Consider the following 288,358-nt stretch of genomic DNA (forward strand, 5'->3'; position numbering starts at 1 on the left):
TCCAGCCTCCCCCCAGTCTCTGCCTCTGCCTCCCTCCAGCCTCCCCCAGTCTCTGCCTCTGCCTCCCTCCAGCCTCCCCCCAGTCTCAGCCTCTGCCTCTCTCCAGCCTCCCCCCAGTCTCAGCCTCTGCCTCCCTCCAGCCTCCCCCCAGTCTCTGCCTCTGCCTCCCTCCAGCCTCCCCCCAGTCTCTGCCTCTGCCTCCCTCCAGCCTCCCCCAGTCTCAGCCTCTGCCTCCCTCCAGCCTCCCCACAGTCTCAGCCTCTGCCTCCCCTCCAGTCTCAGCCTCTCTCCAACCTCCCCCCAGTCTCAGCCTCTGCCTCCCTCCAGCCTCCCCCCAGTCTCTGCCTCCCTCCAGCCTCCCCCCAGTCTCTGCCTCTGCCTCCCTCCAGCCTCCCCCCAGTCTCTGTCTCTGCCTCCCTCCAGCCTCCCCCAGTCTCTGCCTCTGCCTCCCTCCAGCCTCCCCCCAGTCTCTGCCTCTGCCTCCCTCCAGCCTCCCCCCAGTCTCTGCCTCTGCCTCCCTCCAGCCTCCCCCAGTCTCAGCCTCTGCCTCTCTCCAGCCTCCCCCAGTCTCAGCCTCTGCCTCCCTCCAGCCTCTTCCAGTCTCTGCCTCTGCCTCCCTCCAGCCTCCCCCCAGTCTCTGCCTCTGCCTCCCTCCAGCCTCCCCCCAGTCTCTGCCTCTGCCTCCCTCCAGCCTCCCCCAGTCTCAAGCCTCTGCCTCCCTCCAGCCTCCCCACAGTCTCAGCCTCTGCCTCCCTCCAGTCTCAGCCTCTGCCTCCCTCCAACCTCCCCCCAGTCTCAGCCTCTGCCTCTCTCCAGTCTCAGCCTCTGCCTCCCTCCAGCCTCCCCCAGTCTCAGCCTCTGCCTCTCTCAGTCTCAGCCTCTGCCTCCCTCCAGTCTCAGCCTCAGCCTCCCTCCAGCCTCCCCCCAGTCTCTGCCTCCCTCCAGCCTCCCCCCAGTCTCTGCCTCCCTCCAGCCTCCCCCAGTCTCAGCCTCAGCCTCCCTCCAGTCTCAGCCTCAGCCTCCCTCCAGCCTCCCCCCAGTCTCAGCCTCAGTCTCCCTCCAGCCTCCCCCCAGTCTCAGCCTCCCTCCAGTCTCAGCCTCTGCCTCCCTCCAGCCTCCCCCCAGTCTCTGCCTCTGCCTCCCTCCAGCCTGCCCCCAGTCTCTGACTCTGCCTCGCTCCAGCCTCCCCCCAGTCTCTGCCTCCCTCCAGCCTCCCCCCAGTCTCAGCCTCTGCCTCTCTCCAGCCTCCCCCAGTCTCAGCCTCTGCCTCCTCCAGCCTCCCCCCAGTCTCTGCCTCTGCCTCCCTCCAGCCCCCCCCCAGTCTCTGCCTCTGCCTCCCTCCAGCCTCCCCAGTCTCAGCCTCTGCCTCCCTCAGCCTCCCCACAGTCTCAGCCTCTGCCTCCCTCCAGTCTCAGCCTCTGCCTCCCTCCAGCCTCCCCCCAGTCTCAGCCTCTGCCTCTCTCCAGTCTCAGCCTCTGCTCCCTCCAGCCTCCCCCCAGTCTCAGCCACTGCCTCCCTCCAGTCTCAGCCTCTGCCTCCCTCCAGCCTCCCCCCAGTCTCAGCCTCTGCCTCCCTCCAGCCTCCCCCCAGTCTCAGCCTCTGCCTCCCTCCCCCCAGTCTCAGCCTCTGCCTCCCTCCAGTATCTGCCTTTGCCGCCTCCCCCCCCCGCATGCGCAGATCTCTGGTCTGCATAGAGACACTCCCACGCTCCTTATGAATCCACTTACCTGCTCAGTGCCCGCCGCCATCTTCCTGGCTCACGTGAGTATCCTCTTCTGACACCGGCTTCCATCACGGCGTCCTCCGCGGCGTCCTGCTGTGAGCTCTGCATGTGACGTCCACACAGCACTGGACGCAGCACAGAGGAAGGAGCTGATTGGCGCGCGCCTGTGACCCCGGAAGTGCAGGCGCCGGCAGTTCCGGGGTCAATCAGCTCCCTGTGCTCGGCGGCCACAAAAAAAAAAAAAATGTAAAAAAAAAAAAAAAAAAAAATTTTTTTTTTTTTTTTTTGCTGCCAGAAGGTGCCGCCCCTCACAATCTGCCGCCCTAGGCACCGGACCACGGGTGCCTAATGGTAAATACGGCCCTGCCCCACACACACACACACACATATATACACACACACATATATATATACACTCACACACACACATATATACACACACACACATATATATACACACACACACACACACATATATATATATATATACACACACACATATATATATATACACACACACACACACATATATATACACACATATATACACACACACATATATATACACACACATATATATACACACACACATATATACACACACACACCTCATAGAGCTGCATAGATGGAGTGTTAGTGAAGTAAACAAATGTAAGTGACGTCTCTGGGAAGAAGCTAATGGCCGTTGTTTCCTGCTGACACAACCGCAGCGGCCGGTACAGGGTAGCACGTGAGCTGACGGCTCCGGCCGCAGCCGCTGTATGTCATTGTGCGCCACTTCCGCCCGGTGCTCCCCCCGCTCGTACACGGTTCCCGGCCTCACAGCCGCCGCCATGCTGTCCCGGCTGCTCAAGGAGCACCAGGTGAAACAGAACGAGAGGAAGGAGCTGCAAGGTGAGCGCGGCTTCCTCCTGCCCCGCCGGCCTGCTCGGGTCTGAGGACTGAGGCCTTCACGTCTCTGCTAGTTTTCTCCATGGTAACGCGGCCTGATAGGAGGGCGCTGCTGTCAGTCACGGGTGCGGCGGTGAGGGGGCTGTAGACGCCCTGTTATGGCTGATGTCCTGATATGCTCCTTCTGATGCTCCGTGTGTGCGTTACATGTACTGGGCGGCATTGGTGCAGTGTGTGTACAGGGCTCAAGGAGTAATGGGCCTCCTATGTATCCAGACAGGCTGTTACTGCCTCAGATCCATTATAGGACTGCAGGGGCCCATATACTGTTCTCATGCAGGGCCCCTGTTCTGTCTGTGTGGCCCCTGATAGATCGCTTAGGGTACTTTCACACATCCGGATTTTTGCTCTGCGGCACAATACGGCGTTCTGCAGAAAAACCGCAACCGGCTTTTGCAACGCCGATTGCGGTTTTTTTTGCATTGACTTACATTAGTGCCGCATTGTGCCGTAGGGGCTTGCGTTCGGTCCGGTTTTTGCCGCATGCGGCAGATTTAGCCGATGCGGCGGCCGGATCGAACGTACCCTGCAACGTTTTTTGCTCCGGCAAAAAACACCGCATCGCGCCGCATCCGGCCGCTGCGGCGCATTTTTCAATGCATCCCTATGGAGGCCGGATGCGGCGCGATGCGGAAAAAACCGCATCCGGTCGCCGCATGCGGTATTTTCCACTGCGCATGCTCAGTAGCATGCCGCAACCGGAAAAAACCGGACCGGCCGCATGTAAAAACTATGCAAAGGATGCGGTGTTTTCACCGCATCCGTTGCATAGTTTTCACAGCCGGATTGAGCCGCAGGGCTCAAACCGGATGTGTGAAAGTAGCCTTACAGTGCATGTGCGCCCCCCATTTCAGTGAACAGTGCACACCTATTGTAAGGCCGGTCACACGAGCGGAGCCCCCCAGTCACACCGGGCTCTGGTATATGGACCATGAAATCCACAGGTGTAAACCCGGCCTTAGACCGCTGCAGGCAATCATGGTCGGTGGAAATGTTACTTATGTTTCTTTGTTTTCTATGAAAAAATGGAAGTACTCAATAGCAAGAACTGCAATCACATTAAGGCTAGGTTCACATTTCCGTTGTTTTGCATCAGTCACATGCGTTGCTTGACGCTTGTGACTGATGCGTTGTACAACGGATGACAAGAATTAGGGTATGTTCACATATCAGGTTTTTGCTGTGCGGCACAATCCGGCGCTTTTCTGAAAAAACGGATGCGGCAACAGCTGTCGCCGCATCCGGTTTTTCCCCCATAGACTTGCATTAGCGCCGGATTGTGCCGCATGGCCTTGGCGTTGTGTCCGTTTTTTACCATATGCGGCATATTTAGCCAGTGCGGCGGCCGGATAAAACGCATGCTGCTTTTTTTGCTGCGGCGCCATTTACAATGCAAGCCTATGGACACCGGATGCGGCGTCCTGTGGCAAAAAACGCATCCGGCCGCCGGATGCGGTTTTTTGAACTGCTCATGCTCAGTATCAAACTGGATCCGAACAAAAAGCGGACGAGCCGCATGGAAAAACGTATGCAACGCATCCATTTTTTTCGCCACATCCGTTGCATAAGTTTTTGAGCCGGATTCGGCCAGACAGAAAAAAAACTGATGTGTGAACTTAGCCTTAGAATTCTTTGTCGGACTCCGTTGTAAAAGAGGAGAGCGATCAGCGTTCACAATAGCCGGCCGCCGGCTTTTGAGAGCGAACAGATGATCTCCCGGCGGCCGGCTAATGAGAGCGAACAGATGATCGCTCACATCAGCCGGACGATCAGCCGATCGCTCACAGCAGCCGGACGATCAGCCAATCGCTCACAGCAGCCCGGACGCCGGGCGATCAGCCGATCGGTCACAGCAGCCGGACGCCGGGCGATCAGCCGATCGGTCACAGCAGCCGGACGCCGGGCGATCAGCCGATCGGTCACAGCAGCCGGACGCCGGGCGATCAGCCGATCGGTCACAGCAGCCGGACGCCGGGCGATCAGCCGATCGGTCACAGCAGCCGGACGCCGGGCGATCAGCCGATCGGTCACAGCAGCCGGACGCCGGGCGATCAGCCGATCGGTCACAGCAGCCGGACGCCGGGCGATCAGCCGATCGGTCACAGCAGCCGGACGCCGGGCGATCAGCCGATCGGTCACAGCAGCCGGACGCCGGGCGATCAGCCGATCGGTCACAGCAGCCGGACGCCGGGCGATCAGCCGATCGGTCACAGCAGCCGGACGCCGGGCGATCAGCCGATCGGTCACAGCAGCCGGACGCCGTGGCGATCAGCCGATCGCTCACAGCAGCCGGGCGATCAGCCGATCGCTCACAGCAGCCGGGCGATCAGCCGATCGCTCACAGCAGCCGGGCGATCAGCCGATCGCTCACAGCAGCCGGACGCCGGGCGATCAGCCGATCGGTCACAGCAGCCGGACGCCGGGCGATCAGGCCGATCGGTCACAGCAGCCGGACGCCGGGCGATCAGCCGATCGGTCACAGCAGCCGGACGCCGGGCGATCAGCCGATCGGTCACAGCAGCCGGACGCCGGGCGATCAGCCGATCGGTCACAGCAGCCGGACGCCGGGCGATCAGCCGATCGGTCACAGCAGCCGGACGCCGGGCGATCAGCCGATCGCTCACAGCAGCCGGACGCCGGGCGATCAGCCGATCGCTCACAGCAGCCGGACGCCGGGCGATCAGCCGATCGCTCACAGCAGCCGGGCGATCAGCCGATCGCTCACAGCAGCCGGGCGATCAGCCGATCGCTCACAGCAGCCGGGCGATCAGCCGATCGCTCACAGCAGCCGGGCGATCAGCCGATCGCTCACAGCAGCCGGGCGATCAGCCGATCGCTCACAGCAGCCGGGCGATCAGCCGATCGCTCACAGCAGCCGGGGCGATCAGCCGATCGCTCACAGCAGCCGGACGCCGGGCGATCAGCCGATCGGTCACAGCAGCCGGACGCCGGGCGATCAGCCGATCGGTCACAGCAGCCGGACGCCGGGCGATCAGCCGATCGGTCACAGCAGCCGGACGCCGGGCGATCAGCCGATCGCTCACAGCAGCCGGACGCCGGGCGATCAGCCGATCGCTCACAGCAGCCGGACGCCGGGCGATCAGCCGATCGCTCACAGCAGCCGGGCGATCAGCCGATCGCTCACAGCAGCCGGGCGATCAGCCGATCGCTCACAGCAGCCGGGCGATCAGCCGATCGCGTCACAGCAGCCGGACGCCGGGCGATCAGCCGATCGGTCACAGCAGCCGGACGCCGGGCGATCAGCCGATCGGTCACAGCAGCCGGACGCCGGGCGATCAGCCGATCGGTCACAGCAGCCGGACGCCGGGCGATCAGCCGATCGCTCACAGCAGCCGGACGCCGGGCGATCAGCCGATCGCTCACAGCAGCCGGACGCCGGGCGATCAGCCGATCGCTCACAGCAGCCGGGCGATCAGCCGATCGCTCACAGCAGCCGGGCGATCAGCCGATCGCTCACAGCAGCCGGGCGATCAGCCGATCGCTCACAGCAGCCGGACGATCAGCCGATCGCTCACAGCAGCCGGACGCCGGGCGATCAGCCGATCGGTCACAGCAGCCGGACGCCGGGCGATCAGCCGATCGGTCACAGCAGCCGGACGCCGGGCGATCAGCCGATCGGTCACAGCAGCCGGACGCCGGGCGATCAGCCGATCGGTCACAGCAGCCGGACGCCGGGCGATCAGCCGATCGGTCACAGCAGCCGGACGCCGGGCGATCAGCCGATCGGTCACAGCAGCCGGGCGATCAGCCGATCGGTCACAGCAGCCGGGCGATCAGCCGATCGGTCACAGCAGCCGGGCGATCAGCCGATCGGTCACAGCAGCCGGGCGATCAGCCGATCGCTCACAGCAGCCGGGCGATCAGCCGATCGCTCACAGCAGCCGGGCGATCAGCCGATCGCTCACAGCAGCCGGGCGATCAGCCGATCGCTCACAGCAGCCGGGCGATCAGCCGATCGCTCACAGCAGCCGGGCGATCAGCCGATCGCTCACAGCAGCCGGGCGATCAGCCGATCGCTCACAGCAGCCGGGCGATCAGCCGATCGCTCACAGCAGCCGGGCGATCAGCCGATCGCTCACAGCAGCCGGGCGATCAGCCGATCGCTCACAGCAGCCGGGCGATCAGCCGATCGCTCACAGCAGCCGGGCGATCAGCCGATCGCTCACAGCAGCCGGGCGATCAGCCGATCGCTCACAGCAGCCGGGCGATCAGCCGATCGCTCACAGCAGCCGGACGATCAGCCGATCGCTCACAGCAGCCGGACGATCAGCCGATCGCTCACAGCAGCCGGACGATCAGCCGATCGCTCACAGCAGCCGGACGCCGGACGATCAGCCGATCGCTCACAGCAGCCGGACGATCAGCCGATCGCTCACAGCAGCCGGACGCCGGGCGATCAGCCGATCGCTCACAGCAGCCGGACGCCGGGCGATCAGCCGATCGCTCACAGCAGCCGGACGCCGGGCGATCAGCCGATCGCTCACAGCAGCCGGACGCCGGGCGATCAGCCGATCGCTCACAGCAGCCGGACGCCGGGCGATCAGCCGATCGCTCACAGCAGCCGGACGCCGGGCGATCAGCCGATCGCTCACAGCAGCCGGACGCCGGGCGATCAGCCGATCGCTCACAGCAGCCGGACGCCGGGCGATCAGCCGATCGCTCACAGCAGCCGGACGCCGGGCGATCAGCCGATCGCTCACAGCAGCCGGGCGATCAGCCGATCGCTCACAGCAGCCGGGCGATCAGCCGATCGCTCACAGCAGCCGGGCGATCAGCCGATCGCTCACAGCAGCCGGGCGATCAGCCGATCGCTCACAGCAGCCGGGCGATCAGCCGATCGCTCACAGCAGCCGGGCGATCAGCCGATCGCTCACAGCAGCCGGGCGATCAGCCGATCGCTCACAGCAGCCGGGCGATCAGCCGATCGCTCACAGCAGCCGGGCGATCAGCCGATCGCTGACAGCAGCCGGACGCCGGGCGATCAGCCGATCGCTGACAGCAGCCGGACGCCGGGCGATCAGCCGATCGCTGACAGCAGCCGGACGCCGGGCGATCAGCCGATCGCTGACAGCAGCCGGACGCCGGGCGATCAGCCGATCGCTGACAGCAGCCGGACGCCGGGCGATCAGCCGATCGCTGACAGCAGCCGGACGCCGGGCGATCAGCCGATCGCTGACAGCAGCCGGACGCCGGGCGATCAGCCGATCGCTGACAGCAGCCGGACGCCGGGCGATCAGCCGATCGCTCACAGCAGCCGGGCGATCAGCCGATCGCTCACAGCAGCCGGGCGATCAGCCGATCGCTGACAGCAGCCGGACGCCGGGCGATCAGCCGATCGCTGACAGCAGCCGGACGCCGGGCGATCAGCCGATCGCTGACAGCAGCCGGACGCCGGGCGATCAGCCGATCGCTGACAGCAGCCGGACGCCGGGCGATCAGCCGATCGCTGACAGCAGCCGGACGCCGGGCGATCAGCCGATCGCTGACAGCAGCCGGACGCCGGGCGATCAGCCGATCGCTGACAGCAGCCGGACGCCGGGCGATCAGCCGATCGCTCACAGCAGCCGGACGCCGGGCGATCAGCCGATCGCTCACAGCAGCCGGACGCCGGGCGATCAGCCGATCGCTCACAGCAGCCGGGCGATCAGCCGATCGCTCACAGCAGCCGGGCGATCAGCCGATCGCTCACAGCAGCCGGGCGATCAGCCGATCGCTCACAGCAGCCGGGCGATCAGCCGATCGCTGACAGCAGCCGGGCGATCAGCCGATCGCTCACAGCAGCCGGACGCGGGGCGATCAGCCGATCGCTCACAGCAGCCGGACGCCGGGCGATCAGCTGATCATTCGGCCGCCGAGAGAAAGCATGCGCAGCGAAATCCTAAGGATTCTGCTGCTCAAAAAACGTTACACTCTGTGTTGCTGCTGCCCGACGGTCAGTCGTTCCACGACTGATCAGTCGGGCGGAGGATGCAACGCAGCGTCATCAGTCACAATCCGCCGCTCATACAAGTCTATGGGAACAACGGAATCCGCCAAACGGATTCCATTGTTTACCAGAGCCGCGGATTATGACTGATACAAATTGACGGAAATGTGAACCTAGCCTAAGTGTTATGCTCCAAATCCTCATATTTCATTTAATTTAATAGCAGCCATGGATGGAGGAGTATTAATTAAAAGATAAAACTTAACTTACATTCTTTAAATATCATAAAAAGTACTATGTACTAAGTATTATGAAAAAAGACGTGCAAAAATGCTTGTAAAGGGTGCTTTACACTCTGCGACATCGCTAGCGTTTGCTAGCAATGTCGTGCATGATAGTACCCGCCCCCGTCGTTCGTGCGACATTTGGTGATCGCTGCCGTAGCGAACATTATCGCTACGGCAGCGTCACACGCACATACCTTATTAGCGGCGTCACTGTGACCGCCGAACAATCTCTCCTTCAAGGGGGAGGTGCGTTCGGCGTTATAGCGACGTCACTGAGGCCGCCCAATAGCAGAGGAGGGGCGGAGATGAGCGGCCGGAACATGCCGCCCACCTACTTCCTTCCTCATTGCCGGTGGACGCAGGTAAGGAGATGTTCGTCATTCCGGCGGTGTCACACATAGCGATTTGTGATGCCGCAGGAACGACGAACAACCAGCGGCATGCACCACCAATGATATTTGGAAAAGGAGCGACGTGTCAACGATCAAAGATTTTAGATGTTTTTGAGATCGTTGCACATCGCTTCTTGGTGCCACACGCTGCGATGTCGCTAACGGCGCCGGATGTGCGTCACTAACGACGTGACCCCAACGATATATCGTTAGCAATGTCGCAGCGTGTAAAGCACCCTTTAGTCTCCCAACTAAACCATGTGTAAATACAAAAGAATGGCCATTCAACAATCACACCTCGTCCACCATGGACGTAAGTGATGGAGTATATATATATATATATATATATATATATATATATATATATATATATATATATATATATATATATATATATATATATATATATATATATATATATATATACTCCATCTATCTCTCTGACCTTTTATCCCCACAAATCCCTATATCCAGTGATCATACGTCACCAAAGAGTAGGGGGTGGAAATGCAGCCAATATTAATACTCCCACCCGACACCAATATCAATGATAGGACACTCAACCCCAGAGTAACATGCCACATTTGTTCATCCAATGGCCGATATTTTACTACTATAAGGCCATGTGCGCACGTTCCATTGTTTCTTACGTTTTGGTTGCGTTTTAAACTTTACTGTGTCATTGACAAAATCCATGCGTTTTGCTTCCCCAGCAAAGTCTATGATAAATCAGAAATTCCATTCGCATGTTGCTGTTTTTTATTTTTAGGCAGCGTTTTGTTTGACAAATATTTGCCAAAAGCATTGCCTAAAAAAAAACCAGTATGTCACCTCTTCATTGCGTTTTGTGAACATTTTCCACCCATTGAAATGAATAAGGTGTGTCAAAACGTAACCAAAATGTTTAGCTGTGCGTTTGCACTGCGTTTTGGTTGCATTTTGGATCCGTTTTTGTCAACAAAAACGCAGATCACTAACTTTTCTTCTCTCCCCCTCCCTCCGGCCTCTCCTACTTCTTAAAGTGCCGGCCACTCATTAGGCTCATCTCATATTCACTGCTTCCTCCGCTCACAGGCGCCTATGATTGGTTGCAGTCAGACACACCCCCATGCTGAGTGACAGCTATCTGACTGCAACCAATCACAGCCACCGGTGGGTGGGTCTATATCGAACAGTACAATAAATAATTTAAAAAAAACAGCATGCGGTCCCTCTCAATTTTAATACCCAGCCAAGATAAAGCTTCACAGCTGGGGCCTGGTATTCTCAGGCTGGGGAGTCCCACGTTATTGGGAGCCGGCAAGCATAAAAATATCAGCCAACAGCCACCCGGATTTGCCGCATCCATTAGGTGCAACAGTCCCGGGACTTTACTGGCTCATCCCGAATGCCCTGGTGCGGTGGCAATCGGGGTAATAAGGAGTTAATAGCAGCCACTAAGTCCTAGATTAATCATGGCAGGCGTCTATAAGACACCCTCATCACTAATCTGTAAGTAAAAGTAAATAAACGCTAACACACAAAAATCCTTTACTCTAGCTGTAACTGGAAATCACCTGAGAGATGTCACCACTAATTGCGCAGCTCACTTCAGCTGCTGCGTAGAGCTCACAGCAGGCAGTCTTGTTCTATGAAACTCGCTGTAAGTTTCAGATATGTAGCAGTGCTGGAAGCGTCATGGGACCTCGTGTGGATTACATCGGACCTGGAGGGGTGTTTTGGGGGTTAATAAAGTGGTGAAAGAGGGTAGCTTTTTTGTCTTTTATTTGATATAAAGGATTTTTTGGGTGTTTGTGTTTATTTACTTTCACTTACAGATTAGTGATAGACGCCTGGCATGACTAATCTAGGACTTAGTGGCAGCTATGGGCTGTTAACTCCTTATTACCCCGATTGCCACTGCACCAGAGCAATCACCGGGACTGTTGTATCTAATGGATGCGGCAATTCCGGGCGCCTGCTGGTAGATATTTTTAGGCCTGGGGGGCTCCTATTAACAATGGGATCCCCAGCCTGAGAATACCAGCCCCCTGCTGTTGGGCTTTATCTGTGCTGGTATCATATGGGGGAATGCTATACAATTTTAATTTAATTTTTTACTGTACGTTATAGACCCACCCACCGGCATCTGCGATTGGTTGTAGTAAGACACGCTGTCACTCAGGGTGGGGACTCCTCTGACTGCATCCAATCACAGCCACCGGTGGGCGTGGGATGCAGTGCATATTCAATGAAGGTAATGAGCGGCCTGGGAAGTGAATGCCCGGCCGTGGGAGCAGTGTGACAGCCGTGCCAGTGATTCGGTAAATATGAAGCGCTTGCTCCTACCCCTTTGTGCCAGATTCTGGTCCCATAGACTTTATATGGGAACTGGCATCTAGCCAGATACCAGGGATCAATCCCCCGCTGACCCAGAGTCAGCTGGGGATTAATCTGCCTGTCCTCCGAAACGCAGGGACAAAACGCAAAAAGAATTGACATGCTGCATCTTGGCTGCGTCTTCAAAAACGCAGTAAAAAAAAGATGCACTGTGTGGACAGCAAAATAGAAATCTCATAGACTTTGCTGGGGGAAGTAAATGCCTGCATTTGGGTGCATCTTTGTGACCACAAAAATGCACCAAAAGCGCTGTAAAAGATGCAGTTTGTGAACATGGCTTAAAGGCCACTTCACATATAACGAGATCGAGAACGAGATTGTTGCTACGTCACAGGCTTCTGTGATGCAACAACGACTTTACTAGCGATGTCGTCATGTTTGATACGTACCAACGATCCGCCCCCTGCTGTGAAATCGTTGGTTGATGCTGAACAGCCTGGGCCATTTTTGGCTCGTTGGAGTCCTGCTGGGCAGGATGGATCTGTATATTTGACACCTACCTACGATTTCGTTAACGACCTAGATTAGAACTTTAGTGTGGCACGTAGGCGTGTAGTTGCGTCCCCGTTTTCGCGCCCCCTCTGCACCGATTGATTGGCGCTGAGAACAATAGCGTGTAGTTGTGTCACATTTTCTATGCCCCCCTCTGTACCGATAGGTTAGCGCTGATAAACACTCGGGAACGAAGGAGGGATGAATCTGGGTGCAGATGCAGCTTCGATCCGAAAAGCAAGCAAGCAACCAGGTACAAAGTACAAATGAATCAGGGTGGAGTCACAGGTTCTATTCTCAAAGAAAAGCTCAAAAGAAGTGACAAAGGATGACGCGATACAAAAGTTACCTTTTAGGCCCGCCCACCCGCCCAATTAGAACGCAGTATTGGCCACCAATCGGAGAGGAGGGGTGTGGAAAAGGCGAAGCAAATGCACGCCTACGTGGCTCACTGCGTTTCACTACGCCCCTAATCGAGATCGGAATCGTTACCACAGCTGTTGTGTGACAGGGTCCCGACGATTTACAAGATCGTTACACGGGTCGCATGCTTGTTCCTAAAGTCGGTGTGTGTGACACCTCACATACGATTTCACCAACGACTCAGCAACGATTCGGGAACTGTGACGTAGTAGCGATCTCGTTCACGATCTCGTTATATGTGACTGGACCTTAAGGCTATGTGCCCACGGGGACAGTGTCCTGCGGATATATCCGCAAGACATTCCGCAGGTGCTCCCAGGAAACCGCACCTGTCTGTTTCCATGCTGCGGAATGTCCTGCGGATATGCTGCGGTCATTCTGCATTGAGGATACGGTACCATGGCTTTGGCACTGCATCCTCAATGCAGAACAAGTGCTGCAGTGATCGGGGGAGTTCATACTTACCTCCATCACGCAGCACCTTGCTTTCCGGTAGCCGGGTCACTCTCTCAGCGTCTGCAGGAGAAGGTGGGCGGGCCTGAACTAGCTCCGGCTGTCACATGACCGGAGCTCGTGCAGGCTCCGCCCACCTCTTCCTTCCTGACCTGGATTCACCGCGCTCCTGTACACCGGACGGAGAAAGTGACTCCGGTGAGGCAGGTAAGTATATGGGACCCTGCGGAGAAATCCGCAACAATAATTGACATGCTGCAGATTTTTCCACACGGAAATCCGCATTATTTCCGCTGCGGAAAAATCCGCAGCGTGGGCACAGCATTTCCCAAATGCCATAGAAATGGCTGGGGAGTATATGTCCTGCAGATTTCTGGAAAATCCGCAGCTTTTCTGCGAGAAATCCGCGCATTTTCCGCAGCGTGGACACACATCCTTACACTGCTATGTTAACGTTTGCATAAAAACATTATGGCTTTCGCTAATAGTCCACTTCACTCACTTTCTTCTGATGTAACTGGTAACAAGAGTAAGGCCATGTTCACACGTTAAGTTTTTGGTGAGGTTTTTATCTCCAGTATTTGTAAGCCAAAACCAGGAGAGGGTAAAAATACAGAATTGGGTTCTATTAGGCTATGTGCACACGCTGCGTTTTCATGACGCTGCGTTTTTGTGTGGTTTTGGCTGCTAAAAACGCACCCGCAGCAAAAAACGCATGCGTTTTTACTGCAATTTGGTGCATTTTTGGCTGCGTTTTGCATCTCTGCGTTTTTCCAGTGCATTGCATGGGGGGAAAACGCAGAAAAACGCAGGAAAGAATTGACATGTTAAAAAAAAAAATTAAGCTAAAAAACGCAGCTTAAAAAAAAAGTTGTGTGCGGACAGCAAAAATGAAAACTCATAGACTTTGCTGGGGAAGCAAAGTCATGCAGTTTTGAGGCCAAAAACGCACCCGCAAAACGCGCAAAAACGCCGCGAAAAACGCACTGTGTGCACATAGCCTTATAGTTCTCCTCTGGTTTTGGCTTACAAATACTGAATGTGGCCTCAGACCATCAGCGACATTCTCTTTCTCTGGATATCGGTTTTGTCTAAAGAAAATGAGTGTCGCGGCAACTGATTGGCTATAGGGCTCACATGACACAACGTCACAGGAGACTCCGGGCAAATGTCGCTAGAACAACAGCAGGGTTGAATATAGGCTATATGTGGGGAAATATGGTGACTGAGAGATTTTGACTCCGTGGTTTGGATTCAGCATACGTCAGCTGCGTCCAAACCACTGCGATGTACAGTACAAGCACAGTGGAGGGATTCCTAGAAATCCTGTGCCCACTGTGCTTGTTTTTTCCGCAGCAAACACTGACCTGTGGTCCCGGTCAGGACTCGCTGCGTTCTGAGCGCATGGAGTCCTAATCGTGGGCACATATGGTACCCTTACATTCCCATGATGAGCTATTGGGGAGTTTTTGATGTTGCAGAATTTCTGCACCTATTATGTAAATTAGGTTACTTGTGTTTTGTATCACTTTATTTTTTACTTTGCTTTTTTTTCTTCTGTTTGTTTCTCATGTTTTAAAAAAAAAAAAGCTGTTTGTTTTGTGATTCTTCCTGGTATTTGGCTTTGACAAAACTGAAGTCATTTGCTAATGTGCAGATTACATGCATTTTTGGTGCATTTCCTCATATTATTTTAGAATGCTATACAGGCTTTTTTTTTACCAATTGACCAAATGATATGATTTAGACAATGTAGCAAGCTCTGCGTTTGACATCATTCCCATGTCCGTGCTGCAGTCCTAAGTACCGTATTTTCCGGACCATAAGGCGCACATAAAAGCCTATGATTTTCTCAGAAATCGAAAGTGCGGCTTATAACCCGGTGCGCTTTATATATGGATACAGTACGGTACATCGATTGAGCATTACGGCCACCGTAGTCAGGAGCCTCACTGAGTGCGGTGATATGCGCTGTAGAGCATAAAAATCACTTTATAATACGGGACTCACCGAAACCCGCAGGCGCTGGACCTCAGTGCCGGCGAGTGTGTATGACATTGACGTGTCATGCACACAGGCTTCAGAAGACAGAGGAGCAAGATGGCCGAAAGAGGAGGCGCCGGTCTCAGAGAACAGTGCCGCCCATCTGGACAAGCAGCACTGGAGTGACTGGTTTCAGTGAGTACCGTATTATAAAGTGATTTTTATGCTGTACAGCGCGGCCTGCGCTCTTATATACAGCATGTTAGAATGCTGTATATAAGGGCCCACTGGTGGTGGCCGCAGCTTAGGGGCCATATAACTGGTGACAGGTTCACTTTAATGCGCCGCGGCTTATAATCCGATGCGCCTTATATATGAACCTAGGCGCCTTAGCCGGCGCTCATTGCTAATGAGGCTTATAATCCGGGGCGCCTTATGGTCCGGAAAATACGGTAATACTGTTTGTTTTTTACAGAGAAAAGAAGAAAGGAGGCCATTGCGGCAGCTACAACCCTCACCGAGGCGCTAGTAGATCATCTAAATGTTGGGTGAGTAAATATCTGCAGGGAATGATCTGCGGGCAGCCTGTTATAGAGCGGAGGAGCGGACTAGATTGTTTGAGAAGATTTAGTATAACATGTATTTTATTCATTTACAACCAGGATTAGACTCTGCATTTCACAGGCTGTATACAGGCTGCAATGCCCGGCTGGCTGTGGGCTATTACCCGAACTTGCAGCGTCATAGCTTGAGTCAGGAGACCCACAGTCTGGGCATTATGGTTCATATACAGATTGTGAAATCCGCCCATCTGGACCTTGCCTAATTCCCAGCTCATTCCATCTTTAGGAGCCTAGTGGGTGGGCTTTCTACCGTATATGACTGACGGCCTTCCCAATATGACTGCAAATAGTTGAAGATGAATCGTAGTGGGACTTTACACCTAACTCCTAAAATTTAAAAGTATAGAACTCTATATTAATCTGACAATTGACTTCTTCTGCTGTATTCCTTTCCTTTTTCAGAAACTACTGGTTTTTAAACCACAAATTAACAGTGCTTTACTTGCCCTCCTCTGGTCCAGCCCGCTGCTCTCTGTGTTGTCTGCAGTTAGTGAGCTCAGTGGCTCATGCCAATAGGCAGAGCTGCTAAATGCACTGATTGGCTGCTGCACTACTGTTGGCATCACGTCAGCGCTGCAGACAGTAATGGAGCGGCAGAGATTTGGTGCTGGACCTTGGGAAGGTGAGTAAACCGCAGTTGATTTTTTTTTTTTTTTTTTCAAATCAAACTGAGGCAGGGGACAGAAGTTTTCTGAAACCAGTAAATCCCATTAATCAGCAGATAAGGAAGTGGAGCTGCGGATTAAAGGCCCCGTCACACTAAGCAACATCGCTAGCAACATCGCTGCTAACGAACAACTTTTGTGACGTTGCTAGCGATGTTGCTGTGTGTGACATCCAGCAACAACCTGGCCCCTGCTGTGAGGTCGTTGGTTGTTGCTGAATGTCCTGGGCCATTTTTTAGTTGTTGCTATCCCGCTGTGAAGCGCAGATCGCTGTGTGTGACAGCGACAGAGCAACAACTAAATGTGCAGGCAGCAGGAGCCGGCTTCTGCGGAGGCTGGTAACCACAGTAAACATCGGGTAACCAAGAAGCCCTGTCCTTGGTTACCCGATATTTACCTTTGTTACCAGCCTCCGCCGCTCTCACTGTCAGTGCCGGCTCCTGCTCTGTGCACATTTAGCTGCAGCACACATCGGGTAATTAACCCGATGTGTGCTGTAACTAGGAGAGCAGGGAGCCAGCGCTCAGTGTGCGCTGCTCCCTGTTCTCTGCACGTGTAGCTCCGTGCGCTGGTAACCAAGGTAAATATCTGGATCCCACCAGCAACAGGGCAGGTTGCTGGTGGGATCGCTGGAGCGTCGCAGTGTGTCATCTCACCAGCGACCTCCTAGCAACTTACCAGCGATCCCTATCGTTGTTGGGATCGCTGGTAAGTTGCTTAGTGTGACTGGACCTTAAGGCTATGTACCCACGTAGCGTTCTGTCCCTGCAGAAATTTCTGCAGCGATTTGAACAGCACACGTGCGCTTCAAATCGCTGCAGAAACCGTCCGTACTGAAAAGCCGATTTCATGCGCTCTGGATGCAGCCTCTCCTATAGACAGAGCGGGGCCTGCATCCAAAGCGCATTAAAGAAGTGACATGTCACTTCTTAGAACGCAGCGCTTCGGCAGTAGCCAAAGCGCTGCGTTCTAATACGCCACGTGGGCATGGATTAGGCACAATCTTCATAGATTGTGCTGGGGACGCAGGACGCATGCAGTTACGCTGCGGTGCAGAACGCAGCGTAACTGCATGAAAATACGCTATGTGGGCACAGAGCCTTAAGAAGGCTTTTTTTGCAGGACTCGTCCCAGACTTCCTTTTACTTATTTTAAATAATGAAAACAGATTTTTCTACTGATATCGCAGCAGATATCGGGATGTTTCGTTTTCCATAACTGCAAAATTCTTACTGTAAACACTTCTTACCAACATAGTAGTAATGATATAATAATAATATAACAATGATGGTAGTAAACACTGGTCTGATCTCGATTTTCGGTAGCATTAGATAACTTTAGGGGTAGTGGGGGTTTGCTAGGATTACAGTGTGATGTGTGGGGCTGTGCCACTCATCTTATCATGGCATACGCCCGCAGAGCTTTGTCACCGGATTTCCTCCTTCTGTACCAACGTCTGCCACAGGAAGAGGATGTTACTGTAACAAGAAGAGAAGACAAACGCTCTGAGGGTTTTGGCAAAGGTTGATTACTGATTGTGGCAGTAGCTGGTACTTGAATGTACAAATGATGGGGCAGATGGCATCTGGGAAGCAGTGTAGCTGCCAGTGGGAGGGGCAGGGAGGCACTGGAAGGGCATTCTTGATGTGCGAAGGGCAGTGACTAGTGTCTGGGCATTCAGGGTGGCAGTGAAGGTTTTAGCTGAGATTAGGATGGCATTGTGACCAGCAATTAGAGATGATGCACTGTATGGAGCAATATGAACGTCAAAAAAAGACAGTTGCACTCTCTAATGCTAAAGCATGCAAACCATAGATGTAAGAATGTAGACATGCCTTACTGCTAAAGGAATCTAACAAAAAAAATGAGATATTTAACATACAAAAATGGCCATTTCCATATCTGCCCAGTAGTCCCGTCAAGGCATAGCTCATACAGTGGGGAGAAAAAAAAGTATTTAGTCAGCCACCAATTGTGTGCCACCAATTTTTGTTTCTTTGTGTTTAAGTTCTCCCACTTAAAAATATGAGAGGCCTGTAATTGACATCATAGGTGACCACAACAATGCGAGACAAAATGAGAAAAAAAAAAATCCACAAAATCACCTTGTCTGATTTGGCAAGATTTGTTTTGCAGATTATGGTGGAAAATAAGTATTTAGTCACCTAAAAACATGCAAGATTTCTGGCTCTAACAGATCTGTAACTTCTTCTTTAAGAGGCTCCTCTGTCCTCCACTCATTACCCGTAGTAATGGCACCTGTTTGAACTTATCAGTATAAAAGATACTGGTACACAACCTCAAACAGTCACACTCCAAACTCCACTATGGTTAAGACCAAAGAGTTGCCGAAGGACACGAGCTGCACGAGGCTGGGAAGGATCAGGAGTCCTGGTCCCTTTGCAGAGAAACAGCCCCAAAGCATGATGTTGCCACCCCCATGCTTCACAGTAGGTATGGTACTCTTTGGATGCAACTCAACATTCTGTTTCCTCCAAACACGACGAGTTGTGTTTCTACCAAACAGTTCTACTTTGTTTTCGTTAGACCCATATGACATTCTCCCAATACTCTTCTGGATAATCCAAATGCTCTCTAGCAAACTTCAAACGGACCTGGACATGTACTGGCTTAAGCAGGGGAACCCGGCTGGCACTGCAGGATCAGAGTCCCTGGCGGTGTAGTGGGTTACTGATGGTAGCCTTTGTTACAGTAGTCCTAGCTCTATGCAGGTCATTCACTAGATCCCCCCGTATGGTTCTGGGATTTTTGCTCATCGTTCTTGTAATCATTCTGACCCCCATGAGCTGAGATCTTCCATGGAGCCCCAGATCGAGGGAGATTATCAGTGGTCTTGTATGTCATTCATTTTCTTATTATTGCTCTCACAGTTGATTTCATCACACCAAGCTGCTTGCCTATTGCAGATTCAGTCTTCCCAGCCTGGTGCAGTGCTACAATTTTGTTTCTGGTGTCCTTCGACAACTCTTTGGTCTTCACCATAGTGGAGTTTGGAGTGTGACTGTTTGAGGTTGTGGACAGGTGTCTTTTATACTGATAACTAGTTCAAACAGATGCCATTACTACGGGTAAGGAGTGGAGGGCAGAGGAGCCTCTTGGAGAAGAAGTTACAGATCTGTGAGAGCCAGAAATCTTGCATGTTTTTAGGTGACTAAATACTTATTTCCCACCATAATCTGCAAAAAAATCTTGTCAAATCAGACAAGGTGATTTTCTGGATTTGTTTTCTCATTTTGTCTCTCATAGTTGTGGTCTACCTATGATGTCAATTACAGGCCTCATCTTTTTAAGTGGGAGAACTTGCACAATTGGTGGCTGACTAAATACTTTTTTCCCCACTGTAGCAGGTTCTTTGCCCGTACAGATGGAGGTTTTTAAACCCAGAGAAAGACTTCAGTTCAGAGTAGGTTCCCAGTAATATGAGACTGTCTTGACGTGACTACTGGGCAGATATACAAATGGTCATATTTGTATGCTAAATATCTCAATTTTTTTCTTAGATTTCCTTTTGCATGCATATCTATATTCTTACATTTATGGTTTGCATACTTTAACATTACAAAGTGCAACTGTCTTTTTTTTTTTTTGTCATATGTCATGTTCAGTTATGCACCTGTTCACACTGCATGTTTAGGAGTGTCGACAGTCTTTTTGTGGAGCAATATCGATGGCATCTTTGTTATTTAGCAAGAACTTTTAATGAAGCTCCTGCTTTCTCTTCAAACCGGTCGCGGCTGGTGTGACAAATCAGCGACAGGTGCAGTCTGGAGGCGAATTGGCGCGGGATTTGAACCACGCTTCGCTGATTCGCCGCACACAGACACCTCTATATACACCCCAGCAGCCTTTATATACACACCAGCATATACACCCCACAAGCCAAAGCCCCTAGCAGCAGCCTCCAGCACAGTAAAAAAAAACAAAACAAAAACACGATTATACTCCCCTTGCACTTTCTTCTCTTTTCATACTCTGTAGTACTTTCTCCCTCCCCTCGCTGGCCCTGCAGACTGGGAGATCCGGCTGCTTCCTATTTCCTCCTTGGCATGTCCCGCCCACCTCTCTGCTCAGCTGCCTCCGGATTGGATGTGGGTGTTGCTGAGGGAGTGGTGCGGGCAGGCCCCTTAGATACCCGACTGTGGCCTTAGCAACGTGACGCAGACTGTTTTTGCTCATGGACAACTCTATGTTGTAGTGATGGGCAGTCTGGCTCTTTTTGGTGATCCGGTTCCCATGGCTCTGCTCACCAAAAGGAGCCGGATCTTTCAGATCGTTCTCTGCTCCTTTTTAAATACGTGTTCACGCCAGGTGATCACATATTTAAGATTATAATAACTCCGCCCACCCGCGGCTAAACCACACCTACTTACAAGTGACCAATTAGATTGAGTAGGCGGAGTTTAGCCGTGGGTGGGCATGGTTTTAGCGGCGCGCCGTTTAGAGATTTTAGTGGCTCATACTAGTGATCCGGCTCCTGTCAGTCACAGCAGGGAGACTGATCTTTGTGTCGGATCGTTCACGACCAACACATCACTACTACGTTGCACTTTCAAAAGTTAAAATGAGATCCAATGTCAAGGTTTAAGTTTTTGATACCCCTTTACAAGGAAAGTTGCTTATAGATAGTCAAAAGGTATTCACAAGAAATGTGGTGTACAAAAATATTTTAGGTTAATATTGTTAATTAATATATTATAGTGTCGATGTACTTCTTTCGTCCGATGATTTATTTAAATAGTTAGATATTCATGTAATAGTTTATATATTTTGATGATCTGTTTAATAATTTCGTTCATTTGTATTAAGTTTTATGAACAATGACATTTATTGATAATGTATATATTTTACCCTATATATTCATTGCATTATTCTTAAATCTTCATAAATAAACTACACACATATTCTAGAATACCCAATGCGCTAGAATCAGGCCAGCATCTAGTGTCTCTATAACAGAGGATCCACCAATCACAGTAGGTGATGTCACAGCTGACCTTCCTCCCCTCCCTTCATTATCACCTTTGCACACGCTCATTTGCTGCTACAATACAAAATATAGAGTCCGAATCGCTCTGTTGCTGCTAATGTACATGTAGATTTACTGAAACAACAAGTGTGAGTCTTACAAAGCCCCAGTGTGAAAATGACAAGATTTCTATCTAATAAAAGATCTGGGGGAAAAAAAATTCAAAAACTGTTTTAAAACCAATACATTTAACACGAAATAACTGGTTTGAAATAGGTAATGTTGTGATCACATATTCCCTTTAAGTGACAACACTTTCCAGTAATGTGATTATTACCCAAACCACTGCTCTTTGCCAGTCTTTCATTTGGCTCATAGTTGTGATATGGTGTATATAAGTGATTTCTGCCCTGAAGTCGGTGATTGACTGCAGCGGTCACATATGCCAGTACATCATATTATCTGCCATGTAAGACTATACATTAAGAACCCTGACTAGTGAGAGTTTTACCTATCAGATTGATGGGTAAACAAAAATCTTTAATAATTGCAAAAGAATTTGCAGTGGATTTCATAAAGGCACAGGTCAGTTTTCACAGCATTATAAAAACAAACAAACAAAAAACAGTCGTCATGTGATTTATTTAAATCCCATAAACTTTTCTGGAACTGTGATTTTTGAAAATACACAAGAAAAATGCATCAAACACTCTGCCATGTAGTATATCTTTCTACCACCAGGTGGCAGTGTTTAATCACTGAATACATTGCACTTCAGCCCTTATATTAGGAGTTCCTAACACAACAAATCACAATGAGCGTTTTTCAGTTCAGATCTGTTTTTTGATTTTTAATTAATTTCTAGTGCCATTAAGAAGATGGACGAGCTACGATGTAACTAAGACATCATTCTTGTTTCCTTTCTTTTTTTCGGATGCAGTGTGGCCCAGGCTTACGTGAATCAAAGGAAGTTGGACCATGAAGTGAAGATACTGCAGACACAAGCCTCACAGTTTGCAAAGCAGACAACACAATGGATCAGTCTAGTGGAGAACTTTAATCAGGCGTTGAAAGTGAGTTCTCAAGTGTTAAGGTCCAGTCACACTAAACAACTTACCAGCGATCCCAACAACGATAGGGATCGCTGGTAAGTTGCTAGGAGGTTGCTGGTGAGATGTCACACTGCGATGCTCCAGCGATCCCACCAGCAACCTGACCTGGCAGAGATCGCTGGAGCGTCGCTACACGAGTTGCTGGTGAGCTCACCAGCCCCCAGCGCCGCGTGGAAGATGCTGCGCTTGGTAACTAAGGTAAATATCGGGTAACCAACCCGATATTTACCTTGGTTACCAGCGCACGCAGCTACACGTGCAGAGAGCAGGGAGCAGCGCACACTGAGCGCTGGCTCCCTGCTCTCCTAGTTACAGCACACATCGGGTTAATTACCCGATGTGTGCTGCAGCTAAATGTGCACAGAGCAGGGAGCAGCGCACACCGGGTGCAGCTGCACAGGGTACATATATAGGGTATAGAGTACAGGGTGCAGCTGCACAGAGCAGGGAGCAGCGCACACCGCTTAGCGCTGGCTCCTTGCTCTCCTAGTTACAGCACACATCGGGTTAATTACCCGATGTGTACTGTAGCTAAATGTGCACAGAGCAGGGAGCAGCACACCGCTTAGCGCTGGCTCCCTGCTCTCCTAGCTACAGCACACATCGGGTTAATTACCCGATGTGTACTGCAGCTAAATGTGCACAGAGCAGGGAGCAGCGCACACCGCTTAGCGCTGGCTCCCTGCTCTCCTAGCTACAGCACACATCGGGTTAATTAACCCGATGTGTCCTGCAGCTTCATGTGCACAGAGCAGGAGCCGGCACTCACAGTGAGAGCGGCGGAGGCTGGTAACAAAGGTAAATATCGGGTAACCAAGGACAGGGCTTCTTGGTTACCGATGTTTACTGTGGTTACCAGCCTCCGCAGAAGCCGGCTCCTGCTGCCTGCACATTTAGTTGTTGCTGTCTCGCTGTCACACACAGCGATCTGTGCTTCACAGCGGGACAGCAACAACTAAAAAATGGCCCAGGACATTCAGCAACAACCAACGACCTCACAGCAGGGGCCGGGTTGTTGCTGGATGTCACACACAGCGACATCACTAGCAACATCGCTGCTACGTCACAAAAGTTGTTCGTTAGCAGCGATGTTGCTAGCGATGTTGCTTAGTGTGACGGGGTCTTTACTCCTAGAAACCTGAGAAGCTTAAGGCCCTGTGCCCACACTGCGGATATTGACACGGATTTTGATGCAGATTTTCAGAAATATGCAGCAAAATCTGCATGTCCATAGTGAAGCCAGCAAAGTCTATGAGGATTCAGAAGTGCTGTGCCCACGTTTGAGTATTTTCCCTTGCATATTTGCTGCAGATTTCTTTTTTTCTGCACCAAATACACAAGGGAAAAATAAGCAACGTGGGCACAGGACTTCTGAATTCTCATAGACTTTGCTGGCTACACAATGGACATGCAGATTTCTGAACATACACATCAAGACTACACAGCGGGGGCACTGGGCCTAAAGGGGTACTCCCATCTCCAAGATCCTATCCCAATATATAGTAGGTGTAATAATCATAGCAAATACCTTCATATAAAAATGTAGTATAGTTCTGATTAGCTATGTCTCTTACCTCATGAGCAAGGTATTGCAGCTTAGGCTGTCTATGGTTACGACCACTAGCAACTAACTAACAATAACTGAATCATTGTAATCATCAAGAGACATAGCTAATCAGAACTATACTACATTTTTATTTGTATTTCCAGCTGGAGGTATTTTCAAATATTATTTTTAAACCTACTATATATCGGGATAAGATCTTGGAGATGGGAATACCTCGTTAAATATGACCAGTCAAATAAAGTGGTTGTATATAGATAAGAGCAGAGCTCTAGATTCATTCCAGGTAACACTGCACATCAGGCTTATGAGTCTTAAAGCCGCTTTACACGCTGCGATCTCGCTAGCGAGCGTACCCGCCCTCATTGTTTGTGCGTCACGGGCACATCGCTGCCCGTGGTGCACAAAATCGATTGGACCCGTCACACTACTTACCTGCCTAGTGACGTCGCTGTGACCGGCGAACCGCCTCCTTTCTATGGGGGTGGGGCGTTCGGCGTCACAGCGATGTCACAAAGCGGCCGCCCAATAGAAGCGGAGCGGCGGAGATATGCGGGACGTAACATCCCGCCCACCTCCTTCCTTCCTCGTTGCGGGCGGCCGCAGGTAAGGTGAGGTTCCTCGTTCCTGCGGTGTCACACATAGCGATGTGTGCTGCAGCAGGAATGACGAACAACATCGTACCTGCAGTAGCAACGATTTTTGAGAATAGGGGAGCATGTCACCAATTAACGATTTTGCGACCATTTTCGATCGCGCGTAGGTGTCACATGCAACGGCATCGCTAACGCAGCCGGATGTGCGTCACGAATTCCGTGACCTCAACGATATCGCTTTAGCGATGTCGCTGCTTGTAAAGCGGCCTTTAGGCTTAGATCTGTCTTTTTCTACTTGTCATTTGCAAAATTTTGACCACCTGAAAAAAAACCTACTGTAGATTTAAGGGGATTGACAGAGACTACAAAAATTGACATTTGATCTGTAAAATATGTAATCAGAATGAGAGAGGCTTTATATTGTCTGTTTGTTTTTTCCAACAGGAAATCGGTGATGTGGAGAACTGGGCTAGAAGTATTGAAAAGGACATGCGTATAATTGCCACTGCCTTAGAATATGTGTATAAAGGCCAACTACAGTCTACTGCCTCCTGAGACGAGACTGATACCTTCCATACTACACGGTCTTCAAAAGCAGATTTTCCTGTAGAAGAAATCCTACGTTGTGTGGCAGGATTGTACAGCTATTTCTTGCATTATCATTTACTGAACTATTTATTGTGCAAACCTTCCAAGCCGGCTTTAATCTAACATCAATATTCTGTGACCTGGGGAAGGAACTCACGCCTGACATGGTAGTGTTGTGCTAAACCTTACAGGAAATAGAATATTTAGCAGTGCTAGAAAATAGTGTTACTAACAATGTCCGAAATGTCCAGGATTGACAAATCTGCTTTCATGGCTATTAGAAGATAAAACATTTTTGTAATCAATTCTTTCAGTTAATTTATTAATTTCTTAACGGTTCCCTGAGAAATAGTTGATTTCAGAGTATCCTGTTGTTGACAGTCATCAGTCTCTGAAGTGGTAGAAGACAGAACATGTGCACAGCAATGTGGTTTTTCCATTGCTGTGTGTTATTTTCATGTTATGGGGCTCTCGAACAGCACTTTTTCAGGCGCAAACACGCTGTGTGCACATAACGTTTATATAGTGTATTTCAAAAAATGGGTCTCCTAAACCAGAACCTCCCCCTCCTTAGGTTAGAGCCTAAATAAAGTGCCAATCTGATGCTTTATTGTGTCCTATTAACTTGGTGTTTGCATCAGCTCATGGTTTATCACAGACAGGAGTAGAAAAAAGCGGGAGCATAGTTATCAGAGATCGAGGACAAGTCTGTGGACTAAAGGCCGCTTTACACGCTGCGACATTGCTCAAGCAATCTTGTTGGGGTCACGGAATTTGTGACGCACATCTGGTCGCTTTAGCAATGTCTTTGCGTGTGACACCTATGTGCGATTTTGAATTGTCGCAAAAACGGTCAAAATCGCTCATCGGTGACATGCACCCCTAACCTCAAATATCGCTGTTGCTCGGTGTACGAAGTTGTTCGTCGCTCCTGCGGCAGCACACATCGCTATGTGTGACACCGCAGGAACGAGGAACCTCACCTTACCTGCGGCCGGCCGCAATGAGGAAGGAAGGAGGTGATCAGGACGTTGCGTCCCGCTCATCTCCACCCCTCCGCTTCTATTGGGCGGCGGTTCAGTGATGCTGCTGTGACGTCGCTGTGACGCTGAGTGAACCGCCCCCTTAGAAAGCAGGCGGTTTGCCAGTCACAGCGACATCGCAGAGCAGGTAAGTGCGTGTGACGCTGCCATAGCGATAATGTTCGCTACGGCAGCGATCACACGATATACGATGGGGGCGGGTGCTTTCGCGCTCGACATCGCTAGCAATTGCTAGACATGTCGTAGCATGTAACTCGGCTTTTACAGCGTATTATGGCTGCTCATGATGTTTATAAAAAAATTAGGGCTGGTTATAAAAGTAAGGCAAGGACAACACTAGAGATGAGCGAACCGGTCCCGGTTCGGCTCGAGGTCGGTTCGCCGAACGGAGGTCCCGTTCGAGTTCGGCTCGTCGAACGTTCGACGAACCGAACTCGAGCCAATAGGAAACAATGGCAGGCAATCACAAACACAGTAAAACACCTAGAAAACACCCTCAAAGGTGTCCAAAAGGTGACAAACAACTCAAACACATGGGAAAGTGACAAGGACATATACTCATGCGAAAACAAAACAGCTGGACAAGGAAAAAGAGGAGGACACACAGATATAGGCATGGCACGCCATTCTAAAATCATGTAAAACACCGCAAGGTGACTCCAAGCGTAGTCTCCCTTTTTTTCCAAAAATTGGGCCCCACACACACCCACTCCTTCAGTGGCAGCAGTTGTGCCCCAGTTGTACACTTCACAGCTACATTTGCATCAAGCACATTCAAAAATACGCCATTCTTATCCGTCCCCAGGATGACTCCGGGGTAGGTAGCAAAGTCTTTCCTGATCCCAGCTCTGTTCATCTTGGCTTCTTTTAAAAACACAGCAAGCAAGGGTTACTCCAAGCGGAGTCTCCCTTTTTTTCCAAAAATTGTGCCCCACACACACCCACCCATTCAGTGGCAGCACTTGGGCCCTAGTTGCAAACAGGATGTTTTGATTTGCATCAAGCACATTCAAAAATACGCCATTCTTATCCGTCCCCAGGATGACACCGGGGTAGGTAGCAAAGTCTTTCCTGATCCCAGCTCTGTTCATCTTGGCTTCTTTTAAAAACACAGCAAGCAAGGGTTACTCCAAGTGGAGTCTCCCTTTTTTCCAAAAATTGGGCCCCACACACACCCACCCCTTCAGTGGCAGCAGTTGTGCCCCAGTTGTACAATTCACAGCTAGATTTGCATCAAGCACATTCAAAAATACGCCATTCTTATCCGTCCCAAGGATGACACCGGGGTAGGTAGCAAAGTCTTTCCTGATCCCAGCTCTGTTCATCTTGGCTTCTTTTAAAAACACAGCAAGCAAGGGTTACTCCAAGCGGAGTCTCCCTTTTTTTCCAAAAATTGTGCCCCACACACACCCACCCATTCAGTGGCAGCACTTGGGCCCTAGTTGCAAACAGGATGTTTTGATTTGCATCAAGCACATTCAAAAATACGCCATTCTTATCCGTCCCCAGGATGACACCGGGGTAGGTAGCAAAGTCTTTCCTGATCCCAGCTCTGTTCATCTTGGCTTCTTTTAAAAACACAGCAAGCAAGGGTTACTCCAAGCGGAGTCTCCCTTTTTTCCAAAAATTGGGCCCCACACACACCCACCCCTTCAGTGGCAGCAGTTGTGCCCCAGTTGTACAATTCACAGCTAGATTTGCATCAAGCACATTCAAAAATACGCCATTCTTATCCGTCCCAAGGATGACACCGGGGTAGGTAGCAAAGTCTTTCCTGATCCCAGCTCTGTTCATCTTGGCTTCTTTTAAAAACGCAGCAAGCAAGGGTTACTCCAAGCGGAGTCTCCCTTTTTTCCAAAAATTGGGCCCCACACACACCCACCCCTTCAGTGGCAGCAGTTGTGCCCCAGTTGTACAATTCACAGCTAGATTTGCATCAAGCACATTCAAAAATACGCCATTCTTATCCGTCCCCAGGATGACACCGGGGTAGGTAGCAAAGTCTTTCCTGATCCCAGCTCTGTTCATCTTGGCTTCTTTTAAAAACACAGCAAGCAAGGGTTACTCCAAGCGGAGTCTCCCTTTTTTCCAAAAATTGGGCCACACAGACACCCACCCCATCAGTGGCAGCACTTGGGCCCTAGTTGCAAACAGGATGTTTTGATTTGCATCAAGCACATTCCAAATCAACAAGCATTTACTCTCCCCAGGATGAGACAGGGGTAGTAAATTCCTTCTGGATCCATGACTTGTTCATTTTGATGAACGTCAGTCTGTCCACATTGTCACTGGACAGACGCGTGCGCTTATCTGTCAGCACACACCCAGCAGCACTGAATACACGTTCAGAGACAACGCTGGCAGCTGGACACGACAAAATCTCCAAGGCGTAAGTTGCGAGCTCTGGCCATTTTTCTAGGTTTGAAGCCCAAAAGGAGCAAGGCTCCAGTTGCACAGTCATGGCATCGATGTTCATTTGGAGATACTCCTGTATCATCCTCTCCAGCCGTTGAGTATGTGTCAGACTTGTTGTCTCTGGTGGCCTTGCAAAAGAGGGTCTAAAAAAATTATGAAAAGATTCCATAAAATTGCTGTTACCAGCACCAGATACGGTCCTACTGGTACGGGTAGACTGTTGAAGATGACGAGACCGTCCCATGTTTGTCAAGTTACAACTGGGAGATTCCCTCCCTGCACCTGCACGGTTGTTTGGTGGAAAAGCCGAGCTAAGATCGAGTAACAGCTTCTGCTGATACTCCTGCATACGTGCGTCCCTTTCTATGGCTGGAATTATGTCACAAAATTTGGACTTGTACCGGGGATCTAATAGTGTGGCAATCCAGTAGTCATCATCACTTCTAATTTTGACAATACGACTGTCATGTTGGAGGTAGTGCAACAAAAAGGCACTCATGTGTCTTGCGCAGCCATGCGGACCAAGTCCACGCTGTGTTTGTGGCATAGAGGTGCTACCCGTTCTTTCTTCCTCTGACATCTCCCCCCAACCTCTTTCAACTGAAATTTGACCAAGGTCTCCCTCATCCGCTGAGTCTTCCATGTCCATGGACAGTTCGTCCTCCATTTCTTCATGTTCTCCTGCACCTTCCTCAACATTTCGCCTGCTAACATGCGCCCTTGTTGATCCCTGTCCCCCATGGTCCCATGCCTGCTGCGTTGGTGATGATGAACGTCTGGACCTTGGTGATGTTGTTGTCCCTTGCGCATATGAATCCTCCTGTAGTTCCTCCCCTTCCTGTTGTCCCACCCCCTGACTCCGAATAGTGTTTAACGTGTGCTCCAGCATGTAAATGACTGGAATCGTCATGCTGATAATGGCATTGTCAGCGCTAAACATATTCGTCGCCATGTCGAAACTGTGCAGAAGGGTGCATAGGTCCTTGATCTGAGACCACTCCATCAGGGTGATCTGACCCACCTCTGCATCTCGTTGGCCCAGGCTATACGTCATGACGTATTGCACCAGGGCTCTGCGGTGCTGCCACAGTCGCTGTAACATGTGGAGAGTTGAATTCCAGCGTGTCGCCACATCGCATTTCAGGCGATGAACCGGCAGGCCGAAAGACTTCTGGAGCGATGCAAGTCGCTCTGCTGCGGCGCTTGAACGGCGGAAGTGAGCTGACAGTTTTCGTGCCCTGTTCAGAAGGCCATCTAGGCCGGGATAGTGTGTTAAAAATTGCTGGACGACAAGGTTCAACACGTGAGCCATACAAGGTACGTGTGTCACCTTGCCCAGGCGAAGTGCCGCACCCAGGTTTGCAGCATTGTCGCACACGGCCTTACCAGGCTGCAGGTTGAGTGGAGACAACCATTTATTAAACTCGGACCGCAGAGCTGACCACAACTCCTCAGCTGTGTGACTCTTATTCCCAAGACATGTCAAGCTAAAGACCGCCTGATGCCGTTGCGCTCTGCTGCCAGCATAGTAATGAGGCGTGCGTGATTCCTTCTGCGCAGTGAGAACGCTGGTGGCCTGACCAGGCAGGCTTGGGGCGGAGGTGGAGGACCCAGATGAGGTGGAGGATGCAGAAGCTGTGGCGGAACTTGGACAGACAGAGGATTGACACACAAGTCATGGGGACGGCAAGACTTGTGCAGCAGACCCTTCACCATCTATCACCATAGTTACCCAGTGCCCAGTCAGCGACATGTAACGTCCCTGTCCATGCTTACTGGTCCAAGTATCGGTGGTGAAATGCACCCGTTCACACACAGAGTTTCTCAAGGAAGCGGTGATGTTGTGTGCGACATGCTGGTGTAGCGCGGGCACACCTTTCTTAGAGAAGTAGTGGCGACTAGGCATCTGGTACTGGGGCACAGCGACAGACATAAGGTCTCTAAAATCCTGTGTGTCCACTAGGCGGAAAGGCAGCATTTCGGTAGCCAACAGCTTACAGAGGGATAGAGTCAACCTCTTAGCTTTGTCATGGGTCGGAGGAAGTGACCTTTTATTTGACCACATCTGAGGGACAGAGATCTGGCTGCTGTGTGTAGACTGTGTTGAGTAGGGTGTCCCTGGAAAAATGCAGGTTTGTGAGGAAAGTGCAGGTGGAGACATGATGTTGCCTTCATCCAACGTTGGTGCTATCGATGTCTGAGAGAGCTGTACACACTCACTTGTTTCCCCTTCCAAACCAACTGACGACCTACCAAGCAAACTGCCTGTTGCGGTTACAGTGGTGGAAGTTTTGCGTGGAAAAACAGGTGTGACAGCTGTCCCCACAGTCCTAGAAGATGAAGAGCGCGCGGATGCACTGGAAGGGGCGGGCGGTGGATGGTTCGCTCCGCTAGGCCGCATTGCAGCACAGTGAGCTTCCCACCGGGACCTATGATATTTATTCATGTGACGATTCATGGAAGAAGTTGTCAAACTGCTGAGGTTTTGACCTCTACTAAGAGAATCATGACAAATGTTACATATCACATGATTTGGGCGATCTTTTTCTATGTCAAAAAAGGACCAGGCTAGGCAAGGCTTAGAGGCCATGCGACCTGTTGATCCACCCCGAATAATGCTCATAGGCAGAGTGGTGGCTGAGGATGCAGTTGTAGACGTGCTACCAGTGCTCCGACTCTGTCCAGGAAGGCGCAAGGTAACTTCGTCGTCGGTTGCATCCTCCTCCACCGCCTCTGTTGACCTCCTCGAGTGCCTGACTGGGCGTTGACAGTAGGTGGGATCTAGAACTTCATCATCAATTGTTGTGTTTGCACTCCCCTCCCCCTCAGACCGAGCCTCTTCTTGCCCTGACCGAATATTTAAGTTGTCATCCCAATCGGGTATCTGCGTCTCATCTTCATCAGTATGTTCCTCATTGTCTATAACCACAGGTGTTACAGTTTGTGACAAAGGGTCAACATTATGCTCAGAAACTTGGTCCTCACGGCCTGAATCAGAGTCACAAAGGTTCTGGGCATCACTGCAGACCATTTCCTGTTCTGTACTCACTGTAGCTTGGGAGCAGACCTCTGATTCCCAGGCTATAGTGTGACTGAACAGCTCTGCAGACTCAGCCATCTCAGTTCCACCATACTGTGCAGGGCTGATGGAGACTTCAGAGCTGGGAGAAATCAAGTGTGATTGGGATGACAACTCAGAGGACTGGTGTTTTTTGGATGCGATACTTGAAGTGGCTGAGAGGGCACTTGTTGGACCACTTGAGATCCATTCAAGCATTTTCCTTTTTTGCCCATCATCTACCTTTCTTCCTGTTGTTCGTGTCCGTAAAAAAGGGAGCACATCGGATTGTCCACGGTAAGTAGTAGACATCTTACTTTTGCTGGTAGATGGTCTATCTTCAGCAGATGATAATGGAGCTTTGCCACCTTCCCCACAGACAAAACCTTTTTTGCCTTTTCCACCACGCCTCTTCCCCTTTCCACCAGCATCTGTCATTTTGCCACTCATGTTGATTGCGACAAGATTGTGCACTGAAAATGTGGTAGTAAAAATTGAGAGGTGGTGAAGATTGCAGCGGTGGTCTAGCTTTATTAACAGCAGAATAATAAAGAATAAATATCCCTGACAATGCAACTACGGCCCTTAAACTGGCAGCAAAAAATGCTAGTATAATGGCTTAGTTATAATGAGTTGGAGTGTGCAACGCAGGCAGATGCGCTATGCAAATGTCTTTGCACTAGTGGGACTATAGCAAAGTCCAATAGCCACAGATAAGATGCCACTAGGTACACTGAGTGTTTGCTAGTATAATGGCTTAGTTATGAGTTGGAGTGTGCAACGCAGGCAGATGCGCTCTGCAAATGTCTTTGCACTAGTGGGACTATAGCAAAGTCCAATAGCCACGTATAGGATGCCACTAGGTACACTGAGTGTTTGCTAGTATAATGGCTTAGTTATGAGTTGGAGTGTGCAATGCAGGCAGATGTGCTCTGCAAATGTCTTGGCACTAGTGGGACTATAGCAAAGTCCAATAGCTACGTATAGGATGCCACTAGGTACACTGAGTGTTTGCTAGTATAATGGCTTAGTTATAATGAGTTGGAGTGTGCAACGCAGGCAGATGCGCTCTGCAAATGTCTTGGCACTAGTGGGACTATAGCAAAGTCCAATAGCCACGTATAGGATGCCACTAGGTACACTGAGTGTTTGCTAGTATAATGGCTTAGTTATGAGTTGGAGTGTGCAATGCAGGCAGATGTGCTCTGCAAATGTCTTGGCACTAGTGGGACTATAGCAAAGTCCAATAGCCACGTATAGGATGCCACTAGGTACACTGAGTGTTTGCTAGTATAATGGCTTAGTTATAATGAGTTGGAGTGTGCAACGCAGGCAGATGCGCTCTGCAAATGTCTTTGCACTAGTGGGACTATAGCAAAGTCCAATAGCCACAGATAAGATGCCACTAGGTACACTGAGTGTTTGCTAGTATAATGGCTTACTTATAATGAGTTGGAGTGTGCAACGCAGGCAGATGCGCTCTGCAAATGTCTTGGCACTAGTGGGACTATAGCAAAGTCCAATAGCCACGTATAGGATGCCACTAGGTACACTGAGTGTTTGCTAGTATAATGGCTTAGTTATAATGAGTTGGAGTGTGCAACGCAGGCAGATGCGCTCTGCAAATGTCTTGGCACTAGTGGGACTATAGCAAAGTCCAATAGCCACGTATAGGATGCCACTAGGTACACTGAGTGTTTGCTAGTATAATGGCTTAGTTATAATGAGTTGGAGTGTGCAACGCAGGCAGATGCGCTCTGCAAATGTCTTGGCACTAGTGGGACTATAGCAAAGTCCAATAGCCACGTATAGGATGCCACTAGGTACACTGAGTGTTTGCTAGTATAATGGCTTAGTTATGAGTTGGAGTGTGCAATGCAGGCAGATGTGCTCTGCAAATGTCTTGGCACTAGTGGGACTATAGCAAAGTCCAATAGCCACAGATAGGATGCCACTAGGTACACTGAGTGTTTGCTAGTATAATGGCTTACTTATAATGAGTTGGAGTATGCAGAGGACAAGAGGGTACAGTGCCAGGATTGTGGTGCTCTGGGTAGAGGAATGGAAGCCTGCCTTTCTATTCCCTCCTAATGGTGAAATGCAGGGAGGAAATCCCTGACCTTGGCTACACAGACGCTGTTGCTGTTTGCAGGACCTGTCACCTATGGCTCTCTGACCCTGCCGGTTTGAGCCCTTAAAAGGACTGCTATAAAGTGCTCTCCCTAAGCTGTCTAACGCTGTGTATGCAGCGCATACAGCTGTATCGGCGATAGGACTCAGGAAGACGGAGCTGCGACAGTGATGTCTGACACCAAAGACGCAGAAGGCAGATAATGGCGTCCTGGAAGAAAATGTCCGGTTTTATAATGCAGGGACATGTGACATGGACATCCTATCACATATGCCGTTGCTTCTCTGGCTCAAAGTCCACTTAGCTGCGTGTGTGTCTGGGATTGGCTGACATGCTGGCCCGCCCCACAAGACGCGCGCGCTTAGGGAAGGAAGACAAGGAAAAAAAAAAAAAAATGGCGATCGCCATTATAGAAACAGCAGTGATCTGAAGGCGCTGTTCACGCATACTATACACTGAAATGTCATAATAGTGTGATTCACAGAGTGACTTACACTATTACAGCGGAATCCAAGCTATGATTTAGCTTGTTTTTTGCTGCTAGAACCGTTCTCGAACGTTTCTAGAACTATCGAGCTTTTGCAAAAAGCTCGAGTTCTAGTTCGATCTAGAACAGGCACCAAAACCACTCGAGCCTAGAACTGGAGAACCACGAACCACGAACCGCGCTCAACTCTAGACAACACACATCAGACAATTGTAACTGGATACTTATTTTTGAGAATACAGTTCAGATTCACCATGACCATCCCAAATAAATAAATCTATAATGTAAGACCTATTATAAAAGGCTCAATACACTGTGCTCTGCAAGAAAACCCACAAAACTGCATCCCCAAATATAGCAAGTGTGAACAGGTGCAAACTGCTAAAACTGCACAAACAAAAGGGATCTAGCAGCGCTCTATAATTGGAAAGATATATGCAAACAAGGAATAATGGAATTTAAACTGCATTAATGCTTAAGAAAAAATGAAGGTTCTTTGCACAAAAATTGGCCAATTCTTGCATACCCATCAACTGCGGTAAAATGAACTTTCTCTGATAGGACTCGATCCTAGTGTCATGCCTCTCCTGGACGAAGTCTACAAATATATGGGCAGATAGGATCTATCAATAAATAAAACCACCCAGTGGCTGATGGGCCGAGAGCACAGTCAGAATAGGTGGCTGTCTACACCTCCAATGTACAGTGGAACCTTGGTTTACGAGAACCTCCATTCTGGGAGTGTGCTCGTAACCAAGTTACTCGTATAGCAAAGCAAGATTTCCCATAGGAAATAATGCAAGCTCAGACAATTCGTTCCACAACTTGTTCAGTGTCCCATTCCATCGCCGTCCTCCTGGTTCTTGTTGTTCACTTGTACAGGATATGTATCGGCTAACCATCGCGACAATGCCTCGGTGCTTCCGCTGCCGGAGCGCTGATGTCAAAGGCAGGAGCCGCTTGCCTCTGATTGGTCAGCGCGCTGCCTTTGAGTAGCGGCTGACAGCAGAATTTCCTCAATCGTCGCGTACACATCCTGTAGCGGTGAACTAAAAGATCCATGAGGTCGGTGATGGAACGGATGGTAAGGGGAGCATAATATGTGTGTGTGTGTGTGTGTGTGTGTGTGTTTGTGTGGACTGCAAGAGCGGGTCAGAGCGTGGTGAAAGTACGGAACGGGAAGTGTGTGCGGTGAGTATTTTGCTCGTACAGCAAAGCTTGTTCATAAACTGAGGTTACAAATTTACAGCAAGCTTTCCTCGTATAGCGAAATGCTCGCACACCGAGTTACTCGTAAACTGACGTTATATTGTATACTGCAAAAACAAAAAAAAAACTGCATCTCCAAAAATTGCAAGTGTGAACAGGGGCTAGCTGCTAAAACTTGTATTCTACCTGATTTCCATCTGGATGTCCAGGCCTAAGATGCTAGAAAATACAAGTGCAATACAAATGGCAACTAAGGACATGAAAGGGAAGGTATTGCCTAAGGCTATTCTATTTCTGGAGCTGGAGACCTGTCACTTTATGCCCTCACCTATTTACCAGAGGCAGCTGGTTGATGTTATCACTCCGCTGTGTATCCAGTCTCTTTCTTTTATGAGAAGGCGAGCTGATCTATTCTGAACACCTGCTGTTTTCCCTCAGTATGATTGTAACGCCTGTGTTATGCCTTGTGTTTTGTCCTCCACTAGGGATACAAGTTAGCCGTTAATGTCAGCATTGTGTACTAAAAGTCCCGACCATCTGTCTGCCCCACTATAATATAATAATTGGGTTGTCTCCCTGAATTACGATTATTAATGTGCAGCTTATAGGGTTTTTTTGTCTGTATAATCTCAACTAAACAAAATTCTGCTATCATTAGAGGAGGGTGACTAGCTGTTCTATTAGACGTAAGCAGTGAGCATTTTGACTTAAAGGGAATCTGTCACCAGGTTTTTGCTCCCCCATCTGAGAGCAGCATAATGTAGAGACAGAGATCCTAATTCCACCGATGTGTCACTTACTGAGCTGTTTACTGTCATTTTGATAAATCAATGTTTTCTCTGCTGCAGATCTAGCAGTTATTCAGAGCTCATGACCAGTGGCGTAACTAGAGTTTGATGGGCCCCGGTGCAAACTTTGGACCTGGGCCCCCCCTCTACGTACACCGACACTTGGGGTATGGGATAATGACGCTGACACTTGGCTCTGTCCCTCAGCCCAGCTTCCCTATGTTCTGATATCCATCTTGCCCTCAGCACCCAGCTTCCCCATGCTCTTCTATACATCTTTCCCTCAGCACATAGCTTTCCCACATCAGAGAATGGGAAAGTTGGGTGCTGAGAGATGTATTGCAGAGCATGGGAAAGCTGGGTACTGAGGAAAGGAACCCTTTTCCATCAGCACAAAATATTCATATCCCCTGCTTGTATCTTTGTCCCCCCTTTTATATAGTTCTCCAAATACTATAATGGCCCCCACATAGCCTTCCATATAGTATAAAGGGTCCTACATAACCCTTCATATATTAGAATGCAGTTCCATAGTCCTCCATGTATTATAATGCATTTCCCATAGTTCTCCATGTATTCTAATTCACCCCAGGCCTCCATGTATAATGCAGCCAGCCCCCCATGCTGCATGTATAATGCAGCCAGACCCCCATGTATAATGCAGCCAGCCCCCCATGTATAATGCAGCCAGCCCCCCATGTTCCATGTATAATGCAGCCAGCCCCCCATGTTCCATGTATAATGCAGCCAGCCCCCCATGTTCCATGTATAATGCAGCCAGCCCCCCATGTTCCATGTATAATGCAGCCAGCCCCCCATGTTCCATGTATAATGCAGCCATCCCCCCATGTTCCATGTATAATGCAGCCAGCCCCCCATGTTCCATGTATAATGCAGCCAGCCCCCCATGCTCCATGTATAATGCAGCCAGCCGCCTATGCTCCATGTATAATGCAAGCTCCCCACCATGCTCCATGTATAATGCAAGCCCCCCACCATGCTCCATGTATACTGCTGGCAGCCCCCCTTCCATGCTCCATGTATACTGCTGGCAGCCCCCCCATGCTCCATGTATACTGCTGGCAGCCCCCCATGCTGCATGTATAATGCAGCCAGACCCCCATGTATAATGCAGCCAGCCCGCCATGTTCCATGTATAATGCAGCCAGCCCCCCATGCTCCATGTATAATGCAGCCAGCCCCCCATGCTCCATGTATAATGCAGCCAGCCCCCCATGCTCCATGTATAATGCAGCTAGCCCCCCATGCTCCATGTATAATGCAAGCTCCCCACCATGCTCCATGTATAATGCTGGCAGCCCCCCCCCATGCTCCATGTATACTGCTCGCAGCCCCCCCCATGCTCCATGTATACTGCTGGCAGCCCCCCATGCTCCATGTATAATGCAGCCAGCCCCCCATGCTCCATGTATAATGCAGCCAGCCCCCCATGCTCCATGTATAATGCAGCCAGCCCCCCATGCTCCATGTATAATGCAGCCAGTGCTCCATGTATAATGCAGCCAGTGCTCCATGTATAATGCAAGCTCCCCCCCCCCCCATGCTCCATGTATACTGCTGGCAGCCCCCCATGCTCCAAGTATAATGAAAGCCTCCCCCCCATGCTCCATGTATAATGCAAGCTCCCCCCCATGCTCCATGTATACTGCTGGCAGCCCCCCCATGCTCCATGTATACTGCTGGCAGCCCCCCATGCTGCATGTATAATGCAGCCAGACCCCCATGTATAATGCAGCCAGACCCCCATGTTCCATGTATAATGCAGCCAACCCCCCATGTTCCATGTATAATGCAGCCAGCCGCCCATGCTCCATGTATAATGCAGCCAGCCCCCCATGCTCCATGTATAATGCAAGCTCCCCACCATGCTCCATGTATAATGCTGGCAGCCCCCCCCATGCTCCATGTATACTGCTCGCAGCCCCCCCCCATGCTCCATGTATACTGCTGGCAGCCCCCCATGCTCCAAGTATAATTAAAGCCCCCCCCCCCCATGCTCCATGTATAATGCAAGCTCCCCCTATGCTCCATGTATACTGCCGGCAGCCCCCTCATGCTCCATGTATACTGCCGGCAGCCCCCTCATGCTCCATGTATACTGCCGGCAGCCCCCTCATGCTCCATGTATACTGCCGGCAGCCCCCTCATGCTCCATGTATACTGCTGGCAGCCCCCCATGCTCCATGAAAACTGCTTTCAGCCCCCCATGCCCCATGTATACTGCTGGCAGCCCCCCCCCCCCCATGCTCCATGTATGCTCCCTCAGCCCCCGGGTATGCACTGATTTTTAAAAAAAACAAACCAACAAGTTTTTACCTCTCTCCTCACCCCCCCCCCTTCCCGCTGCTGTCCTCACGTGTCCTCGTTCCCCGCTGCTCTGTCCTCATCTCTCCTCCACTCCTCTGCAGCTGCGGTCGGCGTCCTCCCGTCTTGCGCTCTGTGCTCAGAGCACAGCAGACGCACAGGAGTGACGTCACCGCGCAGGCACAGAGGGAGAATGAAGGAGCGTGGAGCTGCATGGGCCACTCCACGCTTCTTCATTGTTGCTGTGCGTGATGACTGGGCAGGGGGGCCCACTGTCAGCGGCGGAGGCACTGGGTCATATAGCGGCCGCGTGGTCTGCGCCAGATCAGCGCAGGTCCTCTCACAGAAAGGAGCTGCTTGCTGATCTGCAGAGAGGGCCCCTAAGCTGCCGGACCCGGTTGCAGTTGCGACCTCTGTGACCACGGTAGTTACGCCCCTGCTCATGACTATGCTGGACTACCTAGCAGCACGCCAGGTAGTCCTGTAGTGATAATCTATTGCTGATTAATCAGTTGATTTTATCAAAACTACACTAAGCAGCCCAGTAAGTGCACATCTAATTGTGGGTTTTTTTGGTTTTGTTTTATTTTTTTCCCTTGGTCCTGGGGGTCCGAGGAAAACAAATCGCAGAATGCATGATTTGGCTCCGACAATCGCATGGCACTCGGCTATTCAGTGAAAACAATCAGACCGCATTCATAGACTAACAGAATGGAGAAGGTGGAGATTTATTTATTTTATTATTCCATATATCTGAGAAATGGATCTCACTCTGATCAAACTTGGATCAGAGTCTGGCATAATCGGGCCATTTTTCTTGGATAGAGAGAATAGTTGTATGACCCTAGCCTCACTGTGCTTTCAGTAAGGTGGACTGACCGCATTGGAACATGATTAACCCCATTTCTGCAGGTTAATAACATTTGGAGAAACAATAGGGTTTTGTTTTTTTTGTTTGTTTTTTTTTTTTTAAAGAGGACCTCTACTGATATGTCTGTTTTACGAACTGCCTGTATTGACAATGTAATAACAATTCTGGATCATTGCAATGCATTGTGCCAAATTGTAACGCAAAAGCATTTAACTAGTGATGAGCGAGAACCCACCGGGCTCAGGTGCTCGGTACTCAAAATGAGCAGTTGGATGCCAGGACAGATCCGACTTGTGTACTGCATATAATGGAAGACAACGGGAAATCCAGCATTTTTCCGGAAAACGGGGCCGTGGCAGAGCCGAAGATCCTACCCAAAGACGAACCCCGATGCACAAAAAGGATACTGCACAAGAACTAGACTATGGATTTCTTCACAAGTATCTATTAAATCCGTATAACAGGGCCAATATCTTTAACATGTTAAATTGTAATTACAGGATCCCCTTGAAGAATATTGGTTCTAGCTAGGACACTTATGGTATATACATAGGATATGGAATATTGATGATTTCTGTCTTTTTTTTTTTTTAAAGGAGTGTGTTATCAGAAAGTTAACTATTGTTTAAAGGGAACCTGTCACCAGATTTGGGGCCTATAAGCTGCGGCCACCACCACTGAGCTCCTATATACAGCATTTTAACAGTCCGCTGTGTAGAACATAAGAAAGACTTTATAATACTCACCTAGGAGGTCACTCCAGTGCAGACTGGTCAAATGGGTGGCGCTGTTCTCCGGGACCATCTTGGTCCTCCTTCTTCTGAAGCCGGCATGCATGATGCGTCCTGCGTCGTGCACACAGGCCAGTACTGAGGTCCTGCGCAGGCGTACTACAATACTTTGATCTGCCCTGAGTAGGGAAGATCAAAGTGCGCCTGCGCAGGACCTCAATGCCAGCGAGTGTGTATGACGTAGGACGCATCAGGCACGCCGGCTTCAGAAGAAAGAGAACAAAGATGGCCGAATGAGAAGGCGCCGGTCCCAGAGAATGGCGCCACCCATTTGACCAGTCTGCACCGGAGCGACCTCCTAGGTGAGTATTATAAAGTGTTTTTTTATGTTCAATACAGCGGCCTCTTAGAAGGCTGTATGTAAGAGCCCAGTGGTGGTGGCCACAGCTTATAGGCCCCAAATCTGGTGGCAGGTTCCCTTTAAGTAAGGTTTTTGTTAATTGTATTTATTTTTTTTTTTAAATTCCTAAATTTTGATACATATATTTTTTCTAGTTTTTCTATCACAGTTCAAAAATGGGTCATTTTTCCCAGATTGTGACCAGCCACATTTTCAAGCTTTTTCATACATGCAGCTTTGATTGCTATTTTATTTTGTGTGTGATGTAGGGCCTACTTTTTATGTATTTATTTTATTTTTGGGGGTGTGTGGTTGCTGATCTGAAGAGAAAATGTGATTTAGCAACTCTTGACTGGCAATGGATTATCTTATTTTTTTTAATTTCATTTTGTTTACTTTTTTCCCCATTAAATTTCCTTTTCTTTACATATTGCACCCTTTTCTGCCCACCCCCTTCCTCCAGAGAAAAAGTGCTAAAAGACCTTGGAGCATTTTAATATTGGCCAGTCTCATAATGAATGTCTGTATGTGACTGTAGATTACCCAGCTGTGACCGTGTGCAACCCTGTCACTTTTCCCTAATGTTCCCTGTGTGACTATTGCTCCTATTGAGCGCAGAGGCATAATCTAGTTGGCATGTGATCACCCACTCACAATTTTGGGGATTTCACAATGCTTATTCAGTAATCAGGAAGGCAGAAATGGTAACAGAGGAGTTCTGTCTTCTTTGTGGGGAATCCACAACTGTCAACTCTTCAATGATGTTTAATATAGTGTATCCTTTATTATAATTTTGTCTATGATGATTCTGAGAATGCTGAAAAGTAAGTCATCTGTACCTAACAGTAAGGGGTACTTTGCACACTACGACATCGCAAGCCGATGCTTGCGATGCCGAGCGCGATAGTCCCCACCCCCGTCGCAGCAGCGATATCTTGTGATTGCTGCCGTAGCGAACATTATCGCTAAGGCAGCTTCACATGCACTCACCTGTCCTGCGACGTCGCTCTGGCCGGCGAATAGCCTCCTTACTAAGGGGGCGGGTCGTGCGGCGTCACAGCGACGTCACACGGCAGGCGGCCAATAGAAGTGGAGGGGCGGAGATGAGCGGGACGTAAAAATCTTGCTCACCTCCGTCCTTTCATGGCAGGCGTGAGCTGCGGTGACGCAGGTAGGAGATGTTCCTCGCTCCTGCAGCTTCTCACACAGCGATGTGTGCTGCCGCAGGAACGAGGAACAACATCGTACCGTCGCTGCAGCTACATTATAGAAATGTTGGACACTACAGCGATGATACGATTACGACGCTTTTGTGCTCGTTAATCGTATTATAAAGGATTTACACACTACGATATCGACAGCGATGCCGGATGTGCGTCACTTTTGATTTAACCCCACCGACATCGCACCTGCGATATCGTAGTGTGCAAAGTACCCCTAAGGGTCAATAAGACATAGCGGCCAAGGTGATAAATACAAGTATGAGTCTCTTGTTTTCTTTTTTTTTTTGTATGTTTTGTTTTTTTGTTGTGTTTTTTTTTTTAGGTTTTTAATTTTGAAAAAAAAAAGTAACCTAAAGCTGATTTTAACAATTGATCATTTTTTGATGACACATTTAGCCATGTTTTCTCATGGAGTATTTGGTCAGTATTTTACATCAGTATCTGTAAGATAAAACCAGGAGTGGGTGAAAAATACAGAAGTGGTGCCCATGTTTCAATTTCATCGGACTGTTCCATTCCTGGTTTTGGCTTACAAATCCCAAATACTGGACGTGTGAACGTGGCCTTAAACTAACATTAGGAAGTAAATCATTAACAAAATCACACAGTAATAATATTTCTGTTTAACCCCGCCATCAGCTGCACATCTTCCTCTTTCTTGGTTTATGAGATTACCGTATATCAAAAGTCCTGTTTGCCTGAAACAATTGCCTCCTTTGATAGGGCTGTTCACAACAGTCACAATCTAGAACATCTTTTATTATCTTAATGTGCATTTTCCAGTTGTCACTAAATCATAAGTTATTTCCCTCGGGGCTAATGCCGAATGCTGCAATTGTGTTAAAAGGAATTAGAAATGCTGAGTTAGTAAAGTGTATGTATTAAATGCTGACCATGCTATTAAATCAGTGAGGCTGCCCAGCACTACGGAAGTGCTTCCCACAAGTACAGATACTCCAATTATCCTGCCAACACTAGGTCCTGACTCCATCCCCTAAAGATGAAAAATACACAACATATTGCCAAGCTTTGTCATGTTGAGCATCACCATTAACCAGTAAGCCGCTGTGGTGCACTACATGTATTTGAGTGTCTGGCAAGTTATACAAGCCTTATCCAGGTGCATTTATAAAACTTAGCAGTCATCACCCTCCTGGTTGATAGGCGCTCGAGTGGTTGTTCATCAGTGGTTTCACATGTGCTGCCTATTATCATGGCATCTTGCAGTATATTGGTATTTTGACCACGTACTGGTCAGTATGGCCTCTTTTTCTATGATGTCTTTTGGATTTCATGTCCAGTTTATCCCATTATAGTAATCACAGACCATAAAAACCTGTCATTCTATCATATTTTGAGTCTGCTAAACATCTCAATCCCAGGCAGGCTGGATCGTTTGTGTTTTATACCAGGTGTAATTTTACTGTCTCTTAGGCCCCTTTCACACGTCAGTGATTCTGGTACGTTTGTGCTTTTTTTTAAACGTACCAGAATCACTGACATACGCAGACCCATTATAATCAACGGGTCTGCTCACACGTCAGTGATTTTTCACTGCACGTGTCTCCGTGCGGCGTACCCGTGTGTGCGTGATTGCTGCACGGAGACATGTCCATTTTTTTCTGGCATCACTGATGTTCCACAGACCACGCAGTGGTGTGTTCCGTGAAACACGTGCCAGAAAAAAACTTGCATTTAAAATAATAAACATTTTAACTCACCCGGCGTCCAGCGATGTCCTCTGCAGCCCGTCCTCCCTGCTGCTTCTAAGCCGGCTGATTACTGTCGCGCATATTCATTATGAGCGACACAGCCGACCCGGAAGCAGCTGCTGCGGGGGTCACCGCCGGCCGGATGCTGCGTCGCGGGAGCGATCAGCACCATGGACAGCGGGAGCGAGCGCAGGTGAGTTGATTACTAAGTGCAATCACGGGCCACGGATAACGGAGCCCGGATATCACTTAGACAACCCACGTGTGCCGTGATTCACGGCACACGCAGGGACATGTGCGTGTTTTACACGCCAGTGAAAAACGTCACTGTTTTTCACTGACGTGTGAAACGGGCCTTACCGTCCAGGGATTAAAAACATCAAGGCAGATACATTATCCCGGAGCTTCCCTGGTGGTAGTGATAATGTTAACCCAGTACCTATTTTGCAGAAGGGGGTGATCGTCTCGGCCTTGTGCCTAGACCTGGAGCGGGAGGTGTTGGAGGCTCAAGGGGACGCCTCAGCCTCCTGCCCTTCAGAGAGGTTGTTTGTGCCACCCAATTTGCGCCGTAAATTAATTAAGGAACATCACAAGTCTGTACTTGTGGGTCATCCATGTAGTAAAGCAACCTTGTACTTCCTTTCTTGTCGTTTTTGGTGGCTGAGATTGCATCAGGATGTGCTTAACGATGTGTCTGCATGCAGTACTTGCGCACGTTCCAAGGTAACGCATACTCATCCATCAGGATCTTTCCTGCCATTGGCTATCTATACTAGACCATGGATGCATTTATCCATTGATTTCATTACTGACCTGCCTTCATCTTCGGGAAACACTGTGGGTTTTGGTGGTTGTGGAGAGGTTCAATTAGATGACGCAATTCATTGTGTTGCCGCTCCTTCCGAATGACAAGACTCTGGCTCAGGTGTTCATTAATGAGAACGTGAAGCTTCACGGGGTTCCTTCTGATGTGGACTCAGATCGGGGAACCCAGTTTGTTTTCAAATTTTTGAATGCCTTTTGTGCTAGACTGGGGGTGTGGTTGCCTTTCTCGCCTGCCTTCCATCCACAGTCGAATGGACAGACCGAGCTCATAAATCAAAATTTGGAAACTTACCTCAGCTGTTTTGTCTCCAAGAACCAGGAGCATTGGGCTTCTTATTTATCATTAGTCGAATTTTCTGTAAATAATGGTCACCAGGAGTGTACTGGCAAGTCACCATTCTTTGGTGGATACGGGTTTCACCCACAATTTGGTACCTTTTAGTGGTAGTGGGGCTTTGGTTGTTCCAGAGGAGGAGCATTTTGTCTCATTGCTCTCTACTGTATGGCAAGGGGTTCAGAGTAATTTCAAGCTCATAGAAGACAGATACAAACATATGGCTGAACAAAAATGCTTGCTGGGTCCAGACCTAAGTGTGAATGACTATGTGTGGTTGTCTACCAGGAACATAAAGTTCCTCTTTCCTGGAAGCTGGGGCCTAGGTTTATCGGTCCCTATAATATAACCGCCGTCATTAACCCAGTAGCATTATGTCTGGAATTACCTCAGGCTCTTAGGATCCACAATGTGTTCCACAGGGCACTGTTAAAAAGTATGTGGAACCTTTGGAGCCATCCCCCTTGCCGCCAGCCACAATCATGGTTGATGGTAATTTGGAGTTTCAAATAGCTAAGATTGTTGATTGTCATTTTTTATGTTTTTCCCTTCAATATTTGGTACACTGAAGGGGTTAAGGACCAGAGATGAGAATGTGGGTCCCAGCATCAGATGTGAATGCCCTAAAATTGGTTCATTCATTTCATGCTGCCCATCTAGATAAGGCTGGTCCTGATTGTCCGGAGACCACTCGTAGAACAGGAAGTGGTACTGTCACAGGTGACAGACAGTCTGTAACATCTGCCTGGAACCACAGTCTCAGGATGGCTGTCATGGACAGGCTAGAGGCAAGGCACTCACTAAGCAGGATCCCGAGAACCCCGAAACCCTGTAACCCCTATACAGGGATTTGGAATTACTACAGGGCCCCAGAGATCACGACCTGTGGAAGGCTGCAATTCCAAGAAGAGTAGTTGTCTGGCAGGGCCAAACCAGGAGATACAGTAAAGGGACAAAATTGGCAGACGAGCGTAGTCAGGAATCAGGCTAAGGTCAACACCGGAGATGGCAGCGAGGTACAAAAATGGCAGGCAGGAGAGTAGTCAGAGAGCAGGCAGGGGTCAAAACACAGGAATCGATATACAGAGCAGGGTGAGAACCAGATACAAGCAGTACTACAAAACTATATCTGGCAGTGGCCAGCAGACTGGAGGGGGATAAGAAGGGTGAGGTGTCTTCCCATTGGCTGTGGCTGAAAGGTGGTAACTTCAGCTGGAAGACACATGCCACCACCTCTTCATTTAACAAATCATATGTCTGGCCTAATTACGAGTCGTCATAACAGGTCCCCTCATATTCTAAGGTGTTTACCACTTCAAGTCTTGAAATGGTAGCGTTTGTAAGGGATGGATTGAAGGTTGGTCAGAATTAGACTGTTCTTTCCCACAGTCAACTTAGGTATTGTGACATCATGTCCTACTCAAGAAATTCTGACTTGCCAAGTAAAGATCTATGTATCTATCCATGGAGAAACCTCATCTTCTATAATTTATACTTCAATCAACATTGCAGGGGAAGTGTCTTGTGAAAGTCATGCCTCTACTGAAAGAATGCCATCCCACGATTGATTGTACCCCAAAACGAAGGATGTACTCAAAGAAACTAGATTATGACACCTGCCAGATTTACTTATAACCGTTTAGAAGCAAGCTGCAGGAGAGGTGCAGAAATACTGGCAGGGTAAGGCTGCTTTCAGACTACGTTTTTTTAACATCTGTCATGAACGTTTTTTTAACGCAAAAACGGATCCAGTGCAAATGCGTTTTCATTTCAATGCATTTGCAATGGACTCACGTCAATATGCGTTCACCTGCGTTTGCGTGCGTTATAGTAAGGATCCAGTGAGTTGCAGTTTTTTAACATTTTTCAAAAATGCTACTTGTAGCATTTTTGAGCTGCGTCCAAATACTGCAAATTTCTGGATCCTGACTAAACAGCACGCAAACGCATGTGAATGCTGGCATGCTGATAGACAGGATCCTGCTTGCTCTACTGAGCATGCCCAGAAACCAGCCTGGTGTGATCAGTCTCTCCCCCTCCCTCCCTGTCTCTCTCCACCTCCCTCTCTCCCTCTCTGTCTCCCCCCCCTCCCTCTCTGCCTCTCTCGCCCTCCCTCTCTGTCTCTCTCCACCTCCTCTCCCCCTCTCCTCTCTCTCCCCTGCCTGAGAGCTGCAGACACTCGTAACCAAGATAAATATCGGGTAACCAAGGAAAGCACTTCTCTTAGTTACCCGATGTTTACATTGGTTACGTGTGCAGCGAGCCAGGCTCCTAGCAGCTGCAGACGCTGGTAACAAAGATAAATATCGGGTATCCAAGCAAGTTACCCGATGTTTACCTTGGTTACGAACCGGCTCACAGTCTGTCACGTTCAGTTCCACTGACTCCCGATCACATGACTCCAATGCCCGCCAATAAACTTAAAGTGACAGAATCCTGCAAAATAACACATGCGTCTGCATGCGTTTTTTTGCTGTAAAAGCAGGATCCGCTTTTACAGCAAAAAAACGTTCATGAGGCATGTTAAAAAAATGTAGTGTGAAAGCAGCCTAAGGGGTGTTGACAAGACAGGTTGTGATACTCGGCGGTCCCATCATCCCAGGCGTACTACAAGAAAAAACAAACTGTTATGGAATGGGGTGTACACAGGAAAATGACGTTGACCATCCTATAGACTGTGAAGATGGAGCTACTCCTGAGTCTAACCAGTCAAACTTGGAAAAAGACAACTTTGGGATAGGTGGATACCTTAAGATTGGCAATGACAAGACCCCATAAATATCCTCACATATACCCCTCATACAATGTCCCTCCACACTTCATAATGTCACCTTTTGATGTTCTTCCAAGTGTAAAGGCCCCGTCACACTAAGCAACATCGCTAGCAACATCGCTGCTAACGAACAACTTTTGTGACGTTGCTAGCGATGTTGCTGTGTGTGACATCCAGCAACAACCTGGCCCCTGCTGTGAGGTCGTTGGTTGTTGCTGAATGTCCTGGGCCATTTTTTAGTTGTTGCTGTCCCGCTGTGAAGCACAGATCGCTGTGTGTGACAGCAAGACAGCAACAACTAAATGTGCAGGCAGCAGGAGCCGGCTTCTGCGGAGGCTGGTAACCAATGTAAACATCGGGTAACCAAGAAGCCCTGTCCTTGGTTACCCGATATTTACCTTTGATATCAGCCTCCTCCGCTCTCACTGTCAGTGCCGGCTCCTGCTCTGTGCACATGTAGCTGCAGCACACATCGGGTTAATTAACCCGATGTGTGCTGTAACTAGGAGAGCAAGGAGCCAGCGCTAAGCATTGTGCGCTGCTCCCTGTTCTGTGCACATTTAGCTGCAGCACACATCGGGTTAATTAACCCGATGTGTGCTGTAACTAGGAGAGCAAGGAGCCAGCGCTAAGCATTGTGCGCTGCTCCCTGTTCTGTGCACATTTAGCTGCAGCACACATCGGGTTAATTAACCCGATGTGTGCTGTAACTAGGAGAGCAGGGAGCCAGCGCTCAGTGTGCGCTGCTCCCTGCTCTCTGCACGTGTAGCTCCGTGCAGTGGTAACCAAGGTAAATATCGGGTTGGTTACCCGATATTTACCTTAGTTACCAAGCGCAGCATCTTCCACGCGGCGCTGGGGGCTTGTCACTGGTTGCTGGTGAGCTCACCAGCAACTTGTGTAGCGACGCTCCAGCGATCCCTGCCAGGTCAGGTTGCTGGTGGGATCGCTGGAGCATCGCAGTGTGACATCTCACCAGCAACCTCCTAGCAACTTACCAGCGATCCCTATCGTTGTTGGGATCGCTGGTAAGTTGCTTAGTGTGACTGGACCTTAAAGATAAGCACTGGACAATGACCAGTCCATGCATATCAAAGAAGATTAACAAAAGTACATCTGATAATCGGCCATCTTCTGAAATGTTAATTAGCCTCTCCGAAGATATCCACAGGCTGTGAAAACAAGGGATCAGAAAGATCCATTGTTTGGAGAGGAGCCTCTGCCTGCAGGGGCCTGGACATCTGGGAGCCAGTAGCCAACATGGCTATGGCATTACCACGTATGGCAGGTAATCTGCGCATGTTGATTGGCTGTGTAACAGCCGCGAAACATGCTGCGCGGGGACTCAAGTATAGCACTTGAGCACCCATGATACTCTATCGAGTGGCAAACATACTCGAGCACCCCTATGCTTGATCGAGTATCCAGTAATGGCGAGTACGCTCGCTCATCACTTCTTGTTGGCTTTGTTTGTTTGGTAGATATGATCTCATGACATTTACTGTAAATAGTAGGTGATTTCCAGCCAGAGATGAGGACAATATCACTTTGTTCTTCAGCTATGTTTCTGCATAATTATTAAAATTCCTATATGATCAGCATGACTAATACACTTTGAATAGCTTTTCAGATTGCCATTATACTCACATGATTGTGATGATTTTGAAGCTTAATTACAGGACATTAATGCCTTTGCAGGCAACACAGGAGGCACCAGAGCTGTTGAGGCTATGCTACATGTGTTGCATCCAGTAGAACTGTCCAAAGTAATATGCCTATGTGACAGTACTAATTAAATCTTATTTTATAACATACACTTTTCTTTTTGCTAGCACATGTGGATATGGTCAGATATGTCTCCAGCCCTTATATAGTGCTGATTAAAACTGCTAAAATATTTTTTTTGTACAAACCCAAATATAGACAAGACTCAATTTACTAAATTTGTCCATAAACATATGGGCTTCGATTAATTAACACTGGCATTTTCTATGCAAATCCTAATAAAGGGAACACTGGAGTAAGATGCCCTTCTGCCTTTTAATGAATTTGGCACTCCTTTGAACTGTAAACTGTTACCACCAGAAATGTACGCCAGCCACAGTATACAGTACATTTCTGTCTTACTTTACACTTTTGTTGTGTAAATTATAGTAAATTTGTTGGCACACCTGGCCTTGGCCAGTCCCATATGAACCTCATCCACTTTTGACTAAGGGCTCATTCAGACGTCCAATCTTGGACCACAATACACGGAATGGCCACTGCTCTCCCGATCGGAGCATGATAGCTTCATATATTCCTAGTAGGCTGTGACACTTGGGTAGGGAGATCCGCAGCTAGTCTGTGCATTGCAGTCTGAGATCAGACCAATGGGGCACAGACGTTTGAATGTGCCCTAAGTTGGCTGAGCTGGCCACGACTGACTTAAGATGTAAAAAGTCTCAACATTTTTGTGCAGCTTTGAGTAGCACAAACAAATTACTACATTTCAAGCAATTTAACATCCAAACACAGCTTGAATCAGGCTCAAGATTTTTATCTTCTAACCATCAACAGATTAATCTATATCATGGAATCACAGAATGGTAGAGTTGGAAGGGACCTTAAGGGCCATTGGGTCCAACTCCCTGCAAGTGCAGGTTTTCCTAAATCATGTCAGCTATATGTTTATCCAGTCTCCACTTGAAGATTTCCATTGATGGAGAGCTCACTACCTCCCGTGGTAGCCTGTTACACTCTCTGAATGCTCTCACTGTCAGAAAGTTGTTCCTAATGTCAAATCTGTATATCCTTCTTTTTAGTTTTATCCCATTGCATCTAGTACTTCCTTGTGCTAATGAGAATAGGTTTCTTCCCTCTGCACTGTGACTACCTTTCAGATCTTTGTAGACCACTATTAAGTCTCCTCTCAGCTTTCTCTGTTTCAAGCTAAACATTCCTAGTTCTTTTAGCCGGTCTTCATAGGACATGGTTTGCAGACCTTCTATCATCTTGGTTGCTCTTTTCTGGACTTTCTCCAATATATCAACGTCTTTCTTGAATTGAGGAGCCCAGAACTGTACACAGTATTCCAGGTGGGTTCTGACCAGGGCAGAGTATAGGGGAATAACGACCTCTCTTGATCTAGATTCAATGCTTGTCTTGATACATCCCAGAATTTTGTTGGCCTTTTTAGCTTCAGCACCACACTGTTGGCTCATGTTGGATCTGGGCTCTACTATAATTCCCAAGTCTTTTCTCCTTTGCTATTACCTAGGTCTATTCTTCCCATTCTATATGTACAGTGCTTTGCGAAAGTATTCGGCTTCCTTGAATTTTCAACCTTTTCCCACATTTCAGACTTCAAACATAAAGATAAAAATTTTAATGTTATGGTGAAAAATCAACAACAAGTGGGACACAATTGTGAAGTTAAACAAAATTTATGGCTTATTTTAAACTTTTTTTAAAAAATAAACAACAGATAAGTGGGGCGTGCATATATTATTCGTCCCCTTTACTTTCAGTGCAGCAAACTCACTCCAGAAGTTCGAGGATCTCTGAATGTTGCAATGTTGTCCTAAATGACTGATGAAGAGAAATATAAGCCACCTGTGTAATCTAGTCTCCGTATAAATGCACCTGCTCTGTGATAGTCTCAGTGTTCTGTTTAAAGCGCAGATAGCATCATGAAGACCAAGGAACACAACAGGCAGGTCTGTGATACTGTTGTGGAAAAATTTAAAGCCAGATTTGGTTACAAAAAGATTGCCAAAACTTTAAACATCCCAAGGAGTACTGTGCAAGCAATCATATTGAAATGAAAGGCCGTCCATCCAAACTTTCATCTCAAACAAGGAGAAGACTGATCAGAGATGCAGCCAAGAGGCCCATAATCCCTCTGGATGAACTGCAGAGATCTAAAGCTGAGGTGGGAGAGTGTCCATAGGATAAACAATCAGTCGTACACTGCACAAATCTGGCCGTTATGGAAGAGTGGCAAGGAGAAAGCCATTTCTCAAAGATATTCATAAAAAGTGTCAATTAAAGTTTGCCACAAGCCACCTGGGAGACACATCAAACATGTGGAAGAAGGTGCTCTGGTCAGATGAAACCAAAATCGAACTATTTGGGCACAATGCCAAACGATATGTTTGGCATTAAAGCAACACAGCTCATCACCCTGAACACACCATCCCCACTGTCAAACATAGCAGTGGCAGCATCATGGTTTGGGCCTGCTTTTCTACAGCAGGCACAGGGAAGATGGTAAAATTGATGGGAAGATGGATGGAGCCAAATACAGGACCATTCTTGAAGAAAACCTGTTGGAATTTGTAAAAGACCTGAGACTAGGACGGAGATTTGTATTCCAACAAGACAATGATCCAAAAACATAAAGCAAAATCTACAATGGAATGGTTCACAAATAAACATTCTTAGGTGTTAGAATGGCCAAGTCAAAGTCCAGACCTGAATCCAAATCGAGAATCTGTGGAAAGAGCTGAAAACTGCTGTTCACAAACGCTCTCCATCCAACCTCACTCAGCTCCAGCTGTTTGCAAAGGAAGAATGGGCAAGAATTTCAGTCTCTCGATGTGCAAAACTGATAGACACCTTCCCCAAGCGACTTGCAGCTGTAATCGCAGCAAAAGGTGGCGCTACAAAGTATTAACTTAAAGGCGACGAATAATATTCCATGCCCCAATATTCAGTTATTTATTTTTTAAAAAAGTTTAAAATAAGCAATAAATTTCGTTCAACTTCACAATTGTGTCCCACTTGTTGTTGATTCTTCACCATGAGATTAAAATTTTTATCTTTATGTTTGAAGCCTGAAATGTGGGAAAAGGTTGAAAAATTCAAGGGAGCTGAATACTTTCACAAGGCACTGTATATGCTTTTCACATTTCTTTTACCCAGTTGTAGGACTTTGCATTTGTCCCTGTTAAACACCATTCTGTTTGCCTCGAATACGCTCTCTTTTTCTCTCTAGTGTTGGCTATTTTTCCTATGTTCATATCGTCTGCTAATTTTATGAGTTTACTAATAATCCCATTGTCTAGATCATTTATAAAGATATTAAACAGCACTGGCCCCAGGATAGGACTTTGCGGGACCTCACGTTTGACTTTCTTCCAGTTTAAAGGGAACCGGTCATCAGAAATTTAGCTTTAAACCTAAAAGTTTCCCCCTCTGCAGCTCCTGGGCTGCATTCTAGCAAGGTTCCTGTACTTTTTGTGGCCCCTTTTAAACTAAATTAAATACTTTATAAACTTGTACCTTTTGCTATGTAAATTTTGTAAATCGTCCATGGGGGCGGACTCTCTGCTGACCGTTGCTGTTCCTCCAGCAGATTTACGCCGCCCCCCAATGCTGAATTTCATATCTCAGGATGCCGCCCCTGGGCGCCCGTGGTCCCGCGCATGCGCTGTGCGACTGTAGCGGGACTGTGCACTGTGTGCATGTGTGACCACTGGTGACGTTTTGCGCAGGCACGAGGTTATGGGCGGCGCTGTGAGTGTCATCAGCAAGTGCCGCCCATAACCTCGTGACCGCACTTTCCCCTCTTCCTCCAACATTCTGCGCAAGCGCTTGCTGGCCAGATGACCCGACGTCACCTCTTTCCCATCTTGCCCTGCTTCAGGGTGAGATGGGAAGGAGGTGACGTTGGTTCATTTGGCCGGCGAGCGCTTGCGCAGAACGCTGGAGGCAGTGGGGGAAAGCGCGTCTACGAGATTATGGGTGGGCACTTGCGATGCAATCACAGCGCCGCCCATAATCTCGTGCTTTTGACACACGTCACCAGCGATCCTGGCGTGGGCGGCACCTCGGGCGCAGTGGGCGGCGTCCTGATGGATGAAATGGAGCGTGGGGGGACGGCGTCAATGTGCTGGAGGAACAGCAACGGTCAACAGAGAGCCCGCCCCCATGGACGATTTACAAAATTTACATAGCAAAAAGGTACAAGTTTATAAAGTATTTAATTTGGTTTAAAAGGGGCCACAAAAAGTACAGGAACCTTGCTAGAATGCAGCCCAGGAGCTGCAGAGGGGAAACTTTTAGGTTTATAGCTAAATTTCTGATGATAGGTTCCCTTTAATGTGCAACCATTTAGTATTACTCGTTGTGCCTGATTATTAAACCAGTTGTGAATTCATCTAACTGATGTGTTTATCATTTCTGGGATTAATCATATTTTCAATGAGGATGTTATGTGATACTTTATCGAATGTAAATGATAAAGAGAAAAAATTTGGCACTACTCACATACAATTTTTTGGTGCGACATATAGTGGACTTCCAAACATAGAAAGAAAGGAGTCCGGTGGTGCAGAACCTCTATGCGATGGTGTATGAATAACACAGGAAGAAAAGATAGTGGAAGGAAGGTGACGTGGCACTATCTTTTCTTCTTGCGTTATTGATAATTTATCGAATGTCTTACTGAAGTCAAGGTATACTATATCCATGGTCCAACCATTCAGTGACTTTGTTGTAGGTTGGTCTGACAAGATTTATAAGTCATAAAGCCATGCTGGCTCTGGTTTATTAATTCCTTCCCATCCAGGTATCTAAGTAAATGTTCCTTGACAATATGCTCAAAGATTTTTCCTGCTATGGAGGTCAGGCTTATCGGCCTCTAATTTCTTGGATCCTCCTTTTTTCCCTTTTTGTAGATAGGTACAACATTTGACCTTTTCCAATCTATAGGGACCACTCCTGTTTCCGATGACTTGTTGAAAATTACGGCAAGCAATACTATTATATTCAGGCTAGTTATAGGCAGTTCAATAAATTAATAAATTGTGAACATGACTCATATGGCTATGTATGAGAGGCAAATACTGGTTGACAGATTTCTACTTTTACCCATGTGGTCCCATTCTTTTCAATAAAAGTACAGTTCCTGTTTAAAACCATAGTACAGCTGTCTGCATCTAGCCTTTTTTGCATTTGCGATGCACATTTTTGCTTGCATTCGCTCTGTATACTTATATATACTGTAACTGGAGCTTTCTCAAAAGATTTTTGCAGCTTTTCAAAGCCTCTATTATCTAGTACCGGTTCTCCAGCTCTGAACTCATGTTTATATAAGCTTATCACGTGTTGCATAATCCCCTCTCTAACCTCTTTGATAATGTTCTTGGCCAGCTCAGAAGACATTTTTCCTATGACACATTGGAATTTTTTACAGAAAGTGATAAAAGTGGCTCCAGGCATGTAGTCTTATGATGCAACCTAAATGTAATGTGAAGAGGCCTCTGGAGAGTGGAGCGAGCATTCCTAGATCCAAGGTTTTTCACCTTGTGTTGTAATTCACAGCATACAGTCAGAGCTATGCTTTTCTTTGTCCCCAGGCAAAGTGACTCAGTTTACTGCCTTAGGCCTTTATCTTAATATTTTGTCACTGCAATGTGACTATCTACTATGATGCAGAGCATCCAGGGCTCATTGCTACCCCCAATCCTCTCACAGTTGCACCTTTGAGTTAATGACATCCTTAAAACTGGAGAGAAAGTATTTAAGAAAGTTTGACTTATACGATATTATCAATGTCAGTAATCTGCTTACTAAGATGTGTTTTTTTTTTATGTTCCAGACCCACACCCCCAACGATCTAGTGCCTTTGTACTTTTGTCAAACAGAACTGTAAGGATATGTGCGCACTTTGCGTCCTGACCAGTGTAGAAAAAACCGCACCCTCTGGCAAACGTGACGCTGCGTGTTGACAAAAAGAATGCATCTAAAACACATGTATTTTGGATGCATTTTGCATGCATTTTACATGTGTTTTGGATTAATTTTTGTCAGTGCGTTCCCCCGGCAATTCAGCTCTGCTACATGCCCGCTGACAGCAGACACAGACAGTCAGGCGATGAGAATGAACTGGGATGAACTGCACCCGACTTCATTGTCATCCCGCGGCTCTGTCTGTGTGCTGTCATGAACTCAGATGAACCTCCGGGGTCAGTGCCAGGACACAGGAGTCCACGGCAATGACGTCAGAGCTTCACCCGATTTCACTGACATCGTGCGGCTCTCTCTATGTGGCAGCCTGATTTGCGGTCACACGTGAAGGACTCATCTGTGATCACAAATCCCCTGAGTGACTACAGTGAGCCGCGCGATTAGCTGTGCTTTCACTCAGGTTACTCGCAGCCACAGCTGCAGTCCTCCACATGAGAGTGGTGGCCGCGAGTAACGTCAGTGACAGCACAGCTGATTGTGCGACTCACTTCAGTTGCTGCATGCAGCTCATAGGAGCGGCGGTGTTCTACTGCTGCTCCTGTCAGCTTCATGTGGCAGAGCTGGAAGCGTCGTGGGACCTTGCGTGGATTACGTCGGATCTGGAGGTGTGTTTGAGGGATTAATAAAGTGGTGAAAGAGGGGGTTTTTTTTGTCTTTCATTACAAATAAAGGATTTTTTGGATGTGTGTGTTTTTTTCTTTAACTTACAGGTTAATTATGGAAGGTATCTCGAGGAGACGCCTGCCATGATTAACCTAGGACTTAGTGGCAGCTATGGGCTGCTGCCATTAACTCCTTATTACCCCGTTTGCCACCACACCAGGGCAATTCGGGATTAGCCTGGTAGAGTCCTGGGACTGTCGCATCTAATAGATGCGGCAATTTCGGGCGGCTGCTGGCTGATATTGTTAGGCTGGGGGGCTCCCCATAATGTGGAGCTCCCCATCCTGAGAATACCAGGCTTCAGTCGTGTGTCTTTACCCTGGCTGGTATCCAAATTGGGGGGGACCGCACGTCGTTTTTTTTAATTTTTTTTTTAACTGCTCGACATAGACACGCCCACCGGCGGCTGTGATTGGTTGCAGTGAGACAGTTGTCACTCAGCGTGGGAGAGTGTCTGACTGCAACCAATCATAGGCGCCGGTGGGCGGAGGAAGCAGGGAATACGTGATGGATTAATGAGCGGCCGGCATTTTCAGAAGACGAGAAGCCACCACAGTGTGAATGCCGTGCAGCGCAGCGCTGGTGATCGTGAATCGGTGAGTATGAGAGAGGGGGTGGAGGGAGAGACCGACATGGACAGAGAGAGAGATAGAGACAGAGAGAGAGACCGACTGACAGACCGACCGACAGAGAGAGACAGACCGAAAAACCTGCGTTTATTATGTCAAAAACACATGCAGATCGCTAGTAAAAAGCAAGTGAAACGCATTCTTTCTTGAAAAATATGCGTTTAGACATTTCACAATGGCAAAAACAATTGACATTTTGCTTCTTCAAACGCAGGGATTTTGACAAATTTTCCTCAACTAAAATACAGCATTTGTAAATGCATCGTGCGCACAAGAAAGCCCTATTTTCCATAGTCTTTGCCTGGAAATCAAAATGCATACAATTTTGCATTAAAATGCTGCAGCTCAAAACGCTGCTGAAACACATGAAAATAAGCAAAGTCCGCACATAGCCTTAGGCTATGTGCCCACGTTGCGTATTTGCGTGCAGTTACGCATGCGTCCTGCGTCCCCAGCACAATCTATGAAGATTGTGCATAATCCATGCGCACGTTGCGTTTTAGAACGCAGCGATTTGCATGCTGCCAAAACGCTGAGTTCTAAAAAGCAACATATCACTTCTTTTGTGCGTTTTGGTTGTAATATTGGTGTCTCTCTCTCTGTCTGTCGGTCTCTCTGTCTCCCTGTCGGTCGGTCTCTCTCTCTCTGTCGGTCTATCCCTCTTCCCCCTCTCTCATACTCACCGATCACTGACCGAACACCGGCGCGGCGCTGCACAGCTGTCACACTGCGGCGGCTTCTCCAGCTTTTGAAAATGCCGGCCACTCATTATTCAATCTGGTATTCCCTGCTTCCCCCGCCCACTGACGCCTATGATTGGTTGCAGTCAGTCGCGCCCCCATGCTGAGTGACAGCTGTCTCACTGCAACCAATCACAGCCGCCGGTGGGCGGGTCTATGTAGTACAGTAAAATAAATAAATAATTTAAAAAAACGGTGTGCGATCCCCCCAATTTTGATACCAGCCAAGCTACAGCCACACGGCTGAAGGCTGGTATTCTCAGGATGGGGAGCTCCACGTTATGGGGAGACCCCCCCAGCCTAAAATTATCAGCCAGCAGCCACCCGGAATTGCCGCATCGATTAGATGCGACAGTCCCAGGACTCTACCCGGCTCATCCAGAACTGCCCTGGTGCGGTGGCAATCTGAGTAATAAGGAGTTAATGGGAGCCCATAGCTGCCACTAAGTTCTACGTTAATCATGGCAGGCGTCTATGAGACACCCCCAATGATTAACCTGGTGAAAGTAAATAAACACATACACCCAAAAAAATCCTTTATTTGAAATAAAAGACAAAAAAACACCCTCTTTCACCACGTTATTAAAATCCCCAAACACCCCTCCAGGTCCGGCGTAATCCACGAGGTCCCGCGACGCATCCAGCTCTGCTACATGAAGCTGACAAGAGCGGCCGTAGAACACCGCCGCTCCTGTCAGCTCCACGCAGAAACTGAAGTGAGTCGCACTGTCAGCGGAGACGTCACTCAGATTACCTGCGGCCACAGGTCTCCTGTGGAGGACTCGAGCTAGCCGCGGGTAACCTGAGTAACGGCACCGGTGATCGCGCGGCTCACTTCAGTCACTCAGGAGATTTGCGGTCACTGGTGAGTCCTTCACCAGTGATCGCAAATCAAGCCGTGGCACACAGACAGAGCCGCGCGATCACAGTGAAGTCGGGTGAAGTTCATCAGAAGAGTTCATTCTGATCGCGCGGCACTGTCTCGCAGCCAGCCTTGCTCTTTTTGACAGTCCGGTCCCACTCGGCTCTGCTGCAAGTCTATGCGGATGCAGCAGAGCCTAGTGGGACCGCACTGTTAAAATGTGCGTTCTGGATGCTTTTCCCATGGCAGAGCAAGCATCCAGAACGCATGAATCCTGCAGGAATTCTCCAGTTACAATGCATCTCAGAATGCAGCTTTTCGGCTGCATTCTAAGACACACATGCAGTGACTTATACGCTGCGTAATAGAATGCAACACGGGCACATAGCCTTAAGGTGCTCTTCTGCTTAGTAGGCCCAACACAACTGTCACACTAGAGCGTATGTACGCTCAGTGTGCAGCGCAACACAAGGTAACAATAAAAATGAACTAGAAGGAAGGTCATGGCTATAGAGAGAGGGTACACCTCCTGCAGCTTACCTGAGTCTACCCTATGCTCCCTCAATAGTAAAAAAAAGAGAAGAGATATTTCTTATTGATTACACAAAATAAAAAGCATCTTTGGAAAAGAAATACCTCTTCTCTTTTTTACTACTGAGTGCCGAAGTCTTGCAATAACTTTATTTACCTCTTTTTTTTACTTCTGAGCACCACTCTACATAGTTATACGGTGAGCCAGACTTACTCTTTGGGACATACCCTATGCTCCCTAACATCCAAATATGGGTCCTTCCCCCATCACCATCAAGTGCCTAGGCCCTTGCTTGCCTTGAACTCACCCTGGCTAATGAGGAAGCAAGAACACTAGTCTCACCCCTACAGTAATACAACACGAAGTAAGGGAGATAGATAGAGGAAAAAATAGATACAACAAGGAAAACACCCTAAGCTCCTTCAATGCAGCTAAACACCACAGTTGCAATAGTCATGACTCCTTAGCTTCTTCCAAAGACAGGCTCCTTCCAAAGTGTTTAGCATAGAAATGAGAATCTAGAATTCGGCATCAGATGGTAAGACACGTGATATTTTATATTGAAGAGGAATGGTAATAAAAGAGCTGCACCTGAGATTAAAAACCAAGGACAGCCAGATAGGAAAGAGTCCTTAACCCCTACACCGCTAAAAAAAAAAGAGTATCACTCAAATACAAGTTGTAGACCTGCAAACAATAGGCATTGTGAACTTCTGGTCCCAGATTCACCAGAGGTCTCCCCAGAGCTGGGTCACACTCATGACAAAATCATATGTGCATCACATTGCAACAATGACATCAAGCCATGCCTACTAGTCAGAAGAGGCACCAATGTAACTGCCAAACCAACCAGGGCCCTGCTGATCTATTTGCTCAACTGTAATAGTACCGTTAGTTTTACACACAGTTTTTGAAACCATACTGTTTTTTTTAAGCCAAATTCAGAAGTAGATTCAATCAGGAGGAGAAGTATACAGTAAAGGCCGCTTTACACGCTGCGACATCGCTAGCGATTGCTAGCGATATCGAGCGCGATAGCACCCGCCCCCGTCGTACATGCGACATTTGGTGCTCGCTGTTGTAGCGAACATTATCGCTACGGCAGCGTCACATGAACATACCTTGTCAGCGACGTCGCTGTGACCGCCGAACAATCCCTCCTTCAAGGGGGAGGTGCGTTCGGCGTCATAGCGACGTCACTGCAGGGTCACTAAGCGGCCGGCCAATAGAAGCAGAGGGGCGTAGATGAGCGGGACATAACATCCCGCCCACCTCCTTCCTTCCACATTGCCGGTGGACGCAGGTAAGGAGATGTTCCTCGTTCCTGCGGTGTCACACATAGCGATGTGTGCTGCCGCAGGAACGACGAACAACATCGTACCTGTGGCAGCAGCGATATTAAGGAAAGGAGCGACGTGTCAACGATCACCGTTTTTGAACGATTTTGCGATCGTTGATCATCGCTCCATGGTGTCACACGCTGCGATGTCGCTACCGGCGCCGGATGTGCGTCACTAACGACGTGACCCCGAGGATATATGGGTGGCGATGTCGCAGCGTGTAAAGCACCCTTAAGTTCTTCCGTTATATCTCTAATTTCCATTGATTCCATTTCTGGCCTTCACTTGAAATACTTCTTAAAAAAATACTGCAGTGGTGTTTCACAAAATAAAGTTGTGTGTGAAATTACCCTAATGTGTGTGACCATTATTGTAGCAGATTTTGGCTTATGCTTGCAGTACTCCTCATACTACAAAGAACCTGTATCATCATTGTACAGATTAAAGGCAACCGGTCACCTCTGAAAATGTTATTTACCTGCAGGTATGGCATTACTCTGCTAGTAAATAGCATTGCAATGCTACCTGCCCACCTTAATGAAAGTGCAGCTATTGGGAGAAAATGAACTCTAACCGCTCAACGCCTTATAACAGAATATGTCCGTCATATAATAACAGAATATGTCTAATAACACCTAATAAGAGAATATGTCATCCTCCTGTGATGCAGGGTCACAAGCCAAGCCCATGTCTTTCCTAGCAGTTGATGGCTGGGGTATTCAGCCATCATGTGCCTCAACAGCCATGGGTATTTAATCCTTGCCAGAAGAGTGGTGTGCCATTTTGTCCCCTCATCGCTGGTCCCGTGATGCGATCAAGGTTCGCCAATGTGCTGTTATGACAGTCAGGGGTCTGCTGAATACCCCTGTGTCTTTTATCACAGTACTCTTGTGAAAGTCAGCCCGTGGCCGGCGTTCATAGGAGACTAGGATTTCAACTGTATATAGCAATCCTGTGGCATTGCTGTAAATAGCACAAGCATTTTTCCTTCATTAAAAATTAAGGAATAAAAACATTAAAAAATACACCTATTCGTTGTCAAAAAAGTTCATAACAGTCCAATCTATAAAAATATAAAGTAAACTAATCTAAATGTCAGAATTACAGTTTTTCGTTTGCTGTAACAACCAATGAAAATGTAATAATAGCTGATCAAAACATCGTATATACCCCAAAATGATATCAATAAAAATGTCAGCCCTCGGCACAAAAAAAAAGCCCTCACACAGCCCCATATCCCAAAAATGTAAATTGTTAGGACTTTCAGAAAGTGGCAACACAAGCAAAGTTTTTCTTATTACAAATTTCTTAATTTTTATTCACCACTTCAATAAAACAAAAACTACTCACGTTTTGTTTCTGCATAATCGTACTGACTTGAGAATCATATTGCCAGATCATTTTTACTATAAAATTAATGCTGTAAATAAAAATGTCAAAAACCAATTGCAGAATTTCACTTTTTTTGCTATTTTGACTCCCTTTAATTTTTTTTTCCTCACTTTCCAGTACGTCATATGGTAAAATGGATGGTGTCATTGAAAAACACTACTCGTCTAGCATAAAACAAACCCTCACACAGCAATATGGCACTTTGACTAACAGCCAGCTTTTCACAGATGTGCTGCACAGTGAACTGTCAATCAAAGTGCCAAGGGGGGAACTAATACTAACTGCGCATACAGTATAGTGAGCAGTTACTAAAGCGGGCTTTACACGCTACGAGATCGCTACAGCGATCTCGTTGGGGTCACGGATTTTGTGATGCACATCTGGCCGCTGTAGCGATCTCGTTACGTGTGACTCCTAGGAGCGATTTTGGATCTTTGCAAAAACGTCCAAAATCGCTCCTCGTTGACATGGGGTCCTCTCCCAATTATCACTGCTGTCGCTTGGGCGAAGTTGATCCTCGTCCCTGCGGCAGCACACATCGCTATGTGTTACGCCGCAGGAACTAGGAACCTCTCCTTACCTGCCACACGCCAGCAATAAGGAAGGAAGAAGGTGGGCGGGATGTTCGTCCCGCTCATCTCTGCCCCTCCGCTTTGATTGGGTGGCCGCTTAGTGACGTCGCTGTGACGCCAAGCGAACAGCCCCCTTAGAAAGGAGGCGGTTCGCCGGTCACAGCGATGTCGCCGAGCAGATAAGTACATGTGACGCTGCCGTAGCGATAATGTTCGCTATAGCAGCGATCTTCACATATCGGCATAACGATAGGGACGGGTGCTATCACGCTCGCCATGGCTAGCATCGGCTAGCGATGTCACAGCGTGTAAAGCCACCCTTAGCCAATTCATGCACGCCCCAATGATTGAAAGTCAATGGCTCCCAGGAGGATGTAAGTTCATTTTCTCCCAGCAGCTGTGCTTTTCAGTAAGGTGGCCAGGCAGCATTGTGACATTATTTACCTGCAGATTTACCTTATTTCTGCAGGCAAGTAATATTTTCAGAAGTGTCAGGCTCCCTTTAATGTCACAATCATCCCATCCTCTTGCTGCAGAAATTCTGTGTGGTTTACATTTAAACTGGACAGTTAACGTGATTCCCACTCCCCTTATGGATCACTAGGTTTTTTCCATAAAAAGTATAGACACCACCTGTATGCCCTTATGTATATACAGTTAGGTCCAGAAATATTTGGACAGTGACACAAGTTTTGTTATTTTAGCTGTTTACAAAAACATGTTCAGAAATACATATATATATATATATATATATATATATATATATATATATAATATGGGCTGAAAGTGCACACTCCCAGCTGCAATATGAGAGTTTTCACATCCAAATCGGAGAAAGGGTTTAGGAATCATAGCTCTGTAATGCATAGCCTCCTCTTTTTCAAGGGACCAAAAGTAATTGGACAAGGGACTCTAAGGGCTGCAATTAACTCTGAAAGCGTCTCCCTCGTTAACCTGTAATCAAAGAAGTAGTTAAAAGGTCTGGGGTTGATTACAGGTGTGTGGTTTTGCATTTAGAAGCTGTTGCTGTGACCAGACAACATGCGGTCTAAGGAACTCTCAATTGAGGTGAAGCAGAACATCCTGAGGCTGAAAAAAAAAAAAAAAAATCCATCAGAGAGATAGCAGACATGCTTGGAGTAGCAAAATCAACAGTCGGGAACATTCTGAGAAAAAAGGAATTGACTGGTGAGCTTGGGAACTCAAAAAGGCCTGGGCGTCCACGGGTGACAACAGTGGTGGATGATCGCCGCATACTTTCTTTGGTGAAGAAGAACCCGTTCACAACATCAACTGAAGTCCAGAACACTCTCAGAAGTAGGTGTATCTGTCTCTAAGTCAACAGTAAAGAGAAGACTCCATGAAAGTAAATACAAAGGGTTCACATCTAGATGCAAACCATTCATCAATTCCAAAAATAGACAGGCCAGAGTTAAATTTGCTGAAAAACACCTCATGAAGCCAGCTCAGTTCTGGAAAAGTATTCTATGGACAGATGAGACAAAAATCAACCTGTACCAGAATGATGGGAAGAAAAAAGTTTGGAGAACAAAGGGAACGGCACATGATCCAAGGCACACCACATCCTCTGTAAAACATGGTGGAGGCAACGTGATGGCATGGGCATGCATGGCTTTCAATGGCACTGGGTCACTTGTGTTTATTGATGACATAACAGCAGACAAGAGTAGCCGGATGAATTCTGAAGTGTACCGGGATATACTTTCAGACCAGATTCAGCCAAATGCCGCAAAGTTGATCAGACGGCGCTTCATAGTACACATGGACAATGACCCCAAGCATACAGCCAAAGCTACCCAGGAGTTCATGAGTGCAAAAAAGTGGAACATTCTGCAATGGCCAAGTCAATCACCAGATCTTAACCCAATTGAGCATGCATTTCACTTGCTCAAATCCAGACTTAAGACGGAAAGACCCACAAACAAGCAAGACCTGAAGGCTGCGGCTGTAAAGGCCTGGCAAAGCATTAAGAAGGAGGAAACCCAGCGTTTGGTGATGTCCATGGGTTCCAGGCTTAAGGCAGTGATTGCCTCCAAAGGATTCGCAACAAAATATTGAAAATAAAAATATTTTGTTTGGGTTTGGTTTATTTGTCCATTTACTTTTGACCTCCTAAAATGTGCAGTGTTTGTAAAGAAATGTGTACAATTCCTACAATTTCTATCAGATATTTTTGTTCAAACCTTCAAATTAAACGTTACAATCTGCACTTGAATTCTGTTGTAGAGGTTTCATTTTAAATCCAATGTGGTGGCATGCAGAGCCCAACTCGCGAAAATTGTGTCACTGTCCAAATATTTCTGGACCTAACTGTACTGTACAGCCTAAGGCTACATGACATAAAAAAAGACTTTTCATTATACTCAGCTGCAGGGTGGGCCTGTCCAATGGGCGTTGCAGGTCTTGATCTGGCGCCTACGCTCTTCTTGCTTTGTGTGGATGATGCGTCTTCTATCATCCACACAGTTTGTTCCATCCCACTCCTGTGCATTGGCACTTCTTTCTGCCCTCCTGAGGTTAGACTAAGTATTGTAGTGCGCATGCACAGGCGGTCTTTGGCCTTTCCCTGCACCTGCGCAATACAGTACTTTGCTCTGCTCTTGATAGGGCAGAGACAAGTGTGTGCGCGCAATAGCACGAGGTGGAGAATGTGTGTAGGACATATCATCCATATGAACCAAGAAGAGGGGAGGCGCCAAATTAAGTCCTGTGACGCCCATTGAATTGCCTGCCCAATAGGTGAGTATAATAAAAGGTCTTTTTATGTTATACGGAACGTCTTCCGTCTTCACTCTCGGGAGGCCACACCATCCGACTGCAGATTCCATCAGCCCCAGACGCTCGCTAAAACTGCAGTGGCGGTCACTCATTACCCTGACCGCAAACCGAGAGTGGCGTCACGACTCAGATGTAAATAACCTGACATAAATGTTGCCAGCAGTAATCAAGTGGAGCCCCTGTGGCGGCCCATAAGGTGGAGTGACATCCCTGAGGCGACCGCTACAGGTGGGCGACACATAGGGGTTGTACTTTATATGGGATAAACCTGGTGACAGGTTCACATTGCGAGTCAAAGGTTGACCATGCTCTTACCTATTGACATATTTATTAGATTTTATAAAATGCATTTGTCGCGGGCGGGGGTGCGCTGCTCGACCGCGCTTGCGGCTCGGGTCCGGCTGCTGCTGCTGCTGCTCGGTGGCTCGAGCGGTGGGCCGGATCCCGGGACCTCGAGTGGCGCTCCTCGCCCGTGAGAATGTGTGTAGGACATGTCATCCACATGAACCAAGAAGAGGGGAGGCACCAAATTAAGTCCTGTGACGCCCATTGAATTGCCTGCCCAATAGGTGAGTATAATAAAAGGTCTTTTTATGTTATACGGAACGTCTTGGGGACTTATATATACAGTATTCTAGAATTATGTTTATAAGAACCTACATGTTGTTGTGGCGCCCCTGACCTGGTCAGGGCCCACAGAGTACTGCACCCATGCTCGGGCAGTGCTTCCAGGTTACCAAATCCAAAAGCTGACATAGGGTGTGTACGCACAGACACATAGCAACCAGGTCTCCCACACACTAGAAGGGTCCCTTGGGCAGACCCAAGAGGAGGCGTTCCTCCACATCTCAGCTAGGGGTGCTGGGGAGGGGCTGTAAGCTAAGGTGGCAGTGGCAGTCAGAAAAAGGAGTAGGAGAGGAGCAAGCCAGTCTGAAGCGGAGAGCGCAGGGAGAAGGAGCGAGTAGGCACGCGGACACGCTAGTCAGACCCTGCCCGTGAAGTAGCCGTTAGCGGGGGAGAACGGTCACCAGTAGTTGGACAGAAAGACGCTGAGGAAGTCAGCTGGTCGTGTACCGAGACTCTGGTGGCTAGGCACGTACGGGGAACAGGTCCCTAGAGCCAGACATCCATTTAGTGGTCTACTAAACCTGCCAGTGGGGTGGACCACAAGTCCCACACCAACCAAAACAGAGTCCGAGCATCAGCAGCAACGAGGGGGCCAATAAGGAGGATCGAGCCTGGAGCCATCTTCCTTGGTCCACGCTGCCAGCAAACGGGCCAGAAAGGGGAGAAAAGGCAGTTGCGACTTCCCTGGATGAATCCCATGGTACTTTAAGTCAGGGGTTGTCCGAAACAAGAAGTGCTAGGAAGGCGAGTTAGCGGTTACCTCTAGACCAGCCTGACGGATACCTGGTTCCACCTGGTCTATCTCAGCATCGCCCGTTTACCTCACAGAAACACCTGAAAGTGAGTAAACAAGTTGAAAGACTCTCTGGACTGTGACTGAGTTATTCTGCGACCTGTTGTTCTGCACACATACACCCGAGCCCCTGGGGCCAGCCTCACTCTCGGGAGGCCACACCAACCGACTGCAGATTCCATCAGCCCCAGACGCTCGCTAAAACTGCAGTGGCGGTCACCCATTACCCTGACCGCAAACCGAGAGTGGCATCACGACTCAGATGTAAATAACCTGACATAAATGTTGCCAGCAGTAATCAAGTGGAGCCCCTGTGGCGGCCCATAAGGTGGAGTGACGTCCCTGAGGCGACTGCTACAGGTGGGCGACACATAGGGGTTGTACTTTATATGGGATAAACCTGGTGACAGGTTCACATTGCGAGTCAAAGGTTGACTATGCTCTTACCTATTGACATATTTATTAGATTTTATAAAGTGCATTTGTCGTGGGCGGGAGGTGCGCTGCTCAACTGCGCTTGCGGCTCGGGTCCGGCTGCTGCTCGGTGGCTCGAGCGGTGGGCCGGATCCCGGGACCTCGAGTGGCGCTCCTCGCCCGTGAGTGAAAGGGGTGGTCTGTTGGGGTTTGGGATGTCGGTTTGTCACGCCACCCACGGTGTGTGGTGAGGTTGGGGCACCACCGCTGCTCTGTACGGGGATCCCGGGAGCGATGACAGGGAGCAGCTGGGATGTTTCTCTCCCCTCCGTGGGTAGGGGGATTTTGGTAGTCCCGGGGCCCGGAGTTGTTGACTGTAAGGTGGATTGCGGGGCTTGGCCAGGTGCAGGGTCGCGGGGGCAGCGCTGTGCCGGACGGCACGGTGGTACTTACTCAGCCAGTAACGTACACGGAGTCTCTGGTAAAACAAACGGCTGGATGGACGAGTCCCACAGACGGCTGCGACGGTCACTCCCGGTAGGTTGGCGGTAACTGTCTCTTCCTGCACCGGTGTTGTGTTCTCGGCGCCGATGGCTTCCCACCGGTAACCCGCTCCCCAGCGGTATATTTGCCGGAGGAGCCCCTTTTGCCTGCAGGCGCTGGCCCTGGGAACTCTAGCTCTGGCGGTAGCTGTATTTCCCTTCACAGTTGAGCGGTTGCCTTTAGTCGGGTCTTTGCTGCTGGGAAACCCCGGAGGTTCCCGTCGCTGACGGATTTGACCAGTTTAACGGCAACTCCAAGCCTGGTCGGGGTCCGTAGGCCCTGCCGAATGGTGCTGGCCTCTCTTCGCTCCCCGGTCCGGTACCGGTGGGCCACCGCCCGTCCCCGGTCCTTACGGTTGCGCGTCAATCGGCCTCGCCTGTAGACGGTCACCACCGTCTGCCAACCTTGCTCGTAGGTGCCAGGGCCACGTACCCGGACACGGTCAGTCAGCTCCTCCACTACTCCTTCCAATCAAGCTCAACTCCTCCAACCCCACTGAACTCTTTTCCCGCCTCCAGAACTGTGAACTCCTCGGTGGGAGGAGCCAACCGCCTGGCTCCACCCCGCCTGGTGTGGACATCAGCCCCTGGAAGGAGGCAACAAGGATTTTGTGTGTGCGGCTGATGTGCCTAACCGGGGTGTGGGGTGTGTTGTTGCAGTACCTGTGATGACCTGGCTTGTCCAGGGCGCCACACATTCACACATTATGAGACTGATTCATTAAGGCTGGCATTGTACATGCCAGTCTTAATGAGCTGTTGGGGTGGAGTGAGGTGCTCTGAGTTCATAGTCGCATAAATTCTTCATAAATTCGGCACATCTCAGTGCAATGCCTGTACCTGCGACTGTCTGAGAAATGCTACTCCAGTCAGGCACTAAAGTAACTTTTCTGGGACAGGCAATAGCATACCTATTGATGAATTTGGTAGCCGGGCACCGCCACACCCCATCTCACCCATGCTTCACCCACTTTGGTGTTTGGTGGAGCTGGCTGGGAATGGTGTTCAAATTTTGAGACTCTCCAAAGCGTTTTACGCCATAAATATAATATATACAGTTTCATTAATCATCCCCTATATTTTTCCACATTCCATCACCTAGGAAATCCAGCACAATTCTGAAAATGTCCAGTAACATTAATATATTGTAAACATGTGCATTATCTGCAGCTCTTTTTATCTTTTATCTCTTTTTTTAGCTGATCTTTTATAAATGTTAACTTCATGTACAGTATCTGTTTCTTTAAGGGGTGCTTCACACACAGCGAGCTCGCTGCCGAGATCGCTGCTGAGTCACGCTTTTTGTGACGCAGCAGTGACCTCATTAGCGATCTCGCTGTGTGTGACACTGAGCAGCGATCTGGCCCCTGCTGCGAGATCGCTGCTCGTTACACACAGCCCTGGTTCGTTTTCTTCAAAGGCGCTCTCCCACTGTGACACACAGATCGCTGTGTGTGACAGCGAGAGAGCGACAAATGAAGCGAGCAGGGAGCAGGAGCCGGCGTCTGGCAGCTGCGGTAAGCTGTAACCAAGATAAACATCGGGTAACCAAGGTGGTTACCCGATATTTACCTTAGTTACCAGCCTCCGCCGCTCTCACGCTGCCTGTGCTGCCGGCTCCGGCTCTCTGCACATGTAGCTGCTGTACACATCGGGTTAATTAACCCGATGTGTACTGTAGCTAGGAGAGCAAGGAGCCAGCACTCAGTGTGCGCGGCTCCCTGCTCCCTGCACACACAGCTAAGCGGTGTGTGCTGGTAACTAATGTAAACATCGGGTAACCATACCCGATGTTTACCTTAGTTACCAGTGTCCGCAGCTTCCAGACGCCGGCTCCGTGCAAGCGCAGCGTCGCTTGCACATCGCTGCTGGCTGGGGGCTGGTCACTGGTCGCTGGTGAGATCTGCCTGTTTGACAGCTCACCAGCGACCATGTAGCGATGCAGCAGCGATCCTGACCAGGTCAGATCGCTGGTCGGATCACTGCTGCATCGCTAAAGTGTGAAGGTACCCTAAGTAAGTGAATAGTGCTGGAGATATATGTTTATGGTGTTCACCTTAGTTCTTTGTTTACTCGGCAGATAATGGGAGGATAAGGAGGAAGTGTGCTCATTTGGTGTGAAATTTATAGGACAGAGATCTCTTTCATAACTTGTGATCGGGATCTGACCAGTGAGTAAGGTCTCTCCCCCAGTTACCGAGGTCATTAATTCTCCCATTGTTCTATGTAGTTAAGCCTCTTTCTGATCCGCATCAGGGGAGAGTTTAACCAAAGCAGCTGAGCGGAGTGTGGGAGCAGTAGACTATCCTCAGAGAACACATGAATGTCAATCATATGAGAACATTGTGACTGTACAGCACTATATGTGCTACTGTCAGCTGATTTTACATACACTATATGAGCAAAAGTGTTCACATGTCTTAACCATTGAATTCAGGTTTATCTCCTAGCCCCACCGCCGGAGGTGTATAAAGTCCAGCCCCTTGCCATGCAGTTTACCGTTACATCTGTGAAAGAATGGGTCTTTCTAAAAAGCTCACTATGGGCGAATTGTGAAATGTTCGGATTATTCAAGCTGAATAATTTGTATTATTCGTGTATTCATCGTGAATAACAAACTCAATGCAAGTCAATGGGAAACTCTAATAATTTTCAGGAGGACCTTGGAAGTTGATCTGTGAGGGCAGGAAAAATGCTGAAATGGATGGAAAAGTGTTGAAACTGAATGGAAAATCCCTGGATGCATTTCTGACTCTCATTTGGTTTATGGAGATAATGTTGTCAGAGTATTAAGTGGATTAAAAAATAATACTTACTGAGATTCCCCATGGCTGTCACACGACTTCTGGGTCCGCTCATCAGATCTCATACATATTCACTGCTTCTTCCACCCACCCTCTCTGCCGGAGTTTGTGATTGGCTGCAGTCAGACTGCCAACGTGCCAGCATCTTTGATTGGCTTCCCTCACAGTAGCTGTCTGGCTCCCCTAATGGATTGTAAAAATAAATAAATAAAAAATGTTTCAGGGTCCCTTATACAGTGGGGAAAAAAGTATTTAGTCAGCCACCAATTATGCAACTTCTCCCACTTAAAAAGATAAGATGAGGCCTGTAATTGACATCATAGGTAGACCACAACTATGAGAGACAAAATGAAAAAACAAATCCAGAAAATCACCTTGTCTGATTTGGCAAGATTTTTTTTGCAAGTTATGGTGGAAAATAAGTATTTAGTCACCTAAAAACATCCAAGATTTCTGGCTCCCACAGACCTGTAACTTCTTCTTTATGAGGCTTCTCTGTCCTCCACTCATTAACCGTAGTAATGGCACCTGTTTGAACTTGTTATCAGTATAAAAGACACCTGTCCACAACCTCAAACAGTCCCACTCCTGCGGGTGACTGACCCTGTGGGGTCAAAATGATCATAAGAATGGTGAGCAAAAATCCCAGAACCACACGGGGGGACCTAGTGAATGACCTGCACAGAGCTGGGACCACCGTAACAAAGGCTACCATCAGTAATATACTACGTTGCCAGGGACTCAGATCCTGCAGTGCCAGACATGTTCCCTTGCTTAAGCCAGTACATGTCTGGGCCCGTCTAAAGTTTGCTAGAGAGCATTTGATTATCCAGAAGAGTATTGGGAGAATGTCATATGGTCTGATGAAACCAAAGTAGAACTGTTTGGTAGAAACAAAACTCGTTGTGTTTGGAGGAGACAGAATGCTAAGTTGCATCCAAAGAACACCATACCTACTGTGAAGCATAGGGGTGGTAACATCATGCTTTGTGGCTGTTTCTTTGCAAAGGGACCAGGACGACTGATCTGTGTACATGAGAGAATTAATGGGGCCATAGATTGTGAGATTTTGAGTGCAAACCTCCTTCCATCAGTAAGGGCATTGAAGATGAAATGTGACTGGTCTTTCAGCATCCCAAGCACACTGCCAGGGCAATGAAGGAGTGGCTTTGTAAGAAGCATATGAAGGGCCTGGAGTGGCCTAGCCAGTCTCCAGATCTCAACCCCATGGAAAATCTTTGGAGGGAGTTGAAAGTCCGTGTTGCCCAGTGACAGGCCAAAAACATCACTGCTCTAGAGGAGATCTGCATGGAGGAATGGGCCAACATTAGAGTTGAGCGGACTTCTAATAATCGAGGTCCGGCAGATCCACCGCAGGTTGGAAAAGAAGTCCGGATCCGATCCGGACCCATGTATGTGATTGGGGAGCGGATAGAGAGAGAAAAAAAAAATACCGGATCCGGATCGTGCAGCCGGATTCCCGTGACCGGGGCGGACCCGGATCGGACGCTGAAACCGCGCGGATACGGATTTTTGCAGTTTGGATCCGCTCAACACTAGCCAACATACCACCAACAGTGTGGGCTAACCTTTTGAAGACTTACAGAAAACGTTTCACCTCTATCATTGCCAACAAAGGATACATAAAATATTGAGCTGAACTTTTGTTATTGACCAAATACTTATTTTCAACCATAATTTGCAAAAAAAAGGTGATTTTCTGGATTTGTTTTCTCACTTTGACTCTCATAGTTGTGGTCTACCTATGATGTTAATTATAGGCTTCTCTCATCTTTTAACTTGCACAATTGGTAGCTTACTAAATACTTTTTTTTTCCCCACTGTATATAAATACCAAGCACAGATAAAGGAGATGGCTACAGACTGCAGCCCCTAGCTGTGTGTGATATCTTGGCTCTGTATCAAAATAAGAGGAACCACGTGAGGCTTTTTTTAAATCATTTACATAAATAATTTTCTTAAAAAAGCTTGTGGTTCCCCCCAATTTTGATACCCAGGCAAGATAAAGCTGATAGCTTGGGGCTGGTGTTCTCAGGCTAGGGATGTCAATGGTTATTGGATCCCCCAGTCTGAAAATAGCAGTTTCCAGCCACCCAGAATTGTTGCATCCATTAGATACACAATTGTGGCGCTTTACATGGCTCATCCCGATTGCCCTGCTGTAGTGGCAATTGGGGTAATATAAGTGGTTAATGACAGTTGTGGTTTGTAAAAAAAATCACAGCTGCCATCAAGCTCTGGATTAGTAATGGGGAGGGGTCTGGCCCCATTACTAATCCTGTACGTCAAAAAACCACAAACACACAAAAATCCTTTATTTTAAATAAAAAAACAACACACTCTCTTTTGGCAATTTATTAATCCTCAAAACACCCCCGAAGGTCTGACATAATCCACATGAGGTCCCACGATGATCCTGGCTCTGTTGCATTCAGAGTTTGCAGTGATCAATAACATCACTGATCACTGCAGACTCCGGGAAGCACTGACGGCAGTGGGGCACCCGGTGGTGAGAAGCGGTGACGTCAGTCAGGTTACTAAGAGCAGCGGGGAGCCCATGTGACCTCTGGTGACCTAACTGCTGAATTGTCGGATTGCTGTGGTGCCGTGTCCCTCAATTTGACAGTCTGGCAATCCGGCAGATGTGAGGCCTATAGACCTTAAAGTTTTAAGTTTATTGGAGTTCCCAGTTGTTAGGACACCTGGAGGCTGTGAACTCTGTTAATAAATCACAGCCTCCAGATGCCCCAGCAACTGGGAACTCAAGGAATGTTAAAGGCTCTCTTAAAGGTTCTCTAAAAGGCTCCTTTAAATGTTTCCGGGCCTCACAGCTACACCGAGATCCAGTGGCTGTGAGCTCTAGGTTACTCTAGCGGCAGCTGTCAACTCAGTAACTTTAAGGGAGCTTTTATGCAAACATTTAAGAGAACCTTTAAAGTTCCTTGAGTTCCCAGCTGCTGAGAAATCTGAAGGCTGTGAATTGTTACCAGAATTCACAGCCTCCAGGTGTCCCAACAACTGGGAACTACAAGAAACTTAAAGGCTCCTTTAAGGTTTCTGGGTCTCACAGCTACCGGACTGTCAGACTGTTGTGCTGCCGTATCCCGCAATCCGACAGTCCAGTAATCCAGCAGTCAGGTCACCGGAGTTCACATTTGGGGGTTTCCCAACTGCTCTCAGTGAACTCAGTTGAACCTGCTTCTAGATTGCCAGATTAGGCGATCATTGAGTATTTGGGTGCAAACATTTCTGCACCAACTCTGCATCTCCTGGCAAAAAAAGGCATCAAAACTGCATATATTTTTATTTGGTTTTAGTGCGTTTTATGCCAGAAGATGCAGAGTTGGTGCAGAAATGTCTGCACACAAATACTCAATGTGCACACAATTGCCTAAACCAGTAACCTGGCATTGAGTTCAATGACTTCACCTGAGGTGAGATCACTAAGTTCAATGAGTTCACCTCAGGTCAGTTCACCTGAGGTTACACCTGGGTACCATGGGAACCCCAACTATGACCCCAGGTGAAGTAATTAAACTCAATGCCGGATTGCCATATTAGGCAATGTGTGCACATTGATTATTTGGGTGCAGACATTTCTGTATCAATTCTGCATCTTCTGGCAAAAAAATGCACCAAAACCTCATAAAAATGATGTGGGGTTTTTTTTGCCAGGAGATGCAGATTTCATGCAGGAATTTTGTGTATAAATTCCAGGACCAAATCTCCATCTCTTGGCAGAAAATACACAAAAACTTTGGTTTTTATGCTGTTTTGGTGTGGTTTTCTGCCAGGAGATACAAATTTGGTGGAGAAATCTGGTGCAGACATTTCTGCACCAAATCTGCATCTCCTGGCAGAAAACCAAACCTAAACTGTGATTTTTTTTGCCAATAGATTCAGATTTGGTGTTGAAATTTAAACACTAAATTTCTGCACCAACTCGGCACCTTCTAACAAAAAAACGCACCAAAACCTCATCAAAATGCATGTGGCATTGATGCGGGGTTTTTTGCCAGGAGATACAGATTTCATGCAAAAATTTGGTGTATTAATTCCAGCACCAAATCTGCATCTCTTTGCAAAAAACTGCACAAAACTATGGTTTTGACACATTTCAGTGCAGTTTTCTGCAGGGAGATGCAAATTTATTGGAGAAATTAGGTGCAGACATTTCTGCACCAAATCTGTACCTCCTGGCAGAAAACCGAACCTAGACTACGTTTTTTTCTAAGAGATGCAGATTTGGTGTTGAAATTTAAACACCAAATTCCTGCACCAAATCTGCATCTTTTGGCAAAAAAAATGTATCATGACACAATACAGTTTTAATGTAGATTACTGATACATGGTTTGGTGGCAGCTGTGATTTTTACAAATCACAGCTGTCATTAACCCCTTATATTACCCTGATAGTCACCACACCAGGGCAATCGGGATGAATTGCCGATTATCACATCTAATGGACGCAACAACTGTGGGTGGCTACGAGCTGCTATTTTTAGACTGAGGGGGCCCAATAACCATGGACCTCACCAACCTGAGAATACCAGCCCCTAGCTGTCAGCTTTATCTTGGCTGGGCATCAAAAAAATGGGAGGGGGACGCATGCCATTTTTTAAAATTATTTATTTAAATGATTTAAAAAGAAAAAAAAAGCCACATGGGATCTCTTTTATTTTGATACACAGCCAATATATTGCACACAGTTAGAGCTGAAGCCTGTAGCCTTCTGCTTTATTTGTGCTGGCTATCTATATACAGGGGGCCTTACACCCCTTTTTGTTTTTATTTATTTTTACATCATATTAGTGGACCCAGACAGCTACTGTGAGGGCAGCCAATCAGAGATGTAGTCTGACTGCAGCTAGCAAAGACACCGGCAGAGAGGGTGGGCGGGGGAAGCAGTGAATATGTATGAGATCTAATGAGAGGACTTGGAAATAGAGTAACAGCCACGGAAAAACTCAGTAAATCATTTTTTTTCCCAGTCACAGTAATACTAGTAACAAAGAAGGCTACGCCTTTACTGTGATTGGAAGGCAATCCCAGCATGTTTATTGGCTGAAAATCAGGTGCCAAACATGCTGGGAGGGGTCTCGAAACTTCCGAGACGAATACCAAAATACTCGATGAGTAACGGATTTCGCAAATACCTTAATATTCATGCAAGTAACGGGTAGGGTCGAGTATATTCACTCATTACTAGAGCTCTCTGAATGTGAATGTGGAACTGTAGTAGAATGTCACTGTTGTGTCATTTAAATATTCTTCTTTTCGAAATATTTGATGAATGCTGCACTGCTGTGAGAGAAAGACAGTCTATAATTTCATCAAAGTGATTTTATTTCAAATAAAATCCCACAGCAGCTCGGCATTCATCCCTATCTTTTTAATGGTCATTGATTAGCTTGTATAAAAGGAGCCATTTTTCAACACAACAAAGGAAGCTGCCAACAGCAAATTTTGATGATTTCCATCCCTAAGTGCATTCAGTATAGCAACACATTCCTCACATATTCATTAATAGCAGGTCAAAGTATTTCTAAGAGTTGTGCAATTCTGAATAAATCAAGATGTTTTGAAAAATTTGTATCCATTTTCTCAGAATTTGCACATCGTTAACATGTCTATCAATCTTGTGATTCCTTTGTGAAGGTAGCCTAAGTTATAAATTGTTTGTTCAAACGTAATAAGAATATCTATGTATGTAAATAATCAAAATGTAGATGTCATTGCATACTTATCTGTGTGTCTATATGGCAATCGCACAGACGCCATAATATGATTCTAGGTTGTATCTTCAGGAAAGGGTTAACCAAAGATAATGAAGCCAGAATGTTAAACAATGAAAGCCTTCATGATGATGAGCAAAGGCCTCATCAGTGGTTTCACGCACAGAAAGAATGTATAATGAACAGAGATGTATTTTATAGCATACTGGGAAAGATTAGGGAGTTGAATACTCCCTATACTCCCTGTTCTAGTTTCAAGGTCAATGATGCATTCTGTATAATTGAGTCTTTTCCAATACACGAGTTCAGTTGGTGACGCTGGCTCAAAGAGTGAACACAGCTTCTGGGATCATTGCTTCTGAGTTATTTACTATATCTGCACAGATATATAGCTAATTCGGCACCGGACTTTGCATATCCTGAACGAAGATACCATTAGCTATCTTCACCTAAATTTCTACCTTGACATATGGCGTACCAACGTGGAGCCCCTCCAAGGACGTATTGCCGACCTGGAAATACCGATGGTTTGGACGTCACGGACTGAGATCTCCCTCTCCTCCAAACAGGCTGATCACCTCCAACCCGGTAAGTGTTACATACTGTGTATTCACTACCGTTGTGGTTGGTTTGGACAGGAGGGGGTAACGGGCTGTGTGTCCTTATCGGTATTAAAAGGTACCTGATTGTGACTCAGGGGTAGTGCCCGCTGGGGCTCAGTAGCACGATCCCAGCCCTGAGGTGTGGATTGAGAGTGTCACACGGGATCCAGAGGACAGTTGTTAGGGCAGGAAAGATGGTGGTGGCCGGATGTAGCTAGTTAGACTAGCCCGGTCTGTAATTAAAGATGCGGGGGGGACAACCATAATCGAAGATAGGGATTAGGACGTTAAAATTGGTACAGCTGACCAAGTCCGGAGGCTGGGACTTATTTGTATGTGCATATACATTTTTTTGTACGTCCTCCTCCTTTCATGGGATACATACCTGTGATCGAAGATAGGGATTAGGACAATAAATTGGTGCAGCTGATCAAGTCCGGAGAGCGGGACATTCTTCTATGTGACATTTTTGTACGTTCACCTCCTTTCGCGGGATACCCTTATTACTATATAGCTGAGGAAGCTGCTAGTATAGAGGTGGCGCCTTAAGTACCGGCCGGACTCTAACGCACACCGCATAGTCATAATTTAGTGTAATCCGGACACCACCAAGATAGCAAAAATGTTCAGACAGAAAGCTGAAAGGCATGAAGGTAACAAGAGATTGTTAATTGATGCAGAATTGTTTCACAGAATAACGCAGATATTGCTATCAGAAGGATATATTGAGGTCAAAGATGAAGATGAGCAAGGGGATGTTGTGTTTTCCTATAGGTTACCCAAGTCTGAGGATGGTTTTAGGGGCACTCGAGAAGGTTGTTTTGTTGCTGCCCCACAACCTGATCCCCATTCTATTTCTCCTGTCCCGGAGCTGCTCATAGATGCTGCAGTCCCACCCACTGGCCAGAATCCTTAACTCTTTCTGTACTGCCCACACCGGCCTTAGTCCCAGCACCCACCTCACAGTTAGTAGAGGCACCCCCCACAACTCTCACATTGACCCCGCCCACTCCTGCCTCTATCCATCCAGAAGTACCAATTGAGAAGCCGCCCTCATACGACCCAGCTAGCTGCACATGTTACCAGTGTGGTTACCAATACACAGACTGGAGAGATGGTTGTAATAATTGTGCAGCTCACTGCCCACACCTGAGTCAAGGCCATAAACCTGTCCCAATCCTCCCTGTTTTAACTCCGGGAGAAAGTTACTATGTGCCTCCTCTACATCAGAGAACAACCGAACAGACTCAGGAGCTGTTATCCACACCCATACCCCTGGTCCCTCCCATACCTGCAATGCCATCTCTCCCCCCACCAGCCAGTCTGACGCCACGCTCCTCAGTTATCAATCCCCTCCCCTTGGATCCCCCTCCTTCCTCTAGGACACATAGAGAGCCTTACCCCGAACCTGACGAGGAACAGCCCTCATTCAAATATGTCCCCTTCAACCCCACCCAGTCAGCGGCATTCATCCACCGCCTGCCAGATCCCGAAATTAACCCTATGCGAATTTATAGAGAAATGCTACAGGCCCACCAGTTGTATTTAGCTGCTCTGAAGGACCTTGTTAATCTCACCAAGGTAAAAGAGACAGTTTTTGGCCCTTAAAGCCACAGCGTATCCAACAGCAACCAAACCCTATTGTGAATCTCTACCGGACCAACAATAGATCCAATCAGCGTTTTGACAATAATCAACGTGGCCAACAAGGCCAATATCTGAGCTGTTGGCGTTGTGGCCAGCCCGGTCACTATCGAAGAAAGTATCATACTCCCCAATCCCAGTGTTTAGCTGGGTACACTCAAAACCATAACCAAAACCTGCAGCATATAAATCCACCATGAAGGTGTGGCCAAGCAGATTCTACCGTGATGGTCAGTTCAAACCAGGGGTTTTCTACATCTGTAACTTTAGATGTCGCAGGAGCCCCTATTAAATTCATGATGGAAACTAGGGCGGTGAATTCTATTGTTAAAATATTTGATATACCACCTGATCACACCCTGCCCTTTACTAATGACGTCCTTACCCTGGTGGGCGTAGATGGATTACCCACTACGCATACTCTGACCATTCTTCTACCGGTAGGATCTTTCCCAATAATTTACAACCAGTTTGTGTTGTCAAAAAATCTGTCCAGTCAATTTACCAAAATTTGATTTGTTGAATAGATTAAAGGCCGCCATAAATTATGATGGAGAAGGAGGTATTACTCTCACCCTGACTAAATGATATTTCCCACAAGAGTGTGAGGAGACTTGCCTCCTACGGGCACTCCCCACTGTGATGCTCTCTATGCCATGTGCTGATGAATCTGATGTGGACTATTATGGTCAAAAAGGCCTAATGTTGTGGGTAAACTCCCTGTAGATCCAGTAATGATCTACCTGAAGACAGGTGTGCCTTTTCCCAGAGTATCACAGTATTCCTTTAAATCAGCCCCAGGAGATCTCCCAAGATACCGCCCACAGTCCGGGCTGCACCCACGAGTCTGCCCCAACTTTCCCTAATGACACAGAGGGGAGCCCCAGACTGCTTGCCCCCTTGCTGCAGTGATTTCCAGTTCCAAGCCACCCGTCCATGCCTTCCATTCCACCCCATTCATGTTAAAGCTTTTGTGATATATGTTTCTGTAATGAAACTTCTGCCCATGGCCCCTCTTGTATCTGTTTCTCCCCAGCAGCCGTTCTGACACCACGCACCCTGACTCTGGCTGCCCGCAGCGAGACATGGGAGTGACAGGGAAAGGTGGGGGCTAAGTCAGCTCCTAAAAAAAAGAAAAAAACTGACGAAGTAGAGAAAAAGGAAAAAATGGTTTCAGCAGAGATTTGCAGGGCTGCATGTGTTTCACTTTTTACTGATAAGTGCTTTTCTCGGCTGGTAGGGTGGGTTTTGTTTAACCCTTAGAGTTCAAAATTTCTTGATAATATCTAAATAATTAAATTAACTTTGCAGGGAAAATTAAATTTTTTAAAATATGCAAATTAGTTTTTTGTTTTTATGGTTATATTTTGATTTTATGTTTCTGCACACAGACGGCCAGTATTAATTATTTTTTTTTCTTTTATAGATCTAATATATAAAGCTCAGTGTATGTATGGGTGTATATGTGTGTGTGTGTGTGTCTGTGTGTGTGTGTGTGTCTGTGTGTGTGTGTGCTAAAGGAATCCGCACCGTCGCATTTACAATCACGAAATTTTGCACAGACACTCCATGTGACCCAGGGAACATCATAGACTATGTTTTGATGGGAAAATTTAACCCCGCGCTTTACAGTTATTCACCAAAATCCTGCTGCCTCCATTTAACTGAATAGAGGTGGGAGCTATAGGCTATTAATAGCAACTGTTAGGCTAGGTTCACACACTGCGTTTTTTTGACGCTGCATTTGTGTGCATTTTTTGCGGCAAAAACCGCACAAAAACGCACCCGCGTCAAAAAAACGTGGCCAAAAACGCACGCGTTTTTGCTGCGATTTGTTGCATTTTTTGCTGCATTTTGCTGCGTTTTGCTCACTGCGTCTTTATGCATTTTTTGTCAGTGAACAAAAAAAAAAGGTCTGATGTCATTTCCTTCTTCAATATGTTCTTCATTCTCCACTAGTGTATGCAGGAGAGCAGACAGCTGCAGAACTACAAGGCTCAGCATACTCCATCCAAAAGTGTATGCAGGAGAGCAGACAGCAGCTGCAGAACTACAAGGCTCAGCATGCTCCATCCAGGACTGTATGCTGGAGGGAGAGTCAGGGGGAGCAGACCTACAAGGCTCAGCATCCTTCATCCAATAGTGTATGCAGGAGAGCAGACAGCAGCTGTCGAACTACAAGGCTCAGCATCCTCCATCCAATAGTGTATGCAGGAGAGCAGACAGCAGCTGTCGAACTACAAGGCTCAGCATCCTCCTTCCAGGACTGTATGCAGGATTTCTTTGCCCCCCCAAACAAAAAAAATGACGTGGGCTTCGCCATATTTTTGTATGCTAGCCGGGTACAGCAGGCAGGTACGGGCTGCCCCCAACCCCCAGCTGCCTATTTGTACCCGGCTGGGAACCAAAAATATAGGGAAGCCCTTTTTTTTTTAAATTATTTCATGAATTTCATGAAATAATTTAAAAAAAAAATGACGTGAGCTTCGCCCAATTTTTGAGTCCAGCCGGGTACAACTAGGCAGCTGGGGATTGGAATCCACAGTGCAGGGTGCCCATGCTTTCTGGGCACCCCCGCTGTGAATTGCAGTCCCGCAGCCACCCCAGAAAATGGCGCTTTCATAGAAGCGCCATCTTCTGGCGCTGTATCCAACTCTTCTAGCTGCCCTGATGCCGGGTGGCTAGCTAGGTAATAATGGAGTTAGGGCTAGCTGTATATTATCAGCTAGCCCTAAGCCCGAAATTCATGGTGTCACGCCAATATTAGACATGGCCACCATGAATTTCTAGTAAAGATAAAAAAAAAAACACAACACACAGAAAAATATTTTTATTAGAAATAAAACACAACACAATTAGTGACTCCATCTTTATTGAAATAAAGAACCCCCCTCCGCAGTAATCCTGGGTCAGGGTCCCGCGCCGTCCAATCTGGATCCAATATCATCTGATCGGTTTGCTGGAAGGCAAAGCGATCAGATGATGTGTCAGGATCAAGTGCCTGAATCACATCACACATCAGCTGATTGTATAAAAGCCGATTATACAATCAGCTGATGCATCGGTGCAAAAAAAAAAAAATAATACTCACTTATGTGCTGATTACCGGCAGCTCCTGGAGCGATGGGGCGGGAGTCTGATCCTGTCCGATCGCTGCAGCAGCTGCCGGTAATCAGGGATGAAGTCTCCTGACGCATCCGCTGATACCGGCCGGGTACCCGCGTCACCGCGATACTTACGATCACCTGATGCGTCAGGTGACTGCATCAGGTGATCCATCGCCAGGTCCTGCATCTATCGGAGCCGGAGGTGTCCCAGCCGTCTGCACACAGCCGGAGCGGCGGTACCGGGAGGAGGATCTGGGAGCGGGCATGGCACCGAGAGTCTGCAGACAGGTGAGTATAACTTTTTTTTTTTTTTCTACTGTTAACTTTTGTTATTGCAGCCGCTTCCACCTCCCGCCCAGACATGGCGCCGCACGGCAGCATACATGCACAGGACGGGAGATGGAAGCGGCGGTGACGGTACCGGGAGGATTCACGCTTCTGTATATACTGACAGAAGGAATCCTCTTCCTGTACACGTCACTTTGCTACCCACCTCCTGCGTTTATAGCTGCGTTTTTGGTCTTAGAAACGCACCAAAACGCACCAAAACGCAGCTATTTGCGTTTCTCATTGCGTCTTTCAACATCCCACTGAACTCAATGGATGAAAAGCGCAGTGAAAAACGCGGGAATAATTGACATGTTGCGTTTTTGTGGTCACCACAAAAACGCAGCTGAAAAAAAACGCTGTGTGGGGACAGCAAAAATGAAAACTCATAGACTTTGCTGGGGAAGCAAAGTCATGCAGTTTTGAGGCCAAAAACGCACCCGAAAAACGCGCAAAAACGCCGAGAAAAACGCACTGTGTGCACGTAGCCTAAATGGATGAAAAGCGCAGTGAAAAACGCGGGAATAATTGACATGCTGCGTTTTTGTGGCACCACAAAAACACAGCTGAAAAAAAAACGCTGTGTGCAGACAGCAAAAATGAAAACTCATAGACTTTGCTGGGGAAGCAAAATCATGCAGTTTTCTGAGCAAAAACGCACCCGAAAACTGCGCAAGAACGCCGCGAAAAACGCGCTGTATGAACTTACCCTTAGTGGTTGCTATAGGAACAAAATAAACTGTTAGTATAAGAAGCTTATGTGTGAGGTAATATGATGTCGTGAGGAGATGGATAGAGAGAAACAGAGAGAGACAGACAGAGACACAGACAGAGACAGCCGTGGAAAGAGACAGACAGAGACAGACGGGCAAAGAGACAGACGGGCAAAGAGACAGATGGGCAAAGAGACAGATGGGCAAAGAGACAGCCCTGGAAAGAGACAGATGGGCAAAGAGACAGACAAGCAAAGAGACAGACAGGCAAAGAGACAGACAGGCAAAGAGACAGACAGGCAAAAAGACAGATGGGCAAAGAGACAGATGGGCAAAAAGACAGCCCTGGAAAGAGACAGCCCTGAAAAGAGACAGACGGGCAAAGAGACAGACGGGCAAAAAGACAGACGGGCAAAGAGACAGACGGGCAAAGAGACAGCCCTGGAAAGAGACAGATGAGCAAAGAGACAACCCCGGAAAGAGACAGATGGGCAAAGAGACAACCCTGGAAAGAGACAGACAGGCAAAGAGACAACCCTGGAAAGAGACAACCGGGCAAAGAGACAGCCGGGCAACGAGACAGACGGGCAAAGAGACAGACGGGCAAAGAGACAGACGGGCAAAGAGACAGATGGGCAAAGAGACAGCCCTGGAAAGAGACAGCCCTGAAAAGAGACAGATGGGCAGAGACAGACGGGCAAAGAGACAGATGGGCAAAGAGACAGACAGGCAAAGAGACAGACGGGCAAAGAGACAAATGGGCAAAGAGACAGACGGGCAAAGAGACAGATGGGCTAAGAGACAGCCCTGGAAAGAGACAGCTATGGAAAGAGACAGCCGGACAAAGAGACAGCCGGACAAAGAGACGGCCGGGCAAAGAGACAGCTGGGCAAAGAGACAGCCGGGCAAAGAGACAGATGGGCAAAGAGACAGATGGGCAAAGAGACAGCCCTGGAAAGAGACAGACGGGCAAAGAGACAGCCCTGAAAAGAGACAGCCCTGAAAAGAGACAGATGGGCAGAGACAGACGGGCAAAGAGACAGATGGGCAAAGAGACAGACAGGCAAAGAGACAGACGGGCAAAGAGACAAATGGGCAAAGAGACAGACGGGCAAAGAGACAGATGGGCTAAGAGACAGCCCTGGAAAGAGACAGCTATGGAAAGAGACAGCCAGACAAAGAGACAGCCGGACAAAGAGACGGCCGGGCAAAGAGACAGCTGGGCAAAGAGACAGCCGGGCAAAGAGACAGATGGGCAAAGAGACAGATGGGCAAAGAGACAACCCTGGAAAGAGACAGATGGGCAAAGAGACAACCCCGGAAAGAGACAGATGGGCAAAGAGACATCCCTGGAAAGAGACAGAAGGGCAAAGAGACAACCCTGGAAAGAGACAGGAGGGCACAGAGACAGACGGGCAAAGAGACAGACCAGCAAAGAGACAGACAGGCAAAGAGACAGACGGGCAAAGAGACAGCCCTGGAAAGAGACAGCTCTGGAAAGAGACAGCCCTGGAAAGAGACGGCCGGGCAAAGAGACGGCCGGGCAAAGAGACAGCCGGGCAAAGAGACAGCCCTGGAAAGAGACAGCCCTGGAAAGAGACAGATGGGCAAAGAGACAACCCTGGAAAGAGACAGATGGGCAAAGAGACAACCCTGGAAAGAGACAGATGGGCAAAGAGACAACCCTGGAAAGAGACAGCCGGGCAAAGAGACAGACGGACAAAGAGACAGCCGGGCAAAGAGTCAGACGGGCAAAGAGACAGATGAGCAAAGAGACAAACCTGGAAAGAGACAGACGGGAAAAGAGACAACCCTTGAAAGAGACAGACTGGCAAAGAGACAGACGGACAAAGAGACAGACGGGCAAAGAGATAGATGGGCAAAGAGATAGGCCGGGCAAAGAGACAGCCAGGCAAAAAGACAGACGGGCAAAGAGACAGCCCTGGAAAGAGACAGATGGGCAAAGAGACAACCCTGGAAAGAGACAGCCGGGCAAAGAGACAGACGGACAAAGAGACAGCTGGGCAAAGAGACATACGGGCAAAGAGACAGACGGGCAAAGAGATAGATGAGCAAAGAGACAACCCTGGAAAGAGACAGACGGGAAAAGAGACAACCCTGGAAAGAGACAGACAGGCAAAGAGACAGACGGGCAAAGAGACAGACAGGCAAAGAGATAGATGGGCAAAGAGATAGACGGGCAAAGAGACAGCCCTGGAAAGAGACAGCCCTGGAAAGATACAGATGGGCAAAGAGACAACCCTGGAAAGAGACAGATGGGCAAAGAGACAACCCTGGAAAGAGACAGCCGTGGAAAGAGACAGATGGGCAAAGAGATAGACGGGCAAAGAGACAGCCCTAGAAAGAGACAGCCCTGGAAAGAGACAGATGGGCAAAGAGACAACCCTGGAAAGAGACAGACGGGCAGAGAGACAACCCTGGAAAGAGACAGACGGGCAAAGAGACAACCCTGGAAAGAGACAGATGGGCAAAGAGACAGACGGGCAAAGAGACAGACGGGCAAAGAGACAGACGGGCAAAGAGACAGACCTGGAAAGAGACAGACCTGGAAATAGACAGACAAAGACAGACGGGGAAAGAGACAAACGGAGAAAGAGACAGACAGGGAAGAAAGAGACAGACAGAGACAGACACAGAGATAGAGAGAGACAGACAGACACAGAGATGGAGACAGATAGACTGATACAAATGCAGACAGAGAGATAGAAACAGACAGACAGAGACATAAACACAGACAAAGTAAGACACAGACAGAGAGACAGACAGACAGCGACACACAGACAGAGACTGGGAGAGAGACAGAGAGACAGTTACTATCCCGGGCAACGCCCGGGTACTACAGCTAGTACAGAATATATACGAACTGTGTTGTCTATTGTAAGGTTTCAAAATTCCCCAGTAGTGTATAAGTTATATTCATCGGTTGTTTAATCATATTGTCTGCTGTTATAAAACAAAAACAAAAAATAAAGGGGGGAAGAAGATATCTATTATATTTTCCAGCAGTAGAAGGCGCAGCAGACATATTGGATAGGCTTTAAAGCTGGCCTTTCTTTTGCAACAGTTATGTCATGTTTATTGGCCTACTATGAAATATGTCTGTTGTAAGAATGATCTAATGCATATTTCGTTTAATTTTTGTTTTTATAGATGGAACAAGATGCTGGTCGATTCTGCACTGGATATGTTACTGTTTACACAACATGAGGTAGTCTAAATTTGAACCACTTCTTCCCCTCCTATCAGTATAGGGGAAAGTGACGCATTAATGCCTCTCTAGATGGGTGGAGCAGTAGTAGGTAAGATAGTCAAAATGTGTATGTAGGATGTAGATCTTTCCCATTGTCAAATGAGCTAGGTACGCTGAAGATAAAGTCTAGATTTGAGCTGATGAATTCAGATGGAGATCCCCGCACAGGTGCAGCTGACCAAGAAGCAGTGAACAGGCCTAGAGTTGAGGAGTCCTTTACCAATGCATATGGAGCATACCTCGGTGGCACCTGTCACGTCAGTGATTTCTGTCACTCCTTGTGTTCTTAAATCCCTACAGGAACAAGTGAATCAACAAGGAATGGAGTGCAAGACGCAGGGAGACAGCTGACTGAGGAAGATCTGTGGATAAAGAGCGGTAAGCTTTCTCTGCCATGAGATCTCTTCTTAATGATGGCCCAAGTAACTTATGGACTAAAATCTGTGAAAAAAAAATATCAATGTGCGCTTTGGTGACACCAGGGTTCAGTACCCAGGTGGGCAAACTCACCCAGTTTTGTAAAACACGTCCTTAAACCAATGTGAGAAAAAACTGTAAAGAATCCGCAGAAACACCCTGCACCTGCTCTACCCATTTTTAGAGACTGCAAACTGATTATAGATGTATATCATGAGGAGTTGTATGCAATTCTGTGCGTGTTGTGTAGATTTCTCTCCAGGTTTGGTCAGAGGCATTCCAGTGCACAAAACGACGTCATTGCTGAAAATTCACATAATGCAAGTGGTATGAAAAAGGGGAAAAAAAAAACTAACAAGTTGTGAACCAAATGAGTTTTGTTTCCCTTTAGTAATAAATAGGTTTTTATGTAAAATGTTTTTTTTTTGTTTAACACAAGGCACGTACAATTTTCATATGATTGACTAAATAGTGAAATAAACAAGTGTATTTTCTAATTCCAGATCCTAAATAAGAGTTAAGCTGGTGTCACACACAGCGACAACGACAACGACGTCGCTGCTACGTCACCATTTTCTGTGACGTTGCAGCGACGTCCCGTCGCTGTCGCTGTGTGTGACATCCAGCAACGACCTGGCCCCTGCTGTGAGGTCGCCGGTCGTTGCTGAATGTCCAGCTTCATTTTTTCGTCGTCACTCTCCCGCTGTGACACACACATCGCTGTGTGTGACAGCGAGAGAGCGACGAAATGAAGCGAGCAGGAGCCGGCACTGGCAGCTGCGGTAAGCTGTAACCAGCGTAAACATCGGGTAACCAAGGGAAGACCTTTCCCTGGTTACCCGATGTTTACGCTGGTTACCAGCCTCCGCTCTTGCTGCCAGCTCCGGCTCCTGCACTGTGACATGTGGCTGCAGTATGCATCGGGTAATTAACCCGATGCATACTGTAGCAAAGAGAGCAAGTGTACTGTACCTAGGAGAGCAAGGAGCCAGCGCTAAGCGCGGCTCCTTGCTCTCTGAACATGTAACACAGCGACGTTATGATCGCTGCTTCTGCTGTGTTTGACAGCTAAGCAGCGATCATAACAGCGACTTACAAGGTCGCTGTTACGTCACCGAAAATGGTGACGTAACAGCGACGTCGTTGTCGCTGTCGTTTAGTGTGAACCCAGCTTTAGTAGTACATGGTTATCAGTCAGGAGACTGATTAATCCTAAAAGGACAAGCGAGAAAGAGCCATGAGTCAAGATTAGATGAGTTGATCCAGCTTGTCCCCACCACAGAAATTTCGATGAAGCTCAATGGCAGGACAACATGGATTCACGCCTCGCATTGCAGAAGGGTCGATTCACCGGAGCTGCACTGAGCGTCCTGCTCATATTTATCCTTTTCAAAAAGACCTGTACAGTCTCAGACCATCATTGCCAAAACAGTTAGAAGAGAGGACTTAGAGAGCCTTGAGACATGGGAAAGTCCAACTACAAAGGGTGAGGACTCGCTTAGGGGTCTTTGGTCTCAAACCGGTGAAGAAACCCTTCCCCCTCTCCACCCATGTTTCAACGTTCAGTTAGGCAGATTTATCCAACAGATCTTTCTTTCTCTTTTCCTAAGGGAAAACAGTACCCTTAGTATTTGAAAATGGCAGAAGTGAGTCAAAGGGGGGACTGTAAAGGGTACGAATTGAGTAATCTAAAATTCTTAATTCAGCCATTTCACAGACCCAAAAATGTAGTTTAGTTGATGTAATCTAACAATTTATAAATGTTTTTGTCTCCTACTAACTCCTATATAAATATATTCAGTGATTTTCCTTAATACAAAATGTTAGCTATGGACTCTTTAATTTCGGGAAAAGTTTTGGAAGAGCCTATTTCATCAGGTTGATGTCTCCCCGGCCTAGTGTGCTGAGCACTGGCAGTGACACGCGAGTTAACGTCACATCTCAGAAACCAACGGACCTGAAACAACCGAAGCAGAAAGCGGCCGCTATTTTAACCATTATTCCAGAAGGTTTCTCCAATTCAGCACCACAAACTGTTCACATGAAGCCTCATCATGTTTTGTTTTTTTATCAAGAGCAGATCATCTAGGTTCACGAGGTGGCCCTAAGTGGACTAGCACTGACAAAGCATCCTCCTTTTTGATTCATATCCGGAAAAAAGAATCATAGACAATCTGTAGCAAATGGTTTTTTTTTGTTATGTCACGTGTTCATTTTAAGATAAGGTCTAGATTCAATTTTTCTTAATCAGGATAATGTGCCCTAATGAAAGTAATTACGCCAATTCTAAAAGCCCCTATAAATCATAAAGTTATTTTTAATAAATAAAATAAGTACTCAAGGGGGGAGCTAAAGCCTGTAGTGTTGTATTAAACAACAATCTAATGGGAGGCTCATATATATATATATATATATATATGTATATATATATATATATATATATATATATATATATATATACAGTGCCTACAAGTAGTATTCAACCCCCTGCAGATTTAGCAGGTTTACACATTCGGAATTAACTTGGCATTGTGACATTTGGACTGCAGATCAGCCTGGAAGTGTGAAATGCACTGCAGCAAAAAAGAATGTTATTTCTTTTTTTATTTTTTTTTTTTAAATTGTGAAAAGTTTATTCAGAGGGTCATTTATTATTCAACCCCTCAAACCACCAGAATTCTGTTTGGTTCCCCTAAAGTATTAAGAAGTATTTCAGGCACAAAGAACAATGAGCTTCACATGTTTGGATTAATTATCTCTTTTTTCCAGCCTTTTCTGACTAATTAAGACCCTCCCCAAACTTGTGAACAGCACTCATACTTGGTCAACATGGGAAAGACAAAGGAGCATTCCAAGGCCATCAGAGACAAGATCGTGGAGGGTCACAAGGCTGGCAAGGGGTACAAAACCCTTTCCAAGGAGTTGGGCCTACCTGTCTCCACTGTTGGGAGCATCATCCGGAAGTGGAAGGCTTATGGAACTACTGTTAGCCTTCCACGGCCTGGACAGCCTTTGAAAGTTTCCACCCGTGCCGAGGCCAGGCTTGTCCGAAGAGTCAAGGCTAACCCAAGGACAACAAGGAAGGAGCTCCGGGAAGATCTCATGGCAGTGGGGACATTGGTTTCAGTCAATACCATAAGTAACGTACTCCACCGCAATGGTCTCTGTTCCAGACGAGCCCGTAAGGTACCTTTACTTTCAAAGCGTCATGTCAAGGCTCGTCTACAGTTTGCTCATGATCACTTGGAGGACTCTGAGACAGACTGGTTCAAGGTTCTCTGGTCTGATGAGACCAAGATCGAGATCTTTGGTGCCAACCACACACGTGACGTTTGGAGACTCGATGGCACTGCATACGACCCCAAGAATACCATCCCTACAGTCAAGCATGGTGGTGGCAGCATCATGCTGTGGGGCTGTTTCTCAGCCAAGGGGCCTGGCCATCTGGTCCGCATCCATGGGAAGATGGATAGCACGGCCTACCTGGAGATTTTGGCCAAGAACCTCCGCTCCTCCATCAAGGATCTTAAGATGGGTCGTCATTTCATCTTCCAACAAGACAACGACCCAAAGCACACAGCCAAGAAAACCAAGGCCTGGTTCAAGAGGGAAAAAATCAAGGTGTTGCAGTGGCCTAGTCAGTCTCCTGACCTTAACCCAATTGAAAACTTGTGGAAGGAGCTCAAGATTAAAGTCCACATGAGACACCCAAAGAACCTAGATAACTTGGAGAAGATCTGCATGGAGGAGTGGGCCAAGATAACTCCAGAGACCTGTGCCGGCCTGATCAGGTCTTATACAAGACGATTTTTAGCTGTAATTGCAAACAAGGGTTATGCCACAAAATATTAAACCTAGGGGTTGAATAATAATTGACCCACACTTTTATGTTGAAAATTTATTAAAATTTAACTGAGCAATATAACTTGTTGGTTTGTAAGATTTATGCATCTGTTAATAAATCCTGCTCTTGTTTGAAGTTTGCAGGCTCTAACTTATTTGCATCTTATCAAACCTGCTAAATCTGCAGGGGGTTGAATACTACTTGTAGGCACTGTGTATATATATATATATATATATATATATATATGTAATTAGAGTCCCGGGGGGTAGGTCACAAATAAGCTCCAAATAAAATATATCTAAATGAGGACATTTTTAACATTTAAGGTTGACAGCATTCACAGATATCTTATTAAGGGGGGCCTGTGAAGGTAGCCTAAGCTATAAATTATTTGTTCAAATGTAATAAGAATATCTGTGTATGTAAATAATCAAAATGTAGATGTCATTGCATCTGTGTGTCTATATGGCAATCGCACAGACGCCATAATATGATTCTAGGTTGTATCTTCAGGAAAGGGCTAACCAATGATAATGAAGCCAGAATGTTAAACAATGAAAGTCTTAATGATGATGAGCAAAGGCCTTATCAGTGGTTTCACACACAGAAAGAATGTATAATGAACAGAGATGTATTTTATAGCATACTGAGAAAGATTAGGGAGTTGAATACTCCCTATACTACCTGTTCTAGTTTCAAGGTCAATGATGCATTCTGTATAATTGAGTCTTTTCCAATACACGAGTTCAGTTGGTGACACTGGCTCAAAGAGTGAACACAGCTTCTGTGATCATTGCTTCTGAGTTATTTATTATATCTGCGCAGATATATAGCTAATTTGGCACTGGACTCTGATATCCTGAACGAAGATACCATTATCTATCTTCACCTAAATTTCTCCCTTGACATCTTAATTTCACGACTTTTCCTTCCTGGTATTACATAAATGACATTAACGCATTAGCATCCTGAGTTGCATAAAATTGTATGGTTTGAAAGTCCAACGTGCAAGATATCAATTTACTCTACAGCTCTAAGGATGTAAGGGCTTGTTCAAATGCTTTGTTTTTATACTAATTTTTCCTTGAGTTTAAGTGCAAAAGTAAAAATCATGGCATTTTACAGTAACAACAAAAATGAGATTTCTAAACGCTCAATCATGCGGGGTGTTTTTTCTAGCATTTTTTTACTTGTTATGCATTTTTTTTCTCAAAAGTAGAAATCAACTCTTTTAGTGTTTTTATGGGAGAGACGGCAGGCAGAAAGCGCATGCGTTGGATTTCTGGCCGCGCACTGAGGAGAAGGGGAGAATAATCCTGTACAATGAAGACCGTAGGCCGGCTTATGTTCCGGACAGTGCACATCCCATAGCCCAAAAGATAGATGATATAAAAGGTGATTTTTGCCAAACAGCCCCTCATCCAGGAAGCAAACAGGTATGGCTAATATCACTTTTATGGCACCTGTATGCCCATATTAAGGCCTAAGACACACGGCATGAAAATCGGACCGGCATGAAAAGGTCGTCACAGGGTACTGCACGCTCTTTATCTCCCAGTGCAGGACTGAACAACCCACGGTTGTAGGTTCCCAACTTGCAATACTGCCTCCATCAGCATCCACAAATCCCAATCACACCTCACACCACACCCTGTCAGGCACACCAGTGGGCTGCTAAGCTGGAATGGGGCTGCCCACCTAGGGGTCAGGCAGGGAGGTGGGAGGTGACAAGACAGTTCTGTGGTAGCCCTCAAGCTGTGAGGAGCTCAGAGGAAGCTGGGAGTTAGAGCTCCCAGAGGAAAATGCAGATTGGGTTGCAGACGGTGGTCTGGACCAGGAGGAGTTGGAGACCCGGTCACAGGAGATTGGGACTGGGTGCTGGTTTAGTCTAGGAGGACGGTCGGTAGCTGCAGTCCAATAGCCGGTCTGGGGCCGAAAGCTCGTTGGGGTACTGGACTCTAGGTTGGGGAGAAGCTTCAAGCAACCCGGCAATTAACCTGCGGAGGACAGGGCTTTTATGGACTGTTCCCATGAAACTCAGAGATCTGGGGCACTAGCGCAACGAGGGGGCTTTCCAAGCAAAGCAGCCCACTGAAATCCCAAGCGTGAGAGCAAGCTCTTCTGCTACCAATAGAACACTTTCAAATTCTGTGTACGGAGGCAGGTTACAGACCACCAGGCAGTGCTGCAGGGGACGAAACCCGGACGAGCTCCCCCAAGAGGGCAGCGGCACCCAGAGACTTGGTTTACGACGTTGTCAGTGTCGCCTTTCCTTCTGAGTGAGTACCCGATTGACCCCTGCTACTAGCAAGCCTGCGCTCCCCCTGCGATCCATCCCACCATTTGGGGTCCCGGGGCCTTTCCCTACCCGTGGAGGGTAACGTCATCTGGCTGCCCCACTCCATCACCTTGGGTACTTCCAACGGCAGCGGCGGTACTCCTTATTACCGCACACCAAGGGTGGCGTCACGAACTATCTAACTCCCCTGTAAATAACCCCCATCACGTTTCACAGTGACCCCAAGCCCCCGGGTCCAGAGACCCTCGAGCCATGAGTAGCGACACCCGGATCCGAGCGGTTCGACCGCTGCTGGGGCGGCACTCACCCGAGACATCAGCACCCATGAGAGATTATTTTCTTGGCCCCAATCGGACTGAGAAAACAATTGCAGCATGCTGCGATTGTAGTGCAAAACTCTTTCTCTCGCACCCATTCTAGCTATGGGGCAAGAGAAAGATCGCACTGCACTCGCAGTACACCGGTGTACCGCGAGTGCAGGGCGAGAATAGCAATAGACGGCTACGGAGGAGAGATGGAGATAAATCCCTACCTCTCTTCCTCCGTACCGGCCCGCCCCTCCTCAGCGCTGGCCCTCCCCTCCTCAGTGCCGGCCCACCCCCCGCAGCTGTGGTCCGATCGCATGATAGGACCTCAGTCGCAGTGACACTCGCATGACACTCGGCTCCTGCTGTGCTGCCAGCGTGATCTGAGTGTCATGCTAGGATCATATTAGTCCCCGTGTGGCCCCGGCCTAATAGCTAAAAAAAAAAACACCAAAGGGTGACAGATTCCCTTTAATAGTTAATTTGCATCTGTAATTTAGGTAATATTGTAGTATAGTTCCAATCAGTAGGCATCTACAGTGTTATCACTTCAACATAATTCATATAGCCCAACCTATAATCTAACAAGAATGTCAATGCTTGCACACTTTTGGCAGAGCTTACTATAGAGATAGATGTGTAATGACCCCATCCTCCTATAGTTGACCTAAATGTCACCACCATTCACATCAGTCAAAAACAAATCTATAACATTGTGAGGATAACTCGTGACTGGAATGGTTGTACATAAAGAAATACAAGACATTGGGATTACAAGTGGAATTTATTAGTCATTATGTAAAAACAGGACTTTGCTACTTGCATAAGGCGATGAAACTATTTTATGAAACCATTCAATGATGAGAATAGGGGATATAATGGGATATATAAGTTATATATATGATATATATATTTTCTTTTTTAAATATATATATATATATATATATATATAATTCATATCAGAGGTCGGTATGTACGTAATAATATGACAAGAATGGTAATGCTCGCATGTATAAGGAGTGTACTGTAAAAAGAAGCCATACAATTTGATTAACTAGGGTGTCTTTTGTTATGTACCAAGTCTGTAAACACAATTATGGGCAAGCAGACACCGTGCGTCAGTGCCGGAAAGCCTTTTTACCGAATGTGATCTGTTTCACATAGCGAGGTAGTTACATGTGGATGACTACTCCATTATCAAGCACATATAACATCCTGATAGTTCTAATGGATAAGAAACAACAGAAATGTCTAGGAGGTTAAAGTATTACTAATTATTATTAGCACAGATGTGGTACAATACTAATGTATGGTTCTAGTAAACCCTATAGCGGGCTTTACACGCTACGACATCGCTAACGAGATGTTGTTGGGGGTCACGAAATTTGTGACGCACATCCGGCATCGTTAGCGACGTTGTAGTGTGTGACACCTACGAGCGACCGCTAACGAGCGCAAAATAGAGAAAAATCGTTAATCATTGTCCAGTCGTTCTTATCCCAATTATCGTTGCTAGTTGTGGAAGCAGGTTGTTCGTCGTTCCTGTGGCAGCACACATTGCTGCGTGTGACACCTCGGGAACAACGAACTACAGCTTACCTGCGGCCGCCCGCAATGAGGAAGGAAGAAGGTGGGCGGGATGTTACGGCGGCTCATCTCCGCCCCTCCACTTCTATTTGGCGGCCGCTTAGTGACGCCACTGTGACGCCGCATGAACTGCCCCCTTGGAAAGGAGGCGGTTCGCCGGCCACAGCGATGTTGCTAGGCAGGTAAGTACATGTGACGGGTCCTAGCGATGTTGTGCGCCACGGGCAGCAATTTGCCCGTGACACACAACCGATGGGGGCGGGTGCTTTTACAAGCGACATCGCTAGAGATGTCGCTGCATGTAAAGCAGCCTTTAAGGCCCAGTCACACTAAACAACTTACCAGCGATCCCAACAACGATCCAACCTGATAGGGATCACTGGTAAGTTGCTAGGAGGTTGCTGGTGAGATTTCACACTGCGTTCCACCAGCAACCTGACCTGGCAGGGATCACTGGATCGTGGCTACACGAGTTGCTGGTGAGCTCACCAGCAACCAGTGACCAGCCCCCAGCCAGCAGCGCCGCGTGGAAGCGATGCTGCGCTTGGTAACTAAGTTAAATATCGGGTAACCAACCCGATATTTATCTTGGTTACCAGCGCACACCGCTTAGCGCTGGCTCCCTGCTCTCCTAGCTACAGTACACATGGGGTTAATTACCCGATGTGTACTGCAGCTACATGTGCACAGAGCAGGAGCCAGCACTCACAGCTGAGAGCGGCGGAGGCTGGTAACGAAGGTAAATATCGGGTAACCAAGGTAAGGGCTTCTTGGTTACCCGATGTTTACTGTGGTTACCAGAGTCCGCAGAAGCCGGCTCCTGCTGCCTGCACATTTAGTTGTTGCTCTGTCGCTGTCACACACAGTGATCTGTGCTTCACAGCGGGAGAGCAACAACTAAAAAAATGGCCCAGGACATTCAGCAACAACCAACGACCTCACAGCAGGGGCCAGGTTGTTGCTGGATGTCACACACAGCAACATCACTAGCAACATCGCTGTTACGTCACAAAAGTTGTTCGTTAGCAGCGATATTGCCAGCGATGTTGCTAGCGATGTTGCTAGCGATGTTGTTTAGTGTGACTGGGCCTTAAGGCTATGTGCGCACATTTGCACAGCATTAAAATTAATTGGCTACACATATGTTAATTATAACTTTACACTGACATCACACTTTATATTTCCGTATTTATGCACTTATTCTTATGCACTTCATTTATACATCTTCACCTTTCACTTTTATATATATTTTTTCACAATATCAATATTATTCTTTTATATGGGCTACATCTAGAACGCAAATTTATAATGTATTATTTCCTAAACACGGTGGTGCGCATTATACACATGCTGCATTCACTGACCTCCGCTTTCCGACGGCAAATAGATACGCTGACATCCCGCGGCGTTTGTCACTATGACGACGCGGTTTGTTATGCGTCTCATGAGCGACGGGCGAAGGTCGCTCATGGTGAAGGCTGTCATGTGATATATGCGCCACAAAACTTCGGGACCGGAAAAAACATTTGTTCCTGATTACGGGCGGTAATTTCAAACCAAATAGACTATTTAAGAGCCATCAGCTTCACTGCCCCTCAGCACTCCCTGAAGAAAAGAACGCTTGAAACGTCGGGGCATAGCGGCACGCAGGACATTCCTGACCAATTTTAAGGTATATCAGACTTAGAAATATTTTTTGCACCTCACAGGCACTTTACAGCAACAAGTCACTTTCAAGTCTACCCTAACCTACTGTATCCTCACCCATCCCTTGTAGACTGTGAGCCCTCGCGGACAGGGACCTCTCTCCTCCTGTAGCCGCTTCACAGAGCTTAGGGACCGCAGTGAGTACAGCAGTGCCCCTTATAGAAGCTCCTGCCGCCTGCCATACAGGTGAAGAGAGAAAGAGGGGGTCAAGGTATAGCTCCAGGCAGCCTAGGACCAAGGAGAGACACAGCGCAGCAGGGAGGTCTCACAACTCACCTAGTGTAAAGATCCTGAACTGTTCCCAGATTACCAAAAATTGTCACATCAGATACTGTACCCTAAATAATACATGCAAGTAAAATCTGGTCAGAGTTAATGAATTGGTGTAACATACTTTATTTCTCTCATCTGAGCAGCCATAGGCTGCTGCACTAAAGTGAGTTGAAAAGGCTGTGGAGAAAAACTGCAATATCTGTGTAAGGCTACAAAAACTGCCCTGGGGATCCCACTTCACCTATGGGAAGCGTAAACAAGTGGCTGCCTAACCATCGCCTCGGAGGTCTGACTTGCAGCCCCAGTAACCATACTGGAACCGTAGGTGGCGTCACAAAAAACTTTTATTTTTTTTATTTATTGTTATTTTTTTATTTTATTATTTTTTATTTATTTTTTTTGCGAGGAAACCCCATTGGACTCGAAGTCCAATGGGGTTTCCCCGCACAGGTTCATATCCTGTTCATGATGCCAAAAACTGACCCGCCCCAGGGCCGTGGGGTACTTGGTTCTCGGCGTTGGTTATGTCACAGGGGCTTGTGCCCAGTCCCATGGCCCTGGTGGTCGCTGAAAGTCAGTATATTTAAAAAAAATAAATGAATAAAAAAAATAAAAGCATTTTGTGACTCCACCTAGGCTGCCTGGAGCTATACCTTGACCGTCTCTTTCTCTCTTCACCTGTATGACAGGCGGCGGCAGCTTCTCTAAGGAGCACTGCTGTACTCACTGCAGTTTCTAAGCTCTGTGAAGCGGCTTTGCCTTTGGGTGCTGCTGCGGCCAGTCTCCCTGGCCTCCGGTCTTTATTGCTGGGCAGATTAGATCCCTCACAACTTCGGACGCCGGTGTCCAGTAGTCAGTGCTGTTCCTTGGTAATGAACCAGTCTGGCTCCACCTCCCTGGTCACTCCTCTTTTGCCTTACTCCTGGATCCCTCAGTCTGTCTCACAGCTTACTCGTACGAGCTTAGCACAGCCCTCCCCATCTGGATGTCATCACAGTCCTCACTCAAGCTCAACTGACTTCAGTTCCCGCTCTCTGTTCAAGTCCAGCCCCTCCCCCTCCCGGGTTTCTAGCTTACCGATTGGATGAGCCCCCTTCCAATAGGAGGCTTCCATCAGGCCCATCTCTAAGCTGTCTCCAGGCAGGAAAAAGGGTTGTGTGTTTGTGTGTTGTGTTGTCACCGGCACTGGTATTCCAGGGTTTGGTTTGTCCACAGGTTACATTTTTTGTGGCACCTGATACCTCAGGGGTGCTACATATACATCCACATTGTATGGGGAGAGGGTCCGTAAGGGGATATATATATGGAGACAGTATGGGGACAGAGGGTGAAGGGGGAATGTATACAGATATAGTATGCTGAGCAAGGAGGGAGAGTGCATACAAACACAGTATGGGGAGAAAATTGGGGAAAGAAATTTTGAGGACACAGTATGGGCAATTTCAGGACTATATGTGAGCAAGGGGGGAATTTTGAGTAAATGGTATGGGGAGGAAGAAGGCAAAATGGGGAGCGAGGAAGAAATGTTTGCCAACACAGTATGGAGAGTGAGGGTGAATGAGTGTGGAGGTGAGGAGACAGTATGGGATGAAAAAATGTGAGTGGGCACAAAATAGAGACTGGGTAGTGGGAGGTATGGAAAGAGGGCAGCATGAGGGGGAACAGTGTGAGGCCATACCGAAGAGGGGTGTGTGATGAGGGGGCAGTATAAAGACTGGGCAGTATATTGGGGACACAGTGTAGAGGACAGTGTAAAGACGGAGCTTAGTATGGAAAGGAGAAGGCACTGTTGAGGCAATGTACCATTAGAGGAGACAGTGTGTGAGTCATATTTTGTGCATAGAACACAGTGAGGGGCCATTATTTACTCTCGGGCATAGTGTAGGGCAGATATTTTTATACAGGAGAACTACAATCCTTCTGATATTTATAAGGGTATCATGCTGAGATGTGCTGCAGAAGACCGGAGAAGATGGAAGTCTCCAGAGACAAGCTGTCGATGTAAAAAGTCATCATGGTGTCTGGACAAGAAGAAAAAAAAGAGATGACTTGGATCAAAGACAACTTCATCTATAAGGTATCTGGATGAATATGATTATTTGTGATACTGACTAATTCTCATCAGTACTGAGATTCCTGTATGACTGTAGACTGATGATGACTGATAACTCCCAGTATCTCTTTACCATTGTATTGAAAGTTGTAGGTTCATGCAATACAAATGTATATGGGTATGATCACAATTGATGTACCATATAGTGATGATGGTTCTATTGATGTATTTCTGTACTGATCAGGGGTTTAATGCTGTGCTTCTGTACTGATGGGGGTTATATGGAAGTATTTCTGTACTGCTAGTGGTTCTGGCAATGAATTTCTGTGCTGCTGGTGGTTCTGGTGAGGTATTTCTGTACTGCTAGTGGTTGTGATGCTCTATTTCTGTTCTGATGGGGGTTCTAATTATATATTTCTGTACCTATGATAGCTCTGGTGATTGTATACTTGTGCTGTTGGTTCTGATCCTGTACACAAGCAACAATTCATAACTTTTAAGATTATGTTATACATAGCTACTGTATATTAAAGAGGTTGTCCACTACTTTAATATTGATGACCTATCCTTAGGATAGTTCATCAATGTCTGAACGACGGATTGCAGCAGATGACCAGAGTGCTCAATTTTGGATCTGCTCCATCTTCTGCTAGTGGCCGCGGCTGGGTACTGCACATCTGCTCCTATTCAAATCAATGAGGTGGATGTGCAGTACCCGGCATATTTGTGCACGCATGATCATCCACTCTCGCCACTGGCATGGGAGAATCCTAAACGTGTGCAGAGCATACGTTGTGGGAATTCAGACGTTTGCAGTCACGTAGAATGACTGCAGATTTTAATCATAAACCTGGACAACCCCTTTAATTATAAAATTAAACAGTGTAGCCCAATCCTAACAGCATGTAATATACTCCCTATCAGGATTTAGCTCTGCTCGCTGGTTTCAGCAGTCATCATGTACCGCCCTGAAAGGGGCCCGGTCGCTTCCTCCGCTTGCTCGAGCCGAGCCGCTCGAGGTCCGGGCTCGGGTTTGTCGGTGGCACGAGCGCCTCCGGACCAGGGGCCACATCACTCTTGTTAAAGGGGAAGTAGGCGGTGGGAGGATGGTGGTCGGGTAACGGGTCGTGTCGCCACCCATGGGTTGTGGTGATGGGGGAAGCACCACCGCTGCGGCTGAGGTAATGGCGGGTGTGGAGACACGGGGCTCAGTGGGTGCTCTCGTCCACTAAAACCCACCGCCTTTAGAAAGACAGCGTGGCTCAGGGCTCATCCCAACTGAACGCCGGCCTCCTTAACCGTGGGCGTAACACTACTCAGACAACACAAGGTGAGGGAACCACAATAATTAGACTTTATTGGATCCCCAAACAATTAACGGCACATAACACATAACCAGCAAAACACACAAATGTAACAGGCAACAGAGTCTCACCCTTCCGCTGGCTCACCAGGGATTTAGAATGTCCATGCCTCAGAGGTTCCAGGGCTATTTACTCCAATCCAGCAGCACCCCGCTTTTGGCGGGCACCCACCGAGAAAGGAATAATGCCAGATTTAGGAAGCTGTGTGAGGTCTGCAAAGTCTGTAGCCAGGTGACCGGATTGTCCCAACCTGAGTGTCCTCCTTAGGTAGTCCTGGTATGATGATCTAATCCTGGCAGCCGGGGTCGAAATCCCTAGGCTGTGGATATGGTCTCCAACCGGAACCGGAGTTCCTAGATTGAAGCCATAAGATATCCTGATCCTCTAGTCAGCTCCAAAGAGCTTAGACTGGATCCATAAGCATCCATCAACAACCACCTGGTGGCTTAAAGAAATCCCTTTTATAGCCACAGCCTTCCACTTGGATACACTGCGTCCTCATCGATTGGTTGGACAAGATCGCCTCTCCCATTGGATGAATCTCAAGCTGCATGGACAATGTTCATCCAAATGATGTGCATAGAAAGACTGAGGATATCTACATGAAATCTGCAAGTCACAGACTAGACAATGGCTACTAAAGTAATCACATTAGCAATACACAACTACAATACAATAATTACTGGAAAAGTCTGGAGAAACAATACGTCTGGCTTTCAGTGGCCAACACAATTACATGAGTCAACAAGAGTCTTGTAAAAACAATGAGGGACTTATCCCCCGTCTATAAACAATCTATCATCCTGTCTGGCTGAATTTTAAGAAACTTTAACCCATGAGAGTCCATGTCGTCACAGCGGGCTCTTCCAGGATCGGTGTTACGGCCGCAGCCGAGATGTTAGCCCCTCCGTGGGTAGGGGCGGTGTGTCCCGGGGCCCGGTGGGGGACTGTAAGGGTTGGTGGTCGTTGTAGTCAGGGTGCAGGGCGCCGTGTCGCGGTGTAGTGTGTCGTGCCCGGATGGCACTGGTGTACTCACAATTAATGCACACTGAGTCACTGGTAAACCAAAGTTCGGTAGTGGTCGGTCCCCGCGGCCAGCTGCTGTGGTCCCCTGTGGGGTTGATGGTGGCCCCTTTTCCCGTGCACCTCTGAATGTTTGTGTTTCGCCCCCCCCCTGCCTGAGCAGTGGGAGCCCGCTCCCCGGCGTTGAGCTGCCGGAGGAGCCCTCGGTTGCCCGCAGTTGCTGGCCCATCGGGTGTTTGGCCCTTGGCGGTGGCGCTCACCCGGTCTCGGTGGGCTTTTGCCTTCTTTCGGGACTTTGGTTGTGGATGAACCCCTGAGGTCCGGCCAGCAATCAGTCAATTTGCCTATACTCAGTGGCTTCTAAGCTAGGACGGGGTCTGAGTACCCTTCTTCTGTTTGGTGCTCCGGTACACGTTTGGCTCCCCGGTTCGGGACCAGCGGGCTCCAACCCAAGTCCAGTCCGTATGGTTCCGCCGGTTGCTGTACCGGTACTCCTGCAGATGGCCACCACCGCCTGCCTGCCTGACGTTTTCCAAGGGGCCCAGGCTCCAACCTGGGTCCCTGACAGTCTCTCTCCTCTTTCACCTCCTGTCGCTGTCAACTCTCAACTTTGTCTGCTTGAACTTCCTGCCCCAGGACAGTAGTCTCCTCGGTGGGCGTGTCTTTCCGCCTGACTCCGCCCACCTGGTGTGCTCTACTTGCCCTGGGGGAGGCATCAGGTCTCCCTATCGGGTGACGTGTGTGACCTCACAAGGGTTGGGGGGGTGTGTGTATGTGGCTGATGTAATTACCTGTGACCCCTGGGGTCCAGAGCATCACATACCCCCTTGGTTTAATGCAGACCGTCCGCGGGCTGCCCGACCAACTCCGGTTTATTTTTATTTTTTAAACTGTAAAAGGGAAAGAAAAACGGAAAAACACAATTATAATAACATTTGTACAAACTATGGTTACTGCAGGTCTTCCCTTAACGGGAGGCATTTTACTTTAACGTTTTAAACTTTATTAAACGGGAACGGGTCCATGTCCTTCCGCCTTTCCCACCCAATCAACCTAGCCTTGATGCTGCCCCTAAGACATGGGCAGCACACCTTTTGCCCAGTCCGGAAACAGGAACACGGTAGGTCTCCTAGGCGGGAACGGGTACAGTGCAGCGCACCCGGCAGTTGTTAAAGGGCTCCCCGGAGGATGGTCATCGGTCCCAGTGGTGACCGGACCCCAGCCTGCTCTGCTGCGGATCCTACCTCCAATCTGCCTCTCCGGAGGCCAACGGAATGGGAAGGCATGATATGGGCGCAGGATAGGGCAATATTTACAAGCCCAAAAGTTTTTGGGTGGCCTGCAAGTCCACGGCCTTGTCCATGAGCAGTCACTCACGCAACAGGGGTTTTAACATCACACAAGTCCCAACGGGGACGGGTCCTTTTAGCTGCAATGGATTTCCAATTACTCAGCGGGAGGTTCCTCTTCGTGGGTCGGTGGTGTGGGAGCTGGGATGTACAACGGAGCACCAACACAGGATTCATGGGCCTCTCCGCAGCCAGGGCCGGCACCCTGTCTGGCCAGTGGGTCGGTGGAGACTGGATCCTGCTGGGGCGCATTCTGCGAGGTGGGCTCCTCGTTCGCATGCACCGCAGCTGCCATCTCTTGTATCCCCTGCTTCCAACCCATAGCCTGTTGCATTGACTCGACCCGCACCTGAATGCAGAACTGTGCCAACCGGTTCGCCAGCCACACCGCCGTCCCCGGCGGCCACAGGTCCTGGGCCGTCTCCGCCTCCGCGTCTTGGGCAGGCGCTGTCCCGGGGGCCCCCGCGGGAACTGTAGCTTCCTCTCGTTTGCTGATGGTCTTTCTGCGGGTGGATCGCCTTGAGCCGGGACCGCAGCCTCCGTTGTCGGTGGAGGCGCCAGCGGGCCAGGTGGAGGGAGGCCGGCAGCCGGTGCGGGCAGCAGGGGAGACTGGACAGGGGCCAGGGGCAGACCGGGTCCCTCAGCCGCAGCGGCCGGTCCCTCAGGGACATAGAGCCGTGGGTCACCTACCCGCTCCTCCAGGATAGCCTCCACCTCATAGAACCGCGCAGCTGTAACCAGATCCTCCACCTCAGCCGTCCACCGGGCCATCAGGTGGCGTAATTCCACTTGGCTGCGGCGACACGTCAGCATCATCTGGGCCTCCAGCCACGCCGATGTTCCGGGCGCGGGTTCCAAACCCCCGGGCTGCGCGGATGGGATGGACATTTTGTCTCTTCACGGCTGAGGTCCAGGAACAGGGAGTATGCAGGGTCCTGGAGTCCCTGCCTTTTTATCTGCTCGGTTTAATCCAGCAGCCTTCTCACCCGCCCCCCGCTTGGTTTTTGCTTAACACTCCTCCTTCGGGGGCGGGGCCTCACTGTTCGCGCCTTCACTGCTCGGGGAAGACGACTCGAGCGGGAAATTTTCACACCAAGATGGCGGGACTTCAACTTTTTCGTCTGGACGCCGCTGATGGAAACTTCAAAGGCGCACTTTCCACAGGTAAGTGGACTGTCCGAATCCTGTTCGTGACGCCAGAAAGAGTATACATGTACCGCCCTGAGAGGGGCCCGGCCGCTTCCTCCGCTTGCTCGGGCCGAGCCGCTCGAGGTCCGGGCTCGGGTTTGTCGGTGGCACGAGCGCCTCCGGACCGGGGGCCACGTCACTCTTGTTAAAGGGGAAGTAGGTGGTGAGAGGATGGTGGTCGGGTAACGGGTCGTGACGCCACCCACGGGTCATGGTGATGGGGGAAGCACCACCGCTGCGGCTGAGGTAATGGCGGGCTCTTCCAGGATCGGTGTTACGGCCGCAGCCGAGATGTTAGCCCCTCCGTAGGTAGGGGCGGTGTGTCCCGGGGCCCGGTGGGGGACTGTAAGGGTTGGTGGTCGTTGTAGTCGGGGTGCAGGGCGCCGTGTCGCGGTGTAGTGTGTCGTGCCCGGATGGCACTGGTGTACTCACGATTAATGCACACTGAGTCACTGGTAAATCCAAGTTCGGTAGTGGTCGGTCCCCGCGGCCAGCTGCTGTGGTCCCCTGTGGGGTTGATGGTGGCCCCTTTTCCCGTACACCTCTGAATGTTTGTGTTTCACCCCCCCCCCCCCCGCCTGAGCAGTGGGAGCCCGCTCCCCAGTGTTGAGCTGCCGGAGGAGCCCTCGGTTGCCCGCAGGTGCTGGCCCGTCAGGTGTTTGGCCCTTGGCGGTGGCGCTCACCCGGTCTCGGTGGGCTTTTGCCTTCTTTCGGGACTTTGGTTGTGGATGAACCCCTGAGGTCCGGCCAGCAATCAGTCAATTTGCCTATACTTAGTGGCTTCTAAGCTAGGATGGGGTCTGAGTACCCTTCTTCTGTTTGGTGCTCCGGTACACGTTTGGCTCCCCGGATTGGGACCAGCAGGCTCCAACCCAAGCCCGGTCCGTACGGTTCCGCCGGTTGCTGTACTGGTACTCCTGCAGGGGCCCAGGCTCCAACCTGGGTCTCTGACAGTCTCTCTCCTCTTTCACCTCCTGTCACTGTCAACTCTCAACTTTGTCTGCTTGAACTTCCTGCCCCAGGACATTAGTCTCCTCGGTGGGCGTCTCTTTCCGCCTGACTCCGCCCACCTGGTGTGCTTTACTTGCCCTGGGGGAGGCATCAGGTTTCCCTATCGGGTGACATGTGTGTGACCTCACAGGGGTTGGATGTGTGTGTGTATGTGGCTGATGTAATTACCTGTGACCTCTGGGGTCCAGGGTGTCACAATCACATGGTCACTTCACTCATATGCAATTTTCATATTTAGTCATGTGACAAATCCCTTTTCTTCCCACTTCTCTGTTTTTCATTGAACATTGAGAGAATTAGGAAGAGCAGCCCATCTGCACGTGACTAAATGTGCAAATCATATATGAATGAGCAGTCACATGATGACTACCCATAAACCGCACGTGCTGGGGGGGAGGGGTGACAAAAATAATTCTTGCCATGGGTGCCAGAAAGCCATCCCCTTTTTAACTTCAGCTTTTCTACAGATGGTATTATGTTTGCATCTGGAATTTGTTGAAATTTGATCATTGTGGCCAAAGAGTTCTGTTTTAACCCCATTGATCCACAGGACTTGTTTTCATAATGTATCAGGCTTGTGTAGATGTTCTTTTGCATATTTCTGAAGCTGAATTTTATGGTAAGGCTGCAGGAAGGGTTTTCTTCTGATGACTCTTCCATGAAGGCCATTTTTTTTGCAGTGTCTCTGAACAGTAGAACAATGTACCACAACTCCAAAGTCTGCTAAATCTCTCTGAAGGTCTTTTTCAGTCTTGAGGGGGTTCTGATTTGCCTCTCTAGCAATCTTATAAACAGCTCTCACTTAAGTTTAGCTTCGTTTTCCAGACCTTATATTAACCTCCACTGTTCCTGTTAATTGCCATTTCTTAATTACAATTCGAACTGAAGAAATGTTAACTTAAAAATGCTTTGTTATCTTCTCATAGCCTTCTCCTGCTTTGTGGGCCTACACCATTTTCAGTTTCAGAGTGCTAGTCAGCTGCTTAGAAGAACACATAGCTCCTGTGTTTTTGCCACAGGGTTAGAGGAGGCTGGGTTTTACAAAGCTGTGAAATGTACATCACCTGGCCTTTCCTAACGATGGTAGTGTGAACAAGCCATAACCCTAAAAGGCTAATTAAGGTCTGAAACCTTGGTCAAAGTTATCTGAGCACACAAGTCTCCAAGGGTACACAAACTTTCGCATTGGCTAATTTTCCTTTTTGCAATTTTTAAAATGTAAAAGATGAAAATATATACAGTATATTATTTTTTTTTTCTTAAAATACAAAGGCAATGTGCTATCATTAACTTTATGCCGTTAAGATATTATTTTATCTTCAACTTGCTTATCTGTTCACAATAAAAGTAAATTTGACTAGGGGTGCCCAAACATTTGCATGCCACTGTAGATTCATGTATCTTATAGGTGATGTCTTGATTGTAGTTGATCTCATCTGTTTCTTGTTCATCTGGTCACAGCCCCAGGGTGACTCTTCATATCCATAGGATTGGTATAGAATATTTAATTATTTTTAAATGAACCACTTTTAAGAATTATTATGTGAGATTGCTGATATGCAGAATACAATCGCTCCTCGCAATTAGTATATCAATGCCCTAGATACATGTTGTGCCCAGCAGTCTTGGTTTCCATGGAAATACCAATCTGAAGAAATTGTATATTGATTCTTCCAAACTGTTCAATTTATAGCAAGGTAGACAACTTGTGAAGAGACACATTGGATATTTGTTGCTGTGAATTTGTACCTTGTGTTTGCTGCAGTATTGTATACTATAAATATACTCTAGTAAACACAATGTCTACTAAAACCAGTGTTCAAAATCACTTCTCAAAATTGTAGCCACACAATATACATACAAAAGAACACAGCAGCACTCTGTATACGCTAACATGCATGCAAACACTGAAGATATGAAGTTTTAAACTGTCGTAGCTATCTAGAATATACTCAGAAAATAAAGGTACTTAGTGCACAATTTGGCCAGTTCATGTGTGCTCACCAACGGGGACAAGGCATAGCTTTCTTTGATGGGATCCTAAACCTAAAATGAATCAAACATGCCTCTCCCAGGATAAAAGTCTACAAATTTAAAGAGTTCTAATTAAAAAAGCCTTAGGTTCCGTTCACACATTAGTGTTCCTAGTATGTGTGGCGTCTGTTTTCTCATGTAGTGGAGACATATTCACACGCATACTCGTGTGAATCTTCATACCTCCGAGTTTTCACATGGACCATGTGTCCTTGTGAATAACTCATGTGTCTGTGTGATCCATACGGAGACATGTCCAGTATTTACCATCAGCAATGATGAAAAGGGCCAATAGAAATCTATGAGTTCATGAAAAACACTTACAGCACATGGATGACATCCGTATGCCATGTACCAGATTTAAATGCATTCAAGAAATTAAAGATTTTTAAGTGTTAAAGATGGGCAAAGATGATAGATAGATATTGATGATAGATAACTAATAGATAGATAAATTATATATTGTACAGCTATTTAGCCAAAAAATAAATAATAAAATGAAAAAACCACGTGGGATCCCCCATCTTTGATTTTTTTAATTTAATCGTATGAACGTATATCTTACCATCATATAAAAGTAAACACCAGACAATAGACAGTGATTGAAAAATATCAAAAGGATAAAAAAATCAAATTTGAATATCTTTGAAAACCAGCAAAAGTAAAGCAGACATCTGTGAGCTGATATTATCAGGCTGGAAAGATCCATGTTTATTGGGCTCTTCCTAGCCTAAAAATTGCAGCCCGCAGCCACCCTAGAAGTGGCGCATTACATTAGATGCACAATTCTGGCTCTTCGTTTCAGCTCTTCTCAATTGCCTTGGTGCTTTGGCACTCAGGAAAATGGTTTGTGCTGTTAATGTCAGCTGTGAATTGTCCCAAAACACAGCTGACATCAAGCCCTGGTGTTAGTAATGGAGAGGTGTCTTTCAGACACCCCCTTTTACTAATCCAGTCCGTAAAAAGAAAAAAAGACATACAAAAATAGTATATTTTAAAAAAACAAAAAACACTACTAGACTCCCTGGTTCACCAATTTATTAAAAAAAAAAATAACCATGCAGGCCGCTGTTTTCCTGGGATTCCAACATGGTTCAGAGACTCTCTTGTAGTCCACAAATGGAAACCTGCAAAAAACAGAAACATAAAAAAACAGAATAATAAAACAAGACATTTTCCCACTTTCACAACTTTATTCCCCAACAAAAGATAAAATATCCAGCAGGTCCTACGTAGCCCAGAGTAAATCCGATGATCAAAGTCTATGGATCATCATTCAGACACTCCTCCATAGGCTTTGAGCAGTAGTCTCTCCCAGCTCAAGCTGTGCTCCGTGACACCCAGTGCCTCTGATGAGCAGTGACGTCAGTAATGTCACAGCTCATCAGACGTTCCAGTTGACTCTGCACTTGCGTGTCCTGGCAATTCTGATGAGCAGTAACATTACTGCTCATTACTTGAGCCCGGACACTTGAACCCCATATTAGTCTATGGGGACCCGAACTTAAGTGCTATAAAATGGTGGAAGTAAGGGGTAGAGGGCGGCAAAAGGAAGATTAAACCCAGGGATTAAAGCCAGACAATTCAATTTATCTAGTTTCCATGCAGCTTCCAGGTAGGTCCACTCATTAACTCTTATGAATATTCACTGCTTCCCCTGCCTACCCTCTCTGACAGAATCTGTGATAGGTTGCCCTTATGGTAGCTGTCTGCGTCCTCGAAGTACAAAGTAAAAATAAATTATTTATTGGAAAAAAATGATGTGTAGTCCCCCGTATTTTGATACCAGCGCAGATAAAGCAGACAGCTGGAGGCTGCAGCCTCCAGCTGTGAGCATTATCTTGGCTGTGAATCAAAATACGGAGGACCTCAAGCAGCTTTTTTTCCCTTAATTCAAATACATTTTTTTAAAAAAAATTGGCGTGGGATTCCTTGCAATTTTAATACCCAGCCAGGATAAATCAAAAAGCTGGAGATTGATCTTCTGAGGCTGGGAAGGCCCATAATTATTGGTCACTACCTTACTTAAATAATAGCAGCCTGCAGCTGCCCCAGAATTGGCACACCATTAGATGCACAAATCCTGCCTCTTACCCTGTTCATCCAGATTGCCCTGGAGCATTGGAAATCTTCGTAATAAAACAGCTGTGATTTGTCAAAAAATCCCAGCTGCCACGAAGTCTGAATTAGTAATGGGTAGGGGTCTATGTGACCACCCCATTACTAATTGTGTAAGTAAAAAGAAATAAACACAAAACACAGAGAAAAATCCTTTATTTATAAAAACACCCTCTTTCTCCAATTTATTAACCCCCAAAACACCCCTACATGTCCGACGTAATCCACACCATGATGTACCACAACGATCCCGGCTGTGCTACACTCTGAGGTCACAGTGTGCGTTCGCGTTAGAAAACATGACTGATCACTGCAGCCAGTGGGAGAAACTGGGGAGATGCAGATGTAAGAGTGTTGACATTAGTGAGTTTACCTGAGGCAATTGGGATGAGCTTGGTAAGTGCCAGCATCTAATGGATGAGCCAATTGTGGGGTGGCTGCAGGCTGCTATTTTAAGGCTGGAGAAGGCCCAATAACCATGGTCCTCCCCAGTCTGAGAATACCAGCCCCCAGCTGTCTGCTTTATTTTTGCTCAGTATCAAAACTGGGAGGACCCCACACCAATTTTTAAACTGATTTATTTAAATTAACATTTTTTTTTAAAAAAAGCCGCATTAGGTCTTGCGTATTTTGATATACAGCCAAGATAAAGCGAACAGCTGGCGGCTGCAGCCTTCAGCTGTGTGCTTTATCTGCACTGGGTGTCAAAATATGGGGGACCCTAATTCATTTTTCCGATTATTTATTTATTTTTCCACTCCACTTTGGGGACCCAGACAGCTATTGTGAGGGCAAACCAATTGTAGACGCTGTCACAGAGGGTGGGAAGGAGTTAATATTCATAAGGTTTAATGAGCAGACTCGGTAGCAGTATGACAGATGTGCAGAAACTCATTAAGTATAAGTGTCCTGCTTTAATCCCCATTTTGCTTCCATTTTGCTTTTTTTAGGTTTATTTTTATCTGGGCAGCTGAACCTGAACAATAACACGGAGAAGTCCATTTTCAGGGTCCATGCACGGACACTAGATGTTCAGTATGTATGCTCCGAACTTTACAGTACAGGTTCGACCATCACAAAATAATACATATAATTTAACAAAAAACGGCATGTAAATTCATTTTCTTCAACTTGCAAAAATTCACAAAAAAAGCCATTTTTAGTTTTTTTGCGAACATGCTATCATACGCATATGGTATACTATAAACACAATATTAAACTGTGGTTTAAGAAAATTGTGCATTAACTATAGTAGCAGAAAAAAAAGTAGATTCAAAGGTAATGAAAAATAAAAATGAAGGACTTCTCCGTTTTCCTTGAAACGTGAGACTTTGGCTCATAAAACACTTCATTGTGTTTGCAACCTCTAAGGGGTGCTTCACACACAGCGAGCTCACTGCCGAGATCGCTGCTGAGTCACGCTTTTTGTGACGCAGCAGTGACCTCATTAGCGATCTCGCTGTGTGTGACAATGAGCAGCGATCTGGCCCCTGCTGCGAGATCGCTGCTCGTTACACACAGCCCTGGTTCGTTTTCTTCAAAGGCGCTCTCCCGCTGTGACACACAGATCGCTGTGTGTGACAGCGAGAGAGCGACAAATGAAGCGAGCAGGGAGCAGGAGCCGGCGTCTGACAGCTGAGGTAAGCTTGTAACCAAGATAAACATCGGGTAACCAAGGTGGTTACCCGATATTTACCTTAGTTACCAGCCTCTGCAGCTCTCACGCTGCCTGTGCTGCCGGCTCCGGCTCTCTGCACATGTAGCTGCTGTACACATCGGATTAATTAACCCGATGTGTACAGCAGCTAGGAGAGCAAGGAGCCAGCGCTAAGCAGTGTGCGCGGCTCCCTGCTCCCTGCACACACAGCTAAGCGGTGTGCGCTGGTAACTAATGTAAACATCGGGTAACCATACCCGATGTTTACCTTAGTTACCAGTCTCCGCAGCTTCCAGACGGCGGCTCCGTGCAAGCGCAGCGTCGCTTGCACGTCGCTGCTGGCTGGGGGCTGGTCACTGGTCGCTGGTGAGATCTGCCTGTTTGACAGCTCACCAGCGACCATGTAGCGATGCAGCAGCGATCCTGACTAGGTCAGATCGCTGGTCGGATCGCTGCTGCATCGCTAAGTGTGAAGGTACCCTTAAAGTCTCTTGGACATTTTAGATTAAAGTCTACCAAATCCACCACTTTAAATTTGAACAACTGATCCTTTTGTTCTTCCTTGAGATAAGATACCATAAGTAGTGTCTGGCAGCGACTTTCTGTTCTCTTCCAATTGAAAACATGTGAACCTTCAGCTTAGCTAAACATGTATGTTGGAGAGACATAAATGTCATCTGGATGAGTAACTTAGTGGTGGTCAGGACAACAATGACAAAGTAACAATATGCTTAAAAACTGTAGGAAAATTTCCCCATCTGATTTGTAAAGGCAGGGCTTATGGGATTTTAAAAGCAAGTAGTCAAATCACGTGGAAATATTTGCTGTAGCTACACCTTGTTTGCAGGACCTTGGCTGATATGGCAGTTGACCATTGGCCAGTCGAGGAATGGTTGTAGAATGGATCTGACATAAACTATGGGTCTGAAATGATCATGATTCTCTGTTTTGAGTACTATATGTTGTCATAAATAGTGATGGGCTGTAATTACTTATTGAAAATAGCAATCAGGTAGATTTTCAATATACTGTAAATGGACTCCCCAGAAAAACATTACCATTATTTTTATAATTACAGACTAGAAATAGGCCCGATGCTATCGCATCAGGAGTGTGGTGAAATGAACATCTGTTTACGGCGCCACAAAGCATTCAACTGCAGTAAAGCGCTGACAGCAGAAGTGGCGGCGGCAGCCCCGGACAGGTGAGTATACAGCAGTGTGTGTGTCTGTGTTCAGTATATACATGCATGTGCGCTATGTGTGTGTATGTGCTTGGTGTATCCATGTGTATCTGCTATGTATGTATATGTGCTCGTGTGTGTGTGTGTGTGTGTGTGTGAGTGTGTGTGCAGTGAGGACCTGGAAGCTGGAGCATCGTTCGAATTGCGGCTGCGCAACCGATAGTGGCGCGGTGCATGCCGGAATAGGTGGACATCCACAACTGCGGATTATGTATGTCGATGTGTACCTGAATTTGCTGAGAATAGTGCTTATAGGGCATTTCCCTAAATTTGAGTTCCACCTCTGGGAGTCACACCTACCTGTACAGCAAGTTTCTGTGATCTCCCATTTATGACTGGCGTTTTCTAAGGGTCCCAGAAGTGGCAATGAATGGATAGAGCCAGCACATGTGTTGCCACCTTTCCACTCACTGGTGGTGAGATGCCAAGCAGAACTGGACCCTGGGTATTCCTGTTTTGGAAATAGCTGAGGATCCCCGAGGCAGGAATTGACTTGAAAGACTCGGTGAATGTGCTGCCACCTCTCCACTCACTGGCGGTCGGATTCTGGCTGGAAGTGGAGATTGGCGCAACCTCGATCTGGAGACTGGTGATGTTCCTCAAGGTGAAGCCCACATCTTTTGCAATGCAGTAAATGTTTCTCGGGAGACCACAAGGTGTTTCTAACAATATGTGTACATAAACGAGGATGACTTTCAGCTACAATCTGTGCCTAATACCTCTAGAACCGTATTGTTGCCTCTTCTGTTTATTATGTGTTGCTTATATATCGCCATCATATTCTGCAGCACTTTACAGATACTACCATCACTGTCCACATAATCTAAAATCTGTATGTGTTTGGCGAATGGGAGGAACCCAGAGTACCCTGAAAAACGCAAATCGGGGAGAACATACAATTCCATGCAGATGTCCTTGGTGGGATTCGAACCCTGGACCCCAGTGCTGCAAAGCAACAGGGCTAACCTCTATTTTTTTTTTCTTTCCGCTTTTCTTCTTATTCTCTCATTCAGCAGTCACAGTGCTAAGTGTTAATAGCTCAGTCTCCTCCTTATCCTCCCTCGGTAAGTAAGTCTAGGAAAATCTCTCCTTTAAAGCCGATGGACTTTGTCTATAACAACGTCCGTTTTCACAATTAGCCAGACACAGCGGAGCGCAGCACAACACTGCACAGAGGTAACGAGCTAGTTGCTACATCTAATCACTAAAGCCGCTGACAGCTGTTTCCAGAGAACCAAGATCCTGCTCCACCCAAACATTGTATAGCAAACAGGAAAAGCCTAAGGGACTGTGAAGGTAGGCGCTGCTGTCACACTGTCTGCTGTGTGCATTTTATGTCACTGACAGGCACTGCTGTCACAATGAACGCTCTGTTAATATTTAACTCCATCTTTGCTAAGTGTCGACTCTCTGGCTTGTGTCACTTATTATTTCAGTGCAGATGTTACAGATAACACAAGAATATGGAAGATTTGGGAAGTTCCACTAACATACTTCTGATACAATGCCATGTGCTAGATAGGACCGATCATTCATGATGAATGTATAGGGTATTCCAGGTGTATGTACCATTGGGTGATATTTTATTTTATGTGCATGCGTTTTGGTATTTGAAGGTTATGACCTTCGAATAGGAACATCCATTTATCCACTAGCGCTTGGCTGCTTTTGCAAGGTCTTTGGATCAACATTCCAGTTTACGCTAAGCTTTTCATAAAGGATTAGTGAACCAAAAAGCTTCTATTTTATATAATAGACTGAGAGTAGAGCCGTGCTGCAGTTTAGATGCCTGTCACAACTTAATATATCTGTGACAAATGGGACATTTGAAGCTTAGACCTGAAAACCACGGGGTTTTGAAAAGAAAACTGCTTCTTGAATTGACAATTATATTTACTGGTTGTGATTAGTATCTATTCGTGCTCAGATACTGCTTACTGAATACCAAGTACTATTCCAGTGTTTGTCATGGCAAGAAAAATGCTCGAGTTCCCCATAGACTTGCATTAGATTAGTTATTTGTGCCGAATACCGGAATAGTACTTAGGGATTCATTATCATTACGAGTTATCTGAACACAAATAGTTACTATTCGCCCATCACTAGTGTGATGTTGAACGTTAACCCCTTTTTTCTAAAAGGTATATTAATAAATAACACACCATATATCATCATTATGAGATGGGTGAAGGTCTTACACCTAGAAATCCCTACCGGTCAGCTGATTTCTGCTTTAGGAACTATAATATGTGGAAAGGAACTGCATTTTTTAGGGTCCACTGCAAGACTGTAGTTTTTCTCTCATTCAGTTGAAACAGAAATTGGGGGGGCCTACACCACTTGCATTCGCATTGCGGCCTTTAAACAGTTGTTCAATTGGAGCCACGTCATTATGATAGTTATGGCAATCCTAAAAATAGGCTATTAAATGTTGGAGCCTTAAAAAAATCCTTTATTGTGTTGGAAGCTGAAAATGGGCAAGAATGAGCAATTTTGCAAGCAAGCTCCAAATTATGGCTCACAAAGGCTAGCCAGTAAGGTCGTATCCCTCAGAACAGCTTCTATAGCATAAATTACTTAAAAAAATAAATGCAGGATATGATAGATGTACAGAACACAGCTTGCTGCACATGAGTATGAGAACTAAATTGCAACATGAGGGAAGAAAATTAACTTGTCTAACGGATTATGTTTTCTTCATCTTGGGTCTACGTCTCACATTTTGGAAAGTGACATGCCTGACATCCCAGTGTAAGGAGATTTAGGAAATTATATATGCAAATTGTCGCTTCAGAGAGGAAAAGGACTTGAACTCTAGTGCAACTTATTGGAAGTAGCAATCCTAAAAGCCAATATCAACTCTTTAACAATCCTTGCCATTTACCCTGTCATTTGGAAAGGTTTGTTAAAGGGTCAACATTGACCATTAAAATTGATACTTCCATGGCACTAGAGTTCAAGACTAGAGATGAACAGACCCATGAATATTCGGCTGAACTTTAAAAGTTAAACGAACGTTAAAAGTTCTGTTAACTGAAGTTCTCAGTTAACTGAACGTTAAAAGTTCAGTTCGGAAGCCGGACTTGACCCAAACTTGACTTCGTCCCAAACTTAACTCCAGACCCCAAACCCCATTATTGTAAGTCAATAGAGACCTGAACCTCTATGCTGCAAAATGGCTGTAAAATGGTCGTAATAAGGGCTAGGGGGCTGCAAAAGGAAGCACAATGGGGGCAATTGCTCTGCGAACAAATGTGGATAGGGAATAAATAAAAAAAAATAAATTACATGGGCTCCCACCTATTTTTGAAAACCATTGCAGGTAAAGCAGACAACTGTGGGCTGCAACCCTCAGCTGTTAGCTTGGGATCCCCCAATTTTTGATAACTAGCAAAGGTAAAGCTGTTTTTTAAAAATATTTACATAAATTATTTTAAAAAATTGCATGGGTTTTGCCCTATTTTTGATAACAAGCTAAAGTAAAGCAGACAGCTGTTTGCTGGTATTATCAGGCTGGGAGGGTCCATGGTTATTTGTCCCTTCCCAACCTAAAAATAGCAGCTTGCAGCCACCCCAGAAGTGGTGTATCTATTAGATGCACCAATTCCGATTGCCCGGTGGCAATCTGGGTGATACATACTCTTGGAGTTGACGTCAGATGTGAATCTACAGCTAGCATAAAGTACAGGGTTAGTAATGGGGAGGTGTCTATCAAACACCTACATTACTGACTTGGTAAGTATAGAATTAAAAACACACACAGGAAAAAAAAGCTTATTTGAATAAACACTCCACCACATGCCATCATTCTCCAATATATTGAATAAAAAAATCCTCCAACTTCCAACTTAATCCAATTGGTGAATAAACACTCCCCTTTACTCCCTCTTTCATCAATTTATTAATTGAACAGAAATTCTGGAAGTTCTGACGTAACCCAATGGAGTAATGTCCCACCACGCCCATCGATTCCTATGGAGCTGCGTTCTGAGAATGTTCTCAGAACGAGGGTCCATAAGTCACTGCTGGTCAGTTTTGCATTTTTTCGGATACCTTGATTGAATTTCTCCTGATAAAATAAGCCCAACTGATGGTGGGTCTACTTCAGTATATAAAAGGACAATAGGATCTTCTGCTGTAACTAGATTTCATGAGACATAATAAAAAGGTCTTGCGGAGTCCATGTCTTAATGGGCCTGACCTGTGTTGGCAGCACAAAGAGAATATACAGCCATATGAAAAAGTTTGGGCACCCCTATTAATGTTAACCTTTTTTCTTTATAACAATTTGGGTTTTTGCAACAGCTATTTCAGTTTCATATATCTAATAACTGATGGACTGAGTAATATTTCTGGATTGAAATGAGGTTTATTGTACTAACAGAAAATGTGCAATCCGCATTTAAACAAAATTTGACGGGTGCAAAAGTATGGGCACCTCAACATAAAAGTGACATTAATATTTTGTAGATCCTCCTTTTGCAAAAATAACATCCTCTAGTCGCTTCCTGTAGCTTTTAATGAGTTCCTGGATCCTGGATGAAGGTATATTTGACCATTCCTGTTTACAAAACAATTCCAGTTCAGTTAAGTTTGATGGTCGCTGAGCATGGACAGCACGCTTCAAATCATTCCACAGATTTTCAATGATATTCAGGTCTGGGGACTGGGACGTTCATTCCAGAACATTGTAATTGTTCCTCTGCATGAATGCCTGAGTAGATTTGGAGCGGTGTTTTGGATCATTGTCTTGCTGAAATATCCATCCCCTGCGTAACTTCAACTTCGTCACAGATTCTTGCACATTATTGTCAAGAATCTGCTGATACTGAGTTGAATCTATGCGACCGTCAACTTTAACAATATTCCCGGTGCCGGTATTGGCCACACAGCCCCAAAGCATGATGGAACCTCCACCAAATTTTACTATGGGTAGCAAGTGCTTTTCTTGGAATGCCGTGTTTTTTTGCCTCCATGCATAATGCCTTTTTATATGACCAAACAACTCAATCTTTGTTTCATCAGTCCACAGGACCTTCTTCCAAAATGTAACTGGCTTGTCCAAATGTGCTTTTTCATACCTCAGGCGACTCTGTGGCATGCTTGCAGAAACGGCTTCTTTTGCATCACTCTCCCATACAGCTTCTCCTTGTGCAACGTGCGCTGTATTGTTGACCGATGCACATTGACACCATCTGCAGCAAGATGAAGCTGCAGGTCTTTGGAGGTGGTCTGTGGATTGTCCTTGACTGTTCTCACCATTCTTCTTCTTTGCCTTTCTGATATTTTTCTTGGCCTGCCACTTCTGGGCTTAACAAGAACTGTACCTGTGTTCTTCCATTTCCTTACTATGTTCCTCACAGTGGAAACTGACAGTTTAAATCTCTGAGACAACTTTTTGTATCCTTCCCCTGAACTATGTTGAATAATCTTTATTTTCAGATCATTTGAGAGTTGTTTTGAGGAGCCCATGATGCCACTCTTCATAGGAGATTCAAATAGGAGAACAACTTGCAAGTGGCCACCTTAAATACCTTTTCTCATGATTGGATACACCTGCCTATGAAGTTTAAAGCTCAATGAGGTTACAAAACCAATTTAGTGCTTTAGTAAGTCAGTAAAAAGTAGTTAGGAGTGTTCAACTCAAGAAATTGATAAGGGTGTCCATACTTTTGCACCGGTCAAATTTTGTTTAAATGCGGATTGCACATTTTATGTTAGTATACTAAACCTCATTTCAATCCAGAAATATTACTCAGTCCATCAATTATTAGATATATGAAACTGAAATAGCTGTTGCAAAAACCCATATTGTTATAAAGAAAAAAGGTTAACATTAATAGGGGTGCCCAAACTTTGTCATATGACTGTACACAATATGAGGCATGTACTTTTTATGTTATATTAATAATAATTTTTCTTTCTATAGCACCAACATATTTTGCAGCATTTTACAATTCAGGGGGTACTTGTACATACAAGTTGAGACTTTCCAAAGTAACACATTGTTCAATGCATACCAAGAAGAGTGAACTTCAATCTATGAGGAAATAGGGGTAACACAAAAGGTAAAATAAAGTGCTTGTAAAATACATAGGGACATTCAAATAACGCTGTATGAACCAGTTACCAGGGAGTACAAAAAGCTACAGAATGTGTATGAGAGAAAACATTGGATAGTTAGTTAAATGAGTGACGTGAGGTTATAAGTTAGTCTGAAGAAATGTATTTTTACTGCATGGTCGAAACTATGGATTGTCTGGGGAAACAGATTCCCGAAAATTGGTGCAGCAGTAGAGAAGTCCTGGAGATAGGAGTGGATGTTAGTTATAGGTCATTAACGGAACCGAGAATACAGGTAAGGAGGTGTATAGAGATACAGGAGGAAATGTAGGGCAGTGCAGAAGTGTGGAAAGCTATGTGTGTAAAGGGGGCTTTACACGCAGCGACATCGCTAGCGATGTCGCTCGTGAAAGCACCCACCCCCGTCGTTTGTGCGTAACGGGCAAATCGCTGCCCATTGCACACAATATCGCTTGTACCTGTCACACATACTTACCTTCCTAGCGACGTCACTGTGGCCGGCGAACTGCCTCTTTTCTAAGGGGGTGGTTCGTGCGGCATCACAGCAACGTCACACGGCAGGCGTCCAATAGAAGCAGAGGGGCGGAGAGCAGCAGCATGAAAGTCACGCCCAACTTGTTGCCGGAAGATGCAGGAACACTGTTGTTCGTAGTTCCCGGGGTGTCACATGTAGCAATGTGTGCTGCCTCAGGAACGACGAACAACCTGCATCTGAAACGAGTAATGACATTTTGGAAATGGACGATGTGTCAACAATCAACGATTTGGTAAGTATTTTGCATCGTTAGCAGTCGCTCGTACGTGTCACATGCAACAACGTCGCCAACGAGGCTGGATGTGCATCACGAATTCCGTGACCCCAACGACATCTCGTTAGCGATGTTGTTGCGTGTAACGGGGCCTTAAAGGCCCTGTCACACACAGAGATAAATCTTTGGCAGATCTGTGGTTGCAGTGACATCATGGACATATTGTTCCATTTGTACACAGCCACAAACCTGGCACTGATTGTCCACAATTTCACTGCAACCTCAGATCTGCCACAGATCTGCCACAGATCTGCCACAGATTTATCTCTGTGTGTGACAGGGCCTTTAGAGTTATGAATTGATGCTGGATTCTGTAGCACATGGGCAACCAGTGCAAAGACTGGCACATGGTGGTGGCGGCATCAGTAAAGTGGTTAGACAGAAATATGATCATGGCTGCTGCATTGATGATACAGTATATTGGAGAGGGGAGAATTTAGTGAGAAGGAGACCAATTAGTAGAGAGTTGAATTCGTCCAGACAAGAATGAATCAGCAACAGTTAGGCTATATGCCCACGGGCGCTCGTACCTGCGGATGCATCCGCAGGTACGAGCGCATGTTTCCCGCATCTGGCCACCGGCGTCCGCAGCTATTTTTAGCTGCTAGATTACAGCGGAATAGCTGCGGGAAACATGCGGAGATTCATGCGGCTTACCTGCGGACGTCCCGGCCTCTTATCTCCATAGCGGAGGGCCGGGATATCCGCAGGTAATTCCGCATGAATAATTGGCATGCAATTATACATGCGGATGCCTACATCCGCAGCATGGTCAGCAGCTGCACTTTCCGCAGCGTGGACACAGCACTCCCCATAACCCATAGGATAACATGGGGAGTGACTGTACATGCTAAAACCTGCGGATTTATCTGGAAAATCCAGAAAAATCCGCAGGTTTTCCGCAGCAAAATCCGCAGAAACAAGGTCCCGTCGGCACATAGCGTAAGGCCATGTGCCCACGGGACGCTCGTACCTGCGGATATATTCGCAGGTACGGCCGCATGTTTCCCGCAGGTGCCCGCCGGCAGCCGCAGCTATTTTTAGCTGCGAGTTTCCAGCGGAATAGCTGCGGGAAACATGCGGAGATTCACGCGATTTACCTGCGGACGTCACGGCCTCTATCTCCATAGCGGAGGGCCGGGATCTCCGCAAGTAAATCCGCATGAATAATTGACATACAGTTAGGTGCGGCTGAGGGATCTCCGCAGGAGATTCCGCAGCCGCACTTTCCGCAGCGTGGACACAGACACTCTCCATGTCCCATAGGGTAACATGGGGAGTGCCTGTACATGCTAGAACCTGCGGATTTATCTGGAAAATCCAGAAAAATCCGCAGGTTTTCCGCGGCATACTCCGCAGCAAAAAGCTCCCGTGGGCACATGGCCTAAGAGTTTTTGCAGAATCAAACGTAAGAAAAGGTTGAATTCTAGAGATGTTTTTGAGGTGCAGGTGACATGAGCGATTGAGTGATCAGATATAGGGAGTGAAGGAAAGGTCTGAATAAAATATAACCCCAAGATAGCGGGCACTCTCCTTGGAAGTTATGGTAGAACCACAAATGGAATGATAATTTCAGGTTTCAATAGGTTAGTAGAAAAGGAAAACGCAAGGAGTTCAATTTTTAACTGATTCAGTTTTAGATATGGAAGGACATGATGTTGAGACAGCAGACAGACAATCACTGGTATGTTGCAATAATGATGGAGTGATGTCAGGAGAGGAAGTCTATAATTGGGTTTCATCATCATAGAGTTGGTACTGGAAATCAAACCTGATGATTGTTTGTTCAATAGGGGTGATGTATATATTGAAGAGGAGGACTGAACCCTGAGGATCTGCGACAGTAAAGGGGGCTTTACACGCTACGATATCGTTAATGTTTTGTCGTCGGGGTCAAGTTGTTAGTGACGCACATCCGGCGTCATTAACGATATCGCAGCGTGTGACACTGACCAGCGACCTTAAGCGACCTCAAAAATGGTGAAAATCGTTCACCATGGAGAGGTCGTCCCAAACTCAAAAATCGGTAAGGGTTGTTTATCCAGGTGGTTCATCGCTCATGCGGCAGCACACATCGCTGTGTGTGACACCGCAGGAGCGAGGACCGTCTCCTTACCTGCCGCCAGCCACAATGCGGAAGGAGGGAGGTGGGCGGGATGTTACGTCCTGCTCATCTCCTCCCCTCCGCTTTGATTGGCCGGCCGCTTAGTGACGTTGCGGTGACGTCGCTGTGATGCCGAACGTCCCTCCCCCTTGAAGGAGGGATTGTTCGGCAGTCACAGTGACGCCGCCGACCAGGTAAGTATGTGTGACGCTGCCGTAGCGATAATGTTCGCCACGGCAGCGATCACAAATAATCGCATGCGCGATGGGGGCGGGTGCTTACACGCTTGCTATCGCTACAAATTGCTAGCGATATCGCTACCGTGTAAAGCCCCCTTAAGGCTATGTTCACACAGGTCACTTTTGCTGCTTTTTTTCTGCAGCAAAACATTATCTTGTGGCAGAAAGTTTCCTGGTGGTTTTCTGCTTTTTGGTATGGTTTTTGGCTAGGCTTTTAGTGCGGTTTTATGGCGTTTTTGCAGCATTGTTTACTGTGGTGTTTTGCACTTCAGGTGATGTTGGATGGACCAAGTCCACATCCATAGGGGTTCAAAAGTACCTGGGTGCCGGACCCGGGCCAGGATTGATCTGGATCCAGCATTCAAGTAATAAAAAATCAAGTAAAAATAAAAAAAAAAAAAAAAATAGAGCAAGCGCGCTATATACTAAAATACTAAATACTTTCCAGTCTCCGGCGATGCTGTACCTGCTCGCGCAGCCCCTCCTTCTACTTCCCGGGCTGCTCATTAGCCTCTTGCATATTCACTACTTTCCTTGCCCACTGTTGTCTGTGATTGGTTGCAGTCAGATGTGCCCCCACCCTGAGTGACAGCGTGTCTGATGGCATCCAATCACAGATGCTATGTGCATCTAATTGTGGTATAAAAAAAAAAATAAATAAAAAATATGGTGTAGGGTCTTCTCATATTATGATACCTAGCGCAGATAAAGCCTACCGCTACAGGTTGCAACCCCCAGCTGTGTGCTTATCTTTACTGTGTATCAAAATAGGAGATACCGCATGCGGCTTTTTTTAAAAAAACTATTTAAATAAATATTTTTAACCCCTTCAGCCCCCGGGCACTTTCCGTTTTTGCGTTTTTGTTTTTTGCTCCTTTTCTTCTGAGAGAGATCACATGACCCTGTGCTACGATGGCAACCACCGATAGTCACGTGATAACGCACGTGACTTCTGGTGGGGGCGGCGGTAAGTAAAAAACATGGCCGCGCGCATTTAGATCTTGCTGCCAGACTTTGGCAGCAAGATTTAAGGGGTTAATGGCCGCGGGTGGAAGCGATGCCACCCGCGGCTAGCAGGCACACATGTCAGCTGTTGAAAACAGCTGATATGTGTGCCGACCGCCGCCGCCTGCCCGCGGCAGGGGGCGGGGCTTAACGGGACACGATCCTTGACGGATAGATCCGTCCAAGGTTGTGAAGGGGTTAAAAAACAGCATGCGGCCCCCCCCCAATTTTGATACCCAGCCAAGATAAAGCCCAACAACTGGGGCCTGGTATTCTTAGGCTGGGGAGACCCTTGCTTATTGGGCCCCCCAGCCTAAAAATACCAGCCTGCAGTTGCCCAGGATTCTTGCATTCATTAGATGTGATAATCCCGACACTTTACCTGCAGTCACAAGTGGAGGTTCATAGGAACCTTCAGCTGTGGCCGCAACTTATCTGAGTAACGTCACCGCTCATCTCTGTGACTCAGTCTCTGCCTGAAGTTCGCAGCAAGTGTTCATGTTTCGTGATTGAGTACTGTGACTTCAGGTTTGCAGCAGAGCTGGAAGCATCGTGGGACCTTGTGTGGATTAAGTCTGATTGGCAGAGGTGTTTTGGGGTTTAATAAAATGGTGAAAGAGGGTGGTTTTTTTGTATTTTATTTCAAATAAAGGATTTCTTTGGTGTTTGTGTTTATGTACTTTTTCTTACAGATTAATAATGGGGGGTATCATAGATGTCTCCCATTACTAATCTATGGGTTAGTGGTAGATTTAAGCTGCAATTAACCCCTTATTACCTCGATTGCCACCGCACCAGGGCAATCAAGAATCAAGGTATGTGCTGAGATTGTTGTATCAAATGGAAGTGACAATCCTTGGCAGCTGCAGACAGCTATTTTTATGCTGGTAGGCCCCATAAGCATGGGTCTCCCCAGCCTGAGAATACCAGTTTACAGCTGTCGGCTTTATCTTGACTGCGTATCAAAATTGGAGGGACCCTACGCCAATTTTTAAAATGTATTTATTTTTACATCACGATTAGATGCGCATAGCGTCTGTGATTGGAAGCAATCAGACATGCTGACACTCGGTGGAGATGGGTCTGACTGCAACTAATCACAGATGCTGGTGAGAGGGGAAAGTAGTTTGTATGAGGCTAATGAGTGGCCCCAGAAGTAGAATGAGATGCCAGGAGGACAGTCTCGGTAAGTAACACACCTGCTCCCATCCCCCAATCCTTTCCACCACCATTTTTAAGTGCCAGATTGTGGTCCCCATATTATATAGGGACTGGCATCCGGTCAGATACAATGGATCAATTCTGGGCTGAAACTCAATTTTTTATTAACCTGGTTAGACCCGCTGATCCAGGGTATCTGAGTCCGCCCATCACTAGGGTGAAAAACCATCACAAAAATGCTGAAAGAATTGACATGCTCATTCTTTTAAAAGCACAGGAAAAATCAAAGAGGTTGACAAAATCGTTGTTTTAAGTGTGTGCATGAGGTTTGTGTAATCTCATAGGTATTGCTGGGACTGTGAAGGCAACATTTTATTAGCATGAAATTTGCATAAATCTAAGACAAAAACCATGCTAAAAAAGGCAACAAAAACGCCGTGTGTGAACATAGCCTAAGGGGAAGATGGGGGAAGAAGCAGTCAGAGAGATATAAATGAGAAACAAGAGAGAGTGATGTCCTTGAGGCTGATACAGCGGAGCATAGTGAGGAGGAGCTTGTGATCCACAGTGTCAAATGCAGCGGAGATACAGAAGAATAAGGCTGCTTTCACACATCCGGCTTTTGCAATGCGGCACAATCCGGCACTTTGCAGGAAAACCGCAACCGTTTTTTTTTTGCTGCCGGTTGCGTTTTTTCTGCATAGACTTTAATTAGTGCCGCATTGTGCCGCATGGGCTTGCGTTCGGTCCGGTTTTTGCCGCATGCGGCAGATTTAGCCGATGCGGCGGCCGGATGGAACGTTCCCTGGCACGTTTTTTGCTCCGGCAAAAAAAAAACGCATCGCGCCGCCTCCGGCCGATGCGGCGCTTTCCCAATGCATCCCTATGGATGCCGGATGCGGCGCGATGCGGCAAAACCCGCATCCGGCCGCCGCATGCGGTTTTTGCCACTGCGCATGCTCAGTAGCATGCCGCAAGCGGCAAAAACCGGACCGGCCGCATGTAAAAAACTTATGCAAAGGATGCAGTGTTTTCACCGCATCCGTTGCATAGGCTTCACAGCCGGATTGAGCCGCACTGCTCAAACCGGATGTATGAAAGCAGCCTAAGGAGTGAGTAGTGGCCACAAGATTTAGCTGTTTGTAGATCATTAGAGACGTTAGTAATGGCAGTTCCTGTAGGCTATGTTCACACATAGGGTGTTTTTGCTGTATTTTTAGCAATTTGCTGTATTTTTAGCATGGTTTTTGCCTTGGTTTTATGCAAATCCATACTAATAAAATGCTGCTTTCACAATCCCAGCAAAGCCTATGAGATTACAGAATTCTCATGCACACACACAAAACACCTGCGGTGTTGTCCCGACGGTTTTGTGAGCCACCCTGGTTTTTGCTGTGCTATAAAGAGAATGAATATGTTGGTTCTTTTAAATGGTTTTGTCTTGATTTTTCACCTTAGTGATGCACAGACTCAGATACCCTGGATCATGACCATTGAGGAAGGATTCTCCAGTCGTGCTGTATGTGTGTTACCCACCAATACCATCTGTAAATAATACACGAACTGCATGTGACTTGGTTTAAAATTGGCCACAGCAGCCTTTATTACCTATTATTTACATACTAACACAAGGGGGCGCCGTCCAACGGGCGACCCCAACAAATAACAATAGGTAACACAGTAACCAATACAGTAAATATACAACCCTGAGTAGGCCCAGTCCAGGAACCACTTCTCACCCCAGTATCCCTGGCCGCAACACACCGACCCAGAGATGAGGTATTAATCACCTACGGATTAACCCTCCAACTTTGCAGAACCCCGTGCCTGCAACATCCCGGAACCTGGAGCCACCATACCAAGATGGTGTCTCTCTGTCCAGTTACCATTGCCTTCAACCGCCTCTGGACCAGACCTACCCCCCGCTGCTGTGACAAAGAAACAACCCAGACAAAATTCCCCTCGGTATTAAACACAAGGGAGGGTGGGCGGGGATCGTTCCATATCCGGAAGTCAAGAGAGAGGGGGTAAGTCAAAGTCCTTTACTTACACCCCTCAACTGTCCCACCTCTTCCTCCAGGGAACTCCTCCTACCCACCAATCCCTCTATTCTGCCTTATAAACAAACCATTCCTGTTTCCATTAACCCCATCACTCCTTCCCTTCCCTCTAGTCATGTCGCCCCTCCACCCTATGGGTTCCATGGCTTTCTTGACCATTGAGGAAGGATTCTCCAGTCGTGCTGTATGTGTGTTACCCACCAATACCATCTGTAAATAATACACGAACTGCATGTGACTTGGTTTAAAATTGGCCACAGCAGCCTTTATTACCTATTATTTACATACTAACACAAGGGGGCGCCGTCCAACGGGCGACCCCAACAAATAACAATAGGTAACACAGTAACCAATACAGTAAATATACAACCCTGAGTAGGCCCAGTCCAGGAACCACTTCTCACCCCAGTATCCCTGGCCGCAACACACCGACCCAGAGATGAGGTATTAATCACCTACGGATTAACCCTCCAACTTTGCAGAACCCCGTGCCTGCAACATCCCGGAACCTGGAGCCACCATACCAAGATGGTGTCTCTCTGTCCAGTTACCATTGCCTTCAACCGCCTCTGGACCAGACCTACCCCCCGCCACAGGACAGGGCACGTGACTCCTTACGTGGCCTGGACCCGCCACACACCAAAAGCTTGTACCACACCTCCACGCAATCCCAGCGTCCACAAACAGCACCAAGAACGTTAAGATGCACCCCCATCGCATCACCAAAACCACCAGTTCAGCGCCACCAACTTTAGGCGCCGCCCCCCAATAAAGGCTCGATTGATACTGCCTACCGCACAAGCCACACGCCATTCCAAACCGGTCACACTATCAAAAACTACCCCACGATTAAGCCCGGGTATGTCTTCCACAATGCAACAAACCAACAAATTTTTTTTTTTTTTTTTTTAAAACATTCATAAATAACTTCTCGAGATACCTAATCGCTGCCTCCCACTCACTGGACCAGTACCATCGACCCGTCCAGACCCCACTGGCAAAATTTGGGCGAGCCTCAGACCGTCGAGGCCCCGAGAACCAACGAATGCCCAAATATCCAAATGAGGCACACCCTCACCACAAAACCCAGAGGTTATAAACCCACAGATAACCCCAACCTGTTACGCCAACCCATTCCACTCCCAAAAGACTCAAACGCCCCCATTGGCCTTAACCCGATAACAACTGAGGCCAACGTAACACCGAAACAAGAGGACTCCCACCTCCCAATACTTCTCACCACCCCTTTTCTGAGCCCACCGAGGGGCCTCCGTGGAAGCCCAATCCAGAAGGAAGACGACCCGTAGTATTCCGGGCGCCCACCCCCGCCACCTGCAATCCAGTCTGCAGCGCTGCCACAAAATGGTACCTTAACAAACGCGACACAATAATGATCCTGGGCGTCCTCACAACATAAATTCCGCACCCGGGACCGCGTATAACAACACCAACCTTCACCACCCGCCTAATCTGATTCGGTGAGCGACAAAGCCGGCGCTCAACCCACTGCACCACCTCGGACACATCCTCCAACATCCAACCTCCGCTCCTAACCGTAGATGGGCTGACCAACCCCACAATCTCAAAGCCTCCCAAAAGGCTAACACAAACCGTTTTGGACAAGGGAAACAAAACCTGCTCGTGCTCAGATGAACATAGCCACCACAAATCACTCACCAAACGCTTCCACAAAACAACGGAGACGAACCCTTGTATCCCGCTGCCTCACACCCTTACGACCAAACCCTTCAAGGCCTGCCGCGCACTAAGATCCTGCGAAAACATCTCTCCACATCTAATCCTCAACAAGACAGCCACAGCCGCCACCCTCTGCTCCACTGCTGACGCCGGCCTAGCAGCCTGAAAACCGTTAATCACCACTGCCAACACCCCCACCAAATACTCCACCGGGCCTTCCTCACACATTGTCCCAAACAACGTTATCCGCGCCACCCACACTTCTGGATATCAGCCCCAAATAACCTCAGTCACTGGGCACCGAGCCGCTCCCCAACACAGCCACACCAGACTCCACAAGCCCTCAGGACACACCGTGCCCACCTCGTCTGTTACGCGGCCTCAACTCCCGAGACCTGCAGAACTGGAAGGAAACAAAGCAGCTGCTATTCCCTTGGCGAACCCCAGTACTGGTTGCGCCACGCATACCATTTTTTTGTTTTTTTTTTTTTTGTTTTTTAAACGCATACAATTGCGAAACCAACTGTCGCAAGTACGCCACCCTTGGCCCCAGGATTAGCAAACCAACTATTAATCGAATTCTCCACCAACTGATAGTCAGAATGACAGCACACCTTCCTCTTGGAAAAACTGCCAACCTCCCCAACCCGACTACTACCACCGATTGGAAGCGCTACCCCACAATGCCCAACCAGAAAACCAACTGGACCCGCTGCATCCGAGTACCGCAGCTACGTTCCATCAGGCACTACCTTACCCAGCCACAATCCGCGGCCACTAAATCGCCGTAAGAAAAAACCTCCTACACCATCAGATCGTCATTGATCTCCTTCGTGACCACACACAAATGATCCGATGGCTGCACCCTTGGCGCAGCCATCGCCAGCCGTCCAGCAGACACGCCCCCCAGCGGCGTAACTCTGCACCCGTGGTTCGACCGCCCCTGCAAAGACTGCACCGCCTGAAACCGCACCGTCTTAGCTGACCTAACTGCCTCTATCGCAGCCCATAGGACCACACCATTACCCACGAATCCTACCTCTCTGACCATAACATCAAACTTTATCCCCCACAAACTGTATCACTGGCGTTGGACCCTCAGTCTTCGCCTGCGCCAACAGGCCCAAAAGAGTATCCACCACCATCTGCAATGAAACAAACAACCTCAACGAATCATCAACCCGCCAACCCGATGTAAAGAGAATGAACCTATAATGAATAAGAGGTGTAAGCTGGGACACACCACGCACAAACCACTCCACAAAGAAATAACCGCCCCCAACGGAACATAAAATGGGACAAAACCCATTAGCCCCCACCGATCAGCATAATAATAACTCCCCTCCCCACCGCAGCACCAGAACTGCTAGCTAGCAGGGTGGACCAGTAACAACCTAAATGCCGCCTCCAAATCCACCTTTGCCATCAATGCTCCACGGCTCACCGCCTTTACCAAATCCCACCCTCTGTCCAACGACACATAATAAACCGCCGACAATTCTGGAGCCAAGCAGGCATACACCGATGACTCCTCCAGATAAGATACGTTTTGAACAAGCCGAAATATATACATCTATATACAGCTCATTTCCGGCACTACCCACCAACAGAGAAACCCAATCATGACAAGGAGGGCCCCGAATGGCCCACCCATCCTGCCCAAAGCCACGTCCTGACCCCTCTTTCCACTGACAACCACCAGGTGTCCCCTCGCCCAGCACAAACTTCCAATAAGGAGGCAAAGATCCACCAATATAAATAGAAAGACGCAGAATTACTATGTTCCTTACCACAACCCAACACGTATGCTTAAGACAACCGTCCGCGCCAAATCTGCACCACCCATCATTCTATTCCCCCCAAAAAACCCTCATCGACCGTGTCGCCGGGGTTCCACGCCCCGAACAGCCAACTACCCCCCAAAAGGGGGGGGGCTGACTAGGAGCCGCCATCCACTGCAGCCATAAGGATGTGCCCGTATGCTCCTACCGCATACTGGCACGCAACACCTTCCCTTGCTGAAATTACACGGCGTACTGAAGCCAGACTAAACCGCCATATGACCTAAACAAGCCACCCCAAATGGATCCATATAACCGAACCATGCCGAACCAATTACCCAATTCCTTCCCCCGATACCCTTGCCAAAAACGCAAATGCCCGCAGCCACGTTGCAAATGTACGAGGGGTGAGCCTCCACCGGCGCTCCCCTCCCTCTACTTATCCTTCCTGGAATCACTTGGCTTAACCTAATCCAGGTGAAACTGTTCCAGGGGGAGCAGCGAAACTATTGCTACACGTTCCCCCATTCAAATCTTATCCCTCACATCCTCCAGCAAGTGAGCCCCCCCCCCAGCGGGCCTTTGAAGCACCCATAACTCTCACACTTGACCACTGTCAGCCCAATGCACCACCTCATCCCCCTCTTCGCTCCTCACCACTCACTCTGTCACAGCCCTTGCCGCCTCTGCCCGAAAATGCTCCCCTGCCGCCTCATGCGCCCTCACTCTGCCTGCCGCACCTGCGCCTATTACCCACCGTTCCCGTCCATGCCGCCGGCGGTGCATGCGCACTCTCCACAACCGTATACACCACTGCAGTAAACCCCATACCTTGTCAAAACACAAACCCACTTGGCGCTGCCGTGTCCGCAGCCGCCCCCCCCACCAACTGCGCCCCAACCCTGCCGAATCCACGGCCGTCTCACCCGACCGCGACCCGGCGTATCCCGGAATAAAAGTCACGCCATCCAGACGTCTGATTCTTCCGTCGCTGCTTCCTCCTCCTCCTCGCTGGAGCCGACCGCCTCTGGCTCATGTAATGCAGACGCCGCCGAAGCGCTGCCACCACCACGGCCGTCCTCCTGGTACGCCGCGTGGGCACCATCCTCCAAGCTCCATCTTCTGTCCCGCGGCGACAACCCCGGAAACCATCCCGACCCACGGGCTGCCACCGCGGGCCTCATCTTCTGGCCCGACCCCCCCTGCTGCCTGCAAGGACAGGGGGTACCTGTGGCCCGACCTGCTGCCAGCAGACTCCCATCCAGAGCCGCCAGCCTCCTGCCCACCTGGGCCCAGAAGGCATCCGTCCGCCGGGTCCTCGCCCCCCTGGGGGAGACCGCCGCTGCCGGGAGCTGCACGCCTGCTCTGGGTGACCAGGCGGGGACCGCAGGGTCCCCGCCGTCACCCCCACGTACCGACGCCTCCCGGGCATCCGTCGCACCAGGCTCGCCTGCCCTGGTGCCGGACCCCTTGCTGGCTGCAGCCCCCCGGCCACCCCCCCTCCACCCACGGGGGAAGGGGGGTAACGCTGGCCTCCGTCCTCGCCGGGCGCTCTCCTGGCCAGGAGCCGCCGCATCCAGCCCTCCTGGGCCCCATGAAAGCCTCTGTCCGCTGGGCCCTCCCCCTCCTGGGGGAGACCGCCGCGGCCGGGAGCTGCAACCTGATCTGGGTGACCAAGCAGAAACCGCAGGGCCCCTGCCGTCACCCCCACTCACCGACGCCTCCTGGGCACCCGTCGCCCCAGGCCCGCCTGCCCTGGTGCCGGACCCACCACTGGCTGCAGCTCCGCGGCCCCCCCCACCGTCCGCGAGGGGTAAAGCTGGCCTCTGTCACCGCCGGGCACTCTCCCCGTCCGGGAGCCGCCGCATCCAGCAATCCAGGCCGCGGCTCGGACCGGAAATAGGCCGCAGACAAGCCACGCCCCCCTCCCGGCTGCCGCGGCCCGGACGGAGATTCCTCCCGCGGCCGGAGCAGCAGCTGAGTACTGCCCTGCCCACGTCCTACCGCGGAGGGTCCCCGAAGGGGCTCTCACATCTCCTCCTCGCTCCCCCCGCACACGGCAAGTACCTGAGATATGAGGGAGGGGGGACGCCGCCCGCAGCTGACAGGGGAGCGAGGGGAAAGTGCCAACAGGTTAACCCCCAGCAGCCAAGGCGTGGGACCGCGCTGCCAGGGGCCCGTGCACTGCCATGATGAATTCGCTGGTCCCGGGTAGCAGCCATCCTGTCGCACGTCCGGATCGTTCCATATCCGGAAGTCTGGTGATGTGAGGGGCTGGGGAACCTCCATTATGACGTCCTTGTACAGATCTTTGTGTCCTTCTAAATACTCCCACTCCTCCATGGAGAAATAGAAGGTGACGTCCTGACACCTTATAGGAACCTCTCCAGTCAGATCGTTCCATATCCGGAAGTCAAGAGAGAGGGGGTAAGTCAAAGTCCTTTACTTACACCCCTCAACTGTCCCACCTCTTCCTCCAGGGAACTCCTCCTACCCACCAATCCCTCTATTCTGCCTTATAAACAAACCATTCCTGTTTCCATTAACCCCATCACTCCTTCCCTTCCCTCTAGTCATGTCGCCCCTCCACCCTATGGGTTCCATGGCTTTCTATTCTGGATTAATTCTGGTCCGGAACCTGTTTTTTTTATTAACCCGGTTAGACCCACCGATCCAGGGTATCTGGCTAGATGCCTGTCCCTATATAAGTCTATAAAAATGGCGGTGGAAAGGATAGGGGGATTGGAGCAGGTATGCTATGCTTACCGAATCACCGGCGCAGCTGTACGCTCCCGCTCCTTTACATCCTGAGCCGCGCATTACCGTCATTGCATGTTCACTGCCTTCCCCGCCCACCTACATATGTGATTATTTGCTGTCAGACAGCTCCCCAAGCCTGTGTGAACCTGCAACCAATCACAGAACCGGTCTTTGGGTCTATCGTACAGTCAAAATAAATAAATAAATTAAAAATTGGCATAGGGTCCCCACATATTATGATACCCAGCACAAATAAAGCATACAACTACAGTCTGCAGCCCTCAGCCGTGTGCTTATCTTTTTTGTGTATCAAAATAAGATTGACCGCTTGCTGTTTTTTTTTTTTAAATGATTTAAATAAATAATTTTAAAAAACAGTGTGCCGTCCCCCCCTCCAATTTTGATACCCAGCCAAGATAAAGCCTGACAGCTGGTGGCTGGTATTTTCAGGCTGGGGAGACCCATCTTTATTAGGTGCTCCCCAGCCTAAAAATATCAACTTGCAGCCGCCCAGGATTGTTGCATTTATTAGATGCGACAATCCCAGCACTTTACCCAGCTCTTTCCGATTGCCCTGGTGCGGTGGCAATTGGGGTAATAAGGAGTTAATGTCAGCCCATAACTGCCACTAAGCCCGAAAAAATCCTTTATTTGAAATAAAATACAAAAAACACCCTCTTTCACCCTCTTTCACCACTTTATTGACACCAAAAACACCTGGGTCCAACGTAATCCATACGAGGTCCCATGAGGACTCCAGCTCTGCTACATATCTGAAGTCACAGAGTGTGATCATGGAACATGACTGAACGCTGTGAGGTTCAGGCAGAGAATGAGCCACAATCAGCGGAGATGTCACTCAGGTGATTTGCGGTCATAGCTGGAGATACCTGTGACCGCAAATAGCCTGACTGATGTCACCGCTGAGCCCACAGCTCATTCATTCTCAGCCTGAAAATCACAGTGTACAGTCATGCTCTACGGTGCTCACTGTGAGCTTCAAATATACAGCAGAGATAACATCGTTGTGGGACCTCGTGTGGATTATGTCGGGCCTGCAGGGCTTTTTCTTGGCTGGGTATCAATATTGGGGGCGACAGCACGCTGTTTTTTTTTAATTATTTTTTTTATATACCGGTATTAAAAAACCCCCAAAACAAACCAAAACAAAAACAGCATGGATTCCCTCTTATTTTGATACACAGCCAAGATAAGCAGCCAGCTGGGGCTGCAGCCTGTAGCTGTATACTTTATCTGTGAGGGTTATCACAATATGAGAGAACACTACACCTCATTTATTTATTTTTACTGTACGATTGAGCAGCAGACTGGGTCTGTGATTGGTTGCAGTCATGCAGTGAATATGCATGAGGCTATTGAGTAGCCCCGGAAGTAGAAGGAGGGGCAGCGGGAGCAGGTACAGCGACGCCAGAGACTGGTATAGTATAGTGCACTTGCTTTATTTTTTTTATTTTTTTTTGTTTATTAACCGAGTGCCAGATTCAGGTCAATTCTGGTCTGTGCCTGGCATTCAGGTACTTTTGAATCCCCATAGGTCTGGACTTGGTCTGGCCATCACAGAAGTGCAAAAAACAGCTGTACAAAATGCCATAAAAACTGCACCAAAACCTGACGAAAAACCATGCCAAAAACACGGAAAACCACCAGGAGACCCCCAGGAAACTTCTGCCACAAGATTAGGTTTTGGTTAGGAAAAAAAAAACCAAAAACGCCATGTGTGAATTCTAAAGCGCTGTGGAATATGTTGGCGCTGTAGAAATAAAACTTATTATTATAAAGGCCCAGTCACACACAACGACTTACCAGTGATCCCGACAACGATACGACCTGATAAGGATCGCTGGTAAGTCGCTGGGAGGTCGCTGGTGAGATGTCACACAGTCAGACCTTACCAAAGCCGCAGTAATGATGAGCAACCTGTATAACGATCTCGGCGGGCGTTGGGACCCTGTTAGGAAGTCGTTGGTAGGCGTCAAACACAGCAATGCATCCTGCCCAGCAGGACATCGCCTTTGAAGAAAATGGTCCGGACCATTCAGCAACGACTAGCGATCTCACAGCAGGGGCCTGATCGCTGGTAGGTGTCACACATAACGAGATCGCTGGCGAGATCGTTGCTACGTCACAGAAACTGTCACTCAGCAACGATCTCGTTAGCAATCTCGTTGTGTGTAACGGGGCCTTTCGCCGTAGAGCGTAAAGAACGGATACCGGATTGTAAATTGTCAAGAAGAGAGTTATCTGAGAGATAGCAGATTAGACAAGAATGGACCAAGCGTTCCAGGAGTTTAGAGATAAAAGGGAGATTAGAGATAGATCTGTAATTGGTAGCGCAGTTCTAGTTGAGCGGTTACTTTTTTAGGTTTATGATGGTGCGTTTGATGGAAGAAGGAAAAATAGCCAAAGAAAGAGAGAAGTTAAATACTTTACGGTTTCTCGGTGTAGGTGTGTAGTAAGTGAGCATTTGTCACCATCATAGAGCTTCTCTTTTCATTGATGTCTTCTGTCAATTTTTTTTTAAAGTAAGCACCAATATGATCATTGTAACTATAGAGGGGTGTGATCATGAAGTAAGACAAGGGCAATAATTTAGTGGCCAATCTATATGTATATATAAGATGGTCTGCACTGTATTCTCCAACATATTGTAATTATTCCTATTTTAACATCAACATTCATGCATCAAATCACATACTACTACAGCTCTGTGCTCCCATCTCTGCACATTGCAATTGGATTGCTAATATAAAATATGTTATCTGTCAGGAAAGTAACAGTTGCTCCTGTTATATATGTGCGGTGTGTCAAGATTTAATAAAAAAAAAATGTTTTTATGAGTTGTAAAATGAGTTTTATTCCCCGAATGTCTGAGCCGTATCACTTTTATTCATGAAATTCACATTTTGCCCACATTTTATTTTTCTTCTGTGCTGATCAGGTGCGGTGTTTCATACCACATATAAATATTACAAATAGAGTAATAAAAAGTTCTCAAAGATCGAGCAAGAACACTCAAGACAAAGGATCAAAAAGTGCTGTTCTTGGTAGATTTACAGTAATAATGTAGCAGTGTATTCTTTCCCATTTTACCAACTATTCACACTAGAGATCTCCAAAGTAATCCAACAAACATAAATTCAAGGTATGACTGGTAAGAGATGAAACCAGAGAGCTGATAAATTAAACAGGCACATAAAAGCAACACTCAAAAAAAGAGAATATACCTAGGAAAGAGAATCATAAACTTGTACAATAAGGAAATACCATGTCTCCGGGAATGTGATTTCAGTGGATAATTGCAGTAACCCTAAATTGGGACCATAGCGGATAAGGCGAGAAGGAGGAGTCAATGAGATCCTCCCCACTACACCTGATCTCTGTCCATACATATCAATTTAGGACCTCCATTCCTGCCAATGGCTGATGAGCAGAATGTATGACACAGCAGAGCAGATGTGTGTCCCTGTGCATGAAAGTGCAGAGCAAGGAACTGTGTGCGCGAGATCTTATGGCTGTTTTGTGATCACCCCCGCCAGGGGACAAAGGATTCGCTTTTGCTCTCTTGAATGTGGAGGGAGTGGTGGACTTTTATGGCTTGGCTGTTAAGGCCAGTGTTTGCAGAAATGTCAGAAGATTTCGAGTGGCCAAGCTGTAGAGTAGAGCCAACAGAAAAGGGATGGCTGTAGGTAATTTGCATTGTTCTGGAGACCTAGTGTGCCATTGTGAGTGCTAGTTGAGGAGATCTAGCAGGTGGATGAAGGGTACTTCCAAACCCATGCCAAGAGTGAACCTTGTGGTGTGGAACAGAGGATTCTCCACAAGGAGAAAAGTTTTCCCCTTAGACTCCACTATAGCTTCTCATATAGCCAGATCAGATCTCATACTTTGCACTGACGAGGGACAATAATCCTGAAACATAGTGTCTGCAAATTGAGGTTCTGATCGGGCATAAATCCTAATTCGTATGAAAAGGCTGTTAAAAGGATCACTTTTGACTTTTAGGATTGCTACTTCCAATAGGTGGGACTAGAGTTGTCTCCTCCCTCCCTGAAGAGACAATTTGAATAGATAAGAAAGAGAATTTGTAGTGGAGAGATGGCCTCCAAAGATAATGTAGCTTATTGCAGGACATAGTAGTGTAGTTGTGTTTGGCTATGTGCGCACAGTGCGTTTTTCGGGTGCGTTTTTGGCCTCAAAACTGCAGGACTTTGCTTCCCCAGCAAAGTCTATGAGTTTTCATTTTTGCTGTCCGCACACATCTGTTTTTTTTCAGCTGCGTTTTTGTGGTGTCACAAAAACGCAGCATGTCAATTATTCCCGCGTTTTTCACTGCGCTTTTCATCCATTGAGTGCAATGGGATGTTGAAAGACGCAATGAGAAACGCAAATTGCAAATATAGCTGCGTTTTGGTGCGTTTTGGTGCGTTTCTAAGACCAAAAACGCAGCTATAAACGCAGGAGGTGGGTAGTAAAGTGACGTGTACAGGAAGAGGATTCCTTCTGTCAGTAAACACAGAAGCGTGAATCCTCCCGGTACCGTCACCGCCGCTTCCACCTCCGGTCCTGTGCATGTATGCTGCCGTGCGGCGCCATGTCTGGGCGGGAGATGGAAGCGGCAATCAAAAGTGAACAGTAGAAAAAAAAAAAGTTATACTCACCTGTCTGCAGACTCCCGGTGCCATGCCCGCTCCCATCTCCTGTCACGGTATCGCCACCCCCGCTCCGGCTGTGTGCAGATGGCCGGGAAACCTCCGATGGATGCAGGACCTGGCGATGGATCACCTGATGCAGTCACTTGACGCATTAGCTGATCGTAAGTATCGCGGTGACGCGGGCGCCCGGCCGGCTATCAGCTGATCCTGCCGTCAAGAGACTTCATCCCTGATTACCGGCAGCTGCTGCAGCGATCGGACAGGATCAGACTCCCGCCCCATCGCTCCAGGAGCTGCCGGTAATCAGCACATAAGTGAGTATTATTTTTTTTTGTTTTTTTTGCACTGATGCATCAGCTGATTGTATAAAAGCCGATTATGCAATCAGCTGATGTGTGATGTGCTTCAGCCCCTAGAACCTGACACATCATCTGATCGCTTTGCCTTCCAGCAAACCGATCAGATGATATTGGATCCGGATTGGACGGCGCAGGACCCTTGACCCAGGATTACTGCGGAGGGGGGTTCTTTATTTCAATAAAGATGGAGTCACTAATTGTGTTGTGTTTTATTTCTAATAAAAATATTTTTCTGTGTGTTATGGTTTTTTTTTATCTTTACTAGAAATTCATGGTGGCCATGTCTAATATTGGCGTGACACCATGAATTTCGGGCTTAGGGCCAGCTATACAGCTAGCCCTAACCCCATTATTACCCAGCGAGCCACCCGGCATCAGGGCAGCTGGAAGAGTTGGATACAGCGCCAGAAGATGGCGCTTCTATGAAAGCGCCATTTTCTGGGGTGGCTGCGGGACTGCAATTCACAGCGAGGGTGCCCAGAAAGCATGGGCACCCTGCACTGTGGATTCCAATCCCCAGCTGCCTAGTTGTACCCGGCTGGACACAAAAATTAGGCGAAGCTCACGTCATTTTTTTTTTAAATTATTTCATGAAATTCATGAAATAATTAAAAAAAAGGGCTTCTCTATATTTTTGGTTCCCAGCCGGGTACAAATAGGCAGCTGGGGGTTGGGGGCAGCCCGTACCTGCCTGCTGTACCCGGCTAGCATACAAAAATATGGCGAAGCCCACGTCATTTTTTTTTTGTTGGGGGGGCAAAGAAATCCTGCATACAGTCCTGGAAGGAGGATGCTGAGCCTTGTAGTTCGACAGCTGCTGTCTGCTCTCCTGCATACACTATTGGATGGAGGATGCTAAGCCTTGTAGGTCTGCTCCCCCTGACTCTCCCTCCAGCATACAGTCCTGGATGGAGCATGCTGAGCCTTGTAGTTCTGCAGCTGCTGTCTGCTCTCCTGCATGCACTATTGGATGGAGTATGCTGAGACTTGTAGTTCTGCAGCTGTCTGCTCTCCTGCATACATTGTTCACTGATAAAAAAACGCATAAAGACGCAGTGAGCAAAAACGCAGCAAAACGCAGCAAAAAACGCACCAAATCGTGGCAAAACGCGCGCGTTTTTTGCCGCGATTTTTTGCCGCGGGTGCGTTTTTGTGCGTTTTTTGCCGCAAAAAACGCACAAAAACGCAGCGTCAAAAAAACGCAGTGTGTGAACCAAGCCTTTAGGGCACCAAACTGAAACAATGCGAAAAGTGTGAGAGCTGCCAGAGACATTCCTAGCTGGAGACATCAAGAGCTTTAAGTCCCCTATACACTGTAGATAGCTGTTGGTCAAATGACTCTTGCATAAACCAGACAATTGTTTTTTCTATGAATCAGTTTCTTCCAGACTCTTCTGGCCGCGACTTATCTATTAGAGAGCAAAGAGATTGGCAGTCCAAAATCTGATGTGCTGGATTCATATCTGGCCTGACACCAATGGCCAAACATGTTGATATCAGTGAGTTCAACCTGCATTAGTATAATTTGTATAAAGTGGTATTCCCATCTTCAAGATACCAATTTGTAGTATGTAATTGAGTTACTCTGTAATGTCTCATATTGTCTGTAAATGTCCCTTTTGAACTGTAAAGTGCTGCAGAATATGTTGGCGCTATATAAATAAAAATTATTATTACCTCATGTGCAGAGTATTACAGTAGCTTAGGTATCTATGGTTATGCCGCTCATATAGTGATAGTTGCTCGTAATCATAACTATGGATACTTAAGCTATTGTAATGTATTGTAATAATTCACTGCATTTTTTTTTAGGTTTATAAATAAAATAAACAACAAATCCTACTTCTCCAGTTATTCAGCCCTTATAATTTGATCAGTAACTCCCAACACAATATGATGCCCACACACTGCCCCCACAGAGATGATGTTACCACACATCCCATCAAACAGTTTGATGTTCACTCAAACTATGCCGCCTCCGCATCAGCAGGTGGGCTGCTCGGATCCGGATCCGCAGTGGCTCAAGGGGCGTCCGGACACGGGGGCCCTGCGGCCACGCAAATAAAGGGCGTATTTACAGGGGATTGTATATTTAAAGTTCGTGACGCCACCCGTGGTGTGTGGTAAGGTGGAGTACCACCGCTGCAGCTGGGAGTAACCGGGGACGATGGAGTGGGCAGCTAGGTGTTTAACCCCTCCACGGGTAGGTGGAATGCCCCGGGACTCGGTGATGGTGTTCGGGAGTGCCGTTGGGAGCGAAAGGGTCACTTGCATACTCACTCAGTCCATAAAGCTGACACCGACAACTTGGTAAACCAAAGTTCTGGATATCGTTGCCGCCGAGGGGAGCACGTTTGGGTCCCGTTCCCACTGGTGTTGCCTGATGATCTGTGACCTTCCTCTTGGCACTAAGTTCTCTTGCTAGTTGGCCCCTGTAATGTAGAAATAGTCGGGTCCCGCTCCCCAGTGTGGCTAACTGAGGGAGCTAGCTCTCAGGGTTCACGCTTGGGATTTCCTGGACCGTTTTAGTGGAAAGTCCCATCCCCCTCATTGCGCTAGTACCCTGAGGGGGATGAATTGTCAGGTTGCCAGAAGCTACTCCCTGACCTAGGGTCCACGTACCCCGTCGTGCCCTGGTCCCAGCCCGGAGAAGGTACAAGGCCGCCGGCTGTCCTCCTCAACAGTTCCGTGCCCCTTGTCACGATCCCCTGCAACCGGGGGTCCAGCTACTACTAGGCCCAGACTACCATCTGCTACCTAGTGACTTCCAAGGAGCCTGGCTCATGACCTCCTCTCTCCTTCACTCTTACACTTCCTCTCCCCTATTGACCTACTCCTGACACTCCTTACCCTTATTTTACCAACCCCCCAAGTGGGTGACCCTATTACACTCAGGCCGTCTACTGATGTGTCTGGTGGGTGTGGTGCAGAGTGTTCCTAGGATTTTGATTGGCTGATGTTGGCAACACCATTAGCTGGGAACCCGTAACCAAGGAGGAGGTGGATATTGCACAGAAGGGCAGATTGCACAATACCCTGTGACGACCTGATAGGCCATGGCGTCACAAAACAGTATGATATCCCCCCCACAATCTCATCAAACAGGATATCTTCATAAAACCTCTCCAAAGTATGATTTCCGTACTAAGTACCTCAAACAGTAAGATGTCCCCATACAGCCCCCACAGTATAATGTTCCCACAAAGCACCCAATACAGCATGATGTCCCCACACAGCCCCACGTCTAGTATGATATCCCCTCAAAGCCCCCACGCAGTATGATGTCCCCATAGTATCTCAGAAGTTCTGACAATTTAATATAATAAAAAATAAAACTACTTACCTAACAACAGTCCTCCACTGCTCTGATCTGTGTAGTGCAGTGAAGAGCCGCTTACATTTTGACCACAGCAATGTTAGATGCAGTGTGGTCCACGGGCCACATCCAGCCCTTTGGCTGTTTCAGCCCAGCCCGAGGACCGAGACAGCTGACGGGCTGAAAACAATGGACCGTGGGCCGCATCATGCCCTTCCCTGCTGCCAGTCCACAACTGTTGTTTCCCACCATTCAATGTCACTGGTATTTGCATCCTCGGGATGACAACAGCTATGAATACATTGGTGGAGGAGGGGCCACTAGCTCCGTGTGTGGCGCCCCTGACCTGGTCAGGCACCACTGAGTACTGCACCCATGCTGGGACAGTCCTTCCAGGTGATTCCACAGGCCAGAATGAGGTGTGTACACACAGACACATAGCAACCAGGTCTCCCACACCTTTAGAGGGGACCCTAGGTTAGCCTCAGAAGAGGTTAGCTTTCAATTCTCAGCAAGGATTGTAGTGGAGGGGCTGAAAGCTAGGTTGCAGTGGCAGTCAGAAAAGGAGGAGGAGCAAGCCAGTCTGGAGCAGTGTACAGAAGTTGCTTAAAGAAGCAGACGTACAGCCACACTAGTCAGACCCTGCAGGTGTGGTAGCTGTTGGCGGGGGAGTACAGTGACCAGAAAGTCAGTCTGAAAGACACCTGAAGAGAGGCAGTCGAGTACGGGGACTGCTGGTGATTGGACACGCACAGGGAACAGGTCCCTAGAGCCAGACATCCATTTACTGATCTGCTAAACCTGCCGGTGAGGGGACTAGAGGTTCCTCACCAAAGATACAGAGTTTGCGCCTGAGCAGCAACAAGGAGACCCATAAGGAGATAGGGCCAGAAGCCATCTCACCTGGTCCACGCTGCCGGCAAACGGGCCAGAAAGGGGAGGAAAGGCAGTAGCAACTTCCCTGGATGAATCCCATGATACTGCACGTCAGGTGTTATCCGAAACAAAAGGATTGTTAGGAAGGCGAGTTAATGGCTACCCTCAGTTCGGCCTGGAGGAGTTCCTGGCTCCACCTTGGTCTGTCTCAGCATCGCCTGGGCTTCTCACAACAAAACATCTTAAAGTGAGTAAACAAGTTGAAAGGCACTTTGGACTGAGACTGAATTATTCTGCGACCTGTTGTTCTACACACATACACCCAAGCCCCTGGGGCCAGCCTCACTCTCGGGAGGCCACACCACCCGACTGCAGATTCCATCAGCCCCAGACGCTCGTTAAACTGCAGTGGCGGTCACCCATAACCCTGACCGCAAACCGTGAATGGCGTCACGACTCAGATGTAACTGACATACCTGTTGCCAGCGGTAATCAAGTGGAGCCCCTGTGGCGTCCCAGAAGGTGGAGTGACGTCCCTGAGGCGACTGCTACAGGTGGGCAACACATTCGTTCCACCAATCAGTGTGAGGCACAGCAGACACGATGACTTCACATCATTGCGTATGCTGTGGCGAGTATCAGTGCACTAGAGCTCTGAGCAGAGCACAGAAGTGATGGGAGCGAAGTGAGAATGTGGTTTGTTTATGTTTTTTTATGTATATGGGATATTTGCATGTATGTAGGAGGCTGTGTGGGGGCTCATTATGTATATAGACTGCTATGTGGGAGCTCAGAAATGTATATACAGTGCCTTGCAAAAGTATTCGGCTGCCTTGATTTTTTTCAACCTTTTCCCACATTTCAGGCTTCAAACATAAAGATACAAATTTTAATGTTATGGTGAAGAATCAACAACAAGTGGGACACAATTGTGAAGTTGATCAAAATTTATTGCTCATTTTAAACTTTTTTTAAAACTGAAAATTGGGGCGTGCAATATTATTCGTCCCCTTTAAGTTAATACTTTGTAGCTCCACCTTTTGCTACGATTACAGCTGCAAGTCACTTGGGGTATATCTCTATCAGTTTTGCACTTTGAGAGACTGAAATTCTTGCCCATTCTTCATTTGCAAATAGCTTGAGCTGAGTGAGGTTGGATGGAGAGCGTTTGTGAACAGCAGTTTTCACCTCTTTCCACAGATTCTCGATTGGATTCAGGTCTGGACTTTGACTTGGCCATTCTAACACCTGGATACGTTTATATGTGAACCATTCCATTGTAGATTTTGCTTTATGTTTAGGATCATTGTCTTGTTGGAAGACAAATCTCCGTCCCATTCTCAGGTCTTTTGCAGACTCCAACAAGTTTTCTTCAAGAATGGTCCTGTATTGGGCTCCATCCATTTTCCCATCAATTTTAACCATGTTGCTGGAGAAAAGCAGGACCACACCATGATGCTGCCACCACCATGTTTGACAGTGGGGATGGTGTGTTCAGGGTGGTGAGCTGTGTTGCTTTCACGCCAAACATATTGTTTGGCATTGTTCCCAAATAGTTCGATTTTGGTTTCATCTGACCAGAGCACCTTCCTCCACATGTTTGGTGTGTCTGCCAGGTGACTTGTGAAAAACTTTAATCTTTTTATGAATATCTTTATATATAAAGGCCAAATTTGTGCAGTGTACGACTGATTGTTGTCCTATGGACAGACTCTCCCACCTCAGCTGTAGATCTCTGCAGTTCATCCAGAGGGATTATGGGCCTCTTGGCTGCATCTCTGATCAGTCTTCTCCTTGTTTGAGATGAAAGTTTGGATGGACGGCCGGGTCTTGGTAGATTTGCAGTGGTATGATACTCCTTCCATTTCAATATGATCGCTTGCACAGTGTTCCTTGGGATGTTTAAAGTTTTGGAAATCTTTTTGTAACCAAATCCGGCTTTAAACTTCTCCACAACAGTATCACGGACCTGCCTGTTGTGTTCCTTGTTCTTCATGATGCTATCTGCGCTTTAAACAGGTCACTGAGAACTATTACAGAGCAGGTGCATTTATACGGAGACTTGATTACACACAGGTGGCTTATATTTATCATCATCAGTCATTTAGGACAACATTGGATCATTCAGAGATAATCAACTTCTGGAGTGAGTTTGCTGCACTGAAAGTAAAGAGTACGAATAATATTGCACGCCCAAATTTTCAGTTATTTTTTAAAAAAGTTTAAAATAAGCAATAAATTTCATTCAACTTCACAATTGTGTCCCACTTGTTGTTGATTCTTCACCATATCATTAACATTTTTATCTTTATGTTTGAAGCCTGAAATGTGAGAAAAGGTTGAAAAATTCAAGGGGCCGAATACTTTCGCAAGGCACTGTAAGAGGCTATGTGGGGGCTCATTAAGAATATAGGAGCCTATGTAGGGTTCCATAATGTATATAGGTGGCTATGTGAGGCTCATACTATATTTAGTAGACTATGTGGACTCAGGCTATATGGGGCTCATAATGTATGTAAGAAACTATGTGGGGACCATTATGTATTTAGGAGGTTCTGTGGCATTATACTAAGGGGACTATGTGAGAGCTCATACTGGATATAGGAGGTTATATGGGGTCTCATAGTGTACATAGGAGGTTATGTGGGGGCTTATAATGTATAGTGAAGCCTATTTCGGGATAATACTGTAAATATGAAGCTATGTGGGGGCTTGTAATGTATATAGTAGGTTATGTGGTGCTCAAATGTATTTAGGCCGCTATGTGAGGACTCATGCTAGGAGGCTATGTACAGGCTCATGCTGTATTTAGGAGGCTATGTGGGGGCTCATGTTGTATATTGGAGGTTATGTGGGGTCTTTTTCTATATATAGGAGGCTATGTGGGAGTTCATACTGTAAAAATAAGGCTATGTGGTACCTCATACTGTATACAGAGGAGCAATGTGTGGGCTCATACTGTATATAAGGGACTATGTGGGGTCTCATACTGTATGTAAGGGACTGTTTGGGGCTTATACTCTATGTTGGGGGCTGTGTGGGAGCTCATACCATAAATAGGGGTCTGTGTGTGGGCTAAATGCGATTCTGTTTCACTTGCACCCATTCAAGTCTATGGGGGTTAGAAAAACATCGCACTGCACTCGCATTACAGCGGTGTAATGCGATTGCAGTGCGATTCTTGCATCAGCCGGCAATGGAGGAGATAGGGAGAAAAATCCCTCCCTCCCCTCCGCAGTGCACGATCGAACCACAGTCGCATGACACTAGGCTCCTGCTGTGTTGCGAGCGTGAGCCGAGTGTCATGCGAGGACACGCACAAATTCCTGTGTGGCCTCAGCCTTAAGCGGGCACTAAAGACGACTGGCCTATCACCTCATCTGACATCTCACTATACCCATTTTAACATTACAATATCTGGTCTTATTTTCTAGTCCTTTTATCGGTTTACACACCCTGTATTCACTTAATAGCCCTCTGAACCTGTAATTGTACACATATTGGCTGGTGAGTGATATGTGAATCCCCCATTTATTATTTTGATGGCCGGACTATACAATACAAGCACTTCGTACCATTTACCTTTTGTGTCTCCCCTATTTCCTCCTAGATTGTAGGCTTGCGAGCAGTAACCTCACTCCTCTTGGTATGAATTGTGTTATTCTGTAATGTCTGATATTGTCTTATATAACGTAAAAATCCAGATATTATAGGCAACAACTCGGAGATACATATTAAACACAAAGCGCAAGAGTCTTTAAATTTACCAAAATATAGAAATACCCCATAGACACCGTGATACAAATGTATAAAACATTTTATTTTATAGTGCACAGGGTATTACAGTACATATAAATTAACAATCATGAAAAACCAGATTGAGTAGGTGAAGGAAGAGGGGAGACCCCCACGTGACCCAGGAATTATATCAAAGTTGTGTCGGACCTGCTGAACCAGATGATTACAACACTTAATGTGGCAACCTGATGACCATAAGGATAATCCTATGTAGGGACAAGACCATCCACTGGGCAGCTAGTACCAGAACCCATGGCCTGGGCCTATGGCCTTAAATCAGGTCATAACTCAAAGGGCCTATATGTGAAGCTGCACAATGGACGGAAAAACCTACTAAGGCACTGTTATCACTCAATACCAATTTACAAGGAAAAAAGGTAAAAAGTGCCCAAGCAGTATCATGTAAGTCAGTCATTAATGAGGCATACAGGCTTACCACAAACAGTTAAAGCGTCCGAGAATCCTGGAGGGCACGTGGGGACCGACGTCCCAACACGTGTTTCGTCACAATGCTTCGTCGGGGGACGATGATAAAAAGAGTGCCAGGAATGGAGCTTAAGAAGGGAGCCTAATTGGTAACACGCCTCCATTACACCGCGCGCACCTAAAGTGAATAGCCGCTGCAGACCGCGCCGTGGCTCGGTATCGGCGGCCGGAAGTCAACGGAGCGAGAACTTCCGGTGACGTCACTATGCGATACTTCCGGTTCTCCGCCGCAACAGACGTTGCCACGGACGCGAATCAACAAGCGGAACCCACTGCAGTGCTGGGTAAGATGGAGCTGCCCCTATAGAGATAACAGTCCCACCCCCATCAATAACAGTGTGGTATATAGTACATGTAAACATTATTAAATCTATACAGAATCACATAATGACATCATCAGTGGAATACATATTATAAAGTACATACATATCAAAAAATTCTTTTGTTTATGTACAGAGAAAAGGAGAAGAATAGATAAAATGAAAAAGCAGACGTCTGCAAAGAAATAGAGAATAAAGAAGAAGATAGACAAATGTAGGCATAAATATATCACCCACAATTCCAAATATTGCATGTCCATGTATATCGCAGTTCCATGGCCTCCCAATTATAGGTACTGCAAACGTATGCGAATCTCCATTTCTTTCAGGCCAAGATTGGTAACAAAACCCGCATGAAGGGGACACTTAGACGGGAAAGGTGGGGGGGGGGGGGGGGGGGGAGGGGGGGGGAGAGAGGGGGAGAGGAGGGGGGGGGGGGCGGCTAAGGAGGAAAGTTCATGACAAGAAGGTCCCTTAAAGCAAAACAAAGAAAAAGACACACTGTTAAAAGAGTCATAAGACCACCAATATATACAGCATGAAAAGAATAACACTTAAAATCCCAAGAATCATAGAAGACACATAGGGGGCTACGCAGCTATTCACGCCTCTGTTGCTCAGCCAGGGTGGACCCAAAACACCCTGAGGGCGAAAATTCGAATTTCATTAACTACAACTGGGAGGGATCCAGCCTCCCTCATATTTCCCCCCAGTCGGATTCACCCAAATCCGACTGGGGGGAAATATGAGGGAGGCTGGATCCCTCCCAGTTGTAGTTAATGAAATTCGAATTTTCGCCCTCAGGGTGTTTTGGGTCCACCCTGGCTGAGCAACAGAGGCGTGAATAGCTGCGTAGCCCCCTATGTGTCTTCTATGATTCTTGGGATTTTAAGTGTTATTCTTTTCATGCTGTATATATTGGTGGTCTTATGACTCTTTTAACAGTGTGTCTTTTTCTTTGTTTTGCTTTAAGGGACCTTCTTGTCATGAACTTTCCTCCTTAGCCGCCCCCCCCCCCCTCCTCCCCCTCTCTCCCCCCCCCCCCCCACCTTTCCCGTCTAAGTGTCCCCTTCATGCGGGTTTTGTTACCAATCTTGGCCTGAAAGAAATGGAGATTCGCATACGTTTGCAGTACCTATAATTGGGAGGCCATGGAACTGCGATATACATGGACATGCAATATTTGGAATTGTGGGTGATATATTTATGCCTACATTTGTCTATCTTCTTCTTTATTCTCTATTTCTTTGCAGACGTCTGCTTTTTCATTTTATCTATTCTTCTCCTTTTCTCTGTACATAAACAAAAGAATTTTTTGATATGTATGTACTTTATAATATGTATTCCACTGATGATGTCATTATGTGATTCTGTATAGATTTAATAATGTTTACATGTACTATATACCACACTGTTATTGATGGGGGTGGGACTGTTATCTCTATAGGGGCAGCTCCATCTTACCCAGCACTGCAGTGGGTTCCGCTTGTTGATTCGCGTCCGTGGCAACGTCTGTTGCGGCGGAGAACCGGAAGTATCGCATAGTGACGTCACCGGAAGTTCTCGCTCCGTTGACTTCCGGCCGCCGATACCGAGCCACGGCGCGGTCTGCAGCGGCTATTCACTTCAGGTGCGCGCGGTGTAATGGAGGCGTGTTACCAATTAGGCTCCCTTCTTAAGCTCCATTCCTGGCACTCTTTTTATCATCGTCCCCCGACGAAGCATTGTGACGAAACACGTGTTGGGACGTCGGTCCCCACGTGCCCTCCAGGATTCTCGGACGCTTTAACTGTTTGTGGTAAGCCTGTATGCCTCATTAATGACTGACTTACATGATACTGCTTGGGCACTTTTTACCTTTTTTCCTTGTAAATTGGTATTGAGTGATAACAGTGCCTTAGTAGGTTTTTCCGTCCATTGTGCAGCTTCACATATAGGCCCTTTGAGTTATGACCTGATTTAAGGCCATAGGCCCAGGCCATGGGTTCTGGTACTAGCTGCCCAGTGGATGGTCTTGTCCCTACATAGGATTATCCTTATGGTCATCAGGTTGCCACATTAAGTGTTGTAATCATCTGGTTCAGCAGGTCCGACACAACTTTGATATAATTCCTGGGTCACGTGGGGGTCTCCCCTCTTCCTTCACCTACTCAATCTGGTTTTTCATGATTGTTAATTTATATGTACTGTAATACCCTGTGCACTATAAAATAAAATGTTTTATACATTTGTATCACGGTGTCTATGGGGTATTTCTATATTTTGGTAAATTTAAAGACTCTTGCGCTTTGTGTTTAAAATGTCTGATATTGTCTGTATATGTCCCTTTTGAATTGTATAAGTACTATTATTATTATAATTATTATTATCATCATCATCATCATCATCATCAAGTACTAAGTCTGTTTATACACATAAAACTGATCCACATCCTCTATCCAGTTTCCTTTAATAGTATGGGATCGGTTGAATTTACGCAATGAGTTAGTGTTGTCTGTCACAGGTCACAGGCTATAAAAAAAAAAACCCCTCCCCCCCCCTCCCCGGACACACTTGGCACAAGCCACTCTGTCTGGCAGATTCCAGAGCCTTCACCCAGACATCCCCCTTTAACCTCTGTAATGAGATCTGGTCTTACAATGTGGTCCACTGGATTTCTCCCAAAGAAGCGCCACTGGATAAAGGAGCAAACCAGAAACAAGAGGGGTCGTCACATGGAATCAATACCAAGAAGTCACATCAAGGACAACATCAGAAGGCAAGCAAGTGGTCAAAATAGAAGCCGAGGTCGGACAATAGGATATATAAAATCCCACACAGGAGCAAAACATTAAGGCCCAGTCACACACAACGACTTGCCAGCGATCCCGAAAACGATGCGACCTGATAGGGATCGCACGTAAGTCGCTGGGAGGTTGCAGGTGAGATGTCACACAGTCAGATCTTACCAGCGATGCAGGAACAATACAGGTCGCAGTAGCGACCTGTATAACGATCTCAGCAGTCACTGTGACCCTGTCACACAGTGTCAAACACAGCAATGTATCCTGCCCAGCAGGACATCACCTTTGAAGAAAATAGCCTGAACCATTCTGCAACGACTAGAGATCTCACAGCAGGGACCTGATCGCTGGTAGATGTCACACATAACAAGATCGCTAATGGGATCGCTACTGCGTCACGGAAACCGTGACTCAGCTGCGATCTCGCTAGCGATCTCGTTATGTGTGACGGTACCTTTAGGCGGGCTTTGCATGTTGCGACATTGCAAGCCGATGCTGCGATGTCGCACGCGATAGTCCACGCCCCCATCGCAGGTACGATATCGTGTGATAGCTGGCGTAGCGAAAATTATCGCTACGCCAGCTTCACACGCACTCACCTGCCCTGCGACCGTCGCTCTAGCCGGCGACCCGCCTCCTTCCTAAGGGGGCGGGTCGTGCGGTGTCATAGCGATGTCACACGGCAGGCGGCCAATAGCGGCGGAGGGGCGGAGATGAGCAGGATGTAAACATCCCGCCCACCTCCTTCCTTCCGCATATTCTACGGAAGCCGCAGTGACGCCGGTAGGAGATGTTCCTCGCTCCTGCGACTTCACACACAGCGATGTGTGCTGCCGCAGGAGCGAGGAACAACATCGGACCGTCGCGTCAGCGTAATTATGGATTACGCCGACGCTGCACCGATGATACGATTCCGACGATTTTGCGCTCGTTAATCGTATCATCTAGGCTTTACACACTACGATGTCGCATGCGATGCCGGATGTGCGTCACTTTCAATTTGACCCCACCGACATCGCACCTGCGATGTCGTAGTGTGCAAAGCCGCCCTTAGAGTCACTAGGTCTAGCTGAGCTAATTTAAAAACTGTTAGCTCCAGATTGTCTGTTGGGGTTTATATAGAAGGAATCCCTCCACGCATGGCTCTCAGCAGAGAAATAATTAAATATCAGCTTCCTGCAACAAAAAACAGATGGACAGGAGAAGGGGACAACTAGTCTCTGCAATCTAAAAGCTAAACTGCCACATGCCGCATCCAGCAGTACCTGAGGCATTAGTGTGGCACCGCCAAATGTCTAGGGTAGGGGGGTTACAGACATACAGTTAGGTCCAGAAATATTTGGACAGTGACACAATTTTCGCGAGTTGGGCTCTGCATGCCAGCACATTGGATTTGAAATGAAACCTCTACAACAGAATTCAAGTGCAGATTGTAACGTTTAATTTGAAGGTTTGAACAAAAATATCTGATAGAAATTGTAGGAATTGTACACATTTCTTTACAAACACTCCACATTTTAGGAGGTCAAAAGTAATTGGACAAATAAACCAAAGCCAAACAAAATATTTTTATTTTCAATATTTTGTTGCGAATCCTTTGGAGGCAATCACTGCCTTAAGTCTGGAACCCATGGACATCACCAAATGCTGGGTTTCCTCCTTCTTAATGCTTTGCCAGGCCTTTACAGCCGCAGCCTTCAGGTCTTGCTTGTTTGTGGGTCTTTCCGTCTTAAGTCTGGATTTGAGCAAGTGAAATGCATGCTCAATTGGGTTAAGATCTGGTGATTGACTTGGCCATTGCAGAATGTTCCACTTTTTTGCACTCATGTACTCCTTGGTAGCTTTGGCTGTATGCTTGGGGTCATTGTCCATCTGTACTATGAAGCGCCGTCCGATCAACTTTGCGGCATTTGGCTGAATCTGGGCTGAAAGTATATCCTGGTACACTTCAGAATTCATCCGGCTACTCTTGTCTGCTGTTATGTCATCAATAAACACAAGTGACCCAGTGCCATTGAAAGCCATGCATGCCCATGCCATCACGTTGCCTCCACCATGTTTTACAGAGGATGTGGTGTGCCTTGGATCATGTGCCGTTCTCTTTCTTCTCCAAACTTTTTTCTTCCCATCATTCTGGTACAGGTTGATCTTTGTCTCATCTGTCCATAGAATACTTTTCCAGAACTGAGCTGGCTTCATGAGGTGTTTTTCACCAAATTTAACTCTGGCCTGTCTATTTTTGGAATTGATGAATGGTTTGCATCTAGATGTGAACCCTTTGCATTTACTTTCATGGAGTCTTCTCTTTACTGTTGACTTAGAGACAGATACACCTACTTCACTGAGAGTGTTCTGGACTTCAGTTGATGTTGTGAACGGGTTCTTCTTCACCAAAGAAAGTATGCGCCGATCATCCACCACTGTTGTCATCCGTGGACGCCCAGGCCTTTTTGAGTTCCCAAGCTCACCAGTCAATTCCTTTTTTCTCAGAATGTACCCGACTGTTGATTTTGCTACTCCAAGCATGTCTGCTATCTCTCTGATGGATTTTTTCTTTTTTTTCAGCCTCAGGATGTTCTGCTTCACCTCAATTGTTAGTTCCTTAGACCGCATGTTGTCTGGTCACAGCAACAGCTTCCAAATGCAAAACCACACACCTGTAATCAACCCCAGACCTTTTACCTACTTCATTGATTACAGGTTAACGAGGGAGACGCCTTCAGAGTTAATTGCAGCCCTTAGAGTCCCTTGTCCAATTACTTTTGGTCCCTTGAAAAAGAGGAGGCTATGCATTACAGAGCTATGATTCCTAAACCCTTTCTCCGATTTGGATGTGAAAACTCTCATATTGCAGCTGGGAGTGTGCACTTTCAGCCCATATTATATATATAATTGTATTTCTGAACATAGTATCATAGTATCATAGTTTTTAAGGTTGAAGGGAGACTCTAAGTCCATCTAGTTCAACCCGTAGCCTAACATGTTGATCCAGAGGAAGGCAAAAAAACCCCAATGTGGCAAACAAGTTCCAATGGGGAAAAAAATTCCTTCCTGACTCCACATCCGGCAATCAGACTAGTTCCCTGGATCAATACCCTGTCATAAAATCTAATATACATAACTGGTAATATTAAATTTTTCAAGAAAGGCGTCCAGGCTCTGCTTAAATGTTAGTAGTGAATCACTCATTACAACATCATGCGGCAGAGAGTTCCATAGTCTCACTGCTCGTACAGTAAAGAATCCTCGTCTGTGATTATGATTAAACCTTCTTTCCTCAAGACGTAGCGGATGCCCCCGTGTTCCAGTCGCAGGCCTAGGTGTAAAAAGATCTTTGGAAAGGTCTCTGTACTGTCCCCTCATATATTTATACATTGTGATTAGATCCCCCCTAAGCCTTCGTTTTTCCAAACTAAATAACCCCAAGTTTAATAACCTGTCTTGGTATTGCAGCCCACCCATTCCTCTAATAATCTTGGTCGCTCTTCTCTGCACCCTCTCCAGTTCAGCTATGTCCTTCTTATATATCGGTGACCAGAATTGTACACAGTATTCTAAGTGCGGTCGCACTAGTGACTTGTACAGAGGTAGAACTATATTTTTTTCATGAACACTTATACCTCTTTTAATACATCCCATTATTTTATTAGCCCTGGCAGCAGTTGCCTGACACTGTCCACTAAAGTGAAGTTTACCATCCACCCATACACCCAAGTCTTTTTCTGTGTCTGTTTTACCCAGTGTTCTACAATTAAGTACATAATCATAAATGTTATTTCCTCTACCCAAGTGCATGACCTTACATTTATCTACATTAAACTTCAATTGCCACTTCTCAGCCCAATCCTCCAATTTACATAAATCTCCCTGTAATATAAAATTATCCTCCTCTGTATTGATTACCCTGCAGAGTTTAGTATCATCTGCAAATATTGAAATTCTACTCCGCATGCCCCCAACAAGGTCATTTATAAATATGTTGAAAAGAAGCGGGCCCAATACTGACCCCTGTGGTACCCCACTATGAACTGAGACCCAGTCCGAGTACGTACCATTAATAACCACCCTTTGTTTCCTATCACTGAGCCAGTTTTTAACCCAGTTACACATATTTTCCCCTATCCCCATTATTCTCATTTTATGTACCAACCTTTTGTGTGGCACCGTATCAAAAGCTTTTGAAAAGTCCATATACACAACATCCACTGCATTTCCCTGGTCCAGGCTTGAACTTACCTCTTCATAGAAGCTGATCAAATTAGTTTGACAGGATCGATCCCTCATAAACCCATGTTGATACTCTGTCATAAGGTTATTTTTCTTGAGATACTCCAGTATAGCATCTCTCAAGAAACCCTCAAGGATTTTACCAACCGTAGAGGTTAAACTTACCGGCCTATAATTTACCGGCTCAGTTTTTGTCCCCTTTTTGAATATTGGCACCACATTTGCTATGCGCCAGTCCTGCGGTACCGACCCTGTTATTAAGGAATCTGAGAAGATTAAAAATAATGGTCTATCTATCACAGAACTCAATTCCTGTAGTACTCTGGGGTGTATGCCATCCGGGCCCGGAGATTTGTCAACCTTAGTGATTTCGAGGCGGCGGCGTACTTCCTGCTGGGTTAAGCAGGTAATATTCAAGGGTGAATTTATGGTATTACTGGTCATGTCATCTGCCATGGCATTTTCTTGTATAAAAACCGTAGAAAAAAAGTCATTCAGCAGGTTGGCTTTACCCTCATCCCCTTCCACCATTTCACCAAGACTATTTTTAAGGGGGCCAACACTATCGCTTTTCAGTTTTTTACTGTTTATGTAGTTAAAGAATATTTTAGGATTATTTTTACTTTCTCTCGCAATGAGTCTCTCTGTTTCAAACTTAGCTAACTTAATTTGCTTTTTACATATTTTATTTAATTTTCTATAATTATATAATGCCTCATCAGAACCTACCCTCTTTAATTCTTTTAAGGCTTTCTGTTTTTCTTTTATTGCTTCCCTTACAGCTCTAACATGTTTTTGTAAACAGCTAAAATAACAAAACTTGTGTCACTGTCCAAATATTTCTGGCCCTGACTGTAGATGTGACAGTTAAAGTATAGATAGAAAACAAATGAGACTGACAGAGAAAAGGAAGGTGATGCTCCCACAGAAACACAAGGGGCCTGATTCATACAAAGTGCTGTTTTGACGACTCGTGTTCTGGAGTAACATGCACCAAATTTGTGTGCAAAATTCATAATGCATCCTTCAGCTTGCATGCTCCAATGTAAAAAATATACTTCAGTTAGGGACTGGAATACAATTTTTTGTTGAAATGTATTCCATCTTTATGTCATAAATTTAAATGAATCTGATGGGCCACGTGATCAAGCCCTTTTTGCTAAGCTCTGCCCAAAAAGTGAAATCTGGCTTAAAAATTCAGAAAGTTGCAACATTTTTACAAAACTACAATTTGCGCAATATTTTTGCTAAAATTTAAGCAGTTTTCCGCCAGAAAGCTATTTTAAGCTGCTTGATGAATCGGCCACAAAGACTTATACTTTTGGCTCTTATGATGAAAAGGTTGTTTGAGCTTTGAGAAGACTTTGAGCCTAGTAAGAGATTGACTGGCCCTATACGAAAAGATGCAGAAGACTATTACTGTAAAGGGTGCTTTACACGCTGCGACATCGCTAACGATATATCGTCGGGGTCACGGTGTTTGTGACGCACATCCGGCGTCATTAGCGACATTGCAGCGCGTGACAGCTAGGAGCGACGATCAACGATCGCAAAAACGGCAAAAATCGTTGATCGTTGACACGTCACTCCTAATTATAATGTCATTGGTGTTTCATTCCGCAGGTTGTTTGTCGTTCCTGCGGCACCACACATCGCTGTGTGTGACACCGTAGGAACGACGAACATCATCCTATCTGCGTCCACCGGAAAGGAGGAAGGAAGGAGGTGGGCGGCATGTTCCGGCCGCTCATCTCCTCCCCTCCTCTTCTATTGGGCGGCCGTTTTGTGACGCTGCATACCTGTTCAGCGACGTAGCTGTGACCGCCGAACAATCCCTCCTTCAAGTGGGAGGTGCGTTCGGCGTCACAGGTATGTACAGGTATGTACGTGTGACGCTGCCAAGCGATATTGTGCGCTACGGCAGCGATCACCACATGTCGCACGAACGACGGGGGCGGGTGCTATCGCTCGCGACATTGCTAGCAATCGCTAGCTATGTTGCAGCGTGTAAAGCACCCTTTACAGTTTAATCTGAAAGACTTTGCCAAGATGGGTCGCTCCTGTGGGTTATACGGAAAGTCAGGGTTCCATGGAATTAAATTGCATAGTACCGGATGAACGTGGTATTAGCAATGTTTTGATGATTAGAGACCAGCATATAAAATATGCTTTGTCATTTCTCTGTAAGAGCTTGTACAGAATGTTGATACAATGTGTAATGTGATGTGATGTAAAGTGTAATATGTTCCTGCATAGTAATATATAGTAATATGGTATAATGCATAAGGTAATATATGTGTATTAGGGTATGGTATGAGATAGGTTGCCCGGCAACCGACTGCAGGCCATGTGACAGTTGGCAGTTGAGATTAGCCCTTGGGGAGGAGCTAGTGCTGAGAAACAGGACAGTCTCCATATTGCAATTCAGATAGGGTTCTGACAGGGAAGAGAGCGGAGGGCTGGCTTAGGTTTGAGCAGTTACTAGATATTTCATTCTTAATTCCTGAACATCTGGAGCCGATGGCTCGTATTTGGTGCCAGGGTGAGCATCCATTTTTCCTCCAACGAGGGATACGGACTTGGTATTCAGCTGTGGGAAGAAGTATCAAACTTGTTAAAAACCACAGACCTAACACAGGGGGTCGGAGTATAAGCCCTATAACACTCGGCATGAAAATCAAACCGAGTGGAATGCGATAAAACATTGCATTCTACTCAGAGCAATATTAACCTATGTGTCAGCTCCCATGAGCGATTATTTTCTCGGCCCCAATCGGACTGAGAAAATAATCGCAGCATGCTGCGATTGTAATGTGAGACTCTTTCTCTTGCACCCATTCAAGTCTATGGGTCGAGAGAAAGATCACACTGCACTCATGGTACACTGATGTACCACCAGTGCAGGGCGAGAATGTCAATAGCCGGCAACAGAGGAGAGAGGGAGATAAATCCCTCCCTCCCCTCCTCAGTGCTGGCCCTCCCCTTCTCAGTGCTGGCCCGCCCCCGCAGCTGAGGTCCAATTGCATGATTGGACCTCAGTCGCAGTGACACTCGCATGACACTTGGCTTCTGCTGTGCTGCCAGCGTGAGCCGAGTGTCATGCGAGGATCGCATTAGTCCCGGTGTGGCCCCGGCCCAAAGGACAGACTTAAATGGAGATAGATCAGCTGGGAACTAAATGAAAGTCCTGAAGTAAGTTGTAACATAAGAAGGAAGGAAGGTAAAAAAGTGTCTTTGTGCATGTGATGTACCACCATTTTCCTCATACCCTCTAGAGACTGTAAGACTGCCATCTGTGCAGTGTTGTGTGAAAATAAGGGACTATGGTTCATAAAGGGGAGGAAAGAGATGACCCGTTTACCCACCGGGTTAAATACTTGGAAAGTTGCCCATGTGAATGCAGGACTGCTGTGTGCGAGCCCTTACCACGTGTGAGCTGTTGTAATATTAAAGAAAATGTGTCCCCATTGGATGGGGAAGTTGGACTATGGCCTACGGCCTACTTCGTTAACTGAACTTGGACACTGTGTTGCAAGGTCCCAACCAAATGGGATCAGGGCATGCAGACCCATAAAAAAAGGACCTTGAAGTATTCAAAAACAGAGACTGTTGAATCTGACATGTTTTATAAGTTTCAAGTTTTACAGATTCTTATAGTCGGGGATGACCATGTTTAAGTGGGGAGAAATGTAAGAGGTGGTAAAATCCCTGTGGTACAGAATGTTGATACAATGTGTAATGTGATGTAAAGTGTAATATGTTTCTGCATAGTAATGTATAGTAATATGGTATAATGCATAAGGTCATATATGTGTATTAGGGCATGGTATAAGATTGCAAGAGTGCAAGGCATGTTACTGTTGGCAGTTAGGATTAGCCCTTTGGAGGAGTAGCTAGTGCTGAGGAAAAGGACAGTCTCCAGTAACCTAAGATGGAAAGTGTCTTTGATCATGTGTTGTACCACCATTTGTTGAGAAAGACTGTTCAGTAAAGTAGGTTTTGCAGAACTTTCGATGTCCCGAGATTCATGTGTGGCCGACCTAGAGTGCTGACACTTGGAAGATGGCAGCAAAATACAAGAAACCTGTGAGAAGTAATGCACTGCACTCACATCAACTCACACAAACAACGATCTGTTTTCAACGTGAGGTGCCAGAGCACCAGGGTGCAACAATATAACTTTGCCCACAACTACCATTTTCTGGCACCTTGCACCATCCACTTATAGAGATTGGTAAAAAATACCTCGTCATTTCCTTCAGTACAGACGGAGACTACCCCTCAAATGCATGGTTCTATTCAATGAAAACAGCTGAAGGCTCTCCTCGGAGAACAGAGAGAACATGTACAAAATGATGACACTTTTTATATATATATATATATATATATATATATATATATATATATATATACATATACAATGATGCGCCAAATAAGGATGATGTGAAATTGAGTGTTGGTATTTATAGTCTATTATTACACCCAGGCATGGTGGTCAAAAACAAAGGCCAAAGTCTGTATACAGTTGAAACCAGAAGTTTACATAAACCATCTAAAAAGACACATATGCATGTTTTTCTCACTATCTAACATGAAATCAGAATAAATCTTTCCCATTTTCCATCCTTTAGGATTACCACAATTATTTATATTTGCTAAATGCCAAAATAATGAGAAAGACAGAGAGAGAGAGAGAGATAATGTTTTAAGGCATTTTTATTACTTTCTGCAAAGTCAAAAGGTGAGACATATACTTATGCGGGCGTCACACGAGACGAGCTATCGCGCGATGCATCGTCGGGGTCACGGTTTTCGTGACACACATCCGGCATCGCTTGCGACGTCGTTTCGTGTGACACCTCCGAGCGACGCAGAATCGCTCAGAAATCGTGAGTCGTGTACTCGTCGCTTATTTTTAAAAAATTGTTTATTTTTAATGGCGCCGGTTGTTCTTTGTACCCGGGGCAGCACACATCACTCCGTGTGACATCCCAGGAACGATGAACACAGCTTACCTGTGTCCCGCGGCTCCCGGAAGGAAGGAGGTGGGCGGGATGTTTACGTCCCGCTCATCTCCGCCTCTCCGCTTCTATTGGCTGGCCGCTGTGTGACGTCGCTGTGACGCCGAACGTCCCTCCCCCTTCAGGAAGTGGATGTTCGCCGCCCACAGCGAGATCGCTCAGCAGGTAAGTACATGTGACGGGGGTTTAACGAGTTTGTGCGCCACGGGCAACTAATTGCCCGTGATGCACAAATGACGGGGGCGGGTACGATCGATCGTGCAATCGCATGATAGATCGTACCGTGTGAAGCCCGCATAAGAGTACTATGCCTTTAAACAATATGGGACACCGCAAATTAATATATCCTGTGTGGAAGTTTCTGATAGATTTATTGGCAACATCTCCATTAATTAGAGAGACACCTGTGGATGTATTTTAATGCACATCTGAAACACACTGCTTTTTTGTGTAGCATCATGAAAAAGTGAAAAAAAACCACAGCCAAGATATCAGGAGGGGAATTATGCACAAGTCTGGTTCATCCTTGGGTGCAAGTTTCAGATACCTGAAGGTGCCTTGTTCATCTGTACAAACAATTAAACACAAGTACAAACAAGATGGGAATATCCATCCATCATACTGCTCAGGCAGGAGATGGGTTCTGTGTACCAGAGATGAAAGTGCTTTGGTCACACAAGTGCATATCAACCCAAGAAGAAAAGGAAAAGACCTTGTCAAGATGCTGGTGGAGGTTGGTAAATTTGTGTCGTAATCCACAGTGAACCAAGTACTGTATCAACATGGGCTGAAAGGCCACTCTGCCAGCAAGAAGCCATTCCTCCAAAAAAAACATAAAAAAGCCAGATTAATGTTTGCAAATTTGCATAGGAACAAAGACCTTAATTTTTGGAGACATATCCTGTGGTCTGACAAAACTAACACTGAACTGTTTGGCCATAATAACCATTGTTACATTTAGAAGAAAAAGAAAGAAGCTTAGAAGCCTAAGAACACCATCACACTGTGAAACATGGGGGTGGCAGCATCATATTGTGGGGTTGTTTTGCTGCAGGAGGGACTGATGCACATCACAAACTAGATGGCATCATGAGGAAAGAAGATTATGTGGCGATACTGAAGCAACATTGCAAGACATTAGCCAAGAACTAAAGCTTGGGTGGAAATGGGTCTTACAAATGGACAATGACTCGAAGCATACTGCCAAACTGGTTACAAAGTGGCTTACAGATAACAAAATCATTGTTTTGGAGTGGCCATCACAAAACCCTGATCTCAATCCTATTGAAAATATATTGTAAAAGCTGAATAGGCAGGTGCGAGCAAGGCGACCTACAAACATGGCTCAGTTACACCAGTTTTGTCAGGAGGAATGGGTCCAAATTCCTACCAACTATTATGAGAAGCTTGTGGAACGATATCCAAAATGTTTCACCCAAGTCATACAGTTTAAGGGCAATGGTACCAAATACATTATGAAATGTATGTAAACTTTTGACTTTACAGAAAGTAATAAAAATGCCTTAAAACATTATCTCTCTCTCTCATTATTCTGGTATTTGGCAAATATAAATAATTTTGGTTCCTAATTGTCCTAAACGAGAAAGGTTTATTTTGATTTCATGTCAAATAGTGAGAAAAACATGCAGATGTGTCTTTTTCGATAGTGTATGTAAACGTCTGGTTTAAACTGTATTTATTCCAAAGGTTGTCAGACCAAATATTGAGTTGAGTGCCAACAATTTTGTCATGCCCATTTCGGGGGTTTTGTATGACATTATGTCCAATTTGCCTGTTTTTCTTTGTTTAATACACACAAAGGAAATAAACGTGTACAACAAAACCTGTAATTGCAATAATTTTCTGAGGTAAATATTTCATTTTCTGAAACAATTTCAAGAATGCCAACACTTTCGACCATGACTGTATGCTTTTCTCTGCAACTGCATTATAGGAGGCCTGCAAACTACAATTCGCTCTTAGAGGGCTCTGAAACCAGAAAATGACAGGCTAGCTAATCACATACTAGTTCTAGTTTGGGGCAGAATAATCCAATTTGAGCCGTTTTCATATTTCCTGAGGAATGTCTGAGGAGGAGACCTGCTGTCAGTAATCAGCTCTCATTCACTGACATGGTCCTGCTGTGACTGAAGAGCTGCACCTGAATGACAAGAGTGAGCCGCAGTGATTTCTGCTAAGCCACAAACTCTACCTGGACACCTCCACTGGGATGTGACAGACATTTTATAGTCCAGCAGTTACACAGCAGACATTATAGGACTGAGAGATCGGCCACTGACCACTCAAGATCTGGTGCTGTACCAGCGCTGCCAACGTCACCGCCAAACTCTGTGCACCAACACAAAGTCTTCACAAATACTTGTTAGCCCTTTAATAATACCGGGGATATTGCTATATATCGGATATTATGTTGAGATTCTATAAGATTGTGATCTTTTACATTTCCTGCTTTTTATTCCATTACAATAATTTACCTCTGTGAATTATTAGATAACAAAAGGGGTCCCTGGGGTACATGGCATGACCGAACCCTTAGAGGTGGGCTACACACATAAAACATAAGAGCAGTTAAGAGCAGGGCCGGAATGGTGCCCTGTGCAAAACTTCCCTTTGGTGCCCACACCCTGGTGATTTTTTTACCCAGTTTCCCAGGACACAAATGAGGACAGGAGGCCATTTATTTTATATCCTAAGAAAATTGATCTCCTCAAATGTATTGTAAAATAAATGCCCCTAAATTCGTGATAGAGAATCTGCACCTCAAATCCACATTAAAGGAAACCTGTCAGGTCAAAAAAGCATTCTGACCTACAAGCAGGAGTCTGTGTGAGCTGCTAACCCCTTCCTACTCATCCCTGTGTTGTTATATTGTGTAATATGAAAGTAATAAAATACATTTTATTACTTTCATATTCCCTGTGGAAATAGCACAGGTCTCTAGCCCCATGGGCGTCTCATCGCCCTGTGGACATCTACATGCTTTCCATGGCATCACGCTCTTGTGGGTGTGATACCATGGATTTACATGAGCAACGTCACTTCTGCAGCTTCAGAATCTCGCGTGCGCGCGCTTACCATTCTCGTCGCCTTCTCATCTTGGCGCTTGCTTCTCAGCTCCTGACTCACACTGTGCATGACCGGAACCGCAGGCGTCTTCTGAGCATGTGCAGTGCGCGTCAGAAGCCAACACACAAACACCAGGATGAGGCGGCGAGAATGGTAAGCGTGTGCACGCGCAAGATTCTGAAGTAGCGACGGTCACATCGCTGATGTAAATCCATGGTATTACGCCCACAGGGGCGTGATACCATGGAAAGCATGTAGACGCCCACAGGGCGATGAGACGCCCATGGGGCTAGAGACCTGTGTTATTTACATAGGACATAAGAAAGTATTAAAACTTATTTTATTACCTTCATATTACACAATATAACAACCCAGGGATGGGTAGGAAGGGGTTAGCAGCTCACACAGGCTCCTGCTTGTAGGTCAGAACGCTTTTTTAACCTAACAGATTCCCTTTAACTTCACCACATCTGATCTCATCCTTATAGGGGTCTTCTGATCTCATACATTTATGCTGTATCTAAGGATATTACATAATGGATGGTACATGTTGATCTCACCAATGGGGCGCACATGTATCTGGAGAATGAGGCGCTGATGCTCTTCGTGGAGAGATGGTATAAATCCCTGTACACTTGGATGGGAGTTCTGCCATCTCTGGGCTGAGAGCGGCTTGTGGCCCCATTGATGGCATCCACATCTATTATACAAATCCTGTGGATAAATGTACAAGATGTGAAGACCAGACAGTGCACAATGGAGCTACGTGGACTCAGGTCCAAAAAGACCAAAATACAGATGTTAAAGGGGTTTGTTAAATTATAAAAAAATCTCTGCTTACTGAATAACAAAGTGACCTAGGGTTATATGTGTCACTGCCTCTCAGCTTCACTGACCTGAACAGGTGCAGTACAACATACACACCATGAGAACGGGGGGCGCTGTGTATGTGTCGCTGCCTCTCAGCTCCACTGACCTGAACAAACTGAGGAGCAGTACCACATACACACCATGTATGGAAGAACTACAGCAAATAATCCCTTTATTATCCAGTCTTTGGAAAATTTGTAAGACAAATCAACGCAGAATCATCTAATATTCTGCAGCACTTCATAGAACACCCCTCAGCTGCTGCAGAACCTCATTATACACAACCCAGCTTCTGCAGAACCTCATAATACACACATCAGCTGCTGCCGAACCTCATTATACACAACCCAGCTGCTGCAGAATCTCCTAATACACCTCACCTACTGCAGAACCTCATCATACACACCTCAGCTGCTGCAGAATCTTATAATACACCTCAGCTGCTGGCGATGCATTACATTGGTAGAATGGCTTTCATACCTACAGTAAACCATTACATATGATGTGCAGATAACAGTGACGCCATGTAACATATGAGACGCCAACATTGTTTTGCTAGAAGATAAGGAATCTGACAGCTGATTCCTCCTGCACAACCCCCGGGTAGAAGGATTCAGACATTGGCTCCATTATTGCAGTTGTGCAATTGTGAATGTTTTACTCTAATGCTGCCGCATTTCAGATGAAACATACATTTAATATCTGGCCAGAGATGATGCAACCGGGATGATGAGCTCTGGAGGCCAGTCCGAACGGATTCTCCCTGCTGAGAAACAGGAGGAGATGTCATTCAGCAGATGACCACCCAGCTACAAATCGCATGTAAGAGATCACATGATGACTACTTGAATCAGCAAGTGAAATCCAATCAGAGCAAATTTTACATACCTTTATACCTTTAGCCCCTTAATGACTGGAGATGTACCGGTACGTCCCTGGTCATGCTGGGGGAATCCACGCCGGCTACTGCGGTCAGCCGGCGGGCATCTGCACACATGTCAGTTGTTTTCATCACCTGACATTTGTGCCTTACAAGTGTCGCACCCAGAGAAGGGAGTACTCGGTCCTGGGCAGTTGCAAATGGGAATGTCACTCTGGTGGCCATTGCCTGGTCCCGTTCCCTGGGGCTTTTTTGTAAAAAGGGGGTATTTAAAGTAGGGGTGAAAGTTAGTGTACGTGACACCACCTGCGGGTTATTATTATTATTATTATTTATTATTATAGCGCCATTTATTCCATGGCGCTTTACAAGTGAAAGAGGGTATACGTACAACAATCATTAACAGTACAAGACAGACTGGTATAGGAGGAGAGAGGACCCTGCCCGCGAGGGCTCACAGTCTACAGGGAATAGGTGATGGTACAATAGGTGAGGACAGAGCTGGTTGCGCAGTGGTCTACTGGGCTGAGGGCTATTGTAGGTTGTAGGCTTGTTGGAAGAGGTGGGTCTTGAGGTTCCTCTTGAAGCTTTCCACGGTAGGGGAGAGTCTGATGTGCTGAGGTAGAGCGGGTTACAGTTAAAGGTGTATGTGGCGCCCCTGAGGCTTCCGTCGCCACAGAGACATTGCACCTCAGCCAGAGGTGTGATGTCCCATCCTGGGTAAGGACAAAGGTAAACGCCGGTTCACAGGCAAATTCACACTACACCTATTGTTAGGCATATATTGGGACCGGAGATAGTGGCAGCTACCCCCATGCTGCATATGCTGCATGCTGGGGGCCGTAAGACCCATCTCTTCTCCCATAGGGTGGGGCCTAGCAACTGGGAAAGTGGGAGGAGCCATCTGAAGGTTAGAGCAGAACAGGAAATTCAAGGTTAGTTGGTTGGAAGCAGATTGAGTGGGGAGGAGAGAGAGGAGAGGGAGGTAGAGACCTCAGAAAAGTGAAAGCGAAAGAGAAGCTTCCTGGTGGAGACCGTGGGGCCCAGCTAGGCCCAGGTGACACCACAGACCAAGAAAGAAAGGATTCCAGGGCCACTGAAAGGCTTTCAAGCTCGTGGCCTGTTCCACTAGAACATCGGGTGGAGGGATCAGGCTGCAAACAGGGATGGTCACTAGAAACTAAGGAAAGAAAGACATTTCCAAAAGTAAACACCAAGGCCCAGGGTGGTTGCAAGCGCCCAGGGCCACAACCCACCGTAGATCCCCTGGGAAGAGGGCAAGATTCCATCTAGGCAAGCCTTCTTGACCAGAGCCTATGGTGGAGGCCTAGACAAGTCTATCTACAAAGGTGAAGGCTTTGAAGACAGTCTAGGAAGGAGACACAATTTAGGGTGCACCGCTATTTATCTTGAGATCTACCCGGGATCGGCGGGGGCCCCTGAAGGGGGATCCCAGCACACCAGTGGGCAATCGGTTGTCTACAGGAGCTGAACAGTGAGTAAAAGACCTTGAAACTGCACCCCCTGGTGTTGCCTCCTTTATTTCGCCCTGCACTGTATCCACTTCCTAAACACCATAGACTCTTACGAGCACCAATGGTTGCCCCGGGGCACCGCTCCACCTGTGGGGAGCAGAACCATCCCAGCTGCTAATCCATCAGCCCCGGAGGTCCCATCCAGCAGCGGCGGCTCCATAGCCGCAATCCACAGGTGGCATCACGAATATTTCCACAAACTTTAACTAATATCACCACCACCATAACTGCTATATTAGTTGACCCCGCCAGGGTCTCGGAGTCGGGCCCCGCCACCACTGACTACCCCTGGACTAGTCCGGCCCGACACCGGGTGTCCCATAGCCCTGGGGTGGGCGAGTCATGTAGAACCACCGCTGCTAAATGTGGGTACTCCCAAAGCTGGTGGTGGTAGCAGCAATGATGTTAGGCCCTCCGCAGGTAGGGCTATGCCTGGGAGATGTGAGGGGCAATAACGTAGACCACACCAAGTTGTCTTGAACAGTCTCTACTTACTCAGACCCTTGGATTACTGGTTCATGTCCCATGGAGTATCAGTGCCAATGTAGTGACTAAGGTTGCTCTGTCCTCGTCACCCTCTGTTGGTTGGGTCCCTGTAGCGTGGAGCGTTTGGGGCCCTACTGTCCCTTTTGGATGTTACAGTCTCCTTCTCCGTGTAGGGGGTGGGCAGACCCCTTACAAGGAGGTGCAGTTATCCCCTGAATGCTGATATTATTTAATAAAAATGTTTTATTGTTATTGCACTGTTTTAGTGGGTTTCCCCTAGTGGCCGGGTGGGACGGCTGTCCCCATAGAAACTGTACAGGAGGAAAGGAGGAGCCGGCAGCAGAAAGGGGAGGGAGGAAAAGAGTGGTTTTAGGAAAAAGTTTTTAGTCAGAGGCAGTTGAGTCCGGGACGGGAGAGAAGAAGCAGCAAGGGGCAGAGTGTGGGAGCTGGGTGAACAGGAAAGCGAGAGAAAAGAAGAGAAGGAGTATCCTCAAGTGTGAAGCAGTATTGGTGTGGGTCCAGTCTGTGGTAGCCGGAGTGGGAGCCAGGTGAAGTGGAGTAGCCGGGCACATCCCCACTAGAGGAGACGTCCGGAACAGTTTTTCCCTAGCAAAAGTGTGAAGTCATCTGATGTGTTTTGCCTCTGTGATGAAGAAGTGTTCAATAAACATGTCTGCTGGTTCATTTGATCTACGTCTGCAAAGTCTTTGTACAACCGACGACGGCAACTGCACCACCACACTCTGCCCCACCAAGCCACCTCCCGTCCCAATAGTGACGGCGGAGCCGGGGGTTAGCCTGAGAGAAAAAGGGGCCACGACTACAATCCCCGAGGCACCCCCGGCACCCCGTTACATGTGGCGTAGTCGGCAGGATCCGGATTATATGCAAGGGGTCCCGATCCAAGAAGATGGAGACCAAGTGGTGCCTAGGGCACAGGATCCGGATTATTGGCGAAGGGTCCCGATCCCATGGTGGGAAGAAGTGGTGCCTAAGGCGTTGGACCGGGCACAAGATGGCGGCAAGATGGCCGCCGTCTTCATGAACACTGAGAGCGCGCGAAGAATTGGCGCCAAAAGAAAAGCCTGGGGCTGGCCGGTAAAGAAAAAGAAGTGCGGAGTGCGCCGCTTAAAGAGGGGAGGTGCTGGCCCCAGGATGCTGACGAAGACATGTGAAGTGGGCGGTGTTACAGGAAGAAAGAAGAGCCGCCTTGGCCGGGTTGATGTGATGTGCGAGACTGGGGGTGGAGTGTACCCAAGAGTGGGAAAAGAAGGCCCGCCTCCACCTTCCCCAGCATCTCCACTGTCCCCGACGCCATTGCAAGAGACGCCAACGCAGAGACTAACTCCGAGCAAAATGGAGGCTCCGAGAAAGCAACATACTGCAGTGGGCGCGCTGGTAGCAACCAGCTTGGGCAGAGGACGCCCGAAGCAGACTGCGGACGCAGAAGGACTTGCCCTTGCTTTACCGGCCGTGCCAGAAGGACCGGAGCGGCCCACAAAAGTAACCTGGGTCACTACCTGGGATGCCGCGACCGGTGAGACCTCGACCGAAGTCCGGGCCACATACCAGGCGCGGCTGCATACAGGAAGCAAAGTCCTGGAAACTCCAACCCACACAACAGTTCCGACCCCGGAAGAGCCAGACGCCCGGGAGCTAGAAGAGGACGAGTGGGGATTCTTTTGGGAGCCGGTGAAGCCGACGTCCCGGATTCAGCGGAAGTCCCCATCACCTGAACCCGATCCCGTGCAGGAGCGGTTACTTGCCGAGACCGTGGCCCGCGAGTTGATGGCCGGTCCCCTCAGCGAGGAGTTTGAACGGCAGTGTACCATGGGCACCGTGGTTAAATTTAACCAGAAGGAGGGCTATGGATTCATCGAGGATGAGGAGACCGGTGACCATTACTTTTACAACCGGGTGAACTTGGACACTGAGGGCTTACCACAACGCCTTCATACCTTATACCCGGGAGAAAAGGTGAGGTTCCAGAGAGGAGTGGGATGCCGGGGCCTATTTGCAGTAGGAGTGACCCGGATGCCCACCACCCAAGAGGCTGCACAGTGGCAGCAGGAAATCGAGTGGGAAGAGTGCCAATACCGGCGGCGTACACAACAAAGACCGGTACTGGCCGAGATTTCCCGGCCGAGAAGCACACTGGCAGTATCACCTGAAGTCATGACCGGTCCGAGCGCTGATCCAGAGAAGGGGACCCCGGCGGTGTTGGCAATTCACCAAAGCCTGGTCACACACCCGGTGATCGTCATGGGCAGTCCCCAGCCGTCCCGTTCAGAGACCCCATCACCCCCGTCGGGGGTTGAGGAGACAAGACCGGAGACAGAGACACCGGAGCCACCCGTCAACTATGAACCCTTCCGGAGGCTGCGCCGCTTACCAGGTCAGTCCCTGTCTGATTACGTGAGGGCTCAGCGGGCTGAATGGCAACGCGCTGTTAAAGAGCCGGAAAAGTTTCACAGTTGCAACCAGTTTTAAGCTATGGAGCCCGGAAGGAACCTGATGCTGGACTGAGCCAGAGGCTCCTTCTGTGTTGTTTTTATGATTCTGCCTTCAAAGACCGGGAGTGCTGTGAAAGCCTCCGGGCAGAAGTCCAGCAAAGACCGGGAGTGCCTGCTGAAGGCCTCCGAGCACACCATCTACTAAGACCGGGAGCTCCCAGGAGGGACTCCGGGCGCCGGACTGGTGCGCCCTTGAGTGTGCCTTGGTATGGACATGTGTAGAGTTTTATAAAAATGACTTTGTTGATAAAATGTGTTTTTTTAGGTTTATGCCTTGCCGGGAGGCTTAGGCAGAAAGAGGGGAGGCATGTAGGGGGTGGGCAGACCCCTTACAAGGAGGTGCAGTTATCCCCTGAATGCTGATGTTATTTAATAAAAATGTTTTATTGTTATTGCACTGTTTTAGTGGGTTTCCCCTAGTGGCCGGGTGGGACGGCTGTCCCCATAGAAACTGTACAGGAGGAAAGGAGGAGCCGGCAGCAGAAAGGGGAGGGAGGAAAAGAGTGGTTTTAGGAAAAAGTTTTTAGTCAGAGGCAGTTGAGTCCAGGACGGGAGAGAAGAAGCAGCAAGGGGCAGAGTGTGGGAGCTGGGTGAACAGGAAAGCGAGAGAAAAGAAGAGAAGGAGTATCCTCAAGTGTGAAGCAGTATTGGTGTGGGTCCAGTCTGTGGTAGCCGGAGTGGGAGCCAGGTGAAGTGGAGTAGCCGGGCACATCCCCACTAGAGGAGACGTCCGGAACAGTTTTTCCCTAGCAAAAGTGTGAAGTCATCTGATGTGTTTTGCCTCTGTGATGAAGAAGTGTTCAATAAACATGTCTGCTGGTTCATTTGATCTACGTCTGCAGAGTCTTTGTACAACCGACGACGGCAACTGCACCACCACACTCTGCCCCACCAAGCCACCTCCCGTCCCAATAGTGACGGCGGAGCCGGGGGTTAGCCTGAGAGAAAAAGGGGCCACGACTACAATCCCCGAGGCACCCCCGGCACCCCGTTACATCCGTACGGCAGGCAGTGTGAACCCTGTGGGGAGGTAAGTGTCCGAACCCCGATCCTAGATTACTGCTGATGAACACGGATTATTTGGTTCGGTGAAGTCCATGAAGGTGTCCTCACCGTGCAGGTGATTATCAAGCCATGTAAAACTGGCGCCTGATCCAAGGCCCTGTGCCCCGTGCGTGCTTCCATCCCAGCGGTATCTGTCCGTACCTGCCCTGGCGACCTCTCTCCTGTGCCCCCAGGTCACTGTTGCACAGACCCAGCTCAGGCACGTCCGTACACCTCACTGTGTGCCACCGACTCTCTGTCCCCTCCCACCAGGCTGGCTAATCCCGGGACTCATTCCTACCTCTAGGTGACCATCCCCTTTCATGGTTAACCCTCGATGCCAGGTGTGACGTGGAGAACTAGGATTTTGGTTATGCTTTGGAGGTATCGGCACTGGTACTCCCGGTCCCAGGGGGTAGGTCCTTAATCCCCAAGAGGATGCAGTTCCTTGTAGTGCCCTGAGTGGCTCAGGGGTGCTACACAAGCGCGGGAGGATCTGAGATCCACCTGCACCTGCTTCCCAGTTAAATCGTGCTGCAAAAGTGTGGCAGCATGATTTAAAAGGCCACGGCGGGGACAGCACGCTTCCCCACAGTCATCGGCAGCCTTGTGAAGTGTTCACGGGGAGCCGATGGTTGCTATGGTAGTGTCAGGTCATGTGATGACCCTGATGCTTCCATACCATAGTTCCTCTAAGAGCAGCGCAAGCGGCGGCTTTCAAAGAAACAGTACCCTTTTTCTGATCAGAGTTGTGCAGCTCAGATCAGAAAAAGGGTAGCAGCAAGCAGACTGCTGATCCATATAGTCCCCTTGGGGGACAAAAATAAAAAAAAATTAAAAAAAGTTTAAAAAAAAAAAAAAAAGTTCAAATCACCCCCATTTCTCCATTGAAAACTAAACAATGAAAAAAAATATACACAAATTTGGTATCGCCGTTCAGAAATGCCCAATCTATCAAAATATAATATCAATTAATCTGATCAGTAAACGGCATAGTGTCAAAAAAATTCCAATTTTCTTGGTTGTCACAAATTTTGCGCAAAATACAACAGGCGATCAAAACGGTGCATCTATGCAAAAATGGTGGCATCAAAAATGTCAGCTTGAGATGCAAAAAATAAATCATCACTGAGACCAATATCCTGAAAAATGAGAAAGCTATGGGTCTGAGAAAATGGCACAAAAAGTGCACCACTTTTTTTGGACAAACTTTTGAATTTTTTTTTAACCCCTTAGATAAAAGTAAACCTATACATGTTTGGTGTCTACAAACTCATACTGACCTGGGGAATCATAGCAACACATTAGTTTTACCATATAGTGAACACTGTGAATACAATACCACAAAAACAATAGTGCAATTTCACTTTTTTTTGCACTTTTTCTGCACTTGAAATTTGTTTTGCTGATTTCCAGTACACTGTATGGTAAAACTCATGGTTTCATTTAAAAGTTCAACTCATGATCTAATTGTTATGTGAGGTCTACCCTCAATTGCTCTGTACCACCTGTTTTCTGTTCAATTAAATGTATCTGATTTAAAAAAAAAAGTTCAACTCATCCCGCAAAAAAAAAGCCCTCATATGGCAAGATTGACAGAAAAGTAAAAAAAATTACGGCTCCCGGAAGAAGGGGAGCAAAAAACAAAAACGAAAAGCCCAATAATTAAGGGGTTAGGATAAGGTAGGTCAACATTTTGCACATTATACGTCACAGGTGCAGGTCACATGTAGGGGTTATCTTATATATATAGTGGCTATTTTCTACTCAATGGTGTTCAACCATACATCAAAGGAAATAGCAATGGCCTCCATTACTCATAGGCCCAGTCGTTTTGCCCCTGCATTACACCCTATAAACATGACAAACATAGATAGATACTATATAAAAGAGATAGATAAATAATTAGATAGATATTAAGATAGATAGAGGGTCGGACTGGGGTCCACAGGAGGAGTTAACTCTAGGAGCCACACTACAACTATATGCAACACCTGCAGGAGCCTCCAAACAGCCTCTTACACACAGCAGGATCACCCACACAGGCTCCTACTCACAGCAGTAGCCTCACATAGCCTTCTATATACAGCAGGGGCCCCCACAGATCCCATATAAACAAACAAACAAAAAAAATATTATACTCACCTGAACCCCCTAATTCCAAGCACCACAGCCTCTGTCTCCTCCTCTATGGTGACCTGGAGAGGCAGCGCAATGCAATGACGTTACCACGCTGACCTCGTGGGCACACCAATGTCTCCTAAGACACAAGCCTGTAGCGGTCTGCAGCTTAGGAGACATGCAGTGAGAGAGCATGGAGCTCTTGCTCTGTGTGTTGTCACAGGATTGAACTGTATCGGGGACAATGCAACGCCAACGCAGTTCAGTGCGGTGGTGGCAGAAGATTCAGGGCTTCGGGAAAGAAGTTTAAGCCAGAGACCCGGATCTTTGATGTCTGCAGCGACCCTGTTGGTGGGTCCCCTCTATGTCCAGTTCGACGGCCCACTGGGGAATTGACCAGTGTCTCAGTGTGCCAGACCGATGCTGGATAGATGATAGATAGACAAATAGATATCAGGCAGACAGACCGATACATCGACAGACAGATAATAGTTAGACAGATAGCTAGATAGACAGATACAAAATAGAGTGCTAGACAAATAAAAAATAGAGAGATTGAGAGATACTGTAGATAGAGAAATAGATAGGTACAGAGAAACAGATGATAGATAGATAAATAGACATAAAATAGATAGACAAACAGACAGACAGAAATACAGACGGATAGTATGGATGTACAGACAGACAGTCAGACGGACAGCTAGATATTGGACAGTATACAGGACACACACACATCTAAAGCGGGCTTTACACGCTACGACATCGCTAGCAATTGCTAGCGATATCGAGTGTGTAAGCACCCGCCCCCGTCGTGTGTGCGATATCGTGTGATCGTTGCCGCAGCGAACATTATCGCTACGGCAGCGTCACACGCACTTACCTGGTCGTCGTCGTCGCTGTGACTGCCGAACAATCCCTCCTTCAAGGGGGAGGGACGTTCGGCATCACCGCGACGTCACTAAGCGTCCGGCCAATCAAAGCGGAGGGGCGGAGATGAGCAGGACGTAACATCCCGCCCACCTTCTTCCTTCCGCATTGTGGCCGGCAGCAGGTAGGAGACGTTACTCGCTCCTGCAGTGTCACACACAGCGATGTGTGCTGCCGCAGGAGCGACGAACCACATCGATAATCAACCATTACCGATTTTTGGTTTTGGGGCGACCTCTCCATGGTGAATGATTTTCACCATTTTTGAGGTCGCTTAAGGTCGGTCACTGGTAAGTGTCACACGCTGCGATATCGTTAATGACGCCGGATGTGCGTCACTAACAACGTGACCGCGACGATAAAACATTAACGATATCGTAGCGTGTAAAGCCCCCTTTAGGGTACCGTCACACTTTAGCAACGCAGCAGCGATCCCACCAGCGAGCTGACCTGGTCAGGATCGCTGCTGCGTCGCTACATGGTCGCTGCTGAGCTGTCAAACAGGCAGATCTCACCAGCGACCAGTGCCCAGCCCCCAGCCAGCAGCAATGTGCAAGTGACGCTGCGCTTGCACGGAGCCGGCGTCTGGAAGCTGCGGACACTGGTAACTAAGGTAAACATCGGGTATGGTTACCCGATGTTTACCTTAGTTACCAGCACACTAGGGAGCACAGGGAGCAGGAGACGGCACTGGCAGCGTGAGAGCTGCGGAGGCTGGTAACGAAGGTATATATCGGGTAACCACCTTGGTTACCCGATGTTTACCTTTGTTACAGCTTACCGCAGGCTGTCAGACGCCGGCTCCTGCTCCCTGCACATTCAGGATTGTTGCTCTCTTGCTGTCACACACAGCGATGTGTGCTTATCAGCGGGAGAGCAACAATAAAAAAACGAACCAGGGCTGTGTGTAACAAGCAGCGATCTCACAGCAGGGGCCAGATCGCTGCTCAGTGTCACACACAGCGAGATCGCTAATGAGGTCACTGCTGCGTCACAAAAAACGTGACTTAGCAGCGATCTCAGTAGCGATCTCGCTGTGTGTGAAGTACCCCTTATACATAACACATACAGACAACACATCATACATAACAGATATGACACACAGCACATTATACTAACATACAGAAAGCCTTTCTCCTTCCCAGCCTCTAGGAGAGCAGTGGGTCTATAGTAGCAGTTTCTCAGGCTGCAGCAGTGCAGGCGCCCCTCCCCCCTCTCTCTGGTGAAGACGGGAGCAGACAGGCCGCAGAGAACAAAGGAGAGGAGAGTGCCCCCTACTAGAACCTGTGCAGGAGCAGCAGATTAAAGTGAGTTGCTGTCTCCATCCATTGCTGCAATCCATCTGCTGTCTACCTGCCAGCGCCCTGTGTGACCACACCAGTCACACATAGCTAAAGCTGGCCATGCTTAAGAGCAGTCAGAGTGGCACTGATGGGTGCTTGGTTTTGCATGAGAATGGTTTCTTTACTTGCAAAGCTGCACATACACCATGATGAAGTGTCCTAATGGTAAATGATTTCTATAGTGAGATCATAATAATCACCTAAAGAACAGACCGATTTATTCATAGCCTGTCTGGTTTCCCTCAGTCCCATAATTTAGGAGACCTTTTTTGTTGAAGTATTAAATTATTTTGACTGAGTTGTCTGGACGTGGCAATTTTAAAAGGGGAGTCAGTTACCCCCAAAATACTACCTAAACCACTTTTACAGGTGGGTAGGGGGCTCAGCCTACACAAATTGTATCTGTAATATTGCCTTTAGAGGTTTAGTTGGCACCCATTAGCATGGCCTCAGTGCACTGATACACCTCCTCTATATGTATACTGATGGCTGTCATATCTTGAACTCCGCAGCTGCACTCACATAATGAAATTGGTGCCTCATCTCATGTCTGCAGTAGACTGCCGAAGCGCTGCGTTCTAAAGGCCGCTTTACACACTGCGATATCGGTCCCGATATCGCTAGTGTGGGTACCCGCCCCCATCTGTTGTGCGACACGGGCAAATCGCTGCCCGTGCCGCACAACATCGCCCAGACCCGTCACACATACTTACCTGCCCGGCGACGTCACTGTGACCGGCGAACCGCCTCCTTTCTAAGGGGGCGGTCCGTGCAGCGTCACAGCGACGTCACTGAGCGACTGCCCAATAGAAGCGGAGGGGAGGAGATGAGCGGGACGTAACATCCCGCCCACCTCCTTCCTTCCGCATAGCGGCCGGGAGGCAGGTAAGGAGAGGTTCCTCGCTCCTGCGGCGTCACACGGAGCGATGTGTGCTGCCGCAGGAACGAGGAACAACTTCCTTACTGCTGCAGTAACGATTTTTGAGAATGGACCCCCATGTCACCGATGAGTGATTTTGCATGTTTTTGCAACGATGCAAAATCGCTCATAGGTGTCACACGCAACAGCATCGCTAATGCGGCCGGATGTGCGTCACCAATTCCGTGACCCCAACGAGTTCGCATTAGCAATGTCGTAGCGTGTAAAGCCCCCTTAAGAAGTGACATGTCACTTCTTTCGTGCGCTTTGCATGCAGCCCCCGCTCTGTCTATGGGAGAGGCTGCATCCAGAGCGCATGAAATCGGCTTTTCATTACGGACTGTTTCTGCAGCGATTTGAAGTGCACGTGTGCTGTTCAAATCGCTGCAGAAATTTCTGCAGGTACAGAACGCAACGTGGGCTTATTTAGGCTGAGTTCACATGTCATGTAATCATCTGGTAGAATGGATCCTGCAGAGATGCGTTGGCGAAATTATTTCTGCCGGATTCGTTTTTTTTTTAACATGGGAGTCTATGGAGAACGGATCCGTTAATGGATTGCTATTTATCTTCTATTTGTAACGGATCCTGTACAAAAAAAAGTATCAGTTACAAATGCAAGAAAAACATATGTCTGAATAGCAATCATTTAATGGTTCCATTCTCCATAGACTCCAGTGTTAAAAAAAAGCAGACCCAGCAGACATCACTTATTTAACAACGGATAAATAAAGTTGTGTTTGCACCCAGGGCCGCCATCAGGGCATTACAACCCTTACTGGTGTATGGGGCCCAGTGAAGAGGGGGGCCTGGGGTAATTACTTAACTTTATTAAGTTTTTGGCCCGGGTCCCAGTCACAGCCAGCAGAGGTGGCCAGCTGTGTAACTTCAGCCACTTTAGCTGAGTGGGCACTACACATTTGCAACTTAAGCGCGCTTTACACGAGGCGATAGATTGTGCGATATGTCGTTGGGGTCATGGTTTTCGTGACGCACATCCGGCATACCGCACGACGTGGTTTCGTGTGACACCTCCTAGCGACGCAGTATCGCTCACAAATCGCGAGTCGTGTACTCGTCGCTAGGTTTCATAAAATTGTTTAATTAAAATGGCGGCGGTTGTTCATCGTTTCCGTGGCATCACATGTTGCTCCGTGTGACACCACGGGAACAATGAACAGCAGCTTTACCTGCCTCCCGCGGCACCCGCCGGCTTAATGGAAGGAAGGAGGTGGGCGGGAGGTTTACATCCCGCTCATCTCCGCCCCTCCGCTTCTATTGGCCGCCTGCCGTGTGACGTCGCTATGACGCCGAACGTCCAGCCCACTCCAGGAAGTGGACATTCGTCGCCCACAGCGAGGTCGTCCGGAAGGTAAGTACACGGGGGTTAAACGAGTTTGTGCGCCATGGGCAACTAATTGCCCGTGACGCAAAAACGACGGGGCGGGTACGATCGATTGTGCTATTGCACAATCTATCGTCTCGTGTATAGCAGGCTTTAGACACACTTGTGACGCACAGTCTGGCTTAAGACTCTATCACCGGTTGAGCGAACCCCTTTATTACATATAGTGGTAGCGCCTGGAGACACAAAGGGTGCGATCTATCTTTATTATATTTATCTACAAGGTGCCTAATACAGTACAGAATCTTGCACGCTTAGAGAGAAGTGGCAGAAGGATGTGGCACCTATTCACTCAGAAACATGGGACGTCATAGTTCAAAGTATTCCACTTGTTGTCAGTTAGCAAAGTGAATAGACTTTCCCAATTATTCTTGATATACAGGGTATATAAGACTCTGGCATTTTTATTTAAAATAGGAGAAACATCAGATTCTTACTGTTGGATGTGCAGCGTTGCGGACGATGATTTAATACATCTCATGTGGATTTACCTGCAGAGGTATTGGATGGAAGTCGTCTACTTAATAAACACAATATATGATTGTCAGATTGATTCGGGCCCTCTAGCGTGTGTCCTCGGTTACATATCGGAGACGCCTATTCAGGAAGGCCATAAGGTAGCCATTGTTTGTATTTTATATCAAGTGCGGAAACTCATAGCTCCATATTGGAAAAACACCAAAGCTCCAAGTATTAGAGAACTGATTAATAGCCTAAACAACACCCTCAGACTAGAGAAATATCTGTACTAAAGGAGAGAAGTGTGGCGCCCCTGAGGCTTCAGTCGCCACAGCGTATTGCATCTCACTTAAGGTGCAGTATTCATCCCGGGTAAGGAAGAGGTTAATCGCTGGTGTTCTTCACATTTCACACAACATACAGCTTAGTAGCCAGCCACTGGGACAGGCTAGGGTAGATGTGGGGGGTTTCGCTGTCATGGGAACGGGACTTTCCCAATCACTAGTTCAGCACCTGGGGGGTGGAGCTACACTGGGGGGAAGAAGGAGCAACATTCTCACATAGTCAGTTTAGTCGGGACCTCGGTCCAGACAACACTACACATCAGGAAAGCAAATGGAGCACAGGGCCCAAGGCTTGGAGCAGGAAGCTCAGCCCGGGCTCTCTACACCTAAAGGGGGATTCTAGGGTCTGCGGAGCAAGCAGTGAGCACCCCCCGACCCGTTCCACAGTCCAGGATTGGCATGGAGGGATTTCCATTAGAGGGGATACACAGTCCACAACACCGGCAGTGATCTCCGAATTATTCGGGATCGACTGAGGCCCATCACACTGGAAACCGGCACTCCAAGGGTGACGACATTGAAGTGAGTAAAAAGAACTTTGACCGCAGCCTTTGTGTCGTTCCCATCATTGCTGTCGACCCACGCTCCGGCGCCATAGACTACTACCACCATCATCCTCCCTGGGGCCAAGCTCTACCTGTGGAGAGCTGCAATATCTGAGCTGCGTTACCATCCGCCCCAGAAGTGAGAGAGACTTTCCGCGGCGGCGACTGCCATCATAGCCGCACACCACAGGTGGCATCATGAGACAACTATTCCCATCATCCCCAACCCCTTCATGTTTATTGACACCGACGGGACCACGGAACTGGGTCAGTCCACTATGACATCTCTCTCCACCACCGGCCCGGTGACAAGTAAAACCCCAGGCCCCGTGGGCGCGTCAGAAGCCTAAAGGAAATTTGATAGCCTGTGGGCCTCTTGGCTTGATGCCCAGGATTTAGCACCACTGACCCTAACCTGGACCAGATTTCTGTTAGTAGGATTGAACTGAGGGGTTGAAAAGGTGGATGATGGGAGAGTAAGTTTATTGTAGGTGGGTATACCCAATGGTTGGGGTTTGATACTGAAGTATGCTGCGTCCATAGCACTGTGATCACTGATCATGGACGCGCATCCTTAGATCCAGTGGCGTAACTAGAGTTTGATGGGCCCTGGTGCAAAGTTCAGACCTGGGCCCCCCCTCCACGTACACCGACACTTAGGGTACGGGATAATGACACTGACACTCGGGGTACGAGATAATGATGCTGACACTTGGCTTTTACCCTCCGCACCCAGGTTTCCCATGATCTGAAATCCCTCTATCAGCACCCAGCTTTCCTATGTTCTGATATCCATCTTGTCCTCGGCACACTGCTTCCCCATGCTCTGCTATACATCTGTCCCTCAGCACCAGCTTTCCCATATCAGAGCATGGGAAAGCTGGGTGCTGAGAGAAGATGTATAGCAGAGCATGGGAAAGCTGGGTGCTGAGGGAAAAGAGCCTTTTTCCCTCAGCACAAAATTTTCCCTTCCCCTGCTTGTATCTTTGCCCCCCCCCTTGTATATAGTTCTCCAAATACAATAATGGCACCCACATAGCCTTCCAAATAGTATAGAGGGTCCCACATAACCCTTCATACATTAGAATACACTTCCATAGTCCTCCATGTATTATAATGCATTTCCCATAGTTCTCCATGTATTATAATTCACCCCATAGTACTCAATATATAATACTGCACCACATAGTCCTCCATATATTATAATGCACCCCCATAATCCTTCATGTATAAAGTAGCCCTTCAATTATTATCATGAATTTCTCATAGTTCTCTATGTATTATAATTCACCCCATAGTTCTCCATATATTATACTGCACCACATAGTCCCCAATGTTTTATAATGCACCCCCATAGTCCATGTATAAGGTAGCTTCCATAGTCCTCCATATATTATTATGTAGCCCCCATAGTCCTATATGTATTATAACGCAACCCCATAAAACTTCATATTGCATTATGCAGCCCCATACTCCTCCATGCATAATGCACCCCTATATTCCATGTATAAGGTGTCCTTCATTTTGTATTATGCAGCCCCCCCAGACCTCCATATATAATAATACAGCCAGCCTCTCCAGGCCTCCATGTATAATAATGCAGCCAGCCTCCTCAGACCTCCATGTATAATGTAGCAGCCAGCCTCTCCAGGCCTCCATGTATAACAATGCACCCAGCCTCCTCAGGCCTCCATGTATAATGCAGTATCTCCAGGCCTCCATGTATAATGCAGTATCTCCAGGCCTCCATGTATAATGCAGTATCTCCAGGCCTCCATGTATAATGCAGCCTCTCCATGCCTCCATGTATAATAATGCAGCCTCCCCAGATCTCCATATATAATGCAGCCTCCCCAGACCTCCATCTATAAAGCAGCCTCTCCAGGCCTCTATGTATAAAGAAGCCTCTTCAGGCCTCCATGTATAAAGCAGCCTCTCCAGGCCTCCATGTATAAAGCAGCCTCTCCAGGCCTCCATATATAATGCAGCCTCCTCAGACCTCCATGTATAAAGCAGCCTCTCCAGGCTTCAATGTATAATAATGCAGCTTCCCCAGAACTGCCTTCCCAAGCCTCTGGCCACCGTTTACTCACTTATATTAAAAAAAAAAAACAAAACAAAACAACAAGTACTCACCTTCTCTCTTCCTTCCACCGCTGCTGTCCTCCCCGCTGCTCATTCTCCCGGTGCTGCGGTCGGCGTCCTCCCGTCCTGCACTCTGTGCACTCAGCACAGCAGTCGCTCGGGAGTGACGTCACCGCACAGGGGGGGAATGGTGATGCATAGCGCGGCACCGGCCGCGCTATGCTTCATCATTACTGTGTGCGGTGACGGGGGAGATGCCGCAGCCGCTGACACCAGGTAGGGGGCCCCGGTGCTGCCGCTGACACCAGGCAGGGGGGCCCGGTGTCGGCGGCGGCAGCGGGTCAAATAGTGGCCGCGTGGTCTGTGACAGATCAGCGCGGCTCCTCTCACACTGACAGGAGCTGGCTGCTGATCTGCCTGGCGGCCGCTGGGCCCCTAACCTCCCGGGCCCGGTCGCGATCGCGACCGCTGCGACCGCAGTAGTTACGCCACTGCTTAGATCTCATTAACTAGAGCTGATGGAAGAAAAATAAAGACAGTTTTAGAATCAGAGACAAAAACTGACCTAAAACGTTAAATATCTCAGGCCCCAATTCTCTTGTTCCCCAGTGTACTCTATGGAGCTGTCCATGTTTTTTTGTGGACTGTATGTGTAACACCCCTGGACTATCAGGTCGTCACAGGGTCTTGTGCAATCTGCCCTCCCGTGCAATATTCACCTCCTTCTTGGTTCCCCAACTACATGGTGTTGCCTACATCAGCTAATTAAAGTTGTAGGTACACTCTGCACCACGCCCACCAGACACACCAGTGGACGGCCTGAATGGAATAGGGTCGCCCACTTGGGGGGTTGGTTAGGGGAGGTCAGGAGTGTCAGTAGTAGAGAGAAGTGTATTGGAAGTGAAGGAGAGAGGAGGTCAGGAACAGGGCTCCTAGGAAGCCATCTAGGTAGGAGACAGTGGTCTGGGCCTAGAAGAGCTGGACCCCCGTTCGCAGGGGATCATGGCAAGGGGCACGGAACTGTCGAGGAGGGCAGCCGGCGGCCTTGCACCATCACCGGGCTGGGACCAGGGCACAACGGGGTACGTGGACCCTAGGTCAGGGAATAGCTTTAGGCAACCTGACAATTCACCCGACGAGAATGGAGCCTTCAAGATCCGCTCTCCACACGCTCCAAAATCGGGTTACTAGCGCAACGAGGGGGATAGGACTTTCCACTAAAACGGTCCAGAAAATCCCGAGCGTGAACCCTGAGAGCAAGCTCCCACACTTAGCCATTGTGGGGAGCGGGACCCGGCAAGTTCCATATTACCGGGACCAACAGAGAAGTAAACTTAGTGCCAGGAGGAAGGTCACGGATCACCAGGTAACACCATTGGGGATGGGACCCAAACTAGCTCCCCTCAGCAGCAGCGGTATCTAGAACTTTGGTTTATCCAGTTGTCGGTGTCAGCTTAATGGACTGAGTGAGTACACAAATGAACCCTTCGCTCCCCACGGCACTCCCCAAACACCATTACCGAGTCCCGGGGCATTTCCCCCTACTGGTGAAGGGTTCTAACACCTGGCTGCACCATTCCATCAATCCCGGGTACTCCCAACTGCAGCGGTGGTACTCCAAATTACCACATACCACGGGTGGCGTCACGAACTCTAAAACAATCCCCTGTAAATACCCCCTTCATTTGAGTGGCTGCACGATCCCCGGGTCCAGACACCCCTCGAGCCACCGCGGATCCGGATCCGAGCAGCCCGGCTGCTGACACGGGGGCGGCACATATCCTCACAAAAAAAATCACAAGGATAAATATCACTTTGTAATCTCATAGACTTGCATGACAAAAAAATTATTCAAGCAAGTGTATGGACGTCCATGAAAAATGATTGACAGCGCACATCGTCATCAGTCTGCAATTTGTTTTTAACATTGTAGTAGATAGGAGAAGCTCTCTATTTAATTAATTAAAAAAAAATTTTTTCCATATGAGAAAATCACTGATGAAACAGTAATAGTAGAAACTGATGCAGACAACTACAGATGAATATCAGATAAACACACTGATGACACAGAACGATTTTTGTTTATGTGAAACATCACTGATGAGGTCTTAGAGCATTGGAAGTACAAAAAATATCTAATAAGGGTTTCAGCAGAGGTTTTTAAGATAAAATTATACATACTTCTTTACAGTGTGTAATATTTTTCCTCTCTTCACAAGGGTAACATTTTCACACACCCCTCCCCCATGATGTGTGTTTGTACGCTTTACAGAATCAATAATGGCTGGAAAGATGGAAATGCTATTTGGGTGTGAGAATTGCATTTATGTACATATATATGAGCTCTGACTTATGTTCCACTTATATCTAAACAGAAATAGCAACATAACTAGTAGTCAGTGATGTAATTGCAAACATTGACTTTACATCCTTCATGAAAACTAGCAGATAGGTCGATAAGATAATAAAACAGTCACACTCTCTACAAGGCTTTCCCAACAAAGCTACAAAACGGCAAAGAATGTGATGCAGTCAACCACTTCTCACTTCTGCAGAGGCTTCTGCTCGTAGATAATGCTTTTATTGTAGGAAGTTGAAAAGGTTACATGCACAGCAAGTCTTATGTATGACTACATTGACCCGCAACATTCACAAGAGCAGGGGGCGCAAAGTCCCCTCTATGAATGAAGCAGTAGATTGCATGTGCGACCACTGTTCCATGCCCAATCTATAGGATTGGTTACAATGCTAAGTAGTTAAACATGTCAGGAGACAGGGAAGTCATGCAAGATATTCAAACAAACTTGTTTCTAGTTCACTTGTGCTGCTATTTGTCTCATTTTTGTTATAGCTGCTACATTCTCTACTGCGGCTGCTTTCACGCTTACGTTGTTTTGCATCAGTCACAATCCGTCGCCTTGAGGAAATATGGTATCCTGCTAAATATTTTGCAGCTTTCCGCTTTTTCCCCATAGACTTGTTTTAAGGATGGATTGCAACTGATGGCCTTGCGTTGCATCCACTATGCCACTGATCAGTCATGGAATGACTGACCGCCGGGCAAAAGCAACGCAGAATGTAAAGTTTTTTGTAGCGTGGAAAAAATGCAGTGCGGAGGATTCCGTTAGTATCCGTCGTTGGTTATAATGGAAGCCTATGGGCGCCTGAATCCGTCCAATCCGTCAAATGACGGATTCCGGTGACGGTTCCTTGTTTTAGCAACAGAGCATGCCCAGATATTTCCTTTCTGGTTAGAAAATATCTCTCTCTCTGTCTGTCTGTCTCTCTGTCTGTCTCTCTGTCATTCGGTCTCTCTCTTTCTCTGTCTGTTGGTCGGTCGGTCTCTGTCTTTGTCGGTTTCTCTCTCTCTCTGTCGATCGGTCGGTCTCTCCCTCTCACCCCCTTTCTCATACTCACCGATCACCGACGCAGCGCTGCACAGCTGTCACACTGCTCCGGCGGCTTCTCCTGCTTTTGAAAATGCCGGACGCTCATTATTCCATCTCGTATTCACTGCTTCCCCCACCCACTGGCGCCTATGATTGGTTGTAGTCAGACGCGCCCCCACGCTGAGTGACAGCTGTCTCACTGCAACCAATCACAGCCGCCGGTGGGCGGGTCTATATTGTGCAGTACAATAAATAAAGAAATAATTTAAAAAAAACACAGCGTGCGGTCCCCCTCAATTTTGATACCAGCCAAGGTAAAGCCACACAGCTGAGGGCTGGTATTCTCAGGATGGGGAGCCCCACATTATGGGGAGCCCCCCAGCCTAAAAATATCAGCCAGCAGCCGCCCGGAATTGCAACATCCGTTAGATGCGACTGTCCCGGGACTCTTCCCGGCTCATCCTGATTGCCCTGATGCGGTGGCAATCAGGGTAATAAGGAGTTAATGGCAGCCAATAGCTGCCACTAAGTCCTAGCTTAGTGATGGCAGGTGTCTATGAGACATCCCCCCATTATTAAACTGTAGTGAAAGTAAATAAACACAAACACCGAAAAATCCTTTATTTGAAATAAAACACATAAAAACACCCTCTTTCACCACTTTATTAATCACCAAATACCCCTCCAGGTCTGGCGTAATCCACATGAGGTCTTACGACGCTTTCAGCTCTGCTACATTGGAAGCTAACAGGAGTAGCCGTAGAGCACCGCCGCTCCTGTGAGCTCCACAGAGCAACTGAAGTGAGTCGCGCTGTCAGCGGTGATGTCACTTAGGTTACCCGCAGCCACAGCTGGATTCCAGGTACAAACTGCTACAACAGATCAGTTTTTTAACGGATTTGTCCCATCAGTTGTACCAATCTCCAACGCATCCGTCACATCAGTCACAAAACGGATTGTGACTGATGCAAAACAACGGAAGTATGAAAGCAGCCTTAGGTTATGTTCACACAGAGAGTTTTTGCAGCATTTTTTTCCTGACTAAACCCTGATCTTGTGGCAGGATGTCTCCTGGGAGTCATCTTTTTGGTGCAGTTTTTCTGGTGTTTTTTGTGGAGTTTTTACATTTTTTTTGTACTTCTGTGATGTCCAGACCAGCAGGGGTTCAAAAGTATCCGAGTGCTGGGCCGGGCCGGGATTAACCTGGATCCGACACTCAGGTAGTTAAAAAAAAAAAAGTAAAGCAAGCCTATACCAGTCTCCAGCGTCGCTGTACCTTCTTGGTAGATGCTAGAGTGTATGGGTTCCTTCCAGGTATGACGTCATTCAACAGGCCCCTATCACATGGGGGGTAGGAGGGGGTGAAGCATGATTGCAGTGGAAGGGAGAAAACATCGCCAAACTCACTAACCAAGCCAGTCACGCCCAATAACCCAGCTGGTCACACCCACTAACCTGGAAGGAGCTAATACATTCTAGGCTCAACCGTACCTAATCCCGCGACCCGTCCTACTTCCGGTGCCGCTCATTAGCCTCATGCATATTCACTGCTTCCCCCCACTGGAGTCTGTGATTGGTTGCAGTCAGACACGCCCCCAGCCTGTGTGACAGCGTCTAGCGTCTGGCTGCAACCAAACACAGACCCGGTACGCGGGTCTATGGTACAGTAAAAAATAAACAAATAAATTAAAAAAATTGACATAGTATCCCCCATATTATGATATCCAGCACAGATAAAGCCTACAGCTACAGGCTGCAACCCCCAGCTGTGTGCTTATCTTGGCTGTGTATGAAAATAGTAGGGACCCCATGCTGGTTTTTTAAAATTATTTAAATATATAATTAAAAAAAAAAAAAAAACCCAGCTTGCGGTCCCCCCAAATTTGATACCCAGCCATGATAAAGACCACAGCTGGGGGCTGGTATTCTCAACCTGGGTAGACCCAGCCTAAAAATATTAGCCTGCAGCTGCCCAGGATTGTCACATCCATTAGATGCGAGAATCCCAGCACTTTACCTGGCTCTTCTCGATTGCCCTGGTACAGTGGCAATCCGGGTAATATCAGGGGTTAATTGCAGCTCATAGCTGCGACTAAGCCCTAGACTGGTAATGGCAGGCGTCTATGAGACAGCCCATTCACCAATCTGTAATAAGTGAAAAGAAATAAACACAAACACCAAAAAAATCCTTTATTTGAAATAAAATAAAAAATGCCCCCTCTTTCATCACTTTATTAACCCCATAATCACAATCCACACTAGGTCCCACGACGATTCAACTTTGCTACATCTGAAGATCACAGCGAGCACCATAGAACAGGACTACCTGCTGTGAGCTCCAAGAAATGAATGAGCTGCACGATCAGCAGTCACTTCACTCAGGTGATTTCTGGTCACAGCTGTGACCGTAAATAGCATGAGTGAGGTCACCGCTGATCGTGCGGCTCATTCATTCTCTGTACAATAGACCCGCAGTCCGGGTCTGTGATTGATTGCAGTCAGACGCAACACAGGCTTGGGGCGCGTCTGACTGCAACCAATCATTGATGAAAGCAGTGAATATGTAATGAAAGTAATAAGTGGGCTGGGAAGTGAAGGAGGGGCAGCGGGAATTTACAGCTGCGCTGATGATCCGGTAAATATAGCGAACCTGCTCCAATCCTTTTATCCTTTCCTACACTATTTTTAAGTGCTGGCCAGATACCCTGGATAAATTCTGGGCCAGAACCAGGTTTCTTATTAACCCAGTTAGACCCGCCAATCCAGGATATCTGTGAGTCCACCCTTCGCTAGGGTGAAAAACCATGGGAAAAGCACTGAAAAGAATTAACATTCTTTTCATAATGCAGCAAAATTGGAGGTGGTTCACAAAAGCATCAGGAAAATCCTGGAGGTGATTTGTGTGTGTGTGCACGAGATTTCAGAAATCTCATAGAATTTGCTGGGACTTAAAAAGAAGCATTTTATTAGCATGGATTTGCATAAAACCAAGGCAAATTCGTAGCTAAGAAATGCTGCAAAAATGCTGCAGAAACGGTGCAAAAACACCCTGTGTGAACAAAGCCTAAAGGGTGCTTTACACGCTGCGACATCGCTAGCGATTGCTAGCGATGTCGAGCGCGATAGCATCCGCCCCCGTCGTATGTGTGACATTTGGTGATCGCTGCCGTAGCGAATATTATCGCTATGGCAGCGTCACATGCACATACCTTGTCAGCGACGTCGCTGTGACCGCCGAACAATCCCTCCTTCAAGGGGGAGGTGCGTTCGGCGTCATAGCGACGTCACCGCAACGTCACTAAGTGGCCGTCCAATAGAAGCGGAGGGGCGGAGATTAGCGGGACATAACATCCCGCCCACCTCCTTCCTTCCGCATTGCCGGTGGACGCAGGTAAGGAGATGTTTGCCGTTCCTGCGGTGTCACACACAGCGATGTGTGCTGCCGCAGGAACGACAAACAACATTGTACCTGCAGTAGCAACGATATTAAGGAAAGGAGCGACGTGTCAACGATCACTGTTTGGACGATTTTGCAATCGTTGATCGTCACTCCTTGGTGTCACACGCTGCGATGTCGCTACCGGCGCCGGATGTGCGTCACTAACGACGTGACCCCGACGATATATCGGTAGCGATGTCGAAGCGTGTAAAGCACCCTTTAGTCACACTCTGTACACTCCATCCATATCATTCCCTTTCTTCTCCCCTCTCCTATGTACGGCTCACATGCTCTTTTCATTTTTGTAAACCATACAAGACCATCCACTACCATTGTACAATACAATAGACTATCTCAAAAATCACTGAACCACCTGCTTACGCTCTCTATTCTCTCTCGTGTTTGCTATAGACAGCTCCCTAATCGCACGCCCTCCTTGTACTGGTAATTTTAATTCCTTCTCTGCTAAACACAGAAACATTGCTAATTTCATTAACATTCAGTGTATGCGTTCTCCTGTTTCCTTTAACTGAACCATATGGAACGCCAGATCAGTGTGTAACAAAGGTCCCTACTTCTAAAGAGCGCTTTACACGCTGCGACATCACTAACGATATATCATCGGGGTCACGGTGTTTGTGAGGCACATCCGGCGCCGGTAGCGACATCGCAGCATGTAACACCTCTGAGCTACCTAAAACGATCGCAAAAGAGGTAAAAATCGTTGGTATTGGAAAGATCGCTTTAACACCAATAATCGTTGACAGGTGAGTAGCGAGGTTGTTTGTCGTTCCTGCGGCAGCACACATCGCTATGTGTAACACTGCAGGAACGAGGAAACTCACCGTACCTGCGTCCCGCCGGCAATGAGGAAGAAAGGAGGTGGGTGGGATGTTTGGCCCGCTAATCTCCGCCCCTCCTCTGCTATTGGGCGGCAACTTAGTGACGTCGCTATGACGCCGAACGAACCGCCCCCTTAGAAAGGAGGCGGTTCGGCGGTCACAGCGACGTCGCTAGGCAGGTAAGTAGTGTGACGGGTGAAAGCAATGTTGTGCGCCACGGGCAGCGATTTGCCCGTGTCGCACAACCGACGGGGCGGGTACTCTCACTAGCGATATCTGTACCGATATCGCAGCGTGTAAAGTACCCTTAAGACTATTTCCTTTAAAATTCTCTTAACCTTTTGACTTGTACTGAAACCTGGACAATGGCTCCATTGCTGCCCTCTCATATGGAGATTTTACATTTTCACATACCCATAGACATGAGAACTGTCAAAGTGCAGGTGTTAGGCTATGTGCGCACGTTGCGTACAGTTCACTGCAGAAATTTCTGCAGCGATCTGAAGACCACATGTGCGCTTTAAATCACTGCAGAAATGTCCGTAGTGAAGCTGATTCCATGCGCTCTGCCTGCAGCTCCTCCCATAGACAGAGCAGGAGCTGCCGGCAAAGCGCACGGAAGAAGTGACATGTCACTTCTTTTTACGCAGCGCTTCGGCAGTAGCCGAAGCGCTGCGCTCTAAAACGCCACGTGCGCACGGCCCCTGCACAATCTCCATAGACTGTGCAGGGGACGCAGGACGCATGCAGTTACGCTGCGCTACAAAGCGCAGCGTAACTGCATGAATTTACGCAACGTGCGCACATAGCTTACGTTTGCTTCTTTAATCAAAGGTTGCTTTTCAGGTTTTACCCCCAATTACCCTCACATGTCTTCTCTTCTGAATTCCATACTGTAAGGTCTTGTGCCCATTTTTCGGGTTTTTTTTGTGTGTGTTTTTTTATAGCATTTTTCCTTGCTTTTTTTAACCCCTTCAGCCCCGGGGCACTTTCCGTTTTTGTGTTTTTGTTTTTTGCTCCCCTTCTTCCGAGAGCCGTAACTTTTTTATTTTTCCGTCAATCTTGCCATATGAGGGCTTGTTTTTTGCGGGACAAGTTGTACTTTTAAATAAAACTATAAGTTTTACCATATGGTGTACTGGAAAGCAGCAAAAAAATTCCAAGTGTGGAAAAATTGCAAAAAAAGTGTGATGGCACAATAGTTTTTGGGATGTTTTATTCACGGTGTTCACAATATGGTAAAACTGATGTGTGGGTATGATACCGGAGGTCGGTGCGAGTTTGTAGACACCAAACATGTATAGGTTTACTTGTATCTAAGGGGTTAAACATAAAATTCACAAGTTTGTCCAATAAAAGTGGCGCACATTTTGCGCCATTTTCCGAAACACGTAGCGTTCTTATTTTTTGGAATCTATGGCTCTGTGACGGCTTATTTTTTGCGTCTCGAGCTGATGTTTCTAATGGTAGCATTTTTGTGCAGATGCTACGTTTTGATCGCCTGTTATTGCATTTTGCGTAAAACTTGCGGCGACCAAAAAACGTAATTTTGGCGTTTGGAATTTTTTTGCCACTACGCCGTTTACCAATCAGATTAATTGATTTTATATTTTGATAGATCGGGCATTTCTGAACGCGGCGATACCAAATATGTGTATATTTATTTATTTTTTTAACCCTTTTAATTTTCAATGGGGTGAAAGGGGGGTGATTTGAACTTTTAGGTTTTTTTATTTTTTTTTAATTTTTTTAAAAAATTTTTTTTTTATTTTACTAGTCCCCCTAGGGGGCTATAGCGATCAGCAATCCGATCACTCTGCACTATCTTCAGATCTCAGCTACAGAGCTGAGAACTGCAGATTTGGTGCTTTACTTTCAATGCCGGCTGTATTCCGGCATTGAGAGGAAGTGCGTCATGTTAGCTACAGGCGTCATCACATGACCCTGTGCTACCATGGCAACCACCGAAAGTCACGTGATCATGTCACGTGACTTCCGGTGGGGGCGGGGTAAGTGACTGTCATGGCGGCCCGCATTTACATATCACTGCCTGATTTTGGCAGCGATATGTAAGGGGTTAATGGCCGCGGGTAGAAGCGATTCCACCCGCGGCTAGCAGGCACACATGTCAGCTGTTGAAAACAGCTGATTTGTGCACGGATCGCCGCCGCCTGCCCACGGCAGGGGGCGGGGATTAACGGCACACGATCCATGACGTACCCAGTAGGTCATGGGTCGTTAAGGGGTTAATTAGCCTTTTAGGGTTATGGCTTGTTCACTACCATCGTTAGGAAAGGCCAGGTGATGTAAATTTCACAGCTTTATAAAACCAAGGGAAAGGGGGGTGATTTGAACTTTTAGTTTTTTTTTTTTAACTTTTTAAAACTTTTTTTTAACTTTTTTTATTTTATTTTACTAGTCCCCCCTAGGGGGCTATAGCGATCAGCAATCCGATTGCTGATCGCTATCTGCTGATCACAGCTATACCACTGTAAACAGCAGAAATAGTCACTTTCTTTTTTCCTCTGCTCCGTGCCGAGGAAGAATGAAAGTGAAACTTCGTAGCACCAGGCGTCATCACATGACCCTGTGCTACGATGGCAACCACCGAACGTCACGTGATCACTCACGTGACGTCCGGAGGAGGCGGCGGTAAGTAAAAAAGATGGCCGCGCGTATATAGATCTCGCTGCCAGACTTTGGCAGCGAGATCTAAGGGGTTAATGTTCCGGGTGGAATGCGATTCCACTCGGAACATGTAGGCACACATGTCAGCTGTTGAAAACAGCTGATATGTGTGCCGATCCACGCCGCCTGCCCGCGGCAGGGGGCGGGGCTTACCGGGACACGATCCATGACGGAAAGATCCGTCCATGGTCGTGAAGGGGTTAATCAATAAAAGCAAGGAAAACTCATCCCAGCAAAGTCTATGAGAATCCTGACTTGCTGTGCACATGTTTCTTCTTTTTTCTTGCAGATTTTGTTACTGAAAATAGGAGAAGCATGTCAATTGTTTCTGCGTTTTCTTTCTGTGTTTCTCTAATCCCATGTGTTTCATCACTAAAGTGGATTATATTGCAGCACTTCACCTCACACACCATTCATACAGCATGGTGTGAGGCTGTCTGTAGTTCAGTAACTCGGGGTCGTCATGGTGATGACCCAGGGTTACTATGGCAGCGATCGGGTCACTGTGATCGCATTTCAGGGACCCAGTCGCCAGGGATAGTTAAGAGATCCCTCTCCCTGCCTTCTGAATGCTGCAATCGCACTGATCACAGCATTCAGGAGGCTTAAACTACCGGGAGTTGTGCGAGCACCGCTCCAAGCAGAGAGCTGAGTCCCCGCTGTAACATCAGTCGGTGACCTGGCAGCGACTGCGGGGGTAAAGTGCCTGAACTCCCACGGTTGCCATGAGTAAAAAAAAGCACAAAAAGTGAAAAACACGTGTAAAAACACGCAATAAAAAAATGCACGTTTTTTCAGCTGGTTTTGTAACATCCTGGGGTCGAGGGGGTTAACCCAACTCATCGCCGGGCCGAGGATGCAGATCCTCTGTATCGTCACGGAGTGGTCTGGCCCGGTTTCGTGACCCCGATGCGTACAGGAATGGTAAGGTGGAGGGTGGTAGGAGGGATGGAGGTGGTGGAGGATGGGATGACGGTGAGGATAGTCTCTTATCGTGACGCCACCTGCTGTATGCGGCAAAGTAATAGCCACCGCTGCTGTCGCTGTCCCCTGGGGCAGATGGCACTGCAGCTAGGGTGGTCTTGCTTCCCGCAGGTTAAGCTAAGCCCCAGGGATATGATGATGGTAGAATGGAGTAATACTTTGGGGTTCAGGACTGAGTGCGACGACAAGAACTGGTCCTTGAAATACAAGCAGCAAACTTTGAAAATGACTTTCCAATTTTGCATATAGCAGATATTTATTTGCCTTCTCTTCTAACACAGGCCTCCTAAAAGGGCTCCATGTGGTGCTACGTGATCCTCTTTGCCATTGCGTGGGCTATTGGATGGTTTCTGAGAGACAGACAGACTATCTCACGACTGTCGGACAAGCATGTATTTATCACAGGGTGTGATACAGGATTTGGCAATCTATTAGCCAAAAGATTGAACAGAAAAGGTTTTCATGTTTTGACTGGATGTCTCACTGAAAAAGGAGCAAATGATCTGCAAAAAGCATGTCCTACGGGACTGAAAACCACTTTACTGGATGTGACTAGCCCAGACAGCATCAAAAAGGCGGTGGACTGGGTAAAGGCAGAGGTTGGGGACAGAGGTAAGAAATCAACCATGAGACAGCTACATATAAATTCCCATTAATAATGCACTGTAACGCTACAAATAGTATCCTATAACTGTACATGCAGGGTCTGATCTTTTATCTAATGATTATTTTTTTTATTATTGTATGTATTGTATTACATAAAACATAGTTCAAATATTCACATATAGTGCCTTGCAAAAGTATTCGGCCCCCTTGAATTTTTCAACCTTTTCCCACATTTCAGGCTTCAAGCATAAAGATAAAAATTTTAATGTTATGGTGAAGAATCAACAACAAGTGGGACACAATTGTGAAGTTGAATGAAATTTATTTATTTTAAACTTTTTTAAAAAATAAATAACTGAAAATTGGGGCATGCAATATTATTCGTCCCCTTTACTTTCAGTGCAGGAAACTCACTCCAGAAGTTCATTGAGAATCTCTGAATGATCCAATGTTGTCCTAAATGACTGATAATGATAAATATAAGCCACCTGTTTGTAATCAAGTCTCCATATAAATGCACTTGCTCTGTGATAGTCTCAGTGTTCTGTTTAAAGCGCAGATAGCATCATGAAGACCAAGGAACACAACAGGCAGGTCCAGGATAATGTTGTGGAGAAGTTTAAAGCCAGATTTGGTTACAAAAAGATTTCCAAAACTTTTAACATCCCAAGGAGCACTGTGCAAGCGATCATATTGAAATGGAAGGAGTATCATACCACTGCAAATCTACCAAGACCCGGCCGTCCATCCAAACTTTCATCTCAAACAAGGAGAAGACGGATCACAGATGCAGCCAAGAGGCCCATGATCACTCTGGATGAACTGCAGAGATCTACAACTGAGGTGGGAGAGTCTGTCCATAGGACAACAATCAGTCATACACTGCACAAATCTGGCCTTTATGGAAGAGTAGCAAAGAGAAAGCCATTTCTCAAAGATATCCATAAAAAGTGTTGTTTAAAGTTTTCTTCAAGCCACCTGGGAGACACACCAAACATGTGGAAGAAGGTGCTCTGGTCAGATGAAACCAAAAGCGAACTATTTGGGCACAATGCAAAACAATATGTTTGGCGTAAAAGCAATACAGCTCATCACCCTGAACACACCCTCCCCACTGTCAAACATGGTGGTGGCAGTATCATGGTTTGGGCCTACTTTTCTTCAGCAGGGACAGGGAAGATGGTTAAAATTGATGGGAAGATGGATGGAGTCAAATACAGGACCATTCTTGAAGAAAACCTGTTGGAGTCTACAAAAGACCTGAGACTGGGACGGAGATTTGTCTTCCAACAAGACAATGATCCCAAACATAAAGCAAATCTACAATAGAATGGTTCACAAATAAACGTATCCAGGTGTTAGAATGGCCAAGTCAAAGTCCAGACCGGAATCCAATCAAGAATCTGTGGAAAGAGCTGAAAACTGCTGTTCACAAACGCTCACCATCCAACCTCACTGAGCTCAAGAAATTTCTGTGCCGCCCCCGCGTCAGCAGCCGGGTTGCTCGGATCCGGATCTGCGGTGACTCGAGGGGTCTCAAGACCCGGGGGTCAGAGTCGTGCAGCCACTCAAATAAAAAGGGAGAGTATATACATGGGGCTGTTTGGTTAAAGTTTGTGACGCCACCTGTGGTGTGTGGTAAAGGTGAAGTACCACCGCTACAGCTGGGAGTACCCGGTGGCGATGGAGTGGGCAGCCAGGTGTTTAACCCCTCCACGGGTAGGGGGATGCCCTGGGACTCGGTGATGGTGACAGGGACGTGCCGTTTGGGATGTAAGGGTCACTTATGTACTCACTCAGTCCAGAGAAATATGACACCGACAACTTGGTAAACCAAAGTTCTTAACACTGCTGCTGCTCGGGGTAGCACGTTCAGGTCCCGTTCCCGTTGGTGTTGCCTGATGATCTGTGACCTTTCTCTTGGCACACTGTCCTCTTCTTGGTTGGCCCCAACAGCCTGAAACTAGTCGGGTCCCGCTCCCCAGTATGGCTAACTGAGGGAGCTTGCTTTCAGGGTTCACACTTGGGATTTCCTGGACCGTTTTTAGTGGAAAGTCCTATACCCCTCGTTGCACTATTACTCCCGATTTTGGAGCGGGTGGAGAGCGGATCTTGAAGGCTCCGTTCTCGTCGGGTAAATTGTCAGGTTGCCTGAAGCTACTCCCTCACCTAGGGTCCACGTACCCCGTCGTGTCCTGGCCCCAGCCCGGTGATGGTACAAGGCCGGCGGATGCCATCCTTGGCAATACCGTGCCCCTTATCACGATCCCCTGCGACCGGGGGTCCAGCTCCTACTAGGCCCAGACCACCGTCTGCCACCTAATACTTCCAAGGAGTCCAGCTCCTAAACTCCTCTCACTTCCTGTCTCTCACACTAAACTCACTCCTGACCTCCCCTTAACCAACCCCTCAAGTGGGCGGCCCTATTCCACTCAGGCCGTCCACTGGTGTGTCTGGTGGGTGTGATGCAGAGTGTTCCTAGGATTTTAATTAGCTGCTGTTTGCAACACCATTGGTTGGGGACCCACAACCAAGGAGGAAGTGGATATTGCACAGAAGGGCAGATTGCACAATACCCTGTGAGGACCTAATAGGCCAGAATGGGCAAGAATTTCAGTCTCTCGATGTGCAAAACTGATAGACACATACCCCAAGTGACTTGCAGCTGCAATCACAGCAAAAAGTGGTGCTACAAAGTATTAAAGGGAAGGTATCGCGGTTTTTTATTTTTGTATTAAAAATAGTGATTATGAAATCAAGTATTTCTAATAAAAAATGAAAATCGCAGCTTATTTAGTTTTTATGTAATTCTTATTTTACTGGAGGCACTGGGGGCTGCCATGCTGGATTTGCTGTGTGTGTAACGACAGTAACTCCTTCCTTTATGGCAGCCCCTGTGCATAGACTCTGATAGTCGGGCTCCGACCCCATACCATACGTTACAGTGGGCGTCTGCTGTGACCTGGACGCGCCCCCTGGGCTGTCCAGAACACAACAGAGGGAGGAGTTCAGCGCCATTATTGTGGAGCTCACAGCGTGTGCTGTTTGCTCCACTTTACCCCTGTCTCCCGCCGGGATGTGTGAGTACGGGCCGCCTCCCCTCCCCTCGTTACGGTCTCCGATGACATCCCATCCCTCCATTCTCCCCAGCCCCTGCTCTGCCCCAGCTACTGACGCCGCCCCTCCCCCCCCCGCCATTACCGTCTCCAATGACACCCCCCTCCCTCCGTTCTCCCAAGTCCCCGCTCTGCCCGCTGCCGCAGCTCCCCCAGCTCTGCCCGCCGCTGCTGAGTGTGTGTATGTGTGTGTGTGTGTCACAAGGTCCCCATCAGGGGTGATTGTGAGTGTGTGTCGGCACTTGCGATGCTGTGCAGTGAGCTTCCAGAACCTGCGAGAGGATCACATGGGAAGCATGTGATATCTCCGGATGTTTTGAGTGTGTGCGCGCGATTGTACAGGTATGTGCGATATCGTGAGTGTGTGTGAGTGTATGCGATCGGATGTGTGAGTGTATGCGATCGGATGTGTGAGTGTAAGCGATCGGATGTGTGAGTGTAAGCGATCGGATGTGTGAGTGTAAGCGATCGGATGTGTGAGTGTAAGCGATCGGATGTGTGAGTGTAAGCGATCGGATGTGTGAAATGTCGGCCGGACGCAGGGGAGGATGGCATGCAGCACAGCTGCCTGGAGCGCCCACCGGAGGTCACAGGGAGGAATGATGTGAAAGGTGTGTGTGTGTGTGTGTGTGTGTGTGTGTGGCACAAGGTCCCCATCAGGGGTGATTGTGTGTGTGTGTGTGTGGCACAAGGTCCCCATCAGGGGTGATTGTGTGTATGTGTGTGTGTGTGTGGCACAAGGTCCCCATCAGGGGTGATTGTGTGTGTGTGGCACAAGGTCCCCATCAGGGGTGATTGTGTGTGTGTGTGTGGCACAAGGTCCCCATCAGGGGTGATTGTGTGTGTGTGTGCGTGGCACAAGGTCCCCATCAGGGGTGATTGTGTGTGTGTGTAGCACAAGGTCCCCATCAGGTGTGATTGTGTGTGTGTAGCACAAGGTCCCCACCAGGGGTGATTGTGTGTGTGTATGGCACAAGGTCCCCATCAGGGGTGATTGTGTGTGTGTGTGTGTGTGTGTGTGTGGCACAAGGTCCCCATCAGGGGTGATTGTGTGTGTGGCACAAGGTCCCCATCAGAGGTGATTGTGTGTGTGTGTGTGTGTGTGTGTGGCACAAGGTCCCCATCAGGGGTGATTGTGTGTGTGTGTGTGTGTGTGTGTGTAGCACAAGGTCCCCATCAGGGGTGATTGTGTGTGTGTGTGTGGCACAAGGTCCCCATCAGGGGTGATTGTGTGTGTGTGTGTGTGTGTGTGTGTGTGGGGCACAAGGTCCCCATCAGGGGTGATTGTGTGTGTGTGTGTGTGTGTGTGTGTAGCACAAGGTCCCCATAGGGGTGATTGTGTGTGTGTGTGTGTGTAGCACAAGGTCCCCATCAGGGGTGATTGTGTGTGTGTGTGTTTGTGTCTGTGTGCCACAAGGTCCCCATCAGGGGTGATTGTGTGTGTGTGTGTGTGCACGCGCACGCCACTGCATGTGAGTACCTGTGTGTGTACCAGTGATACTGTCTGCAGGGTGGTGTATCTAATCCTATCCTGTGTGATACTGTCTGCTGAGCCGTTTATCTAATCCTCTCCTGTGTGATACTGTCTGCTGAGCCGTGTATCTAATCCTCTCCTATGTGATACTGTCTGTATGGCTGTGTATTTAATCCTGTCGTGTAATACTGTCTGCTGAGCTGTGTATCTAATCCTGTCGTGTGATACTGTCTGCTGGGCCGTGTATCTAATCCTATGTTGTCTGATACTGTTTGCACGGCTGTTTATCTAATCCTCTCCTGTGTGATACTGTCTGTTGAGCCGTGTATCTAATCCTCTCCTATGTGATACTGTCTGTATGGCTGTGTATCTAATCCTGTCGTGTAATACTGTTTGCTGAGCTGTGTATCTAATCCTGTCGTGTGATACTGTCTGCTGGGCTGTGTATCTAATCCTATGTTGTCTGATACTGTCTGCACGGCTGTTTATCTAATCCTATCCTGTGTGATACTGTCTGCAGGGCTGTTTATCTAATCCTCTTCTGTGTGATACTGTCTGCTGAGCTGTGTATCTAATCCTATCGTGTAATACTGTCTGCAGGGCTGTGTATCTAATCCTATCATGTAAAACTGTCTGCAGGGATGTGTATCTAATCCTATGTTGTGTGATACTGTCTGCACAGCTGTGTATCTAATCCTCTCCTGTGTGATACTGTCTGTACAGCTGTGTATCTAATCCTATCCTGTGTGATACTGTCTGCAGAGCCGTGTATCAATCCTATCCTGGGTGATACTCCTGCTGTCCTTGGTGACACTTTAGACATTTCTGGTCACCAGGAAAATGGCTGTGCATTGTGTCCTTACATGTCATTCTCTGTTATCTGTTGTAAACACTCAGATTAGGAGGGGGAGGCGTGCCATCACACACACAGGAGAGCAGACTCCACCCACTTTACGGCAGGCTGTAATCTGAGCTTTTTATACAGTGGAAATTCAGTAGGATTTCAGAAGTGTTTAACAGTGGAAAATATCAAACTTTTTAATTTTTTTTTTATATTTTGCACAATTAGAAAAAAAATAATATTTAAACAAAACATTTAAACATTATTACTTTACATTTTTTCAGTTATTATTATTTATTTTTTTTGACGATACCTTCCCTTTAACTTAAAGCAGCCGAATATTATTGCATGCCTCACTTTTCAGTTATTCAATTTTTACAAGTTTAAAATAAGCAATAAATTTCGTTCAACTTCACAATTGTGTCCCACTTGTTGTTGATTCTTCACCATAACAATAGAATTTTTATCTTTAGATTTGAAGCCTGAAATGTGGGAAAAGGTTGAAAAATTCAAGGGGGCCGAATACTTTCGCAACGCACTATAATTAAAAGTATTTGCCTAGATATTTAGAATTGACCTTGTCACACTTTAGTTACATCCATTTTGCTGGTTGACAAGTAATGAGTAAATTAAGTGAATTAATGATCCTGCTGTCTTTTTTATATACTTTTTTTTATGTGTTTTTTAGTATTAGGCTAGATTCACACGATCGTATGGCATCCAATGCGATATGCTAATGACCCTCGGACCACTTGCTGCCAGCATGAGCCAAGTGTCATGCAACTGTGATCCGATCCTGTGATCGGAGCACAGCCACAGAGGAGGGGCGGCAGCTGCGGAGGAGATGGCGGGATTAACCTCCCTATCTGCTCCATTGTCAGCTGATGGAATTATCGCACTGCACTCAGATGTCATCCGAGTGCAGTCTGATGTTTAACTCGCACCCATAGACTTGTAAGTGTGCGAGTGACACATCTTGTGCTGGCAATCTCAGCATCCTGCGACTTTTCACTTATCCAGAATCTGAATGAGAAAAAAGTTGATCATCTGCTCTCCCTCAGTGAATTACATTGGTCGGAGTGCAATGCGAGATTTTCTCACATTGCAGTCGTCCGAGTCATACGCTCGTGTGAGTGTACTGTTAAAAGTAGAATTCTAACGTGTACCAGTACTATACCTCAAAAGTTATAGAAAAGTGTAATCTTGCTCATGCCCTTAAAAGGAACCTGTCAGGTGCCATGTGTTCTAACCTACAAGCAGTGTGATGTGTGGCCTAGTAACTCCTTCCTACTCATGCTTGTCTTGTAATATTGTGTAATATGATTTTATAAAAAAGTTTTATTACTTACATGTTCCCTATGGATTTACTTGAGCGACATGCGCTTGTGAAGTCGGCAAGTAAACACCCGGATATGAAGGCTGCGCGAATGGCAACCGTGCACGTGCGGGATCTCCAGGACCTTTCCGTGGTATAATGCCCCTGTGGACGTGATACGATGGATTTACACTGTCAGCTCCTGGAGATCCCGAGCGTGCACGCTTGCCATTCGCGCAGCCTTCATATCCGGGTGTTTACTTGCCGGCTTTAGACGCGCACTGCGCATGATCAGAAGACTCCTGCGGTTCCAACCATGCAACCATGCGCAGAGCACGTCTAAAGCCGGCAAGTAAACAGCCGGATATGAAGGCTGTGCGAATGGCAACCACGCACGCTCAGGATCTCCAGGAGTTGACAGTATAAATCCATCGTATCACATCTACAGAGGCGTGATACCACGGAAAGGTCTTGGAGATCCCGCGCGTGCATGCTTGCCATTCACGCAGCCTTCATATCCAGGTGTTTACTTGCTTTCTAAAGTGTATCAGTACTATCCCTCAAAAGTTATAGAAAAGTGTGATCTTGCTTGTGTTCTTAAAAGGAACCTGTCAGGTGCCATGTGTTCTAACCTACAAGCAGTGTGATGTGTGGCCTAGTAACCCCTTTCTACCCATGCTTGTGTTGTAATATTGTCTAATATGATTTTATAAAAAAGTTTTATTACTTATGTGACGCCCTGGCCTATCAGGTCGTCACAGGGTATTGTGCAATCTGCCCTTCTGCACAGTATCCACCCTCCTTGGTTACGGGTCCTGGTCCTTTGGTGTTGCTAAGAGCTCAGCCAGTCAAAACCCTAGAAACACTTTACACCATACCCACCAGACACACCATTGGGGGCCTGAAGGGAATAGGGCTGCCCATTTGGGGGGTTGGTAGGGGAAGGTGGAAAAGTGACAGGAGAACTGAAAGAGGAGTGGAAGGAGTAGGAGGTAGAGTGGTGACTCTCTGAGAGGGAGAGGTTACCGGGTTGGAGCAGGGCTCCTTGAGTACTAGGTGGCAGACGTTTGTATGGGCCAGGTAGGAGCTGGAACCCCGGTCGCAGGGGATCGTATCAAGGGGCACGGACTGCCGAGCAGGGCAGCCGACGGCCTTGAGCCATCTCCAGGCAGGGGCCAGGGCACGACGGGGTACGCGGACGCTAGGCCGGGAAGTAGCTTCAAGCGTCCTGGTAATTTACCCGACGGGGGTGAAGCCTTCAAGATTCATCTCTCACCCGCTCCAAAATTGGGGTACTAGCGCACAGATGGGATAGGACTTTCCCTGACACAGTCCATCAAATCCCAAGCGTGAACCCTGAGAGCAAGATCACTCCGTTAGCCATATGGGTGAGCGGGACCCAACTAGTTCCACACTACAGGTTCCAAACAGTGAACAAGGTGCCACGGAAAAGGCCACAGGCTAGCAAGCAACACCAAGGGCACAGACCCAAGTGTGCTCTCTCCTAGCTGCAGCGGTGCTCAGAATTCTGGTTTACAAGCTGTCGGTGCCCGTATTCTTGGACTAAGTGAGTACGCAGAAACCCTTCCATTTCCCAACGGCACCCCACTCCTGCACCACCGACCCCGGGCCCCAGGGCACAAACTCCCTACCCATGGAGGGGTTAAACACCTTGCTGCCATACCATCGCCACCGGGCTCCCCCCTTTCCCAACAGCAGCGGTGGTATCCCACCTTACCACGCACCGTGGGTGGCGTCACGAACTTCTAACTCCCCTGTACATACTCCCCTTTCCAAACTCGAGTGTCCTCACGAACCCCTGGGTCCGGAGATCCCCTCGAGCCAATGCGGTTCCGGATCCGAGCGGCTCGGCCACTGGCATGGGGGCGGTACACTTATAAGTTACCTATGGATTTACATGAGCAATGTGCGCTTATGAAGCCGGCAAGTAAACACCTGGATATGAAGGCTGCGTGAATGGCAAGCATGCACGCGCGGGATCTCCAAGACCTTTCCGTGGTATCCCGCCTCTGTAGATGTGATACGATGGATTTATACTGTCAACTCCTGGAGATCCTGAGCGTGCGTGGTTGCCATTCGCACAGCCTTCATATCCGGCTGTTTACTTGCCGGCTTTAGACGTGCTCTGCGCATGGTTGCATGGTTGGAACCGCAGGAGTCTTCTGATCATGCGCAGTGCGCATCTAAAGCCGGCAAGTAAACACCCGGATATGAAGGCTGCGCGAATGGCAAGCGCGCACGTTCGGGATCTCCAGGAGCTGACAGTGTAAATCCATCGTATCACGTCCACAGGGGCATTATACCACGGAAAGGTCCTGGAGATCCCGCACGTGCACGGTTGCCATTCGCGCAGCCTTCATATCCGGGTGTTTACTTGCCGACTTCACAAGCGCATGTCGCTCAAGTAAATCCATAGGGAACATGTAAGTAATAAAACTTTTTTATAAAATCATATTACACAATATTACAAGACAAGCATGAGTAGGAAGGAGTTACTAGGCCACACATCACACTGCTTGTAGGTTAGAACACATGGCACCTGACAGGTTCCTTTTAAGGGCATGAGCAAGATTACACTTTTCTATAACTTTTGAGGTATAGTACTGGTACACGTTAGAATTCTACTTTTAACAGTACACTCACACGAGCGTATGACTCGGACGACTGCAATGTGAGAAAATCTCGCATTGCACTCCGACCAATGTAATTCAATGAGGGAAAGCAGATGGTCAACTTTTTTCTCATCCAGACTCTGGATAAGCGAAAAGTCGTAGCATGCTGCGATTGTCAGCACAAGACGTGTCACTCACACACATACAAGTCTATGGGTGTGAGTTAAACATCAGACTGCACTCGGATGACATCTGAGTGCAGTGCAATAATTCCATCAGCTGACAATGGAGTAGATAGAGAGGTTAATTCCACCATCTCCTCCGCAGCTGCCACCCCTCCTCTGTGGCTGTGCTACGATCACAGGATCGTATCACAGTTGCATGACACTTGTGACGCCCTGGCCTATCAGGTCGTCACAGGGTGTTGTGCAATCTGCCCTTCTGAGCAATATCCATCTCCTCCTTGGTTACGGGTCCCTCACCTTTGGTGTTGCCAAGAACAAGCTAATCAAAATCCTAGGAACACTCTTCACCACACCCACCAGACACACCAGTGGACGGCCTGAGTGGAATAGGGTCGCCCACTTGGGGGGTTGGTTGAAGGGGGTCAGGAGTGTTAGGAGACAGTCAGTTAAGCGGTGACTTTCAAGAGGAGAGGTCGGGAGCTGGGCTCTGTGAACTACTAGGTGGAAAACGTTGGTCTGGGCCTGGTAGAAGCTGGACCCTGGTCGCAGGGGATTGTGCCATCACCGAGAAGGGGCCAGGGCACGACGGGGTACGTGGACCCTAGGTCAGGAAGAAGCTTCAGGCGCCCTGACAATTTACCAGATGAGGACGGAGTCTACAAGATCCATTCTCCATCCGCTCCAAAATCGGGGTACTAGCGCAACAAGGAACGAGGAGGATAGGACTTTCCACTACACGGTCCAGAAAATCCCAAGCGTGAACCCTGAGAGCAAGCTCACCCAGTTAGCCATACTGGGGAGTAGGACCCGATTAATTTCAGGCTAAATGGACCAACTAGAAGACAAGGTGCCACGGGAAAAGGTCACAGACTAACAGGCAACACCAACGGGCACAGGACCCAGGCGTGCTCCCTCTCAGCGGCAGCGGTGTCCAGAACTTTGGTTTACTACAGTTGTCGGTGTCAGCGTTATTGGACTGAGTGAGCACGCAAGTGACTCTCACCGTCCCAACGGCACGTCCCTGTCACCATCACCGAGTAACCGGGGCATTTTCCCCCTACCCATGGAGGGGTTAAACACCTAGCTGCCCACACAATCGCCACCGGGTACTCCCAATCGCAGCGGTGGTACTCCATCTTACCACGCATCATGGGTGGCATCACGAACTTTCCACACCATCCCCTGTACATAACCCCCCCTTGGTTTGAGGAATTGTGCGACCCCCGGGTCCGGAGCCCTCTCAAGTCACCGCGGATCCGGATCCGAGCAGCCCAGCTGCTCAAACAGGGGCGACACACCCTCAAACTAAATTTGGCGTCACGAGCAGGATCCGAGCAGGACCCACTCACCTTGGTGACGTGCTCCCCCGCGAGTCGAAATTCCTTTTCCCACCAATTCCGCCATCTTCCGCCATCTTTTCGCACCAAAATGCCATCTTTCCTGTGAAAGCATGTAAAGCAGAAACCCCGCCCTTCGTCCTGAGTGTGAGGCCGGAACTGGAAGTTCCCAGAGGGCCACAGTGCGCGAAGGAGTGCTGATTGAAAACCGAGGGGGCGTGCCGGAATGTAACTACAGTGGAAGAGAAGCAGGGACACCAGGACTCTGCGATAACGTTCCTGGACAGCGCAGAGTCAAGATGGCAGAAAGACGCGGCTGTTCAGCAGAGACTCCCGGATCAGCTCCATGGATGGAGACGCGGAGGATGGCAGCGGCGGTGCAAGCCCGTGAGAACGAAACCCCACGCAAGCAGCGGGTAAGCGGTCATCCAGTCCCAGTTGATTTCCCAAATCCGGCCGATGGGGCTGTGGGATCCGGACCGCCCCCGCTCGTGGCAGGCACTCGTTCGCCGTCACCTCCGCCTCCTACCAGGGCTGATCCTGTGGCGCTGCCCGTAACACCGGCAGCGGATCCCTCAAACTCTGAAGATGACCAGTCCGTGGCTTCTGACCAAATTGACCCGGTTACCGTGGACTCGGAACCGGAAGAGATGGAGGAAGGTGATTCAGGTTCCAGTTCCCCAGAAGCTGCATGGGTGCCACGTTATGGAGGAAACGGCCGCAGGATGATACTGTCGTCACGGGCACAGATGGCATTGGAGATCATGGAAATGGAAGTAGAGTCCACTTCAGATTGGGAGATCTCGGTTGATACCATAGAGGAAGTGCCTATTTGCCGTCGCAGCGGTTTGCCAGGGCACTTTGTGAGATTGTGTCCAGGAGGTGCCCAACGCTAAAGGTACCGGAACCTGCATGTTTTAAAGTTGTATATGGACTGTCACCTTTTGTTGAACGTTCTCCAGTGTTCAAATGGAGGAGGCTGTCAGGGACCGGCTGAAGGGTTCCTGATGGAAGGTGACAGACAAGTTCTTTTACAAGTAGACTGCGCCCTCCTTGTTGAACCTTTTTCCACCCTTTGTTCCAGGAAAAAGGCCATCAGGGCCTTGGACGGTGCAGTGCTGGTAGATAGCACCAGGAGGCCCCGGTGGGGGTCGGCGTAAAGGGCAACGGCTACCAGGTTGCTCAGGACTTCAAAAGAGTCGTCTAACACAACACCCGGGACCTTAACCTGGTCACGGACCCACCAGAGGTATGCAGCTGGTCAGGTTGTTTGGGTGGAAGGTTAACGGGATCTGGGACAGTGGGACTGGACTGTCATGGGCAGAGGCTACAATGGAGCAGGTTGAGTCTCCGCTACCACTGAAACCGGTAGCGTCCCACCGTTGAGGAGATTAACTCTTAAAAGTGTTAGTAACGCTTAAGTAACAAGCCTCCCTCATGAGGGATGTATGTGTAAATAAAAATGTTAATTTTTCTTATCTTGTCTAAAGTTTGAAAAAAAAAAATAAACTTCTGATGTCCTGTAGCTCGGTGACGAGCTACGTTTAACCAAGGGGGAATGTGATGCCCTGGCCTATCAGGTTGTCACAGGGTATTGTGCAATCTGCCCTTCTGTGCAATATCCATCTCCTTGGTTACGGGTCCCTCACCTTTGGTGTTGCCAAGAAAAAGCTAATCAAAATCCTAGGAAGACTCTGCACCACACCCATCAGACACACCAGTGGACGGCCTGAGTGGAATAGAGTCGCCCACTTAGGGGTTTGGTTGAAGGGGGGTCAGGAGTGTTAGGAGACAGTCAGTTAAGCGGTGACTCTCAAGAGGAGAGGTCAGGAGCTGGGCTCCGTGAACTACTAGGTGGCAGTCATTGGTCTGGGCCTGGTAGGAGCTGGACCCCAGTCACAGGGGATCATGACAAGGGGCACAGACTGTGGAGGAGGACAGCCGGCGGCCTTGTGCCATCACCGGGAAGGAGCCAGTGGACGACGAGGTACGTGGACCCTAGGTCAGGAAGAGGCTTCAGGCGTCCTGACAATTTACCGGACGAGGACGGGGCCTTCAAGATCCGTTCTCCACCTGCTCCAAAAATGGGGTACTAGCGCAACGAGGGGGATAGGACTTTCCACTACACGGTTCAGAAAATCCCAAGCGTGAACCCTGAGAGCAAACTCACCCAGTTAGCCATACTGGGGAGCGGGACCCGATTAGTTTCAGGCTAAAGGGACCAACTAGAAGACAAGGTGCCACGGGAAAAGGTCACAGACTAATAGGCAACACCAACGTAACGGGACCCAGGTGTGCTCCCTCTCAGTGGCAGCGGTGTCCAGAACTTTGGTTTACTACAGTTGTCAGTGTCAGCGTTATTGGACTGAGTGAGTACGCAAGTGACCCTTACCGTCTCAACGGCATGTCCCTGTCACCATCCCCGAGTCCCCGGGGTATTTTCCCCCTACCCGTGGAGTGGTTAAACACCTAGTTGCCCACAACATTGCCACCGGGTACTCCCAATCGCAGCGGTGGTACTCCATCTTACCACACACCACGGGTGGCGTCACAGGAAGGAACCATGCGACCCCCGGGTCCGGAGCCCTCTCAAGTCACCGCGGATCCAGATCCCAGCAGCCCGGCTGCTCACGCCGGGGCGACACAACACTCGGCTCATGACGGCAGCAAGTGGGCCGAGGGTCATTAGCATATTGCATTGGATGCCATACGATCGTGTGAATCTAGCCTAATACTAAAAAACACATAAAAAATGTATATAAAAAAAGAAAGCAGGATCATTAATTCACTTAATTTACTCATTACTTGTCAACCAGCAAAATGGATGTAACTATAGTGTGACAAGGTCAATTCTAAATATCTAGGCAAATACTTTAAATTACAGTGCTTTGCGAAAGTATTCGGCCCCCTTGAATTTTTTTTGAATTGTGCCTACCATTATCTAATGACTAACCTGCTCCAAACCGATATCTCACCTCTTTAAAGGGGTTGTCCACTACTTGGACAACCCCCTACTCATTCCCCTTGTCGTCCCCCATAAAATAAGCCTATACTCATCTCTGATGCGGCCACGGTTCCAGCAATGACTGAAGCCATGGTTCCGTGGTCCACATGATATTGTTATAACATGTGAGCCCCTCAACCAATCAGTGCCCGGCATGTGTCTCTCTGCCGTCAGACATTTGAGCAGGATGTGAGCGCTGCGCTGACTTCCTGCTCAAATGTCCGAAGGCAGGGAGAACAAAACAGGCACTAATTGGACAGGGGGACTCCTGGAGTGCGACTTCAGACATCGCTGGAACCGCGGCCACACTGGAGGTGGGAATAGGCATATTTATTTTTACGGGAGAGAACAAGGGGAATGAGAAGGGGTTGTCCAAGTAGTGGACAACCCCTTCAAGGGTTCGTTCACCATATTTGTGGTCTGTGTACTGTCTGTAAAAAAAAAAAAAAAAAAAGGACCACTCTCGAGTCAATGTTATTCAATGAGGCTGTACTGTTGAGAGTTATTTTTTTCACCTACCAAATCTGTGTGTGAAAAAATTTGCAGCATGCACTAGTTTCATCCATAAATAGGCTGAGACTCAACCATTCAAGTCTATTAGTGGGCAACAAAACAGATTCCATGCATATAGCATCTGATTTTTATGGATATAATGTAGCTCTTGAACATAGGAAAAAGTAAATGGACTTGGAAATTATTATTAAGTGATTCCATAAAGACGTCAAGTGAGAAAAAAATTGTCAGATTATTCTGGATGAACCTCTTTATACGCTCGTGTGAATTTGGCTTTACAGATAAATGAGTAGGGACAAAGCCCTGTTCCCTTCCTGTAATCCATCATCTTGGTGTCTCTGATGCCAGACACAGATTACGCCTGACAAAAGGCAGTGGACAGCTGGTCAGACAAATGGGAGACTCGTAGGGCTGGCACTCTGGAGGGATTTTTGATGACAAAGAAGCCATAACTTAGAATTAATTTGACTGATTTCCAAATTAGGACATTATCTGTTAAATGGTGTCCAGTTTTATGAAAGTACAAGGACTGTCTAATTCTACCTCCATTAGCAAAACCACTTTTCTGTATCCTAACTATGATCGAATACCTTGCGACCTGCTGTTGTCCATTTACCGCTCTGATCCCCATTCGGTGTGTAGTGATGGCTCAGTCTCTCCAGCTGTCAATGGTTCCTCCTGTGTCACTGACTTTTCTTTTTATATTTAAGACCTTTATCATTGCTCAGATGGTTCTTTGAGATTAATCTTATTTTCACCTTTTATAGGTCTCTTTGGTCTAGTTAACAATGCTGGTGTTGCCAACCCTATTGGACCGACTGAGTGGATGACACTGGGGGACTACAGGAAAGTTATGGAAGTGAATACATTTGGCACTATTGGAGTGACACTAGGTTTTCTGCCTCTGGTAAAACAAGCACAAGGACGAATAGTTAACATGGCCAGCGTACTTGGAAGAATTTCAGCTAATGGAGGGGGTTACTGTGTGTCTAAGTATGCGGTGGAGGCTTTCTCCGATAGTCTCAGGTAAAAAGCCTTATTAGTCTATGTCCATTTATTACATGTTTTACTGGACACTTCAGTGCCACATTGCAACATGTTGTCACTTGGTGACTACTGGGGTTCTGCCAACTTCAAAGGAACCCCCAGCGAGTGCCGCAACACACAGGGTATGTTGGGGACACGATACAATGGTGGGCCCTGGCGCTAGGGGTCACCTGCTGTACTCACCTGAGGCTGTTACCTGTACTCCCTAATGCCCTTCTACTCATTGCCAATCACATGCCTAGGCCCTGGCTTGCCCTGAACTCACTCTGGCTAGTGAGAAGGCTGGTAAGAGCACTAGTCTCACCACTGCAATAATACAAAACATAGATACAATCAGTTGAGCACACCAAACTCCTCAAATGCAGCAAAGCACCACAGCTGCAATTGTCATGACACCTCAGCTGCATCCAGGCCCAGGTTCCTTCCAGAGTGGACAGCTTAGAAAAGATTCTATCACTGGCATCAGATGGTAGGACATATGACCTTTTATAGCGAAGTGATACAAAGGAGCTCCATCTTAGAGCTAATGAGCTAGGCACTATAAGTTGTATGTGCATTTTGTTTCCAACTAAAAAAGATGGACATCATTAAACAGAGGACAAATGGAGTACATAGTGATTGCTTTTGCCTCATTAGAGTGAATGAGTCTGTCGAAAGTTCCATCCAAATACAAATTTTAGGGACTTCAGACAGAAGCCCTTGGTGCAGTCTGAAACATACGCCCAAAGGTCATTAGAACATAGCCTTATTCATTATTATAGCCTTGGGTCAAACATGTTATTAGCCAGTCAGGTCATTTTTGAGATTGACTGATCTGTTAATTTTACTAATGTTCAGTGTTTTGTTAGTTCATTGTAATAAGTGTTATGCATTATCTCAATTGTTAGTGATAATATACACTTTGTATTGATGAGCGAATATATTCGCCACTATTCGTTACTCGCATGAATATTACCGTATTTGCAATATCCGTTACTTGACAAGTATTTTGGTTTTGCGCCTGATTTGCAGCCACTAAACATGTGGGAATTGCCTGCCAATAACAGTAATGCCATCAGGGGCGCCATCGGGGCATTACTACTGTGCGTGGTGTAGGGGGCTCGGTGAAGAGAGAGGGCCCGGACAGGACCGGGGTAATTATTTATCTTTATTAAGAACGGACGGGCAGGATGGGCCCCACCTCTTCACCAGGCCCCAGTCACAGCAGCAGAGTGGCCCGGCGGTGTCGCTTCACTTCCTTACATGACTAATTTGCATGTGACAGGGCGGAGCATGCAAATTAGCCATGTGGTGGAGTGGAGGCAGGGTGATTGGGACGGAGCAGGGCGCTAGCGCGTCATCGCTGGGCCTTGAAGCAGTGTGGTGAGGTCATCACTCTGAGACCTCATTATACTCCTGCAAGTAACAGCGGCTGAGGTGGTGAGGATGGGGCAGCCAGCGGGACAGGTAAGCGCTGTGAGCTGAAGACAATTGCCGGTTGGGGTGGGGTGGGGTGGGGGGGAGGGAAAAAGGGAGTGCCCTGCCCCGCCCGTTGATCTCTGCCCAGGAGGCCCGCTCGTTGATCTCAGCCCGTGGGGGGGCGCTGGGGGGGGGGGGCGCTGATCTCCACCCGTGGGAGGGGGGGGGCGCTGATCTAAGCCAGGGGGGGACCGCTGATCTCAGACGGGGGGTGTGAGCGGCGCTGACCTCAGACTGGGGGGGGCCTGCCAACCCCAGCCACTGCCTTGCCCCGCCCCGCCCGTTGATCTCAGCCCGTTGGGGGGGGGGCGCTGATCTCAGCCCGTGGGGGGGGTGCTGATCTAAGCCAGGGGGGACCGCTGATCTCAGACGGGGGGTGTGAGTGGCGCTGAGCCCCTGCCTTGCCTCAGCTAGATGCGCGGGAGGGCACTGAAAAGCATCACGGGCAGGTGAATATAATGTTAATCATGTGTTATGTGCTGTCTGTATGTGTTATGTATAAGATACAGTATGTGTGTCCTGTATAGTGTGCAATATGTACCTGTCTGTCTATGTATACTATCTGTGTATACTGTCTGTCTGTCTATGTATACTATCTGTCTGTATATACTGTCTGTCTTTATATACTGTGTCTGTCTGTGTATACTGTCTTTCTGTGTATACTATCTGTATGAAAAAACTGTCTGTCTGTGTATATAGTCTGTCTATATATACAGTCTGTCTGTGTATACTGTCTCTCTGTGTATGCAGTCTGTCTGTGTATGTATACAGTCTGTCTGTCTGTGTATGCTGTCTGTCTGTGTATGCAGTCTGTCTGTGTATGTATACAGTCTGTCTGTCTGTGTATACAGTCTGTCTGTGTATACAGTCTGTATGTCTGTGTATACAGTCTGTCTGTCTATACAGTCTGTATGTCTGTGTATACAGCCTGTCTGTCTATACAGTCTGTCTCTGTGTATACAGTATGTGTATACAGTCTGTCTGTGTATACAGTCAGTCTGTCTGTCTGTGTATACAGCCTGTTTGTGTATACAGTCTGTCTGTCTGTGTATACAGTCACTGTGTATACAGTCTGTCTGTATATACAGTCTGTATGTCTGTGTATACAGCCTGTCTGTGTATACATTCTGTCTCTGTGTATACAGTATGTGTATACAGTCTGTCTGTGTATACAGTCTGTCTGTCTCTGTGTATACAGTCTGTCTGTTTGTGTATACAGTCTGTCTGTCTGTGTATATTGTCTGTCTGTGTATGCAGTCTGTCTGTGTATACAGTCTGTCTGTGTATACAGTCTGTCTGTCTGTGTATACTGTCTGTCTGTGTATGCAGTCTGTATGTCTGTGTATACAGTCTGTCTGTGAATACAGTCTGTCTCTGTGTATACAGTATGTGTATACAGTCTGTCTGTCTCTGTGTATACAGTCTGTGTATACAGTCTGTCTGTTTGTGTATACAGCCTGTTTGTGTATACAGTCTGTCTGTGTATACAGTCTGTCTGTGTATAAGTCTGTCTGTCTGTGTATACAGTCTGTCTGTCTGTGTATACTGTCTGTCTGTCTGTGTATACCGTGTGTCTGTCTGTGTATACCGTCTGTCTGTGTGTATACTGTCTGTGTGTATATATGTATATCATACATACATGTTTTTGCAAGAGTGGAAGTGAGACTGTAGGAAATTTGAGGGGTGGAGGCGGAGCTGGGGTGGAGCCTGGGCAGAGTCCCAATGGGGTCCGAAAATTTTGACAGTATGAGGCCCTGAAATTACTAGTGGCGGCCCTGAATGCCATAGCCATCTTTGCCACTGGCATTACTGTGATTGGGAGGCGCAATGAAAAAAATTTGATGTGTGGTCATTAAAGCAGGAAAATTACACTTACTGAGTTTCCCCACGGCTGTCTGTCACACAGCTTCCTGGTACGATCATTAAAGTTCATGAATATGCACTGCTTCCCCGCCCACCCTCTCTATGTAACAGTGTCTGTGATTGGTTGTTTTCCTACTTCCCTTGTCCACCCTCTGTGCCGGTGTCACTAGCTCTCTGAATCCCCAAAGTGGAGTGTAAAAATAAATAAGTAATTGGAAAAAATATCTCAGGGTCCCCCATATTTTGATACCTAGTGCAGATAAATAAGATGGCTACAGGCTGCATTATCTTGGCTGTATATCAACATACAGGGGACCCCATGCATTTTTTAATTATTTAAATAAATAAATTAAAACAACGTTGTGAGGTACACCCCTTAATTTTGATACCCAGCCAAGATAAAATTGGACAGCTGGGGGCTGATATTCTCAGGCTGGGAAGGCCCATGGTTATTGGTCCTTCTGCAGCCTAAAAATAACAGCTCACAGCCGCCCCAGAATTGTCGCATCCAATAGATGTGCCAATTCCAAAGCTTTACCTGACTTGGCTGCGTATCAAAAATGGCATGGGCCCTACAATGTTTTTTAAATTATTTATTTAAATAATTTTAAAAACGCATGGGGTCCCTTGTATTTTGATACACAACCAAGATAACGTGCACAGCTGGGGGCTGCAGCCTGTAGCTGTATGCTTTATCTGAGCTAGATATAAAAATACAAGAGACCCTACGCCATTTTTTTCAATTATTCATTTATATTTACTCTCCACATCAGGTACACAGATAGCTAGTGCTCGGGCAACCAATCACAGACGCCAGCACAGAGGGTGGTCGTCGGCAGCAGGACTCCAACCAATCACAGACACTGTTTCAGAGAGTGGGCAGAGAAAGCACTGCATATTCATCAACTTTAATGATCGGACCAGGAAGCAGTGTGACAGCCACGGGTGAACTGTAAGTAGAATTCTCCTTCTTTAATTCCTGTAATACTCTGATGACATTATTCCTAGAAACCAGTTGTGAGTCAGAAAAGCATGCAAGCTTCTTCCCCATGCCGTTTCCATTCAGTTTCAGGACTTTTCCATCTTTTGCAGCATTTTTACTGCCCACTGCCCTCCCAGACCAATTTCCAAGGTACTCCAGAAAATGATTTCTGTTCCCATTCACTTGTAATTAAGGCTGCTTTACATGCAGCGACATCGCTAGCGATGTCGCTAGTGATCACACCCGCCCCCTCGTTTGTGCGTCACGGGCAAATCGCTACAATATCGCTAGTAGGAGTCACAAGCACTTACCTTCCTAACGACGTCGCTGTGGCCGGCGAACAATCTCTTCTTTGCGGGGGAGGTTCGTGCGGCGTCAGAGCGACGTCACACAGCCGGCGACCAATAGAGGCGGAGGGACAGAGAGCAGCCGCATTAACGACACTCCCACCTCGTTGCCGGAGGACACAGGAACACTGTTGCTCGTCGTTCCCGGGGTGTCACACGTAGCGATGTGTGCTGCGTCAGGAACGACGAACAACCTGCGTCCACAACGAGCAACGACATTTTGAAAATGAACGACGTGTCAACGATCGACGATTAGGTGAATATTTTTGGTCGTTAGCGGTGGTTCGTAGGTGTTACACGCAACAACGTCGCTAACGACGCCGGATGTGCGTCACGAATTCCGTGACCCCGACGACATATCGTTGGATATGTCGTTGCGTGTAAAGCGGCCTTTAGATTCATTATTTAGTACAAATACAGGAATAAGAGAAATTATTGAGCACAAAGAATCCAAATCCAAATATTTGACCATAGGCCCATCTCTGATTGTTAAATAACCTCCGTTTTAGTTTCTAAAACGCCAGTGTTTTATTTATTTGCATTAGATATTATTCCTCTGTAATTTACTTGAATGGGATCTGGCTGCAGTAAAAGGAACAGCAGCTGGAACGTATGAGCCACTGTGCCTATGGAAAGCATAAGGAGAATGTGACTCATGCAGAAGTGTCAAGACACCTTTATTGGTGTCCTGAAAGTTGGACCCCACTGATCAATTTCTGCCTATGTTACCTGGCTTTTAACTACAAGTAATGGTGCATTTTGCAATAATAATCTGGAACAATTGCTTCTAGGAACCCTCATTCCCAATTATTGGCCAGCGCAAATGTTTTTTAAGTCAGTGCAATTCTGCAGCAATAGGGTAAAATCCTAAAAACACACTAATGGCTCAATTGTAGCATCATCTGCAGATATCCCAGACTTTTTTTTATCCTTTTGATATTTTTCAATCACTGTCTATTGTCTGGTGTTTATTTTTAAATGATGGTAAGATATACGTTCATACGATTAAATAAATAAATCCCAGACTGCCAGCACTATGACTGTAAAGGCCACGTCACACTAAGCAACATCGCTGCTGAGGCATGACTTTTGTGACGTAACAGCGATGTTGCTAGCGATGTTGCTGTGTGTGACATCCAGCAACAACCTGGCCCCTGCTGTGAGGTCGCTGGTTGTTGCTGAATGTCCTTGACCATTTTTTAGTTGTTGCTCTCCCGCTGTGAAGCACACATCGCTGTGTGTGACAGCGAGAGAGCAACAACTGAATGTGCAGGCAGCAGGAGCCGGCTTCTGCGGACGCTGGTAACCACGGTAAACATTGGGTAACCAAGAAGCCCTTACCTTGGTTACCCGATATTTACCTTCGTTACCAGTGTCCGCCGGTCTCACGCTGTCAGTGCCGGCTCCCTGCTCTCTGCACACGTAGCCGGAGTACACATCGGGTAATTAACCCGATGTGTACTGTGGCTAGGAGTGCAGGGAACAGGGAGCCGGCACTGACAGCGTGAGACCGGCGGACACTGGTAACGAAGGTAAATATCGGGTAACCAAGGTAAGGGCTTCTTGGTTACCCGATGTTTACCGTGGTTACCAGCGTCCGCAGAAGCCGGCTCCCTGCTGCCTGCACACGTAGCAGAGTACACATCGGGTAATTAACCCGATGTGTACTCTGGCTAGGTGTGCAGGGAGCCAGCACTAAGCGGTTACCCGATATTTACCTTAGTTACCAAGCGCAGCATGCTTCCACGCGTTGCTGCTGGCTGGGGGCTGGTCACTGGTTGCTGGTGAGATCTGCCTGTGTGACAGCTCACCAGCAACCCGTGTAGCGACGCTCCAGCGATCCCTGCCAGGTCAGGTTGCTGGTGGGATCGCTGGAGCGTCACTTAGTGTGACGGTACCTTAAGAAGAACTCGCGGTGTGTGAGAAATGTCTGCCGCCCTTTCTGCTTTATAGATAAATGTAATGTGATTTTTTTCATTCATGATACAGGAGAGACATACAGCACTTTGGTGTGAAGGTTTGTATTATAGAGCCGGGCTTCTTTAAGACTGCAGTAACCGATCTGGATTCTATAGAACATTCCCTGAAGCAGCTCTGGGACCAGATGCCACACGAGACCAGGAAGAGTTATGGAGACGTATTTTACCAAAAATGTGAGTTTCCAGAAGCGGGGGTTGTAAGTAATGCAGAACGATAAAAGTCTCTCGCTATACATTTCTCTTTACTCTGTCATTTTATTTTTGTTCTTTCCTGCAGCCACAGCCAATGTTGTAATTTAGGAACAGAGATTGTGCAGATTGCAGTTACAGAATGTAGAATGATGAAATTGCTCTAGACAAAGTCTGCACAATCCTCAGGGCCAAAGTTTTAAATTGTTGTGCCTTAAAGGGGTTTTTCAACACTGGTTTTACATTTTTAAAGATAACCTGTCATGTGTAAAAATGTGAATAACCCGCAGATATGGGATTAATCTACAGGGTATTCACATTCTGAACCTGCCCGGTGCCTGCACATTAAAGTCCACTGCCGGGAGGAATTTAAGTTTTTTCCACCAGGCAGCATTCTGGTTTCAGTCATGGGGCGGTGCTGGTGTGGGTTCAGTCACCGTTGTGTGTATGCAGAGTGGTGTCTGTAATCCCCCACTGACTGACAGCTGGATCTAATGCAGAGCGGCTCTTACTCAGTACAACCGCCGCTCTCCATACAAAGAGCGGTGACTGAACCTGCGCCAGCGCCGCGTCCATGACTGAAACCTCAACGCTGAAGAATAAAGTTAACTTCCTGCTGACATTGGGCACCGGACAGATTCAGAATGCTACGGTATTAACCTGCTGATTAACCCCATATTTGCAGATTAATAGCACTTTTCCACATAACAGGTTCCTTTTATAGAGAACATCTCATGTTCAAAATAGCTATTTAACTACAAATTAATCTGCAGGTAAATAGTGTTAAAATGCTCTCTGGCTACTTTACTAAAAGCATTACTGCTGGGAGAAAATTAACTTACAGTTGACACCAGAAATTTACATTCACTACCTACTTTACATACACATCTGCATGTTTTTCTCACTATCTGACATGAAATCAGAATAAACCTTTCCCATTTTAGGTCAATTAGGATTACCAAAAATATTTAGATTTGCCAGAATAATGAGAGAGAGAGAGAATGTTATAAGGCAATTTTATTACTTTCTGCAAAGTCAAAAGTTTCCATACACTAAGGGGTACTTTGCACGCTGCGACATCGCAAGCCGATTGCTGCGATGCCGAGCGCGATAGTACCCGCCCCCGTCGCAGCAGCAATATCTTGTGATAGCTGCCATAGCGAACATTATCGCTACGACAGCTTCACATACACTTACCTGCCCTGCGACGTCGCTCTGGCTGGCAACCCGTCTGCTTTCTAAGGTGGCGGGTCGTGCGGCGTCACAGCGACGTCACACGGCAGGCGGCCAATAGAAGCAGAGGGGCGGAGATGAGCGGGACGTAAACATCCCACCCACCTCCGTTCTTCCGCATAGCTGGCGTGAGCCGCAGGACGCAGGTACGCTGATGTTCCTCGCTCCTGCGGCTTCTCACACAGCGATGTGTGCTGCCGCAGGGGAACGATGAACAACATTGTACCGTCGCTGCAGCTAAATTATGAAAATGTCGGACACTACACCGATGATACAATTACGACGCTTTTGCACTCGTTAATCATATCAAAAAGGATTTACACACTCTGATATCGACAGTGACGCCGGATGTGCGTCACTTTTGATTTGACCCCACCGACATCGCACCTGCGATGTCGTAGTGTGCAAAGTACCCCTAAGAGTACTATGCCTTTAAACAATATGGGACAGCCCATATGATGATGTCATGTCTTTGGAAGCTTCTGATAGGTTTTTTGGCAACATCTGAGTTAATTAGAGATACACCTGTGGATGTAAATTAATGCACACTTGAAACACACTGCATTTTTGTGTAGCATCATGGGAAAGTAAAAAACAATGAGCCAAGATCTCAGAAAGAGAATTGTGGACTTGCACAAGTCTGGTTCATTCTTGGGTGCAATTTCCAGATACCTGAAGGTGCCTTGTTCATCTGTACAAACAATTATACGCAAGTACAAACAATATGGGAATGTCCAGCCATCATACCACTCAGGAAGAAGACTGGTTCTGTGTACCAGAGATGAACGTGCTTTGGTCTGACAAGTGCATTTCAATCCAAGAACAAAAGCAAAAGACCTTGTGAAGATACTGGCAGAAGCTGGTAAGATTGTGTTATTATCCACAGTGAGACGAGTACTGTATCAACATGGAATGAAAGGTCACTCTGCCAGGAAGAAGCCATTACTCCAAAAGACACATAAAAAAGCCTGATTAATGCTTGCAATTGCACACAGGAACACAGACTTTAATTTTTGGAGACATCTCCTGTGGTCTGACGAAACTAAAATTGAACTGTTTGACCATTATGACCATCGTTACATTTGGAGGCAAAAAGGAGAAGATTTGAAGCCTAAGAACACCATCACACTGTGAAACACAGGGGCGTCAGCATCATGTTGTGGGGCTGTTTTGCTGCAGGAGGGTCTGGTGCACTTCACAAAATAGATCACATCACGATGAATGAAGATTATGTGGCAATACTGAAGCAACATCTCAAGATATCAGCCAGGAACTTAAAGCTTGAGCGGAAATGGGTCTTGCAAATAGACAATGACTCGAAGCACACTGCCAAACTGGTTACAAAGTGGCTTAAGGATAACAAAGTCAATGCTTTAGAGTGGCCATCACAATGCCTTGATCTCAATCCTATTGAAAATTTATGGGCAAAGCTGAAAAGGCCGGTGCGAGCAAGGCGACCTACAAATATGGCTCAGTTACACCAGTTCTGTAAGGAGGAATGGGCCCAAATTCCTACCAACTATTGTGAGAAGCTTGTGGAGGGATATCCAAAACGTTTGACTCAAGTGATACAGTTTAAGGGCAATGGTACCAAATACTAATGAAATGTATGTAAACTTTTGACATTATAGAAAGTAATAAAAATGCCTTAAAACATTATCTCTCTATCTTATTATTCTAGCATTTGGCAAAAATAAATAAGTTTGGTAATCCTCATTGACCTAAAATGGTTTATTCTGATTTCATGTCATATATAGAGAAAAACCTGCAGATGTGTCTTTTTAGATAGTGTATGTAAACATCTGGTTTCAACTGTATATCCTCCCTGGAGTAACTTGCTTTCAGTCATAGAGGCATGAACAGAGTGATTACAGTCATCACTCACTATACTGTTAGTGGCAGCTGTATTGACTCCCTGACACTTTGATTGACAGCCTGCTATGCAACATATTTGTGCAGAGAGAGCTGTCAAAGTGCTCGGTATTGATTAAAGCCATAGCTCATCATATAGCGAGCGATGATAGTAGACCTTCCGTGCACGGCACTATGACTGAAAGTGAGTGGCTCATCAGTTTATTTCCTCCCAGTATTTGCATGATCTGAGATACACTGCCAATAGCAGCATGAAACGATTTTCTTCTCATTCTGAATCGGCAAGAGAAAAAAAATGCTGATCCGCACAGCACCATAATATGTAACATTCAGCCGAGTGCTATCTGATAAAACATAACATAGCACTCACCCCTGTTATACAGTCCTGTGAGTGTACACTAATGCTAGTAGTGGATCCCAAACACAGAAGAGGTGCAAATCTTTCCATGACATGCTTCCTGGTTTTAGTTTACCATTACTGATAATAAAAAGATGCAGTGTTAACGTCGCTGAATATTTCACAGAACATGCCACGCCACGTTTTTTCTCTGTTTGATTCTACCAGGAAAAAGTTTGCATGTCAATGTTTGATATCTGGGACATATGGCACTAGAGTGTGGTTTTATTTACTTCTTTAGAATGCTGTAACGCTGCGTCCCTGCCTCTCCCCTCCTGCAGGGACACGCTCTGACTCACCGATGCCGCTGGCTCCCTCCCTGCCCGGCGTCCCTGCTCTCTCCTCCACATGGGTTTCTTTTCTTTCCCCCTCCCGGAGTCTGTGCGTGTGTCATAGGACCTTTGGAAGTGCTCCTAGGGAGTGCGCGTGCACCGCTTCCCCTCTCTTAAAGGTTCAGCGTGCCACTCCCAGTAGTGCCTCTCAGCCTTTTCCTGAAAGGCATTGGGTATTTAAGGCAATCTCCCACTAGGAGAGTTGCCTGTTCAACACTATAGATCCTGTTAGTCAGTTGCTTCTGTCTAGTCAGTTGTCAGGTCCCTTCTGTCCTATTCCTGCCTGTCTCGTCTGGTCCTGTCCTGCCTGTTGCCACCTGGGTACAGCTTGTACTGCCAGTACCCGGCTACCAGCCCGTCCTGCCTGTTGGCACCTGATTCCTGTCCCGTCCTGCTTGTACCTGGACTCTGTCTGCCCTGATGGTGGTAGAGACTATGCCTGTCGGTCCTGATCCTGCCATCTGCCTTGCTATTGACTTTGCCTGGCCGTCCTGCCCTGTTGGTGCTAGAGACTCTGCTTGTCCATCCTGACTGTTCTACCTGCCTTGAGTCACCCTGGTGGTCCCTGTCTGCACTCTGTCCCATCTGCGCCTGTGTCCGCCCCTGTCATGTGGGTCACCTGCCACAGTCCCGGCCTCTATCCTACATTAGAGTAGACCTAGGGGTCTCCCTGTGGTCCAGTGGGTCCACTTCAGCTTGCCACAGTACCATCACCTGGCGGTGAGCATGACAAATCCATTTAGGCATGGTCACACGTGGCACGCTAGCTTATTCATCTGTATGAGACTTTATACTTTTGCATCAGGCATATTCATGCTTTAGGATTTCTTGATAAATTACAACATATTCTAGTTGTGGTATTTTGGACATTTTGCGTGTCTCATTTCTCTGCCCACTGTCAGCTTTAAGTCTGACAGATCACTCCTCCCCTCCCCGTCCAAGATTCTCTGCAGGCATCTAATTATTCTCCAGAGTCATCTCATCAAATAGGGTGGCGCATGCGCAATAGGCTTTTGATAATATTGTGTCAGCCAACGTAACAATTTGCGTATGCACCAAACCCTCTATTAAGATGACCTCGGGCAATAAATTGGCACCTGGGCATAATCACTGCATGGAGTCATGTCATCAGAAGGGCCAGCGCATGCACAGGTCATTAAGATGGTCACTGCACTGTCATCAGGAGCCTACTGCACATGGGATGCCTTGTCTGGTGAGACTCCAGTGGAGACTCTTGGACACGGGAAAAAGAAGAGCGATAACTTCCAAACTAAATGCTACAAGAGGCAATAAACATTAAAAGGCCTTTACAAATATTCCTGTAGTTAGGGTCTAATTTTCTGATACCAGGTTCCATTTAATGATGTATCCAACATATAATATTTTCCAATATTATTGCTTTTTTTAATACAGATATGAAAGTGCAGAGGCTGATCATGAATTTCATCTGTGATGCCGATATCTCCAAAGTGCCAAAATGCATTGAGCATGCCTTACAAGCGGCATACCCCCGAACAAGATACAGTCCAGGATGGGACGCCAAGCTGGTGTGGCTACCCGCATCTTACCTGCCGGCCTTCATTGTGGATGCTGTCCTTGCCTTTGTTCTACCTAAACCAGAACAAAGAGTCCATTAAGACTGATTCTTGAAAATGATCTAAATCTGGATCTTACTAAAGTGAAGTTTTCATTTCCAGGCTGTGATAAAGATTGTTTTATACTGGAAATGTACAAACAGTACGAGGCTCTACGCATAATCAGAATGAAATGTGTGGTTTGTAATTCTGACAAAGCAGCATATTTTCGGTATTTTCTCTCTTAGACTGTGAAATAGCGCTTATTAGATATGGCTTTAGTAGGCTGCTGACTTCGTGGTGGAACCAAAGTAAGGATTTAATGTCGGTTCTGGATAACAAGTCAGACATAAGCTGCTGATATTAACTCACATGACACAAAATCTCTGTAGTGGTAATTTAACACATTTCAATTGTAGACACTAATGTAAGATCTAATATGAAACTGCTTTTCTGAGATTGAACTTCTATACAAGTAAACATTGAGGTGAATGGGGATGAGCTGCAACACCAGACACAGCCAATAGAGAGGTGTGGTGCTATTTCTGGAAGACAGCAACCGTGTCTTTCTTAGTCCTGGACAATCCCCTTGTGCTAAGTTCACATGTCCTGTAATCATCTGTTATGGCAAGGCGGCAGTGCGCATGTGTCCCCAGCGCCGTTCTACTCCTTCCAGGTCACCACACTAGTCCTCATGCTCTTCCAACTCTGCTGTCAACACCTGGCTATAGTCAGGCGCGGCCAGTTGCTGCAGAAACTTATCCCTGCTGTGGCCTGCAGAGTTTAACTTCGCCAGCCTATCCTAGCCCTATGCCAGAGGGCAGTAGTTGTGGGCGAAGCCTAAATGGTACTTTACACACTGCGACATCGCTAACGATATATCGTCGACATCTAGCGTCGTTAGCGACATCGCAGCGTGTGACACCAAGGAGCGACGATCAACGATCGCAAAAACGTCAAAAATCGTTGCTCGTTGACACGTCGCTCCTTTTCATAATATCGTTGGTGGTGCATGTCACTGGTTGTTCGTCGTTCCTGCGGCATCACACATCGCTATGTGTGACACCTCAGGAACGACGAACATCTCTTTACCTGCGTCCACCGGCAATGAGGAAGGAAGGAGGTGGGCAGCATGTTCCGGCCGCTCATCTTCGCCCCTCCTCTTCTATTGGGTGGCCGCTTAGTGACGCCGCTGTGATGCCCAACGCACCTCCCCCTTGAAGGAGGGATTGTTCGGCGGTCACAGCGGCATCGCTGAACAGGTATGTGCGTGTGACGCTGCTGTAGCGATATTGTTCGCTACGGCAGCGATCACCAAATGTCCTACGAACGACAGGGGGGGTGCTATCGCTCGCAACATCGCTAGCAATGTCGCAGCGTGTAAAGCATCCTATATTGTTGCACCCTTGCGCCCCGGTACCTCACATTCACAACAGATTGCTGGTTGTGTGTGTTGATGTGAGTGTGGTACATTACACTCACTGGTTTCTTGTATTTTGCTGCCATCTTCCAAGTTTCGGCACTCAGGGTCGTCCACACATGAATCACGGGACATCCAAAGTTCATCTTCAAAACTTACTTTACTGAACAATCTTTTCCAACAAATGGTGGTACAACACTCGTGATAAGACACTTTCCTGATTTCCTTTCTTCCTAAATTACAACTCACTTCAGGACTTTCCTTTGGTTCCCATCTGACCTATCTCATTTTGAATCTGCCCTTCCTACTCTGACCCCCCTCCCTTAGGGGGTTTTTAACAGGCGCTACTTCTTCCCACAATCGAACTCCATGTCCGTATTCCTCGTCGGAGGAAAAATGTATTCTCACCCTGGCACCAAATAAGATGGCTCCAGACGTTCAGAAATTAACAATAAGATATCTAGTAACACCTCGCACTTAAACCAGCCTCTGCTCTCTGCTCAGTCAGAATTTACAAGATGGAGACCGTCCTTTTTCTCTGCACTAGCTCCTCCCCCGAGGGCTAATCCTAACTGTCAACTGTCACATGCCCTACAGTCGGTTGCCAGGCAACCTATTTTATACCATAATACACATATATTACCTTATGCATTATACCATATTTCTATACATTACTATGCAGAAACATATTACACTTTACATCACATCACATTACACATTGTATCAACATTCTTAGGCTGCTTTCACACTACTTTTTTTAACATGCGTCATGAACGTTTTTTTAACGCAAAAACGGATCCAGTGCAAATGCGTTTTCATTTCAATGCATTTGCAATGGACTCGCGTCAACATGCGTTCACATGCGTTTTCGTGCGTTATAGTGAGGATCCAGCGACTTGCAGTTTTTTAACTTTTTTCAAAAACGCTACTTGTAGTGTTTTTGAGCTGCGTCCAAATACTGTTTTTCACTGGATCCTGACTATACTGCACGCAAACGCATTTCAACGCTGGCATGCTGATAGACAGGATCCTGCTTGTGAGCATGCCCAGAAACCAGCCTGGCGTGATCAGTCTCTCTCTCCCCCTCCCGCTCTCCCTCTCTCCCCCTCCCTCTCTCCGCCTCCCTCTCTCCGCCTCCCTCTCTCTCTTTCTCTCCCCTCTCTCTCTCCTCTCTCTCTCCCCCGCCTGAGAGCTGTGGACGCTCATAACCAAGGTAACTATCGGGTAACCAAGCAAAGTGCTTCGCTTAGTTACCCGATGTTTACCTTGGTTACCTGTGCAGGGAGCAGGCAGCCTGGCTTCTAGCAGCTGCGGACGCTCGTAACCAAGGTAAATATCGGGTATCCAAGCAAAGCACTTCGCTTAGTTACCCGATGTTTACTTTGGTTACCAGTGTCCGCAGCTGTCAGATTCCGGCTCCCAGTCTATCACGTTCAGTTCCCCTCACTCCCGATCACATGACTTCAATGCCCACCCATAAACTTCACAGGATCCTGCAAAATAACACATGCATTTGCATGCGTTTTTCTTTGTAAAAACAGGATCCACTTTTACAGCAAAAAGACGTTCATGACGCATGTTAAAAAAACGTAGTGTAAAAGCAGCCTTACATAGACAGCTCTTTCTACACCTCGCCTGAATGTAGGTTCCTAGGAGCTTGTCTCTAGTTCCTGTCTGTACTTGATCATTCTGTATCTCCTGTTATTGTGTACAGTTTATCCTTACCTTGGCTATATATATTGGATTGGATTGTCGCCCACCTGTACCTCGTATCCGTGTCTCTGACCCTCTGGTCACAGGACTGCTCTGGAGTGGTACCTGCAGCCAAGCCTATCCAATCATAACCACCTGAGGCTCTAATGAATACCAGGTAGTGACTTAGTTACGCCATTCCAGGGTAAGCTCGGCTTCTGACACATTGGGTCCACATCCACCAGCGTTACACATTAGATTGGATCCAGCACCAATCCGTTATTAAAAAACTGTTAATTAGCCATCACATTTTCTCTCATTAGTAAAGGATCTATTTTTTACTGGATTAGTTTCAAATCTATATATATAATTGCCTTATTCTGTCTGTCTGTCTGTGTGTCTGTCTGTCTATCTGTCTGTCTGTCTGTCTGTCTGTCATGCTCCGAAATTGTGTCCTTACGGTGACACAAAGCTGATTGGCCGCTGGGCTCGCCATGGCCCCGCCCCCCCACACGGATTGGCCTCTCGCCCCGGCTCTCTGCAGGCCCCGCCCCCCTCACGCAATGCACGCTTGCTCTGGCCCAACTGACACGGAGCTCCGATTCCCAGGTGAGTACACACACACACATCAGATCACACTCACTCTCACACACACCTCACACATCAGATCACACTCACTCTCACACACACCTCACACATCACAACATGCTGGGATATCGCTTGCTTCTACACCGGCTCCGTCAGGATCCCGGCAGCGCCAGACATAACCTTGCGATGCTGGGATCTTGACGGAGGCCGTGAAAGCTGGTAACCATTATACACATCGGGTAACTAAGGTCCCTTAGTTACCCGATGTGTATCATAGTTACCAGTGTACACCGGCTCACACTCACTCTCACACACACCTCACACACACATCACATCGCATCCACACATCAAGGTCCTGCAGCTGCGGAACATACACACACATAACAGCACACACACACACACACACACAAATCAGATCACACTCACACACACCTCACACATCACATCGCATCCAAATACTCACAACATCCTGGGATATCGCTTGCTTCTCGGCGGCGATACTGTGCTGTTGTGAGCTTCCAGGACCTGCCGGGGGATCACATGGCCAGAAGCATGTGATATCCCCGGATGTTGTGAGTATCAGCGCGTATGTGCAATATCGTCAGTGTGTGTGTCTTTGAGTGTGAGTGTATGCGATCGGGTGTGTGTGAGTGTATGCGATCGGGTGGGTGTGTGTGGGTGTGTGTGAGTGTATGCGATCGGATCTGTGAGTGTCGGCAGAGGAGCACGGCGTGCTGGAGGAGGCTGGGAGGAGAGAGGCTGAACCTGGGGAAGGCTGGGATGGGGAGGCTGATGCTGGAGACGGAGAGGCTGATGCTGGCGCAGCATGGCGGATGGAGCACCTTTGGGAGTGCGCAGCATGGCGGATGGAGCACGTTTGGGAGTGCGCAGCATGGCGGATGGAGCACGTTTGGGAGTGCGCAGCATGGCGGATGGAGCACGTTTGGAAATGCGCAGCATGGCGGATGGAGCACGTTTGGGAGTGCGCAGCATGGGGGATGCAGCACGATGGGGAGTGCGGAGTATGGCGGATGGAGCACGTTTGGGAGTGCGCAGCATGGAGGATGCAGCACGATGGGGAGTGCGGAGTATGGGGAATGGAGCACGTTTGGGAGTGCGCAGCATGGCAGATGGACCACGTTTGGGAGTGCGCAGCATGGCGGATGGAGCACATTTGGGAGTGCGCAGCATGGGAGATGGAGCACGATGGGGAGTGCGCAGCATGGCGGATGGAGCACGTTTGGGAGTGCGCAGCATGGGGGATGGAGCACGATGGGGAGTGCGCAGCATGGCGGATGGAGCACGATTGGGAGTGCGCAGCATGGCGGATGGAGCACGTTTGGGAGTGCGCAGCATGGCGAATGGAGCACGTTTGGGAGTGCGCAGGATGGGAGATGGAGCACGATGGGGGGTGCGCAGCATAGGGGATGGAGCACGTTTGGGAGTGCGCAGCATGGCGGATGGAGCACGTTTGGGAGTGCGCAGCATGGGGGATGGAGCACGTTTGGGAGTGCGCAGCATGGCGGATGGAGCACGTTTGGGAGTGCGCAGCATGGGAGATGGAGCACGATGGGGAGTGCGCAGCATGGCGGATGGAGCACGTTTGGGAGTGCGCAGCATGGCGGATGGAGCACATTTGGGAGTGCGCAGCATGGCGGATGGAGCACGTTTGGAAATGCGCAGCATGGCGGATGGAGCACGTTTGGGAGTGCGCAGCATGGGGGATGCAGCACGATGGGGAGTGCGGAGTATGGCGGATGGAGCACGTTTGGGAGTGCGCAGCATGGAGGATGCAGCACGATGGGGAGTGCGGAGTATGGCGGATGGAGCACGTTTGGGAGTGAGCAGCATGGCGGATGGACCACGTTTGGGAGTGCGCAGCATGGCGGATGGAGCACATTTGGGAGTGCGCAGCATGGAAGATGGAGCACGATGGGGAGTGCGCAGCATGGCGGATGGAGCATGTTTGGGAGTGCGCAGCATGGGGGATGGAGCACGATGGGGAGTGCGCAGCATGGCGGATGGAGCACGTTTGGGAGTGCGCAGCATGGCGGATGGAGCACGTTTGGGAGTGCGCAGGATGGGAGATGGAGCACGATGGGGGGTGCGCAGCATAGGGGATGGAGCACGTTTGGGAGTGCGCAGCATGGCGGATGGAGCACGTTTGGGAGTGCGCAGCATGGGGGATGGAGCACGTTTGGGAGTGCGCAGCATGGCGGATGGAGCACGTTTGGGAGTGTGCAGCATGGGAGATGGAGCACGATGGGGAGTGCGCAGCATGGCGGATGGAGCACGTTTGGGAGTGCGCAGCATGGGGGATGGAGCACGATGGGGGGTGCGCAGCATACGGGATGGAGCACGATGGGGAGTGCGCTGCATGGGGGATGGAGCACGATGGGAAGTGCACACCTCCCCCCAACACACACACATACGCGCGCGCGCGCACTGCACAACACACCACACACTGGGAACCACAAACAACTGCCCTACACAGACACCCACACACACAGACAACGCTGCACACACAAATATACGCACATACCGCACAACACGCACATTGCACAAAACATACCTCCCCCCAAAACACACCACACACACACAAACTGCGCAACACACACACAACGCTACAGACACACAGCGCTCCACAAACAACGCAACACACAAACAACACCGCTCTCACCCCCCATCACACCCAGACAACATACACTTGGTAACTACACACAACAACATCTATATATATATATATATATATATAACAAAAATCATACATGAACTACACAATACGTAAATTCTAGAATACCCGATGCGTAGAATCGGGCCACCTTCTAGTTGAAGATAAATAGCAACCCATTAACGGATCCATTTTCCATAGACTCCAATGTTAAAAAAAATGGATCCTGCTGATATTTAAAAATTGACAAATAAGTTGTCTGCACAAATTTTTAGCTAACGGATTGCTGCTGGATCCATTCTAGTGGATGATTACTGGACATGTGAACATAGCATTAAAGGGAGTCTGTCACATTATAAATGTCACCCTATGTGCATGCACAATTGTATGGCACCGAAGGAATACTATTTGCTAAGGAGTCCAGTGGGCGGTCCTACTTAGTGATTGACAGTTATCTCTTCATGCAGTTAAGATGTAATTCACTGAATAGGACCACCCACTGGACCTTAAGTATAGAATGAGCAGAGATCTAAGTATTAAACTGCAAGGTAAACTGAATAGACGCCCACAAAACTATACAGTGTGTCCACCCATATCCTGTCCACTGCCATTAACTTTAGAACGACGGCAGCTATAGGCATAGAAGTGGTGTCTACCATATTGCACAACGTGCAGCAAGATACAGTATGCTGTCCAGAGTCCAGATGTGCATTGCAGCTGACAGTGGCCACAAAGTGGCATCAAAGTTAAATGAGCGCCATATGCGTGACCAGCATTCAATGGGTTTTTTTTGGGGTCATGGGTTTCATATCATAGCATTTCTGTATGCAAGGTGTCGATTCGTATTGAATTGATGATGCCCTACAACTTTGTAATTCACTTTTTTTCTCTATTTCGTTCAGTTTTTGAGATAAAAATGCTAACTCCGTTGTTTTCCACCAGGTGGCGCTATAGGTGGTTTCATTTCATTGCGTGGCGCATGGCTACTTTACTATACCTAGACACCACTTCTATGCCTATAGCTGCCGCCGTTCTCAAGTTAATGGCAGTGGACAGGATATGGGTGGACACACTGTATATCAATCTGCTCTGCAGTGTCTGCTCTGTCTATATCCACAGATGAGACTGCATGTTCAATGTGTCAGATTCCCTAAATTATATTTTTAGACACTTTTTAATCATGGCTGTATCTGGAAAAGCTATGTAGCCAACATGTCCATCTTTCTAGCTCTTACACGTGCTGTTAGCCACACTTGAATGTCTCATACACCTCTCTGCCTATATTGCGGCACATCTCAGTGATTTTCTGTTTAAAATACTAGAAAAGTTGATATAAGGTTTGTCATCATCTGACACAAGGTGACAACTCAGACTTGTAATATACTGAAATCACTGTGACAGTTCTGACTTATCTTATAAAGTCTTTAAGTGAATGTTTATCTGCTTCTAGTAATAAACATGATTCATAAACAAAATATGGCTTGTAATTGTTCTATTGTATCCTATAAGATACGAGAGACAGAACTTCTTCCATCGGCCTTCTGTTCTGCAGACGACCACAGCTTCAATATTAGATGACTCGTCAGATGATATTACCTTGTTCTACCTGCAATAATTACATTTCAGCACACTGTATTTCTTCTGACAGCTCAGAAGTGGATGTGAACCTGACACAATTCAGTAGATGTATCAAATAGACAAAGAATAAGGCACGCACCACAATGTAACTGCACAGCTGTACACCAATGTTATTGAATATGTCTGATTATGGTGACACCCTATATTGCAAAATCCAGGTCTTAAAAAGAAGTTCTATCAAGCTAAATGTGCCAGAATGCAAACAGAATTTGTAGCACACTTTGAGCCTTGGCTGATGTAGGACGTGGCTTACTGGGAAGGGGGAGTCACATGATCTCAACAAAATGTGCCCAAAAAATGTTCCAAAATTGTGGTGCACATTCCTGGCACAAAGTAAACCGGCTATAAAGTGGTCTAAACGAAAAGAGGTTGTAAACTGCTTTTACATTGATGGCCTAAACTTAGGACATCAATGTCTCATCGGTCGGGGTCCGACACCCTGCACCCCTGCCGATCAGCTGCTTTCAGTGCCAGTGGTGTAGGCAGCCGGAAATGTTCAGTTCCAGAGCTACCCAGCCTTCTGATAGCTGTGGTGGCCGGGTACTGCACATCCGCCTCCTATTGATTTGAATGGGAGGCGGATGTGCAATACCCGGCCACAGCCACTATAAGTTGATGGGGCACATCCGGAATTGAGCATTTCTGTCCGCCAGCTGTCAGCGGCACTGAAAGCAGCTAATTGGAGGGTTGTCGGTCCCCAGCCGATCGGACATTGATGAATTATTCTAAGGATAGGCCATCAATGTAAAAGTAGTGGAAAACCTCTGCACAGTTAAAATGAGACAAATTTATCAGTTTGACCCACTGTAATAAATCTGGAGTATTTTAGAATTGTCCAGGCTAAGACTGCACTGTCTAAGAAACTCACTGTATTGATAAATCTGTCCCTATATTTATCTCTGCTGATGCTTCTATGTTTCCCTTGCTTGATCCTTTGACAGACTTTACATAGTCAGAACTCTTGGGATTGCAGTGGTCACAAAGAGCAACATGTTATTGCAGCAGGATGGATAGTACGAGACCAGCAAAGGACTAGCCAACTATTACCAGACGAAAAAAGAAGGTTAAAATTAGCATTTTATTTCAAACACTTAAAATCCATAGAAAAGTGATGAGATAACACTGATTATATATTATCTGCATTTCAAATGCGATATGTGTTCTGAATCATGAGAAAGTACCATTACCAGGTGACATGAGTATAGAGGTTTAGGTATTTTTGTTACAGTATGCGTCCTCCTCGTGTGAACATGCACTCAAAAGGGTTTTTTTGCATGTGTTGGGGGTGGGGCCCAGCTTCCCCATCGCGGGGGCTGCTCGTGGAGATCGCGCTCGGATCCGGTGCCTCCTCCTCGGTGGCTCAAGCGGGCCAGACCCGGGGCTCGAGCAGCGCACCTCGCCCTCGAGTGAAAAGGGGAGGAATTTGGATTTGGGATATATATAGAGTTTGTGACGCCGCCCATGGGTTGTGGTGATGGTGGGCACCACCGCTGCTGGTGACGGGGTTCCCGGGAGCGATGGCGGGGAGCGGCTAGGTGTTAACCCCTCCATGGGTAGGGGCGGTTGGTCCCGGGGCCCGATGGAGGGGGTGGGGAGCTGCTGCAGGGCACAGTGCTGCGGTGCGACGCGTTGCCGGATGGCACTGTTGTACTCACGATTAAACCACACAGAGTCACTGGTAAACTAGGAACTGCCGGTGTCCGCAGCCTTCGGTACGGAGGGTGTTTTTGGGATCCCACACACGGTACAGCAGACCCCTGTTCTTGCCCTGCAGCCAGATGCCTCTTTCTCCTGCCTTGTTCTCCACTCTCTCTCCTCAGTCGGGAACGGGGAGCCCACTCCCCCTGCAGTGATCCGGGTCTTCCCTTGATGCCGGCGGGCCGCTACCCTGCCCCGCTCACCTCAGGCCCCTTCCTCACACTTCCCTTCCTTACAGCAGCCAGGAGCTATCCTCCCCTGGTCTGCGCTGTTCACCCTCCTCACACACTCTGCTCCAGCCCCTCCCCCGCTGCTCTGTTTAGCTCTTACACTGGGGGGGGGGGTGTCTGTCCTGCTGCACTGGTGTGGGATCAGGTTACCAAGGAGGAGAATGGCCTGCACTTTGCTGGATTTCTACAGGCTCTGTGACACCCTGGTTTTGCCAGGGCGTCACACAAGGGATATAACCTCAATTCTGGTTTTTGCTTGTGGATGTCAGTGGCCTTATTTCTTGAGAGTTAAGTTGCTTAATGTGGCCAGAAATGTTTACCACTGTGGAATAATGGTGGTGTCACACACAGCGACAACGACAACGACGTCGCTGCTACGTCACCATTTTCTGTGACGTTGCAGCGACGTCCCGTCGCTGTTGCTGTGTGTGACATCCAGCAACGAGCTGGCCCCTGCTGTGAGGTCGCCGCTCGTTGCTGAATGTTCAGCTTCATTTTTTGGTCGTTGCTCTCCCGCTGTGACGCACAGATCGCTGTGTGTGACAGCGAGAGAGCGACGAAATGAAGCGAGCAGGCAGCAGGAGCCTGCATCTGGCAGCTGCGGTAAGCTGTAACCAAGGTAAACATCGGGTAACCAAGGTGGTTACCCGATATTTACCTTCGTTACCAGCCTCCGCCGCTCTCACGCTGCCAGCGCCAGCTCCTGCTCTCTGCACATATAGCTACAGTACACATCGTGTAATTAACCCGATGTGTACTGTAGCTAGGAGAGCAAGGAGCCAGCGCTAAGCAGTGTGCGCGGCTCCCTGCTCTCTGCACATGTTGCAGCACAGCGACGCCTGTCGTTATGATCGCGGCTTCGGCTGCTGTGTTTGACAGCTAAGCAGCGATCATAACAGCGACTTACAAGGTCGCTGCTACGTCACCATTTTGGTGACGTAACAGCGATGTCGCTGTCGTTTAGTGTGACCCCAGCTTAAGGAGCCAGACAGAAGTGGTTTGTGTCCTGTAATACTGATATACCACTCTGGATTTGCCATGCACACTTTCATGGGATTGTTAAACACATACATGGATTCCAGTACACCTGACAGGCACATTATATCACAGATCATTGCACCGGGGCAGATACTATGACAAGCTTAAGCGCACCAATCACCAGGATTTCCTATATAAACTAAAGCCAATGCTATGCTGGCTCTATCAGGCTGATTCTATACATACCTGTAGTGGTCAGCTCGGATGTTTAGGTTTTGAAACACAAAGTTTATAAAATGAGCAGCTTTTTGATTGGCAGCAGGTGCCAATCAGCTAATAGCTGAGATGGGTTTTCATAGTGATTTCCACCCCCTGCCTGTCCATCCTACTCCTATCTTTTATTTACTCTAATTCTATTATAGAAGCGTTTAACTAATAGTTGTGGCTAAATCAGAGTGGCTAGAAGGACCTTGCTGATGTCATACCCATGTGACCAGAAGAGGCTGATTCCAGGAAGCAACATATTTTTCTTTAGGCTGAGGCCCCGCCCCTTCTAGTTATATGGGTATGACATCAGCACAGGTCCTTCTAGCCGCTTAGTAAAACGCTTCTATAATATAATTAGCATAAATAAAAGATAGGGGGAGGACGAACAGGCAGGGGGCCGAAATCACTATCAAAACCCAACCCAGCTTTTAGCTATTTGGCAGCTGCTGCCAATCAAAAAGGTGACATTTTACAAACTTTACTTGCTTGTGTTTCAAAAATTATACATCCTGGCTGACAACTAAAGGTATGTATAGAATCAGCATGATAGTGGCAGTATAGCACTAGCTTTAGTTTATATAGGAAAATCCTGGTGATTGGTGCGCTTTAAGCTGCAGGGGTATGTAGCGCCCTTGAGACTCTGGCCGCTACAGGGTATTGTAACTGAGTTAAGGAGCAGTATCTATCTGTGGTAAGTGACAGGTGGTCTGCCGGTGCTCACACTAGACACATTACACATGCACTTAGGTACCTTCCCCACAGGGGGGAGTGGACTGGGGTGGACAGGGAGAGTTAGCCATCCAGTAGCATGGGACTTCCTGGTCACCAGGACAACCACTGGGGGGCGGGTGCCACATGGGGTATAAGAGGAGGTAGCCATGACACATAGTGAGCTTTCTGAAGGGACGTCCCATGAGACCAGACTGGGTGCAGGAAAGCACCAGTGCTGGTGGGACTTCAGACATCTCATCTTTCTGTTGTGGGGCCTGGGGCTTGGGAGCAGGAGCTCAGCCCAGGTACCTTCTGCTGATTGCTTGATAGCGAGGTCAAACAGGACATTTACACTGACACCGGTTACCACTTGGAACTTGCACCGGATAACCAGAGACTTACCAGCAGTGAACCAGGACACTCTCGGGCAATCTCCTAACCCAGAGGTCCACAACTCCAGTCCTCAAAGCCCACCAACAGTGCAGGTTTTTGGGATTTCCTTAGTATTGCACAGGTGTTAATGTAATTACCTGCCCAGGTGCTGGTTCCAGCAGCAGTGCAATACTAAGGAAATCCTGAAAACATGCACTGTTGGTGGGCCTTGAGGACTGGAGTTGGGGAACCCTGTCCTAACCAGTGAGTAAAACATCTGAACCGGAGCTCTTGCCTCATCCTCATTATTTACCGGCGACGCCGTCCTGCGCTCCGGTGCCTACAACCCACTAACTCCATCACCTACCCCATGGGACCCCATCCCTACTTGCGGAAGGCCCAACATCCAGGCTGCCGTCAACATCAGCCCAGGCGGAAAGACTGCGCAGCGGCGGTTCTATATCCATAACCGCAACCCGCAAGTGGCGTCACTACATAAACTTTATTAAATACTCCCCTTTACATAACTCCTTTTAAAGCGACCCACAGGGTCACGGAACCGGGCAACGGCCACCCAGTGAACTGTTCCTCGTAAATATACGTCTCGGTATCGAGTAACCCATAGCCCTAGGCTGAGTCACTCCACTTTACACTATTCACTATACACTAAAGAAGATCAGCAGTCTAAACCTGAAGACGTGAGCGTGTCATATCTCATACGTTGTCTATATTTTTTTTTATATTAAACATGCCTCTGTACTGAATGTAGTTGTAGACACATGACAGTAATCACTCTGGTGTTCTAGCGTGTGTCTAACAACTGGAAGATTCAGTGCCACTTGTACAAGGCGTTTACACAGGGCAATACAGATCGGTCTGGATCATCATGGCAATCCATCGATAAAATGCTTGTTTGCCATCAATAGTCTTATAATATTTTCTACATTTCTTTATTGTCGCAGCACATCAGTGAACAGAATGTGCTGCCAACAATAATTAGAAGCATTTCCTACAATCGTTCATATAAATCTATCACAACATTTGCAACATGTCCATTTTATTTAATGAGTGCACCGCTAATAAACTTGCCATATGGGCGATAAGAATTTGTTGCAATTTATCTTGCCATGTAAAAGGGTCTTTATAGCACAGCACATTATAAGGGCAGAGAATGGCAAATACTGGGTGTGTTTGTGCAGCCTCAGAGGCGATGCTAAATAATGCAAGCTACAGAAATGCTAATAAAACTTTATAGCATTTTACAATCTTAGCACACTGCAAACAGATGTTACTATAACAGATATATAATTAAGAATTTTACAATAGCATTCAAAGAGGTGTGTAAAGTTTCATGCTCATACGTGGGGGGCTGTCAACCCGTAATGCATATGTAATGCAGGATTAAAGGGGGCATATCAGGTCACATGACTGTTCGCAACAGAAAGTATTTTCTGTATGTGCTTACGTAGGTTTCAGGTTTAAAAAAATAAACTTTTATTCCACAATGTCACTTATATTAAAGAAGCACTCACATCAAACGTTTTAGCCTATTAATATATTGCAGTCATCACATTATAAAGCACTGTATACTTATAATTACTCATTTTGCCTTTCTACCCAGTTAATTCTTCTGTTTTCCATTAGATATAGGACACCACGTGATTAAAAACTTACAGGCCGAATCCTTCTAAGCTCATTGTAGAAACAGGAATTCTCTTTTCCCTGCATGAGTCATCACTGCAAAAGTTCCTGGAAGGGTGGAGGAGGGAACATCTGGGTCAGGAGTTGAAAAGGGGAATAATTCTTTCAGGGTAAAGAGAATTCCTGTTTCTATATAGACCAGAAAAAAAAGAAGGATTTACTGAGTAGAAAGGCAAAATGAGCAATCGTTAGTACACAGTGGCATATAATATGATTGCAATATATTGATAAAAACTTTGATGGGAGTACTTCTTTAATCAGGCAGGATAAACATGAAGGGGTAGCGCTAACCCCAGATTAGGCCTGACTGATGCTCTATTCATGTTTGGGGGTGATTGACAAGCTACAATTTTCATTATGGTAGTACCATTATGCAGACTGTCACTCATGCTCAGGAAGATGTGATTAAAGTATTGAGCCCCGGCTAGTTTGGGGAAAGAGACTTCCCGCTGGACTAGGCCTTCAACTTTGGGAAATACGACTAAGCAGGATAAAAATTCATTTTTAAAAGCCTGCAACCCACAGTTAGTCAGCACATAAAAGACCTTATTAGAATAAAGGAACTGGTATTATATACTTCCATTGCAGCGGTTAGGAACAGTCAAGGGACCTGATTTTCATTGAAATTTGCTTAGTCTTTTAGCTCTCCTGCTGAAAAACACCTTCTATTAAACAACCCCTTTGTCATAAAAAAAAAAGACAGGGAAGGAAGCTGACCTTGGCTTCTTACAGCACAGCTTCTACAACATATATTCAGTTGTATCCACATATCCAAGACATTTGAAGGCCTGTGATGCATTAAGAAAAATATACAACAGCACAACAATAAATAACACCGTATACACTTACATCTGGAATTATTTTGTATCATTTTTTATTTTTTGCATTATTTTTATGATCTTAGAATGTTAAACAGATGAACATAACATACATACAGTCATGGCCGAAAGTGTTGGGACGCTTGGAATTGTTTCAGGAAATTAAGTATTTTTCCCAGAAAATGATTGCAATTACAGATGTTTTGTTATATACATGTTTATTTCCTTTGTGTGTATTGGAACATCACAAAAAAACATAGGGAAAAAGACAAATAGGACAAAATATCACACAAAACCCCAAAAATGGGCAGGATAAAATTAATGGCACAGTTCCAAAATTGTGGGTAAACAATTTATTTTCAAGCATGTAATGCTTATTCCAACTCACCTGTGGCAAGTAACAGGTGTGAGCAATATTAAAATCACACCTGAAACCAGATTAAAGGGTGAGAAGTTGAATCAATCTTTGCATTATATGTCTTTTTGTACCACAGTAAGCATGGAGAACAGAGCGAAAAACTGATAAAAGGTTGTCCAATTGGTGGGTAAGCCCCAATCAAGTTCCAAAAAAAATCAAGCTGTCCTGCATTGTCAGCGCAAACTGTCTACATTTGAATGAAATGAAACACTAAGGCAGAAGACCCAGGAGGACCCCACTGCTAATACAGAGACATAAAAAAGGTATACTGCAGTTTGCCAAAATGTACGTTAGCAAATCCAAAATCCTTCTGGGAAAGCATTTTTTTTTTGACAGATGAGACCAAGATAGAGCTTTTTGGTAAAGCACATCATTCTACTATTGTCACGCTAGGTACAGGGAAGTAACAAGCGAACAGTGAAAGGTAAGGGAAGACCTGTGTCTAGGGAAGGGGAAGATGGTGACCCCTGACCAAACCTAGATAGTTTTCACACCTATGCGCTGAGCCGGATACCTGACCCTAGGTATCCCTAGTACTGGGCCCTCAATATGGAATGGGTGGGATGAGCTCTTCATCAATCCCACTAAAAACTAAAGAAGACAGAATGATAACTCAAGCAGAGGTTCAGCAAAGTTTCAGTAACAATACCACAACAGATAAGTGCAAGCTACCTGCTTGTATCCAGAGCTTGAATGAACTGAATATCACCAGCATAAATCCAGGAAAAATGAGAGAATTTAAACTTAAGGGGAAATACAGATGATTATCAGCTGAAGAGAAGAGGAGCTCTGCTGGGTCTTAAAGGGAAAAGAATGAAAACCCAGCAGAAGTGCTCCTAGTACACTGAAAACTGATAGCAGGAAGTCAGGGAGCATTTTGTGCAGGCAAACGCTGTGACCTTCTATTACTGGAAAGTACAGTACTGACTGTTACCTGTGACACACCCGTGACAACTGATTACCAAAAACGGAATGAGGCCTACAAAGAAAAGAATACAGTACCTACAGTCAAATATGGTGGAGGTTGAAAGATGTTTTGCTTCCTCTGGCACCAGTTGCCTTGACTGTGTGCAAAACATCATGAAATCTGTATTGTATTCCCCATGTATGCCATGTATTCCCCAGTGTCAGAAAGCTGAGTTTGCACCGTAGCTCATGGGTCTTCCAGCAGGAGCTGACCCCAAACATACTTCAAGAAGCACCTTGAAATGGATGGAAACAAAGCGCTGGAGAGTGACCAGAAATTAGTCAGGATCTAAATCCCAGTGAACACCTGTGGAGAGATCTTATAATGGCTATTGGAAGAAGGCACCTTCAAATATGAGAGATCTGGAGCAGTTTGAAAAAGAAGAGTGATCCAAAATTCCAGTTGAGAGGTGTAAGAAGCTTGATGAATGTTATAGCAAACAATTACAGTTATTTATTCCAAAGGGTGTGGAACCAAATATTACGTTGATGGTGCCAACAATTTTGTCCAGCCCATTTTTGGAGATTTTGTGAAACTATGTTTATGTCCAATTTGCCTTTTTTGTGTTGTTCCAGTTCACACAAAGGAAATATACATGTGTATAATCAAATGTCTAATTGCAATAATTTTCTGGTGGAAATACTTCATTTCCTTGAACAATTTCAAGGGTGCCAACACTTTTGACCATGAATGTACAACACTTATCACTGCAATAACGTCTTGTAAACTGAAATCTGAAGTGCAAATATACTGTATTTCTTTTGGGTTCCTAGTAGACTATCCCTAGTGCCAGGAGTCTTAAATGGGTTTTTAGTTATAGCTTTCTGGTCTCCAATGGCCAGCCCTGGGTTAAAGTAATTAAATTAGATGCTGGCAAAATGCTCAAAAAGACACCCAAGCGTCTTTCAAGCCTTCCCATTGAATTGCTTTGTAAAATATAGAGCATCTTCAGGGCAGAAAATGCCAAAATAATGAGACGGTCATTTCTTTTAGCCAACTGGCATCTTTGAAAACCTGAAGCAGCTAAAATTTGTTAAGAAAAACTGAATATATGAACAGCATGTCATTTTTACATAGCACTGCATATGTTTACTTGTTTGAGCGTTTTAGGTTTAGGTTAGACCCGTCGAAGCACCGCAGGTGTGCGAAACGGCCGTCGTCTAACGTGCTGTCCGCTCCCTCTCTCTCCCCCTCAGCACAGCATGTAACTCCGAAGCTTGAATAAAAACATTTTTCTACACAGCAGCAAGCGGTGAGTGCCCATGTTTTTCTTACCTTTGGAGTATTGCTTTTGCTGAGTCCCAATTTAGTCCGACCTCCCCGGAGCTTCGACTCCTCGGCCCCTCACACTATGAGGGCCACTACTTCACTTTTCCTGGGGGCTCCAACCCCCGGTTCCCTCTCCCTTTGAGTTTCTACTACACTTCCTCTCCCTTTGCTCCCCTGGAGCTCACACTTGGGATTTCAGTGGGCTGCTTTGCTTGGAAAGCCCTATCCCCCTCGCTGCGTTAGTGCTCCTGATCTCTGAGCTTCGTGGGAACAGTCCATATAGGCCCTGTCCTCTGCAGGTTAATTGCCGGGTTGCTTGAAGCTTCTCTCCGACCTAGGGTCCGTGTACCTCGTCGTGCCTTCGATTCCAGCCCGGCTATTGAATTGCGGCTGCTGCCTATCCTCCAAGACAAGACAAGCACCCAGTCCCAATCTCCCGTGACCGGGTTTCCGACTCCTCCTGGTCCAGACCACCATCTGCGACCTAGTCTCCTTTTCCCCTGGGAGCACCAACACCCAGCTTCCTCAAGCTCCTCACTGCTTGAGGCTACCACTGAACTCTGGGGGACTGCTACTCCCAGCTCCTCACTCACTGGGAGCTACTTCTGTTCTGCCTGTCAGCTCTGCTCTGCTCTCCACTTCCTCCCTCGCTGCCTTCCCCCTAGCACCACTCTGTCTGACCCCTAGATGGACTGCCCAATTCCAGCTTAAGCAGCCCACTGGTGTGCCTGACAGGTGTGGTGCGAGGTGTAACTAGGATTTGTGGATGCTGTTGGAGGCAGTACCGCAAGATAGGGACCCAGAACCATGGGGGGATGAGCCCTGCATGGGGAGAGAAAGATTGTGCAGAACCCTGTGACGACCTGACTAGTCCAGGGCGTCACAATGCACGCAGAGGCCTTGGCTGTGGGCTAGAGCAAACTGTCTGCTGTAAGAGCACAACGAACACACTCATCAGCGAGACCTAGCTTCCTATCCCACTCTGCAGGGGCGCATGGGGCACCACTGTTGAAGCCAGAACAGTCCGAAGAGCTGGTGGGTTAGATGGAAGATAATGCTTCCAGTCTGTTTCCCAGCATTACCTTGTTGTTTACACGGTCCAGTCGCACTAGCTAAGAGTCTGCACCATATAACAACATGGGGAGTCCCAAGAGTCACACTGGGACACTTTGAGGAGCTCTTTACAGTTACATGTATTGATTCGACCTCGCATGTTTCAAGAGGCAGATGAGAAGATTACGTTCAGTAATGCCCAAATATATGAGCAGCCACAGTCAGAAGAGGATAGTGGGGAACTGCGATTACTTTCTCAAGAGGTGGATGATGATGAGATACAGTTGACAAAAAGTCATGCAGTTAAGTCAACAAGTCAAGAGGAGGAGCAAAGTGTGGTAGTAGAAGATGAAGTGATGGACGATAAAGTCACTGACCCAACCTGGGAAGTTGGAATGCAGAGCGAAGACAACAGTGCAGAGGGGGAGAGATCCGCAGCACAGCAAAAGGCAGGAAGAGGCACTGGGTGGGTGGCCAGAGGAAGTAGGCGTTATACTGTTCCCCATAGCATAGATATGTGGCAAATTCTCAGGCCAAGGGTTAGGCTATGTTCGCACGTTGCGTTTTTTTGCGCGTTTCTGCAGCGTTTTTGGCTGCAGCGTTTTTGCGCAAAAACGCATGCGTTTTTGATTTCCAGCAAAGTCTATGGGAAAAGCAGAAATCCTGTCTGCACTTTGCTTTTTGTTCAGCAGCGTTTAATTTGCATATTTGTGGTCAAAAACCAGGCTGAAAAAGAAGCAGCATGTCAGTTGTTTTTGCCATTTCTGCAGCGTTTCCTTAACATTGGAGTCAATAAGAAATGGCAAAACGCATGTTGAATTGAATATGCTGCGTTTAATGTGCGTTTTACATGCTTTTTACCAGCGTTTTCCTGATCAAAAACGCAGGTGCAGTAGGGAAAGAACCCAGGCAAAAAACGTCATTACCTACATCACTTCCTTTTTACTATAAATACAGAGCTGAGTATGTTTCAGTGCCTGCTACTATTGTGATTTATCATAATATAAATAGTTTGAGCTACTGAAATTTAAAATGGCTTGGTTCCAGCGAATGAAGATCGATGTGGCAAAATTAATTGCTATGGTAAGTACATGATTTTTTTTCATTTTTATACATATTTATCTTTAAATATAGTTTTTCACTTATTGATAAATGCCTTTAAAAATAACCTTAATATTCCTTGACAACTACACAAATTGTTGCAATCCTACAACTACAGTAAATTGTGTGTTTAACATGTTAGAAATACATACCTTCTTTAATTGTTGAATATGTGCTATGATGTTTGTTTCTTGATTTTGCTTAAAAAATGTTATAATGATAATGTCAAGCTTTATAATCTTATAAATTTAGTAATCACTTCATTACAATTTTTTGAAATTATGTAACAGGTTGAATCCATGCCATGCCTATGGGATCCCACATGCCCTGAATATATGCAAAAAAACAAGAGGATGGACTGTTGGGGAACAATCTGTGCAGAACTGTTCCCACAATGGCATGAGGCTGATGCAGCCTTACAACATAAAATTGGTATATTTGTGGTTTAAATTAATTATTTAATAATTTTACTCTACATTTTAGAATTAATTTTTCATTTTTGTTTTTATTTTCCTTAAAAAATTAAAATAGAGCTTGATGTGCGGAAAAGGTGGCGTTCTGTTAAGGACAGATTTCACAAGCTAAGGAATGAGGGCATGAAAAGTGGCAGTTCACCTAAAAAACCCAATTTCATCTATTATGATGAACTGTCATTTTTATGCACAAGTCGGAAAACTAGAGAGTAAGTATTCATGTAACAGTATGTTAACATTGTTTTATAAAAATAATGTTATCATCACAATAAATTACATTGTATTTAATTGATTTTTATGTTTTCTTTCCCTTCAACAGAACTTCAGGAAATGTAGCAGCAGAAACACCTGTTGATGATGAAGAAGGGCAAGAGAGCCTTCATCAACAACACCAGGAAGGGCCATCAGGCAATATAGATCAAATTTCATCTGAACATGAAGGGGAGATAGAAATTGGTAGTGTCCCAGAGAAATCACCACCTAGATCTACACCAATTACCTCAGGTCCCACAAAATATACCAAGCCAAAAAACAAAAGAAAAAACACCAAAAATATACAATTAGAGGAGGAAGTTATTTGTAACGAAACATTAAAATTATTGAATACTAGTGCCCAAGAAGATGACATTGATCATTTTGGCATTAGTATTGCAGGTAGAATTAGAAAAATTAAAGATGTGAAGAAAAAAAATACATGCATGACAGCCATATGTGGGATGCTGACTTGCTATGAGGAAGAGGGTAGTTTCCCTTCATCAGGCTCAATCATTTCTAAAATTGAACAAATTTTTGACGAAGTCAAAAACCCACCAGCCCAAAAGAATACTGCAACTATTGCCCCAAACCCAATCTACATACCAAAACCTTATTCTCTAAATCAAAATACCTATAATCAAAATGTGCACCAACAATATTTGCAACAAGCCATACAAACTCAAAAACCCCAATCTAGCCAAATGAATATACAACCCCCGTTAAATGTAAATTTGCATTTACAACAACAACCTCATGGATATTTCAGCAGCCAATTATTTTCGGATCATTAATTTCATAATGTTCTAATCTTATTTTTCTGTGTGCTGTTTATAAAAAATTATGTATTTTTCATATAAATTATATGTTGCACATATGTTGTAATGTGCTTAAAAATGGCTTTATGACGTTAATAAAGCTTTGTAAAGAAATAAATTAATTTTTTGCACCAAAATCTGTGTTTGTATACTTTAATTTTGCTACATATGAAGTGTTTTCATGTTCAAACTTGATGATTTTAGAGTTATCATTGCTTCAGGAAATGACATCATAACAAATTAACATAAACTAGACAGGAAAGGCAGACATTTTTGTATTTGAATCATTTAACTTTATTTTTGAGTTCAATGACATGACAAACGCATATGCGTTTTTAAGAAGAAAAACGCATGTAAAAAGCGCTAAAAACGCACTAAAAACGCGAAAAAACCGCATGCGTTTTTAGCGCTAAAAAATGGTCAAAAGCCATTTGGTCAAAAACCAAGGGAAGGAAAACGTGCAGAATAAACTGCAGGTACTCCGACGCAACGTGCGAACATAGCCTAAGATGTTGTCCAGTGTGGCGCTTTTTTAAAGAAAGTGCATTAGATTAAAAATTGGTCATTTGCAACTTCTACCAAACCAAGATCAGCAGGGACCTGACCACTAGCAGCCTGACCACCACCAGAATGCTCAGCAACATATCATCCAAACACCTGACTGATCAGTAATGGGAGGCATCTATGAGACCCCCCCCTTACTAATCTGTAAGTGAAAAGAAATAAACACAAACACTGGAAAAAATCCTTTATTTAAAATAAAATACAAAAAACCCCCATCCTCTTTCTCAAATTTATTAACCCCAAAAACACCCAACGTACTCCACACGAGGTCCCACAACGATCCCGATTCTACTACATAGGGCTCATGTCCACTTGCGATTTTCATGTGGGAGTGCGATCCAAAAATCGGATTCCAATCGCACCAGTGATAATCTTTAGTGCAGTATCCCTTTGTTATTTTTTTCTCATATCAAATCGTGCTCTCGGTGCAATCGCAGCATGCCGCGTTTTGCAGCGAGTCTCAGCTCACGCACCCCCAACATCACACTGCACTCGCATGTTATGCGACTCCAGTGCGGTGCACACATAGACAGACAGTGGAGGAGATGGGGAAAAGGTGTTCCCTCCATCTTCTCCGCACCTGTGATACAATCGCTCTCGCATCGGAAGCGGTACGCAAGTGGACATGACCCCATACTGAAGTTGCAGCACGTGGGCACAGAACATATCCACAGACAGAAAACCACATTTTTTTTGCCAAGTGATTGCATCAAAACCTCATCATAATGCATGCGGCTTTGAAGCGATTTTTTTGCCAGGAGTTGCAGATTTGGTGCAGGAAGTTGGTGTATACATTTCCACACCAAGTCTGCATTTCTTGGCAAAAAAAAAAAAATCACAAAAAACGTTTTGATGCCGTTTCGATGCAGTTTTCTGCCAGCCTGAGAATACCAGTCTCCAGCTGTTGGCTTATCATGGCTTGGTATCAAAAGTGGGGGAGGGACAGTATGCTGTTTTTTAAAATAATTTATTTAAAAAATAAATAATAATAAATAAAAAAAGTTGCATGGTTTCTTACTTTGATACACAGCTAAGCACACGGCTGGAGGCTGCAGCCTGTACCCATATGCTTTATCTGTGCTGTGTATCACAATATGGGGGGACCTTACACTATTGTGTTAGTTTATTTTAACACCACTATAGACACGCACACAGCGTCTGTGATTTCATGCAGTCCCACACGCTGTCACACAGGGTGGGGGTGCGGTCTGACTGCAATCAATCACAGCTGGTGGCCAGGAAAAACAGTGTATATGCATGAGGGATAATAAGCGGCCCCAGAAGTAGTGTTATAGCCGCTGATAGACTGGTATGAACATGCCTCTTCTAATCCCCCTAGCATTTTCTACCACCGTTTTAAAGCTCATGATTCGAGTACCCATAAACTTATATGGGGATCAGCATGCAGGCAGATATCTAGGATTTATTCCTTGATCAGATTAAATCTGATTGGACCAGTCGATCCCGGAAATCTCCTGAATAAAAATATTTGCCCCATGCTGTGTTTGTGAATCAATAATTGTCCTTCACTATTATGTGTCTCCTCACAGGAAATAGAAATGTGACTTAAAAGTCTCCTCATACATTTCTCCCTTCCTAATATTGTCTCCTCAAATATTTATCCACTCACTCTCCATACTGTCACCTCACACATTATCCCAGCTCCCTATAGTGTTTCTGAAACCAGACCAGAATTGTTCATTAAATTTATGCATTGCACAGATTCTGCCCCTGCCCCCGACTGGGAGGAGCTGCAAGGGGATGTGAGAGGAAGCTGGCACAAAAGCTCTGACTGCCGGGACACTGTGACTGAGCCCTCAAATCGGGACAACCCCGCTCAATCTAGGTCAGTTGGGAGCTATGGCAGAACATTACTTTGCTTTGGTCAACTTCCTCTTTGTTTTAATATAGTCCAAAGAAAAGAAACAAGAGGAAAACTCACCAGTAATGAAAACAATTCTTCTTTTATTTCTTCATCATAAAAACTTGAACATGGGTGTGCAGGGAGATACGGGCAACAAGCGGACCATGGGAACGCCATTGACTATGTCAGAGGTGCAGGGATTATTTTTTTTAATAATAAATTGATGAACATGGGATAGTATCTTGTCTTTTTCTCTTGTTATATGTTTTAGGTTTCCAGTTGTGGACCATGTCGGATTCGGTGGACTACTTCAGATATGAATGTATTTTTTTTTATTTTAAATATATTGGTGAATCAGAGCTAGATTCAGGGTATTCTTTAAAGAAAAAATAAAAAAAAATATTTGTGTTTTTTTTTTTTCTTTTAACTTACTGTGTTAGTATTGGGGGTGTCTGATAGATGCCTCTCCATTACTAACACCAGAGCTTGATGCCAGCTGACATTAGTCCAGACTACCATTACACTGAGTGAAAATTCACCAGGGTAATCGTGAAGAGCCAAGGCAAACATCTAATGTGATGCACCATTTTTTGGGCGGCTAATTTTAGGCTAGGAAACGCTTAATAATCGTGGACCGTGATAATATCAGCCCACAGCTGTCTGGTTTACTTTGGCTGGTTATCAAAAATAGAGGAGCCTCATATTGTTTTTCTTATTTATTAGGTTAAACCAGGTTAATCATCTTTTAGTGCCACATTAAATGCAGTAAAGGGTGCAAGTATATAATATGTAGGGGGGGCGGGACATTATTTTGTTTTGGTAAATTCTAATCTAAGCTCTCCCTCCTAGATCAACTCTCCCTGAACTGCTTCCAGATGAGAGTGTGTCGAGCATTGCACCCCCGCGTCTCATATCAGACCTAATGCGGCCAGCCAATCAGAATAATGCCAGTAGCCAACACGGCTTCGGCATTAGGCCAGAATCACACTTGCTAGTGCCTCGCGTGTAACTCGCGTGAGTCTCTCATAGTAGAACCCGGCTTGGCTGCACACTATGCATACAGGAGCGTCTGAGCTGTATAGAGATATATGCAACCGACCCGCTCCTGTCAGGGGAGTGTGCGGCCATGCCGGGTTCTGCCATGAGAGACTCGTGCGAATTACACGCGCGGCACTAGCAAGTGTGATTCTGGCCGTACCAGGTATGACAGGCAATCCCCACGTTTATTGGTTGTTTAACAGCCGTGAAACATGTGGAGCGGGAACTTCAGCATGGTGCTTGAGTGACCGTGATACTCGCTTGAGTAACGAGCTTGTCCAAAGCACCCCAAAGTATCAGTCCAAAAAAGCCCTGGTGTCCAGTGTTAAAAAAAAAAGAAATACAACTTACTAACCATGCAATTTTAAGGCTGTGATTTGTTTTTTAAATATAACACCTTTTCCAAAATTTTTTTAATATACACATAGCAACGTAATACAAAAGTTTATTTTAAACAATAGGTAATTTTATGTTTATAGCATCACTTTAACCCCTTAATGACTTATGACTTACAGTATATATCCATGATGAATCCACTCAATCCACTCAATACGCTCTGTGACGGATATGTTTGTCACGCTGATCACATGGCAGAGCTTCTGCATCTGTGCGCTCAGTGGAAGAGGCCAGAATGATAGTCACTTCTGTGCTCCTGTTGTAACTGTTAGGGTTCTTTTCGCTTTTATATGCTAATGACCCTCTGCTGCGAGCGTCAGCCGTGGGTCATGTGACTGTAATGCATCTGGCGATTGTATCATAGCCTCAGAGAAGTGGGAGGGAACACTTTCTCCTCCGCTGTCTGTCTCTGTGTATATCGCACTGCGGTCGCATAACATGTGAGTGCAGTGCGATGTTTCAGACGCTCCCATAGGCTTATATGGGAGTGCGTGAGCAGAGACTCGCTGCAAAATGCAGCATGCTGCGATTGCACCAAGAACACGATACATGTCCAAAAATAAAAGTCAGGAGGACATTGCCTCATTGATTAACACTGGTGTGTGATCCAATGTTTTATCGGATTGCACTCGCACATGAAAATCGCAAGTGGAAAAGTGCACTCAATATCAGTATTCTTGCCGATCCTAGCAGTTTAACCCCCTCATAGGCCCTTGTCAATAGTATCTGCTGCACACAAGTTTGACACAGGTAAAAAAAAAAAAAAAAACAAACTCTCCCTGTCCATGTGCAGTGGACAGACATCCCAGGGGACCGGCAGAATTGTGCGATAATAAAATGATAAAAATGATAATAAATGTGAGGTATTGGTCATATTTTGGCCAGAATATATCAGCTCATAACCCATACGTCAAGGGTCCCCACGCTGTTGGGACATGAAAACACACAATCTTGTAATATGTCCTATTGATTTATTAAATTAAAATTTATACGCTTTTTACACTAATGCATAATCATTACATTATTTGCCCCATTAGTCAATAGGACACATGAAAATAAGAAACTAATATTTAAAAATCAGGGAAACCTGCTTTCTCTCTTCCCAGACTAATCATTCATTCCTCAAAATTCTCAATTTACAGGTGAAAAAAAAAATCTTGTTTGCTTTAGCAGCTGCTGCTTGACATTGAATACTGCTCAGCTTACTTGTAATGAGAATGCCCAAGTCCTTCTACTGTTCTGTAGTCCCGAGTTTACTTCCATTTAATGTATACACAGCTACTACATTTCTAATTTGAGGTATTTGCTAATATTACTACTACACCTACTACATATTGGGATAGGATCTTGGTGATGGGAATAACCCTTTAAGTTGAAGGTTAAATGATCTCTAAAAGGTTTAGTTAAAGGGTGACACATTTCATTGTATTTGAAGTGAAGGGGAAGAGAAAAAAAATAAATTAAAATAATTTATATAACACACACACACACATATTACATACATACACACATACATTACATACATATTACATACATATACACATACATACACATACATACATACATACATATACACACATACATACATACTATATAATCTTTTAAGTTAACAAGATTAAAATGGATAGCAGCAAATGTTAGGGCACCCTGCATGGTTAGTACCTAGTAGCACCCCATTTGGCAAATACCAAGGAACATGTGTGGTCCAAACCATGCAAGTATCTTCCGACAACTTTACAATTTAAATTTTGTGAGGTTTTTAGCATATTGGAATTTTTTTTTTTTTTCTTCAAAAAAAAAAAAAAAAAAAAAAAAGAAAGTGGTGGATATCATCTTTGGCTTCATGCTGTAACCTGTGGATAAAATCAGATTATAATTTTCAAAATTAGCGTTTTTTTTTTAAAGATCCTGCAACTATCTGCTGACCAGCGAGAATCTCTGCCAATCGCACATATGGCTGTTCTGATGTGCATAGCTGTTAGATAAAACTAACTAATAGTAAGGGCGTGATAATAGGTTGCTGGCTGGACACCATGCGCATACAAGTGTGAACAGTGCCCTATGCGCGCCACTAGTGTGCAATTTACCTTGCACCTGTGAAGTGTCCATCACGTTGAGAGGTTTGTCTGCATCCTGTTGGTGCATTAGATGTGTCGGCCTGGGCTGACTGGACTGGTTGCCCTCTTTTTTGCTGTGAGTATATTAATTTTTGGGGGAGTTTTTATCTCCTCTTTTTGTTGCTATTTTGTATTTATCAGTGTAGGGACTTGCAAGCATGAGGATCTATGATGAGGATTGCAGGCTTATGTACATTGGCCAATTTTTTAACTAATACCTCATATATATTTGATATTTTTTGCACTTTTGTATACATGGTGCAGCCAGGCCTCTTAATACAGGCCGTGCATAGTGGAGTTTGTGCATAGCTGTTGTATGCAGACTGCACAGAGCAGTGTACATGAATAATAGTAAGTCTGTGTCCATATAGTACTCTGAGAAGTCAGTCTATACACTAATATGGAGTAATTGGTGGCAGAGCTGGGTGAGCAATAGAGCTGGAGTGACAGAGGCTTCAGATATACAGCTTTATTAGCATATCAATTCAAACACAAATTTTTCAGTAACATACTACAACTACCACTACCTAACTCGCTCAGATCAACCCTCATTTACGCTTAAAAGGAGGTTTGTTCACTACTCTGATCCCTCCCACCGCCCCCATTAAATGCCATAGTGCCCCATATAAAACTGCAAGCCTTATACTCCCCTCCTGCAATGCTGGTGCAGATTGTTATGCCACATGAAAGCTGCTGCCCATCAGCAACCACTAATTAGATGCAATGTTCACACTTCCCTTGGTTGTAACAGTTTGTTATGTCCACTGTTGCCAATCAGAAGCCACTGATGGGTGGCATGGTGGCTCCGTGGTTAGCAATGCAGTGCTGGGGTCCTGGGTTCAATTCCCACCAAGGACACCATCTGCAAGGAGTTTGTATGTTCTCTCCGTGTTTGCGTGGATTTCCTCCGGATACTTCGGTTTCCTCCCACACTCCAAAAACATACAATCTAGAGTCCCTATGGGGACAGTGTTGCCATTGTATGCAAAGTGCTGTGGAATTAACAGTGCTATATAAATGATTAAATATTATACTATGTGCTGCATCTCAGATTATCACAAACCGGCATCACTGTAATTGCACCAGTGAAGGGCCATACAATATAAAAGTGTTATTTTCATTTTCCACGTTTTGTCCACTATTTGGCAACCCCTCTAAGGCCTCCATACCTACTAAAGTCAGTGAAACACAGATTTCAGACAACTCTGGTGTCTCCTAACAGGGTGTTGATGAAGATGGGATTGCCAGTTGGAAATCTTGCTGCCAATCTGTTGTTCACATGCAAATAACCTGCCAAGAGTTGATCTCCCTGCTCTTTGCATAGAGAATAGATGAATACCCTGCAAAATGCGCACGTGTATGTGTAATGACCTAAAAAGGGACCATTACAAAAAGTTTGTGCATTCATAATTTATTCTCCTATGATTTGATGTATTGTCGCGTCATTGTCAAATTTACTGTAAGTTTTTGCTCTGTAATACCACTGGAGACCAGCAGGTGGTGGTATAAGTGTTGGCAAGGGACTGTATTGGAGGATGTCTGATCAATATCCTCTATAGCTGGTCACTATGGTAACCAGGGAGAGATGACAGTTGAGACAAGCTGAGCTGGAGGTGATGAGCAGGTGACAAGGGCAGATAATGTCCTGCATCTCTCCAGACAGTCTTATCAAAGCCTATAGCAGCAAGGCCAAACCACAGTTATAGATTTGCCATTACAGAGCACCAGATGTAACATACGTCACACTTTGGTAGTAGTGTAGTAGGTGCAGCAGGCACTATTAGGCCCAGACGTAGGTGCCGAGCGGTGGTGTGCCTTTTTCTGCAGTGTTGTGCAGTTTGGGGTGTCACGGTGCTCCTACCTGCTCCCGGATGCTCCAAACCTGCTCCCAGGGTAGATCTGTATGAGGTAGGTAGTAATAAGGCAGACCGCACCTTGGTATAAACAGTTCAAACAGTTTACTGGATCACACAATGAAGGTTCACATCTTATGCATTGAGCTGCGACCCTGAATCTCTATACAGGCTTTGGTTAGTCGGCAGCTGGACTGGTGCTCTGTATTGGCAAATCTATATCTGCAGTTTGGCCTTGCTGCAATGGGGTCTGAAAACACTGTCTGGAGAGGTACAGGACATTATCCGCACTTGTCACCTGCTCATCACCTCCAGCTCTGCTTGTTTCAACTATCGACTCGCCCTGGTTACCATAGTGACCAGGCTATAGAGCAGTTCCACCAACAGATCATGTTTTCAGGTTTTCCTCAATCAGGTTTTCAGGATTTCCTTAATGTTGCACAGGTGATGGAATTCTCCTGTGTCTAAGATTGAGGAAAACCTAAAACATGATCTGTTGTTTGGTCTTGAGGACTGGAGTTGAGAAACACTGCTCTAGAGGATATTGATCAGACATCCCCCAATACAGTCCCTTGCTAACACTTATATATCACCACCTGCTGGTCTCCAGTGGTATTACAGGGCAACAACTTACATTTAATTGACAGAATGACACAAAGGCAACACATTAAATCATAAATTATTCTCATATGAATGCACAAACTTTTGTAATGACCCCTTTTGGGTCATTACACATTGAGAGTCAGGAGAGACAGTTGTCAGCTGGATGCTTATAGGCACCTTTAGATTGCAAGCCATTGAGAGGAATCTCTATTGCAAGGGTATGGCATCATTTTCTGATCCTAGGGGCACCAAATGCAGGGACCCCCATTACTCCTGAAAATAACAGATCCACAGCAATGATTTAGTGCTGCAGCCCATATACACCGACTTTCCCCAGAAACTGGAGCACATTATATGTTGGCAAACCTACAAAAGCCAAGATCTTAGACAGTCATTATTTAACTATATACAGCTCTGGCAATTTTAAAATATTATTCTATTATTATTAATAAATTAAGAGACCACTGCAAAATTATCAGTTTCTGATTTTTCTCTTTATAGGTATATTTAAGTGAAATATATATATTTTTTATTCTATGAACTACTGACAGGTTTCCAAATTACCAAGTAATAAATTTTGTATTTTCTGAAAATGAGAAATTATCAAAAACAAATCAATGCATTGCTTTCAGACCACAAATAATGCAAAGAAAACAAGTTCATAATCATTTAGAAATACTAATAATGTTTTACCTCAGGAAGAGTTCAGAAATCAATATTTTCTGGAATAACCATGATTTTTAATCACATCTTTCATGCGTCTTGGCATGCTTTTCACCAGTCTTTCACACTGCTTTTGGGTGAATTATGCCACTCCTGGTGCAAAAATGTAAGCAGTTTTATTTGATTGCTTGTGACTATCCATCTTCCTCTTGATTACATTCCAGAGGTTTTCAATGGTGTTCAGGTCTGGAGATTGGGCTGGCCATGACAGGGTTTTGATGTGGTGGTCCTTCATTCGCCCATTAATTGACCTAGCTGTGTGGCATGGTAGATTGTCATGCTGGAAGAAAAACACAAAAAAAACCAAAAAAACTGCACACAGCATTTTTTTACCATAGGTTTTGCTGGGGAAGGACTGCAGAAAGGTTATGAACATTTTCTGCAGCAATTCACGCAGCAAAACCACGGCAAAAACTGCAGCGTGCACACAGGTCCTTAGTATTGTTTCTAAATGATTATGAACTTTCTTTGCATTCTTTGAGGTGTCTGGAAGCAATGGGATTATTTTGTTATTTTGATCAGTTATCATTTTCAGGAAATACAAAATTTATTGCCTGGAAATTTGGAGACATGTCAGTAGTTTATAGGTATATTTTTGAGTAAAATGTAAATTGTTTTTATTCTATAAAGAAAACAAAAAAAAAACCCCAAAAAACTAGAATTGACAATTTTGTAGTGGTTTCTTAATTTTTGCCAGAGCTGTATCTAAAAGTGAACCCCCCCAAAAAAATATAAATAAAGTCACGCTCAGGTCGCACAGCCGTTCTAATCACTTTATTATTGGCATTAAAATTTTCCGTTTTGTAGAAATGGAACGTTAGACACAATAATTAAGTACAACATAGCACATGCTATTCGCAATACGTACAGGACATCTCCCCTTGGCATCACTTATGGCACAGCTTACATACACTTTTTACATTTCTTCTGCATTGAAGATATAGAAATATATATAGTCAGCTCCATTATGAACAGAGGCAAAAATATTGCATTAAGGCACTGAAGGAATGTTACAGTCTATATTTTATTTTTTTCTATGCTCTTTCCCATAAACCATCTTGAACAAGACTGGTAAAGCTTTAAAAAAAACCCGAGAGATTAAATCAATTACTTTACAACTGCCTGTAGGAACATCTGTAGCTAAAGTGTGCAGTATATATGCAAGATATGAGTAAGAAGTGACAGCTACAGGCTTCCCACAAACACATAAAAACTAGTGATACAGAGTATTTAATTCACACAGGAAACAACACACTTTGCCTTATGAAGCTACAGCCTGGCACATGCAAAACAGTTGCAAATCATTCAGACGCCAGAGTGTATCTTAATATGGCAACAGCGGAAGTGACAGCACGGCGTAATCTTCTACACTGGAGACGTTCACATGACTTCATATCCACTTCGGATTCCCTTCATTAGACAGCAGGCAAACACTATACCCAAGATCTAAAAGAAAAATTACAAATTATTAAAGCCAACTCCAATCTCACTTGTCTAATAGCGGGTTTATCATCCCTTTTTTTATTTGATGTATCAGATCTATAAAATTGACTTTTTAATGTTAATATATCAACAAGACACTGATCATGGGGTGTAGCAACCACCTAAGTCAGCCATACAACAGGCGAGCTGTAGAAGTTCTGCTTCATGCTAGGACCACTGCAGGACTCAGAACATGGGGATTAAAAAAAAAAAAAAAGTGCAAAGTGTAGAAAACCACCTTTAAGATTAAATGAAGGACTCACCTCGAAGAATGCAATGCCCAAGGCAACACCAGCAATGATACCTATTCTTGTTTTCAACATGTTTTCTATTTGGGGCACACAACCCTGCGTAAGAGTAAAAATATACACAAGTCAGTATTCACTACAAGAGATTGTATAATTTGTATATATATATATATATATATATATATATATATATATATATATATATATATATATATATATATATATATATATATATATATATATATATATATATATATATATATATATATATGTGTGTGAGAGTGAGTGAGTGAGTGAGTGAGTGAGTGAGTGAGTGAGTGAGTGAGTGAAATATATATATATATATATATATACACACACACACACACACACACATTTTATATATACATATTATACAAGTTTTATTTTCCCATTTTCCTCCTCTAAAACCAGGGTGCGTCTTATAGTCCGAAAATAAATATAAATTTATATATATATATATATATATATATATATATATATATATATATATATATATATATATATATATATATATATATATATATATATATATATATATATATATATATATATATAAATATAAATTTATATTTATTTTCGGACTATAAGACGCACCCTGGTTTTAGAGGAGGAAAATGGGAAAATAAAACTTTAAGCAAAAAATGTGGTCATGACACACTGTTATGGGGCGAGGATCTGCTGCTGACACTGTTATGGGGGTAATGTCCCCACATTCTCTACTAAGGTACCCCATCCTGGTAATGATCCTCCTGCCTTGTATATGATCCTGCTATAAACCCCCATCCTGCTCATATTCCCCCATCCTGCTCATATTCCCCCATCCTGCTCATATACCCCGATCCTGTTCATATACCCCGATCCTATTGGTATACCCCCCATCCATTCTGTTCATATACCCCCATCCATTCTGTTCATATACCCCCATCCTGCCTGTTCATATACCCCCATCCTGTTCATATACCCCCAATCCTGCCTGCTCATATACTCCCATCCTGCTATATGCCCCCATCGTGCTCATATACCATCCTGGTATATGGCCTGTATCCTATAGCACAGAGAAAAAAAACAAACGTTTATACTCACCTTTTCCTCACTCCTCCAGCACCGATCATCTTCCTCGCTGCGCCGCTGACTTGTGTGTGTGGAGCCATTCCCCTGCTGCATCGCGATCTCTTCCGGTCTGTGCCGATCAGCTGACCAGCTCAGCACAGATCAGCTGACCGGCACAGACAGGAAGACATCGCGTGCAGCAGGGGGGCGGCTCCACACACGGGGACGGGTGAGTACACTGATTCACTGCACCCCGCGCTGGTAATGACGCGCGGGGGGCAGTGAATACAGCCGCACATGATCACTCCAGGCTGTAATTGCCAGGGGTGATCATGCGGCCGGCTCTTTGCTATGCGCGCGTCCCCGCTCGTCCTCCTGCCCACCTGTCCGCGCCGGCTTCTGCACTGAGAGATGGGCGGGAGGATGGGCGTGCATATGTAATGAGCGGGCCCACGTGGTCATGAGCAGGCGCTGCCTGCTCGTGCCCCCGATGACCCGCAGCACCCTCATTCCCAGCCGCAGCCCTATAGTGTGTGTGTGTATGTGTATGCATGTGTGTGTATGCATGTGTATGCATGCGTATGTATGTATGCGTATGTATGTATGCGTATGCGTATGTATGTATGTGTATGCGTATGTATGTATGCGTATGCGTATGTATGTATGCGTATGCGTATGTATGTATGCGTATGCATGCATGCATGTATGCGTATGCGTATGTATGTATGCGTATGCATGCATGCATGTATGCGTATGTATGTATGCGTATGCATATATATATATATATATATATATATACACACATATACACACACACACACATATACACACACGTATATATGTGTATGTGTGTGATACATACACACATATATACACACACACACACATATATATATACATATACATACATACACATACACACATGTGTGTGATATATACATATACAGCCAGCCACACACAGCCACACGCTTAAAACCGAACCGTTGCTACTGCAGGCTAATAAAGTATCACATGTTACACTATGTGCTGCCGGGACACAGACCTATTCATACTTACCACAGTGTAAATGTTGGTCAAGTTCTTGCCACAGTTTGTGGACGGAGTCTTGCAGCAGGAGTCGGGTACGTCATTAGTACCTTTAAACGGATCATAGTTCTTCCAGTCGGTAAAGTTATTGGCACCGCAGCACTGGAACTGGAGAGGAAGAGGACATTGAATACGCACAAATGCCAACATTAACAGTCTAAGCTTTATTATGAACGGTGATAAAGCTCAGCAAAGTAGATTCCAAAAATGTAGCAAATCTTCTATTAGAACGGTATAAGGGTTTCCTGAATATACCGCAAGCGAGGGTCTGCAGCTGTCTGAAATTTTGTCATCACTTGTGTCTTCCATTGCAGCTTGCCCTCCATGACTAGACACATATCCCGAGCTTAACAGCCCTCACCTGTGTAAAGCAGATAAAAGGGAACCTGTCACCAGGATTTCCCTTATGAGCTGCAGCCACAGCCAGTGACCTTATATACAGTATTCTAGAATACTGTATATAAGAGCCCAGGCCGCTCTGTATAACAAATAATTACAATAATTAAAGGTTTAAAAAAAAAAAAAAAAGTTGTTTTAAAACACAAGACAACCACTGTCTATTTCTCATTAAGCCATATTGACAAAATCTTCTTTAGGCCTCTTTCACACGTCCTTGAAAATCACGCACATTTTTTCACGGATGTGTCAAAAGGTGTATATTGCCCTCAGTGTGCCATGTTTATGACACACGTGTGTTCTCTGAATACACATGGAGAACAGGAACTTTGTGCTCACCTGTCCCTGGTGTTGTCAGTGGTTCTGATCTGTGGTCTCCGGCCCTGCCCACTCCCCACTGCTGCTGCTTCCGGTCCGCAGTGGAGTGAATATGCGATGAGCATAATGAGCGGGGGTCGGAAGCAAGTGCCAGCAGCGGCAGAGACAGCAGCACTGGAGAAGGAGAGTATAGAAATTCTCTTTATTTCACAAGCACGTGTGTTGTCTCCGGTGCGTGTCACATGGATCACATCGGTGCGGTCCGTGTGACACCCGTGATGCCGGAGAAAAAAAAAAATGGACATGTCTACATGTGGGGCACATGTATGCTCCACACGGTTATGGCAAAACACGCACGTGGAGCACAGACCCACTGACTATAGTTGGGCTACGTCTGCACGTACCGGAGACACGGACGTGTGAAGGCCTCAGCCTGGGTTTCCCTTACAAGTAGGAGCGGCACCAGCTGTCAGAGTAATATATATCTGCTCATCTGAATGGCAATCACAACTTACACTTTTCTGCAGATCATCAATTCCTTTCTTTGCTTCTGTAGAACTATTGTAGTTTTTCATGCCATCTGTGATTGTGTCTGAAAATGCATTCTGTACCTAAAATAACAAAGAAAAAAAAAAAAAAAGAAAAAGAAAATTCATGTTTCACTGTCACAAGACAATACTTGGACTTTTAAACTATTTTTTTCTGATTCAACTTGTATAAGTCTGGCATAATAACGGATGAGCTGGAGGAGGAGTGTGCCAGAGAAGACAGAGGGGCCATCTTGTATATTGCACTTATGACACAGACCAGCTACAAAGGCTCCTGACCTCCTGTCAAAGGCTACGATATGTCAAATGATGCCGGATGTGCGTCACTTACGACGTGACCCCGATGACATATCGTATGATATATCGTAGCGTGTAAAGCCCGCTTAAGCCTCAGGCATTTAGGAGAATTAGGAGAATGCTGCAATCATGTCAAGAGACCCACAGCTGGGACGGCAATAGACAAGTGTGTGAATACGGTCTAACTATAGACTTCAGAGTTATGCCCAAACATACTGCTCTCCTTCCACCATCAGAGCAGAAAGTCTATAAAATCAATATTTTATCTCTTTATGAACAAGCTGGTTAAATAAGTATTGAACACATCAATTTTCTAAATATATTTTTTTTTTTTTTTTAAGAAAAAGGTGCTGTTGATATTAAAGTCTCACCAGATGTCAGTAACCCATCCAATCCACGGGGCTAAGAAATCAAACCATAGATGTGCATACACTGAGTGAAGTGCAATAATAAGCGACATGGAAAAAGTATTGAACACATGCAGAAAGCAGCGCAAAAAGCCATGTAAAGTCATAACACCAGTTAGAATCTATCAGTAATTAGAAAGCAATTATTACACTTATTGAAAATATCAGCTGATTCAACTGATGGCCTATAAAAAGGGGTTTCATTACCAAGGTGCCACACAAGAAACATATGATGGGTAAAACCAGTGAGCTGTTTCAAGCGCTTTGTAAAGTGATTGTTGCAAAACACTGATGGCATCAGTTACCGGATTTCTAAACTATACAAGGTTCCAGTGAGCACTGTTTGGGCCATAATCTGGAAGTACCAAAAAAAGAAAAAAAAAAACAAAAAAAAAAACAAAAACCAACTTCACCATAAACACACACACACAAAAAAACAAAAACCCACAAACCCACAACCTGCACCTGAGCAACGCATGCCACTAGTTTCTCCAGGAGGCGTCTTGAAGTGGTCATACTTAGGCTAGTTTCACACATCGTCTTTTCGCCGAATTGGCCGTTTCGGCGCACTCCAGTACAGTGTATACAATACAATGGCAGCGCGACAAGTTCCGGTCACATGTCATGTGACCAGAGCATGTGACCCAGAAGTTGCTGCACTGCCATTGTACTGTATACACTGTACTGGAGTGCGCCGGAACCGCCAATCCGGCAAAAAGACGGATGTAAGAAACTAGCCTTAGGGTTGAGCGACCTGTGGATGTTCGGGTTCGCACAAACTTTTAAGTAAAGTTCGGTACCAAACCCCTTAAGTCAATGGGAACCTGAACTGTGGTACTATAAAAGTGGTTGTAAGTGGGGGTGCAAAAGGAAGCAAAAAAAAAAAAAAATTTGTGGTAAGAGCAGAACAGTTGCCCTGCAAACAAATGTGGATAGGAAATAAAATTAAAGAAAGATACTCCATAGGATTCGATGGACATCGAGAAACATTACATCACTGGATGGGGGTGTTTGATATATGCCTCTCAATTACTAACCCCTGGTCTTGATGCTAGCTATCAGTTTACAGCTGACAAACTTTAAAATGGCATCACCTTGGCTGCCACCACTTCAGGGCAATTGGGAAGAGCCAGAATTTAATGGATCTGCCACTTCTGGGGAGACTGTAGGCTGCCATTTTTTAGGCTGGGAAGGGCCAAATAACCATGGGCCTTCCCTGCCTGATAATACCAGTCCCCAGGTATCCGCTTTACATTTGCTGATCAAAAATAGGCGCTGCAGCCTTCCAACACAAAACCCGAGACTTTATTCGGCATCCGATCTTAGACACGATTCAGTGTTTGGACTTGAGCCCTGGACACTAGGTGTGTGGTACAGACCACAAACTTTACAGTTCAGGTTGAATGATACCTAGTCATCATCAAAACGATTTTATACAACGTATTAAGTTTTCAATAAGTTCAATACCTTTTCCGTGTGATTTCTTATTATTACTCTCACAAATTTATGGACATCTATGCTTTGATTTCTCTCTCTGTGTAGATTGGATGGGTTGTTATTGACATCAGTTTCTCACCAGATGTCGATAGCACCTTTAGAAATATATCTAGTTAGAAAATTGTTGATGTGTAATGCTTAGTTGACTAGCTGTATATAAAAACACTAGGTAAATATGGCTGCAACAACAAGGAGACTTACCTGATTCCTGTATACATATCCAGCAATTGCAGCAGCTATTTCCACCAGGAATATCAAACCCAGTAAGACTGCAAACTGGAACAAAAAAAAAACAAAAACCCATTAAAATTAACAGTCATCATTCTCCATTCGATCAATTTGTGTAAATTGAAGGAACGAGTCCTCACCGTGGTCACCATGCAGTAGTTTTCTTTTGCAGCTCCACAACAGCCAAAGAACGAGATGAAGAAGATGACGACTCCCACTGCAATAATGACGATAGGGGGCCCAAATATAGAGGCATTTTTAAATACTTGTGGGTTGTGTACTTGGACCAACACATAAATTCCCAGTCCTATGAGAGCACAACCACAGATCTGAAAAAGGAGCGGAAACAAAAAAAAGTCAGATGAATTGCAGGGACAATACATGGGTAGAGCTATCCACTACTAAATACATGAACACAATTCATTGCCAAACAATGCGGAGTCACTTACTTGGCCCCGTCAAAAGGATTTCCCAACCGTCCCCTTCACACTCAAGTGGCAAATATACATTCACCCAGACTGGAGACGTTCAGCTTATTTGCACTGTTCAATACAGAGGTTCTTTGCATAACAAAACCTGCCGTTCTTTAAAGGAAACCTGATCCATCCGGAAACGCTATTTACTTGCAGATATAAGGCTAGTCTGCAGGGAAATGGCATTTAAATCTGTTACACTGAAGTTAGATGGGCTTTTAGAGTCACTTCTGACACAATGAGCAAAGCTGTAGTCATTTCCCAATGCTCTGCACACACCACAGTGTTTACACACTAGGGAGTGACTAGCCTGGTCATTGTATGGGGAGCGGTAACTGATGGCGCCATGCACTGACTCCATGACTGGAGGACTGCGGCTGCAGGGAGAATAGCTTCATCTTTCTCCCTTTAGCTGCTGCCCCAGTAAGTCAGCTACACAGAGGAACAAACAAAACAAAAAAAAAAAAAAAAAAAACAAAAAAAAAAAAAAAAAAAAAAAGACACTACATAAACTATTACCCTGAAGAATATCAATACATCTGCAAGTAAATAGCATTTACAGATGTGATAGCTTCCTTTTAAAAGGAACTGGAATCCTCACGTGTAGGTGGCCATACAGCAATACCTGCAGAACAAACCTGCTCATCTGACAGCCATTTCTCAAGTATAACTATAAAGAGCGCTCCCCGATTTATATCTCTGCACTTAGAGCACCTCTCCAGCGCTTGGTTTTCCTACTTCTGGAGTGGTGCTGTAAAGACACGTTCCCCGCATCTTCACTTTTTGCCATCGCTCGTCATGCGGCACCATCTTATGATCTGAACTTCTGACTGGCCGAAAGTTAGAAGTTAAATCCCAAGCTCCCAATGCAATTCTATGAGAGCAAGAAAGAGGCCCTCAGACTTACATTGAGTTGTGACCTCCAACATGCTCTATAAAACACTAGAGCAGCGGGCAGGTCAAACTGCAGCAGCAGTGAAAACAGATGAAGACAACAGAAGTTGATTATAAGAGAAGAGGCAGGGGACGTTTTATAAGACTCACTCCAAATTTAACAATTTAAAAAAAAAAAAAAAAAAAAAAGGATCCATCTTATACTCCAGTGTGGTCTTACCAGAGGAAGGGGGGGAGGGAGGGGGTGTGTGGCAGCGGAGCGGGGGTCACAGGAGGCAGAGGCTGTGCTGGCAGCAGCAGTGGAACAGGCCGGTGCAGCAAGTGTCCCAGTCTGTCCATGGTCACAGCTTCAAATGATGGTGCCAGGAGCAGCGTGTGGAGCTCTCTGCATGCGCTGACTCACGGCGCCATCATTTGAAGCCGGGGCCGCGATCAGACTGGCTACTTAAAAAACTCGTTCTATCAGTCAGCATAGGGGTAAACAGCAATCAAATCACAATTTGCCAAAGGCAACTAGAAACCCTAAACTAAAGACTGATCTATTAAAATTTAACTTTTAATTCATTATTTAAGATATAAAGGGACATACAGCTTAAAATCACTAAACATTGTGGTCTAACTCTGATTGATATATAATCGTTCCTAATAAAGTGATTCCTAATCCAGACTGACGTCTGTGAGTGATCTCTATATTAATCTTGTCATGAATGACCACTAATGCTTGCTATTTAAAAGACATGAAGCAGTAGCCTCCCCAACATGTTTCACCACACTGGCGTCATCAGGGGGCTGAGGCTAATACTGACTTACTCTGTGTTTGAGGACCTTTTATAGTCTGAACCTAATACTGACAGCAAAAGTAACCAATAGTAATCAGTGTCATAGTGTGAGGAGAAAAAGGAGCCTATCATATTAAGAGGGGTGTGTTTCCCTTTAAATGCCACAAGATGTTTTGTCAGTTCAGCTGTGTTACAGCGCAGCTTGTGCATTGGCCAGATCTGTCTGACACTATATTCCCTCAAGATTGCCGAGTATTACAACCCGATCACCATATCAGGGCAGTGAAAAGATTCCTATCAAAGCGTCATAAAGTGTAAAAGCAATCACTATCACTGTCAGTGTGATCACAGTTGGATAGCGTCCGCTCAAACCGCGCATGCGTCCGCACTTAGAGCCTAAAGAGTGAGGTATTACTAACCGCGCATGCGTCCCCTCTTAGACTCGGAGGAGATGATTCTTACTTAATGCGCGTGCGCCCGCACTTAGAAGCAGGGAAGACAGTTTCTCTCAACTGCGCCTGCGTCTACACTTAGAAACAAGGAGAATAACTATACATCATGCGCGTGCGTCCACACTTAGATGCAAGGAGCATAATTTCCTCAATCGTGCCTGCAGCTATGCTTAAGGCCCCGTCACACTAAGCAACATCGCTAGCAACATCGCTGCTAACGAACAACTTTTGTGACGTTGCTAGTGATGTCGCTGTGTGTGACATCCAGCAACAACCTGGCCCCTGCTGTGAGGTCGTTGGTTGTTGCTGAATGTCCTGGGCCATTTTTTAGTTGTTGCTCTCCCGCTGTGAAGCACAGATCGGTGTGTGTGACAGCGAGACAGCAACAACTAAATGTGCAGGCAGCAGGAGCCGGCTTCTGCGGAGGCTGGTAACCAATGTAAACATCGGGTAACCAAGAAGCCCTGTCCTTGGTTACCAGCCTCCGCAGCTCTCACTGTCAGTGCCGGCTCCTGCTCTGTGCACATGTAGCTGCAGGACACATCGGGTTAATTAACCCGATGTGTGCTGTAACTAGGAGAGCAAGGAGCCAGCGCTAAGCATTGTGCGCTGCTCCCTGCTCTGTGCACATTTAGCTGCAGCACACATCGGGTAATTAACCTGATGTGTGCTGTACTAGGAGAGCAGGGAGCCAGCGCTCAGTGTGCGCTGCTCTCTGCACGTGTAGCTGCGTGAGCTGGTAACCAAGGTAAATATCGGGTTGGTTACCCGATATTTACCTTAGTTACCAAGCGCACCATCTTCCATGCAGCGCTGGGGGCTGGACACTGGTTGCTGGTGAGCTCACCAGCAACTTGTGTAGCCACGCTCCAGCGATCCCTGCCAGGTCAGGTTGCTGGTGGGATCGCTGGAGCGTCGCAGTGTGACATCTCACCAGCAACCTCCTAGCAACTTACCAGCGATCCCTATCGTTGTTGGGATCGCTGGTAAATTGTTTAGTGTGACTGGACCTTTAGACTAGACTATGGATCATATATGCTCACACTTATAATCTCATGAGATAATCCCTCTAGAGTATATATTTATTTTATATATATATATATATATATATATATATATATATATATATATATATATATATATATATATATATATATATATATATATATATATATATATATATATATATATATCCCTCTTTAGAACAGTAGGAAAATATATTAAATACTATATGTACATCATATTCAAAGCTGCTTTGGCATATATATGGCCATGCTTAAAATAGGCTATTCAATGATATATTCCGATTTCAAACCTCAGAGACACTGATAATTGTAATAAAGTCTGCAATAAAAATTATTTTATATATCTTTAATATACATCTGATAAGGTCCCATATAATAAATGTCCACAGATTTTCTATATCTATATAGTACAGGATAATTAATTATTTTGTATGGGGGTAAAAACTGTCACAAAAAAAAAATAGTCACAAAAAAAATCTTACAGATTATTAAATAAAGGCTGTATATGTAAAGCCTTCATTCAAGCCATTTGGGCTCATACAATTTAATCTAAAAATCCACCTCGCCTCCTCTTTTAGTAATAGTCTATCCAAATTTCCTTTCCTTACTCCCAATTTGACTTGTCTAATGCCCCAAAACTTCAAATCTAGGGGATTTTCACTATGATAATATCTCATGTGTCTAGAGAGGTGTATCCACTTTGGTGTTGATTGTACTAATATGCTTCGAAATCCTCCTCCGAAACTCTTGGATAGTTTTCCCCACATAGTTTTTTACAAGGGCATATTGCTCCATAAACCACTCCCTTCGATTTACAGTTGATTTTATCCTTTATGACATATATCCGGTTGTCTAACGGGTTGGTAAACTCTCTGTTTAGATAGATAGCTGCAAAAGGAGCAGCTTCCGCATGGATGAGAACCCTCTTGTAATCTTGTTAGCCAGTCTCTTTCCGGATTCACCTTAGACTGAGCGAAATGGCTATGAGTTAGAGATTCTCTCAGATTCTTCCCCCTGCGGTAAGTAATGTTGGGGCTAACACCAATTACTGGCAGTGTGAGAGCGGGGACGCTGGTAACAAAGGTAAATATCGGGTAACCAAGGTAAGGGCTTCTTGGTTACCCGATGTTTACTGTGGTTACCAGCGTCCGCAGAAGCCGGCTCCTGCTGCCTGCACACGTAGCAGAGTACACATCGGGTAATTAACCCGATGTGTACTGTGGCTAGGTGTGCAGGGAGCCAGCGCTAAGCGGTGTGCGCTGGTAACCAAGGTAAATATCGGGTTGGTTACCCGATATTTACCTTAGTTACCAAGCGCAGCATCGCTTCCACACGGCGCTGGGGGCTGGTCACTGGTTGCTGGTGAGCTCACCAGCAACTCCTGTAGCGACGCTCCAGCGATCCCTGCCAGGTCAGGTTGCTGGTGGGATCGCTGGAGCGTCGCAGTGTGACATCTCACCAGCAACCTCCTAGCAACTTACCAGCGATCCCTATCAGGTTGGATCATTGTTGGGATCGCTGGTAAGTTGTTTAGTGTGACTGGGCCTTAAGAAATGGCCTCTAGACAAATCTCTACAGTGTGCAATTATCACACAGTCACGATTCTCCTCTGACTGCCATGTAAATGGTCATCTCCTCACAATGCAAATGTTTACTTTTCTATTCGGAAAGGGGGAGTGGAGAGGCACTGTTCATGTAGGGGACTCATGACTGTGTGCATTGCAGAAAGACTGCAGAGATTTCTGTAGAACCCAAAAACTTTGAGCCCTGCCCCTTTGGCAATGTGCCATGATTGCAGTTGATCACCAGCTGAAGATTGAACTGCTCACCACGTTAACCCTTATTTTCTCTGAAAGAAAGTCATGTAGGAATGTGGTTCACTCAAAATGCTGCACAATATGGCGAGAGATCGATACATCCATCTAGGCGCGGTGCCCAGGTAGTTTTGAAACCCCCTTATCTGCAGGTTACACTCTTTAATGCAGTCTTTGTCTCCTTTTGGTAGGTCATGCTTGAAAAGAAAAATTAAGTATTCAGAATCAAAACTTAGCCTAACAGCGAGGACAAATCACTTATTCCTGTTCCTTTAATGAGGCCGTGACACATGCATTCTTACTGCAGGAGCGCAACACCCACAGATCTGCAAACAGAAATATTTACCCAGCGCCTTATCTAGAGTCCGGCTAATGTTACAAGGCTGGCACACACCCTGGCTCTACCAACAACCCACCAAGGGCACACACGTGAATTGTTCATAGTCACAGGCCAAATATTGTGTTACGGAGTCAAACCTTTATGTCTGCTACACGAAGCCAAGACAGTCATTAATCTGCCACATCACGCGGAGTGAAGCCTCAGCTGTAAAGAAGGCGGCTTCTCACTTGCCATAAATTTGTCATACTTTTTGGGGGTCTATTCTAAATTACTCTATATTCACTAATATGCTTTACTCCTCCCCCACAAGACTTTTTTCTCCCCCTCTTACAACCCCCAGATATGGCCCCCATCTTAGGGTACCTTCACACTTTAGCGATGCAGCAGCGATCCGACCAGCGATCTGACCTGGTCAGGATCGCTGCTGCATCGCTACATGGTCGCTGGTGAGCTGTCAAACAGGCAGATCTCACCAGCGACCAGTGAACAGCCCCCAGCCAGCAGCGACGTGCAAGCGACTGTGCGCTTGCACGGAGCCGGCGTCTGGAAGCTGCAGACACTGGTAACTAAGGTAAACATCGGGTATGGTTACCCGATGTTTACATTAGTTACCAGCGCACACCGCTTAGCTGTGTGTGCAGGGAGCAGGGAGCCGTGCACACTGAGCGCTGGCTCCTTGCTCTCCTAGCTACAGTACACATCGGGTTAATTAACCCGATGTGTACAGCAGCTACATATGTGCAGAGAGCCGGAGCCGGCAGCACAGGCAGCGTGAGAGCTGCGGAGGCTGGTAACTAAGGTAAATATCGGGTAACCACCTTGGTTACCCGATGTTAATCTTAGTTACCAGCCTCCGCAGCTGCCAGACGCCGGCTCCTGCTCCCTGCTCGCTTCATTTGTCGCTCTCTCGCTGTCACACACAGCGATCTGTGTGTCACAGCGGGAGAGCGCCTTTGAAGAAAACGAACCAGGGCTGTGTGTAACGAGCAGCGATCTCGCAGCAGGGGCCAGATCGCTGCTCAGTGTCTCACACAGCGAGATCGCTAATGAGGCCACTGCTGCGTCACAAAAAGCGTGACTCAGCAGCGATCTCGGCAGCGAGCTCGCTGTGTGTGAAGCACCCCTTACTTGATTTTGCCCTGGATGTAATCTACTGGTTTTAGTCAAGGGCCATGATCCTCAAGATAAGTTAAGGCGACCTCTTAAGCACGCGTCACACATTGCGAGATCGCTGAAATGTAAAGCTGGGTTTACACACTGCAACATCGCAAACGACATCGCTGTAACGTCACCGGTTTTGTGACGTTACAGCGACCTCCCCAGCGACATTGCAGTGTGTGAAACCTATCAGCGACCCGGCCCCTGCTGTGAAGTTGTGCTCGCTACAAATCGTTCAGGACCATTCCTAGGTCCTTTGTTTCCCGCTGTGCAGCATGCATCGCTAGAAAGTTTCAGCGTGTAAAGGGGACTTTACAGCGACTTCCCTTTCAAATAGCAGCTTTACAATGTCCCCAACAACCAGCTAGGTCGCTCTGCAGGTCCGGATCGCTGTTGCGTCGTTGGCCAGATCTGCCTGTTTGACAGCTCACCAGCGACTCAGACTTGGGGAGGTCGCTATAACGTCACAAAACCGGTGACGTTACAGCGATGTCCTTTGCGATGTTGCAGTGTGTAAACCCAGCTTAACAGGTTTTGTGACGTATTGGCAACCTCGCCAGCGATATCGCAGTGTGTGATACGCAGCAGCGAGCGGGCCCCTGCTGCGAGGTCACTGATCAGGATAAAACGATCAGGACCATTTTTGCTCGTTGGCCTCCCGCTGTGCAGCACGCATCAGCGTGTTTGACAGCGGGAGACCAACAAGCACCACCTCTGTGTAAGCAGGGAGCCGTCGTTACACAGGTCGCTGGTGGCTGGTTGCTGTGGAGATCTCCCTGATTGACAGCTCAAAAGCGACCATGTATCGACGTACCAGTGATCCCTGCCAGGTCAGACCGCTGGTACGTCGCTATGTGTAACGGGACGCCTAAAATTGAAGTCGTACAAGAACACACGAGTATTTAATAACTGTAAAATACCATTTAGACCAGTTAAGAATGTGACAGTACCACGTCTCCGTGACACAACAGGTTATTAGTAGTAGCTGGCGGCCTGCCCCCAACCACCACCATCTTGGCCATTCAATTATGCCGAGCCTCAGGGTGGACGTCAAAGATTCAGAACATCTTCAAGACATAGCACAAGCAACTGAACTAATCTAATTGCAAAAAACTGTAGAGCACAAAAAAAAACCCTGTCAAGAACAGGTTAATGAACTCAAGAAAAGTAACATTGCAGATCACGGCGATAACGGGTTTTGATACTTCATTGTTCCCACACAATCTGAAGGTAACGGTCCAGTAGGTTCTTTCCAGGTTGTTACCGCTGTGGGAGTAGAGGAACACGAGCTCTAATATCTACAGCCTCCATTTATGCTAAGACGTTCTTGCTGAAATAATGGCCACAGGTCACTAAAATAACCCGGCAGCTATGAGCTCATCCTCTGGCAGAGCACGAGCTTGTGAGATCAGGCTTTTTGCATTGCAGTCACATGCTGAAAACCAGACATTCCCCTTTTCCTTGTTTCAAAACTGGAGGGTTAGAGAGGTTACAAGCACGTCCAGCTTTATAAAGAATAGAAAGGGTTCGAACACATGGAAGGGCGTTTTGTCCCCCCCCCCTTCCCCCTGATAATGTAGAGGGGGTGTCAAAGGAACAAGACAACTCAGACCTTATGCCAAACATGGACGTGTTCAGACACTGGAAAACTTGAGCAGGAGACTAGATCTGATTTTTTTTTTTTTTAAAAAAAAGCTTTACCATACCAAGCAGAAGCTGCCAGCGTTCAATATAGCCGATGCACAGCTTTTAAAGGCTGGAGTGACTAAAACAAAAAAAAAAAATTTAATATTGCTGTGTATATATTTGAGAAAAGTTCAAAACAAAACTTGAAAAAAAAAAATTGTGAGATCTATCTATATCGTATATATATATATATATATATATATATATATAATTGCCTCACACACACACATGCGTACGTACTTGTGTGTATGTGTGAGGCAATTTCACCAGTTGAGAGTGCCCCCTCCTGTTTTACAGGAAGGGGGGGTCACTCAAGAAACGAGTCCATTCTGCAACGAACAAATCCTGATACTTTAATAAAAACAAAATAAAATTGTGGCTTGTTGGGGGTGGGGGGGGAAATGGAAAGATATTTGGTGCATCCTTAATGGGTTAAGTTTACAAGGATCTGTGATACACTGAAATATAAAAAGGATGTCCTAGTTTTTCCCGGATTCATAGTTAAAGCACTTCAGCAGGTTTTGTTTTTTTAATGTTAATTTTATCACTGGAGAGGTGCTTTAAAGCGCATCAATCACCAGGATTTTCCTATATAACCTAAAACCAGTGTTATACTGACACTATCCACTATCAGGCTGATTATATACATACGTTTAATGGTCAGCTCAGATGCAAAGATTGTAAAATGAGCAGCTGTTTGAATGACAGCAGCTGCAGATCAGCTGATAGCTGGGGTGTGTATTCATAATTATTCCCACTCCCCCCTACCTGCTCTCCTCCCAGTTATTAATGCTAGTTCTAGTCACAGTAAAATGATTCTGTAATAGAAGGACCTGTGTAGAAGTCATACTCATGTGACCAGAAGGGGCAGAGCCTCAGCCAACATAGCTGATACCAAGAAGCAACATTATTTCTGTTTGCTGAGGCCCCACCCCTTCTTGTCACATGGGTATGACAGCAGCAGGTCTTTCTAGTCACAGTAAACAATTCTCTAATTGAATTAGCATAAACAACAGGTGGGACAAGCGGGGGGGGGGGGGGGGGGGGGATGACGGGAATAATTATGAATACTCACCCCAGTTAGCTGCTGCATCTGCTGTCAAACAGCTGCTCAATTTACATATTTTACTTGTGTTTCAAAACCTATACATCCTAGCTGATAACTAAAGGTATGTAGAGAATAAGCCCGAGTGTGCCAGTATAGCACTGGCTTTATGTTATATAGGAGAATCCTGGTGGTGCGCTTTAAATATAATTCCATGTTTTATACTCTCCAGCCACTCACTCTAGATGGACTCCTGTGATTTGTGACCCGACCGCAGCTCCAGTGTTTCATGGAGTGCACTGGAGGTCGCAACTTAATGCAAGTCTACGGGAGCCTTGCTCTGGCCCTCAGACTTACATTGAGACATGACAGAACGTCTGACTTCCGGCCAGTCAGAAGTTTATAAAAAAGTAAAAAAAAAACAAAAAAACAACCCCAAAAACAAAATAACGCAGCACGACTGGAGTAATAAAAGAAAAGCATGTGTGATGTCTGAACATGACCTTAGAGCCCTAATCGTGAGCACGGACGCTGCGCTCTCTGGCAGACAACACTAGCATCTATGTGAGAAGACACTGTCCAGAACACAGGGTCATCTGACACGTGGTCACAAACCCCAAGGTTTCCTGTACAGTTCACATGATGGCTGAGGTGACTATTAAGTATTGATGCTAGACAAGTGTTTATAAAGGACAAGAATCATGGATGAAATGGTAGAATAGTGATCGTCCCATCGGGCTCTGATCACACTGAATGTGTTTGTGCCCAGTCACATCCTGTAAGCAATTCCAATCATTCCCAATACATCAACTCAAACTATTGGTACAAACATTGCTGTTGATCTCGTCCACACAATGTAATTTGTGATAAAATGTTTGATACATTTCATGGTTTTCCATGAACAGCAGCATTTGTACTAACGATGCACAATATGGCAGGAATACATTCTCGCTACAACCAGGGCTGTGGAGGTGGAGTCGGAGCTCATTTTGGTGGAGTCGGAGCTCATTTTGGTGGAGTCGGAGCTCATTTTGGTGGAGTCGGAGCTCATTTTGGTGGAGTTGGTATAAAATGCACCGACTCCTAAAATATATAATAAATTGGGGACTGTAGTGCAAAGCAGAATGTGCTGAATAATTTTACTAAATAACAACATTTAGTATAATTCTTGTATTTAAGTGAAAAATTTATTTTAGTACAATGTGAACATCAGACATTTAATTATTTTTTATGATACAATAATCAAGATATTTGGATAGAACAAAATATATTTATTGGAATACAACTTTAGAACACAAACTGTAATAAATTGTAAATATGTAATACACTATGCAATATACAGTAATTACATATATATCTTGTGTGTGTACACACACACAAGATATATATGTAATCTACTGTATATTGCATAGTGTATTACATATTTACAATTTATTACAGTTTGTGTTCTAAAGTTGTATTCCAATAAATATTTTATGTTCTAAATATCTTGATTATTGTATCAAAAATCATTAAGTGTCTGATGTTCACATACACATGTTCATGCATTGCAATACATTTTTCACCTAACTATAAGCAATATGTGTAGGAGTCTGAGTCGGTGCAAGAGAAATTGAGGAGTCGGAGGTTTGGTTTACCGACTCCACAGCCCTGGCTCCAACTGCTACAGAACACGATTAACAGACACCGGATGCCGAACCCATTTAGTACTGGGATTTCTGCTCCTTTTATCGATCTGGTCACTTGTTCAATTATTTATTGACATTTACAGTTCTAATTTCAAAAGATGAACAGACTTTTTATTTCTCGCAGATTTCATACACGATAGAGTATTTTTTTCCTCACCACATCCTTCAGTCACATGACACAATCAGTGTTTTGTTACCACTAGAACCTGACAAATTAGCGGCCAGTGTAAATGAGCCGTAACAACGTCAGTGTTCTAGCAGATTGACAGCTACATGGAATCGTGACCATTATGGCAGAGCAATGCTCGACGCAAACATGGATGCACAAGTGGAGAACGAAGAAAACTGGATTACTAAAAAAGGGGTTGTCTACTACTCCACAATCCCTTCTGAATCCCCGATTCCCTCCTTGTAAAATAACAGTCACCTCTGATGCCATTCTAGCAGTGGAACGGAACCGGAGGAAAGTGTTATACAAGGGGGAAACGTAGGGATGGAGAAGGGGCTGTGGGATAGTGGACAAGCCCTTTAAGAATCTACTCAAGTAAGATATAAAAAGTGAACTTCTGCCGCCATCTAGAAGCCAAGTGGTTAATCCCACACAAAGGTGAGCTACCACCTCTGCCTCCAGCTGCTGGATATCACACTGGCAAATATTGATCCAGGCAGTCACCAGGGCTGAGCAGGAAATGATGGATAATAGTCACATGAGGCAATGTCGGGCAGGCAGCACGCCCTCCGGAGGGACAGGCTCGGCTGCTACAATTACTACTCATGAATGATCCCCGCACACTGAGCATGCTGTACCATCCGACATTACACAGAATAAGAAAAATGTGGTTTCAATCAATCTAAACAGACAGGCTTGAGCATTTGTAAAAAGCAATGATCAAGGCGAGGGGGTTGCTAAAAACACGACACTGGACAGGACGATACTATTATCAATGGTTCTGTGTTCACGTGTTCAGCTGGACTGTACAGGCCATTAACCGACCACTTACACGGAGCCAATCAGCATTTGTGGAGTTTGATTCTGCTCCTTAGTTTACTTGCGGTTTAAGGGTATGTGCGCACATTGCGTTCTGTGCAGTGCGGAAAAGAACAAACCCTCAGAACTGTAATCACTGCATTTGTAAGAAAAAAAAAATGCATCCAAAACGCAAGCATTTTGCAAGCATTTTTTGCAGTGCGGTCCCCACGGCATTGAGCTCTGCTACATGACCGCTGACAGCATACAGTCGCGCAATCAGAATGAACTCAGCTGAGTAAACTTCACCTGACTGTCATACCAGGGCTCTGTGTCGAGTCATGATTAGCGGTCACCCGTGAAAGTCTCACTGGTGACCGCTAATCCCTGAAGTGAGCAGCACGATCAGCGGTGCTGTTACCCAGGTTACCTGCGGCCTGCTGGAGTCCTCCACTAGAGACCGCAACTCACCTGTGACGTCATCGCTGATCGCCCAGCTCACTTCAGTCACTCGGGCGACTTGCTGTCACAGTTTGAGGCTCCAGCGGAGGCCGCGGGTAACCCAACTTACGTCATCACTGATCGTGCGGCTCACTTCAGTTGCGTGGATCTGACAGAGCGGTCTGGTCTGTGACCGCTCCAGTCACCTTCATGTAGCAGAGCTGAGAGTGTCGTGGGACTTTTTGTGGATTACGCCGGACCTGGATGGGTATTTGGGGGTTAATAAAGTGGTGAAAGGTGGTTTTTTTTTTGTCTTTTATTCCAAATAAAGTATTTTTTTCGGTGCATGTGTTTATTTTCTTTAACTTACAGGTTAATCATGGAAGGTGTCTTGGGGAGATGCCTGCCATGATTAACCTAGGACTTAATGGCAGCTTCGGACTGCTGCCATTAACTCCTTATTACCTCGATTGCCACCGCACCAGGGCAATTCGGGATGAGCCGGGTAGAGTCCCAGAGCTGTCGCATCTAATGGATGCGGCAAATCCGGGCGGCTGCTAGCTGATCTTGTTAGGCTGGGGGGCTCCCCATAACGTGGAGCTCCCCATCCTGAGAACACCAGGCTTCAGCTGTGTGACTTTACCCTGGCTGGTATCAAAATTGGGTAGACCGGACGTAGTTTTTTTAAAAAATTTTTATTGATTTTACTGCACGATACAGACCCGCCCACTGGCGGCTGTGATTGGTTGCAGTGAGACAGCTGTCACTCAGCGTGGGGGCGTGTCTGACTGCAACCAATCATAAGCGCCGGTGGGCGGGGAAAGCAGGGAATACAAGATTGAATAATGAGCGGCCGGCATTTTCAAAAGAGGAAAAGCCGCTGGAGCTTGACCGACATCGACAGAGGGAGGGAGATTAACCGACATTCAGAGACTGAAGACCTGCATTTTGCTTGTCAAAAAAGCATGTGGGACGCAATAAAAATGCAAGAAATATCAAAAAACTGACCCGCACATCCAACAAATATGAACAGGTGCTAATTGAAAAATCATAGTAACTATAAATGCAAACAGTTGCACACTGAAAAAAGCCAAACATTTACCAGGGAAAATATGGCACTGCATTACTGCAAAAGAGATATTTAGTTTATGTATTGGTCAATTTGCCCAGATAAGGATGTTTTTAACCTAGATAGTGGCATTTAAGTTAGGTTCCCGGATTACAGAGATATACCTTGCCGTTGGTCTCCGGGCTTACATGCATTGGCCAATACATAAACTAAATATCTCTCTTTTGCAGTAATGCAGTGCCATATTTTCCCTGGTAAATGTTTGGCTTTTTTCAGTGTGCAACTGTTTGCAATAAAAATGCAGTCCAAGAGCATTTTGGTTGCGTTTTGACCCACATCATTGATTTCAATTGATGGAGAACGCAGCTACAACGCACAAAAGTGACATGCTGCTTTTTTTTCCCCGCAGCGATTTTTTGGCATCCAAAACGCTGCGTTTAAAAATGCAGCGTGCACATTGAATTTTCGGACTTCTCAAACTTTGCTGGGGAAGCAGAACACAGGCAATTTGGCACTGAAACGCTGCAGTTCAAAACGCAGCGTTAACTCTGGAAAAAACGCAACGTGCGCACATAGCCTTAAGCTTTTCGTCTCAATTTGGTTTGTCATGCTTTAAAAAAGGGGTGGTCCACTACACAGTTTGGTGGCCACACAACGAAGTAAAACTCCTAAAGGCGGCTTTTTCCCCCCAGATACCTTGTGTAGTCAGTTCTGCCTCTGAACAACGCTATTGCGGTCCATTCATCCCCACCATGTGACCCCCGAGATCCGTTCATGTCACGTCAACTCCCAGTTGACCTGACATCACTGAGGAGGCCCCAGTCTTCCTGAGTGACCAGGCTGTGGGCAGAGATTCACCGCTCCTCACACCCCGACATCTCATGCGCTCTCTCCTTCGCTGCAGAGCACTGTAAGCAGGAGCGATGCTAGGCTGTGACGAGTGGTGAAACTCTGCCCAGAGCCCAGTCACTCAGCAAGACTAGGGCTGCCTTGGTTATGTCGCTGGAAGTTGACGTGACATCACCGGATCTCGGGGGTGGGGGGTCATGTGATTGGGATGAGCAAACCGCAATAGCGCCGTTGAGAGGAAGAACTGACTACACAGGGCATCTGGAAAAGCCTTCTTTATGAGGTTTACATCGATGTGTGGCCACTATGGTGAGTAGTGTGAACCACCGCTTAATAAAAGGGCTTTGTTTTTGACCTTCTTAGGTGCAAATTACATGTACTATAGGGAAATTCTGCCCAGTAAATACAGCGTACCTGCATTGACATGCTGCGGACTAAAAAAGAAAAAAAAAAAAATATACACACACACACACACACACACACACACACACACACACACACACACACACAAAACAGAACAAAACCCAGTATAGTTGATGTGAGATTTTTATAGATCCCATCAACTTTGCTTTAACTGTACAGCGCTATTTGGGGACAATGGCGACACTGCATTGCAGTGCGGCACCACAGGACACTAGAGGCAATGCAGCCAGTGACTTCAGGACCACGCCGCATCGGGACGTCCAGGCCTGTGTCACAGGACAATGTCCTTGAAGAAAATTGTGTAAATGATCTCGTATACCGGAGCAAGGTTGACACCTCAAGCGGTGACCCAACTCAATTTATTAGCTGCTATTCATTTCCAGAAATAGATTAAAAAAAAAAAAAAACCTCACAAGTATGCAGTTTTCGTTATGTATATAAAAAAAAAAAAGGGGAAGTTAATCTTCAAGACAAGATCGGACACTGAAGGTCAGTCTGCGTACACCACTTTCCATGTGATCACATACAGCCCCTGTATCTCTTTTTGGAGCATTTCCTTACAAACCATACAGGGCATTTATCCATAAAGCGGTTTCTGACCGCCCTTATTGAATGGATCCAGCCTAATGATCGGCTGACTCTACTTTGTCAATTCCAAAGGGCTATCACTGACTTACAAATATAAAGTGGTTATACATAGATGCACCTAATCGCTCTGGTAGCCCTCTGGTCTTCTTTCCGCTGTAGTGCATCACATTTACGGTATCTTCACTATGGGCCAGGACGTCAGGTTGTGTCCAGGCCTCAGGAGGTCACTACATGTTGTAAAGCTGTGACAAAGACATACGTCACAATGATGTGACCTCTCAGAAGTCCCGGCCCATAGTGAAGAGGTCAGATATACAGTGCGCAACAAAATAAAATAAAAAAAAAAAAAGGGAGGACACTGGGCCTTGGGCAGTGAGCCATGTGGCGGCTGGCGTGGTCAATGATTATTTTAGTTTCTGCTATTCCTACTTGCATACAAACCTACAGAACCCTTCTAGTTTGTGACCCAAGGACTGAGGTTTCATGAGCACTTGAAAACGGAGCATTTTCCAGGCCGGGTCCATGTGGTTTCTCCCTTATGAAAATAAGACTCATTGGAGTCATGCTGTTTCAGGAGATCAGCAATGCAATGACCTATTCTTGAAATAAAAGTTATGAGAAATTTGATATTTTACTTTCATACGATCATCAATTTTTAACCTTATAAGCATTTCAAAAGGGTAAAATGCTTTGTAATAGCCGCAGCATAAATTAGCATGGTGTGGGTCTGTAATCCACCATGAAAATCAATTTCTACAGAAGATTTTCTTTAGTAATGTTGTGAAGATGATTTCACATAGTAATGTCACAGGCAGTGGATAATCCATCTAGAAATAGCTTCACATATGCCCTGTGTACACAGACTCCAAGGTTTTCTTAAAGAAGCTGTACTTTCAGGTAGGTTTTCAGAATAAGCGCATGTGCGCTTGTGTGTGATGACAGATCATTATGTCTTTGGCCACATGTGCACGTTCCATTTTTGTGGTGACCACAAAGATGCACGTTCTTGGCCCCCAAAAAAAACGCACCATCTGAAGCCAACAGCGAGCGCCATAGAACATGACTGCCCGCTGTGAGCTCCACGATGAGCGGTGACATCACTCAGGATTTTCGTGTGTTTATTTACTGTCACTTACCGATTAGTGATGGGGTGGGTATCTCTAATGGCTGCCATCACTAATCTAGGACTGAGTGGCTGCTGTGGGCTGCCATTAACTCCCTTATTACCCCGACTGCCACCGTACCAGGGCAATCGGGAACAGCTGGGTAAAATCCCGGCCTTGTCACATTTAATGATTCCACAATCCTGGGCGGCTGCTTGCTGATATTAGTAGCTTAGGGAGGGGGTTGTGCACAACAACAACGGGTATAGCCAGCCTGAGAATACCAGCCCCCATCTGTCAGGCTTTATCTGTGCTGGTATCAGTATGGAGGGATCCTATGCCAATTTTTTTATTTTACTGTACGATATAGACCCTCCCACAGGCGTCTGATTGGAAGCCTCAGACATGCTGTCACTCAGGCTGGATACTCATCTGGCTGCAACCAATCACAGACGCTGGTGGCCGTGGGAGCAGTGTGACAGTCGTGACTGTGATCGGCGAGTATGAAGCACTTGCTCCTACCCCCTCCTGGCCAGATACCAGGGATTAATTCCCTGATGACCCCGAGTCAGCGGGGGATTGATCTGCCAGTCCTCCGAAGCGCAGGGACAAAATGCAAAAAGAATTGAAATGCTGCATCTTTGTGGTCACCACAAAGATGCAGCCAAAAAAAAAAAAAAACCTGCAACATGGTTTTGGGACCAAAACTCCACCTGTAAAACAAAAAAAAAAAAAATGTACACAAGGCCTTAGAGACTGCAGAAAGGGGAAGTGGTGAAAATGCGGGAAAAATATCTTAATTTGCACTTGACTGAGCTGGTGTTGAGGCTAGCCGCTAGGTCATTTCCCATACACATCACAAGCACAGAATGCTGCTCCTAATTTAGCATTATGGATTGCCAGCAGGCCGCTGGACCAGGGTCCTGCAAACATTTTTTAAGTTACAGTTCCCATTCCAAAAGTAACCTGTCATGTAACCACACACTATTAACGGTCATATGGGATTTGTCTAGTCAAAAATCACTAACTCTGCAGTCACTCTGCGCAACTACAACTTGTGAATCATCACATCGCACGCTCTGAGGATTCACCAGTGTCCGAGCCAGGAACGGCGGTCACGAGTTTGGGATGTACAATGTCCTTGCCACACAAACTAAAAAGGTAAGTGACCTCGCTTGCAATGCAAATGTAATGAGGGATACCATGCCCTAGTTGGATTCTGGCTCAGCGCATGCAGATGGCATACTTGCAGTGACATTATAGCCATTCCTGGCTCTGACACCAAAGAATCCTCAAAGCGCAAGCGATGGGAGGATTTACAGGTGGAGTGACACCGTGACTGCAGACTTGTGGATTTAGACCGGACAACCCCTTTAATAGTGTTCTGATGCAGTGTGGCCGCCGCACTGGAAGCCCAGCTGCCCGGAGGAAATGCATCAGTAGAGACCCGTCAGTGCGGGTTACAGCAGCCACTCCCTATACTCAAGAGCAGTGAGTGAAACCACACCAGTGCCACTAAACTGAGCTGCGGGATGAATACAGTTCATTAAACCCCGGCAGCAATGCTCTCAATGTAGAGGCTGCACGGCATCAGAACGCTTTTAACATGCAGATTAAGAGCTTTCTTTTTTTTTTAAAAAAAAAAACAAAACCAAGTGCCGTTTAAGGTTACCCTGCTGTACTACACAGGAAGGAGTAACTAAACATGTGAACATTTCCAGCAAAACAAGTGACTAAACTACAAGCCTACCATTCAGGAAGGAACACGTCAATTTGAAGCACGCATGCAGACACCAATTTCAGATGGTTACTTCTCACTTCTGTACAAGCGGTCATTACTCCCGTTTACTACATAGTCACTCAGTCTGTGCCTCAGCCATGATGTTCACACACTGCTTTTTTTATGCAAAATATTAAAAGGGAACCGGTCACCAGGTTTTCCCCTTATAAGGGTACACTCACACAAGCGTATGAATCGGACGAGTGCAATGCGAGAAAGTCTCACATTGCACTCAGACCAATGTTAGTCAATGAGGGAGAGTAGATGGGCAGCTTTTTTTCTCATACAGATTCTGGATAAGAGAAGAGTCGCAGCATGCTAAGATTGTCTGAGAGCTGTGTCACTAGTACCCATACAAGTCTATGGGTGCGAGTGAAACATCGGACTGCACTCTGGTGACATCCAAGTGCAGTGCGATAATCACATCAGCTGACACTGGAGGAGATAGAGAGATCACCCTCTCCCTCTCCTCCGCAGCTGTGATTAGAACGCAAGATCAGATCACAGTTGCATGACACTGTCACACTGACAGCACAGCGGGAGCCGAGGGTCATTAGCACATCATATCAGATTCACTCACATCGGATGCCATAACATTGTGTGAATCCAGCCCAAGCTGTAGCCACCACCAGTAAGTACAAGCACATCCTATGTCATCCACACAGAGACCGCCATTGTGCTCCTGCATCCTGAGCACGTGCACTACAATACATTGATCTGCCCTCAGCAGGGCAGAGAGAAGTGCGCATGCACAAGAGCGCAATGGCAATCTGTGAGGATGACGTAGGACCTGTCATCATCCACACAAGGCTGGGAAGGAGGACGGCGACTGTACATGATAGAGGAGACGCCGGACCGACGCCCATTGGACCCGACCGCCCACAGGTTAGTATAATAGATTTTTTTATGTCCTGTAGAGAGGCCTGGGCACTTATATACAGTATTCTAGAATGCTGTATATCTGTGTTTACTCCTGGTGGCCGCAGCTTATAGGTGGGTTTTCATAGTGATTCCTCCCCCTGCCTGTTATTTATGCTAATTCTATTATAGAAGCGTTTTACTAAGTGGCTAGAAGGATCTTTGCTGATATACCCATGTGACCAGAAGGGGCGGGACCGCAGCTAACAGATTATACCAGGAAGCAACATTTTTCTGTTGGCTGTGGCCCCGCCCCTTCTGGTCACATGGATATGACATCAGCAAAGGTTCTACTAGCCACTTAGTAAAACACTTCCATAATGGAATTAACAACAGACGGGGGGAAGGGGGAACAACAAGCAGCGGGGCAGGATTCACTGAAAACCCTTCCCAGCTATTAGCTGATCGGCAGCTGCTACCAATCAAAAGCTTCTCATTTTACAAACTTTACTTGCTTGTGTTTCTAAAACATTACATCTGAGCTGACCACTAAAGGTATGTATAGAATCAGCCTGATAGTGGCAGTATAGCACTGGCTTTAGGTTACCGTATATAGGAAAATCCTGGTGATTGGTGCACTTTAAGATTATTTAACCCACGCTTGGAAGCTTTTTCCCCCGGTTTTGTTAGATGGACCTCTTAGCTAATCTGCTATCTAGGTTACGGAAGGCATTTTGGAAAGTTTGCAGAACCTCTCACCATACATCATTTTCTCCCTTATAAATAGGATTGTCTCAGTTTATTTCCTCCAAAAAGCAGAAATGGGTTATGGTTATGCAAACCTCTTTAAGAGAAGGAGAGTGGATTTCCTATTCAGAGACATCTAAATTTTCTATGAGCCTAAATGAGAGGTTTAGATCTGTCCAGCTTTTTCACTGCATAGGCACCTGTGTGTTACAGTCCAAGTATAGAGCGTTCTGTATGGACCAGCCGCAGGACTCGTCAGCCCAGCCTCATATATGCCTATGACGTTGTTGAGAGAATCGTGAGACCTACAGCTGGTCCCTGAATCAGACACTTTAAAGGGAACCTGTCACCACTTATTTGCCCTATAAGCACCAGTGGTCTCATATATACAGCATTCCAACATGCTGTATATAAGAGCACAGGCTGCTGTGAGAACATAAAAATCACTTTATAATACTTACCCAACGGTCGTGCGGTGGGGCATATGGGAGTCTCCGTTCTCAGATGCCGGCGCCGCCTCTTTCGGCCATCTTCGTCCTTCTTTAGCCGCGGTGCAGGATGGGTCCAATGTCATGCACACTCGCCAACATTGAGGTCCTGAGCAGGGCAGATCAAAGTATTGTAGTGTGCCTGCGCAGGACCGGCGAGTGTGTGTGACGTAGACACGTCATGCACACAGGAGTCAGAAAGAGGACGAAGATGGCCGAAAGAGGAGGCGCCTGCACCGGACAATGGTGACGCCCATATGGCCCTATTCCACCGCAGAGCGACCGTTAGGTAAGTATTATAAAGTGTTTATGTTCTCACAGCGGCCTGGGCTCTTATATACAGCATGTTAGAATGCTGTATATAAAAGCCCGGTGGTGGTGGTGGCTGCAGCTCATAGGGCAAAAAAGTGGTGACAGGTTCCCTTTAATGCACTTTTAGGCTTAATTCACACATGCGTTTAATGTTATAATTATGTAAACATTTATTTTTTTTCCTGATGTGTCATGTTGATCAGTTTTTAAAAACCAAAAGGAGGAATGCAGTGTTAACTTCCTTCACTCTTCGCATGGATCAGTGGAGGGATGGGAGGAAATCCTCACACGGGAAAAGCCCTGAAGTATGTCATCCGTTTCATCTGGCCTCCATAGACTGACACTTTTGTATCCTTGCAGTCATGACTGCTTGGTCTTGCCGCCAGCACCGGAGAATCCTCACTAAACGCAGAGCTATGGCAGACTTTTGTGAAAAACTTGGACAAGCCCTTTAAAGTTGCAGTAGGAATATGGGCCTTGCAGTGAAGCCCAGCACTACAATTGAGCTGCAATACCGCATCCAGCCTGTAGAGAGGTGTGGCGCTGTTTTTAGAAGCCTTTATTCTGCTTATTTCAAAATGTGATGAAAACCGGAGCTAGGATTGATTTTATCACTTTATATGTGCGACAACCGGCCTGTAAAATACAGCAATAAGCATGGCATAAATCACACCGCATCCAGGACTGACAATCGGAAGATAAACACAAACTGCTCCCAGATATAAATAGAGGAAACATATTGCCAAAATACACAGCGAATCAGTAAGCAAATGGGCACAGTCCAAAGACCACATGATTATGGCTTTGCTTGCTTTTTCTGCGAGCAATCATCCTTCATCTTTCCAACCATCCAACACAGGCGGCCATTAGAGGCTTCAGCAAAACCTGAAGTTCAAGTTCAGGATGTGAAATTAGCCTGAAATAAACATTACGTAAACTCCATTTACCCCGAGTGTAAAATGTCATAAAACGTAGTAATTACACCGAATGGTTAAGTCTTAAGACTCGTATTACCAGTATTTCACTAGTGAGGGAAGAACTAGCTCAAGAATTTAGAATGACATTCTGGATCTTCAAGAACACTCCACATAGAAAACCAGTTTGTGATAAACCAACACAGCCGGGTGACAAAACACTGTATATATACACACACAGGCAAGCGCAGGATGAAAATCAGGCCTCAGGACACTGTGCGGCAGAGAGGGAACGTATATACACACACAGGCAAGCGCAGGATGAAAATCAGGCCTCAGGACACTGTGCGGCAGAGAGGGGACGTATATACACACACAGGCAAGCGCAGGATGAAAATCAGGCCTCAGGACACTGCGGCAGAGAGGGAACGTATATACACACACAGGCAAGCGCAGGATGAAAATCAGGCCTCAGGACACTGTGCGGCAGAGAGGGGACGTATATACACACACACACAGGCAAGCGCAGGATGAAAATCAGGCCTCAGGACACTGTGCGGCAGAGAGGGGACGTATATACACACACAGGCAAGCGCAGGATGAAAATCAGGCCTCAGGACACTGTGCGGCAGAGAGGGGACGTATATACACACACAGGCAAGCGCAGGATGAAAATCAGGCCTCAGGACACTGTGCGGCAGAGAGGGGACGTATATACACACAGAGGCAAGCGCAGGATGAAAATCAGGCCTCAGGACACTGTGCGGCAGAGAGGGGACGTATATACACACACACAGGCAAGCGCAGGATGAACATCAGGCCTCAGGACACTGTGCGGCAGAGAGGGGACGTATATACACACACACAGGCAAGCGCAGGATGAACATCAGGCCTCAGGACACTGTGCGGCAGAGAGGGGACGTATATACACACACAGGCAAGCGCAGGATGAAAATCAGGCCTCAGGACACTGTGCGGCAGAGAGGGGACGTATATACACACACAGGCAAGCGCAGGATGAAAATCAGGCCTCAGGACACTGTGCGGCAGAGAGGGGACGGGCGAGATAGAAAATACGCCCATGGAGGAAACTATATAAAGAAAAGTAACACATACAGCTCTGCTACATCTGGAGAATCAAATGGCCTAAAGAAAAACAGTTGTGCAACCTAGACACGGTGGTGTAACCTTTCCAGCTGACTTCTCCAGAAGTGCACGTCATCTTTACTACACCCACTCAGAGCCCAGATCACTTACAGGGGAACACCACAGGACAGGCTTCTTCTACACGCAGGCCACATACATGGCTCTGAATCAGGGCTGAAACCCAGAATTCTGGGGTAAATCACTCAGGAGTTACAAACTTTTTGTTACGGTCCAAGTTATGCAAAAATGTTGTGACTTTGAATTTTTAAGCCGGTGTCTCCCGGCGCTGCCAAAATGGTCAGTCCGGAGCAGGACATACCGTATTTTTTGGATTATAAGACTTTTCCGCCCAAAAATTGTGAGGAAAATGAGGGGTTAGTCTTAAAATCCGAATGCAGCTTACAAGGGAGGAGGGAGGAGGGGGTCATGGGAGCCAGAGCAATGCTGTGCTGTTCTCTGCGGCACTGCTCTGTATGGCGCTGCTCTAAGCAGCAAGGCACAAGCCACTGAAGATGTCAGAGGTAAGGGACTCATAATAGCGGCCAGAGCTCTCGGTTCAAGCTCTCATCTGTGCACGCGCCAACTCTGGCCGCCATTTCTTTGAAGCCCGCACCTCTGACATCTTCAGAATGGCCAATGCCTCACCACCCGCAGCAAGCACCAGACCAGAGCAGTGCCAGCCGGCCCAGCACAGCAGTGAGTATCTGGGGGCCCCCCCCTCTGCACCGCCATACTCCAGCACCACCCCTGCCTCCTATGACCCCGCATTATAAAACGGACCATTTTTTTTTAATCTAAATCTTTAAATTTGGGGTTCGTCTTATAATACGATATGTATAATGAATGATCGTCTGCCCCACACTAAACACCAAATATACAATGATCACTGCTCAGCCAATGGAAATTACGTTTGGCACCATGAATTCCTGTTACGGCTGACATGTAAAGTGTATACGGCAGGGTCAGTATTGGTCACCAGGCATTGATCCAATGTTTGATCAACTAAATTCTAATAAATATGGCCACTGATCACAGAGTAACATCTAATCTTTGGTTTCAGATTCTAAAAAGGTAATCATGAACTCTCGTAACAAGCAGGTGGACGCTCGCATGGGCACAACTTGTGTACAGAGTATAATAGAAGTCAATGAGAAAAGCAAACTTTTTTTCAAGGAAATGTTTTGGAAAATGCTTAAGTTCCCCATTGACTTCCATTATACTTGGGTCTGCGTTGCGACCATCCAATTGCTTGTTACAAGTACAGAGCATGGAAGAGCTCACTCATCACTGACAAATGACCTAAGATGCCTGATCTGCCAAGTTAAAGGGTTATTCTCAAGTTTGAAAGTCATCCCCTATCCTTGGGATTGAGACAAATCCAACCACTTGGACCCCAAGACCCGGGCTCTGAAGAGCCTCATGTGAGTGGAGTAGTGGTGGATCATTCGCACCGTGGCTCTAGTCACATCTAATGGGAGGTGCCAAAGCTCAGACACCTTATTCAGCATGAATGGAGAGGGGCACATGATCAACAACCACTCCATTCACATATGACCCCATTTTTTTGGGATCATTGTGGTTCCCAGCAGTCAGACCCCCAGTAATCAGGAAGTTATTCCCTATTTCATGGATAGGGGATGTCTTCCAAACTTAAGAATACTCCTTTAAATATGCTTTATAGGGGGAAGGGGGTGTCCAGTGAACCTAGCCTTCAACTGGCCAATAAAACAGGGAATATCCATCTCTTCACCATCAGCCTCTATTTATTGGTAATAGAATTGAATATTTATAACTTCAACAACAGATGGTCGGGTAGACATGGTGACAATCATTAGGAGACTGAGAAAGAAAATGTGCAACAAAGTGGGATCACCAATGTAACAATAAACATCATTTATTAGACACAAAAAAACCAACCATAGACATGCATTAAAAACAATTAAAAAAGCACAAGCTTATAATCATATATTTGGTGTCAATGGTATATGGCACCAAGAAAATACCCCACACCCTCAACAAGCCAAACAGCCCAATGAAAAGAGCATGGCCCTGCATACAGATTTAAACAATGTAATGCAATGAGGCAGGTGAATAAAATAACACACTAGAAAATGCCCAAACGTGAATAGAATAAATAACTGACTAGCAATGCATTACAGTAAACAATACACATGGGCTGAAACACAACAATCACCTGTCTTGAGCCAATGTGTGGAGCCAGAAGGATGCAGAGGCACACACCCTAATAAAAAATGAGGGCTGGAAGCAAGAAAATGCAGGAGGGGGGGTGGGGTGATGACCCCACGCGTATCGCTACAGCAAAGTGTAGCTTCCTCAGGGGAAAGTGAGGAATGTCATGGGTGGTGTGTCTTAAATACAGCGTAAATTGATTAGTAAATTGTTTACCGGCATGGAGATAGGAGGCCGAAAGGAGTCATCATGTACGCCGAGGGACGCCGATGGACGCCGCCATCTTCACCATGTGATGCGATCAGGTGGGGTCATGACATGGGAATGCCACGTACTGCGCCTGCGCTGGATCAATGACGCTTGCAATTGAAAGAACCTCATATGCGCATGCGCGGTGCTACGGACGAAACAGAACACACAGGGTACAATCACATGACTACCAGCCATACACCGCGTCACTCATCCGCGCACCTGCGCAAACACAATCATACTCCAAGTGATACAAGTTTCTGTAAGGCATCGAACGTATATAAACGGGAAAAGGTGCGCATGTATAATACACAGCACTGCGCATGCCCCAGTATCATAGGCAGCATTATGTAGGTACTAAATTGTCCAATGCAGGCGCAGGAACGACGACACTTGTCACAACAGAAATGAGCTCATGCAAATATTGAAAAGCCCAGAGATCTGTACCATAAACACAGCGTGTAGGGCACAGTTCCCATGAGAGCTATAAAAACATCGGCACGATGAATCTCCCTCTGAGAACTGAATCTTGGTCTACTTACAGTTTCATCTGTTCATCTCTGGCCTTTTTGCTTCATCAAGCTCCTCTGGATCTACGGCTTTTTCTACACCATCGTGATTTTTTCATGTTTGAATCCTACAACTACACAAAGAACTTGATGTGTCTCTGGCTCTACTATGAAGGCCATCTTTTTCCTTCATGGGGACTTTTTCTGTTTAACTGTCATTATACATTTGGCTTATTTGTCATGTAGCCAGTCCACTCCGCCATAATTGTATCATGTCTACACTGTCTTTTTGTGCGCTATGCCCTATACCATCCTTTTTGATGTATTTGGAATCCAGACATCTGGACATCTAAACATGCGATGGGTGCCGCCTTTTCTGCGCATGCGCTGGACAATGACTTACCAACAGTATGTCAGGCTGTCATGGCATGGGTCACTTCTATGCACTCCCAGGCGACATGTGTGAACATCGGCAATTTTTGCTGCTTATACCTTTTATACACATGAATGTATTCTCTATCTATGGGGTCTATTTGTGTACAGTGGATGGTCCATTTTGCCACACTGGCATCGTGCCGATGTTTTTATAGCTCTCATGGGAACTGTGCCCTACACGCTGTGTTTATGGTACAGATCTCTGGGCTTTTCAATATTTGCATGAGCTCATTTCTGTTGTGACAAGTGTCGTCGTTCCTGCGCCTGCATTGGACAATTTAGTACCTACATAATGCTGCCTATGATACTGGGGCATGCGCAGTGCTGTGTATTATACATGCGCACCTTTTCCCGTTTATATACGTTCGATGCCTTACAGAAACTTGTATCACTTGGAGTATGATTGTGTTTGCGCAGATGCGCGGATGAGTGACGCGGTGTATGGCTGGTAGTCATGTGATTGTACCCTGTGTGTTCTGTTTCGTCCGTAGCACCGCGCATGCGCATATGAGGTTCTTTCAATTGCAAGCGTCATTGATCCAGCGCAGGCGCAGTACGTGGCATTCCCATGTCATGACCCCACCTGATCGCATCACATGGTAAAGATGGCGGCGTCCATCGGCGTCCCTCGGCGTACATGATGACTCCTTTCGGCCTCCTATCTCCATGCCGGTAAACAATTTACTAATCAATTTACGCTGTATTTAAGACACACCACCCATGACATTCCTCACTTTCCCCTGAGGAAGCTACACTTTGCTGTAGCGATACGCGTGGGGTCATCACCCCACCCCCCCTCCTGCATTTTCTTGCTTCCAGCCCTCATTTTTTATTAGGGTGTGTGCCTCTGCATCCTTCTGGCTCCACACATTGGCTCAAGACAGGTGATTGTTGTGTTTCAGCCCATGTGTATTGTTTACTGTAATGCATTGCTAGTCAGTTATTTATTCTATTCACGTTTGGGCATTTTCTAGTGTGTTATTTTATTCACCTGCCTCATTGCATTACATTGTTTAAATCTGTATGCAGGGCCATGCTCTTTTCATTGGGCTGTTTGGCTTGTTGAGGGTGTGGGGTATTTTCTTGGTGCCATATACCATTGACACCAAATATATGATTATAAGCTTGTGCTTTTTTAATTGTTTTTAATGCATGTCTATGGTTGGTTTTTTTGTGACTAATAAATGATGTTTATTGTTACATTGGTGATCCCACTTTGTTGCACATTTTCTTTCTCTTTTACTGCTCAAGTGTTCCCTAAAATGTGCTAGTGGCTTTATGATCCCTCTTTTTTCATTTTTATATGCTATTTGTGTCTAGTGCCCTCCCACACCTTAGTGCTTACAATCATTAGGAGACTGTGCACATTAATTACCGTACTTGCTGCAGACAATTCTGCATCAATAAAAAAAAAAAAAAACGTTTCTCCTACCAAGAGACAGGATTGTGTGCGGGGGGGGGCGGGGGGGGGGGGTTGAGAGAATCTGAAAGTACATACAAGGAAGAAATGAGCAACATGTGCTGAGAACCCAGAAATCTCACTTTGCTGGGGCAGTAAACTGCTTTCTTCACAGCAAACGTGAATACACCCTTATAGGTATATAGTAATTTAAGCTTCCCGCATCACGCACAGATCTTAGGGACATTATCACAGGAAGAGCTTATTTTACCAAAATTGCAAATCTGCAGATTGACTGAAACATCAGAATTTTCTCTTTCCATCAGCCACTGCTGAATAATGAAAATCAGATGAACGGCACCAATGAGGTCATCAGTGTAAAGAATTAACTGGAGGGAAAAACCCAGGTTACCATAATGTTAGTAGGAGGCCATCACTGTAACAGGAGTGCGGGCACCAAGGACGAGAAGCTGCTGATCTGCCCCTCCACGCTGGGGGCACAGGAGGTCTGGATCACTGGAGTAAGACCACCAACTGAGCCCTCCCCAATAACCCCCACACACCACTCACCAGTGGTGGCCTCCAGCTGAGCCTTCCCCAGTGTCCCCCCACACGCCTCACCAGTGGTGGCCTCCAGCTGAGCCCTCACCAATGTCTTTCACCAATGGTGGTCCCACCCCTCCCCAATGTCCCCCCACACGCCCCTCACCAGTGGTGGTCGCCAGCTGAGCCTTCCCCATTGTCCCCCATACTCCTCACCATTGGTGGTCCCCACCCCTCCCCAATGTCCCTCACCATTGGTGGTCCCCACCCCTCACCATTGGTGGTCCCCACCCCTCCCCAATGTCCCTCACCATTGGTGGTCCCCACCCCTCACCATTGGTGGTTCCCACCCCTCCCCAATGTCCCTCACCATTGGTAGTCCCCACCCCTCCCCAATGTCCCTCACCATTGGTAGTCCCCACCCCTCCCCAATGTCCCTCACCATTGGTAGTCCCCACCCCTCCCCAATGTCCCTCACCATTGGTGGTCCCCACCCCTCCCCAATGTCCCTCACCATTGGTGGTCCCCACCCCTCACCATTGGTGGTCCCCACCCCTCCCCAATGTCCCTCACCATTGGTGGTCCCCACCCCTCACCATTGGTGGTTCCCACCCCTCCCCAATGTCCCTCACCATTGGTGGTTCCCACCCCTCCCCAATGTCCCTCACCATTGGTGGTTCCCACCCCTCCCCAATGTCCCTCACCATTGGTAGTCCCCACCCCTCCCCAATGTCCCTCACCATTGGTAGTCCCCACCCCTCCCCAATGTCCCTCACCATTGGTAGTCCCCACCCCTCCCCAATGTCCCTCACCATTGGTAGTCCCCACCCCTCCCCAATGTCCCTCACCATTGGTAGTCCCCACCCCTCCCCAATGTCCCTCACCATTGGTAGTCCCCACCCCTCCCCAATGTCCCTCACCATTGGTAGTTCCCACCCCTCCCCAGTGTCCCTCACCATTGGTAGTTCCCACCCCTCCCCAATGTCCCTCACCATTGGTAGTTCCCACCCCTCCCCAATGTCCCTCACCATTGGTAGTTCCCACCCCTCCCCAATGTCCCTCACCATTGGTAGTTCCCACCCCTCCCCAATGTCCCTCACCATTGGTAGTTCCCACCCCTCCCCAATGTCCCTCACCATTGGTAGTTCCCACCCCTCCCCAATGTCCCTCACCATTGGTAGTTCCCACCCCTCCCCAATGTCCCTCACCATTGGTAGTTCCCACCCCTCCCCAATGTCCCTCACCATTGGTAGTTCCCACCCCTCCCCAATGTCCCTCACCATTGGTGGTCCCCACCCCTCCCCAATGTCCCCCACACACCCCTCCCCAATGTCCCCCACACACCCCTCCCCAATGTCCCCCACACACCCCTCCCCAATGTCCCCCACACACCCCTCACCAGTGGTGAGCACAGGAGACTCCATTACAATCACTACGTGTCCGCGCTTATCTGCATAGAATAGAGAAGTCACTTACCCAGAACAAAAAGTTAAAGAAGAAGACGAGATACTTGACACACTTCATGCCTCCTTCCACCGCCATCCTGCTGCCGAGTCTGCACAATAGACACAAGCTGTTAGAACCTGCGCATCACATTTACGAGCGGACACCGCGGCCCTGCCCTGCCCGACACACGGCGCCGCCCGGCTACACCCGACCCTGCCACAGCCCGCGGCGCTCCCCGTGCTCAGGTCGCTGCCTCTGGTCAGGGAAGAGTTAACAGACAGTCTCCCGGGGATTGCACCGTGAGGAGTAACAAGTCTCCGCGCTGTTAACCCTATCGCCGCTGCACTCACCTCTGCTGCTCCAGATACACCGCGTCCTGCCTGTTGCTTCTTCAGACTGAGCTCGCTAATGGTCTCGCTGGGCGGGCACCTCCTCCTAAACTTCCTGCCCCCGCACTCTCTGCACCATGTGACCCGTGCTGGGAAGGAGGGAACCCCCGTGACCCGCCCTGTGTGATGACGGCTCACCGAGTGTCAGTGTGGTGACTCCCAGTCATGAGCTCCTTCTCCCCCACAAGACCTGGTGTACAGACCTCAGGAATGAGCAGGAAATGTCCGAAAATAGCGCAATATTCTATGAACTTTCCAGATGACTAATGTCCGTATGTCCTCCATTATCATCTGATGCGTATACACTGTCCACTGGTGTAATGTGAGTGCAGTGCAACGTTTCTCTTGCACCCATAGACTTGTATGGGTGCAAGTGAAAACTAATCGGATTCCACCCGCTGCAATTGTTTTCTTGGTCCGATTAGGGCTGAGAGAAAAAACGCACATAGGAGCGGCCCCGTAGAGTAACATAGGTCCGGGTGGAATGCGATTTTTTTTTTTATTATTGTTGCATTCTACTCGCTCCCTTTTACTCGCCGTTTCTGCTTAGTCTAAAGGCCACTTCACACACCGCGACACCGCTAGCAATATTGCTGGTGAAAGCACTCGCCCCCGTCGTTTGTGTGTCACAGGAAAATCGCTGCCCGTGGCGCACAACATCGTTAGTTCCCATCATACATACCTGCCTAGCGACGTCGCTGTGCCCGGTGAGCCGCCTCCTTTTTAAGGGGGAGGTTCGTTCGGCGTCACAGCGGCGTCACTAAGCGGCCGCCCAATAGAAGCAGAGGGGCGGAGATGATTGGCCGTAATATCCCACCCACCTCCTTCCTTCCTCATTACCGGCGGTCGCAGGTACGATGTTGTTCCTCGTTCCTGCGGTGTCACACGTAGCGATGTGTGCTGCCACAGGAACGACGAACAACCTGCATCCTGCAACAGCAACGATATTTGGGATTAGAGCGACGTATCAACGGTATGGAGAGTAATTTTGATCGTTAGCGGCCGTTCGTGCGTTTCACATGCAATGACGTCGCTAACGAGGCCAGATGTGCGTCACAAATTCCGTGACCCCAATGACATCTCGTTAGCGATGTCGTTGCGTGTAAAGCCCCCTTTAGGCTGGAGCTACACAGCGACATGTCTAGCAAAACATTGCAACATTGGATGTAATGATCATGTTACAATCTGCCAAAATATTGTGTTGTGGAATTGCGAATGTTTACAAATGTGTTAGATTTTTTGCTAATTTTTACAAATCTCACACAACACACTTGCCATAGACGTCACTGCCATTGTCACATGACTTGTCTGCAACAAGGGCTCTTTTATTTCCAGCAAAATCACAGTTCTTAAATCGCACAACAAGCCGCACTAATGCTGCGTGCCCACGATCAGTGTTAGCAAGGTTTAGGAAGCAGCATACGTCAGGTGCGTCCAAAACGCTGCGTTGTAGAGTACAAGCATAGTAACCGCCCGCCTACTGTGCATGTACACCCCTCAGCGAAAACTGACCTGCGGTGCGTGTTTCCAGACCGCAGCATGTCACTTGTTTACTGCAGAGTCGCAAGCTTCCTCTGTAGGGAGACGACAAGCGAGAGACCGCAGCGCACTGAACCCTGATCGTGGGCACAGGCCACTGCGTTCTCCTGGGGAGGGGACTCGCGGTCCTTTAGGTCAGGACCGCCCGTCTATGACACAGCGGGTCCTGATCTTGGGCACATACTCTGATGCTTTTGCCACTCAACTTTTCAGAGAATTGTAGCCCAAGTCCAAGGCAGAGCTGAGAGATATGGTTATTTCCACCAGAAATCAGGCTGTGTACAGCTCCACACCTTCCCCAGGCTCACCATTACTCCGTAGTTACATTGAGGATCCAAAACGCATGTTAATTGTACATTTGTTTCAGTCAATAACTTAACCCTTCTCACAAAGAGCAATAAATAGGCCTGAGCTGTAATACTGGACGCAGCTGTGACTACATGTTATATGGTCGTGTTACACTCACCTCACTTCTTGTAACTTACGAGGGCACAAAAATATTACACATTCACCACGTGACAAGTGAGCCTGTGTGACTTTTAGCCCCAGTCTGTCTCTGATCTCACCCTAACTACGGTGTGCCTATTTCTTCCAATTTACTATAAGGCAGACCTGGGCAAGGGGCGGCCCGCGGGCCATATCCGGCCCGCCTACTCTCTGTGACCGGCCCGCCTGGCTCCGGGCGTCCTTGCTGGCCGGTCACTGATGAGGGCAATATGACCTGTTGTCCGGAGCTCCAGGATCTGGGCAGCCCGTGGTCAGATTGCCCTCATCACACGCTGCGTGCCGGCAGGGAACAGAGGACAGATACTGCAGCGCCGCACAGTTCAGCAGCGGAACGCAGGAATCTGTCCTCTGTTTCCTGCCGGCACTTTCTCTGTGACACACATGCGCGCGCCCTGATGTCGTCAGTACGGCGCGCGTGTGTGTCATTTGAAAAGTTCCCGCCACGGCAGGAGAAGAAGATGCAGCAGCCGGAGCCCGTACGGAGAGAGGAAGCAGCTCAGCGGGGAGCAGTACAAGAGAAGAAGGATGTCAGCGGGAGCCCGTACGGAGGTGCCTGAGGAGGGAAAGGTGAGTGGTGACTAGTAACCTGAGGGGACAATGGGGGGAGGGGGGGGGGGGGTAACTGGTGAGTAATATTTGGGTGTAGTGATGTAGTATATGGCAATGTAGTTGTACAGGTGTAGTATATAGGGGTCTAGTGATGTATATGTGGATGTAGTGATGTATATTACAAGTGTATATAGGGGTGTAGTGATGTATATTACAGGTGTATATAGGGGTGTAGTGATGTATATTACAGGTGTATATAGGGGTGTAGTGATGTATATTACAGGTGTATATGGGGGTGCAGTGATGTATATTACAGGTGTATATAGGGGTGTAGTGATGTATATTACAGGTGTATATAGGGGTGTAGTGATGTATATTACAGGTGTATATGGGGGTGCAGTGATGTATATTACAGGTGTATATAGGGGTGTAGTGATGTATATTACAGGTGTATATAGGGGTGTAGTGATGTATATTACAGGTGTATATGGGGGTGCAGTGATGTATATTACAGGTGTATATAGGGGTGTAGTGATGTATATTACAGGTGTATATAGGGGTGTAGTGATGTATATTACAGGTGTATATGAGGGTGCAGTGATGTATATTACAGGTGTATATAGGGGTGTAGTGATGTATATTACAGGTGTATATGGGGGTGCAGTGATGTATATTACAGGTGTATATGGGGGTGCAGTGATGTATATTACAGGTGTATATGGGGGTGTAGTGATGTATATTACAGGTGTATATAGGGGTGTAGTGATGTATATTACAGGTGTATATGGGGGTGCAGTGATGTATATTACAGGTGTATATAGGGGTGTAGTGATGTATATTACAGGTGTATATAGGGGTGTAGTGATGTATATTACAGGTGTATATGGGGGTGCAGTGATGTATATTACAGGTGTATATAGGGGTGTAGTGATGTATATTACAGGTGTATATGGGGGTGCAGTGATGTATATTACAGGTGTATATAGGGGTGTAGTGATGTATATTACAGGTGTATATGGGGGTGCAGTGATGTATATTACAGGTGTATATAGGGGTGCAGTGATGTATATTACAGATGTATATGGGGGTGCAGTGATGTATATTAC

The 288,358-nt window shown here is 46.9% G+C and overlaps 3 protein-coding genes across 3 annotated transcripts; 2 read left to right on the forward strand and 1 right to left on the reverse strand.

Moving 5' to 3' along the window:
• The first annotated feature begins 2,446 nt into the window (after positions 1-2,446).
• BLOC1S1 (biogenesis of lysosomal organelles complex 1 subunit 1) lies at positions 2,447-25,773 on the forward strand. The gene is made up of 4 exons (XM_075334415.1): positions 2,447-2,617; positions 15,506-15,578; positions 22,246-22,378; positions 25,022-25,773. The coding sequence occupies exons 1-4, from the start codon at positions 2,485-2,487 to the stop codon at positions 25,130-25,132; spliced, it is 450 nt and encodes a 149-aa protein (XP_075190530.1). The 5' UTR covers positions 2,447-2,484; the 3' UTR covers positions 25,133-25,773.
• Positions 25,774-111,932: 86,159 nt separating this feature from the next.
• RDH5 (retinol dehydrogenase 5) lies at positions 111,933-223,032 on the forward strand. Its single transcript, XM_075336952.1, has 5 exons — positions 111,933-112,121; positions 188,572-188,902; positions 204,082-204,340; positions 211,001-211,164; positions 216,427-223,032. Exons 2-5 carry the CDS (start codon positions 188,590-188,592, stop codon positions 216,648-216,650), a joined length of 960 nt encoding a protein of 319 aa, XP_075193067.1. The 5' UTR covers positions 111,933-112,121; positions 188,572-188,589; the 3' UTR covers positions 216,651-223,032.
• A 24,607-nt stretch (positions 223,033-247,639) lies between these two features.
• CD63 (CD63 molecule) lies at positions 247,640-284,724 on the reverse strand. Its single transcript, XM_075336953.1, has 8 exons — positions 284,619-284,724; positions 284,299-284,377; positions 254,599-254,787; positions 254,432-254,506; positions 251,997-252,092; positions 250,738-250,875; positions 248,626-248,709; positions 247,640-248,326 (listed from the first exon to the last, which is right to left on the reverse strand). The coding sequence occupies exons 2-8, from the start codon at positions 284,362-284,364 to the stop codon at positions 248,261-248,263; spliced, it is 714 nt and encodes a 237-aa protein (XP_075193068.1). The 5' UTR covers positions 284,365-284,377; positions 284,619-284,724; the 3' UTR covers positions 247,640-248,260.
• Between the last annotated feature and the right edge of the window lie 3,634 nt (positions 284,725-288,358).

Source organism: Anomaloglossus baeobatrachus, chromosome 2, assembly GCF_048569485.1.
Source record: "Anomaloglossus baeobatrachus isolate aAnoBae1 chromosome 2, aAnoBae1.hap1, whole genome shotgun sequence".
Classification (NCBI taxonomy): domain Eukaryota; kingdom Metazoa; phylum Chordata; class Amphibia; order Anura; family Aromobatidae; genus Anomaloglossus; species Anomaloglossus baeobatrachus.

What these genes read in the sequence shown, in the direction of transcription:
- BLOC1S1 (XM_075334415.1), top strand. Translation starts at nt 2,485, where the DNA reads ATGTCATTGTGCGCCACTTCCGCCCGGTGCTCCCCCCGCTCGTACACG. An exon ending in GTAGATCATCTAAATGTTGG is followed by an intron (nt 15,579 to 22,245) that starts GTGAGTAAATAT and finishes TTTCGGATGCAG; the next exon opens with TGTGGCCCAGGCTTACGTGA. An exon ending in ACTTTAATCAGGCGTTGAAA is followed by an intron (nt 22,379 to 25,021) that starts GTGAGTTCTCAA and finishes TTTTTCCAACAG; the next exon opens with GAAATCGGTGATGTGGAGAA.
- RDH5 (XM_075336952.1), top strand. Translation starts at nt 188,590, where the DNA reads ATGTGGTGCTACGTGATCCTCTTTGCCATTGCGTGGGCTATTGGATGG. An exon ending in GGCAGAGGTTGGGGACAGAG is followed by an intron (nt 188,903 to 204,081) that starts GTAAGAAATCAA and finishes CACCTTTTATAG; the next exon opens with GTCTCTTTGGTCTAGTTAAC. An exon ending in AGACGTATTTTACCAAAAAT is followed by an intron (nt 211,165 to 216,426) that starts GTGAGTTTCCAG and finishes TTTTTAATACAG; the next exon opens with ATATGAAAGTGCAGAGGCTG.
- CD63 (XM_075336953.1), bottom strand. Translation starts at nt 284,364, where the DNA reads ATGGCGGTGGAAGGAGGCATGAAGTGTGTCAAGTATCTCGTCTTCTTC. An exon ending in TGACCAACATTTACACTGTG is followed by an intron (nt 248,710 to 250,737) that starts GTAAGTATGAAT and finishes ACTCTTACGCAG; the next exon opens with GGTTGTGTGCCCCAAATAGA. An exon ending in TGGGCATTGCATTCTTCGAG is followed by an intron (nt 248,327 to 248,625) that starts GTGAGTCCTTCA and finishes TTTTTCTTTTAG; the next exon opens with ATCTTGGGTATAGTGTTTGC.